This window comes from Morchella sextelata (genome assembly GCF_020137385.1).
Source record: "Morchella sextelata strain SCLS chromosome Unknown scls_19, whole genome shotgun sequence".
NCBI lineage: Eukaryota > Fungi > Ascomycota > Pezizomycetes > Pezizales > Morchellaceae > Morchella > Morchella sextelata.
This window is the reverse complement of record NW_025408634.1, coordinates 953,165-1,229,529: the sequence shown is the minus strand read 5'-3', so window position 1 is coordinate 1,229,529 and position 276,365 is coordinate 953,165. Positions and strand designations below refer to the sequence as shown.

The 276,365-nt window shown below is 48.5% G+C and overlaps 68 protein-coding genes across 68 annotated transcripts; 35 read left to right on the top strand and 33 right to left on the bottom strand.

Moving 5' to 3' along the window:
• Positions 1-2,947: 2,947 nt before the first annotated feature.
• H6S33_005209 (uncharacterized protein) lies at positions 2,948-3,556 on the top strand (the record flags this gene model as incomplete). The annotated part of the gene is made up of 1 exon (XM_044836570.1): positions 2,948-3,556. One exon carries the CDS (start codon positions 2,948-2,950, stop codon positions 3,554-3,556), a length of 609 nt encoding a protein of 202 aa, XP_044690422.1.
• A 4,604-nt stretch (positions 3,557-8,160) lies between these two features.
• H6S33_005208 (uncharacterized protein) lies at positions 8,161-9,811 on the bottom strand (the record flags this gene model as incomplete). Its single annotated transcript, XM_044836569.1, has 4 exons — positions 8,161-8,680; positions 8,750-9,271; positions 9,337-9,507; positions 9,561-9,811. The coding sequence occupies 4 exons, from the start codon at positions 9,809-9,811 to the stop codon at positions 8,161-8,163; spliced, it is 1,464 nt and encodes a 487-aa protein (XP_044690421.1).
• Positions 9,812-10,618: 807 nt separating this feature from the next.
• On the bottom strand, positions 10,619-15,370 carry H6S33_005207 (uncharacterized protein; the record flags this gene model as incomplete). The annotated part of the gene is made up of 13 exons (XM_044836568.1): positions 10,619-10,645; positions 10,712-10,825; positions 10,893-10,961; positions 11,021-11,280; positions 11,340-11,458; positions 11,514-12,418; positions 12,469-12,656; positions 12,711-13,954; positions 14,016-14,698; positions 14,755-14,809; positions 14,881-14,982; positions 15,045-15,127; positions 15,176-15,370. 13 exons carry the CDS (start codon positions 15,368-15,370, stop codon positions 10,619-10,621), a joined length of 4,044 nt encoding a protein of 1,347 aa, XP_044690420.1.
• Positions 15,371-18,811: 3,441 nt separating this feature from the next.
• Positions 18,812-19,225, top strand: H6S33_005206 (uncharacterized protein; the record flags this gene model as incomplete). The annotated part of the gene is made up of 4 exons (XM_044836567.1): positions 18,812-18,833; positions 18,894-18,929; positions 18,986-19,101; positions 19,172-19,225. 4 exons carry the CDS (start codon positions 18,812-18,814, stop codon positions 19,223-19,225), a joined length of 228 nt encoding a protein of 75 aa, XP_044690419.1.
• Positions 19,226-19,449: 224 nt separating this feature from the next.
• On the bottom strand, positions 19,450-21,575 carry H6S33_005205 (uncharacterized protein; the record flags this gene model as incomplete). The annotated part of the gene is made up of 2 exons (XM_044836566.1): positions 19,450-21,482; positions 21,545-21,575. 2 exons carry the CDS (start codon positions 21,573-21,575, stop codon positions 19,450-19,452), a joined length of 2,064 nt encoding a protein of 687 aa, XP_044690418.1.
• An 817-nt stretch (positions 21,576-22,392) lies between these two features.
• Positions 22,393-23,262, bottom strand: H6S33_005204 (uncharacterized protein; the record flags this gene model as incomplete). The annotated part of the gene is made up of 4 exons (XM_044836564.1): positions 22,393-22,638; positions 22,703-22,902; positions 22,965-23,082; positions 23,137-23,262. 4 exons carry the CDS (start codon positions 23,260-23,262, stop codon positions 22,393-22,395), a joined length of 690 nt encoding a protein of 229 aa, XP_044690417.1.
• Positions 23,263-24,223: 961 nt separating this feature from the next.
• On the bottom strand, positions 24,224-28,899 carry H6S33_005203 (uncharacterized protein; the record flags this gene model as incomplete). The annotated part of the gene is made up of 13 exons (XM_044836563.1): positions 24,224-24,299; positions 24,862-24,903; positions 24,961-24,965; positions 25,052-25,411; positions 25,616-26,597; positions 27,161-27,170; positions 27,283-27,298; positions 27,840-27,846; positions 27,911-27,935; positions 27,996-28,169; positions 28,230-28,297; positions 28,359-28,421; positions 28,481-28,899. 13 exons carry the CDS (start codon positions 28,897-28,899, stop codon positions 24,224-24,226), a joined length of 2,247 nt encoding a protein of 748 aa, XP_044690416.1.
• Positions 28,900-29,851: 952 nt separating this feature from the next.
• Positions 29,852-31,318, bottom strand: H6S33_005202 (uncharacterized protein; the record flags this gene model as incomplete). Its single annotated transcript, XM_044836562.1, has 3 exons — positions 29,852-30,620; positions 30,687-30,880; positions 30,968-31,318. 3 exons carry the CDS (start codon positions 31,316-31,318, stop codon positions 29,852-29,854), a joined length of 1,314 nt encoding a protein of 437 aa, XP_044690415.1.
• Positions 31,319-31,669: 351 nt separating this feature from the next.
• Positions 31,670-33,211, top strand: H6S33_005201 (uncharacterized protein; the record flags this gene model as incomplete). The annotated part of the gene is made up of 2 exons (XM_044836561.1): positions 31,670-32,144; positions 32,238-33,211. 2 exons carry the CDS (start codon positions 31,670-31,672, stop codon positions 33,209-33,211), a joined length of 1,449 nt encoding a protein of 482 aa, XP_044690414.1.
• A 3,285-nt stretch (positions 33,212-36,496) lies between these two features.
• Positions 36,497-38,045, bottom strand: H6S33_005200 (uncharacterized protein; the record flags this gene model as incomplete). The annotated part of the gene is made up of 7 exons (XM_044836560.1): positions 36,497-36,524; positions 36,713-36,760; positions 36,835-36,998; positions 37,071-37,155; positions 37,312-37,326; positions 37,554-37,758; positions 37,901-38,045. 7 exons carry the CDS (start codon positions 38,043-38,045, stop codon positions 36,497-36,499), a joined length of 690 nt encoding a protein of 229 aa, XP_044690413.1.
• Positions 38,046-39,406: 1,361 nt separating this feature from the next.
• H6S33_005199 (uncharacterized protein) lies at positions 39,407-39,900 on the top strand (the record flags this gene model as incomplete). The annotated part of the gene is made up of 3 exons (XM_044836559.1): positions 39,407-39,461; positions 39,527-39,674; positions 39,738-39,900. The coding sequence occupies 3 exons, from the start codon at positions 39,407-39,409 to the stop codon at positions 39,898-39,900; spliced, it is 366 nt and encodes a 121-aa protein (XP_044690412.1).
• Positions 39,901-42,273: 2,373 nt separating this feature from the next.
• Positions 42,274-45,841, top strand: H6S33_005198 (uncharacterized protein; the record flags this gene model as incomplete). Its single annotated transcript, XM_044836558.1, has 5 exons — positions 42,274-42,337; positions 42,419-42,592; positions 42,668-42,692; positions 42,745-43,299; positions 43,369-45,841. The coding sequence occupies 5 exons, from the start codon at positions 42,274-42,276 to the stop codon at positions 45,839-45,841; spliced, it is 3,291 nt and encodes a 1,096-aa protein (XP_044690411.1).
• Positions 45,842-46,650: 809 nt separating this feature from the next.
• Positions 46,651-49,415, bottom strand: H6S33_005197 (uncharacterized protein; the record flags this gene model as incomplete). Its single annotated transcript, XM_044836557.1, has 4 exons — positions 46,651-47,034; positions 47,366-48,968; positions 49,082-49,277; positions 49,364-49,415. The coding sequence occupies 4 exons, from the start codon at positions 49,413-49,415 to the stop codon at positions 46,651-46,653; spliced, it is 2,235 nt and encodes a 744-aa protein (XP_044690410.1).
• Positions 49,416-50,409: 994 nt separating this feature from the next.
• Positions 50,410-53,103, top strand: H6S33_005196 (uncharacterized protein; the record flags this gene model as incomplete). Its single annotated transcript, XM_044836556.1, has 1 exon — positions 50,410-53,103. The coding sequence occupies one exon, from the start codon at positions 50,410-50,412 to the stop codon at positions 53,101-53,103; it is 2,694 nt and encodes an 897-aa protein (XP_044690409.1).
• A 1,538-nt stretch (positions 53,104-54,641) lies between these two features.
• On the top strand, positions 54,642-57,472 carry H6S33_005195 (uncharacterized protein; the record flags this gene model as incomplete). Its single annotated transcript, XM_044836555.1, has 4 exons — positions 54,642-54,726; positions 54,797-55,282; positions 55,365-55,759; positions 55,856-57,472. 4 exons carry the CDS (start codon positions 54,642-54,644, stop codon positions 57,470-57,472), a joined length of 2,583 nt encoding a protein of 860 aa, XP_044690408.1.
• Positions 57,473-62,233: 4,761 nt separating this feature from the next.
• On the top strand, positions 62,234-64,156 carry H6S33_005194 (uncharacterized protein; the record flags this gene model as incomplete). The annotated part of the gene is made up of 1 exon (XM_044836553.1): positions 62,234-64,156. One exon carries the CDS (start codon positions 62,234-62,236, stop codon positions 64,154-64,156), a length of 1,923 nt encoding a protein of 640 aa, XP_044690407.1.
• A 3,399-nt stretch (positions 64,157-67,555) lies between these two features.
• H6S33_005193 (uncharacterized protein) lies at positions 67,556-68,373 on the bottom strand (the record flags this gene model as incomplete). Its single annotated transcript, XM_044836552.1, has 4 exons — positions 67,556-67,603; positions 67,674-67,683; positions 68,023-68,308; positions 68,364-68,373. 4 exons carry the CDS (start codon positions 68,371-68,373, stop codon positions 67,556-67,558), a joined length of 354 nt encoding a protein of 117 aa, XP_044690406.1.
• A 1,482-nt stretch (positions 68,374-69,855) lies between these two features.
• H6S33_005192 (uncharacterized protein) lies at positions 69,856-71,175 on the top strand (the record flags this gene model as incomplete). The annotated part of the gene is made up of 1 exon (XM_044836551.1): positions 69,856-71,175. One exon carries the CDS (start codon positions 69,856-69,858, stop codon positions 71,173-71,175), a length of 1,320 nt encoding a protein of 439 aa, XP_044690405.1.
• Positions 71,176-71,511: 336 nt separating this feature from the next.
• H6S33_005191 (uncharacterized protein) lies at positions 71,512-71,937 on the bottom strand (the record flags this gene model as incomplete). Its single annotated transcript, XM_044836550.1, has 2 exons — positions 71,512-71,634; positions 71,752-71,937. The coding sequence occupies 2 exons, from the start codon at positions 71,935-71,937 to the stop codon at positions 71,512-71,514; spliced, it is 309 nt and encodes a 102-aa protein (XP_044690404.1).
• Positions 71,938-73,186: 1,249 nt separating this feature from the next.
• Positions 73,187-73,402, top strand: H6S33_005190 (uncharacterized protein; the record flags this gene model as incomplete). The annotated part of the gene is made up of 1 exon (XM_044836549.1): positions 73,187-73,402. One exon carries the CDS (start codon positions 73,187-73,189, stop codon positions 73,400-73,402), a length of 216 nt encoding a protein of 71 aa, XP_044690403.1.
• A 6,840-nt stretch (positions 73,403-80,242) lies between these two features.
• H6S33_005189 (uncharacterized protein) lies at positions 80,243-80,518 on the top strand (the record flags this gene model as incomplete). Its single annotated transcript, XM_044836548.1, has 2 exons — positions 80,243-80,345; positions 80,400-80,518. 2 exons carry the CDS (start codon positions 80,243-80,245, stop codon positions 80,516-80,518), a joined length of 222 nt encoding a protein of 73 aa, XP_044690402.1.
• A 6,334-nt stretch (positions 80,519-86,852) lies between these two features.
• Positions 86,853-87,082, top strand: H6S33_005188 (uncharacterized protein; the record flags this gene model as incomplete). Its single annotated transcript, XM_044836547.1, has 2 exons — positions 86,853-86,910; positions 86,967-87,082. 2 exons carry the CDS (start codon positions 86,853-86,855, stop codon positions 87,080-87,082), a joined length of 174 nt encoding a protein of 57 aa, XP_044690401.1.
• A 1,639-nt stretch (positions 87,083-88,721) lies between these two features.
• On the bottom strand, positions 88,722-88,979 carry H6S33_005187 (uncharacterized protein; the record flags this gene model as incomplete). The annotated part of the gene is made up of 1 exon (XM_044836546.1): positions 88,722-88,979. The coding sequence occupies one exon, from the start codon at positions 88,977-88,979 to the stop codon at positions 88,722-88,724; it is 258 nt and encodes an 85-aa protein (XP_044690400.1).
• Positions 88,980-91,700: 2,721 nt separating this feature from the next.
• Positions 91,701-93,271, bottom strand: H6S33_005186 (uncharacterized protein; the record flags this gene model as incomplete). The annotated part of the gene is made up of 5 exons (XM_044836545.1): positions 91,701-92,124; positions 92,198-92,622; positions 92,682-92,753; positions 92,811-92,941; positions 93,016-93,271. 5 exons carry the CDS (start codon positions 93,269-93,271, stop codon positions 91,701-91,703), a joined length of 1,308 nt encoding a protein of 435 aa, XP_044690399.1.
• A 730-nt stretch (positions 93,272-94,001) lies between these two features.
• On the top strand, positions 94,002-95,221 carry H6S33_005185 (uncharacterized protein; the record flags this gene model as incomplete). Its single annotated transcript, XM_044836544.1, has 3 exons — positions 94,002-94,457; positions 94,529-94,993; positions 95,108-95,221. 3 exons carry the CDS (start codon positions 94,002-94,004, stop codon positions 95,219-95,221), a joined length of 1,035 nt encoding a protein of 344 aa, XP_044690398.1.
• A 748-nt stretch (positions 95,222-95,969) lies between these two features.
• On the bottom strand, positions 95,970-99,841 carry H6S33_005184 (uncharacterized protein; the record flags this gene model as incomplete). The annotated part of the gene is made up of 6 exons (XM_044836542.1): positions 95,970-96,311; positions 96,368-97,642; positions 97,692-98,445; positions 98,500-98,985; positions 99,038-99,424; positions 99,489-99,841. The coding sequence occupies 6 exons, from the start codon at positions 99,839-99,841 to the stop codon at positions 95,970-95,972; spliced, it is 3,597 nt and encodes a 1,198-aa protein (XP_044690397.1).
• A 3,701-nt stretch (positions 99,842-103,542) lies between these two features.
• On the top strand, positions 103,543-110,892 carry H6S33_005183 (uncharacterized protein; the record flags this gene model as incomplete). The annotated part of the gene is made up of 9 exons (XM_044836541.1): positions 103,543-103,735; positions 103,833-103,919; positions 103,975-104,367; positions 104,424-105,223; positions 105,373-105,969; positions 106,026-106,890; positions 106,941-110,237; positions 110,292-110,776; positions 110,839-110,892. 9 exons carry the CDS (start codon positions 103,543-103,545, stop codon positions 110,890-110,892), a joined length of 6,771 nt encoding a protein of 2,256 aa, XP_044690396.1.
• Positions 110,893-111,735: 843 nt separating this feature from the next.
• H6S33_005182 (uncharacterized protein) lies at positions 111,736-113,639 on the top strand (the record flags this gene model as incomplete). The annotated part of the gene is made up of 7 exons (XM_044836540.1): positions 111,736-111,746; positions 111,820-112,102; positions 112,165-112,369; positions 112,423-112,611; positions 112,697-112,870; positions 112,966-112,990; positions 113,054-113,639. 7 exons carry the CDS (start codon positions 111,736-111,738, stop codon positions 113,637-113,639), a joined length of 1,473 nt encoding a protein of 490 aa, XP_044690395.1.
• A 1,060-nt stretch (positions 113,640-114,699) lies between these two features.
• On the top strand, positions 114,700-115,563 carry H6S33_005181 (uncharacterized protein; the record flags this gene model as incomplete). The annotated part of the gene is made up of 1 exon (XM_044836539.1): positions 114,700-115,563. One exon carries the CDS (start codon positions 114,700-114,702, stop codon positions 115,561-115,563), a length of 864 nt encoding a protein of 287 aa, XP_044690394.1.
• A 2,092-nt stretch (positions 115,564-117,655) lies between these two features.
• On the bottom strand, positions 117,656-124,476 carry H6S33_005180 (uncharacterized protein; the record flags this gene model as incomplete). The annotated part of the gene is made up of 3 exons (XM_044836538.1): positions 117,656-118,175; positions 118,236-124,085; positions 124,208-124,476. 3 exons carry the CDS (start codon positions 124,474-124,476, stop codon positions 117,656-117,658), a joined length of 6,639 nt encoding a protein of 2,212 aa, XP_044690393.1.
• Positions 124,477-125,673: 1,197 nt separating this feature from the next.
• Positions 125,674-127,755, bottom strand: H6S33_005179 (uncharacterized protein; the record flags this gene model as incomplete). Its single annotated transcript, XM_044836537.1, has 6 exons — positions 125,674-125,760; positions 125,815-126,663; positions 126,720-127,231; positions 127,293-127,423; positions 127,495-127,559; positions 127,648-127,755. The coding sequence occupies 6 exons, from the start codon at positions 127,753-127,755 to the stop codon at positions 125,674-125,676; spliced, it is 1,752 nt and encodes a 583-aa protein (XP_044690392.1).
• Positions 127,756-129,172: 1,417 nt separating this feature from the next.
• H6S33_005178 (uncharacterized protein) lies at positions 129,173-129,613 on the bottom strand (the record flags this gene model as incomplete). Its single annotated transcript, XM_044836536.1, has 1 exon — positions 129,173-129,613. One exon carries the CDS (start codon positions 129,611-129,613, stop codon positions 129,173-129,175), a length of 441 nt encoding a protein of 146 aa, XP_044690391.1.
• Positions 129,614-129,753: 140 nt separating this feature from the next.
• On the top strand, positions 129,754-131,689 carry H6S33_005177 (uncharacterized protein; the record flags this gene model as incomplete). The annotated part of the gene is made up of 7 exons (XM_044836535.1): positions 129,754-129,991; positions 130,082-130,279; positions 130,333-130,859; positions 130,924-130,967; positions 131,018-131,392; positions 131,465-131,591; positions 131,645-131,689. 7 exons carry the CDS (start codon positions 129,754-129,756, stop codon positions 131,687-131,689), a joined length of 1,554 nt encoding a protein of 517 aa, XP_044690390.1.
• Positions 131,690-133,341: 1,652 nt separating this feature from the next.
• Positions 133,342-134,334, bottom strand: H6S33_005176 (uncharacterized protein; the record flags this gene model as incomplete). Its single annotated transcript, XM_044836534.1, has 2 exons — positions 133,342-134,159; positions 134,217-134,334. The coding sequence occupies 2 exons, from the start codon at positions 134,332-134,334 to the stop codon at positions 133,342-133,344; spliced, it is 936 nt and encodes a 311-aa protein (XP_044690389.1).
• Positions 134,335-135,895: 1,561 nt separating this feature from the next.
• H6S33_005175 (uncharacterized protein) lies at positions 135,896-136,515 on the bottom strand (the record flags this gene model as incomplete). Its single annotated transcript, XM_044836533.1, has 2 exons — positions 135,896-136,036; positions 136,099-136,515. 2 exons carry the CDS (start codon positions 136,513-136,515, stop codon positions 135,896-135,898), a joined length of 558 nt encoding a protein of 185 aa, XP_044690388.1.
• A 559-nt stretch (positions 136,516-137,074) lies between these two features.
• Positions 137,075-139,528, bottom strand: H6S33_005174 (uncharacterized protein; the record flags this gene model as incomplete). The annotated part of the gene is made up of 4 exons (XM_044836531.1): positions 137,075-137,485; positions 137,540-139,088; positions 139,203-139,398; positions 139,480-139,528. The coding sequence occupies 4 exons, from the start codon at positions 139,526-139,528 to the stop codon at positions 137,075-137,077; spliced, it is 2,205 nt and encodes a 734-aa protein (XP_044690387.1).
• A 200-nt stretch (positions 139,529-139,728) lies between these two features.
• Positions 139,729-141,778, top strand: H6S33_005173 (uncharacterized protein; the record flags this gene model as incomplete). The annotated part of the gene is made up of 6 exons (XM_044836530.1): positions 139,729-139,967; positions 140,042-140,285; positions 140,340-141,068; positions 141,125-141,206; positions 141,269-141,542; positions 141,604-141,778. The coding sequence occupies 6 exons, from the start codon at positions 139,729-139,731 to the stop codon at positions 141,776-141,778; spliced, it is 1,743 nt and encodes a 580-aa protein (XP_044690386.1).
• Positions 141,779-142,196: 418 nt separating this feature from the next.
• H6S33_005172 (uncharacterized protein) lies at positions 142,197-145,543 on the top strand (the record flags this gene model as incomplete). The annotated part of the gene is made up of 7 exons (XM_044836529.1): positions 142,197-142,384; positions 142,455-142,572; positions 142,649-143,496; positions 143,564-144,233; positions 144,294-144,411; positions 144,470-145,167; positions 145,220-145,543. The coding sequence occupies 7 exons, from the start codon at positions 142,197-142,199 to the stop codon at positions 145,541-145,543; spliced, it is 2,964 nt and encodes a 987-aa protein (XP_044690385.1).
• Positions 145,544-146,200: 657 nt separating this feature from the next.
• Positions 146,201-149,662, top strand: H6S33_005171 (uncharacterized protein; the record flags this gene model as incomplete). Its single annotated transcript, XM_044836528.1, has 10 exons — positions 146,201-146,220; positions 146,285-146,427; positions 146,487-146,522; positions 146,580-146,678; positions 146,733-146,799; positions 146,854-147,004; positions 147,059-147,721; positions 147,797-148,994; positions 149,051-149,302; positions 149,352-149,662. The coding sequence occupies 10 exons, from the start codon at positions 146,201-146,203 to the stop codon at positions 149,660-149,662; spliced, it is 2,940 nt and encodes a 979-aa protein (XP_044690384.1).
• Positions 149,663-150,810: 1,148 nt separating this feature from the next.
• On the bottom strand, positions 150,811-153,121 carry H6S33_005170 (uncharacterized protein; the record flags this gene model as incomplete). The annotated part of the gene is made up of 4 exons (XM_044836527.1): positions 150,811-151,025; positions 151,071-151,659; positions 151,730-151,921; positions 152,000-153,121. The coding sequence occupies 4 exons, from the start codon at positions 153,119-153,121 to the stop codon at positions 150,811-150,813; spliced, it is 2,118 nt and encodes a 705-aa protein (XP_044690383.1).
• Positions 153,122-154,766: 1,645 nt separating this feature from the next.
• H6S33_005169 (uncharacterized protein) lies at positions 154,767-158,244 on the bottom strand (the record flags this gene model as incomplete). Its single annotated transcript, XM_044836526.1, has 5 exons — positions 154,767-155,010; positions 155,073-156,229; positions 156,280-157,016; positions 157,065-157,671; positions 157,723-158,244. The coding sequence occupies 5 exons, from the start codon at positions 158,242-158,244 to the stop codon at positions 154,767-154,769; spliced, it is 3,267 nt and encodes a 1,088-aa protein (XP_044690382.1).
• A 1,638-nt stretch (positions 158,245-159,882) lies between these two features.
• On the top strand, positions 159,883-163,827 carry H6S33_005168 (uncharacterized protein; the record flags this gene model as incomplete). The annotated part of the gene is made up of 3 exons (XM_044836525.1): positions 159,883-160,077; positions 160,135-162,028; positions 162,140-163,827. 3 exons carry the CDS (start codon positions 159,883-159,885, stop codon positions 163,825-163,827), a joined length of 3,777 nt encoding a protein of 1,258 aa, XP_044690381.1.
• Positions 163,828-167,153: 3,326 nt separating this feature from the next.
• Positions 167,154-168,460, top strand: H6S33_005167 (uncharacterized protein; the record flags this gene model as incomplete). The annotated part of the gene is made up of 3 exons (XM_044836524.1): positions 167,154-167,262; positions 167,403-167,550; positions 167,647-168,460. The coding sequence occupies 3 exons, from the start codon at positions 167,154-167,156 to the stop codon at positions 168,458-168,460; spliced, it is 1,071 nt and encodes a 356-aa protein (XP_044690380.1).
• Positions 168,461-169,696: 1,236 nt separating this feature from the next.
• On the top strand, positions 169,697-170,432 carry H6S33_005166 (uncharacterized protein; the record flags this gene model as incomplete). The annotated part of the gene is made up of 4 exons (XM_044836523.1): positions 169,697-169,844; positions 169,974-169,991; positions 170,078-170,170; positions 170,233-170,432. The coding sequence occupies 4 exons, from the start codon at positions 169,697-169,699 to the stop codon at positions 170,430-170,432; spliced, it is 459 nt and encodes a 152-aa protein (XP_044690379.1).
• A 7,366-nt stretch (positions 170,433-177,798) lies between these two features.
• Positions 177,799-179,552, top strand: H6S33_005165 (uncharacterized protein; the record flags this gene model as incomplete). The annotated part of the gene is made up of 2 exons (XM_044836522.1): positions 177,799-178,273; positions 178,336-179,552. 2 exons carry the CDS (start codon positions 177,799-177,801, stop codon positions 179,550-179,552), a joined length of 1,692 nt encoding a protein of 563 aa, XP_044690378.1.
• A 1,481-nt stretch (positions 179,553-181,033) lies between these two features.
• Positions 181,034-185,329, bottom strand: H6S33_005164 (uncharacterized protein; the record flags this gene model as incomplete). The annotated part of the gene is made up of 21 exons (XM_044836520.1): positions 181,034-181,045; positions 181,125-181,176; positions 181,250-181,399; positions 181,541-181,668; positions 182,251-182,264; positions 182,335-182,396; positions 182,443-182,533; positions 182,607-182,626; positions 182,689-182,747; positions 182,907-182,993; positions 183,180-183,243; positions 183,322-183,338; positions 183,547-183,696; positions 183,779-183,891; positions 183,984-184,067; positions 184,351-184,372; positions 184,442-184,472; positions 184,741-184,782; positions 184,856-184,994; positions 185,054-185,129; positions 185,327-185,329. The coding sequence occupies 21 exons, from the start codon at positions 185,327-185,329 to the stop codon at positions 181,034-181,036; spliced, it is 1,416 nt and encodes a 471-aa protein (XP_044690377.1).
• A 3,391-nt stretch (positions 185,330-188,720) lies between these two features.
• On the bottom strand, positions 188,721-189,209 carry H6S33_005163 (uncharacterized protein; the record flags this gene model as incomplete). The annotated part of the gene is made up of 1 exon (XM_044836519.1): positions 188,721-189,209. One exon carries the CDS (start codon positions 189,207-189,209, stop codon positions 188,721-188,723), a length of 489 nt encoding a protein of 162 aa, XP_044690376.1.
• A 3,903-nt stretch (positions 189,210-193,112) lies between these two features.
• Positions 193,113-193,769, bottom strand: H6S33_005162 (uncharacterized protein; the record flags this gene model as incomplete). The annotated part of the gene is made up of 3 exons (XM_044836518.1): positions 193,113-193,153; positions 193,241-193,433; positions 193,500-193,769. 3 exons carry the CDS (start codon positions 193,767-193,769, stop codon positions 193,113-193,115), a joined length of 504 nt encoding a protein of 167 aa, XP_044690375.1.
• A 2,541-nt stretch (positions 193,770-196,310) lies between these two features.
• H6S33_005161 (uncharacterized protein) lies at positions 196,311-198,041 on the top strand (the record flags this gene model as incomplete). The annotated part of the gene is made up of 1 exon (XM_044836517.1): positions 196,311-198,041. One exon carries the CDS (start codon positions 196,311-196,313, stop codon positions 198,039-198,041), a length of 1,731 nt encoding a protein of 576 aa, XP_044690374.1.
• A 1,950-nt stretch (positions 198,042-199,991) lies between these two features.
• Positions 199,992-200,507, top strand: H6S33_005160 (uncharacterized protein; the record flags this gene model as incomplete). The annotated part of the gene is made up of 2 exons (XM_044836516.1): positions 199,992-200,320; positions 200,408-200,507. The coding sequence occupies 2 exons, from the start codon at positions 199,992-199,994 to the stop codon at positions 200,505-200,507; spliced, it is 429 nt and encodes a 142-aa protein (XP_044690373.1).
• Positions 200,508-201,081: 574 nt separating this feature from the next.
• Positions 201,082-203,721, top strand: H6S33_005159 (uncharacterized protein; the record flags this gene model as incomplete). The annotated part of the gene is made up of 4 exons (XM_044836515.1): positions 201,082-201,318; positions 201,387-202,188; positions 202,267-203,506; positions 203,577-203,721. 4 exons carry the CDS (start codon positions 201,082-201,084, stop codon positions 203,719-203,721), a joined length of 2,424 nt encoding a protein of 807 aa, XP_044690372.1.
• Positions 203,722-211,381: 7,660 nt separating this feature from the next.
• Positions 211,382-213,070, bottom strand: H6S33_005158 (uncharacterized protein; the record flags this gene model as incomplete). The annotated part of the gene is made up of 6 exons (XM_044836514.1): positions 211,382-211,396; positions 211,451-211,491; positions 211,544-211,570; positions 212,410-212,528; positions 212,734-212,971; positions 213,025-213,070. 6 exons carry the CDS (start codon positions 213,068-213,070, stop codon positions 211,382-211,384), a joined length of 486 nt encoding a protein of 161 aa, XP_044690371.1.
• Positions 213,071-214,230: 1,160 nt separating this feature from the next.
• On the top strand, positions 214,231-217,134 carry H6S33_005157 (uncharacterized protein; the record flags this gene model as incomplete). The annotated part of the gene is made up of 2 exons (XM_044836513.1): positions 214,231-216,907; positions 216,968-217,134. 2 exons carry the CDS (start codon positions 214,231-214,233, stop codon positions 217,132-217,134), a joined length of 2,844 nt encoding a protein of 947 aa, XP_044690370.1.
• Positions 217,135-222,811: 5,677 nt separating this feature from the next.
• Positions 222,812-224,092, bottom strand: H6S33_005156 (uncharacterized protein; the record flags this gene model as incomplete). The annotated part of the gene is made up of 3 exons (XM_044836512.1): positions 222,812-223,119; positions 223,183-223,615; positions 223,691-224,092. The coding sequence occupies 3 exons, from the start codon at positions 224,090-224,092 to the stop codon at positions 222,812-222,814; spliced, it is 1,143 nt and encodes a 380-aa protein (XP_044690369.1).
• A 1,990-nt stretch (positions 224,093-226,082) lies between these two features.
• On the bottom strand, positions 226,083-228,365 carry H6S33_005155 (uncharacterized protein; the record flags this gene model as incomplete). Its single annotated transcript, XM_044836511.1, has 1 exon — positions 226,083-228,365. One exon carries the CDS (start codon positions 228,363-228,365, stop codon positions 226,083-226,085), a length of 2,283 nt encoding a protein of 760 aa, XP_044690368.1.
• A 1,711-nt stretch (positions 228,366-230,076) lies between these two features.
• H6S33_005154 (uncharacterized protein) lies at positions 230,077-232,067 on the bottom strand (the record flags this gene model as incomplete). The annotated part of the gene is made up of 5 exons (XM_044836509.1): positions 230,077-231,020; positions 231,171-231,336; positions 231,402-231,887; positions 231,965-231,992; positions 232,063-232,067. 5 exons carry the CDS (start codon positions 232,065-232,067, stop codon positions 230,077-230,079), a joined length of 1,629 nt encoding a protein of 542 aa, XP_044690367.1.
• A 1,187-nt stretch (positions 232,068-233,254) lies between these two features.
• H6S33_005153 (uncharacterized protein) lies at positions 233,255-236,355 on the top strand (the record flags this gene model as incomplete). Its single annotated transcript, XM_044836508.1, has 4 exons — positions 233,255-233,273; positions 233,329-234,881; positions 234,928-235,434; positions 235,486-236,355. The coding sequence occupies 4 exons, from the start codon at positions 233,255-233,257 to the stop codon at positions 236,353-236,355; spliced, it is 2,949 nt and encodes a 982-aa protein (XP_044690366.1).
• Positions 236,356-239,575: 3,220 nt separating this feature from the next.
• Positions 239,576-241,327, bottom strand: H6S33_005152 (uncharacterized protein; the record flags this gene model as incomplete). The annotated part of the gene is made up of 5 exons (XM_044836507.1): positions 239,576-239,739; positions 239,806-240,380; positions 240,444-240,604; positions 240,668-240,936; positions 241,000-241,327. The coding sequence occupies 5 exons, from the start codon at positions 241,325-241,327 to the stop codon at positions 239,576-239,578; spliced, it is 1,497 nt and encodes a 498-aa protein (XP_044690365.1).
• Positions 241,328-242,314: 987 nt separating this feature from the next.
• Positions 242,315-243,486, bottom strand: H6S33_005151 (uncharacterized protein; the record flags this gene model as incomplete). Its single annotated transcript, XM_044836506.1, has 9 exons — positions 242,315-242,338; positions 242,484-242,566; positions 242,623-242,714; positions 242,840-242,932; positions 243,066-243,086; positions 243,167-243,179; positions 243,234-243,341; positions 243,410-243,433; positions 243,480-243,486. 9 exons carry the CDS (start codon positions 243,484-243,486, stop codon positions 242,315-242,317), a joined length of 465 nt encoding a protein of 154 aa, XP_044690364.1.
• A 1,135-nt stretch (positions 243,487-244,621) lies between these two features.
• On the top strand, positions 244,622-244,969 carry H6S33_005150 (uncharacterized protein; the record flags this gene model as incomplete). Its single annotated transcript, XM_044836505.1, has 1 exon — positions 244,622-244,969. The coding sequence occupies one exon, from the start codon at positions 244,622-244,624 to the stop codon at positions 244,967-244,969; it is 348 nt and encodes a 115-aa protein (XP_044690363.1).
• Positions 244,970-245,246: 277 nt separating this feature from the next.
• On the bottom strand, positions 245,247-245,663 carry H6S33_005149 (uncharacterized protein; the record flags this gene model as incomplete). Its single annotated transcript, XM_044836504.1, has 1 exon — positions 245,247-245,663. The coding sequence occupies one exon, from the start codon at positions 245,661-245,663 to the stop codon at positions 245,247-245,249; it is 417 nt and encodes a 138-aa protein (XP_044690362.1).
• Positions 245,664-247,258: 1,595 nt separating this feature from the next.
• H6S33_005148 (uncharacterized protein) lies at positions 247,259-250,726 on the top strand (the record flags this gene model as incomplete). Its single annotated transcript, XM_044836503.1, has 6 exons — positions 247,259-247,518; positions 247,578-248,066; positions 248,116-248,979; positions 249,030-249,477; positions 249,534-250,433; positions 250,511-250,726. The coding sequence occupies 6 exons, from the start codon at positions 247,259-247,261 to the stop codon at positions 250,724-250,726; spliced, it is 3,177 nt and encodes a 1,058-aa protein (XP_044690361.1).
• A 1,180-nt stretch (positions 250,727-251,906) lies between these two features.
• H6S33_005147 (uncharacterized protein) lies at positions 251,907-252,963 on the top strand (the record flags this gene model as incomplete). The annotated part of the gene is made up of 2 exons (XM_044836502.1): positions 251,907-252,508; positions 252,567-252,963. The coding sequence occupies 2 exons, from the start codon at positions 251,907-251,909 to the stop codon at positions 252,961-252,963; spliced, it is 999 nt and encodes a 332-aa protein (XP_044690360.1).
• A 1,617-nt stretch (positions 252,964-254,580) lies between these two features.
• Positions 254,581-256,077, top strand: H6S33_005146 (uncharacterized protein; the record flags this gene model as incomplete). Its single annotated transcript, XM_044836501.1, has 2 exons — positions 254,581-254,935; positions 255,026-256,077. 2 exons carry the CDS (start codon positions 254,581-254,583, stop codon positions 256,075-256,077), a joined length of 1,407 nt encoding a protein of 468 aa, XP_044690359.1.
• Positions 256,078-258,901: 2,824 nt separating this feature from the next.
• On the top strand, positions 258,902-262,261 carry H6S33_005145 (uncharacterized protein; the record flags this gene model as incomplete). The annotated part of the gene is made up of 9 exons (XM_044836500.1): positions 258,902-259,332; positions 259,389-259,499; positions 259,562-259,674; positions 259,725-259,810; positions 259,872-260,039; positions 260,095-260,781; positions 260,831-261,670; positions 261,725-261,871; positions 261,923-262,261. 9 exons carry the CDS (start codon positions 258,902-258,904, stop codon positions 262,259-262,261), a joined length of 2,922 nt encoding a protein of 973 aa, XP_044690358.1.
• Positions 262,262-264,501: 2,240 nt separating this feature from the next.
• H6S33_005144 (uncharacterized protein) lies at positions 264,502-265,260 on the top strand (the record flags this gene model as incomplete). Its single annotated transcript, XM_044836498.1, has 1 exon — positions 264,502-265,260. The coding sequence occupies one exon, from the start codon at positions 264,502-264,504 to the stop codon at positions 265,258-265,260; it is 759 nt and encodes a 252-aa protein (XP_044690357.1).
• A 510-nt stretch (positions 265,261-265,770) lies between these two features.
• H6S33_005143 (uncharacterized protein) lies at positions 265,771-272,411 on the bottom strand (the record flags this gene model as incomplete). Its single annotated transcript, XM_044836497.1, has 6 exons — positions 265,771-269,258; positions 269,312-269,776; positions 269,872-270,070; positions 270,447-270,934; positions 270,999-271,221; positions 271,272-272,411. The coding sequence occupies 6 exons, from the start codon at positions 272,409-272,411 to the stop codon at positions 265,771-265,773; spliced, it is 6,003 nt and encodes a 2,000-aa protein (XP_044690356.1).
• Positions 272,412-273,516: 1,105 nt separating this feature from the next.
• H6S33_005142 (uncharacterized protein) lies at positions 273,517-275,987 on the bottom strand (the record flags this gene model as incomplete). The annotated part of the gene is made up of 3 exons (XM_044836496.1): positions 273,517-273,961; positions 274,032-275,800; positions 275,850-275,987. The coding sequence occupies 3 exons, from the start codon at positions 275,985-275,987 to the stop codon at positions 273,517-273,519; spliced, it is 2,352 nt and encodes a 783-aa protein (XP_044690355.1).
• Positions 275,988-276,365: the final 378 nt, after the last annotated feature.

The window sequence follows — 276,365 nt, the reverse complement described above, 5'->3', positions numbered from 1 at the left end:
GCCACACACCGGAAGTCTACATGCAGATGGTGGAGGAGGCACTGCGGCGGCGGCGCTGCTGGCCAAAGTACCTAGAGTACATGGAGTTCGAAGCCACCACCATCTTCCGCTGTGAACACCGACAATCGTGCCCTAATCGTCAGGAAACCGGACGAAAGCTTATTCCTACTCAGCTGGTGCGCGTGCGTGTGTACTAGTATTTCGCTGACGTTTTTGAACTGGGCCATTATTGCATACACCCAAAATCATGAGCTTGGCGTATTTTTGTATGGCATGCAATATCAGTCGCGTCCACAAACGTCAGAGAAATACGAGTACTGTGGTCATCGGTGAGGTAGGTATTGGGTTTTACATGCCTACCTACCCTATGTGCTCGCGAGAATGCGGGGTCTGTCCCTAGTACCTAGGGTAACTACTCTAGAGTACAGGGATGGGCGAGGAGAGTATTTGGAAGATCTCTAGGTAGATACATGTAAGTAAGATGGGGGTCTGGATTGCGCTACCGCCGTGGGGGCGGGGAAGATAGATAGTGCGAATGAGGGTGTTGTATTATAAGCGCGCGGGTTTTCATACTGCGCTTAATTGTGTGATAAGCGCGCAAAGAGTGGAAACCACCCTGGAATTAAATTTAAATACATACTCCAAGTATGATGCGATGCATGCTATCGCGCAAATTGTAGAGTATGTGGCCCCTGGGATAGAAACATTTTCTTCCCGGTTTTTTTTCCAGAATTGAAGGTTTGGCAACAAGGTTTTTTTTCCCTTCCGTTCATTTCCGCGATGCTACTCTGCACATGCTAGAGTAGGTAGATGAGAGCTGCTACTGACCAGCCTACCACTGTACCTAAAATAAAAAGCGCTCGCGTCTGCAGTAGCATAAACAATCGGATGGTGTGGTGGTGGTCGTGATGCAGCACACCTTATCTGGCGCGGGAAGGGGAAGGCAGATCTTGATCCTTTTTTTCCTTCGCGTCGTTCGTCGAGGCGGGGTTTTTTTTCTCGCGGGGTGTAGGTGGCTAGCGCTAGCCTACTCAGTTAAGGTCAAGTTGCTGTTTGTTTCAGCGCTATCGTGGCGTTGTCCGAGGGATGTTCCGTTCGATTGGGCTGGTTGGGCTGGGCTGGGCGTGCGTTGGGCTGCATGGCAGAGGATGTATCGGGGGGGCGCGCGATGGGAGAGGTTTTGGAGGGTTATTCTAGGTGTCTGTCTACCTAGTATCTATCTACAAGGGGGTGTACTGCTCTAGATAGAGCACTCTAGAGTTCCGAGAGGGTAGAGATAGAGATAGATGCGACATTCAGCGAGATAACGAACAGAGCGTGGTTATGCTCTACTTCTACATACATGTAGGTACTCTGCTAGTAGGTAGAAAAGACGAACCATCCAGAGATGAGGATCGAATCTACAGACACTCACCACCACCTCACCCCGGAGGCCCGACCCGTCGCTGTGGGCACGGATTTCCGCAAGCGGCAGTCGACGCGCCCGAAACGGGCTAGGGGAACGCGTAAATAACCTTAACCGTGGGGCCAAGCAAGGGAAATTTGGAGCAGGGGTGGACGACCGTGACGGGGGTTTAGTAGAGTAGAGTGGACGTCCGAAGGGGATAAGGGCGTGTCTTTCGACGACGCCCACCCCTTTTGAGAGCGATTGGGTGGTGGTCAAAAGGGAACCGTGTGCAGCAGCAGCAGCAGGTCTGGCTGAAGAGGTGGATGGATGGGAGGATGGGACGAGGAAGAAGGTGAGGATGATGGTGCAGTGGACGAATGGGTGTGAGGTCGGGCTTCTTTCCCCTGGGCGGCGGCGGAGGTGTGCATGATATCTGCTGCTGCCGTTTATTTTTACTTTTTGATTTTTTTTTTTTTTTTTTTTTCTCCTTCCTCCTTTGCAGCATCATCGGCCCTTGGGAAAGGTGGAATTGGGGCCGGTGGGCGTGGTGGGTGAGTGCATGTTCGAGGTATGTAGGGACTATTTGTGCCCTTCTTATTTCTGGATGTCTGTTCCCTTTTTTTCCCTTGGATGATGTTGACGACGTCGCTCCTCCTACGTACCTACAGCACACGCGCCATAGGGTTTCTGGTAGCGCCAGCTTCTCCAGTTCATTTTAGTTTTAGACGAACCCAGGCTTTTGTTAACGTAGTCAGTTGTAGTGAAATTGTCTAGAGATTATCATACGCAGCATCCGCGGTGTGCGTAACTGCAGGCAGTCCGTGCAGTGCATCAGGTGGAATAAGGAGTCTAGCTACTCGCAGCCTCTCCCACCCCCTCCAATCCCAGTCACTCTCTCTGTCCCAGCAGTTTTAGACTCCCAGCAATACCCTTGGTTACATACCTTCTGCAGCACTAGTAGTAGTAGTAGTAGTAGTAGGTCGACAGTCAGTCTCCCCTTCTGCTGCTCCTCCTCCTCCTCGACCCTTCAGTTCCAACCCTCCCTCATAATCTTCGAGTGTCCCTTCAACCTTCATAATCACCATCATCCCATCTGCGTGGACCCGTCTTTTTGTTCGGCTTCGCGCGTGTTTGTTGTGTCCCAATTGGGTGTGCACGGAGAGAAAAGAAGGTCATTCTTTTACTGTACTGGTACTGGATTGGATCTGTATGTATATCATTCCCCTTGGAATTTAAAATGGCTACTCTACATATGTACGCTGTGTCCCCTTCCCTACAAACCTCTCCCTCCCCTCCCCCCATCCCATTGTATCTGCCGAATCCCCCACACACCTCACATACTCCCACATACATACTCTGGTTCCCCCTGCTGACGGCTTTGCTCATGAACAAAAAGCCCACCACGGTTTAACGACTGTCACCCTCCTACCACCCCCCCGGTCCGATACTACATACGTAAAGCTTCTCGAAATAAGACCACATTCCACCCACCATCCACCACAACCACCACCACCACCGCAAGAAAGGGTTCCCTATTGGCCGTGAAACAATAAACACACAATGGTAGAGGTGCAATCCAACAATCCCTACAGACGCAGCATGTCCCCGCAGCTCCCCCCTCCCGCAGCTGGCCAGCAGCAGCAGCAGCAGCACCACCACCAACAATACCAGCTCTCCTCCTACAGCTCCACCGACAGCGGTAGCAGCTCACCATCGCCTCCTCCGCACTCACACTCACACTCGCCCTCGCCGCCCCCGCTCGTCAAGTTCCCCTCGTCGACCACGACCATCGCCGAGGAGCCCGAGAACGAGCTCGACGCCCAGAGCCATGTGCGCTCGCCCACGCCAACCATTGTGGTCAAGGCCTGCGAGGACAAGGAGCGGGACGGGGCGGACAAGGTCTTCATCACGATCCACCCAACGGGCTCGACGAATAGCGTGCCGCAGCATAAGGAGTATCCGATGCCGGTAAGGACAAACACGCACCCGCATCCACGGCAGTCGATGAATGAGGCGTGCTCGGTGTGGCCCGCGAGGAGGTTTATGCAGAAGCAGGTGATGCAGAAGAAGACGAAGTGGATCATCATCAAGGTGCTTTGCGCGCTCATTTTTGTGGTGGGCGCCGTGGCGATTGGGTTTGGCATCTCGAAGGCCGCGGGGAGCAAGTAATGTGATACCTATGGAGTTTTTCTTTTTTTCTTTCTTTGCTTTCTTGTTGTTTTATAGGTGATGGCATGGCGGTGGTGTATGTCTGTCTATAAGTATACTTTTACGCGTTGTGTATGGGTGACACCTTCTTTTTTCTACTTTTTCTTTCTTTCGTTAGTTTTCTTTCTTCTTTTAGAGGCAGGGGAAAAAATTATGGGGGGAGCATGGATTCCTGACTGTCCTTTTTATCTGCTTTCTTTGAGTAATGGCATTTTGTACATTTTTTTCTTCTTTCCCTTCTAACCACACCACACACAGGGCTATTTCTTAAGGTATGTTTGTGCGTGGTTTCTAACATTACAGTTTTATATCCCTTCTTCTTGGTCATGTTCTGGGTTTTCCTTCTTTTTTTCTTTTTTGTCGATGGTTTTTTTGTACGGGGTGGGTGAAAGGCCTAAGGAAGAGGGGGTAGTGGAAAAGCTGTTTACTTCATTTTTCTTTTTCTCTTCTTCTCTTGCTTTAGTACTCATATCTCTTACTGTTGGAGGACGGCGTTTATTTCTTCTTTTTTTTTCTCATTCCGAAGGTGTCTTGACTTGTTACAACTAACTAACTACATCGATGGGCGGTTTCTCTCTCTATCTCTCTCCTTTTTTTCTTTTTATTATCATCTCACCTTCTCTCCACCTCAGGAAGTGGTTGGGTGGGTGGGTGGTGGGTGTATTATGTTTGATAACCAAAGTACATTACCGTACTATACGAGTTGCGTTGCGACACGACACGCGTACGTCGGGGGAGCTAGCTGTGATTCGCTGTGATGTGTGCCAGACCGGGTCCCTGGGTTTGATGTGGATGTGTAGGAGATCATGTATGTATGTGTCCTGTCTGTCTGCCTGCCAGACGCAATGCAGGGCGATTTATGAAAAAAATTATTTCCGGGACCAGATCAGCCAGGGGGTGGCCAGGGCGCGGTTGGGGGGGGGGGGGGGGGGGTTGGTATCGACGATCAAGATGTACTGTGCATATACAGCAGAAGTGCCTACGTCCCCTCGGAACATGTCAGGAACCAATTTTTTTTATTTTTATTTTGTTCTTGGCCGATCTGATTGATTACATGTATCGCCTCGTCTCGATCCCAAGTAGCTAGCTAGCTAGCTAAGCCATTGAAGAATGAAAAAAAAAAAAAAAGAGATTCAAAGCACAGAGTTCCCCCCAGTGGTCTCAGCCCTCTGGTCTTTTTTACGTTCGCCATTTCCCCCACACTCTCGCCCAGCTGTCCACCTAGGTAGTTAGCTTTACAGATCGTCTGTTCACGGGCGATGTAATTTAGATAACCCTATATCTGCCACCGCACGCGCCTACTCTGTGACGTATGTACGTGCACATCATCATCATCATCATCATCATCCGAGCCCTCCACCCACTCACCACTCACGCAGTAGTAATTTCACGGCCGAGTGACACGGCGTGATTCTTGCCGCACGGTTTTTACGCGCCCGTAGTTGGCTGGGTTTGGGCTGCACGCCAATCTCCCGGTTTCCTTCTACACTTCTTTTGGAAAGAATTGCTTTATGGGAGCGGCGGCTGGATGGAAAATTATTTATCCGCAGCTATATATATGTGCAGTTCCGATTGTTCCTAGCAAGGGTAGTAGAGATAGAGCCTCCACCAGCTCGGATTGGACGGTTTGGTCGGGGTAAAAGCTTAGAGCGTAGATTTGGTGTTGATCTTCATCTTGATCTTCCTGGGCCGTCCGGTCCGAGTTGGGGGTTGATCTATTGTCGATTTCCGCCTGATTGCGCCGTTTACTATTCTGGATTATAACGGCGAAATACACCTCCCCCCCCCCCCCCCCCAAAGGTGGATAATCTTATCCGTTCACTAACGAATCAGGTTTTGGTATCCTCTTTTTCCTGTGTTTTCCTTCTCTTGATTTCCCCTCTTATTGGCGCACATTCCCGTCAATTTATTCTCAACCCCCTCTGCCCAGACATTCAAAGTGCTGCCGTCCCCTCCACCCCCAAAAAACTTCTGCCTTCTTTTCCTTTCCCTTAGGTCTTATTTATCTCCATCCTTTTTTCCTTCTCCCTTCTGTCATATCCGCTCTGGCAATCCTCCTCCACCTCCTCGTCCATATTGTATCTGTCCACTGTTCGTCATTGTTGCGTCTTCCTCTCCCTGTACCCTTCGCGGCATGCATGTCAGTCTCTCTCGTGGATGAATGTATAGTCCTAAACCTTTTCCTCATTATCCGTGTGTTTTCTTTAGTTCTCGCACGGCCGGCTTCCAGAGGGTTATTATAGCTAGGTTGCTAGGTTGGTATCAGTTCCCGTCTCGGAGAAGATATAGAGCCGGTGTGGTTTCATGGATCGACTTCATGATGCTAAAGGGAAACAAGAGAATACCATAAGGAAGGAGGGGGGTATCAAAGGAGTTCTTAGAGAGAAGTGACGGTGGGGATAACTGGAGCGAAACAAATATTATATATCGTCCCGCTGTATGTCGATATTCGATCCTAGAATGTATATTGGGGGGAGTAAAGGTTCTTTTGATGGTTGATAATGCATCAAAGGAGCGAAAAAGCCAGATTGTCGAATATCCCACAGGGAAGAATTTGTACGACATGAAGTACATCATGCTTGTAGTAACCTGTAATCCGAGCACTGGTGCTCTTGGTCCTTGGGTAGCATAGCTTTAAACATCAAGTAGCTAAAACTGGGGGATGAGGAGGGAGGAGGAGATCGGGGTAGTAGCAGAATGTCTCAATAAATGGAGGAGGAGGAGGAGGAGGAGGAGGAGGGAAAAAGACGTTGAGTCACCGTTAAGTATGATTTGAAATCCGGGCATCCAGCGGGGAACCCTATTGTCCATAAGTAGCCCATTTTTTCTCGGATCACTCGGAACAGTGGCATCCGTCCAACCCCAACCAACCCCTGCAGATTAACCAATTCTCACTCGCCGACCCCGCCCCACCAATGCCGTATTCAACGCAACATTCCTTTCCCTTTCTTTTTATGGGGGCCAAGTGGCACGTTTTGATCTCCATGGAATTTATGCTTACACATGGTAGAGTACCTGTAGGTATCTTTAACTTCACTTCACAGGCGGGAGGAGTGAAAAGTGGGTTTTTTTTTATTTCGGAGTGGGTAGGGCCGGAACTAGTGTGATCCGGGCCGCGGGTTGGTGGGGGTGCCAAGCCATAGCCCTACAGATTCATAGACTGTCACTCGGGGTTGGTGATCAGCCGAAAGCTTCAAGCACAGCTTCCGAGCCGGGCTTATATCAGCACGACTTTGAAGAACCTGGGGAATCTAAATATCCTCCGGTATCGATCTTGACATATGTAGGGGGATTCCTTTAGTTGGTTCCTTAATCACCATGTCTCTCAATATATCTCAGGCGAAGGTTGATCAATTCTGCTTTGAGAAACCGATGTATGATCGAGCTGGGTTATTCTCGTGTCTGAGCGTAAGTCTAGATATCGACTACGACGCATGTAGTTTCTAAACCGCCTGAAGAGCTTATCTTCTTATCAACTGCCCTTCTTCTATCAGTTCCATTTCGGGCTGAAAATATTTTGTTCTAGCTAAGATACACAGCTACAGGTTTAAGGCTGTTGTCAATACGTATACACCAAAAATCAGTCTCGCTTTCGCCACCTTTTAAACTTCACAGATTATCATTTTTCGCTGATATTATTTATGCGGATGCGCCTAACGAACCCCGTAACTTGGTCAACACAATTTTAGTAAGCACCCACAGTAGTTAAACGATCGCTGGCGTCGATTCATAGGATTCATGATTCAACTGGATGCAAGTATATATAATAAATCTTGTATAGACGACTAGTACCACTCGTCCGGCGTCAATAAATGAAGCTATCCGCTGACAGGCCTAGCACGCACTTTAGCCTTTCCGTCCGACCGGCATACTTGCCGAGAACTGGCACTAGTACTTAACTTCACCTTGCAAAATCTTGAGGTAGATGAAGGTATTGTCAAACATCATGATCCGCCTTCTCACATCATGGGTTTCTATCCAGCATGATCTCTCCCTACATCTAGTTAGGCCTAGAGAAGCATACATCGATGAAGTGGTAAAGTGAGAAGGGGTTGTGGTTGGTCGGTGAGAAATGAAGGCTCCCTAGTTAGAGCCCACCTGCGGATCAAACTATCAAGTCAACGCTCTTCAACCGCACGAAAACCTAACACATCGTCTTCATGTCAACACATCACAGTTCATCCAATCAATTACACACCTCACCACCCTCCAGACCATACCCCCCGAACAATAGTTGGAATCTTCGTCTCTACACAATCCAGCTGCGAGTAGCACGCACGTACTCGTGATATATGCCTCATGGATAATCCTATCTTGATCCCGCCGCAGACTCCAGTTATTGAGTTTCTGGCACATATGACCGATTCTCGAACAAACTGCCCGACCAGCGGGCAAGTTGATCCAGGGTTCGTAAAGGGCTGGGCGTGCTCGAAACGGCGTCACGGATAACAGCTTGGATAATAATTCTTGGACAAAGTTCTACTCGCTGCAAGGATCTTTTTTTTATTGACATGTCTAGAATCAATCATAAATCATGGAATACAATAGCTATATCCGTCATTCAATCATACCGTCCTCGAGTTCTCGCCGGCATTCTCTAACTGCTCCTCCCTATCTTCTCTAGCCTCTACGATTCCTCTCTCTGTTTCTGTCATCTTATACCTCCACTTCGCTAGCAAGATCGGCATCAGAGCCGCCAGAACCGTACCGGCTCCCAGGAAACTTGCTGTGCATCCAAAGCCTACTGAATAGCTCGGTGCATTCCATGACGGCCAGATGCGGGATCCATATACCGATGAGAAGTTACCGCAGGCGTTGACGATTGCGAGGACGACTGCTCGTTTTTCGGCCGGGAGCTCAACGGTATTGGAAGTCCAGGCAAGAAGCAGAGGGAGAGCAGACCAGATGCCAGAGGCTGTGAAACAGATCATGACGTAGCGGACAGTATTGGAAGGGATTGTTGCTGTCAATACACAGGAGATGAATCCCACAAAAAGAGCCACGGTCACGTGCCATCTACGCTCAGCAAAGCGGTCGGCGGAATAGGCTAGAACGTTGCAGGATACTGTGGCAACTGCATAGATACTGTGTCATGGAGCAAAGGCATCAGTCATTATCCAAGGGGTGGGGATTGTGTGCTTGAAGGGCACTTACGGAACAGTCATGTATTGCGCCGTTACAGTATCATATCCCAAGCTCTTGGTCAGCGTCGGAATAAAATACGAAATTGTTCCACTTCCGGCAACCATCATAAACAAGAATGTAAACACCCATGTCCGCCAATCCACAACGGCAGACATTAAAGCCTCTTTATGGGACATCCTCTTCACCGTTCGGCCAGAATCCATTCCATCATGAAGCAGCCGGATTACCGCAAGGTTTCGCTCGGCTTCGGTGAATTTCTTGGTAGTAGCTGGGAAGTCTAGGAGAACGAAGAAGGCAATGCAGGAAATTCCGACGGTGGCGGCTCCCTCAATTATGAAAAGCCAGCGCCAGCCATGGATACCATGAACGTTATCCAGATGGCCAGTGATTGCACCTGCAAATATTCCTCCGAATGCACCACTCAGAATGGCAGCGGAATAGAAGATCGCGAAGCGTTTCCCAAGCTCTCCTTTCTTGTACCAACAACTGAGCAGATACAACACTCCTGGGAAGAAACCAGACTCAATGCATCTATTCGCCATCAACATCAATATCAATAAAAAGGGAGCAAAAGAAATTCCAATAAGCGGGCATACCCAAGAATAAATCTAAAGCCCAATAGAGCACCATAAGTATGACTGACGGCCATAACGGCACTGAGTGCACCCCAGACCAGCATAATTCCCGGTAAAAATATAGATGGCTGCGATCGCGACAAAATCATATTTGACGGCACCTCGCAGAGAAGATAACCAAAGAAGAATATACTATCATCAAATTAGCCTCTCCCTATCTCTCTGGATCCATATGGAAGGCATACCTTAGCACCCACGCATATTCTTGGTCGTCAAGCGATAAATCATCGCCCATTCCCGCGATTCGTGCATTCCCGATGTTGGTACGATCAATGTAGTTCATGATATACATGATCCACAACATCGGCATTAGATAGAAGTCAATCTTGCGAACTAGCCTCTTCTCTTCATCTGTATCAGGGACATAGCTCGCAAGCGCTGCCATGCGCGCCGCATCCTCTTCCGATATACCTGTGTCTTTGCCTTTGACATCCATTTTGCGCTGAGAGTGGTGGTTGTGGGAAAGGATGATGGGAAAGAGAGAGCAGGCGAGCGCGTTGATATACGTATACGGTTATTTGCCTGTTCCACCTGCCCAGCTTTATCTAACCCGTAATGGTCGCAGACTCGCCTTGTTTTGTCTTACTAGTTGCGGGTATCTAGCAGAGTGCGGAGAACTCTGCGGGTGCGGGGAAATCTCCAAATGAATTAAATCAGGGGCGCAGGATGGATGATTAGTTGAATCCGGAGGTCGGTGCGCCGTAGGTGCTTCTGCCGGTGGTTGTTGAGTATTCGTATGTGCCTGGTAGGAGGAACGTAATTATTGAATGGCGCTTTAGTCGATGGAGTCATGCTGCATTAAGTAGGTAAGTATTCACAGAAGAAACCTTAACTACAAAGTACCAACTCTAGACATCTAATAATTTACCCCGGTCATGTCTACCTACCAAATACAAAAAAGCAATCACGGCCACTTTCTTGGCACGGTAATGATCGAGTGCCACGATTACCGAGCTAGTTAACCGTGGCTGCGGCGCGGATTAACTTCGGCGAAATGATTACATACTTCCGGGAGAATCAACGATGCTGAACGCGCGATAACATAACTATCGGTCTTTTTATTTTTCCGGATTACAGCATTGGAGCATCTTGTTCCAGACAAAGCATCGAGGTTTGATCGGCCAGCGCCACAAATAAATTATATGTACATACTACAAGGTATTTAACAAAAACAGGCAACAAGTCATTTATGTATGAGGGAATACAGGAAAATATATAAAGAACCCTCCGACAATATAATAGGCTAACGATCCAGGGCCTGTGCCTGGCACTATTTCACGTTCAAATATCTGTTAGTAATGCCAGGATTTGAGGTGGGGGTTACGAATACTCTTACCATTTCAAAATACATTCCCCTCTTACGGACTAATGTATCGTGGGTTCCTTTCTCCACCACCCTCCCCTCATTGAGAACGAATATCACGTCCGCGTTCTTGATAGAAGAAATTCTCTATACGTTTTCCGCGGATTAGTCAACTATCTAAAATGGACGATTACTTCGAAGAGGTGAGACAAACATGAGCTACAGCGATCATTGTCATTTGACGACTTTCTCTATCAACTCCTTCTAACGCGCTCTGCACAATCTATTGTTTCACGCTAAGTTAGTTTTTCAGCAAGCTGAGAATGCGGGGTTCGGTCCTACCCTTTCAGAATCCGAGTCTAAGCTAGCGGTTGCTTCATCAAGAAGCAAAATCCGGGGTTTTCGGATGAGTGCACGTGCAATGGACAGTCTTTGTTTCTGCCCTCCAGAGAGGCCAATTCCCCTGTTTCCGCAGAGAGTATTGTAACCATCTGGGAGTGATGATACAAAATCGTGGAGATAGGCATCTCGCGCTGCTTGAATTATCTCTTCCTCAGTAACATTTGGCGCAGCGCCAATGCAAATGTTTTCGCGAATTGTTCCTGAGTGATAAGTTTATATTAGCACCCATTGATCGAAAAGCGTCTAGATTATGGGGTACCTTGGTATATAGTCGGCTCTTGTGCAACAAGCGAGACTACATTGCGATATACCCCCACGTCCATTGGCGCCAAGCTCTGCCCATCAATGAGAATATGACCCCTACTGACATCGTAGAATCTGTATTTCATTAGACTCGCCAAAGCGGAAATACCTTCGGGTCCTAAGAATATACCTTTCTAGTAGACTGATGACTGTGCTTTTCCCACACCCAGAAGGACCAACAAGCGCGACAAACTGCCCTTTCTCTATCTTTAAATTGAGGCCGTTAAAGACGTTAAGGTTTCTATCGCTATATCCGAAATCAACATCCTTAAACTCAATCGTACAACCCCCTCTTTCATGCTGATTCAACCGCTTACCCAACGGTTTAAAACCTTGAACTGGTCGAACTTCAAACATTTTGTTCGCCGAAAGAATGGCTAGGGCCATTTTATTCGCGATGGTGAACATGCTGCTTATCGCATCACCTCCTTGGAGCACTGTTAAATATACCACATAGAACTGAAAAACGCTGATCTCTTTTCGCATGATCAAGTTTCCACCCCACCAGAACGTAAAGGCCGAAGCCAGAATTGTCGATGATTCCGTGGCCGAATAGAAGACGGAGGACCACAAGACCCTCAAGGATTGCTTCTTGACATGGCCGCTCAGAAGTTTTTTAAACCGTTGTACAATTGGCCTTTCTAAGCAGAGGGATGATACGGTCCTGTAGGCCCCGACAGCCTCCGTTGCAAATTGTGAGCTCTCCGCAAACACGTCCATAGAGTCGCTGACGAATCGCCGCTCGATCCAAATTTTTGCCCAGCCCGCGAGGAGGTTCAATGGAACACAGGCCAAGAGGACGGCACCTGCAAGCTTCGGGCAGATATAGATAGAAATTACACAAGAGGAGACAAAGGTCGCAAATGAGGAGACCACGAGACCGGCGGGAGTGCCGATGAGCTCCTGGATGGCGCCGGGGTAGATATTGAGCTTAGAGGTGAGTTCACCGGAAGAGTTGGAAGACCTGTCAAAGAAGGGGATCTTCTGAGATATGACATTTCGGAAGTACTCTGAACGGTAATGGCTGCCCGAGATCTGATGGGTGTTAGAAATGGTTAAGTGAAAGTGAAAATGAGTCTACATACAAAAGAGGATTTTGTGAGCATGTAGCCCATGAGGAAACACATTAGACCGGTACCGACAGCTAGAACCATGAACATATGTGCCCAGAAAGTGCTAGCCTTGTCGAATAGGGTCATCTCTCCAGCATGTGCAAGATCAAAGGTTATTAAGAAACTCGCCAACAGAAGTCCTGACATTGGGAGAGCGATTCCTAGATAAATCAGTACTTTATTTTCGCGAGTACAAGCACGACTTCGAAACTTACCAGACCCAAGAGATCCAGCTAAGCCGGCCGTATAAATCGGCCACAGTTTCGACTGCTCCGTCAAAATCAGCCAGAGGAGCGAAAAAATACCCATCTTCTTCCATTTAGTGGTGACAGGTTCTTCTGTGGCCAGAAGGCGCGCCCCCTCCGCTGGAATCACGATTATGTCTTCTTCTTCATCTTGCAACTCTGGATCCCTGAAAGGATCTTCCTCATCTGGAGTATCAATCACCAAAGACTGCAAACCAACTGATGCCCGGTACACTCCGGCTGCGTTCTCCATAAGCTCTGTATGGGTGCCGCTCTCAACTATATTGCCCTTTTCGAGGACAATGATCTTGTCTGCGTTCTTGAGGGTTGACAAACGATGTGCAATCATGATAGTTGTCCGACCCTTCGAGATTGTCTCAAGAGCCCTATGGATCAATTGTTCGTTAATTGGGTCAAGGGCACTGGTCGCCTCGTCCAACACCAAGATTGGTGGCTTAGAGATGATGCTCCTCGCAATTGCAATCCGCTGCTTCTGTCCTCCGGAGAGCTTGATACCACCCTCTCCGACCAGTGAATCATACCTGTCCGGAAGCTCATTGATAAACTCGGCCGCGTTCGCTTCGACACAGGCCTCGTGCACCATTTGCCTTTTCCCGCTCTCGGACACGCCTTCATACATTGTTCCCTGTAGTCCGTACGCCACATTCTGATAGATCGTGTCGTTGAACAGAAATGGCTCCTGCGTCACAAACCCAATTTTGCCTCTCCAGTACCGTAGGTTGAGATCCGCGATATCTGTATTCCCTATTGAGATGCTGCCCATCTGCGGCTCATACCATCTCTCTAGCAGCGCCACAATCGTGGATTTACCCGCACCCGAGGGACCTACTATTGCAGTTGTCTTGTTGCGCGGGAAGCTCAAGGTTAACCCCTCAGCATCCCATCCTGAGCTTCCATCCTCATTTTCTAAATACGGGCTATCTAAGGACGGTGAACCGATTTTGCCCCCAAGAACCACAGATTTATCGCGGTTCCCGCCACCGGGGTATGCGAACTGGACGCCCTGAAATTCAATGTCACCTGCCGGGAGTTCGAGGGGAGACTCCCCTTCATCAGAGAGAGAGTCGACCAGCGGGGGGCGATCAATCACTTGGAATATGATTGAGGCTGCAGCGGAGGCTTTGGCCATGGCCTGAATCGGGCTTGCGAGAGCCGCAAAAGACCCTATTCCGAACAGCGCCGCATAGAAAACACTGTAGGTGTCAATGATCAATCTACCAATAAATTTATACAGAAAAAGCCAGGGATACTTACACTATTATTTCACCAGGACTATCAATTTTACCGCTCATGAACATGCTGGCCCCGTAACGGAAACATATTGTGTATGCCGAAAACATCATGAATGAACCTAGAAAGCACTGTAGTCCGGATAATGGCGCCTTTCTTACACCTTGTGTTTTGGCACGAGTCAGAAGTTCGTCGTATTTTTTAGCATGCGCCCATTCTGCGTTGAAGCTTTGAATCGTGCGGATACTAGATAGCACTTCTTCCGCTAGGTCTGCAGCCTTGGCATATGCCATGATGATCCTCTTATCGTGTTTGACCTGAATCGGGATCGTGATTCCGTAAATAATAATAGCCACAGGAACGACAGCCGACGATGCAAGAGTCAGGCGCCAGTTAATCGTAAGTGCGATGGAGAAACCTGCGAGGAGTATGGCGAAGGATTGGATCACTGAGCTGATGCGCTCGCCAATGCCCATTTGGACAGTGCTTGTGACCGAAGTGATTGAGACCGCGACGGAGCCAGGAGTGCCGGGCTTGTGGACGGCCGGATTGGTGTGGTCTGTACTGAGATGAGTGCCGGCGCCAGTGTCGATGACGGGGTTGAGGGCGAGCGTGTCAAAGTAGGTGAGGTCCTGGCGGAAGATTGAGGTAATATAGGCCAGCCGAAGAGTAGATGAGATGCGCATTGAGGAGATGCGGAAACAGCTCTGAGGAGCAGCTTGTTAGTGAGGTTTGGGGCGAAGGTGGAGGGGGGGAACTTTACCATTGAGATGAATCCTGTAATCCACCTTGCCAGGAAGATGTATACGAATTTGAGGCTATGGGACTCGTAGGTCAGAGTTTCTTGATTGGGTAAAGTGTATTGGAGGTAAGTAAGAGGCATACGTACCATAAACTAGATGTCTCTTTTAGAAAACTCTCGGAGTTCCCCTCAGCTGCATAGTAGAAGAATTGGTCGATAAAACCGCCCAAAACTAAGATCATGATAGGACTAAAATACCGGGTCAGCATCTTTCATGATTTGACCACACAGGGCTGATCCGTCAGACTTACAATGCAATCCCGGTAACTAGCGCAGCAGCAGCTCCAACACTCATTAGAGCATAGTCAAAAGCCGTCCCATACCTCAAAACCCTCTTATTTTAGTTAGCATCTTGAACGCACTATTGATAGGTTTAACATACAAAATAGTTCCCAGACCCACCACCTACACCGTCTCCAGCTCTTCGTTCAATTTTGGCGCGATTTAGCTTGGCGCGTTTATCTTGTATCACAGCGCGGATGCCTTGGGGTGGAGCTCTGCTGGGGCAGCGTGAGAGGTCAGTGAGCTCTATGGAGACTTCCTCACGCTGAGCAGGCCTATTAAGAGGCTGCATCATTTTAGTTTTTTATGTGAGTATATATCGAATGAGGAGTTCTTTTGGAATTGGATGGGAAACTGATGGGAAGTGGATATATGAGAAGTGGGTCTGGGGCGTTTTATACTTACGGGGAAGCTATCTGAACCCTAGAAGTGCGGGCAAGAATTTCTCGATGTGACTACTATCCCTTCGTGTGTTTCAGGACATGTGGTGATTGGTGGCTCATCATACAAATTGTAGAAGCTAACTGCAAATGTGTTTTTCGTTAAAATTGTGTCCATCATGACGCCGTCGTGGGCCTAACATGTTGTGATTACCGGGAACAGACGAAGGGATCGGATGTATCGATGAGGGAATGATAGTCTCAGAGTGAAAGAGACGGAAACTAATCTATTTAAGTGTTTATCTATGCTACGTTTCCTCTTCCATCTCCGTTGACCACCTATCCTTAATTTCGTCGTTTAGCTTATCTGTCACTACGGTATCAAAAATGGGGGGTAAAACTGATACCGTATCAGTACGGTATTGTGAGAATATGCTGCTTTATCTCCGTATTTTAACGAACTATACGGTAGTGTTACCGCAGTGGTACGGCATTAGAGCGCATTTACTAAGTGTCATTTTTGACGGTTGCAAGAGGCAACATTGACACTTCCCCTCCACAGGATACATATATAAACAGGATACATATATAAACAGGATACATATATAAACAGGATACATATATAAACAGGATACATATATAAACAGGATACATATATAAACAAGATACATATATAAACAGGATGATAGCTAATATGATGTCCTGTAAGTGTATTTGATATTCTTTTGACGTATTTCACAGCCTGGCAAGCAACCCCACCCAAAAATCGACACTTGGGGGTGCCGCTTTGGAGAGTGGTGAAGTGTCAATTACCAGAATTGACGGTTACATACATGTAGTAAATACGCTCTATTGCCAAATCGTAAATTCATGACGTTTCCGAACACGACTGTTATTGCGTACCATCCTGTAATGAAGGAGATTACGTGTCGTGATCTCTCACTGTATTAATAGCTCGTTACACTTTGTATCCGTTAAGGAATCATCATTCTTGCAATACAATACTATTCTACTAGTTAGTCATCCAACCCAGTGCCGTTGGGGGCCAAGTTCAGGCAAGGGTATCACACATCCCTTCGAAGCTTCGTCTGTTACCGGTAATCACAACATGTACATACATATGGTGAGCTACCAATCACCATATGTCCTGAAAACGCACGAAGGGATAACCAATAAGGGACTACGTTATGCCTTAGGAAATAGGATTCGTAGAGATGGTGTAATCGAAGAGTTTTCACAGATGTCAGCATGAGATTCTCTGGCATAATATAAGGCCGACTAATTACATTATAAATCGAAGATACACCTACGTTTTTACCAATTTTTACACAGTTGAGATTATGACTTGGATCCCATTTGATAAATGCTTACTAGTCTAGCTCTCTACCATACATACAGTACCGGAAAGAGGTAGAAATTCACTACCGTATTCTAGTCAATACGCTAGTGATGCTGTAAGAATACGATATTGATACCGCATCGATATGGTATTCTGTTTACGATGCTGGTTTAAACCAGTATTCTTGACATAATACCTTAGCCCCACGGTAGCAATTTTACCCTCATTTCCGAGACTGTAGTTACGCATCAAACAAAGTTTGACAATCTTAAGTCTAGAGGCAGAAATGACCAAAATATGAGTGGGGCACGTCAACCGGCTAGAGGCTAACTATAATTACATGCCAAAAATAGCACTTTAGTCTACTCCTGTACTGGTAGTTTCGATCCTATTCCGGGAGTTTTTGAATCTCCCCATCGATTTATCTCATAAGCGACATGCAAGTAGTAGAGATTAAATTAGAGTGGCTGTGATAACTACGGGTTGGAGTGGTCATGAAGCAAATTTTTCGTGCGGTGTCATGACGTTGGCAATTTCTCTCGAAACCCAATTTAGCACACTTTTAGCGTTGCGAGTGCTTTACAATGCTCACCTTGTGACCGCGGATCCTGTGTTTACAGTAATTTGGCCTTGGCGTCACAGAGTCAGCTCTATTATTGGCCTGAAATCTCTAACCACCATCAGACAGGATCCGTCTTCACATCTCGAGTGAGTGTACTTTCACAGTACTTGCAAGGCCCAAATAGAGCCTATCGTGGGGACAGACAGAAAAGATGTCTCAAGATCATTTTCCACCGCTTACCTAATTAAGCTAATGAATTTTCCCATCTTTATCCCCCGCTAAGATGCCAAAAGGTACTACAAAATATAAATGAAAACTAAACCTTGTAATGTCTTCATTAAAGCGTCGGTCTCATAGGAAATATGACCAATTCGTCAGAGTTGGATATCCGAAGGTCGCGAGTTCGACTCTCGCTAAGGACATAGTTCCATTCTCTTGTGGTTCGCGCCATCACGCTCTTTTTTTTTTTTTTTTTTTATATTTTAAATTTAAAAGGAGAGGGTGGACAACGAGGATGTCTCGATTAATGAATTAAACAAAAAAAAAAAAAAAAAAAACGAGGATGTCTGGTAGTGTCATATATTATCACTCGATAATATATCCGATGTTTTTTTTTTTTTTCTTTCTTTTTTTTCTTTAATTCATTAATTGTATGTAGTATTTTTTGTGGTTGAATCTATTTTAGTCTGATTTTGTTCGTTTAAATCACTCAATTATCATTTAACGCCATATATAAAGTACAAATGCTGATGCCCAATGGGGATAGGGGTGCCTTTGTACTGACGGCGGGACTGGGGTTGTTGCCTCGCTCGTAGTAAACCGAGTACAATTGTCGCAAGTGATGGACTGGAACGTTAACACAAAGCTTCTCCCTTACTGACTCTGCTGCTGATCACGATATGTTGTGATGTCTTTGTGATGTAGTAGTTACGCACATTTTATCCGAAACAATACACAGAGCCCTAGAGGTTTCAGCGTTGCTTCTGGGGTCGTCTTTTGTAATTGGTCATATTATTAGAAGTGATCCCTTAGGTGGTCAGTCCAAATCCCAATGTGTTGCTGGACCTGATATGGTTGATATTCTCTGATGAACGCTGTGAGTGTTCACTCTCTCATTGAGTTTATTACCATACGCTAGAGAGCTCTATCGCCTCATTGATAGAACGAACGGTAAGAGAGTTCACCAGAGCACATTAACTATATCAGGTTCGGTAACATATTGGGATTTGGACTGACCGCCTAAGGGATACCGTTTGGCCTAAATAACTGGAGCGTATTTTGTCGTCACTAACCGAATCACATACCATCACTCGTTCCCAGACCACGAAAGCTCCTCACGTGATATGCGCCAAGCCCCCACCATAGTGCCAAGATCACAACGTCAACCGCACGCCGCACCTCAACAACCCCCCCAAACACTAACCCCCACCCCACCCCACCCCACAAACTACCACCATGGCCGGCCACCACCACGACGGTAAACCCTTGCCTCTTCTCTCCCAGCTTGCGCAGCACTCTTGCTAACACATTAGTACAGTTCTCCACAAGGACCCGGCGCTGACAAAGTACGCCGGTAAGCATTCACCATCGACGACAGGAGGAGAGGGCGAGACATACTGACGGGGGCAGCACTCAATACCAACCGCTACAAATACTTTCGCTGGAATAACCGCACGGCAAAGCTGTCATTTATCTACGTGATTGCAATTCCGGTCGCGTTGGGTGTGTTGGCGTTTAAAACCGATGTAGGTGGCAGGCTTGTGAAGTGAGTGGTGTGGCGTGGAATTGTGAGTGCTGACTAGGGCGTGTGTATAGGGTAAATATGAGTTTAGAGGAAAGAGGAGAGGAGATGTGATCTCTGAGTACTAGACTAGGGATTGGGTCTTCTTTGCGCCTAGACTGCTAGGACTGTTCATAGCATATAAATTTGAGATCATCCTTGCAAGGATCTGAATATTAATGGTTTGATTGTAGATTTTCAGAGCGCTTTTTTCAATGGGTATGGCAAGAAGTTATTATTGAGCTATTTTTGAAAGCTAAACTAAAAGCCCTGGAATTTAAACCACGGTATCAAAACAATAAAAGAAACCCCCTTAAAGTTCCCTATCAGCAAAGCTCTTCACCACACCCTCCGGTGTTGCTTCATACTCTCTCAACTCCACCGTTCCATCCTCGCCCATAACCGTGTTCGCCTGGACAAACATTTTTCTTGGCTGCTTCATCCTCATGACTACATCTCTGTAACTCTTCATTTCCTCTGAGACGGTTGTCATCTCAGCATAGAGCTTTGTTCCTGCCTCAACATCTGCTGTACTCTTATATACATGCAGCTTTGTGAGATACTCGCTTACGGCCGGAACACCATGGCTCAGGATTTTGGTCCTGTCAATCTTGACTACAAGGTCGCTCTTGTCTGGGAGCGAGTGCTCGAAGGATACAAAACCATCACCAGCAGACCGGAAGCATTGCAAAATAGAGTAGCGCGCTTGCATGTGCGGCTGGCCCCACTTTAATGTCTTCGGATCCCACATTTCGAGGGCGAGAAGGCCCGCGCGTGCCATCTGTAGGTATTCAATGTAGAGGACATCCTCTGCATCCTGGTCCGCGTGCCCAAAGATTGAGAGAATCTCTTTATCAACACCCAGTACCATAGCCACACACTCGGCTCTGCACTCTTCGTATGATCCAGCAACACCACCGAACACGCCACCCCACGTTTCGCCGGGCTTGTACCATGTTGATATAGGCTTTCCGGTAACCGGAGAAGCTGGTGGGGAGTCATGGGGGAAGTTGAAGACGCCTTTGGAGGTCTCTTGGAGGAGCTTGCCTGTGCCATGGCCGAGCAATTCGTGCACACCAACTTGCACCTCAAATGCCTTGCCGCGGAGCTTCTCGTAGAGCGGAAGGTCGGCATCAGAGAGGAAGGTGATTCTTTCGGTAGGAGCTTTAGCATTAAGAACATTGGCAAGAGAGACGTTCTTGAAGCCAATGTTTTGACGAATATCGTCGTAGTTGGGGATGTTGATGCCTGCTGGGATGCTGCCTCCGGCAAAGGAAAGAACTTCCAGACTTGTAAAATCAGGCTTGATGAAGGTATCCTTCTCGAAATCGATGCCCCAGGGAAGGCGTTTGATGAACTCCTCAGCCCGCCGTACTAGCTCTCCAAATTTCTTCGTCTGCTCTTGATTGACGACTGCTACGAAGCCCTCCCATTCTCCACGGACACCATGTGGGTCTCGGTAAGTCTCGATGAATCCAATGTTAGACTCGACAACTGGTCCTTGATCCTGCACCCAGAGCTTCTGACTCTCTTTATGGGCTTCGATGGAACCGTCTGCGAAGGAGCGGGCGTACTCGAGCCACATGTTCTTCTGTACTTCATTCTCAGCAGATTCGGAGGCATCCTTACAGGCTGCAGCAATCTTCTTCATCTCAGCTGCATGGTCGCCATATTCCAGTTTCAGCTTCTTCCCATCCGGAAGTGTAAACTCTTTGTTATCGCTAGCGTGTGCAGACGCAATGAGCAGATGAAACTCGGTATCACTGACTTTCCGTAACCGAGTGTTCTCAGAAAGAAGCGAGTTGTCATTCATAAAATCCTGCACAGCTTCAATCTCGGCCTTCGTGATATCTGGCGAGTCAGGGTAGTATGTAGAAACATGACCAGCATCTGGGTATCCCAAGAGGTTCCTTGCCTCTGGCTGCGTAGCGTAGATAGCCTCCTTCACCTTCTCAAAGCTCGCTTTAGCACCCGCATCATACTCCGCTAGCTTCGCGAGCTCCTCTTTCGGGATGCGAGGGATAAACTTCGCGTCTCCGAAGCTCTTGTAGTTCCCACACGACGTCAGAACCATGGCTGCGTACTCGAGGAAGTACTTGACATTCTCGTCGCTGACACCGGTTGCAGAGGAGAGCTTCTTGTAGTCCCCAGAGACAGCCTTGTGGAGGTTTAAGATGAGATCACAGATGTGCTCTGACTCGGGGGAACATTGGCGTGCACAAACACGAGTGCCGAGGTATGCAGCACGGGAGATGTGGTGAGCGTAGAGTTTCTGCTTGGGTGTGAGGGAAGCAAAGTGGGGAGCAATCTCGAGGACACAGATTGTCGGAGGGGAATCGACGTAGACTGCGTGTGTTAATTTAGCTTCGATGAACCCTGGGATTTGGTGAGGGGGTAAGAGTGCTTACGGTGCGATTGAACGGTGATTGGGGAGGACATTTTTGCGTTTGTATGTCTAGGAGTGATTGATGAGTTCCCTTTGGTTGTAGTTACTGTGGAAAGACCTCTGGAATTGCGGGGAAGCAATGGGGTGGTGGTTGGTGCGCCAAGACGGGTACCTAAAGCTTGACATCTCTTCGGGTAACATAACCGAAGCGAGTGAGGGTTTATGACGCCCAAACTTACTTTCCTGGTGCTTGACAGCCGTCGAATGGAGGTGAGCGCCAAGAATGCCATTTTTCTTGATATTTTTGCGGGATGTTGAATTTTAGTCGGTACACATGCTTGTGCAGAGAGTAGCAGGGATGTTCATTCTGCCAAGTAAATATATTTTTCGCTATTTCGCGTGGGGCATAATTTTAAGAGCTCAATTAGTAGTGCAAATATTTCAGAATATTAATGTTACTGGTTACCTTTAAGATGCCTTCTTCAAATGCATTTATGTTTAGCTAACCTCGATTTTACATGTAACTATTTTCAAGTTGCCAACCGAGTAAGCCCAAAAAGGTGGATAAGTACGGGTTGTTTCGAAATCGTAAGGTGTTTTCGAGGTCTTGAGCTGAGGTGCAGCATAAACATGAAGGGCGTATACCAAAATTATAAAGTCGCAAATCTGGGGAGAAGTTCGCATATGGCCATTCATGGAAGCATATTTCATTACATTTCACAATCAAATACGGGTAAATACATGTACAGGAGCTTCCCAAGGTTTGATCGATTCTACAACTACATGTACTACATGTACATGTATTTATACATCTAGTACCATGTTCAACCAAAATTCCCCATCAATAGATGCACTCAACAAAATCCGCTCTTAAACCAGACTACTAAGAGTAGGATACCACTTATCCGCCACCTTTATAATCCCCGCATCATTCGGGTGCACCCCATCACTCGTATCCGTGCTTGTGACGAACCCAGTCCACTGATCGACCACATATATGGGGCTCGCGCTCGTGCTTAACCCCGACGCCCAGCTCGGGATCGCGTTGTTAAGTGCCACAACTCCCGCCGCACACGTTGAGCATCCCGACGGGTTCATTGGCAAGATTTTCGCAACCTATAGATATACGCCATCGATCAACCCGCGATGCCATACATACAAACGAGAAGAGGAAGCTTACGAGGATCTTCATGTTCGGGTTCTGGGCCCTCATTTGCCCTACGAGTGTCGTGTAGGCAGCGAGGATGGTGTTGGTGGCAATGTTGTTCCATACGTCGTTGGTGCCGAAATGCATCATGACAATGTCGGGGCTGGTGGCGGAGAGCCATCCGGGAAGGAGGTTTTGGTTGGCAACATTGGTTACGAGGTAGCCTCCGTGGCCTAGGGGAGTTATCGAGTTAGTGATCGAGTAGAGAATGTTAAACGAGGAGAGGGAGACATACCTTCATTCTCACCGTCATAGGTGAAGCCGCAACCTTGTGCGGGAAGGGTCCCGACAAAGTCGATGTTAGTCTTACCGGCAGCGATAAGGTCTTGCCATAGGAGAGCACGCCAACAACCCTAGCATTCCGTTTGTAAGTACTTATTGAAGCGAGAAGGAACTAGGGTGCTTACAGGTGATCCTGTGATGCTGTCACCCAATGGCATAATCTTTGTCGCTGCCATCGCAGGCTCAACAAAGGTACTCAAGGCTCCGAAGAGGCCAAGGAGAACGGCGGATGTACGACTGGGGAAAAGCATTGCGGAGGCGTTCTTGCTTGTGTACTGGTTAGTCGGACTGGAATATGATGGATTTGGCCCAGCTTCTTATAACAATTAATCCCCCATGTAAGTCGGCACGCAATTGAGGGGATTATTCCTTTCTGTTTGCTGCGCCGGCACTTTTTCAGGAGCAGATAACATATATCTAACCAAGTAATGCAGGGTACTATGACATGACATATGTAGGATATAGTTTACTACTTATTTTTCCTGGGGAAACCCTGCTGAAGAGAAAGGGTCAGTTCGTTCCTGACCCCTAAGAAACACTTCCAAACGAGTCCTACAACTAGAGTAGGTACAAGATCGACATGCATCCACGTCGTCGCACCCACGGCTACATGTATCTACCATGTACTTACAAGCCCCCAAGCATTAATTCACCCGGCAGCTACCAATTAGCCAACCCGCAAAGATCGCCCATGTGCCACCTGAGTTCGAGGCCGAGGTGAATTATCGGAAATTATCAGCGATTCGGCGGAAGGGATGGGAGCGATCCGATCTCCAGGTGCCGGAAAATAAAGATTTAAGAAAAAAAGGGTTGCCTAAATGGCTATGCTCCCAGGATCCGGGGAGCAGAGCTGCATTCCTTGAGCTCCGGGATGACTTCAGGGCTTTCGTTTGGTTGCTGGAGGGAGGTGTTACAGTTTGATTGGCCGGGTACTCCGCAGTTTGGCGTTTCGGCCCGGGTGGGCCGGTGTCGGCTGGGGATCGCGGGAGTGCGGGTGGCCGGATAAGAACTCGCTGCACGTGGTTTGAGATACAGAAATATCTGATGACTTTTGGGCTATTTCACTAGTTGATAATCGTCGATAGTGTGATCGGTAGTCCAGATGGTCGAGTCATAGTCTCTCACTCGGGACCGTGGTCTTGGCGAGTCAGAACATGTGTTGATATTGATAGGTGTCGTTCAAGGCAGTAAGGTTATGGTGTCGAGCAGGTGTCAGACAGACAGTGTCGACCAGGTGTCGAACAGTAAAGGTCCCGCTGTCAAGAGGAATAGTGTCCTGTCCGGGTTCCTATAAGATAGCATGTATTAGCCTTAGACCTCGATATTAATTGAATAACACTCATACCCGTCCTACTTTTTAACAACATGCATATCACAATCAGTACATACAGGCAAGTATTGGTTACAGAATAAATCTACACATTGAATCACAACATTCAACGCAAAATTCATCAGAGGGGATATATTGTGATACGCGTACGTAGGTCACACTTGTTTCTCGCGAGAGGAAATTAAATTCTTCAGTGTGTGGTACCCTGTGGTCATAACCTCCAAGACCGAAAAGAAGGTTTGCATATATTCAATTGATCAATGAGAAAAATTTTCAACGGTAAAAGCTCCCAACGGCAAAAGTTTTCGATGATAAATATCCCCAATGACCCCTCCGGCTTATACCTCATGATCCAAACCTCTATGATTCATAAAATCACTGATCCCAAACCCGAAAAAGAAATCAAACCAGAAGAAACGAGACCGAGAGGCTTAGATACCAAATTGCAAAACAAAAGAAATAAAACGACCTTCACAAATTTTTCGTAAAATAAAGAGAAAACCATATCGACTATACCCACCGGTGATATGAGAATGTCAAGCCGGATCTGTTATTCGCAGAACTGTAAATATGAGTGCTCCGTTTCAGCGTCAAAGTGCTTGGTTGGGTTTCAACTTACAGTATCTGTGTGCATAGCGGCATTAATAACCCGAGAGACGGTATTTTGCCCACCGGAACAGACGCGTGATTGAGGAGGAGTCGGTGGGTACGTCATCAGCTCCGTTCTCAAGCAGCAGCTTGACTATTTCCTCCCCTCCATAGATAGCTGCCTTGTACAATGCAGTCTCGTTCGATTTGTCAACAGCGTTTACATCAGCTCCCCTGTCGAGAAGTAACATAACCACTACCTCGTTGCGGTAATCGGAAACTGCCATGTGTAATGCAGTCTCATTCGATTCGTTCACGGCGTTTACATCAGCTCCTCTGTCCAGAAGCAGCCTGATCACTGCCTTCTCCCCCCACCTAGCTGCCTTGTGTAATGCAGTCTCGTTCGATTCGCCTAGGGCGTTTACATCAGCTCCTTTGTCGAGTAGTAGTTTGACCATTGACCCTTTTCCGTGTCTAACTGCCTTGAGTAATACGGTCTCGTTCGATTTGTTAATAGTGTTTGGGTCAGCTCCTTTGTCGAGAAGTAGCTTGACCATCTCCTCGGATTCCCACTCTGCTGCTGCCTTGTGCAATGCGGTTTCGTTCGATTTGTCAATAGCGTTTACATCAGCTCCGTTGTCGAGAAGCAGCTTGATCACTGCCTCGGATCCCCGCCTTGCTGCTGCCTTGTGCAATGCGGTCTCGTTTGATTTGTCAATAGCGTTTACATCAGCTCCGTTGTCGAGAAGCAGCTCGATCACTGCTTCCGTCCCATTTTCTGCTGCCTTGTGCAATGCGGTCTGGTTCGATTTGTCAACAGCGTTTACATCAGCTCCGTTGTCGAGAAGCAGCTTGACTACTGCCCCATTTCTGCTATACCAATTACCAGCTGCCTTGTGCCATGCAGTCTCGTTCGATCCGTCCACGGCGTTTATATTAGCTCCTCTGTCGAGAAGCAGCTTGGCCACTGCCACCTTTCCATACTTAGCTGCCTTGTGCAATGCAGTCTCGTTCGATTTGTCATAAGCGTTTACATCAGCTCCGTTGTCGAGAAGCAGCTTGACCACTCCCTCGTCTCCTTTTCTAGCTGTCTTGTGCAATGGAGTCTCGTTTAATTCGTTAATAGCGTTTACATTAGCTCCCTTGTCGAGAAGTAGCTTAACCACTGCCTCATGTCCATTTTCAACAGCTAAATCCAGCGCGGTATCTTGATATATGTTTACGAGCCTATGTATATTTCGAATCCATGGGGGATACAGGCGTTTGTTGAGAAGTAGCATAACTACCCGCTCATGACCTGCCAAACATGCCTCATGCAATGCATTATTTCCGTTATATCCTTTAATATTGGCTACCCAGTGTTGTCGTCCATGTCTGGTTCGAAGAAGATAGTTCACCACTGCCTTCTGACCCTCCGAAGCAGCAACATGTAATGGAAGTCTTGAGTTCCAATCCCTAACTAAAACATCCTCACCCTTTTCGACCAATCGTTTTACGACTTCTAGGTGACCTGCAGAAGATGCGATGTGTAATGGCGACGAGACGCGTACGGGCGACCGGACATGTAGATGTGATAGATTAGAGTATATAGCAAAAAAAAGAGTAACATTATCCGATTTTCCAAGAAAATGCAGAAAAGGCTCAAATGTCAATTTCTGATCAGAGGATCTTAAATGAAAGAGCATCATTTCGCTTGAATATTTAATGAATGGGCGTCGTTTAAGTAACTCTCTAAAGCTCTCATTATAATGCTCCAGAGTATTGATAGTGAAGGCATCGAAAGAAAGATAAGTAACACATGCGATAGCAAGTTCGGCGTCGGGCTTCAATAATGAGGACGATCTCTCAAGCAGATACTCCTGGACCGTGTAATGAGCAAGCCGGATTGAGCCGGTTTGATTGTCAGTTACTACTAGTCCACCGCATACCTCAATCAACGTCCTTCCCTCTGGCAAATCCATTTCGTCCATTTCATATCGGTTTGGGACAATTGATACTGCTTCTCTAATCTCGTCCATTGTAAGAACTCTCTTGGCTTTAACTAACCAGGTGAAAATTTTGATCGCGAGCTCTCTTTCAGGTGGGTGCTGGCCAGCGATACGCTCAATCGCACTATCGTACGTAGGATACAATGATGTCTCTCCCATGGATGTGCTTTCAAGTTTCTCAAGTGCATTTAGGATTTGTTTTGTTGTCGTCTGTTGACACAAATAGTTGATATGCAGGTGTACAAGCAAAAACCTAATCGTCATGTCATTTAATACAGCTACTTAGGAAAAATTGTAAAATGGGTAAATATGGAGAGAAAGGAGAGAGTGAGGGGGGGGGGGCTGAAAAAATCCAATTAACTTACATCCCATTCGCACAAGCTTCAAGTTTAGAAATGATTTTCCCAGTGTAGTTTCCCTGGCAGATAAGGTCCCTCGCTCGGGGATTTTCTGCAATTCTTGCCTGGATATAGACAGTAATATCTTCTTTCTGTGCTGATAGCTCGATTTTTACAGCCTTTTGAAGACTATCTTCTATATCACGAGGGTGCGGACGACTGGTCGCGAAAATGTTGATACCACCCTCTCCCATACGCACTAATAAAGGAAGGAGTTCTCTCCGTTGTTTTTGAGGGTCACATTCATCTAAAGCATCAAAGACAAAAAAAACTTGGTCGAATAGCATCGAGATTGCGATAAGGGTATTGTATAGCTCGTTCAGAGTCGGTTTCGCTTTTTCGGATTTTGATTTTTTATATACTTCATCCAATGCAGAAGGGACATCCTGGATTTGGTTAGAGAGTTGTCTGATCAAACTGGATATAACCTCAATCGGTGTTTGCCTTCCTTGATCTTTATAATCAAAATAAACATGCGCTAACCCGCGTTTTGCCGAAGATGTATTTCCTAGGTGATTAATAACAGTGGAGCTGGAGAAAACCCGTTAAGACTACTCATTAAATAAAAACTCGAGTAACCAAAAAGATGATGCACCTCAAAAATGTCTTGCCAGCTCCAGCTGTGTCGACGAGTTATATCAGTATATAAAACCAGTATAGGCACTTTTGTTATTACATACGAATGCCGTGACCCCAAAGTAAGCGGGATTTTAACTTCCCTTCAACCCAGCCGACAAATTCTGGCGATTTCAGAAGCCAATCACCTGTACCTTTTTGTCTCCTATTGCTGATTTCGTAGTGTTTAGCGTTGAAATCCCCCGGGTATATCCAATCTAGTACAGTTTTGCGTGCTGCTGTTCATTATCCGATAATCAGCACTAAAAATTCTAGAAGCGATGTATTTTTAAACTTACACGAGACATCCGCTCTAGATGGCCCAACATTTTGGATCGCAAGGTTTATCATAGATTTTGTCTCAGCCCTGATGCAAAAATCAGCGACCAGCCGAACCGGCAGGTCATGGGTAAGTGAATCCTGCATACCTGAAATCCTGAATCAAAAGGGTTGTAGATTTGACGTTCTCTTCGAGCCTTCTCACGCTTGCGCTGATATAGATCCAAGGTCAATGATGCTCAGTTCAATATTTGGGGTCCAGAATGCTCACCGATTGTCCAAACCCAAAGCTATATCAACCGTTGATTTAAATCTCTCAAGCTTTTCTATGTATTCCTTGGTTTCACCCGCCTGTAATGGCCATTTCAGGCGGCTTAGGAATCGATTCTTCTGCTTAAACCGGGCCTCCAACTTTTCTAACTCTACAGCACACTTCAGAGCACACCCCTGAAGTGCCCCTTCCTTGGAGCATAATTCTTGCAGTGCTGGTGACCCTTCCCAGTTCTCTCTAACTTCGTCTTGCAAGTGAATAAGGAGAAGGCTGAGTGTCTTGAGCTCCCCCAGTAATTCCTGGCGGTCTTTATCTGCTCGATTGACGCCCCCAACGTAAGTATGAATTAGACCATATACTGTAGCAGTGATTTGGACCAGGCCGGCAATGCTGGCAATAACACCCACTACCTCCGCCATATTTCCCGAGTGACTGATGTGTTCGTAAGTTCGAAAGAATGAGGTCTATGGGCGTCTGAATGTACCCTAACTAACAGGTAAGATCTTGACGCCGCTAAAGACGATCAACTATGTAGAAATAGAATAGGTGCTCCCTGATGGTGTTTGTTTGTGTGTATGTGTGTGTGTGTGTGTGTGTTGTTCAGAGAGACATCTGCCCAACGCCTTATGATAGCAGGTTATATATATAATCGAATCATGAGGCGTGACTAATATGTACATAACACGCTTCCTATTGGCCGCCTTCCCAGTTATCAGCTTTGCGCATATTAAGGTATTCGATCCGAATCTATTCCTGGCCAATCGATTACCCAAGCATGCTGTACCGGCTACTCAGCAGTGTGCATGAAGGCCGTTGTTTAAGCTGTTGATTCGATATATGTACCAAATTTGAGGGCTGGCTATACGATTATCAATCTTTGATTGACACATGATCATGGATGTTAATATACGTCCGGATCCGTATTGTCGATTTTGATGATCTTCCTCCTTCCTCAAGCTGACAAACTGTTAAAAAGGATCCAGGAGAACCTTATATGTCAAGATACTAACAAAATGAACGTTGGATGTATTTACTTAATTAGGGTGGCTTACCTTGCTTGTATAAATCCGGCCGAGTTTACAGAGTAGAACGTGATCACCACTACATGTAGTTCTTGGAAATAGACACCAGTCCGCTGTAAACAGAAAAATATGAAAAGGATAGTGTGAGCACTCACCACACATCATAGCCAATTAATCCAAACTTTCTCGAGACCTCTCACATACAGCACTACGAGATATGCAAATAATAAAGTAACAAAATACATAGCCAGCTTTTATTTATATACACGTATACAAGATGCGCAAACCACCACAACCACTAAAGAAAGGAAAAATAGAGAACGAAGAGAAAAAAAAGGCGAAACAAAGTTTAATCCAACATAACATCATCATCGGCAACCCTGGCGCCCTCCTCCTCGCCTCTCCCCCGTCCCTCCAACAACTCTCTCCTGATCTCCGGCGCAATACCCGGATGCCCCTTGACTAGCAACACATCCAGCAGCACATCTCTCTGATCCTCTGTCACATCGTTGCGATACCTCTGTGCGAAGCTTAAGAAGCTCTGGTGCCACAGCAGCGGCAGAGCCCCTTCAACACTCTTGAACCTCATGAAGTGGAACACTAGCGCATCAACAACCTTGTATGGAAGCGCGTACTTCTTATCGATAAGCACCTTGATAAAGACGCTCGTAGGACCTGTGTATTCCATTTCGCACAGCCTCAGCAGCGCAGCAGCTGAGTGGAGTACGGGGACGGAAATCCGGGTAAGCACAGATCCAATGATCTGGGCCTCCTTGAGTGTGCAGGTCCCACTTTGTGCAAGGGGAAATAGAAACCCTTTGAAGAAAGCGGCGGGCTTGTAGAGGGACTTCTTGATCGCGTTGTAGAGGTGGACATTAAGCTTTTTGTTTTCGGCAATGTCGTCCCGAACACGGTCAAGGAGAATTGTGTTGAGGAACTTTTGGCATTGGGAGGACTTTGTGGCGGCGAATAGACGGGTGGCCTCAAGACAGGCGTTGGCAGACCAGGTGTCGGGGCGGGTGAGGTAAAGGATTTCCTCCCAGTTCTTGAGAGACGGTATGATTTTGAAAGCTTTAGGGAGCTTTCCGGATTTGTAGCGGGAGAGAAGGAGGCCAACTCTGTAGGTTGTTAGTTTAGATCTCGAGCTCAAATGATATAACCGGGCTTTAGTAGGAGATCATTACTTCGTGTAGACCTCAATGACCTTTTCTGGTAATGAAGGGACGGGTTCCTGTTCGACCAGGGTGCCTGCAAGGCGTGCCTCGTGCTCCGCAATCTTCTCCAAGATTTTATCGGCGAGGGATATTCGCTGGGTGGGTTCTTCGCCGTTTGATGGCATAAAGCGATTGAACATCTCTATATCCGCTTCGTCGATTTCCTACGCAACCTTAACATCAACCCCCAAAACCCACTTTGAACCTCCCATTTCATTGAATTGTCAGTAAGAGAATCGCATTCCACATACCACTTCCTCAACAATCTCCTCTTCACCAAAATCAGCGTCCTCATATTCTCCCTCACTATCCTCCTCCGCATCTTGCTCAAACCTCATCTGTGCCGCAGCACCCATAAAGTTCCCCTTCATAGCAGCGCTGACAGCTGCCTCATCCTGAAGCTCATCCTGCTGTTCCCTCGCAATCTGGAGAATTTTCTTTGACATGCTGGAATCGACATATTCCTCTGGCTTTGACTGACGCTCCTTTCGCTTCGCGCGGGAAACCTTCCGGAGGTTTCCAGGGGCATCTTCAAGGAGTTCCTCGTGGAGAGGATTATGGCGGCGGTGTGGGCGCGGCCCGGAGGTGCTTTCTTTTGGCATAGTGTTGGATCAGTTCACGGTGTCCGATCTCTTGTGTATTTATTTTTGTAGCCGAAAGCCAATTGGACGTGGTGGTGATTGCGGGGTGTTGGCGGTATTCTGGTGTGTGAAGGTGCTTGAGAGTGAATGCGAAAAATCGAAAATTCACTTGTGCGCACAAATAAAAAAAGTGAAACCATGAGGGGTTAGGCCTGCAGATCCAGATTAGATAAGATGTTACATACAGCGATAAGTGGGGCTAGCAAAAAAAAAAAAAAAAAAGACAAATGCCCCAACAGAGCCTCATGAAATCCCCCACAACTTCTCACCAACCCACGAATCCATAATCATAGGCTCCTAGAGATCAATAAAATGTCGAAGCGCCCCGCAGAGCCCACCTCGCCTAGCAGCGGCGGTCTCAAGAACCGCTCGCGCGAAACCCCCGAGACTCAGCCCCCGGAGATGGGTGACTTCGAGGACAACTTTGAAGACGAATTCGAGTCCGATGACGAGGTCATTGAAGCCGGCGCCGACGGAGAAGACCCTGGTGAAGATGAGGGAAAGGCTGTGGAAGAAATGCAATTGGATCAGCAGGTCTATATGCCTTCCCGACGACAGCTTGCAAAGGATGAGATTCTGGAGCCGGATCCAAGCGCATACCACATGCTGCATAGCATGAATGTCAATTGGCCCTGTTTGAGCTTTGATATTCTGCAGGATGGGCTTGGAGATGAACGGAGAGGGTACCCGGCGACTGTGTATCTGGTAACTGGGACCCAGGCGGCGAGACCGAAGGATAATGAGGTCACAGTCATGAAGTTGAGTGGATTACAAAAGATGCATCAAAGTAAGATTCTCCACTGATATCTTGTTTTCTCTAAGCCTTGGGGTATCCCTTCCTTTCTCCGGGATTTGAGAACCTATGCTGATGCCCACACAGCAAAGACAGAAGAAGACGAAGATTCGGACTCCGATGATGAAGCTGAAGACGACCCTATTCTCGAATCCCGCTCACTCCCCCTCCCCACAACTACAAACCGTATCCGCGTATCACCCCACTCTTCACAGGCTGCTTCTCTCGCAGAAACCGGCGATGTCCATATCTGGGATCTATCCACACACCTCGCCTCCTTCGACACCCCCGGGACTACAATTACCCCAGCCGCCAACAAGCCCACAACCCTGCGCATGCACAAGCACGTCGAGGGCTACGCTATCGACTGGTCTCCCCACCCACGCGAGTCGATGGGCAAGATTGTCACTGGTGACAACGACGGCAAGATCTTCGTCAGTACCCGGAAAGAAGACGGAACCTGGGCCACCGGCAAGGATCCCCTCAGAGGCCACACCGGCAGTATCGAGGAGCTGCAATGGAGCCCTACTGAGCGTCATGTATTTGCGAGTGCATCAAGCGACGGAACTGTCAAGATCTACGACGCCCGCGCCAACACCAAGAAGCACCAGCTATCAGTTTCCGTTTCCTCGTCCGATGTAAACGTCGCATCTTGGTGCAGCGCGGTACCACATCTTCTCTCGACTGGAGCGGACGACGGTGTTTGGGGTGTTTGGGATCTTCGGACTTTCCCGAACACTCTCAAGGGCGAGCATGTCTCTGCTACCGCTTCTTTCACGTTCCATCAGCAGCCCATCACGTCGATCGAGTTCCACCCGACAGAGGATAGCATTGTTGCTGTTGGGTCGGCGGATTCAACGGTCACATTGTGGGATTTGTCGGTAGAGTTGGATGACGAGGAGAGCAGAGATACCGGCGGTGTTGAGGATGTGCCCCCGCAGCTCTTGTTTGTCCACTACTGCAAGGACGTGAAGGAGGTTCATTGGCAGAAGCAGGCGCCGGGAACAGTTGTGGCTACGGGAGCAGATGGTTTCAGTGTCTTCAAGACAATCAGTGTGTAATCTTGCTGGGTGGGGTGTGTTCTTTTCTTTTCCCTTTTTGAAGGAGTGAGTATTTATTGTGGCTACAATAAATTAGCGGTTCGATACAAAAGTTTCTGTAAATTTGTGAGGATTTGAATTTTATACGAGTCTGCTTTCTTAAACACGGAGGCATAATACAAACGGTTTTCTTTGTTATTTCTTCTTCTTTGGCTAATTGTCAGTTCGTTGCCACTCTATACAAGAAAGAACCGCAAATAATGTCAAGGGTGGATTTGCAAACGACTTCATGATATATCACTCGCATAAATTGACACCGCTGCACTCATTGCTAAGTCTGGGCACTAGTGCAACCAAGCAGACCAAGCCATATCTGTTTAGTCATACCGTATACATGTAAACAGCCTGCCGGGTGGGGGGGCGCCCTTGTTGAACCGCGCCACCACCCCCTACTTCGTACGCGATGGGATCGGAGTGTAGCGTCGAATGAAGCTGTCTACTACTACCCGGTTAGCTATCATACACGCGAGATGACCTAACGGTACTACATGTAGCTAGGGTGTCCCGGTGGTTGTATGTATGTTCTCCCGGGCTCCCGCAGCTTTTCCCTTCACTCTTGATGCGATTTCCCTCTCTATCGTAGCCCGGCTCCAGCTCCGCTCAAATATGGTGAGGGCCTGGGGTTAGGGTTGCTCAAGTTCTTTACCCGACACAAGCTTTATACTAGGGGCGCACCGGGTGCTACCATCGGGCCCGCAGGGATTCTTTCCAAAGCTTATATCTACCTTCTAGAGCCTATTTCCTCCTGAGGCCATCGGTCTGGTACCGGTCCTCTACCGCGGACTCCGTTCAATGGTGAGGGCACCGGGCATAGGGCTAGGGTTCTCGATCGATTGTTCTTATATACGAATTATTATAGATGACCGGTGCATATGAGACTCCTGGCTCAAATGTATCCATATTACGATTATCTTGAGATTAACAAGCACGTACGCATTAGCCTAAAACCTGAGGAAATAATTATATAATTGAGCACTTTATAGCAATAGTATCAGGTTTTTGGAATTATATAAAGTGTCGAGTGATATGTTGTGATTAACTATACCCGTATTAAAGTACTACTCGCACGTCAAGTATTCGAGATCATCTGCTTAACAGATCTCGCGAACATACTAGTCAACCTACGTATTATCATTGAGATCCTTGAGTGATACTGTGATATATGATTTCTCACCGATCAGTTAACTCATTAATTGATTGTGGCCATAAAGCTACGTTAAATTATAAACAGTACCTTCAATCGTTAACGTTGATACGATATCCGGGATCAATTAAGATGAGACATACAGCTTTTGCTTGTCAACGATCAGCTGCAGACGTGGCTGACAAAGTGAAAGCGGGAAATATGCCATTACCAGGTAAACTGAACTAGCTAGAATAACGGCGTCATGAAATTAAAAGGCCGGTATATAAAAATTGTAACTTAATTAATAATAACGGCACAAAAAGAAATTTCAAGTTATCTCAAAGTTACACCAAATGCAAATATGGTAAATATCATGAAGCCTTAGAAGGCGGTGCAATAGATAAAGGATCGGGGCCATAGATTTGCCAGCTACAAATAGCAACTGGTACCAAGCATGTACACGTACATTACAAGGTAGAGAAGATCGTGGGGCGAACCCACATCTCTATGTGTATGTACACGACGTGAGTTATTAATTACAGATATGAAATCCATGTCTATAGCTGATTTCAAAAGAATGAGTACAGCCGGCGTGATTTTTAGACTAATGAAACTCGAGGGACTAGCTTTGCCAGGTTTATCACATGGCTTCTACTCTATCTGTAAATTTTAATGCTCCACATGGCCAACGGCCGGGTAGAGATGGAGTGTTTCTCCGTTGTGTAACAAGTAGGCCTAGGGCGTTTATGGGGCCGTGGTTATGGTGATGTTTGCTTTTTCTTGTCGGAGCCAAGTATTGCCTCACTCAGAAAGTAATTTGGGGGTAAGTACTGTGATGGATCATGAGGATTATTCTGACTATGTAGCGTGAAGATTTTCTGTGGTTTTCCCTTTACCCGGAAAGCTGTATCAAAGAGAAAGAAGGAAAAGAAAATTAAAAGAAACATGCAAGGTTAATCGATGAGCAAAATAAAACATGCTTATGCTTTGTCAACTTCGAGAAAAATGACAGGTATCAAGTACCAGGAATAAGCTTTCTATACGGGTACCTATGTAGCTTTCCGTTGGGAAGCTAATTGCCCTAGAGGAGTTTGTGGGCTTGGGCGGCAAGTCAAGATTGGGCTCAGGAGGCCTTGGCATGCATTTTGGGCGCTTTAGCGAGGACACTTATGAGTGCGCCATACTCTCGCTTCGGTGGTTTCTTCTGTTCGCGTGCCCGTCTGCCACTTTATGCCTACAGTGGCAGTGCTAGTGTGTATGGATAGTCCTTTGAGGACATGTAGAGATCTCGAGATCCGGCCTTCTAGGCCTCCTCCACGTACGTGTACTCCACACACATTAAATATTCGGAAACCTGGCCTAGGTATTTCATTCTTGACGCATCAGCTGTGCCAAAACCCTTTTTTGCACCCAAGAGGGCGGGGATCGATAGTTTCATGCAAACCCAACACGGGGTTCATTCTGTTTCCTCATGTCACGAACGCCCCGCTGAGGCTCAAGCATCGGCCTTTAGTCAATCCAAAGCTGACAGCAGCGAAAGAAAAATACAATTGCGCAAGGGCTTAGCTTACGCACACCGCCGGCTCCACGGAATCACTTGGAACAGCGGAGTTTCCCGGACCGCAGTTTCGAGGCTTTTAACATGTCATTCTCACTCAATTGCCAGCGCACCGAGACTTTCTTTACAGTGCACTGCAAGGCTTCTTTTACCTGTGACTTTGGGAATCCGCGGATGGGCTCTAACCCAGGTTTTGAGGGCCGATCATCCAAGAAGAAATGTTTGTACCAGCTGCAGCAGAACACACCACAGGAGTACGAGCACCTACATGTATGTACAGTTCAGTTCCAATTATACTAAATGAGTCGATGCTTAACTGATTGGTCTTCAAGGGTTAGGGCTTATGTCTAGTGTAGTCCGATCATCAAGCGAAATCGACTGTCATCCACTAAGTAGTGGACCCTATTTGTGATACCTAGTACTACTAATATCAAGACTCAAGACTTCTAAATTCTTTAATCCTTCTCTTAATTTCGGACATGTTACTTTGAAAAGAGTATCAAACAAAACAAAGGAGAGATTGGAAAAACTCACTGTGCAAATAGAACAAGGCTCATTGCTCTTATGAGTTGCGGCGGTTATAAGTAAGGCTACTCAAGCAGAGTACTTCAGATTAAACCTTGGCTTAAATCTTTACCGATATCCGATACCTATTGCCTGAAAATTCCAGTATTGGTTGAATGCCAACCAGCTACGAAACTACCAAAAGTTGGTGAGAGGAGACAATCGAGTGACAACTCATGATCGTTCCATGCTACATACCAACGCCGGTTTTTACCTCAATCCGCTGTTTACGCCTGATCCGCCTGCTAAAGTAAGGTACGTCCTACTAAGATCACGAGTTAATAAGAGAAGATCTGAAATTCAGTATTTAGAATAGCAAAGATTACCCTCGCGCACCTGGAAAATATGTGAGCGATCGTAAAAACGATCAACAGACTAAGAAATGGCTCCAAAACTTGATGACGTGAGGCAGCAGTACTACATGTAGTTTTTGTTGAGCTGAGGCCGCTGAGACTCCTGTATATCAGGAAGAAAAATCTCTTGACAAAGTAAAGAATGATCTAGCAAGTAGTCACTACATAGTTCTTTGACGCTCACCAGCTAACAGACTGCATAATATGCCCTAGACGTACCGAAGAGGTAGGAATGACCAGATCTGGATATGTTTGTGGAACCCGAGGAAAGTGTTTTGGGTATAGTGGTTTACGATACGGAAATCTTAGCCAGGCAAAAATAATTAGCTTAATTTGTAGAAAGTAAAAAATGATCTTGACACAGCCCATATCTGCCAACATCAAGGCCCAAGAAAGCAAGAAAGCGCTGCCAAGCAGCTTCTTTCAGACACCTATTTCCAAACACGATCGCCGGTGTCACTTACAAGGGACGCCACTGTTTCACACAAGTCACATATCAATTCCTAGGCTGATAGTGCTGGAACCCAGAAGTGTGTTTGGTCCCCCCAGAAACCCTAGATCATAGGAGAGGTCGCATTCATAGTCTTCAATGCGAATAAACTTAGCACCGAGATGTCGATGTTCAAATGAGGATAACGCTCTCAAGCATGGAAATATGATAAATTAGAAAAAGAATGCGTAGTTTAGGACAACTTCATGAACCTAGGAGAGTCATGATCATCGAAGGGCGAGGGATTTGTGATATCCTTAGCATTAACAGCCTGCTTTCCATTTCTGAGCTCCCGACAGAAAGGGCCGTCTATATTGGTGCACACTAGTATGCCGCCGTCGCCGCCGTCGCTAAAAGTCAACACAGTAAGAGGTTCAAAACCCACGGCAGATTCCCTGAAGATCTTTTCTTCATACACTACTAAGCCGTAAGGGTCATCAGTCATTTTCCATGTCAAGATACTAAAGATGGTTGCCTCGATCAAGGGTTTTGCATTAATTCCGATACAGAAGAAAAGCTTTTGCCATCTAATTTGCGGGGATTTGACAGGGCCAAGTACCACTCTCGCAGCTTTTCTCATTTTTTTTAGTGGAGCCAATGCAGCCCGTATTTTCTTCATTGAATAATGATAAATCGACTAGCAGATGTAGTACTACTTTCTGCCGACTATGGTCAGTTAATACGATGTGAGACATAGTAAGCATGATTGCTTGTTGAAAGCATCCTACTAGGTAGAAGTAACTCAAGTTAGCCAATCACGAAGATTTATAGGTTTGGCAGCTGGTAACTACTCGGTCGAAGGATAGAATGGTTGACAATTTATGAAAGTAGTGTTACCTGAACGGCATAAATGTAGGTTGGCTTGTTATCGCAGGCATTGATTAACACATCATTGGGTAGAAATTTCTTTTCGAGGGTGTCCCATAATCCTTTCTCTCTGGCCCTAAAGAAATTCATCGGGTTGACGCTGATGGTGGTTTCAAAACGAAATCCCGGGTCTTATTGGCGGAAAACCTACCCCCAGCCCTTGAAACAACATCAACAACCAAAGAAATCGAATTCTTATAGACATATGCACCGGAAGTTCGAACTCAACTCCTGTATACGTATGTGCGTGGTGGATTAGTTTTCAAAAAGCAATTTATTCTTATCTTCCCCAGATAAGGTGTGCACTGGCCATTTAACAATTGTTCCACTTTGAGCAGACTAAGCCCGAGAGTGTTGGGGAAAGAGTATACGTTGATGGTGATATGGTGTACTGGCCACGGTAGCTGTAATAAATTTAGATATACGTCGCAATTTCTTCAAAACTATGACTAGATCGACTGCCAGGATGAGTAGCTAGAATTCTGCTTCCTGCTCGATGAAATGTTATACCTTTAAGTTAAGAATTGTGTTAGTGTCAGTAGAAACCTAACGATTTGAGGTTTTCATATCGATCATTATACGAGTGCCCTGAGTTGTTTCCATATACAAATCCCTGATAATTTGGGACAATATTCAAAAGATTTATATGATTACTTATCGACTTTCACTAGCTGAAGGATTACTTTTTGAAGGCCCCAACCCAGCGCTCTGCCCGTAATAGGATCCAGTTTACAGCCTATCAACAGTCATCAGTACAAGGCTGATATACTCACAAGGACCTTAGATCTGTTGAATCGTGATTCTAAACCGTTGGGAAGGCGATGCCTTAATTATTTGAAATGCAAGCTTAAGTGTGTGACTATGATTGGTTATTATAAAGTAAGTCTCTGGTAGGTGCCTCTAGCTCTTCGGAGGCAGGGATCATCTGAATTCACGATTAATCGTGTCAGCCAGAAGCACAAGAGCATGTATGTAGGTGTATATATAATATATTCCTCGCGTACCTCTATCGCGATTCTAGGAAAACTAACCCCTGGGACTCTGTGCTCAATCCGATACCATTGATTCCGCCATTCACACGGAATATCCTAGCCGGCCAGATTACTCTTCGAGTCCACCTTTAAATTTATACGTCCCATAATTTCTCGTTCAAAACTCGAACCCTTCTGGAAGAGTGATGAAGAGAGAGAACGCAAAGATGACGCAAACCCAGAATCCCTCCACTATCTCTGCGCCAACTGGAAGACATATCCGTAGGTTATATTCAAGTCTAGGTGTTTTTATCTGATGTATACACTTATACTGAAGGGATTAATAGCCATTACCAAGATATCCGCTAGGAATCTGAGGTCATTACAGATCGGCGAAAGGGGGATGATGGGTGCGTTCCTCAGACAAAAGCCAGAAGAGGAAGGAGTTGTAGTGTTTTCGAGAACGCAATCACTGGGGCCACAAATGGGGCATAAGTAAGTCCCAAACAGCCTTTTTGACTCGCAGATCGAGGAGCATAGCTTATATATTTTGAAAAGCTCAGCCTATAGAAGCAGTACGAAAACAGGAGATGGTTTTGTCGAAATTTTCTATAAGCATATGCGCGTATACGTGTTTATGGGGCGCTACATACATTATACACATGACGTAACTACATGTATGGTAGTCCGGGCTAAATCGCTCCCGTACACGTGCAAATAGAACGTCCTTTTTCATTGGGCTCGGGCTCAACCACATGTAGTCCAACTTCCATGTAGTTTTATCAAACCGGCACTCCAGCAAATGTTATCCCCTGGATGTTCGAGACATTTTGCGAAATCTCTCTCATGCATAAATATCATGTGATCTCGAGTTTAGGTGGGAAAACATCAGGGTAAGCAGTGTGCCGCATTTACAGGTCTTTGGAGTACGCTGATGTACCATAAACTTCTCACGATGCTGCTCTATATAGTGTTAATCATTTCCTGGATAGACCACGCTAATGCATGAGAGAGATTTCGCAAAATGTCTCGAACATCCAGGGGGTATCATACCTGTAGTACTGAGTATTGATTATTTGCTTTATTTCTGTTTGTTTCTCTTCTTCCCTATTATTCATAAAATATACGCAAGAATGAACATAGGTCTGATTTAGTTTTTTCCGTAAATGCCGAAACTACTATATGATTGGAATCATACAAGTATCTACATGTATGTACTACATGTAATTACCGCTGCTACTTTCAGGCGCAGGATTGACCAAATTTCTATATAATTACTTTATAATTATTAGGGGTATTAACTTCCTCAAATACAAGCTCTTATATATAGGCATGTGCTTATAATTTTGGACCGCACAAAATAACCGGCAGTCGCGTATTCTGAAATATGTATGAGGAGAAATTAGTAAGATGTATCATCAATCTACATGTAGTCTCGCGCCAGAGTATATAGAGAAGGTTAGGGTTAGGGTCGGCGGGTGGGAGTTAAGGGCTACGTACGTACCCCACGTACCCTAATTGAGCAATTAACTCTTTTCACTCTTGTAGTCTGGAATAAGAAGTCGGCGAGTTGTTAGGCTCGTAAATGGCCCCGTAGAGCTCAATTGCGCACCTCAGTACCCGTGTGCAGATGCAATTGCGCAGAATTGACGTTTACCCCCAAAACTCCCCACGATCGATGATGGCCCACAATCCCTACTAATGAATATATTGTAATGGTCAACTAATTAAAGATATTTGAATCAAGGACTACTAATTGCCTTGAAGGGGTGCTTGGGTTCTTGCCCGGGACTCAATTGCGCAATTTGCGGAGTTAGATTAATGCAATCGTGTTTGATCAACAAATTGCGCAGGTGGTTCAATATCGACCGCCACCCAATTACCATCATATAAGACACCTATATAAGTGTCATACAGCTCTCTAGATTTAATTATACTATATTTGAACTAAATAAGTCGTTTGTACAATTGGGTAAATTTGCACGATTGTCTTATTCCAGTCGCCGATAGGATTCAGCCTAGTCTCGTACCATCCACTACTTAGCAGCAAGCTGCTCTCGCCTCCCTGGAAGGATGGAAGCAGGGGGGTTGGGGACGAGCCTAGATTCAGCCCGAAATCACCGTATTACGTGACGTAGGGCTAAGAATCCGGGAAAGCGTGAGACTACATGTATCATCAACCTACCTTATTGTCAAAAATATATTTCGGTTAGGGACGTTGGCACATACAGCTATCCCCTGGATGTATGAGACATTGGTAAAATCTCTCTCATGTATGAACGTCATGTGACCTTGAATTTGGGTGAGAAAACGTCTAGGTAAGCAGCTTGCTGCCTTTGTCGGTCTTTGGAATACTTAACGGTGCCATAAAGTTCGCAGTTCGCTGCCTTACCTCAGTCAATCATTTCCTGGATAGGCCACGCTAATGCATGAGAGAGATTTTACCAATGAAGAAACAGTCAAGCACAGTTTTGTCTTCTCTTATTGGTCAATCGCAAAGGCCCCTGTCCGTTGCGTCACACATGCGCACCCCACCTTCCTAGCCTTCATCAAACTAGGAGCTCGGCCAACACGATACCATCCAGAAACGCGTACGATAAACCATGGCCGACGGTTTAGGGCTCGCAGCTAGTATCATCGCGGTACTTCAAATCACAACATCGGTGGCATCTTTGAGTTACCAATACTTGAATAGCGCAATACGAGCGCCCGACAGTCTTCGCGAACTTACGCTCGAGTTTCAAACACTCATAGTAATCCTCTCGCGTTTGAAAATATGCGCACAAGACCCACAAGCAGAAACTTTACGGACAGTAGAATACTCTTTGCATGTGTGTCATAAGGAAATGTTGGGACTACAAGAAAAGTTGAAACCTAGAAAAAATCTCCTCGGCTGGCTACGATGGCCCTTGGACGAGAAAGGTATTCAGGGATATCTAGGGCGAATAGAAAGATTTAAGAGTTCCTTTTCACTTGCTTTGGAGGCAGAACAGTTGTGAGTAAAGCCTTACGTGCAATAAATTTGTAATGACTTATATAACCCGGCTGTGGATGTAGGTCTCGCACAAACCTAGTTGCGGAAAGTGTTCAAAAGATGGAGATCGAGATCGGAGATATATCAAGTACTAAGAATTGCCAGGAAGAAAGAGAAAAAGACCGTAAGATCAACTCTAATCGAAAGTGGATTCAAGATATCCCAGTGCTAACATGGGACATGGGAATCCCTCGTGATCTGTCAGAAACCCGACGGGACGCTCTGAATTGGCTATTTCCAGCGCCCTACGACAAAAGGCATATAGAAATTAGTAGCCAAAGAAAAAAGAATACGGGTCAGTGGATATTTAAGACACAAGAAGTTCAAGATTGGATTAAAGGAAATCCGAGTGGCCGGCTACTGTGGGGATACGGTATCCGTACGTACCCATATAGTATATTGATTCAAATGATAATATCACACCAGTTATCAAACTGATTTGCATTATCTCTAGCGGGTGCCGGTAAGACATTTCTGAGGTATATTCATTTGAAATCGTTGTATATAAAAACATGATCTAATTTTTGGCAGCTCGTTGATGATTGATCATATTGAAGCGATCAATGCAAACTACGGCGTTGGGTATATTTATTTCAATTTTCAGGAGCAAGGACAACAAACACCAATCGATACGTTTTCAAGCCTGGTGAAGCAACTGGCATTCAAAGCCAAAGTCTTACCTAAAGCGATTCAAGAAGCGTACAATGATAACAAAAAGCCTAGGCTTGATCAGTTGCGCGAAATTCTCCTTGAAATTGGGAAATCATTTGCACAAACCTTTATCATTTTCGACGCCTTGGATGAATGCGATAAAGTACTTCAGCGAGAAACATTATTACCGATATTTCACCGTATAGGAAAGGCTGGTATAAATCTGTTCTTGACAAGTCGTGAGCATCCAGACGATATCCAAGCGTCATTTGCAAACATCACAAAGTTGAGGCTTTGGGCCAAGAACGACGATATCTCAAGCTATATTGAACAGAGAATAGCCGATAGTTCCCGAGCCAAAAGTCTCATAAACCAAGGAAATCCCGAATTGAAGGAAAAGATAATTTCAGCTCTCCAAGAGTGTGCTAATGGAATGTAAGTCAACCTCAAATACTTGCCTTAGTAGTATAAGTCAGGAGCTTAAGCTAATTTTACTGTGCGTAGGTTTCTCCTGGTTCACTTCCACATTGAGTGCCTCTGCCAGCAGACAAACTTGAAACAGGTCCTCACGGAGCTTGAGAGGATCAAAAACTCGTCGAACGAAGATTACCCCATGGATCCCACCTATCGCAGAGCAATGCAGAATATCCACTTACAGCAAAAGAGCGGCATTAAACTCGCATTTAAAATCATTTCATGGCTTATAAAAGCTCGAAGAGTTCTTACGGTTCGCGAACTACAACTTGCGGTATCAGTAGAGGAGCAGAATACCATTTTTGACAAAGATAGTCTACCGGACCGCAAGACCCTACTAGACGTCTGTGCTAGCTTAGTTAGCATTGATGAAACAAGTGATTGTGTTAGATTTGTGCATTACACAGCTCAGGAGTTTCTCACCAGAAACCAACTAGTCCCCGATGACGCGGATTTGCAAGTGGCTATAGCTTGCACGACATTCCTTTCCTACGATATCTTTTCACACCGTTTTTACACCCTGAATGCTTTATCTTTATCTCGCACTTATCCATTGCTGGAATATGCGGCCAGCGAACTACAACATCACCTTAAACAATGTGACGAGCTTCTGACAGAAGAAGTTATCAGTCGATTGATTCAGGGCAAGAGAAACACCCGCAATTATATGTACCTCGCCACTCTTAAACTAGAACCTTGGCTGTACGAGGAAGACGCCGCGGATAAATGTGGTGGTGAACTTGGGCTTGCAGCGTTTCTTGGGAATAGCTCTGTTATCAGGCGTTTGTTGGAACAAAAAGATGAACGTCCCTCCAAATTAAATTTACAATGGTCACTTCTGTGGGCTGCTGATCGCGGAAACTTCTCGAGTGTTCAACTACTTCTTGAGATTGGTGCCGACGTCAACTTCAAAGTCGGCGACTTGGGATGTACAGCCCTGCATCAAGCAGCATGCCGAGGCTATGAAGCGATAGTCAAGCTACTTCTTGAAAACGGCGCCGACCCCAACATTTGCGATGGGGTCGGACGAACACCCCTGCTTGAACAAGCAATAGGTCGCTGCAAAGGCTATAAAGCGATATCCAAGTTACTTTTTGAAAACGGCGCCGATGCCAACACTCAGGATAAGTTTGGAGACACGGCCCTGTATCGGGCGGTATACGGAAGCGATAAAGCCATGGTCAAGCTACTTCTTGAAAACGGCGCCGACCCCGATGCTCAGAGTAGATCGGGAAACCTGGCCCTGCACCTGGCAGTGAATAAATGCGGTGAAGCCATGGTCAAGCTACTTCTTGAAAACGGCGCCGACCCCAACGCTCAGAATGAATCGGGGGACCTGGCCCTGCACCTGGCAACAGAAATAGGCGATGAACCCATGGTCAAGCTACTTCTTGAAAACGGCGCCGATGCCCACTCTCACGATCGGTCTGGACGCACAGCACTATATCGGGCGGTACACGGAGGCAAAGAAACGATAATCAAGCTACTTCTTGAAAACGGTGCCGATGCCGGCGTCAACACTCAAGACCCGAATGGAGACACGCTCCTGTACATGGCAATAGATAAAGGCAATGAAGCCATAGTCACGCTCCTTCTTGGCCATGGTGCCAATGCCAACGCTGACGATAACTTCGGAAGAACGGCCCTGCACCTGGCAGCAAGTAGAGGCGATGGAGCGATGGTCATGCTACTTCTTGTGCATGGTGCGGATGCCAAAGCTCAGAACAAATCGGGAAACACAGTCCTCCACCTGGCAACAGGTGGAGGCGAAGCCATGGTCAAGCTACTTCTTGAAAACGGCGCCGACGCCAACACTCAGAATGAATCGGGAAGCACGGCCCTGCACCTGGCAACAGGTATAGGCGATGAAGCCATGGTCAAGCTACTTCTTGAAAATGGCGCTGACGCCAACACTCAGAATAAATTGGGAAACACGGCCCTACACCTGGCAACAGGTATAGGCGATGAAGCCATGGTCAAGCTACTTCTTGAAAACGGTGCCGAAGTCAACACTCACGATAAATATGGAGACACGGCCCTGTACATGGCAATAGATAGAGGTAATGAAGCCATAGTCAAGCTACTTTTTGAGAGTGGTGCCGACATCAAGTTTAAAAGTTTACGCGGACACACAGCCCTGTACCTAGCAGTATGTGGAGGCCATGAAGCAATAGTCAAGCTACTTCTTGAAAACGGTGCCGATGCCAACACTCATGACCCGGACGGAGACACAGTTCTATACGTGGCAATGGATAAAGGCAATGGAGCCGTGGTCAAGCTCCTTCTTGAGTATGGTGCCGATCCCAACGCTCAGAATAAATCGGGAAGCACGGCCTTGCACCTGGCAACAGGTGAAAGCAATGAGGTCATGGTCAAGCTACTTCTTGAGTATGGTGCCGACGCCAGAGCTCAGGGTAGATTCAGGATCTCGCCCCTCAACTGGGCAGAAATTAACGGCAATAAAGTGATTATCGAGCTGCTCAAGAATTCAATCAATACTTAGGTTCAGCATCCAAAGGCCGAAGGAAAGCCCAATGCGGCATAACTACTATACTAGTAATCCTCGCCGTATTTCTTGAAACCTTTCCTTTCCCCGCAGAGCGGCATCTCTCCGCATCACACAAATACACACGGACGAAGAGGCGATACCGACGGTAATTCCAGGGGGTTTTGGTGGATAGAATTTAGGTGGTGGTGGTGATGGGTTACTTGTGGGTTCCGGTGGGGATAGGATCGATTTTGAATCTAGCTGGAGTTGTGTTCCGGAAGATGGTTGAGTGCGATTTCATGATCATTCTTTTTTTTCTTTTCATTTCATTTCTTGTTCTTTTTCTTTTTTCTTCTTTTTTCTTTTTTTTTCTTCCTCTTCGAGTGTTGGACTCGTACTGTAAAGGAGTGGTGGTTTGGATACGGTTCATGGATGACATTCTGGTTGTCCTGCAGGGGGAGAGGGCGGTTCTTGGGTACGCTATGTTGGACTGCTGCATACCTGTTTTGAATTTCTCAATTATTTTCGAGCTTGGGTCATGTTGAGGGAGGAAGGGAGTTATGGTTCGATGTTCTTATGTTTTTGGTTTTTGTTTTTTTTGGGGATAAGGCGATATCAAAGAGATGTTTACAGTTTACACAACTTTCCAGATGCAATCTTTTATTCATTGTACTTTTTTTTCCAGCGACCATCGCCTGATATTTTCCGCCCTACCTAAGAAAAGACAGAAAAAGCAGAAAGCGCAGCGCAACCATCTACCCCGCCACAACCCCCCTTCCCCATCTCCATCCCACCTATACCCCCCCCCCCCTTTTCTTTCCCCACTACCCCACAACAAGCTCCTCCCTCTCCTCCACCACCTCCTCCACAATCTCCTCAACCACGCGATCCTCCTCAACCACGACCGCCTCCTCCACGCCACGTTGCATGCGCACCTCAGCCACGACGCGCTCGCGCCACGCGCGCCACTCGTCGAGCATGCGCATGCGCGCCTCGACAACCTCCTTGTTGGCCGCCTCGGACTCGAACAGGTCCTCCTCGTCGAAGGCTTTGGAGTACTCGCGCAGGTTCTTGCGGATCGCCTTTTGCGCGCTGGGCGTGAGGAGCGTGGGCGGGCGGGGGCGCCACAGGAGTTGCTTGAACTTGTCGATGTGTTCTTCGCGCAGGAGGGCGCCGCGGAAGTCCCAGAGGTGGTAGCCGTTTTCCATCTGGGGGTGGGGGTGGGGGTGGTGAGTAAGTTGGGGAAAGAAAGAGGAGTAACGAGGGGTTATGGGTTGTAATTAGAGGGTGAGTGGAAGGGGAATGGGCGATGGGTCATGAAGGAGTATGAATGATGGTTTATAAAACCAGATGGAACGGTGTTTATGAAATGAATGGGTAATAGTGTATAAAAGGGAATGAGTGATAGTCTATGATATTGCGAGTAGCAGCCCACGACAGGGGTGTATACGTGCAGAGTGACATCCCATGAAGCACAAGTCCAAAGAACCCAAAGAGCGACCAAAAACCAAGAAACAAAAGGAAAAGAGCGCAACATACCGGAGTCTTCCACATACTCGTACTAGTCGCCACATACCTCCCCGTCGGATCCCACTCCACATCCGTCACGCCATAATGCTCTCCCGTCCCCATGAGCATCAAATTCGCCGCCACCTCCTTCCCCGCCTTGCCCCCCTCCAGCTTCATCTTCTCCCCCTCAAAATCACAATCCCAGAACTCGAGCTCAAACGACATCTGGCTGTGCACGGTGGCCACCAACACAAACCTCCCCTTCGGGCACCAATAGATCGCATTCGAGTTCTTCCTCTCGACCGTCTTCACCAGCGTAAACTCGCCCACCGCCCCCGCCCCACCACCCTTGATCTTCTCCGGCGCATAAAAGTGCACCGCCATCTTCGGCGCGACCGCCGCCGCCCCGGGCACCGCGTCGTCGGCCGTGATGAACACGAAGCGGTCGCCGTTGGCGGGCTCCCATGCGAAGTTGACGATGCTGGCTTTCAGCTCGATGATCTCCACGGGGATGTTCTTCTCGCGCAGGCGGAAGAACTCGAGCGAGGTGAAGGTGCTCTTCTTGGTCTTTGTGTGGCGGTCGACCTTGACGCAGAGGTATTTCCCGGACGACTGCCAGTGCAGCTTGCAGTCGGAGACGTTGACGAGGTTGCGAGTGCGGATGATCTCTTTGGAGGGCAGCGACATGAGCGTGACGCGCGCGGTCTGGTTGTTCATTTCGGGCGTCCAGAAGGCGAGGGTTTGGGTGGAGGGGGTGGTGGTGGTGGTGGGGTCTTTGTCTTTGGGGTCCTTGGGGGTGGGGACGGCCGCGGCCTGCGGGGACCATTCGAAGTCGACCACGCCGTCGATCTTGATTGCCTTCTTCCCCAGCAGCACCATGGACGGGGTCTCAAACACCTGAATCGACTGCCCCGGCACCACCCTCGCCACATAGCGGTCGTCGGCACTCCACTTAAACACCGGCCACGACACCTTCTTCCTCACCACCTCAATCAGGTCATCCTCCGGATTATCCAGGATCGCCGCAAAAGACCTGAGCAGCCCCCCCGTCTTGATATCCCACACAATAAAGCTCTTCCCCTCCTCGTCGGGGCCCAGCGGGAACCCCGCCGGCAGCATCTCAGGCAGACTAATCGGCTTGTTACTCCACGTCACCAAATACCGCTCGCACGGCGAGAAATCCACCAGATTGACCGCCGGGTGCGCGAAGCGCATCACACGCTTCCACGTCGGGCCGCCCCACAGCTGCACGCCCTGCTCATGCACGCTCGTCAGGAAGGTCCCCTGCGGGGACCACTGCACGAAGGACTCTGTCCAGCCGAGGCGGTCGACGTCGGCGTCGGGCGTGTCCTTCTTGCGGTTCCAGAACACGCCGACGCTGTCGCCGCGGTACATGGCGAACTGGTCGCGCGCGTTGGCGTCCGACAGCCAGGAGCGCAGGTGCTCGGTCTCGGCGAAGGACTCGATGTGCGGGGGTGTGTAGGTGTCGGAGATGCGCCCGGCGCGGCCAAAGTGGTCGATGTCGGTGAGTTTGTTGATGGACATGGTGTGCTTCTTGTCGAGGGCGACGCCGTGGAGGGTTTTGATGGCGAGGAGCGCTTGTTCGGGGGTCTCGTACTCGACGAAGGCGTAGCTGTGCGGTGTGGTGCGTTAGCATCGTGCCGTCGTGCGGGTGCGGTGGCATCGTGCCATCGTGCAGATGCGGTAGCATCGAAACTGCATAGATACTAGGAGAGCTGCACTTACCCTTCAGTCATACCGCTCTCCTCATTGACCGGCATAAACACGGCATCCGGCTTGGTTCTGCCGGCCTCGCCGAGCTTCTTGCACAGGAACTTGATGAGGCGCGGCTTGTTCTCCTCCGAGACGACGGGGCAGCCGTCGACGACGACGAACGTGTCGAGGCCCTCGTCCAGGCGGACTTCATGTTGTTCTCTGAGGTCTGTTTGTGTGTTTTGTTAGCGGAGGGGTGATGTGGAGGAGCGGAGGGGAGATGGGGGAGATGGAGGGGGGGGGAGGGAGCAGAACCGGAGAAGTCAATGTCCTCATCGTCATCGTTTGCGTTGCTGTGGGGAGGCATTGTAGATTGCAGTAATTTGTTTGTGTTTTCCTGTATCTGGTATAGTGAGGGGGTGGATGGGTTTGGGCTTTTTTGTCGATGTGAGGATTTTTCTGGTTGGTGGGTTTGGTGGGGATGTGTGGGGAAAGCAGTCCGGTGGTGGTGGTTGGTGGGTGGGCGGTTACCCTGCCGGGTCTGTGTGGTTGGAGCGTCGGTGGTTGTGGGCGATGGGCTGGGTGGGTGATGTGCGGTGTGGGAGAGAGGTCGGATGCGGTCGTGTGCAGGTGGTGCAAAAGGTGGTGGTTCGATCATTGACAGGAGGTGCGACTGGGGTGGGTTAGGGTTAGTTTACCGGTGTGTGGGCTTACGTATTAGGCAGCACCTAGGGCAACTACACGCGCACAGGACAGTTTTACTGGGAGAGAACTGAGAGAGAATAATAATTCAATCGAAGACCTCGTGACGAAATCCACTTCGGGGGTGTTTATTAGTTGTTTCAAACGCTAGGCGTGCGACGTACAGTGACGTGAGCCGCAATTGGCCTTGGCATAGATTAGTTAGTATGACCCAGGCACATAGGCTCAGAATTTAAACTTTGACCCAGTCGCGATATAATCTCCAAGTTCTTTCTTAGAATCCGAAACAGTGTTTTTCCCATCTTGCATGGGGATCGGCGGAGACCTGCAGTACTAATTCTAATTAGTAGCAGTGCTGTAATCGGTTAGTTGGTGCAACTCTGGCTCAGTTAAGATTAATATCGAGATCTGGTACTACATGCAATAGTACCAAATCCGTCGCCGGTAATATATTAGAATACAGGGGAAAACGACCTATCGGTTAATTTCTTACTGCTGATAATATATTAATGACATGGCTTCCGTCACCAGCTATCACTAACCGTTACCCTGCCCACCTCCCCTGTCAGCCATTTTGTCAGCTCACAACCCCACCGTGGGGTTAATTAAACCTTCCCTGCCATCCAAACCAACCAACCACACAACACTCCTCCCCCAAGATGACCGAACCCGACCTCACCGCCCAAGAGTGGGCACTAATATCCGGCGACGCCCTTCCCGCCACCGACTCCCCCACGCCGCTCTCTCTCGTCTCCGCCGGCGACTTCAACGCAGTCTTCACCCTCCCGGAAACGCAGTCCCTCTTCAGCGCCGGCGACGCCGAATACCTCAAACGCACACTCGACTACACAGGCTACCTGCAGCAATGCCTCGCCGCGCGCCCTGACACACCCCCACATACACTCCTTGCGATCGGTACCGCGGCCCTCTGGTCGTTCATCCAGGCCAACGTCACTGGACCGCCTCTTCCGTTCACCCCCGCAGCCCTCCTCCTTCCCGACACCGATGCTGAGTTTGCAACGCGGCTGGAGAAGGCCGTGGTGACAGCGCTGACCGTCGACGGCGAAACAGCGTACCATCTCATGCCTTGCGCGCTGCTCCTGGCGCTGTCCAAGACACTGCTAAACGCAGAGGCGACGAGCAAAGGTGTAGTGACCGCGGGCTGGTGGCGCATGCGCGTCAACTTCTGGCACCAGCGGGTACTCTCTGAGGCGACAGCAGGACTACACGATGTCATCTACGAGGACGCAAAGGCTGTTTCTGCGCTGGCCGAGACGCAGAGCGGCGGGGTGCAGGCGAGGTTTCTGGTCGAGAGGGCGCTGGTCGATACGTATTTTGGGCACGACACGAAGGCGCTGCGGGGGCTTGAGGAGGCTGCGGAGCGGACAGGGCTGGTGTATGCGCTCACTGGTGTGATGGGGAAGAGGACGAAGTTCCAGCAGACGGATACCAGTCAGTTGGTGGTGCTGGCGAGGAGTAAGGAGGAGGGCAGCGGCGAGGAGAAGAAGACGGAGGAGAGTGCGCCGAAGGCGTTGAAGTTGGATGATGATACGTTGTTGGAGTCTATTGCGTTCACGCCTAAGAGTACCGCAGTGGTGGAGGATGCGCAAGGACTGCCGAAGGAGCTGCAGGAGCTGGATCCGAACGATCAGCCAAAGCTACAGCCTCTTGATGCGGCGATCCTGCTACTTGTAGCGGAGACCATCAAGAACACCAACCCCGCCGAGGGACTGACGAGAGAAGAGATGATGCCCTACGCCGAGCGCGTCCTCAAGCATTCCACCAACTGGGAGGTCTACACGCTCGGCCTCCTCGTGCGTTCCAAAATGGAAGGCTACCGCTCCCGCACCGTCGAGCGCGGTCTCCTCCAACTGCAGGCCGTCGTCGACCAGGTCATCGCAGACACCACGCAATCCACCGACTCAAGCACCTCCACAAACACCACCACCACCTTCCTCCCGCGCGCAAAAGAAGATGAGGCCGCCCCTATCCACGACCGCCTCCTCTACATCCACCAGCTCACAGTCCCCACCCGCTGGGACCTCGAGGCCGAGCTCGCCTCCCGCTGGATCTCAATGGGCGGTCTCCGCACCGCCCTCGAGATCTATGAGCGCCTGCAAATGTGGCCCGAAGTAGCCCTCTGCTGGGCCGCCACTGAGAAGGAGGAGAAGGCCCGAAAGGTCATCCACGCACAACTCTTCCACCCAGACACCACCGACGAGATCTCCCCGCCCCCTGCAAACGCTCCACGGCTATGGTGCATTCTCGGCGACATCGACAGCGACCCAGCCCACTACGAGCGCGCATGGGACATATCTGGCGGCCGCTACGCCCGCGCGAAGCGCTCCCTCGCACGTCACTACTTCTCGGCAAAGGAGTACAAAAAGTCCGCCGACGCCTATGCAGCATCACTGCACGTAAACCCGCTCAACCACGCGTCGTGGTTCGCGTTGGGCTGCTGCCACCTCGAGCTCGAAGACTGGGATGCCGCCGTCGAGGCCTTCACACGAACTGTCTCCATCGACGAGACCGACGCCGAGGCATGGTCAAACCTCGCCAGCGCGCTCCTCCACCGCACCACGCAGCTCCCCGCACAGCCGGAATGGCACGCTGGTGACGGCGACGACGAAAACGAAACACAAAAGCAGGACCAGACCGACTTTGAGCTCGTCCAGAAGGAGAATAATAAGCGCAATGCGCTCGCGGCACTGAAGCGCGCGAGTACCAGTAAGTACGACAGCTGGCGCATCTGGGAGAACCTCCTCATCATCGCTGCATCTGTTGTTCCGCCGTCGTGGACGGACGTGGTGGTGGCGATGCGCAGGATCATTGATCTGCGAAAAGACACCGCCGGCGAGAGCTGCGTGGATGTGGATGTGCTTGAGATGCTGGTGCGGCATGTTGTGACGTCGGAGCTGGACGCTAGCAAGCCGGGGCTCGCGAAGATGGTGGTGGAGCTTGTCGAAAAGGAGGTCACGCCGCTGATTACGCACCAGGAGCGGCTATGGCGCATCGTGGGGAAGGTGGCACTGTGGAGGGGGCGGCCGAGGGATGCGTTGGAGGCCGAGGAGAAGGCATGGAGGGCGGTTCAGGCACGGCCGGGGGTGACGGATTCGACGGAGAAGGCCTGGGATGGCTTGGTAGATGCCACGGTGGAGTTAGTGGGCGCGTATGAGAGTTTGGGAGGGATGGAGAGGACGGAGGGGCTAGGCGCGGGGGAGCCGGTGGCGAAGGATTGGAGGTTTAAGGCGAGGAGTGCGGTGAGGGGGGTGATGGGGAGGGGCAAGGAGTCATGGGAGGACAGTGCGGGGTGGGAGAGACTCAAGGAGGCGTTGGAGGGGCTGAAAAGCTAGGGTCTTACTGTAGATAGATATTTTCTTTGTCATTCCTTTTGTTGTGTGCTTTGGTCTTGTCGGTTCCAGGTGGGGTAAATAGGGTAGAATAAAAGTCTTTTGCTGGGTCGTATATTCTTCCTCTAGGCTGTAGACCCCCGTCCAGAATTGTAAACTGCAACGCACCGCAGTCCAAGTCTTTAGCCTATTAGTATTTGGCAGCGAAGACGGGAGTGGTGGGGTGAGATAGGAAGGGGGCCCATAGGATCGGTCCTGTACCTTGGTGCTAGCCCTCTCCTTCACCTCTTCTCTCTCTTGTCTCCTTGGTCTTGTCATCAACTTTAGTTCGATCACTTTTCATCAGCATTCCATAAATAAAACTACCTATTTTCGACACGGCGTAGAAACGAATGTGTTGAAAAAGGTAGGACGAGAGAGCTGAGCAAGTTGATTCCTTTATCGACAAACAGTCTAGCCGTCTATATAGTGATGGATTGGACAAGTCTTAACGTGATAATGATAGGGGTTGTGAGTGGAGGTGTCGACAGTGACAGGGACAGCTCACCTGTACGACGAGTGAGAAGCCAAGTATCCAACACAATGTGACGCCAAGCCCCGAGTGATGGACTATGATCCTTACCCGTCCGGAAGTGTGCAACCCATGATTCATGAACCCTAACACCAATAACCAATAGATCCATGATATGGAATCCCACATAGAAATACACAAATCTTAGACTCAACAACGTAACTTTCGGATCCTCTCTATGGAAGCCCCCATCTCCTGTCGGGCACTCCTATAGCTAGGAATATAGCAACCCCCGACACATAGGGGGAATTCAGCTTCAAGGTTATATCTACCTGCCTCTGGATATCCTAGCTCTATCTACATTGGCCTCTACCCCTATTCTTGCTGCAGAGGATAAGGGCGCATGAATACATGACCAACCACACGTTGTGGGGCAGATTAGCCGACTATGTGTTGAAACACGTTTCAACAGTTACGTCGTTCTAAGCGGCTAAGCATACGTGTTAGCTTCGAGATCTATAAGTTGCATGTGGGCTGCGTACAGCCCTCTTGATCTCAATCATCATTCCAGTGCTCATCCATCGTTATCCGAGCAACAGCGGGAAAGGGAACCAGAGCACTCTTCTCATGATCGGTTCAGACCCCAGATGGGGAGGACTCGACCATCATCAGCCTGGAAACGTCTCCGCCATATATTTTTCTGATGCTAGTAGATCACATCACAAGGTATCACTCGCCGGCTACAGCTAGGGTGCCATGTTGTGATATCGCAACCACTGCAGGTCCGATGCACCCAAATCACCACCAACCAATCACAACGTACAACACCAACAAGCAAAGACTGGAACCCTGAAGGTCGTCGTGCATAAGGCGTCAAACCAACCTATCACCTCTCGTCTGTTGTTTTACAGATTCTTGGCGCTGAACCCTAGCCAGGGTTAGGGATCTACGTCACTTCACATCAAAAACCTCCATACCCAGCACTCAAGCAAACGCCACTCCGCGACACAGACACACACCTGCAAACTCAATGCTCACCATCGACACAAACCGGCCGCCAATCTACTCCCCTACGCTGCGTAAATGGCTCCACCAATACCGCGAACCTACAGCTGGTACACCCCCGCTCCTCTCTCTCTCCCCCGGGAATCTACAGCTAACTATTAACCACCCAACACCCCCCAGACCAAGACCACACCCTCCATGCCATCACCCCACCCGCTACCATCCTCCCGCGCTCATACCACCCTACCGACACCTCCCGCCCGGGGATCAAATACCTAGACCGTGACTGGTGGTACCGGTGCCTCGCGCAAGACGCGCCCGAGACCGGCGCCGCCGTGGGCCACATCGATGCCCTCCTCGCCGAGAGCCAAGTCGTCACGACACATGCCGAGATCCTGGACCCCACCATCGGGACCCTTCTCGCCTTCGGGGGCGCGCTCGACGAGCAGCGCACTGGGCGCTTTACCGAGACGGCGGTGGTGGCGATGGGGGCCGTGGGGAGTGAGGTCGGGATTGGCAGTGTCGTTGAGGGGTGGCGGGGTGTGGAGGACGCGAAGGGGGTGGGCGTGGGCGTGCTGGGTATGTCGGGCATGGAGAAAGTGGTGGAGTGCGGCGCGAGGGTGAGGCAGGTTTGTACAGCGGGGATGAGGGATGGGGAGTTGAAATGTGAGTGCCGGGTTTTGCTGTTGTTATTGTATAGTATCAATAAAACCTGTTTCTGTGCTCATTGGTGTGTGTGTGGTGATAGCGAACATGGCGGTGCGCACGGCGAGCAGCACGATGCTTTTCCGGCAGCGGCGGTTGGAAGTGCCATTGCCGGGGCAGACAACGCGGCTTGCGGCAATCCCGCTGGCGAGTGTGGCTAGCGGGACGGGGAAGAGGGCGCACGCCCATGTCGCGTTTAATCCGTGGTACGAGAAGCAGTTCGGCATCATTGACGAGGGCGGCCGGTGGCGAGTCTACGATCTTGAGGGCGCGCAGGCAAGGGATTGGCGCATCAGGTCGAATGTGAAGGTGGTGGAGATGGGGAAGGGATATGTGGGCGCGGAGGGCGGTACTGGGTGGGGTAGACTGCTGTGGGGCGCTGATGTGAACAGTGTGATTGCGTGTGACCGCAAGAGGGCGGGACTGTTTGATATCAGGGTGAGTTATCTCCTATGCTAATACCTCAAAACTATTTCGAGATTAGGGGAATATATTTATACATATGGCACTAATTACATATATCTACAACTCCAGAACATCCCCTCCACACGAGCAGATATCACCATCCCCGTCTACCAAGGCATCGACCAGGGCTATGTCCTCGACCTCCAGCGCGGCCCCGAAAGCGCCAGCCAAACCAACGATGTCTTCCTCCTCACCTCCGCCACCCTGACATGGCTCGACCTCCGTCACTCCGCAAAGCCCATCATGAGTCTCCCGCACTACCGCAACCAGAACGACATCTCCCTCGCCATGAGTCTCCTGCAGATCGACCGCACAACCATGAACGCACTACTCTACTCGCGCCTCAACCACCTCATCACCTCCTTCCGCTTCGATCACAACACCGTAGAGAACTTCCCCATCACGCTCGGCCGCCCCACCACCGTGTCCGGCCTCGTCCCCCGTGACGCCTCAGCGCCCGTCCAGCTCGGCCTCACAGTAAACCGGTGCCTGCTCAAGCAGCGCGGACAGACGGACGAGAAAGGAGAGGAATACCTCTCCGATGAGAACCTCCGCTTCTTCACGGCCTTCAGCACAGGTCCAGAACTAGAGATCACACAGCGCGTATACAGCAACAAGGACCTCTCCATCACGCTACACCCCGACCGTGGCCGAGAGGTAAAGAGCGCATACGCTATCCCTCCCACCGCCGAACCCGACTCCGACAACGAAGACGCCCCCCCCGAGCCCCATCCCGCAGAGGTCAGAGTCGGCTTCCGCGCCCTCTACAAACACGCCTTTCCACGCTCTGATCCGACGCTGCGCACCGCGTCTGAGGACGACCCGGAAAACTCCATCGCGGCGACAACAGCCCGCCTCAAAACAGCACTGACGGACCGTCTCGCGCGCGGCGACCTTGGTATTATCACGCTGCTCAACCTGCACCGTCCCGGCATGCTCTACGACAGTTTAGACGTCTTCCAAACCTCCATCCACACCCTCCTCACCACCGACCCCGATCTCACCCCCTACCAGCTCCGCACCCTCCTCCCCTCCCCCCGCGCCACCACCGCCGACGACTTCCTCGCCACCACAGATACAACAGACCCACCTAGCATCAGCATAGAACAAACATACAACTGCATCCTCAACGCGTGGGTCACCCCGCTCCCGGAACACACGCCCCCGCGGGTGCGCCTGCGCAGGGAACGCCTCTCCCGCGCGCTCGCAACAGACCTCTTCCTCTCCACGCTCGGCGTCAACCTGCAACCGCAGACAGTGCCGCCAGACCCCGAGCACCTCCTCGGCATCCGCACCTACGCCAACGTCTCCGCGCGCATCACGCTGCCCGACAACCTTGCGGGCGTGCTGGGGAAGTGGGTGGTGGGCGAGGACCCAGACGAGGTCGAGTATGCGCCGGACGAGGAGGACGAAGCGGCGAGGGCGCGGAGAAGAAGGAAGAAGAAGCAGCAGAGGAAGGCCAGGGAGGGGGATGACGTGGGGAGGCTGAGGGGGGAGGTGGAGAGTTGGAGTCTGGGGACGGGGTCGCAGCCGCCGGCGGTGGTGGTGGCGGCGACGCAGGGGAGTAGTCAGGTGGTGGGGCTGGCGAGTAGTCAGGCGGGGCCTGGGGTGATGAGTCAGGTTGAGAGGGGGCGGCATGGGGGAAGGCAGCCGGTGGGGAGGAAGAAGAGGAGGACGGGGTTTTAGGGCGTGGGGGTAGCATACTAATTATTTTCTCTATTTTGGGGGTTTTATCATTTCTTTGTATACTTTATAGTTATCTAGCCAATACCAATTCTTAGATTATCAATAACTCACCTCATTGAATAAACGTGATTTTACCGTGGTGGTGGGACGTTATGAGTACTTCTTGCAATCATGACTCCTGGGTTTCTTCTTTTTGTTGTTGGTTGCCCCGTGCACGTGACGGGCCGAGTGATGGGTTGTGCCTCGATATGCGTACTGCATCCCGATGGTACAAAATTTGCTAGGCAACGTTTAATTGAAACCGCCATCTCGCGCGAGTTAATCAAAAGGGGGTCGTTTTAAACCTGAGAAAAGTTTTAAACCTATTCCTGTTTACCGGATATGACAGCTATTTAACATAAACCCTTTTCGGTCCGGGTTCAATCTAAACTAAACCCCGTAGTGTTTGCTATAAACAGCTGAGTTGGGCCGAAAACTCTTGGAAAAAGGGTTTTCTATGTTAAATTAAACTAGAACTAGACTTAGTGCGGTTCAACTTAAACATTGTACAGTTCTACCTGAACTGTTCGGTGTTTTCTTTAAACAATTTTTAAACGTATATACCACGAAGTTAAACCTATTAGGGTTTTACTAGAACTGTTAGAGGTTTACCTAGTACGAACACACACAGTTTATCATAAATAAACAGACCTGAAGTTTACTCTAAACCGGAGATGGCCGTTTAAGCTAAATCACATTGTTTTGTATTTACCATAGGGTCTCCCCCATGGTCACCGCCATGAGGTTGGTGCTCTCCTACGTCTGAAGCGGGACCTCCTTAGCTCATGTTTCGTACATGTAGCCCCCAAAGCTACATCCTTCTCGTTCCCACTCCCAAAGGCCTACGTGGTCGTCAAAGTTACGACTGTCACCTTTAAGACCGTGCGCACCATACCCCCTGCACCCGAGTGCGCACAATATATGGCCTCCGTAGCTTCCACAGCCCCGAGAATCATCTCAACCCCCAACTCTCCTGCCACTCTTCTAGAAACGAGAGCTTTTGCCGTGTATTAAATGGGTGTCTCATATCGTGGTCGCAGCCGATATATAAATTACAGTCATGAGCTATCATTCGCCTATCAATGATGCCAATGATCAATGTGCAGGTTTTCCTATCAGCGCCCTAACGTAACCTCGTGGGTTGAAAGAGGGAGGAAGTGCTGGAGGTGGGAAGTACTGTAGACCGTGCGAGAATGCACCTGTGCCGAGAATCGTATCCGATCTATACATAATAAAGGCAGTATTTTGGCTATCATTTCGAGAGATCAGATAAGATGCTCGGCACAGGTACATTCCCGCCACAGGTGCACTCGGTATAACTATGGCTTGAATTAACTGAGAGAATCAATCACTCCTGTTAGGTGGGAACCGTAATTAACTGAGATTCAGATTACTGTATCTCCAAGCCCAAATGGGCCACCGCCGCCGGAGGAGGTGGACAGCTGCGGGAGCTGGCACGTATGGTCCAATGTGGGAGCTGGCCATGGGCAACTACTGGAGATAGCTAAAGGGAACATTTATTAAGTACTGGAATGACCAACTACTATAGTTGAGTAACTACGTGCACTGGAGGTGGGAAGTGGATATAAGATATAGGTGGGAGACTCTATGGTACAAAATTTGTTAGGCAACGTTTAATTGAAACTGTCATAATGCGGAAGTTAATTAAAAGGGGGTCGTTTTAAACCTGAGAAAATTTTTAAACCCATTCCTGTTTACCGGATATGACAGTTATTTAACATAAACGCTTTTGTGTTCAACCTAAACTAAACCCCGCAGGGTTTGCTATAAACAGCCGAGTTGCCAAAAACTGTTGGGAGAGGGATTTTCTATGTTAAATTAAACTAGAACTAGACTTGGCGCGGTTCAACCTAAACATTGTACAGTTTTACTTAAACTGTGTCAGATTTTCTTTAAACAATTTTTAAACGTATATACTACGAAGTTAAACCTATCAGAGCTTTACTATAACTGTTAGAGATTTACCTAGTACGAACACATAGTTTATCATAACTAGACCTGAGGTTTACTCTAAACTGGAGGTGGCCGTTTAAGTTAAATCACATGGTTTTGTACCATAGGGCTCTATAGAGTACAAAAAACAAAAACCTAGTGACCCAAGATAAGTCTATAAGCCTTTACATCTTGCATGACCCTCCTGCCCAGGAAGTGAGCCAAACCGGGGGTCACCCGGTTAAACTACCTCAGGAACCGTACCCCAATACCGCTAGGCCATTGGGAGGTTCAGCATTTTCAACTGCAGCAGTTTAATGCGCCAAACCCTTTAACACGGGCAGGCTTGGCACTCCCACACACCCACACCTTGAGCAAAGGGCATGCACGGTACTAGTGTACATGTACCTAACTCTTCTCTAGATGCTATCACACCGACCATATTCTCGTGCAAATTGCAAACCACTTCCCCGTCCCTATGTACCTCCCGAGACAAGACAGGTCGACCACGCATCCAGGATAAAACGTGACGCCTAAAGAGATACGCACATGGGGATCGTCAACGGCGCATATACGCACTACTTGTACCCTCCAGTTAAATTTATAGGGGCGAGAAAGCAGATTGGGGTTTGCAATGAAATACGGATAGGCTTGGCAACCGTATTCGATCACTTTGATCAGGGTATATAACGAGAACGTGTTGCTGGACTGCTACATCTACATCTACGCCACCATAAGAGAGCATCGTCTTCTCCACCATGAGCGTAGGTAGCGATATACATGGGAACCCTCACAATATGGACAAGAAGAGCGAGGCCAACACTCATAAAGACGGAAGCGCTGGAAGGCATACATAACTAACCCTACATGGTCGCTGCAGGCAGCTACTCCGAAAACCCCGCAGCTGAGACACAGGCATTCACGAAATGGCCACTACTAGAGACCACTACCACCGACAAGTTACAGCTAATACAGCCCTGACTAGGCGCAGCTGCTTATACCCATAGCATGTTCACTAATGGTGAAAGTCTCGCCGGACATGAATCGAGCTCTCGTCACGAGATGGACAACTGACAATCTATTTACATTCGATACTTGTATCGGGCGTGCCTGTTTGAAATAAGTCTCGGGCATGGAGCACGCACACAATCATAGTCCCAAAGGACTGGAATTATATAACGGAGCTCCATCACCTCTCGCTTTCAATTTCTCAGGTAGGATTCATTTTAGAGTCGTATCCTACTACCGTCTCGAGACGGGGTTAGTGAAGCCGGGCCACTGCAAATAATAAGGCCCATCCTACTAGCCACCAAAGGACCGGCCAACAGGGCTAGCCGGCTTTGTCCTCAGCGATCTCCCCGCCAGAGACAAGTCAGTCTCTGTAGATATGCACTGCAAGAGAAATCTACTGAAAGGCGGCCACACATGCATTGGGGTGGGTGCGGAGTCTAAGCTAACTAAAGCTTCCCTCGACATTTCCTAGGAAATAAGCAATAGTATCAAACTGGAAGCAAAGTATTGGCATTGCATGCACCATAAAACAAGAAATTACAGACTATATACTATAGAAACAACGTCTCACACCAAGAGTTGCGGTTGCGGGGTCTATTCGCCATTGATAGCGTTTGCTGAACAAGGACAATATCAATATCATGTATTAACCGCACTATTCCAGGAATCTAAGGCCTCTGTCTAGGCTCAGGAATTGTTGTGGGTCTGACTCGGCCCGCGTAACAGGGCGGGGTAGTAGTTTACGACCCGATACTCAGGAATAAGAGCTCCCAAAACACAATGAAGCTATATAACAGCCTAGAAAAACGAACGTTGTTAATCATTCCAGCTGGAGATATCAAGCCTGATAAAAGGAAGACAGGCCAGAAAAACGAACTAGAGCCCAGTCTCATGGAGCGCGGTCAGGAACGTAGGATCTTTGCCTATGCTCATAGCTATGGACTATCAACTGTTGGTTTTGCTCAACGGAGCTCTTATTATCTTTGCCATATCGCATAATTGAGCGGGTTCAGCTTCACTATGTTGTGGATAGATTCTAGAACATCTAACTCCTAGACGAAACGAAACATATCTCTCTAGCTGCCCAATCTCTTCAGCTTTTGATGACTTCGAAATGTACTTTGATCATAGGTATTCATGCAAGCTAGACCTGAGCCTTGCTTCAACAATCTGGGGGAAATCTCGCAGGAAAACGCAGGCGGAGAATTGGCGGGAGATCAACTCGGATTTAAAAAGATAACAAAAGTAAGGAATATGTTAGAAATACCACACATTTTTGCCTCATGCCTTCTGACAAATTTACTGGATCAGCGCGCGGTTAACAATGTTTGGCTTTACACAAAGCTTGTCGAACTGTCAAACTGGCCAGCACAAGCTTCCATAAACAAATGTGCGTTCCACAAGCTCGAAGAGGTCATACATCATCTGAGTTTACCAAGAATTCTTTTCTTACTATATAAGTGGTAACCGATCCGAATCTGTGTCTTGTGCCGAATAGCAGACACATCAGCCCCTTCGAGCCGAGTGATTTTCTATGATCGGATTCCTTCCGCCGAGATTTACAACGAGTACTACATATCCTAGCAATCTAGAGACAAAAACACTGGGAAGTCAATTCAAGATAGATTTTGGCTTACTTGAAGTATTTTTTCTGGTCGCCCTCTTTCTGGCCAGCATGATGAGGGTTTCACGGCTGGGCACGAAAGCGTTTGGATGGGATTTGATTGAAACAATTATATTAGCTGGTACTGCAAGATCATGAGTAATCTCCTCAACCCGCTCGTCCAACACGGATATCACCCGCTCTCCCTGAAAACTGCCAATGGAGTAATCCTTGCTAAACCCAACAAACCGGACTACTCCTCCCCTGCCGCATACCGCATAATCGTCCTCCTCCAGACCTTCTCCAAGATCCTGGAGAAAATAATAACACTCCGCCTGGCCGTGATAGCGAAGGCCACAGGACTCCTCCATAACCACCAATGCGGGTCAGTCAGCGGCTTGTCCACTGGAGACGCAGTCACCACACTCATACACGAGACCAGGGCCATGCAGTTGGCCAAACTTAAAGTCTCCACCCTCTTCCTAGACATTAAAGGGGGCTTTGACCACGTCCTCAAACAACACCTAGCCTCCACCCTCGCAGAAAAACACACCCCCCCCTACATCACGAACTGGGTCCTCTCCTTCCTATCCGACCGCTATATCACGCTGTTGTTTAAAGGATCCCCCAAAATCCCCACAGCCGTCCAAGTAGGAGTCCCACAAGGATCCCCAATATCACCGCTTCTCTTCCTTATTTATATTAACTTCCTCCACCAACACGACCCCACCCCTGGCATTTCACTCTCCTATGTAGACGACCTGGCCATTACAGTGGCCTCCCCATCATACAGGGAAAACATCGACATACTCCAGACCCACTACAATAAGCTCACAGCTCTGGCCTCCCCCAAGAACGTCACATTCTCGGTGGGGAAGACGGAGCTAATGCACTGGAGAACCCCACGCGATAAGTCCCCCACCTCACACCTCCCAATAATCCTAGATGGCCAAACCTTCCAGCCCAGCTCTATAGTACGATGGGTCGGATACTGGCTCACCCCTAACTTCAACCCCAACGCCCACTTCATCAGAAGAACGGCCTCCGCAAGAGCAGCCTTCGGCATTCTCAACCGCTTCTCCTCAGCGGGAAAAGGCCTATCACCTGCAAACTGCAGGAAAGTAGCCCTCCTCGCCATCCGTCCCATGCTCACATATGGAGCCAATGTATTCACCCCAACATCAGCGCTCCGAGAAATGAACACCTTCTGGAATGCAGTCCTCAGATGGACAACAGGCTGTTTCAGAGCCACCAATAACCGCGTCCTATGGGCAGAAGCAAAAGCCCCCCCCCTAATACTATACCTCCACTTCCTAAAGTGCAAATTCGCCATTAGGATCCTCCGAGCCTCCCCACTAGCAAACCCAGTAACGGGAAGGACAGACCCCCACTTCCCCACCACCCTACGAGACCGAACCTTTTCGCACACCGCCCTCCTTAAAGGCCGACCCAACCCACCAAAGAAATGGAATTCCAGAGCGAAGAAAGGGGTAGCACATACACCCATTGAACACCTCTGCTCCCTGCTCCTCCCCCTGATCGAAGAAGGCGTAGACCAGGGCAAGATGGCCCATAGAGCCAAGCAACAACTGCTGGATAACTGGCGCACCCATTTCCCAACTCCGAACTACTACACGCACAGATTAGACACATCCCCTCTACCCTTTACACACCTTCACAAGTTTATTGCCACAAGAATCCACCAAATAAGATCAGGAAAGAGCTACCTACGTGCGCAACAATCCTGGATCAACCTACACACCTCGCCCAAATGCCGGAAATGTGGCCTCGAAGACGAGACCCCCGACCATGCCATACTACAATGCAACGCCTCTGCACTCACCCGCTCCCAAACCTTAGATGGAGTTACATCCCTTGAGGAAATCTGGGACAACCACACCCTTACCCTCCTACTAGGGGCCTACATTACCAAAACCAGAACAGGCTACCCGGTCAGCCGGGGACCCTCACCACTCGAGTCAGGCTCAGGAACCTCATCCCCCCTCAGCTCAGTCTCCTCCTCCTCTACGCCATCAACAGCATTCATGGGCCCAATACCCACAGTCTACGCGTCCTAGTAAAGTCTCACTGAGAGCATAAGGCCAATGGCCAGAAGGATTTCACAGGGAAAGGCAACTAGCCCTCCCTCTAAATTGTTCATTGTTATTTATATGCGTTTGTCTTTCTCTTGTTATATTTTATTTTGTTTGGAATTTTGTTTTTGTTTTATATTAGGGGGCGAGTTATAAGTTTGGAAAGGGGATAGGTTTCTTTACGCCATAGTTTATACTTTACGCGATCATTGTGTACCTAGAAACAGAAATTGAAATGATATAAAAAAAAAAAAAAAAAAAAGATCATGAGTAATCCGAAAAGTGATCCTGATGATTCATATAAATTTCCCAATACTACCCAACGAATCTTTTTATTACCCGCGATATGCCCGTATCTTGAAGGACTGGCATGATACGTGTCAGTTATATGGTTACTTATTCGAGAGAGCGCTGTTCCTATATGCCTACAAGAGCCGATACATCACTTCATTACCTATTGAATGCATCACGAAGATTTTCCATCAACAAGAAAGCTCTACACATTCACTTAGCGCAATACATTGCACCTTACAACAAGCCCTTCGATTTTTGAAATAAATTTAAATTGACTCCAAAGCGAAACACAGCAGGGCAACGAATTACCTATGCTACGATTCTAGACCTACTACACACTATTCTAAACGCTATTTCTTTCTTTTCTTTCCGTAGACCACATATCTGACCTCACTCACAAGTCTAGACCCACTAGCACTATAGATCTCATTCCATAGCTATAGGATCTATTAGCGTTGAAAGACAAGCCCCAACGTCCTATACATACACCACAGCTTCCATAAAGAGATAGGTCCAAAGAAAAGGTTCGCATCTGGCTTTACAAGACGCCAACACCATTCAGAGGGACCTATCTCATCATCGAACTGGCCACATGCATCCCATAACAGGATAGGTTCACCCACATTCACATGCCACCGCTTCAGCACAGTGAGCACGATGATGTTGATGAACCTATCTTGCCATCGAAGCGTGAAACCCACAGAGACCCTATGCAATAGCTTCCATAGTGAAATAGGTCAAGGCACGAGATTCATCCGAAGATTTCGAATAAAAGCCCTCAGTCACGACCTATCTCACCATCGAACTAGTGCCCCACAAGCCACGCATCCCATGACAGGATAGGTTCATCAAATCTCACAAATGCCTCATATTGACATTTATAGCGCCGATGAACCTATCCTGCCATCGGAGCAGAAAAACCCAAGGAGACCCTGACTAACTTCCATGGTGAAATAGGTCGAAACAAGGAAATTCATCCGAAGATTTCGAATAAAAGCCCTCAATCACGACCTATCTCACCATCGAACCAGTGCCCAACCAGCCACGCATCCCATAGCAGGATAGGTTTCACCATATCTCACCACTGCAGTGCAGAGAACAAAGCACAGTGAAACCTATCGTGCCATCGGAGCCTGCAATCAAAAACCCACATAGAGATCCTAACCAGCTTCCATAGTGCAACAGGTTCGGACCACGCGATCCACCCGACAATGCCGGACAACACTGCTGAACAGACCGAACCTGTCGCACCATCGAACTAGTGTCCAACAGAAACATAACTATTTGGTCAATATGCGTCCCATAATAGGATAGGTTTCCGCAATCACCATAGTCCACCAAAGGACCCAATGGTTGACTGACTAAAAACCTATCCCACCATCGGAGCATAGAACCCCCCCAGATGTCCCAACTAGCGATGTTCCATGAAGAAACAGGTCTCTCACAAATCCAAGCTGGCCATAAAGGCCGAACCACGGAGAACTGAAGGACCTGTCTCACCATAGAACTAGCTATGTACCAACCAACCAACCAGGTACGCATCCCATAACAGGATAGGTCCCTCGATCTCTTATTCAGACTGAACCAGACGGTCAGCTACTGAAGATGAAATTGACGACCTATCCCGCCATCGGAGCGTAAAACCCACAAAGAAGCCCAAATATATGCCATATAGAGAGATAGGTCGCATTACAACAAAAACAGGTTCCGACCATATAGGCCATTGCCATTTGTGTTGGAACGGGACCTATCTCGCCATCGCACTAGCCCCACGCATCCCATAACAGGATAGGTCAGTCGATCACATCTTCAGATTGAACCAGACGGTAAGACCTTGAAGACGTAATCGACTGACCTATCCTGCCATCGGAGCACAAGATCCCCCCCAAAAAAACCCACACTGAACTGAATCCCATAACGAGATAGGTCGCATTACATCAAACGAGGCTCTGACCTAAAGGTCACTGCCATGAGTGTTGGAATGGAACCTATCTCGCCATCGAACCAGCCAGGAAGTCAGCCACTGTGAATCCCATAGCGAAATAGGTAGACAACCAGATATCCAGCGAGCTATATAGCTATATATTCGCTCGCTGGATCGCTGGTTGTTTACCCATCTCGCCATCGAACCACGGCCCATTCCCACGGGTGGATAGGTTCATGAGCGTTCTCGGCTGTTGGTGAACAACCATGCTAAGAACGACGCTCAACCTATTCTGCCGTCAGATGGAGCTGGGGAGGGGGAGGGGGAGAGGGGGGGAATTGGAATGGGACGTAGGGAAACAAAGATAAGAAGGAAAGGTAGGAAAAGAAAGATAGGAAAGAAAAGATGAGGAAAAGAAGGAAGGGAAAAGGAAAGGGAATTGCATCCCATAGTGGGATAGGTTTGACCATCTGCCCAGTTGAGCTGAGTCGACTTCAGCTGGAGATGTATCAAACCTATCCCACTATTGGAGCAGTACGTACAGCAGCTCAATGGTGTCAAGGGAAAAAAAATAAAAAATAAAAAAAATGAAAAAATAAAAAAAAATAAAAAAAAATAAAAAAAATAAAAAAAATAAAAAAAATAAAAAATAAAAAATAAAAAAAATAAAAAAATAAAAAATGGAAGAAAAGAAAAAGAATTGGGTAAGAGAAAAACTGGGCAAGAGGAAACTGGGGGAAGATGAAAGTTGGGAACGAACTAGGAGAGAATAATTTCCGGAGAGAGGGATGGCAAGGGAAATTTTTTTGGCGGGGTTTATACCAGAAGACTGCCAAGGCCGAGTTGGAATGTTACTGCAACTTAGGGCGGGACCGGGGCCGGGGGTGGGGGCGGGTTAGTTACATAATGTAGATTTCTCGGGGCTGCGGGTCATGTGCTGCGGGATGAATCTTGCACGGGTAGTTTTGGGTTGTCGTGTCCGCTGTAGATTTAGAATATTTGATTTTGAATTTGAATCAGGGGCTTATGAAAGTGAAAGTAAAGATTATTATTATTAAACCTTGATCCAATAGTTAGAATATTGATATACACCTCTTTTAGGAGTGACGAGTCAGTCTACTCCCTCTCGATTGACATTCCCTTCCCTCCCAGCCCGCAATCCACCACTAGCCCTGTCCCAAGTTTTTTTCACTCCAACTCAATCCCGCTAGTACCTATTTGCCAACTATTAGCCACCAAGGTTCACCCACTCACTCACCACCACGCCTTGCACGAGCTACCTACAACCCTAAACCTAACACCATAAGGTCAGCACCACAATCTCAATAATCACCAATTCTCACCCGCATTGAGCCCAACCACCCCGCCATCTCCCGCCGCACAGCGAACTGTCGTTCCGTCCTCTATCTACCACCCCCCGCGGAGGTGCTGTTAACCCGATAAGATCTATTCATAGCTGGTATTCTCTGTACCATCTATGCGTCGAGCCTTGCCTTGTGGGGGATCGCTGCCTGGTCCGTTGGAAGCTTAAGGGTGTAGATACAGCCGGAAGAGGTTTGCGGGGGTGGTTTGGTAAATTGGTGAGATTAGTGATAGATACTCGGAGGGATAATTGGATAGTAGGGCAGCGGACGGTAGATTGATCGTAAGACCAGATGGTGGTTTCTGTCGGCATTGCTGTATTTGGAAGCGGGTTGCGAGTAATATGTGCTTCCTCCTTTTTGTGCTTTGTCGGTTTCTGTTGGCCTTCCGGTAGTAAGATGTATCTCTATAGGCGGCCGCGGGGGTCTCTCTGGCGGATAGCTCGATCCAAGGTCGGATGAAAGGGCGCGGCGTGTATTCTCTCATCCCTCGAGCTCGAGTGGTAGACGCCAAAGTTGGAATCTGGCCGGCCATGGTCGATCGTAGCCATACCGGTCCTATCGGAATATCAGCGACCTTCAACTCGTCATGTACGGGGGTGAAATACCTTACCGCGTAACATATTATATTGATTTTGTGCCGTTACCGGGAGAAGAGCATAAGAGTGGTAGAACGTACGCAGGGTACAAGGTATATATATGTATATGCGCCAAGATGTAACGTCTCTATGGTATTGATTTGGAGTCGGCCTAGTGGGTAACGTATAACGCCTAAACCCGAAACCCGGGAGTGCGGGTCGACGTCTGGTCCGCGGCCTTGTGTACCTAGAGTACAGGTAAGCTTCTAATAAGGGCCAGGGTCGGTTAAGGACATGTATAGTTGACCAACAAGACAACGGGACGTTAAGATCGAGGAGGACGCTGGTCGCTGGTCGCTGGTCGCTTGCTATTTATACCGCCCTCTTGACGTCCATCAATCAAGTCATCATCGTTCTTGGCCATCGAGAAACATCCACTGCGTCACACATGTCTTAAGCTTGCGCATATGCACACTGATGATAGGCGGTCTATATCCCTTCGTCTGTTCCCGGATCCCGGTAATCACAACATACATGTTAATAGCACACTCCACTACCTTTTGGACCGCCAGCCGACATTTACCCTTAGCGTCTACAATTTGTATGGTGGGCTGCCACCGATCCCACACATGTCTTGAAAACGCACGGAGGGATGGCGTGCATGTGGGTGGTAAGTGTCCCGAACCATAGTTATGCTTGTGGTTCCTGCGTTTCTGCACATGGCAGTTGTGTGTGTGGTTGATCTTGGGTTGGCTGACCGCCATGATGCGTGCTCAGATCTCCAGAGGTTACATCCAGCTACCGTGATCGCGGATCAACATTGGATCGACAGTGCAGTGCAGTGCGTCGGGACGCAGTGCACCTTGGATTGTAATGACATGTAATCCCGAATTTAGATAGGGCTTACATTGTGAATATTTGATTATATAATATCATAATATGCATAACGTATATATAACTCGAGGTTTAAGGCTTAATAAGTCTGCGTCCCGGGACTTTCGCGTCCCTCGGAGGATTGAGACAACTCCCGGATCCGAAACAGAGGGATAAAAAATGTGTGAGATACACATGTAGCTACGTTGGCTCGCTGTCCGGTGAGTGATCTACATGAGTCGACGGGTGGCTACTAATGTACGCACGTTGATCTGTATTACACACTCTGACGACGTCCCAGGAGCTATGCTGTCCAAACGATCAGCACCTACCAACGAACGGATGACGCAACAGCTGCTCCGGTATAAATCACGCGCAGATCTACAGAGACCCACACACATATCCCGGTGTATGTCTTAGAATCACCGGCTGCTCCTAGTGGACATAAGCGATTCGGGCGCCGTTCAATCATTGACCACCGATCGAGTGACAGTCTGTGACGCCCTGTTACCCGGTCTCCCAGAATTTTCACCGACCTCCCCCGGCCACCTCGCACCCACCCGATTCGGCCAATCTCTCCAGCCAGCGGCACCCAGCACCGGCAGCACCGACCTAGCACACAGACACCGCTCAATTGGGCCGCAGCACACCACCATGTCGGCCGCCAAACGCTTCTCCCCCGGCGCCTCCCTCCTCCGCCGCTCCCGCCTCCTCTCCATGCCCGCGCCCGTCCCCCCGCCCCCCTCCTACTTCCTCACCAACCCAGACGTCGCCCCACACCCCACCGTCCAAGCCATCACCACTCCCGGCTCCTCCCACTCCCGCGGTAACTGGGGCCTCAAGCGCGACCTCCCCACCAAAACCCGCTACCCCTTCCTCCGCTACACGGCCCTCGACACACTCGCGCACTTCACGACCTACGAGTCCGCCTCCGACGACGTGCTCACGCTCAAGAAGTGGCAAGAAATGGACATCCCGCTGCTCCGCGGGCCCACAATCGACTCCTCGGCCCTGGCGAGCATGTACACCGTGCGCCACAGCGTCTTCGACTTCTCCCCCGACGCCCCCCACCGCGAGAGCTACACATGGCGATTCAAGGGCCCGTACATCCCCGACATGCCAGCAGGCGACTTTGCGCGCTATATCGATACGCAGGTGAAACCGCGCCGCGCAGAGTTCCGCGAGTTCGTCGCCCGCAACCAACGCCGCTTTGCGAGCCAGCCGGAGGCCGACCTGCGCCCCTCCCACACCCCCGCTGCCCCCGCTGCCCCCGCTGCCCCCGCTGCCCCCGCTGCCCCCGCTGCCCCCGCCGCCCCCGAGGCACCGGCGGAGGTGGAGGTAGACATGTTGGCGCTCCGCGCAGACACGTTTCTGCTGGGCCGCCTGGTCGTGGCGTTCCTGGACCTGCCGACGCTGACGCGGCCGCACCGCACGCACCCGTCTGGCGGGCTGCACTACACGCGGTCCACAGCGCCGGTACGGAACGACGCTGAGGGCGGGCCGCAGGGCGAGCCAAAGGCCGTGACGGGACGGTACATGAACTACAATGGGGCGTACGGGACCATGATTGGTGTTGGAGGTTTCGTGGCCAAGAGCGTGGACGCCATGCGGCTGGATGATCCGTTGAAGCTGTACAACAACCGGCAGCACACGCGGAAGTATGTTCCTGGCAAGGCGCGGCTGGATGCGCTGGGGCGCGTGCTGCTGGATGTGGATACGGTGAATGAGGAGGGGGGACGGGGAATGTATGGGCAGAGGGGGGGCGGCGATGCGGCGGCGCTGTTGAGGGGCTTTGGCACGACGAGGAGGTGGGATTCGTTGTATAATGCGGATAGGGAGATTAATGGGCCTGCGCAGGGGCAGAGGGCGGGCGTCGGGATGGGAGGAGGGATCGGAGGAGGGGTGGGCGGGAGGAGGGATGGAGGCCATACGGAGGCCATTATGGATCTGTTGGATCCGAGTAAGAGGCGTTAGGGAGGTAGATAGAGACTTTAGGGTCGTTGTAAATATTATTACTACTACTTCTTGTGCTGCACATCATCTTCTCTGGGAAACTTGCAATCGTGAATTGGCTGTCTATAATAAACCTCTTCTTCTTCTTGTGCTGTATTTCTTGTCTTCTCTAAAACCTTCAATCGTAAATTCACTCTACAATAATATACACTCCACCACCGCCCTCAATTCCACAGCCAAAAGCTAAAAAATCCAAAACCAAAAACGAGAAAAGAAAAAGCTGTCCATTCCCATTCCTATCTGCCAACAATATCTACAACCTCCCCCCCTCCTCCTTCTATCCCCCAAGTCCCCCGTCTAATTAACACCATTCTCCCTCTTCCACCTCTCCAAATACAACCCACCACTCATCGGGCTGGCCCCGCTATACCTCTCCGCCCCCACCGTCGGCGCCATCTTACGCGTCACAAACGGCGTCAACTATTCCACCCCCGCAATCCCATCCATTAGCCCCCGTTCCCCACTACCCCCAATTCCCCACTCCCCCGTCGCCCCATCTCCCCCCGGCACCCCAATTCACCTCGGAGCAAAACATACCTTAAACCCCTCCAGACCCGGCACGACATACGTGCGCACCTTGCTATAATCGACCACGAAGCCTCCGCGGCGGGTATGCGTCCCCATGGACCCGGTGCGCGTGCCCTTGTAGTATCCGCCGTTGACCATTTTCGTGGTGAGCGCGAGGCGGCGGATGGCGCGGTGCAGGGGTGCGGTTGGCTGCATTTTTTTTTTTTTTTTCCTGTTCGGTATGTAGTCTAGTATGGTGGGCGTGAAATGCAGCGGCGGCGTGCGTGCGTGGGGCAGTTTGCAAAGCGGCGGCGGGAGAGGCGGTGGTGAAGTGAGGTTGGTGGGTTAGGGCTGTTGTGCTGTGATGCAGAATTGTGGTGGGGGGGTTACCCGGACGGTGGTGGGGCATGACGTGAAAGTGGGGGTGAGGCTCTGTGAGGCTCAAAGTGGGGGGGCATCATGACTCATGGATTCTCACTCGGGTTGATTAGTTATTGCGCCATCTCAACACATCTCAACAAATAATTGAAAAGGGCCAAGGTTTCGGCATAATTAAATTCATGATTCGTTATCGTTATTTGATTTGGAGGAAATAGAGCACTCATGCACAACATGCACCCTGGTCGAGCCTGATTGTCCCGAAACCGGAAAAAGGCATGCTGTATGGAGGCACGGGCCATGTCAGTCACGTACATGTACATACGTGGACCCTAGCTCGAGCCTGACGGTAAACAGGAAACGACAACACAATAGCATCTCAGGAAGCTGCCATCTCTCCTGAGGTTGGAGGAACAGAGAAGATAGACCTCCGGAGTGATTCAATTCCTTCAAGCTCCTCCTGACGTCGAGCCTGATCCGCTTGAACCTGAGCTGCATGAGCCTGAGCTACATGAACGCGTACGGGCCGAACCCCACAACCAGGCTCGAGCCTGATGTACGGCAGACAGCACACGTCAACACATCACATCAACGGCAGAGCCCAGGAAGGATCCTCGCATCATGATCAAGGGGGGTTCCTTTGCAGGAAGCCTCGTGAAGTCGCTTCTCTCCACGTTTATGCAGCGGGTCGGGCTTGAGTGAGTCGTTGACTTAAGCTCGAGCCTGGGGGATCGAGCCTGCATATGTATGTCTAAGCCTGAGCGATGAGAGTCTCAGGGAGAACCTGGTAAATAACATGCAGGCTCGAGCCTGGCAGCACATGCATCAGGAATTATGGAAGCGCTGGTGCCAGGGACTCCCGGCTTAGGGGGAAGAGACTGCTGCAGAGCACAGCCAGAAGCCCCAGAATCAACAGGCAACTGGGATCGAGCCTGGTAGCATGCATCAGAAATTATCGAAACCATGGTGTCAGGTACTCCCGACTTAGGGAAGAGAGACTGTTGTAGAACACCACCCGAGACCTCAGATCAGATTGGTAACTGGGCTCGAGCCTGGCAGCATGCATCCGGACAACATCGAAATCGTCATGTCAGATGCCCTTGGTGTACGGAGGAGAGACTGTTGCCGAGGACTATCACAAGTCTCAGAAGGCGGTGAAATCGATGTGCCAAACCTGATCGGCCAGGGTCTCAACGTGAACCCGGGAACTGGGCTCGAGCCTGGCACCACGCATCCGACGTGGAGGCTGTCGCGGAAGATCACCACGAGTCGCAGAAAGTGGAGAAAACTTTTCGGGTTATGACACTGGCCACTTTTCGGTTTATGACACTGGCCAGCCACGCAAGCCGTCGTTTTAAGCTTCTAGTCTGCTGATCCAGGCTGCAGATACCAGGCTCGTGAGATTTTGGTCTCGATCTGGTATGGTAGAGCTTCAGGCTCGGCCTGGGCTGGATTTCCAACTGGGAATGCGTTGGAAACAGGTTCGTGGCTGGGATTGTTACACCACTCCAGCTTCACCGATTTTGGGTGTCGTATGTTCGATAGAGACAGGAGGGGTACCGAGCCTGATGCTGTGCTTCTCTCTGATGTAGGAATGCATGGACGGGATACGAGGCAAAAATAAGTTTGATTAGCCTCGTATCGAAGGAGGAAAGGTGGTAGAGATACATGTGTATACTTGTCTCGAACTCTATTCTAGAAACGTCGTATCACGCTAGGCAACAATGTTTCCCTTGAGGTATAAGCTATTAGAAAGAATGTTTGTAGAGGTTACGTGTAATGTTGACGAAACAAATCTGAGGATCTACTCTGATAACCAAATGTATAACGGATGCCATTCTATATCAAGGGTTGGGAATCTCTCTTCTGTCTTCATTCTCAGCTGAATACATCGTACTTACAGCCTTGGAGATTCGGTAATTTCATTGGCCGATCAACGGGAACTCCGATGAAACGCCTTTGTCTTTTCTGCCTACTTGCTACCCATGCATTACCTATTCGCTTCCGTGCTTCTTGCTTGATGGGTGGATGTATTCTGGCCTATGGCTTACACAGGGATACAGTGGGCGTGCGTGTCCATTGTTTGGGGTTGCTTATGGAATGTAGTAGCATGGCCTTATACCGGTAATACCGAAAACTATCAGCTTATGTAGTTAATTGGACAACATCAACAGCGAATCATGCATCAGAAAATAACTTATTATGCGGTACCAAGACGTTTCATAAGGTTCAAATGTTCCATCGCGTCGGAATATTAGGTATTTTCTGGCGCTATAATGCCGAATTGATTCTCTACATATATACAGCATATCACTAACTATATCTCCCAGTTAAACCACTACCGCCAAGTACTGTTTATGGAACCCAAATCTTGAGTCTATAAATGATTGAAGCTATTACAAATATTCATGCTGCGCGGCCTGCATTAGCAATGCTACCAGGGTCGATTGGATGCGCAATCTTCGCATGACTGCCTCGTACCAGAGTCATTATCATGAAGGAATGTGATAGACTTTCGTACCAATTCAGATATGAATCTCAGGGGCCGATAGAGCTAGAGTCCATAAACAAATTTCGAATAAATAGCATAGCGCCAAAGAGTTAACTGCACATATTGATGACAGCTATGATATCACGTTGGGTATGTAATTTTGCCACAAAGTCTTGGTTGTCTGTATGCGGGACGCTTGCTCCTTTTGTTTTTTGTTTTTTTTCGCTCGAAGAAGGTTGCCATGGGCTTATCCGCAAGTGCTGTAATCCTTCATTGACACTTCCCCTCCATAGGGATATGAAATGCGCAAGCTGCAGGAATAGGATGACATGAACTACTATGGTGTCTTCTAAGTGTATTGGTATATTTTTAACGTATTTCACAGCCCGGTAAGCGACCTACATAAAAAATGACACTTGTGGATGCCACTTTGGAGAGTGGCGAAGTGTCAATTGTCAGAATTGACGGTTAGTAAATAGGCTCTATTACACAGTCTAGAGATTCCCGCCATTACGAGTGCTTATAATCAGCTACAAGTATCTTTCTCGGTCGTAACCACAATAAACGACATAAAGTGACTTGCCTCACTTAACACTCCGCTTTTTTTCCCGATCATTCTATTCTATTATCCCACTCTCACGCCTTAAACTGCCAGTAGTACCACCTCAATACGTAACACCAATGTGTTCGGCAATCTGCCGCCAACCCGCGTCGACCTCGGCGTCGACTAGCAATGGAGGAAGTCCGAGTGCCTGTGATTGATTTGCTGATAATTATGAAACATTTAGCAACGTCAACCAGTCGCTAAGAATTGAGGAAAGCCTACAAGTAAATCAAATAAGGTCACGACGCGTTTGCGGCAGTTACTGGACGTCGTGTACTCCGATTGGGTAGCGGAGCGATGCAGAATCGCTAGCACCAGAGCTGTACAGCTTCATCGGCAAGATATGAGTTGTTTCCTAGTTGAACTGTGAGTAATGCTAAAGACGTACTCGTTCTGGACCTGACCAATCTGTTCTTGAATTTGACCAATCTGTTCTTGAACTTGACCAATCTGTTCTTGAACTTGGGCGAAAAGAGCAATGATCTGTACTAGTATGCCATGTACAGCGATGGGGAAAATTATTGTAGAAACAAGGGTCTAAAAACAGGGTTTAGGTAGCTGCCCCGGCCAATAGGACTCTTACCATACTTCTACAATAATTTTCCCTATCGCTGTACTGTACCGCCATCACTACACATCGAGTGATGATCTGTGCATGTGGAACCAGTTCCAGGATGCTCAGATGTACGCAGATAAATCTGCATTATACGCCTTGCTTGGCACTAGTTCTGCGGTTCCACCCCGCTAAGGGGAATCTTAGGGCCCGTTTGGTTGTTTTGGCGTTTCAAAACTCCGTCTGGCAACTGCTCCGTTAGGCGAGCATAAACGGAGATTTTTTAAAATGAAGTTTAGGTTTACCAAACACCAGTAACGATGTTGCTTGTCAGTTTCGTGAAACTGGAGTTATGCAAAAAGAAACTCGGTTTGCCCACCAAAACTCCGTTCCAATGTGTAACCAAACGGGTCCTTAATATTCAGCAGGAACCTGAATGCTTTAGGGGCGTGTACATGTTCTCGGCTGTGCCTCGAAGGGGTTAATTTCGCCCCTCTCTTTGCGGGTCCATAATAATATCTACTCTACTAGCTATAGATCATCAAGGAGGCCGGCGCCGGCAGGGGTTCCATCTTATCAAGATGGAGGGTTACCCGGCCACTACTTGACAGGCCAGAGGATTAAATACTAAGGCCGCGTCCTGTTGCAACGAATATCACGATATTCGGCCGTCTTGGCACAATATTTGAGATTATTTCTGAAGGTAGTGTTCGAGCAACCACTTTTTACGATATTTGTCATCCTGTTAGAGCCCCAATATCATGATCTAAAATATTCTGCTCAGACCAGAATATTCAAGCTCATATCACAATCCTCGCCGCGCTAGCACCAGACTTAGCACCAAGTTCACCAACCCAAATGTTGTATATTACTAGGGCTCTGAAATTTATTCACCTCCGTTGTGGCTTACGAAGCTTAAGGCTTGATCAAAAACTTGAAATATTTTGGTAGCAGAACATGCTCTAATTTTTTATTCCTGTCAGGTTGCGGTCCTGGCATATTCCGTTGCTACATGGGCAGGTCGTAACATCACAATATCTGAGATCGTGGTTGCCAGGACGCGGCCTAAATTATAAAGTTACATAGTGCTTTTAGTGGCCGCGTGTCATACCTCCTAAACAACATTAACCGCGATGATCTACATTCTTCCTGCAGACATATCATCTCTTGACAACCGTTTTGAAAGCTTCTAGGTTCGATTCCGATTCAAAAGCACAAATCCCAGGACGAAACGGGTTTGCCACCATATTGTCTTACACCAGCGCAGTTCGAACGATATCTTCAGGTCGAAATTTCTCCTATATCTAGCCAGCAATGCATTACGAATAAAGCCTTTTTATTGGGCTTACCTCACAATCACATGATGTGCCAAGCCTGCGGGCTTAAATAAGAGCACGCTGTAGTTCACATCTAATTGCAACTGGTTGTCACATCGCCAATCGGTGGATACAGAAAGATATATATATTTTTTTTTTTCGTGTATGACAGATCAACCTCAAACATTTCGACCATTAAAAGCTGATTTATAGGGTTACGATTCTCCGCGATATGTATCATGTGCTGATACTGCATAGATCAACCCTGACCAATTGTAACAAAAAAGAGGCAAGTACATATAATGTATATATGCACCCAATTGCAAGCGAAAATTCCAATGATCACAATGGACCCTTTCATATTATAGGTATTTCCACTCGTGTGAATACCCCCATCCCCGCATCACTTACCCAAGGCCCAAGCAAGCATACCCAATAACGATGCATATGCCAAGCCGAAATATAGAAAATGCATCTATATCTAGCTAATAAGCCGTTCTTTTCGCCAATAGCACAATAGTGGAACCTCCGGAGCGTGCTGCATCACACCAAAGCGTAAACTATGCTACTTCCAGGCTCATTCTATTTCCCCTCATTTGGGAATTAACACTGCCTTCAATGGCCGTGACAATTGCTGCAATGTATGTTATGGGCCTTTATCCTATCCTATCCACTCAGTGCTCTTGCTCTTGCTCATGTACGTCGGTATATATGTATCTTACTCTGGATCAATGCCTCTCAAGAAGCGAAAAGTAGCTGCAATAGAGATGAACGCAATTAACAGGGCAGTGAAGATAATTATATCCCCCCGCTTATTTACCGCCATTATCTCAGCATACAGTCTCCGGAATTGAAACCGATATCTTGGAGCGAGTAAAGCAAAGCATTGGACATACCCGCGGTCAAGTTTCTACACGCTGTTTTACAAAAGCTTCTTCGGTCAAATCAACATGGTAAACTGGTTAAAGACTTGTTCATCAACATCCAGCCACAGAAAACAGGCATATATTAAAAGATCCATCATGTGTGATCACTCGAGATCGAGATATATTTGGGCTAAACTGTTTCACGTCCCTTCTAAACAAAGTGTGTAGAGTCTGAGCAAGGATTCTTCTACAGCCCACTCGGCACATGCACGTCTGGACGTTATCAGTGGCCAGCCACTCATGCACCACGGAGTCTCACCTACCCCATTCCGTTCTAAAGTCTCTCTACCCTAGCTTCTACGTTTCTCTTGATCATATGTGAAAACGTGTATACACAGCTAGCCATCACAAGGCAGCTTTGATGCATTCGATGGGACTCCGGGGAGATATCTAAGCCAAGGCGCCAGAAGGCTCAAGGTATTATAAACAAGGGTCCATCGTCTCATTTGCCTTACATATATTAAGTTTATAAGGGCATTGTGTTGTGCACGGTCCGGGGGGTCTAGACTTGAATACAGGCTACCTTACGATGAAAGATCGCATTTCAGTGTGGCTTTGACGGGATGCCGTTTAGCACAGTACGGGCCCCGGAAGTTGACGACGCGATATGGTGCGCACAATACGTACACACAGAAAATACTTATGTACTTAGCAAGCGAAGTACACAAACCCACAAGTGACATCCTTGCAATGAGTCTTTATCCTTGCATATTTATCATTGATATAGCAATTGGTGGTCAGCCTTAGATCTTTAGGCCACGCCGGGGATGGAACACAAGTCAGCCCCCTTTGCTTTAAGAACTGAAGCTAGTTAGTCTATGGAGATTTTGTTTGCTGAGTCTTTAACGATTTAACTTTTGTTCGCGTCCGGCTTTTCGTTAGCAAGCTTTACCGGTTACTCGGCTCATACACAAGTTATCCATATATACGTGTAGTTGCACTACATGTATGTAGGTACATACATACTAGGGGTGTGCCAACTCGCGACCGCGAGTTGTACTTTGGATTATGGGTATTAAATAAAATTTAATTCTCCCACTACAATCATGAGGGGCCTTCGGCCCCATCGTCCTCTCGTGAGTGCTCAGTACTTTGATGTGTCGTGCTGACTAATCAACATCCCTGCACTCAGCAGCCAATCAAACCGTTCCAATGTTAGAAAACTTAGCGATAGTACATTATAGATCAGCGGCTATGTAGCTAGATACATGATAGGCTATTCAGCCTAAATTGTAAAAATCATCACCCCGGCCTTCTGCAGGTCCCAGAAGATCTCAAAGCACTGCTTCAGTACCTATTAGATTTAGTCGAGATTAAGGTGCAGTTCATGGCGAAGCAAACATCTTTCCGTTCTTACTCCTTAAATATCGACAGAAAAGCACTTTGGAGACGTTGGTTGGCGTGGACAGCTCAACCAACTAGAATAGCCCCGCCTGCCCTTTATCCATAACTCAACCAACTGCATAAGGTATTATACGTTTTTAGACAACATATATATTTACCTAGGGTCTAGGTACGTACATATAAGTACATGTACTTAAGTGGATGTGTGGTTTGTGCTTTATGCATATAGGTTCTGGAAGTTAATGTCAGTTACATGTAGTTCAGCTTAGATTAAAGCCCTATCGTACCTGCAGGAAAATCATGTGGCGCTTGGAACATACGTTCTCCCACGTGCTATAAACGATGTTTGGTGAGTACTATGAATGAAGGAGATTTTCATTCCTGACAACACTGAGACACAATAAACATGGTTTTTCCGGATCCGAAGTGATTACTGTTCCAATAAGTTTCCCCATGAAGCCAAGTGTTCGGGTCTGGCCTTGCAGATTTGCTCGCCCCATTATTTCAAAGAACTGCTCGGTGAATCGTCAATCTTGCACGAGCAAGTAATATTCATTGGCACACTGCATGGCGAAGCAGTACAACTAGCTGGTGCGAGCCTTAGCCAGGCTCGAGACTGAATGAAGAGTTGACGAAAAAGAAAAAAAGCCTTGGTCTTCATTTCTATATATAAAGCACTCCCCACTCCCCAATCTGTTCCAAAGTTCTGTACTTTCACCAGAAAGCAAAAGCTCTATTAACACCGTAGTACCTTTGCCTACACCTAGACTCTTATATCATATCATACCTACAACGACAATAGCAAAAGTCCCTCACAGCTATTAAATTGTTCCTTGTTTGCTACATACGGCCTCTAGCTCCAGATTACATTTACCATATTCTTTTTCACTTCACCTTTTTATTTCAACAATGACCGATACCAACATTACCCACGGAACTCAGCAGACACTGAACAATATTCAAGGGCAAGCAGGAGCTCAAACAACCAACCCAACCGCTGGAGCTGCTGGTGGTATGTCATCTCTCCCTATTTCCCCGAAATCAAGTCCTGACAGAAATAAAGCAGCCGCTGCTGGCGCACAGGGTGTTCGTAGAAACCCAATGATGGAACGATTCCTGGATCAGACACCAAACGAGGAATCCGTGGCTGCCATTGCAAGGAACTTAAGCTTGTTGAACCAATGATTCGAAGGGTTCTGATTATTTCTTAACCACAAGGACACTGCTCTGTCTAGATTCAAGGTATTTTTTTTACCAATTATCCTCCAATTGTTTTCCACATCTAATTTTATTATAGGCCGTGAGTACGGCAGTTCTGAATCCCCTTCCAGCGCAAGGGGCACCATAAACGTACCGGCCGCGACTACGATGGTTCCGAAAGCTACTGCGACCTTGGTACTCACGACACTACCGAGTGTGAGAGACACTGGACGTTGTGTGATGTTCACGGTCTCGAAAAAACGCCCCGTGAACGGGGAAGGCTCTGGCTCAAGGCTTTTTCTTTGTTTCCTTTTTTTTGTAGCAAGTTAGTTTAAACGGGTTTGACGCATATGGGGTCGCCGAAAAATGATGATGAATAATATTTCCAGAGGTTGCTAGACTGCCAAGATCCTATCGTTGCTAAACCTGCGCGCCTACATGTAGTAAAGATTGCTCCCCCTGGTTCGATAGTGAATTTAGTTTTGATTCCTTATTTTCAAGTACCTATATATATTTCCATCGACGTTACGTCTAGACAGGCCTAGCTAGGACTTATCATAATTCGATGTCAACAGGGGGTTTCAAAGCTAGTGTCGTCTTTCTAAACGTGTAAGGTACTGCATCGGAATATGTTGGATCTATTTATGACCTTAGGAAGGCGTTTTTTATTGCCTATTTGCGGAGCGATATCATGGCCCTCAAGTTGTGGTGAGAAATTCAACACTTTTTTAATGTTGACGTTAACGTGTAGCGTTGTTGCCTACTATTTCGTCTTAATTGGGATTCGCGTCATAGCTGTTACTAGTGCCGTTGTAACTGAGACGGTTGCGCATACATAATGTAGACATTCGGCGAGTACATTGGACTGTTCGCACCTCAGAACTCAACAAATCCGTTTTCTTCTCCCCCTATATTTCTTCTTATTCTAGCGCGGATAACTGCACAAAGATCGTAGATGCAGTGCGCCTACAAAGATAGCATGCCATGAGGGTAAGAAATGCGCTATTTTCTGGTAGTAAGATAGAACATACCCCCCAAAAAATCGAATAATTGTGAGCTGCACCGCACCGCATCACATAAAGCCACGCGATCTGTTGGTTTGATGCTGTGTTCCAGGGTTGCGATGGTGGGGGCCGGCAGGCAGAAGGATCTTCCTAGAAGTGCCGAAAACCATAGGTAGCTTGATCGATGATGTGACCTATTGATCTTCTTATGCTCGTTAAAAGAACATCGGGATATCGCCAATTAGAAATATGCCCAAGCTCCCCACATTCTCTAAAATCCGGGACAGCTCTTGTGTTTTATTCCTCAGACGGAGGGTCTTCCGTCGTGACCGCGGCCCCGTTGCCTTCTGTTTGGTGGGCGCGACGGAGCAACGTCCGGTGGCCATGGAGCTCAAAATAACGGGCCTGGAGCCCGTGATTAATGTAGCTATGCAGCGCCAATGATAGCTATATATGTGGTTTGCACTTGTCTGTATATCCTTCAGGCTCATCTAGAGATGCCTGTAGGTAAATATACGGGACATAATAGTTGTAGTACTAGTACTTATTAGACGCACTGTGATTCGACGGGGGTTGAGAGAGTTTGGCATCGTTATCTAGAGTAGTACTCTAGTGTCCTTTACTCTATCACCCTAGGGTAGCCTGTTAACGACATTGTATGTATATGTATGCCTTACCTAATGAAGGCTGATTTGCACGGCACGAGCCGGCGCACAAGCCGTTGTAATCCGATATCCGAGAGTCGAATCGAGATCTGGCAAGGAGTGGATCTTGGAACCTGTCCATGCACACAAGATGAGCTAGGTACAACCCCCATGTAACACTGATTCTATTGTCTATGTACTTGACGTGATTGAGTCAATTTTCGCACACGGAATAAGCACTGTTAAACGCATGGGCCTCCCTGATCGATGTAAGAATGTCAGCCATACCCCGGTTCAAGGCAACTTTCGGAGAATTCAACTAATGAAAGAATGCAAAAAATAACGTCTGATTTTTCTCTTTCCACAGATTACACATTTTTTTTTGCGAGGTTTTTTTTCTTCAGATGGATAAGGCGTAAGGAACCATCGATTGCAAACCAGGGCCAGATTGGCGAGAGCTTAATTAGCAGCTTTCTTTCTGTTACACCATGCTGCGTACTGAGAGATTGGGTTGCAGTCTTTAGTATGACGCCTGACAGCCTTTCTACTTACACCGGCATTAGTCTGGATATCGCCTACTGATATTAGGAAGCATATATCATTTAGTTACCATCAATATAGTTCATCCTCGTGTGGTGCATGTGTTAAACTTCTTCATTTGCGTTAGAAAAACATCGCCAAGCGCCAAGCGACCTGGTATTTTCAAAAGTTATTCGCACACAGACTTTCTGTTGTGGGAGGGCGGGGCCGATGGGGGCCCGGGGCGCGTTACATATCAGCCGGAATAAAGAGTCCAGGCTTCAACGAACAATTGCAACACAGCCGGACAGCCCTATGTTTCATGCTTCCCACTCCACACTTGGAATCAAGGGCCATAATATAGATATGTTTTAAGATCTTTTCTGGGGAAAATACTGCTGTGGGTGGTATGTATTTACCCAACCAAGTTGTAGTTAGCATCCCCCATTCACGTTAGACTCTAGATTCTAGAACTAGAACATAGGATGAGTGCTGACACTCCTTGGATCAAAATGAGGAAAATTTTATGTGCGCAACTGACAATCTTGTACTTCGAGTACCATGTGATCCGACGGTTTCCTTTCAGCTGAAGCAGGGAATAACATTCATTAATATCAAACAAAAAATAAGTAATCATGCATTCTTCGATCAATTTTTAACATTTCTTTTTTCCCAAAGGTAAGGGAAAGTACTTCTTATCTCCGAAATTCAATCGGACTACGTCATTATAATCATACATCAACCTGCAAGAGAAGAAACGTTTGTTTTTGCCTTTGTTAGCTACTAAGTAATACCTGGAAATGTGCTAGGTATTGTATAGGAAAGCTTAAGTGGGTAAATTTACAACGGTATATAGGCCGCTAATCAGATCGGTCGTAGAGCGATCATTTAGTTCTGCAAATAAAATCCTGTGTGAAACAATTAAAGGTGATGTTTGTAAAATATTATTGTGAGACAGAATTCGGAGGGAAGATGACTTGTTAGGAGTTCAGCTCTGCAGCATTCTTGGCACCATATACATGTATCAGCCAATACTAAAAAAGCAATCACACATTTACATGTAGTACCTTGGGTACCTACGCCGAATAACTCAATACCTTTGGCTCATACGTTGTCTTGCTGTAGTATGACAGGTATCGTGCTGCTTCGGCGAGCAAACCCCAGGGTTTTGGGGCCTGACTTTGTTTCTCTTAACTAAATTATGATCCATCGGCACCGTTTCCTAGCCTCTACACGCAAGATTCCACTCTCGGTTCTACAGAATGCTGTACTTTCTATCCGTTTGCAATCGTCTGATGTGGGCCTGGGGCCCCCCTGCATGTAAGGCATTCAGTATGCTCAACTATAACCACCAGAAACAAGACAAGCATTATGTACTATAGCCTACTTTTGCGTTATCGGTTTAGCAGAGTTAAAATGCTTGAGTTTTCGATCTGCAACTTTAGCCTGGGGAGTCTTCGAGTGAGGCAGTGCAGCATCTCAAAACTCGCACCCTTAAGCCAACGGAAAGTACGTACCGTTCCTGGGCTCGATCGGGTCGGCCCGCCTGTCATGTCACCCTGTGCCCCTCGATGATCTACCCACTGTCTTTTCTCCCCCAATCATCTCACAGGTGCGGTGTGCGGCTAAGATGAATCAGGTCTGGTGCGGCGATAACGACGGCTGTCTACAGTAATAATTTATGATCTGTACATGATGTAAGTACATGTACCTGTACATCATAAGTAGGCACATGCATTACGTACGTTCATCATTATGAAGTACTGACTTAACTACATGTATATTACAGAGTGACATGTTGGTAGACTGGCTAGGCCCACAATGCAAGTATCACTTGCTATAAGAGAAATTAGCTCGTATTTATTTTCTGCCAGTACATTTTAGATCAGGTGCTTGCCTCTAGTCCCGTACCCATCCCCTACGAGTAACTTGCTGTTCGCCCATACTTGCGGTTCTTGAGGCGGAAACTCCCCTCCGCAACATTAACCCTAACCCTAAACCTAACCCACCAAATTTAACTAGGGAGTGGATCACACTGATAAGGCGGCCAGGTCTATTAGTCCGAAATTCGGGGTACTTACTACCGTGGTGGTACCGAAACCAGGTCACTACATGGCACTGCCTGTTCTTGCACCTTCCGTATACATACATGTAATTACACTCGCTATAAACATATAGATATCATAATTATATTATATACCATCAACTCCATTAGAGTATGATGCATATTATGAGATACGCCGGTGATACAATACCAATGATGGGTTATTACCACTTTTAGCACCGATGTATATATGTATATTATACGTCTTTCGAGTATAAAGGATGGTTCATGATCAGATAGAGATCCTAAAATATAAATACAGATATATAAAAAAACCCGCACGGAGTTGGGGTGACTCTACAATAGTCCAAAAATACCCCCCTCTCCCATAACTTAAGTGGAGCCGGAGAAGAAAAGGCCCGATATAATTATAATTACCATAATCCCGAATTGCCCTTATATAGAATTCGAAACTACATTTATATATCGACACCGTAACCCTTGAGTGACTCCTTGAACTACATGTATCCATCTAAACTTTCTGTTGAAGTCCTACGGGTTGCAAACAATGCAAGATGAATCATAAAAGCTATAATAGTAAGAATGATCCGTATATCACCAAAATAGGAGTTGTGTCGGGTTCGCTACCTGGCCAATTATAGAAACATGGGCGTTGCCATGGCAACTTGTACCTGGGACAGCCATAACCCTCACCCCCTTCACCCCATCGACTTTCAACACAACACTTGCCTAGAAACAATGTTCTTTTGTAAAATGGCTCTAACCATGGCCCTAAATATTCCCACTAAAGGAGATTTAAAACAAATAAGAACTTCTTGCACTACGACCTCTCGAAAACTTGGTGCAATCTGCCCGAAAAAAACATAATAACTTTAGGCCTAATTAGGCAAAGATCATTACCCGATTAGGACTAGCGGATGGGCTTGAAAAGAACATCATGTACCTCTAACCGCCGAGCTGATTTCTCTTACATACACGTCCCTTCTCTTCCTCATGCTCACCTCTTATTCTTTTTATTTCACCCGACTCGGCTGCGTGCTAGCACCTACTCATCAAGTTGACCTAACTTGAGCCTGAGATTACACAAGTTCTTTTCATGCAACAAATTAATTTACAATCCCGGTAATCATGGCTGACCAGCTAGACGTCACCGTTATCACCGCGTTCATGGGCATCGACCAGCTGCAGCTAGCTGTATTTCACAATAATGGCCTCCCATAACCGCGTGCGCACTTTGAGAGCTCTCTCGCAGATTCAAACTACAAAACACTCTAGAGCTTCCCCGCCTGTTCGCGGGAAGCTCAACGAACACACCCAACGCTCAGTGTCAACGACCCCTGCCAGCCCTGCTCCCCGCATCAACTATGTCACACCTCCGACGCTCTCTTATTTGCCTAGATTCATTCAGGGCGGAGTTCTGTCAATAATGCTCCCAGTCTCGAACGTGGTGGTGGCGCGGACGAGGTTAGGCAGACCTTTGTGGGTGCGGTCGGCTTGCTCGCGAACAGGATGAGAGAAGGAGGGTGAAGTCTTCTCAATGTTGCAAGGCATATAGGGTGAAAAGTATCTAAGAGCATTTCTCCAGAACCTGATAAATGCCCCTGAGGCTTTTCTCCCCACCTTTTTCTCCTCGCTCCCACCACCACCACCCACCACCCACCTCCTACCAGGATCCACTTGCATTTGCATTTACAGAAGTACATAGCACCACCTGCTCTAGCTCCCAGAACTACATAAGGACTGTACAAGTCCATGTTTACGACCAAGTTTCCCTTTACTTCATCATCACCAACAATCCTCAAATAACAACTTAGATATCACATCTAGCCACTTGGAACCCAATCATATCTTCTCTCTCGATTATCTTTCTTCGCCGTGCCAATCCACACTCCTGTGTCGAGCCTATCCGCACGCCTGTTTCGAGCCTATCCGCACAGTGACACAAGGGAAGACCAGCCAGACAATATAAGAGCGCCGTTTCCCGCCTCACTGTTCCTTCATCGAACCGTACTCTGTCTCTACCCATAGACACAATCACCTCCTCCAACTTCCATTTCTCAATTTACCTCTCTCCTCTTTCTCTCGCCATGCCTTCCCAGAACTCTACCAACAAGGGCCAGGCCACTCCTGCTGGCACCAGCACAAGTAAGGATTTCATGTCGTCCTTTACTGTACAACCCCCATACTAACGCTCCCACCAGACTCCACCCCACAATCGTCTGGCCAACAACCTGCTACCACTCAAAGCGTGATGTTGCAGAACTATATCAACCAGTCGGCAAAGGACTCCTCCAAGACCTGGTTCAACTCTACTTAAACGCATTGAGACCTATATTGTGTTCATAGAAGAGATGTGATGTATATCAGGTATGTCTGCTGCTCCTGTTGGGATGCTATGATTGTTTGCTGATATTTTGAAGGTGGCATGAAGACTGTTTTTATTTATTCTCGATGGGACCGGGGAGAGCAAGGCATCAAAGCGTAAAAGGACAGAACGACAAAAACACACGAGGACCTTTCTTTTGTTTTTAAATTTCCTTATCTATTTGTTTCATCAAGAGTTTGATAATATTGGGGATTCGGTTGGGTCATGCATGATGGACGATATTTTCTAGCGTCGATGTTTTCATACAGGATAAATGGTTCTGGGGGTCGTGGGTGGGGGAACATGAGGCGTTAGACTTGTACTTTTATTTCCTTTTTAGATTGTTGGGCCTGGGTTTTTTTTCTTTCTTTCTTGGTTTCGGTTTTGTTTGGATTACTTGGGATGATACTATAGCTACGATACCAATTACCTTTGACTATAATCATGCACCAACATAAATACTATGTATACTCGTATTTCTCTGACGTTTGTGGACGCGACTGATATTGCATGCCATACAAAAATACGCCAAGCTCATGATTTTGGGTGTATGCAATAATGGCCCAGTTCAAAAACGTCAGCGAAATACTAGTACTTAAGTTCTGCATAGTGGAGTGATATTAAGGTTGCATCTTTATTATACATACATGTGCGTGCATGTACTCAGTGATTACCTATTATCCGGCCTGGGGAAGACATTGTACCTAGTACAGCTGAACTCGAGTTTTTGGGATCAAAATGAGGCTCCAATGCAATGCAACGTGATTCTTGCTGCAGGAACACGTTTCCCGAACTCAACATAGAATACATACATCAGCAACTGTATATCTACATATCTTCTCATGTCTTAAAATATTTAAATTGTTGGTCATGATATCTACTCATGTTTAGTGTCAAGCTCTTGTATTGTTATTTTACGGTCCACCCAACCCTCTCGCTGACCTCCGGAAGGGGCACCAGAAGTTATTGATTGTGTAGATCACTCATTTATGGTTACATACGACACTGAGAACGTTTGATGAGAAAAAGGATTTGGATTCGCTACGGTGTTCCCGTTCATGCAGCAAAGATGCGGTGCCTGTACGAAAAAAACGGGGGTAAAATCACTACCATAGGATGGAACTAAACCGGCATTACAAGAGGACCGTATACCTTTGAGGGTTGTCGTATCATACCGGTGATCTCATCAGTCAGCTTACAACGTGCTACGGAAGCGTAAATAAGCTCGCTTACACTACCATGCGATTGCTCGTGTTGTTTAAATAGTCGAGCTCCATACACAGGCGCATTATTTGTTTTGGGTTTCGTGTGATGACACATGCACGTGCACACGCGAGCTTCTTACGTATTCCGGGACCGTTAACCGTTCGATGTTTATCTACTAACATCCTCAGAAGTTTTCAGCTCATCGGGGTTCAACTTCGGACTAGGGGGTGGGGGGAAATGACTTTTTTTCACGTTCACTTTATTCCCCGCGGAGACGGGGAAGGAGGGACGACCGTGTTTACTGCCGCCAAGGCACGCTACAGCCTTATCGGGAGCGGTTCTCAGGAACACAAAACGCACTACTTTCAACCGTACCGCGACGAGGCTACAACACTTTGAGGACGACGATCAAAGACCTCTCTCTAGCACTGCCATCCGTGATACAATATTCGAGGATCTGCAGTCGCCTGACATCTATACAGAACAGATTCACCTCGTCCGCAGCGGCGATGAGGAAGGCTACAATGAAGAGATTGGTCGTTCTGTTCTCTACACCTAGGTTTACCATCGGGAGCAGGGCGGCGGTGTTGATAGAACTCAACAGAACGAGGTGGACTACCAGCGGGGTTCCATGGTGAGCCATTTTACGATAGCATATCGCAGGGTAAGCAAGAGAGGATATCAGAAGCAAACAGCCCACACCATCCTTTACGCCTACGGCCACATGTTATGGCTAACCAAGCAGCGACCAAGCCCCGAAAACTTCTGGCTCTACCGCGGCGGTAGGCTGCGGTCCAACAGTATCTCGAGCGTTTTGAACATAGCCATAGCCTTGATGTTGCCCAGAGAATGGAATTCTGTAGGAAGGCGCAGATCCGTAGTTAGCAGTATTGATCATAAGTACGCCTGCCCAAAAAGACGTCCTAGGACGTAGAAGCACAATTACACCAGTGAAGATTATCTATCCATCGATAATTAGGTAAAGGTATTCCCGCCCGGACTATTGGTGACCCCGCGTGAGGGGAGCAGATACCTATGTATCTACGGGGCTTTATCTCTTTTCGTGAGGTTCCGTTTTTCTTCCTTCATGTCTCGTAAGGCTCTCTGGGTCGGAAAATTATGACCACAGCACAGCACAGCCCCAGGCGTTGATTTTGAGTCTATCGAGTGATTGGACAACTTAAACGCACAAGACGCTAGCCTCTTTTAGTCAATCAGGCGGTCATAGACTGAGGGCTCGGTCGAAAAGCTGAGGGAGGCGGGTGAGGTTGGTGCCCGCGGCGTTAAACCGGCGTTGGATTTCTCGCAGGCATATGTGCGGCGTAATGCTATCCCCGACTTTGAACCATGATCCTTCGCAAACCTTTTAGCCTTCTGGCCAAAAGAAGTATGACATCCAAAAGAACATTGTTGACGGATAGCCTCGGAATTTTGAAGCTTCAAATGTAGCAGTGTAGTTGATGTTGATGGGAGCCTGGGTAGGACATGATACACCTGCTCATGTTCCTGTCTAATACGAGCCTTGCGATATTCAAATCCCAGACTTGACTCATGGATGGTAATACCTAGGATAAATGAATAGTCAATACGGTGTAACTACATGTTTGAGTTTGATGTTGATGGGGTTTATGAGAAAGACTCATTTTTGCAATCTCTTTATGGCCCTATCCAGAGCCTTTTGAGCCGGATATGAACGGTTGCCATCCTTGAGTCGACTCCTGGAAAGCCATGCTCGCGTAATGAGAAGGGTGTGATTATCTCTCCGAGATGATAGAGTCCAACTGTGTTTCATGCTAGTTAGGCGGATATGTCCATCCCTCCAGAGGGCGAGTCCGTAGGGATAAGGTTTTATAGTAAACGCAATAGTAGTACTAAGCTACCGATAAAGAGGTATCTTGCAAAAGTTTCTGCTTTCTTCAGTGTTGATAAAGAAGAATGGTAGTTTGGTAGAATTTAAAACCCATTGTTAATTCTCAGCCTGGCCAATGGTCGGCAATTCAGCCTGTGACGTCCGGAGGAACGGATGTCAGATGGCTTCGTAAACCTGCATGAAATGTCAGCCGACACGATAAATGAACAGAGTACTTAGAGCATCGGCTTAAACCACTGCCGTGTGGCAGAGCTTTAGTTGAACTAGACAATGCGTGGATCATGAGGTATCACTCGTAAGCACTAACCGCATTCCGACTGGTGCGTCCAATAGAGTCTTTTAGCTGCGCAAATTGAACAGAAATTAGAGCGGGCTATACAGAAATTCTAGTTATTTTAGGTAAAGCCTTGAAACCGTTCGGCCAATAGGATGTGCATACTTAGTTTCTCTGCTCAGCGAGTTTACTATTCAGCGGGTCTCCGTATACAAGTATTCCTTGGCTGTAGCCTGTAGGTTTGGTGGTCAGTTCTTTAAGTGGTAGAGGACCCGAAGTCTCGGTTGCCAAGGAACTCGCTGAGCAGGAAAACTGAGTACATGGACTTCCACACTAAGTTAGCTCAGTCTATCCTATGCACATTACTTATAATTGTTCTTCTAGCTCTTAACCAAAGGGGGTCGTGGAGTAAACATTCGCTCAAGGGTGTCTTGGGTGTAGTTGGCCGTGAGTTAGGTGAAAGGCTGATGGCCGATGAAGATGGGATAGAGATGGGGCAGAGATGGGGTAGAGATGGGAAAGAGACGGGAGAGAGATGGGATGAGGTGCAGTCCAAACGGCCATGTTGCCAAGAACGTATGATCTTGGCCGAATACGGCGTTAGGCTAGAGCTTCGCAAGTGGTTACGTATATGTAACGTAACGTGTGGCCGTGGTCATTCGAACCTTCCATCATATCAGATAAGCCTCCTACGAAGGTAGGCTCGTCCCCAAGCGGAGGAGGTCACGAAGGATATATATATGCTACGTCCATCCTCCCACTAGTGCAAACGTGCATCCTACCCCCTTACTTCACCCACGCCCATGCGCATCCCTCCTTCTTCGATTGGCTTAGAATAGCCCACCGTACGAGACCGGAGCTGTGCAATAAAATCGGCTTGAAATAGAGTTACTGTGTAAGTTTTCTCCTCTCCATTCTGATCGAGTCCTTTTTTCCTTCTGTCTTGGTGTACGAAATCATCGAGTGATCGCTCATGACTCAGGGTGCGATCGCCGTTTTTAGAAGGGTGGACATCATATCATCTCACAACGTAGCAAAAGAAGTCCTGCCTGATTCCGGAAAGAAATCCGTTTTCTTTAGTGTTCCGAGCCATAACTAATATCTGGCAAGTTTATTCTGTTCGTATATGTGTCTTGTTGAAATTGCTATATAAAGTCCCAATACCCCCCTCACGTCAATCTCTACCCTTCTCTCCTCTCTAACTACTATTCATGCTGCATCTACTTCACCGTATCCTCTAACGGCTCCACTCCCTCCTCTAACATCTTGCTCGCTACCTTCTCTACATCCCGCCAAACCCTGAGCACGTTCTCTCCAGCCAACATTCTCCCCTGCTCCACCGTCATTCCCCTAGACATAAGGATTTCAAAAAGTGCCGGGAACTTTGACGTATCCTCCAGGCCCTTTGGAACGATAGGGATTCCATCGAAATCTGAGCCAATACCGACATACTCCCATCCGATAAGTTCCGCAATGTGTAGTATGTGGTCAGCGACGTCATCTATGGTTGCGTCTTTGGGGTCAATGCCGGGCCCGCAGTGCACAAATTCGGGGAAGAAGTTGACCATCACGACACCGCCGTTGTCTTTTACGAGGTGGAGAACATCGTCGGGTACGTTGCGAGGGGAAGGGCAGATTGCGAATCTAGAACCAATCAGTGAGTCAGCAAATTGGAAATACACATTTTCACTCCACACAGCACCCTTGGTTGACCTACGCAGAGGAGTGGCTGAAGATGACAGGCGCCCTCGTAACGCTCAAGGTGTCCACCATTGTGTCTTTACTTGTGTGCGCCAGATCTACCATCATGCCTAGACGATTCATCTCTTTGATGATAGCCTCACCATCTTTCGAGAGTCCGTTCCATAAAGGTGCGTCGGCAGGGAGGGCGCTATCAGAATATTTGTTGTTGCAGTTGTGGTTAAGCGTTACGTAGCGGACGCCGAGGGCGTGGTACAGGCGCAGGGTTGACGCGGAGTTGCCAATGATATGCAGACCCTCGACGCCCATCATTGAGGCAATTTTGTGGTCCGCGTGGGCCTTGACGGCCGCCGAGGGGGTGAGCGCAAGCTCAAGGTCATCCGGGTACGCGGCGACGAGACGATGGACGAGGTCGATCTGCTGGAGCGCGTCATGGACATTCTGGACCGGAATCTGTCAGCGCCAAATGGAGAAAGTTCAGACCAGGATGGAATGGTTACTTCATAATAAACAGCATCCGTAAAATTGTTATCGGTTCCTGGACAGTCGACATAGATGCTCCAAAATGTACCCTGATCCAACAATGATTAATTAAACCTTGCAGAACCTAGCAGAAAAGGAAAACAAACCCCTACGCGCCCTTTTCTTAACCGCGGAAGGTCAACATGGCCCATCAACTCTGTATCAAACGTAAAGTTTTCGTTATAAATCTTGTTCTGGTAAAAGAACCTGATGGCAATAGGGAGATCGTCATGGCCATCTGATTAGCCCCAGTCAGTATTCCACGCAGGTACAATACTCGATATATCCATGTCCATGTCCGGACCCTCATACCTATCAACGGTGTCAAACTTAGGATCTCTTCAACCGAGTCGCTGATTGATGATCCGTCCTCTGCCAATGCGACGTGGTCACCACTAGTACCCGAGAAGACACATGAGGCTGGATTAAACAGTATAAAACCCACTACACAGAGCGTTACAAGAAGACGTGATACTCGTGAGCTTAGTCGTGAAGAGGACGGTTGAGGCATTTCGGATAGCTCTGCGTCGGGCTCTGGCAGCGGATTCTTGCCATTGTGGAGCAACATAGCAGGCTTTTTGTAGCTGTGGAATTCGAAATTCGAAAATCAAGCGTAATGATTGTCGGCCGCGGAGAGCTGTTTTTACTCCAGCCACTGCTGCAGTTATGTAAAGGAACACGAAGAATACGAGAAGATGGACAGGTCTACAGTCTACGGATTGGTCAGGTCTTTTGAGTAACCCGAGATACCAGGGAGATAGACAGGAAAGGTTAGAGATCCGGGGATCCGCATTGCTGCCAAGGCTTGGGTGCTCGGATGGGCGGCGGCCGAGCTGTCGTTGGATCAAGCTTCGTGCTCGGTGGGGGGACCGGGACCCTGCAGGGGTTGCTGTCTTACTAAGTAACGACATCATCGCGGCGAGAGTTCCGCCCGTGCCCTAGGCGGCTCTCATTGGCTGGGAGGATTACTGCATGTACATACGGTACTTTCTGTACCACACTAGAGCCAGTGTCAATCATAAGTAGAGCATCATTTGCGGGCCCGTCCCCGACTGCAGGCACGCAATTGCAGACAGTCGATTCACAAACACCCCAATTTACCCCGACCTGTCACTCGGCCGGTTATGGGCAAAGCCCCGCAATCGGTAATTCAGAGAGTACATGAACGTGTATATTACTACCACAATTGGCTACCAGCAATTAACCCATCTAGATCCTCAATTGCGAATCCCTCCTCCCCCCTCCCCCCCCAATTGACTCACAAAGACTCACATCGATCCTCAAAACCCAACTGCACAATGCCTATAAAGCTCCCCCACTCCCTCTCCCTTCCCTTCCTCCTCCTCCACACCAAACCTAAACTCCCACCACCGCGCCTCCCATTCCCCCCACGCAGCAACACCATGAGCACCAAGCCCTACGACCCCATCGCACTAACCGGCTTCTCCGCCGCCGCCTCCTACGACGCCCACCGGCCCTCCTACATCGCACCGGCACTCACCCACCTCCTCGAGCAGCTCAACGTCGCTTCCACCCCCCGCGCCAAGGTCCTCGACCTCGCCGCCGGCACGGGCAAGTTCACGGAGCTCCTCGCGGCGCGCCCTGAGGAATATGAAATTGTGGCGGTCGAGCCGCATAAAGATATGCTTGCGACACTGAGGACAAAGGACCTGAAGGGCGTCAGTGTGAAGGAGGGCGATGCGTATGATATCCCGGTGGAGGACGGATGGGCGGATGCCGTTGTTGTTGCGCAGGTGGGTCACTCGTGCGGGTGTGTCCGGTTGGGTCAAGTACATTGGCGGGTTAGAATTCTGGTTTACTAAAGCAAAGCCCGCGCGCGGCCGGCGCGGCGGTCTATCACTCTAGGCATTCCACTGGTACCCACCCCCGCTTCTCTTCTTCCTTCTCTCTTCCGGGCTCGCTCGCGCCGTACAAGACTAACCACCGCAGGTTCGCCAACCCCACGTCTCTCGCCTCCATCGCGCGCACCCTCCGCCCCGGCGGCCGTCTCGGCCTAATCTGGAACGTCGAGGACTACAACCAGTCGCGCCACCACGCCACAAAAACGCACTGGGAGGGGCAGCTGCGCGACCTCAACTGGCAGCACACAACGGACGCCTCGCCGCGGTACAAGGACAACAAGTGGGCGGGCGCGTTCACGCCCCCGGCCGCGTTCTCGGCGCTGCAGGAGAGGATCTTTGAGGTGGAGATATGGCTGGGGAAGGAGGCGCTGTGGAGGAGGTTGGGGACGTTGAGTAATATTGCGAATTTGGGGGAGGGGGAGAGGGAGGTGAGTTTTTTTCTCTCCTTTTGGCTTCTGGCTTTGGTTTTGGGGGGTGGGAGTGGCGGGCGGGTGGATGGGAGACGGAGAGGGTGCTGATTTTGTCGGCGCGCGGGGATGTAGGAGCTCAGGAAGGGCTTTGATGAGGTGCTGGAGGGCGAGGATGTCCAGCGGAATGACCAGGGCGAGATTGCGGTGCATTACATCGTGCATACGGCTTGGGCTACGAAGCTTTAGACGCGGATAGATACATAGGTAAGGGCCGGCGACATAGACAAAATATGCATTTAGTACTGTGTTTCAACTGGCTGCGGTGGTGACGGCGGTTCTTTCCGACCGGCCGGCCCAATGTTATAGTGTAGTTATATACCTACGTAGATTTTAGACGTAGGGGGGCTTTGGGGGGGAATTTATTGTGATTTGATCCGTAGACTGTGTTTTTGTGTGATATTTTAATATTGCACCTTCGTGGTGCGCACGTGGATCGAACAAGATGGAATTTGTGGATGGGGAGGCGCTGCATCATAAATCATCACTCGACGACTCGGCATTCAGTCTTGGCGTTACGATCATGGACGTCTTCGCCCCTGTAGAAAGTTCCCGCGAAAGTAGAGACAATTCACAGAGTTCATTGGAGTCTCGCGCCTTAGAGAAGAAAGGGAGGAGGAGATTTCCTAGTTTATTCTCCCCATTTTTGTACTTACCTACACAGTGTGATCATCCCATCGCTTAAAACGCCTCGACACATGTGTCCTTTCCTTATACTACTCGGCCTTTAAACGACACTTGTCGCCTCATTGACCCCGAGTTAGGCGGACGCATTTTCGTAAAGTTGGTATTTGACATCTCACAGCTATCGCAACCGTACCGGGCAGCGCAGTCCAGTATGTATTGCATTGGATATATACACGTAAAATACACCACCCCGCAAAGCCGTCCATCCATCCATCCATCCAATCATCCAGACAACAAACCACAAAAACCACTAAGCCTCCTTCACATCCCCCTCGCCATACGGAAACACGTCCTCCAGCTTTATCCTAGCGAGCACATTCATGCTGAGCAGCTCCTGCACGAGCAGCTTCGCCGCATACGGGATCTTCATCTTGACCACGCCCTTGCTGGACTGGCACGTCGTGCACCAGTTGCTGTAGCCCATGAGCCCGCACGTCTCGCACAGGTCGATCTCGTGCACGTCCGACGAGAGCATGAGGCGCTCTAGCAGCAGCTGCGAGGCGCCGTAGGCGATCAGGCAGTCGCGCTCCATCTCGCCGAGACGGAGGCCGCCGTCGCGGGATCGACCTTCCGTGGGTTGGCGTGTCAAGACCTGGGCTTGTTAGTATCTGAACACAGGGGGGCGGGGGGGAGTGGGGAGGAACTTACGGCTCTGGGTCCGCGTGAGCGCGAGTGCATCTTGTCTTGCACCATGTGCTTCAGTTTCTGGTAGTAGATGGGGCCGAAGAAGATATATGCCTGCAAGGACTCGCCCGTGATGCCGCTGGTGACAAAGTCCTTCCCCGAGTAACTGAAGCCGCTGTCGACGAGGATCTTTGCCATGTCGTCGACCTTGCTGCCGCCGAACGCGGTTCCGTATTGCAGCTTTCCGCACATGAGGCCGGCCTTGCCGGCCAGGAGCTCAATCATCTTTCCAACTGTCATGCGGGAGGGGAAACCGTGCGGGTTCATGATGATGTCGGGGATGATGCCGATGTCGTTGAAGGGCATGTCTTCTTGGCGGGCGATGATGCCGCAGACACCCTTTTGGCCGTGGCGGGAGGAGAATTTGTCGCCTAGCTCGGGACGACGGGTTTGGCGGGTGAGGACCTTGATGAGGGTTTGCTCGGACTCGGCTGTTGAGATGAGGATCTTGTCGACGTATGCATGGTCCGCAAGTTTATAAGTCATAGGCGCGTCTTTGTACTCGTCCAGCGGAGGACCATCATTAAGAAGTGTGGGAGCGTTTGAAGTATTTGTAGGGACTTGTTTGTTGACGTAGACTTCGCCTGCGGATATCTTTTCACCCACAGCGGCAAGACCATCGGCTTGGAGTGCAGCGTGCTTTTTTATCGGCACCATTTCGTCAGGGGTGTCCGGGTCTCGACTTGGCTCCCGCTTTATATCGCCGATACGGTCGACAGTTCCGTTCTGGTATTTCTTTAATGTTGTTGAATACTTTCTAAATACCTGGCATCTTCCAAATCCTCTATCCAACGACGCTCTGTTAAGTACCAGTGCATCCTCAATATCATATCCGGAATAACTCATGACAGCCACAATCGCACTCTGCCCAGCAGGAAGCTTGTCGTACTGAATCAATTCTATGGTCCTTGTTTTCACCATAGGCTGTTGTGGATAGACCATAAGGTATAGTAGGGTATCTATTCTCAAAAACTGATTGTACGCGATGGCTCCAATGGCTTGCTTTCCCATGGCACATTGGTAAGTGTTACGTGGAGACTGGTTGTGGTGAGGATATGGAATGAGACCGGCAACGGCCCCTAGTATAGTGAAAGGTTCAATCTCAAGATGTGTGGTAGACTCGGTAATCTCGTGTTCATAAATGGCAATGTGCGCATCGTTTTCCTCGTTACAATCAACGTACTCAACAAGACCGCGTTTAAGGAAGTCTTCAAAGTTCATGCGACCAGCTGCGAGTGACTATTGATAAAATCAGCGACAGTAGACAGAAATTGACGTTTTAACAGACCTTGAGGTATCGCGGTGTAACTTTGCACCGCTTGTTCTCAACAATGATCAATGGCCGACAAATCCTCCCACCATCTGTCGCAATGTGTACACCATTATGATGTTGGTTGATGAAAATGCTAACAAACTCCGAAATTTTGCCCGTCCGCCTTAGCCGTCTAAAGTTCTGCAGGAACTTTGCCGGATACCTCGTGAGACCAACAACTGTACCGTTGATAAATATTATATACGCCCCCGGCGCGTAAAGTTCGTACCCGCTTACTAATGTTGCATCTTCCGCGCCAAGCGCAAACACTAGTTTCCTGATCGGTTCTTCTTCATCGTCTGTCGTAATGTGTGTCATGAGAGCCAAATTTTTAACTAAACCACAGGCTTCACCTTCTGGCGTATCCGATGGACACAGCAGACCAAATTGGGAAGGCTGGAGTGCACGAGGACCAGAGACCTTACGAGTCTTTTCGAACTGGGATGATATTCTCGTCATCATGCCAAGAGCGCTGATATAACTTAATCGACTGAGAACATGTGTGACTCCAGCACGTTCCATCTTGAAACGTTTTACAGACCAGTTGCCAGTCGAGATGGCGCGATTCATTCCATGTGTGATAAGGTTAGCGCCGGTGGCTAGTAAAGTGCTTGCATCAAACTCTTCTGTTCGGCTAGGCTTTTTGAGGATTTTATCAATGTTCATCTTCATGTCATTATTAAGCTTTTTGAACAAATCTTCAAACAATAGAGATAGGAGCTGGCCAGCACTAGAAGTTTAGTCAGTGTCTGATCTTAATGTAACTGGAGTAGAAATAACATACAGCTCAAGACGTTTGTTCCCGACATAATCTCTATCGTCCACTAATGCTGGGTTGGTCATGCACATTAATACCCTTCTCGTCATGAAAGCCAAGTACAAGGCTTTTGGCCTGAAGTTGAGGTTCTCCACAGGAACATGAGCCAAAACTATATTCGCTAAAGTTTCAAGAGCCTCCATAGCTGGTGGTCGTCTGTTTATCGCATTTTGAGGCATTCTTGCTTTTTTGGCTCTGGTCCCGAGATAATCAAGAGCTTGCTGTTGTGTGAATACCTTGAGTTTCGAGCACTCCTCGAAGTTAATAGAGAAACTATCCTGGTACACCATGTCTGTTCCAGCAACGAGGAGAAGAATCTCATGGTCAGATTGTATACCCATAGCCTTCATGACAAGAACGATGGGCATATCTTCCATGATAGAATTGTGCCGAAGATAAATGCATCCCTTTTTAGTGATAACGTGGGTTTTAGATTTTCTCTCATGAGTAGAACTTTGAAAACTTAGCTATGCTGGGGTCGCAAATACACCGGGGCATTGCTTACCTAGTAACGGTTGCCTGAACAAATCCTTTCTTTGGATCATTTTCAACAATGATACGGTTCTTGCTCAGTTGTTCCTGGACAAGAATAACCTTCTCCGTACCGTTGACAACAAAATAGCCACCAGGGTCTAATGGGCACTCATTGAGCTTTGCCATCTCCCATTCATTCTTATTCGACAAGACACACTTGCTACTCCTCAGCATAATCGGCAGTCGCCCGATGTTCATTCCCCTCCTCCGTACAATCTGCTTTCCACGACTGTACTCAACGTCAACGAAGATCGGGGCAGCATAGGTGAGATCGCGCAATCGACATTCGTTGGGGGTGATTTCGGCATTGCTCTGAATATCTAGGCGCTCGGGTGTACCCACCCGGATATCCGTGTACCTATGTCGCCAATATGAGTCCAGGCTTCACAAAACCTCAAAACTCAAGTTTAGTATATATTTACCTAAAAAAGAACTGCGGATCCACATCACTAACCACACGCTCATTCGCCTTCACGATTTGCTTCAATTCCACATCCACAAAGAAGTTGAACGAGTCAATGTGCTGCTTCACAAGCCCTTTTACTTTCAAAAACGCCGGTAGCAGCGTCCATTTATCCTCCGCAGTGCTGATAGAGTCCGTCAAGTGTTTTCCCTTGTAATATGTTTGCAACAAGTCATCGAATGCGTCTCCTTGAGGCTTAGACGGTTCGCCTTCAACTTCTTCGGCTTTGGCCTTCGCGCGGAATTTGGGGGGATTCGGCTTGGGCGGCGCCGTAGAAGAGGCAGCAGCGGCAGGATTTCTGCGTGGAGGCATCTTGCGCGGGCTGTTCAGGCGTTGTTGGGAGTAGTAGAGGCGGTCCTGGACAGTAGTGTTGAAGAGTCATGAAGAGAAACCCATTAGTTAGTCGCCGCAGTTGAGGCTCAACACAAAGTTTGATGCTGATGTAATCAGATCGGCACTCTTGGTTCCTCTTTAACGACCTGCCAAGACCTTCAATCTAGCTAGGGCGTTGCCTACATGCATGATGCAGCACTCTCTATCAATATTGGCTTCAAGGAAATACATGTACTCGACAATAAGGAACGGGGTCGGCTAGAATATATACATGTAATATACTATCATTTTCATTAACGTTAGGGCAGACCCTGCTAAAAATGGTATACTTTACTTGCGGGCTGACATGTGATGTGAAAGTGGTTTCGCATTTTTAAACTCTTATTTTGCGCCAACTGACAGAAGGGTTATGGGACAACTAGGTAGCGGACCTGACGATACCCCTTAAATTGTGGTACAAATCGAACCTTACTGAAAGCTGACATCCCAACCTCGAGAGAAATGACAGTACTCTCACAGCTCAACGCTCATTCAACATATCAGAAACAATCCACCCTACAGTCTCGCGGTCCAGTCCCGTTCGTTAATGTCGAATTTTCGCGATATTTCTCTGTAAAATTAATTAAATGTAGTAACTGCACGTGTATGTATGTAGACGCCTCCACTGGGGTATAATTTATCATTCCGGCGTATACCGGGATTGACTATACTGAAGACCAGTCAGAAGAACCAGTCCCAAGAAAAATGGCCAAAGCACCAGTGATGAAACAACCAGATACTCACAAGTATAAGTACATGCAGATATTAATATTTGTTGAGAGAACTCACCCTTCATGATCAATTTACATCCCCGGGATTAGAAAAATCCGGATAGCTGGACTTTGTTATGATCCTTCTCCAGCTATGGCCACGGTTTTGATGAGTCCTCCATGAGCGAATCAAACAATCACCAGACAGAGGACAACCCGGATTGGTAAACAAACGAACAGGCCCGGCCGGGTCAGAAGCTCTCGAGCCGGGCTGGGCCGCACCGAGCCAGTACATGTAGTTTTGGCCCGGTCATTTTTAAAGTACACGTATGTTTCCTCAAGGTGCGGACCGGGGCCGGGTGAGCTGGAGGGTGCCGGAGGGCCCCGGGTTTGAGCCGGTACATGTACCTTTCGACCGGATCCGACTTGTCCAAGCTCTTTACAACTGCAAAAGGATCACCGAAACCTTCCCGGCCTTCATGGTTCGAAATATCAGCTGCAGCTGAGAAGTAGTTAAATGTGTGGCTTCAAAGTGGTACAAACGAAATACAAGCATGGTTACGTACGTGATGTCAAAGCGAAGCACATACCTCCACCTATATTTTCTAACATGAGATACCACAAAGAAGGATTTGGAAGAAACGCCACTTGGTCGATTTAGTCTCCTGCTTGGCGCCCAGCTCCAAAAACAGAAGAGGCGAATATAAGTACAAGTATAGACGTATCCATAATCAACTGATCAACTGAGACATGTCAGAAGCTCCGTCACATCGGCCGAGTGATGAACTGTGAACCTGGATCTAGCACTAGCATGCGGAATCTTGGCACGAATACACTGCCACCTCCGCCGGCCTGCATGTTCTAGAGCTCGAATTTTAACGTTAGAAATGTTTCTATCCCACAATTTTTCAGATAAACCTCAGTAAATGAATTAACTAGATTTATACTAGATCTCTAGAAGAGTGTCATTTAAGCAAAAGCGGGATACACGCCAGGAACGTTGTGTGGTGGCAGTGTTGCTAGCCTGGTTCTTAACAACGAGTTCACGGGTTTAAAGTTACAACTAGTCCCAGGTTTAGTAAATCGCTTATTATTGGTGTTTGGAGTTACATGTACTTCGAAACCGGGGAACAGGTACCATCCAGAAGACGTCTTGGTATATACTATTACGAACACTTCCAAGATCCAAGAGCTTGCGGGTGGAGATTTTTGTGGCTATGTAGTATGTCCAGGATCGCATGAGTCACGGCAGGCGTAGGGGTTAACGTTCGAGTGCTTCTTAGCCTCTTATCTATGAAATAGAGAAAACGATAGGAAGTAGTATTCCAACTCAATCCAATGCAGTAACTTAGAACTCCCCTGTGTGGTGATATTGGGGTATCTGTTCATGATATGGAAGAATAATCATCCTCGCAAACCGGAGATAAATCTTCGTTGAGGTTTGAGTATTACAGCCTTCTCGAACTCTGTTGATATATCGATCATAGATCGGGGGAAGGGCCATATCGATATTAATACCACGGTAAACGGAGGGAATTAAAGGTCCATAGTCCCTATACCAGTTGAGACCAAATACAAACCGTACAACAGGATAAAATCAACAGTAATAGCTTATACTTAATCCTGGTCTTGACCTTAAAAAGCCTGTATTTCTACCCAGCGGATCGAAGTATGCTGATAGCCCATAGCACTATATATAGTAGTTCTAGGGATAATTGTAACATTCCGGGTGATAACCTGTGACTATGAACACACGAAACGCAACTGATCCTGCCACGGCATTTAAACTCGGCAGAAAATTCTGAAAGATTCACATATCGGTGTTCCAATCACCTTTCGGTACCTACAGCTGTCGCATACCAAGTTTATCAGTAAACATGTAGAGTAGAGAAGTATGTACCACCTTATACTGCATGCATGTAAGCATGTTAGCGGACATATTGGAAATCTCGCAATTCTGACTGTACGACGCCACATCGAAATGAATCTCATGTCATCTGGCTCAACTGCTTTGAGCCCAATTAGAGAGTGCTGCTGACATCATTCCAATATTTCGGTTATGCCGCATAGATACTTCTGAGCGCTCTACATGTCCAATTGCAGTAGTCGGTGGTTGTATATTCTTGTGATAGGTATGCTGCTAATCCAAATGTGTTTTCAGCTCACAACTCAAGGATTTCAAAATTCTATAAATCACATGTTAGAAAGCCTTTTAAAACATTCGTAGTAGATCCGCGCCACCAAATCTAATCATCCTTGTAGCTATAGCATTAATTAGTATTGATAGTGATAGAGAACTACTTACAGGAGTATTGTATCTACTGTAAGTAGATAGGCGGTACGAATTCATTAAGTTTTGTCTGTAGGGATGTAGGGACGACTGCAAAAATTATCAGCCTCCAGCTCAATTTTTCGATTTGGATTCTGGCCACCCCACCATGCCTGGACTAAGTGCTTGATAAAGTTTAGAACAGCGAGTCAGCGACGGGTGACGGTGCGATCTCAGACGCGGCATGTAAATCTTGGCGAGTGGACCCTTGCCTCATCTGAATGGAGGGGCAATTCAGCCATGTAGCGCTAAGCGGGGTGGTGCCTACCAATAGCCCAAGCTGGATGAGTTTTTTTTTTTTTTTCCTCTCTCTTTTTTTTTTTTTCCCTCTCTCTCTTTCTCTCTCTTTTTTTATATGGAAGGCTCTCATTTTCCAATAAGGTGTGCACTCATCATCCTCACGCTTCCACCGTGATTTTCATCCACCTTTCTCAAAGAATCATTTTTTTCCACTCTCACACACCTGAGAATTGAGCACTGTCCTGTTGCGGAATACCATTACTTGCTCGACCGCCGCCAGGTACATTGCGTTACCCCGCCATTCGCAGCAAAACTTTCCCCAGAACCACCTTATCGAGAACAAATAACAGTAAAAAGTTACAATGTCCAAAGATGGCCAGAAAAAGTCTTTGATTGTGCCCCACCGGCCGGTTGCGGCCAAATTCGTGGGAAAGGATGGTAAAGTATCTTCTCAAGAATGCCTCATGACACTTGAGTTGCAAGATGGAAGTGCCTACCAAGGGTTCTCTTTTGGAGCCGAAAAGAGCGTGTCTGGAGAATTGGTTTTCCAAACAGGTAATTGATCATGTGATAGCATTGGTTTTCTTGCTTTTGTATTCCATTTACGAGGAATGATCTTTGGGGACGTTTTCTGACAGTTTGCCACTTCTAGGAATGGTGGGATATACGGAAACGATCACTGATCCTTCCTACCGGGGTCAGATTCTGGTTATGACCTTTCCCCTCGTTGGAAACTATGGTAGACCTTATCCTACCTAAATGTTGCAATTAAATAATACTGATTTCAAATTTAGGTGTACCTTCTAGAGATACCATGGACGAGCTCCTTGGATCTTTGTCTCCGTACTTTGAATCCAAGGAAATCCACGTCGCGGGAATGATCTGTGCTTCTTATGCAGGAGAAGACTACAGCCACTACCTTGCGGAAAGCTCATTGGGAACATGGTTGAAGGAGCAGGGTGTTCCTGCCATCTATGGCGTTGACACCAGGGCTCTTACCAAGAAGATCCGGACCCAAGGAAGTATGCTCGGAAAGATGATGCTTCAAAAGAGCACTAGTGTTGGAGAGAAAATTGCTAGTGGTTTGAGTTCTATCGTTGGCACGAAGGGTGTAAGCCAAGATTGGCGAAATGACTTCGAGGAGGTGGATTGGGTTGACCCCAACGTTAAGAATCTTGTCGCCGAAGGTAATTTACGTGCCAGTATCCATCTCCCTATTAGTTGCTAATAGCTGGTGCAATAGTTTCCATCAAGGAGCCAAAAATCTTCTCGCCACCTGCGGATAAAGCTTTGAAGCGACCCGATGGCAAGATTGTCCGTATCCTCTTCGTCGATGTTGGCGGAAAGAACAACCAGCTCCGTTGCTTTCTTTCTCGAGGTGTAGAAGTCAAGGCTGTTCCTTGGGACTATGATATCTCCCAGGAAGATGGGGAATACGACGGTCTTTTTATCAGTAACGGACCCGGTGACCCAGCGACTCTCTCCAAGACGGTAAAGAACCTTGAAAAGGCTCTCGCCGATGCTAAGACTCCCATTTTTGGTATTTGTCTTGGTCATCAGCTTCTTGCCCGAGCGGCTGGCGCAGAGACGAAGAAAATGAAGTTCGGTAACAGAGGGCATAATATCCCTTGCACCAACCTCATCTCCGGGCGATGCTACATTACCTCTCAAAACCATGGTTTTGCGGTTGACACCGAAACATTGAAAAACGGCTGGGAAGAGCTGTTTGTCAACGCCAACGATGGTTCGAACGAGGGTATCTGGCACACACAAAAGCCGTTCTTCAGTGTCCAGTTCCATCCGGAGAGCACCCCCGGCCCCAAAGACACCGAATTCCTCTTCGATGTTTTCCTCAACGCCGTGAAGAAGACTTTGGGCCCCAAAAAGAGCACTGCCATGAACACTCCCGTGGAAATGCCTGGTGGCCTCCTCGCTGATAATGAGAAGGTGTACCCTAAGGTTTCAGTAAAGAAAGTTCTTGTCCTGGGCAGTGGAGGTTTGAGTATTGGACAGGCCGGAGAGTTTGACTATTCCGGAAGTCAGGTACGTAAATCTAGATATCTGGAACTCATGATCCACTAGTTTTTCTCTGGTAGAGATCTTGGAGCGCATAGTACAACTTCTTTCGGTCCGGAGAAGCTATGCACAGCGTACTAGTATTTCGGGATTTGATAAACTAACAAATTCAACAGGCAATCAAAGCTCTCAAGGAAGAGGGAATTTACACTATTCTAATTAACCCCAACATTGCTACTATTCAAACCTCCAAGGGTCTTGCAGACAAGGTCTACTTCCTTCCCGTAACGGCTGAGTTTGTACGAAAGGTCATCATCCACGAACGACCAGATTCAATTTACGTTACCTTTGGTGGCCAAACCGCTCTACAAGTCGGTATTGAGCTTAAGGACGAATTCGAAAAACTTGGAGTCCGGGTTCTTGGTACGCCCATCGAGACAATCATCCAGACCGAGGACAGAGAGCTTTTTGCCAGGGCCATGGAGGAGATTGGCGAGAAGTGTGCCAAGTCCGCATCCGCCTCATCAGTCGAGGAAGCTTTGAAGGTGGTCAAGGACATCAAATTTCCAGTGATCGTTCGTGCTGCCTACGCTCTTGGTGGTCTTGGAAGTGGTTTTGCAAACAATGAGGAAGAGTTGGTTGATCTATGCAACAAGGCATTTGCCGCAAGCCCACAGGTGCTCATCGAGAAGTCTATGAAGGGTTGGAAAGAGATTGAGTACGAGGTTGTTCGAGATTGCCGCGATAACTGCATCACCGTGTGCAATATGGAGGTAAGGTTTACTTTTCTGAGCACTAGCGCAGGAAACTAATTGCTACTTCTTTTAAGAATTTTGATCCTCTCGGAATCCATACAGGTGATTCAATTGTCGTTGCACCATCTCAAACCTTGTCAGATGAAGACTACAATATGCTACGAACAACAGCAGTTAATGTCATCAGGCACTTGGGTGTTATTGGTGAATGTAACATTCAATATGCGCTTAACCCCTTCTCCAAGGAATACTGCATTATTGAGGTCAACGCCCGTCTTTCCAGGTCCTCGGCTTTGGCTTCAAAGGCTACTGGATACCCGCTTGCGTTCATTGCTGCCAAATTGGGTCTTGGAATCCCTCTCAATGAAATCAAGAACTCTGTCACTAAGGTCACATGTGCCTGTTTCGAGCCTTCTCTTGATTACGTTGTAGTCAAGATCCCGCGTTGGGATTTGAAAAAATTCACTCGCGTCTCTACCCTTCTTTCTTCTTCGATGAAGAGTGTCGGGGAGGTCATGAGTATTGGTCGTACTTTCGAGGAGGCAATCCAAAAGGCCATTCGGGCAATCGATTTCCACAATATTGGTTTCAACCAAACCCAGGCCTTGATGAGTATCGACCAGGAGTTGCAGACCCCCTCTGATCAAAGATTGTTTGCTATTGCGAACGCTATGCACCAAGGCTATACCGTGGACAGAATTTGGCAACTCACCCAAATTGACAAATGGTTCTTGAATAAGCTCATGGGACTGATTGACTTCGGTAAAATCATGAGCACTTTCAACGCCTCGACTATCACTGCTCCACTTTTCAGACAGGCAAAACAGTTGGGATTTTCAGACAGGCAATTGGCTGAGTTTTGGGGCTCCAACGAAGTTGCGGTTAGGAGGTTGCGTGTTGAACAGGGTATCATGCCCATTGTAAAACAGATCGATACTGGTAAGCTCCAACCTTTCGATATAGCTATAAACATTCTAATCGTAATTTAGTCGCTGCGGAATTCCCTGCTTTCACCAATTACCTTTACATGACTTATAATGGCATTGAACACGACGTGGATTTCAATGATAAGGGTGTCATGGTTCTTGGTTCCGGTGTTTACAGAATTGGATCTTCCGTCGAATTCGATTGGTGTGCTGTTCGTGCTGTCAGGACTCTTCGTTCGAAGGGTGTCAAGACAATCATGGTCAATTACAATCCTGAGACTGTCAGTACTGATTATGATGAGGCCGATAAACTTTACTTCGAGAACATCAACCTCGAAACTATCCTCGATATTTACCAGCTTGAATCATCAAGTGGTGTGATCATTGCAATGGGTGGTCAAACTCCCAACAACATTGCTCTTCCACTGCACCGCCTGAACGTCAAGATCTTGGGCACTTCACCTGAGATGATTGACAGTGCCGAGAACCGGTACAAGTTTTCTCGCATGTTGGATAGAATTGAGGTGGACCAGCCAGCTTGGAAGGAACTCACCAGTATTGAAGAAGCTGCCGAATTTTGCGAGAAGGTTACTTATCCTGTATTGGTTCGCCCGTCCTACGTGCTCTCTGGCGCGGCTATGAACACCGTATACTCAAAAGACGATCTCGCAAATTATCTCAACCAGGCAGCCGATGTCTCAAAAGAACACCCTGTGGTCATCACCAAGTACATTGAAAATGCCAAGGAGATTGAGATGGATGCTGTGGCCAAAGATGGAAAGATGATTATGCATTTCATTTCGGAGCATGTTGAGAATGCTGGTGTTCATTCAGGTGATGCTACGTTAATTCTGCCCCCACAGGATTTGGACCCGGAGACTGTGCGGAGAATCGAAGAGGCCACCAGAAAGATTGGAAACGCTCTTAATGTCACTGGTCCATTCAACATTCAGTTCATTGCAAAGGACAACGAGATCAAGGTGATTGAGTGCAATGTCAGAGCCTCACGATCATTCCCATTTGTTTCCAAGGTCATGGGCGTAGATCTTATCGAGATGGCAACTAAGGCAATCATGGGACTTCCAGTGGATGCTTATCCCACTATTGATATTCCAAAAGACTATGTTGGAATCAAGGTACCACATTTCAGTTTCTCCCGTTTGTCGGGTGCGGATCCAGTTCTTGGTGTGGAAATGGCCTCTACCGGTGAGGTTGCATGTTTTGGTCGCGATAAATTCGAGGCGTACCTCAAGGCCCTGCTCTCTACTGGGTTCCGTTTGCCTAAGAAGAACATTCTCTTGTCCATTGGTTCCTTCAAGGAAAAGATGGAGATGCTTCCATCTGTCAAGAAGCTACACCAGCTCGGATACAAGCTCTTCGCGACCGCCGGTACTGCGGATTTCATCCAAGAGCACGGAATCCCCGTCCAGTATCTCGAGGTTCTTGGTGAAGGTGCACCTGGAGAGTCAAATGACCAAAAGTCTGAATACTCTTTGATGCAGCATTTGGCCAACAACTTGATCGATTTGTATATCAACTTGCCTTCTGCCAATAGGTTCCGTAGACCTGCTTCATACATGTCTAGAGGTTACCAAACCAGACGTATGGCCGTCGATTACCACACTCCTCTGGTCACCAATGTCAAGAACGCGAAGCTACTGATTGAGGCTATTGCTCGTGGCTTTAAACTGGATGTCGATACTGTTGACTATCAAACAAGTCACCGCACTATCACACTCCCTGGCCTTGTGAACATCGCCGCTTTTGTTCCTGGCCTAGCCAAAGAAGGCAGCAAAGATTTCGAGCGTGTCACTAAAGAGTCTATTGCTTCTGGATTCTCAATGATTAGAGTGTTGCCCCTCGGTGTCGAGAATAGTCTGACAGATGCCAAAGCCTTGCAGACGGCCCAGGCGAACAGCAAGAAGGCTCATTGTGATTTTAACTTTTCTGTTGCAGCTACATCGACCAACGCTCAGCAGCTAGGCCAGCTTACCACCCAAGTCGGTTCTCTTTTCATTCCTTTCAACCATCTTTCTGGCAACATAAACAAAGTAGCAGCGGTCACTTCTCATTTCGAGGTTTGGCCTGCACAAAAGCCTATAATGACTGATGCGAAAACCACGGACTTGGCCTCGATACTGCTTCTTGCCAGTCTTCACAACCGCAATGTCCACGTTACCAGTGTGACAACAAAGGACGACATCCGATTGATTGCCTTGAGTAAGGAAAAGGGTCTTAAGGTTACATGTGATGTTGCTGTCTATGCTCTCTTTTTGACGCAAGAGGATTATCCTGAGTGTACCTCACTCCCGACAGTCAAGGACCAAAAGGCACTTTGGGAGAACTTGGCCAGCATTGACTGCTTCTCCGTGGGAAGCTTGCCCTATCAATTGGCTCACGAAACCAAAAATGGACCTTGCCCTTCTGTTGGGATTGTCGACTCGCTTCCTCTATTGATCACTGCCGTATGTGATGGTCTCTTGACTATTGAGGATGTTAAGCTTCGCCTGCACGATAATCCAAAGGCAATTTTCGAGCTCCATGATCAGCCTCTGTGCTCTGTAGAGGTTGAAATGGACAGATCATATATCCTGCAACCATCCGAAGTCTGGTCTCCTCTTGTCGGACGCAAGCTCAAGGCGACTGTAAAGAGGGTTACTTTTGAAAACACAACTGTCACTCTTGACGGCCGTGTGAACAGCGATGGAACACTTGGATCGCAGGCTTCTGTCACATTCCACAACCCGGTTTCTAACGCTCCAGCTGCGGCTCCTGAGCCTTCCCGTGCTCCGGAGGCTTCTCATGCCCGCCAGATCTTAAGCCCGAATTTGATGGCACGTATGCATTCCGTAAGTAACGAGATGCCATCGCTTCATGTAGGAAGTCCTATGGTAGAGGCAGTACCAAGCCTTCCCTCTCAAATATTGCCGCCAGTACCTATGGTATCTCCATCACTACAGGAGCTTCTGTCTCGGGAGAACATGTTCAAGCGCCGCCATATTCTTTCTGTCAGCCAATTCAACCGTGCGGACCTGCACCATCTCTTCACTGTTGCACAGGAGATGAGACTCGCTGTTGAGCGTTGGGGAATCATTGATCTTCTTAAAGGCCGCCTGCTCTGCACCATGTTCTTTGAGCCATCTACCCGCACTTCTGCATCTTTTGACGCCGCTATGCAACGCCTTGGAGGACGAACTGTAGCTATCTCAGCTGCACACTCGAGCCAGGTTAAGGGTGAAACCCTGCAGGATACTATCCGTACTCTTGCGTGTTACGGTGATGCTGTTGTGTTGAGACACCCAGATGAATCCAGTGCTGCCACAGCTGCTAGATTCTCGCCAGTTCCTATCATCAATGGAGGTAAGAGACTAATATATATTCTCCCATGAATTAGATTGTTGACATATTTTATAGGAAACGGTAGTCTTGAACACCCTACTCAGGCGTTCCTTGACCTCTTTACGATCCGTGAGGAATTGGGAACCGTCAATGGTCTTACAATCACCTTTGTGGGAGATCTTAAATTCGGCCGCCCAGTGCACTCCCTAGCGAAGCTTCTCCAGCATTATCACGTCCGTATCAAATTTGTCTCTCCCCCGCAGCTCGCTATGCCGCCAACGATCATCGAAGCTCTCCGAGCTTCTGGCATGACTATCGAAACATACACTGAGCTTACATCTGATGTTGTTGCCAACTCCGATGTGCTTTACTGCACGCGTGTTCAGAAGGAACGCTTTGATGATCTATCTGAATTCGAGAAATTGAAGAACAGCTTCGTGATTGACAATGCGGTTATGAAGAATGCGAAGAGCCATATGGTTGTTATGCACCCATTGCCAAGGAATGCGGAAATTGGGGAAGAATTGGACTTTGATCAAAGGGCAGCTTATTTCAGACAGGTAATATTTTATTCCTTAACATCTCTCAAAAACTTTGATCAGTTGCTAACAGGTCGCAATAGATGAGGTACGGGCTTTACTGCAGGATGGCTCTGCTTGCGTTGGTCATGGTGTAGACGGACGATGTGATGTTTCATTGGTTGAACAGGAATTGTGGCTGGTTTCTTTTTGTTCCTTTATTTATTTTTCGTTGAGTTTTTATTATCACTTGGGTTTTACAAATAGATAAGTCTGTTTCAAACGTTTATTTTCCCGTGGGCACAATTCTAGCTATTTTCCCTACCTTCCGTTCTAGCGTATCCACGAAAAACCATGAGTTGACTTTTCTTTTGACGAGCAAATATACTTAGAGTAAACCCCCCAAGCTACAAAGTAGGGATAAAGGAAGTGTTTAATAGAAAATGATACCATTGATATTACGGTTCAATGCTTCCCTATATCAGCTATCCCTTGGACGGATGAAAGTTGTCAAACGTGCGACCACACTCTTTCAGCTATCACTAGCTTAATATGGCAATTGTTCGAAATTCTTGATTGGCTCTGTTGTTATTGCCAACCGTAAAAAGCAAGATAATTCCCTTACTAAGTGGTGCACGGTCCAGGTCGCGAATTTGACAACTTTCATCCGTCCAAGGGATAAGCGCATTTTCTACTGATAATACACCTAGTGCAAGTACAGCGGTGGGTAATAAGTGATGGAACGCCCTGAGACACAGTGATACCTGTTTTAGGTAAAACGCCACCAACATACGGTGTTTGCAGGTATAACTGTACCTCAGGGCGTTCCATCACTTATTACCAACCGCTGTACATACAATAAGCCAATCATGCATGATCAGGCTGGTGCGCGAGACAACTCAGCTAAACCCAGCCTCATCGTACAGAAAGGTTTTCTTCACTCTAAACCTTATAATTGTTATCTCTACATGATACACCTAACCCTTTCAGCATAGACGAACATGAGTACTCGGTCGGTATTACTTTTGTGCGTTTCTCTTCTACTATATGCGCTAGCTAACATACTGTTACTCGCATAAAACTAGTCAACCGATTGAGCCTTGGGTTCTTGCCCGAGAGAGGTATCTCAGCACGCTCACAGATGAGCAAAAACAACTCTTTGTTTGCGCTTCGCTGGAGAATTTTTTCTACACTACAGCTGCTGAGCAGAGAAGCTACCAAGAAAACAGCAAAGCCATCGCTTGGATAACAAAGTTGAAGCCATTGATTGATGCAATCAGCAATTACGGAACAGCTCTGGATGTTTTCTCAAATACGTATTCACTTATCATGTGTCCCCTCTGGGGAGGCATAAGAGTCTTGCTACAAGTGACTCCACTCCACATTTTGGGTTTTTATTTTGATGGATAGACTTTACTGAACGATAACAGATTGCAAAGGAATTCCAAAGCTACTTCGGAGGATTAGTCGACATGCTCGCCAAAATCGGCGACGTTCTTCCAAATTTTCGTGTTTATGAAAGGATATTTGCAGGTCACCCTGCATTAATTAATGCTCTATCGGAGGTTTACCTTGATGTGATCAAGTTCTGCTCAAAAGTGAAGGATATATTTTTAAAGGCGAAGTCAAAAAAAGGTAATTACTATGACCTCCAATACAAAGTGACAATTGTTCTAAATAGGTAATAGGAATTTTGGCAATCAACATCAAAATCTTGTGGCGGTCTTTTAATAAGCAGTTCGGAGATGTAGTAGAGTGCTTTCAAAGACACAAAAAAAATGTGGAAGATCAAGCTCTAGTGGCGCATATGATCGAAGCAGACAATGCGAAGCAGGAAAGACAACTCGAAAAAGCGCAGCAACTTGTACTTCAGAAAGGTATGGCTCAACATATTCATGGGGCACATCATTTCTTTTAGTTGCATGATACATTATTTGATATATTTAATATTGATATATATAGAGATGAAGCGACAGCGACTTTTGAAAAGACTGTCGAATGTAGACCACCAATCTAGGCATCGAAAGCTATGTAAAACACGGCACGAGAACACGGGAACCTGGATATTGAAGGCAAAGCAATACCTAGAGTGGACTTCAAAAACCGGTTCTTGTTGTCTCTGGTGCTACGGTATACGTGAGTTATTCGCGCTTACCCCATCATCAAAATCCCGTGACCTTGCAGATCTTATAGTATAGGTCCAGAGTACTGATGCCTTTCGTTTGAAACAGCTGGTTCCGGAAAGACAACACTTATGTATGTATTAAAATTGTACTACTGTGATAAGCACTTTTCAGCTGAACAATCGTTTCTTATTAGGACATCCGTGGTTGACAAACTCATAGCTGACGCCTCATCCCCTGGGGCGCCAGTTGTGGTTTATTTTTATTGCGATTATTCTAATGTGGATTCGCTAGATGTTAATAGGATCGTGGAGAATTTCATCTTGCAACTAGTGTCAACTAAAAGCGAAATACCCGAGGAATTGGAATCCATCCTCCTTGACGCCTATACAGGAATAAGGAAACCGGATTTTGATGAGTTATTGGATATCTTATTATCGACAATCAAGTTTTTCGGTAATATCTATATTATTCTCGACGGGATTGACGAATGCACTGGCAGCAATCGTACTAGTGTTTTGAAGGTTGTTCATTCGATTATGGCGCCGGGCCCAACCGTTGTTAAACTTTTGCTTGCAAGTCGCGCAGACGTTGATCTTGAGAAAGCCTTCAATACTTGTTTGTGTTTGCAAATTTCAGGAAACGACATTTCGGCAGATATAGAAACTTTCGTTGATAGTATCATTTCGGAAAAACTTGCATCTGGTGCTCTTACTGTGCGGAATCCGGCATTGGTTGGGGATATTTCAAGGGCTCTGACTAATGGCGCTCAGGGGATGTAAGATTCCCAGCCTATTTCTGTTTCAGCTACTCATATATTAGATACACTAACTTACTTCATTCAGGTTTATATGGGTTACCTTTCAAATCGAAGACCTTTGCGAGGCAACATGCGATAGCGGTATCCGAACAGTACTTCAAAACCTTCCAACAGGACTCGTGGAAACTTATAATCGAGCTTTACGGAAAATACACATAAAGAATCCGGCCACGACCTTATTCGTTCAAAAAATCTTCAAGTGGATTACTTGTGCGAGGCGCCCTCTGGCCATAGACGAAATTAAGGAAGCCATATCCATTTCCCCAGGAGACAAAAATCTGAATTCAGATAATATTACAACGGACGACTCGAGAATTATTCAGGCCTGTGCGAATCTTGTGGTGTTCGACAGTGACGATAGAACAATTCGATTTGCACATTACAGTGTCAAAGAATTTCTGCTTTGTGCCCCAAATCATGACGAAAGCATCTCAAACGTACATTTTCAGCTTGTCGATGCTGAGCGTGAGGCCGGGGAAATATGTGTTACGTACCTTTCCTTTCAAAGTTTCGGGATGCAAGTCGCGAGAACTACCACGCACGATCCCAACACTTCTAACTGGGATTTGAATCTTTTGAATTCGTCGTTCTTGTTTGGGAACTCTTACCTTGGATGGTTTGGTAGCGCTATTATTAGTGGATGGGCACGTTTTAGAGGCTACAAAAAAACCCAAAGCGGTTCAAAGATAGATTGGAACGAATACTTAAGAAAAGCACCATCTCAACCACCCAAATCAGAGCTCTTTCAGAAATATCGGCTTCTCAACTACGTCATTGAAAACTGGGCTGATCATACAATCGGGTTTTCGGATACCGACAAATTGTGGCTTAATTTCGAAAGTTTGGCTCTAGAAAGGGAACTATCCTTCAGCTTTCGGCCCTGGGGAGATATAATAACTATCAAGAGTCTCCCTTACATGCCGATGGTTCTATGGGCAACAGAAAAGGGACACGGGCCGTTACTAAAGCTCCTTTTGAGCCCACCTAGAGGCCCTAGCCTAAGTGTATATCTCGATCAGAAGATGGAAGAAGATTTAAAGCTATCTGTTGCGGCATTGCATCGATCAGTCATAACTGGACAGGATACATGCACCAAGCTGCTACTAGACAACACGAGATTCGAACCTATCTATTTAAACTCGGCGCTTGATTTAGCGGTCAAAAGCAGACACGGCCCCATTATCCATTTGTTACTAGATCATGGAGGCAAGCCCTACTCTCTAATAACCAATGATACTACACGTGCACTGCATATAGCAGCCAGACAAGGGGATGATATAATAGTTGCATATCTTCTAGAAAGGGGTGATGGTATAGATATTATAGAAGAAGACGGATCGACAGCGCTCCACTGGGAAGCTAATAAAGGGCACGATAAGGTGGTTCAATGTCTTCTGGATGGCGGTGCTGGTATCGATATTGCAACAAAGGCCGCCGGATGGACAGCGCTCCACTTGGCAGCCCAAGAAGGGCATGATAAGGTGGTTCAATGTCTTCTGGATGGCGGTGCCGGTATAGATATTGCAACAAAGGCCGACGGATGGACAGCGCTCCACTTGGCAGCTGATAAAGGGCACGATAAGGTGGTTCAATGTCTTCTGGATGGCGGTGCTGGTATCGATATTGCAACAAAGGCCGCCGGGTGGACAGCGCTCCACTGGGCAGCCAATAAAGGGCACGATAAGGTGGTTCAATGTCTTCTGGACGGTGGCGCTCGCGAAGATATTACGAACCGCTATGGATATACAGCACCCAAGTTGGCGAACCAGATGATCAATCCGAAAATTATTAGGTCATTACAAAAAGGGAGGATCGATACAGGACAAGAAGAAGATTCTGATTCTGATTCTTATTATGATTTCGACCCTAATCCAGAAACCTCTTGATAATGGAGCTACAACTGCCTAAGGTAAATTTCCAAACCATGCTATAAGCTCCAAGATGGAGTAATCATTGATGCTAATCATACGAAGGTGGTAAATATATAGCCTCAATTGATTTCCCTCTCAAATACTTAGCGTCAGCCAATCAATGTTTGAAAATGTGACGTCTGGACCGGCAGGACATGAATGGAGAGATAATGTTATTTACGTATTTTATTTCCGTTGATCCCTTTGATATTCTTACGTCTTTTATTACTTGGTATATCCATTTCATATATATTTCTGTTAGGAAGGAGCATTATATTGGATCGTAACTATCCTGGTTTGTTTTTCTCTCTCTCCCATTTTTATTAACCTTTTATTGATGGAATTACTTATTTATTTCTTAAGTATACTCGGCCCTCTTGTCTTCATTATGTAAGTTTATCTACTTAATTGCAATGGTTATTTAGAGAATGACCTCTTCACGACTAGACGTCGTGCAACTAGCATTAAATCTCCTTCCGGTACTAAAGACCAACCATATAGCTTGAGTACATATAGATACATACATCTAGCACTCAAAGTGAGTACCCGAAATAAATTTAGTTTTTTCTTTTTTCTCTTTTTTTCTTTTTTTTCTCTTTTTTTTTGGGGGGGGGGGGGACGCCTCAAAAGTAAATCTGTCGATTTTCTAAGCACCTACCGTACGTTTAGTTCTAGGCTGGTCAATGGGTACGTAAGCATGAGGGTCGAGAATCTATACCGTGGCCGGGTATGTGTGATGAATGCATCGGGAGATGACATTGACCCGGCTTCCCAAAGAATTTCTATCCGTTTTAGCTACATTTATGTATCGAATTAACACTCCGGCGGTACCGGGTTAGACCCGAGACGTATGAACGCCGGTACCGGGCGAGTTGTCGGGCGAGTCGGGCTGGCCAGCTAGCTCAATCCCCTAGCTCATATCAACCGGGCCAGCTCGGGCCTATTTGAAAAACCGAGCCTATCGTTTTACTCAAGCTCACAAAGACAGTCACCACCACCTTCGCGTAGTGCTGTCTATAATCTATACATGTGCTAGCTCGGACTCTTTTCCTTAATACATGAGCTTAGCCAGGCTCGAGCCGAGTTAATCTATACTGTCGAGTGGAGTATGAAAGGCCATGAATACTAGACTAGAGGCATGAGATCAGGGCTATCAAAGACCTTTCTTACTTTTTTACTGCTAGACTCTTTTCCAACGGCCCGTGAGCGTGTCATTTCTTGGCGAAAGAAATCTTGTTTCCTCGATCATTGACCACCGGCTCAAAACTCGAACCGATTCGGCTTAGTGCGGCTCGTGAGCGAACATCTCTTCTGACTTGCCAAACTGCTCATATCTCCCTATATATGCTGGCCACAGACCTCCGATACAGTCATTCACCGTCGCTTGACGAATACTGCCACTGGACGAACAGGGGACTTTGGGCCAATAGAAATTAAAAGGACTGGAGATCTCGCAGCTTGGCTGTTGCTTGCCATACTTGGAATCCCTGTTCGTCAAGTGGCAGTATTCGTCAAGAGACGGTGAACAACTGTAGCTTCTAGCTTCGTCTTATGATCTTGTCTTTGGTCTCGATTTCATAAGTGGAGCTCCGGAAGCGAGCATAAATCTTAGGGTAGGGCTACTTTTGGGTCAGCTAATCAGGTTCAAGGGAAGCATGATTTCTGACAAGTATCGTCCGTAAGGAATATCAACTACCGAGGATTTGTTGGAGCACCTCAATACTCAAAGGAGCGAAAAACTTTGGAAATATCTCGATGCAGCGCCGGATATTGGTTGATCATGAAATCTATAGCATAGCACCGCGCACGTTTCTTCTGCTCGGATATCCAGTACAAGAAATTTTGTGAAAGGTAAATAAATAAACCGTTACATTAAGACATCTATCCGTGCCCACACCTTCCCCCGTCACCTAATATATCATACAAAGCAAAAGCATGTCATCCTTCATTTTTTTCTGCTAGATCCTATCCAATTTGCAACGCTACCAGCCCCATACCGAAAAGAAATACAAAAAAGGGGGCAAATGGTAAAAAAAGAAACCCACACAAACTAAGCTTTTAGGTATAGCTATTCATCATCCTCTTCCTCCTCCTCATCTTCATCCATACCCTCTGCCGCATCAATCTCGAATTCTTGCTCTTGATCCACGCCAATGTAACTATCGCTCATCAAGTACAGCTTCAACTCATGCTTGCCAGGGGTTGGAACGACGTATTCCAGCCTGACATCCAGTTTCTTTCCAATGGTGATTCTCTTGATGGCCAGTAAGTTCTTTGTCGCTTGCTCTCCGACAACAAGCCACCAATTCTCCATCTTCGTTTGCGGGTAGAATGGTGCATGGACAGTGGTGTCAACTTCCTTGGACTCATGCTCACGCACAATCTTAACCTTGATGTAAGCTGGCGATCCTGCGACGACCGAGTCTTCATCTTCAAGCTCATATTCCATCTCAAGGTCAGGGTACTTCGTGCCCACGAAGGTTGAGATCTGGTTGAGTTGGGATTTATCGAGATTAAGATGGTTGACGAGAGTAGCGCGTTTATCATCTTCGCTCATAAACGCCATAAATTCAAAGATATCATTGATCCTGCAGACACAATTCATTAGTCATCAATTGGAGATGCAGAAAAGACGGAGGGAAACATACTCATGCTCTGTTGCAAATTTGTCCATTTCCGGACTAAAGAACGGAATTTGCTTAAGCGGACTATCCCTATCCCACATAGCCTGCACACACATTTGAGACAGCTCCATCGCGTTCATCGCGTTGATATGGCCCTCAGAACTCAACACATCCACACACGCGCTCAGTAAATTCAACACCTTTGACAACACCACTCCTTGGTCTGTTGCCAGATCCGCCGGAAGCTGCATTCTCGAAAAGTGCGCCTGGATCAATACGAATGCCTTGAAGTGTGGACTTTCGTAGTTGGGCTGTGACATCTTGACAGAGACATTATCGTAAATCCGCTTGAGCACTCGATCCTCATGGCGTCGGATCTGAATGCTTTCGAATTCTGTCGCTGAAGTAACAATTTCGAGGATACCCTTGAGCTTTGTCTTCCCTGTAAGCGAAAGAAGGAATGTCTGCATGGTGATGAAAGAGATATTATAGTAAGCCGCAATCATAGCGGCGTTGAGAGGAGTGACAGTATCATCTTCCTCATCAACATCGATGATCTTTGCCTCAGCAAGGTCTTTCAAAGTGTTCTCCACCATCTCCGACAAATGTGTGCTAAGCCCTTCATGGGATGTGTCTGTCAAGCTGTAGAAGCTCGGGTTTGCAAGCAACCTCCTGTAAAAGTAGGTGTAAGTAGACCAATCCACGGCATCTTGGGTGGATCCAATAGTTTTGGTGCTGATTTCCGTAACGAATGCGTCGTGAAGATATGCTGGCAAGTGGGATTCAATCGGCAATGCCTCGTTCAAAAACTTCCTGTAGTAGTCCTTCTTCACCGCGGGCGTCATAAGAATCGCTTTACCGCTCTTGTCTATTCCCGCTCTTGATGCCTTCCCAAACATCTGCAAAACCTCCGAGAGAGGATAATCAATATATCTGTGTTCCCTCCCTTCGAAAAATTGTGTCCCCATCACGACAACCAAAAAGGCGCTATTCTTCAACTCCCAGGCCACATCTCTACTTGCCAGAAGCACCTTGATCGCGCCGTGCTTGAACAATCCCTCGACGATGAGCTTATCGTTCTTGCATAATGCCTCGTGGTAGTATCCGATACCATGGCTCAAGCTCTCCTTCAACGCCTTCTCCTCGACGTCGTTTAAGTACTCGGTAATGTCATCCAAATCGACGTTTAGGAACTTATCCTCGTCTCCATCAGCAACGCAGTATGAAAGGATATCTAGCGCGGTAGCCCTGCACTGCTTGCGAGAAGGAACAAACACGATGACGGGTTTGTCTGCTGGAGTGCTGCAAATTGCCAGATAAGTCGGTTTTGCCATGGCGATCATCAAAGATGGCTGATGCGGTATCGTAAAAGATTGAATATGGATCTCCAATTGTGTTGGTCGATCCCGGGGGCTGAAGTTGAAAATGGTATGCTTGTCTGCCCCAATCCATTCTCCCAGATCCCTGGCGTTACTCAAGCTAACACTAAGCGCAACAATCCTCATCGGGTTCTCGGTTTGAACAGCAATATAATGCATCCTCGACACTATGATCTCGTAGTTATAGCCGTTTTGACCACCAAGCATATGCAATTCATCCGCAATGAACAGCTCCACGGTCTGCACATTCTTCCTCCTCTGCCACTGCCTGGACAACACGTCCCACTGCGCAGGCGTTGCCATGATCAAATCTCCCCTCTCGAGCAATTTCAAATCCGCACTCGTCTCTCCCGTCAACTTGACAATTTCTTTCCCACCGGCCAAGCCACTCAACCTCTCTTTCCAGTCACTGTATCTCATATCTACCAGCTCCTGGAAAGGCGCAATATACACTGCCCTTCCAGGCTCATCGTCATCCTTGCTCCAATGCCTCAGCAGGGCAAACTCGGCACACACGGTCTTTCCACTTCCGGTTGGCGCACCAATGAACACATTATCATCAGTATCGAAGAGACTCTTGAAAACCTGCGTTTGAATCTTGTTGAAGTGTCTCCAGTCTGGATAGAGCTCCATGTATTCTTTCTTTTTCAACGCCTCCACCGGCAATGGCACAAGATCTAGAAGAGGTGTGTGCGGCGGGAATTTCTCTGGCAAAATCAATTTCCGGAAAGACACTGCAAGCTTCGTTTCGGAGTGCATCCAGCGGTCAGACACAACAGTGATGAAGTAATTCGGTGGCATTGGCTCCGTCATTGGAACCGTGAACTCGACTAAATGCTCATTATTTTCGCTCTCCGCATATTGACGGCGGAGTATGAATTGGTCGTGGAACAAAATATCCTCGCCGTCGCAATCCTCCACAAGAATCCAGAAGCTCTCCGCTTGCCCATGGTATTCAACATCCCATACAAAATCCGGCGTTATTGTCAACTCCACCCTTAGCATACTCCTAGTGACGGGCTGAACCTGTGCTTGAACATCCAGCCTTGGGAACCTCTCAAGCAAGCTATGCACCAACTTTCCAGTCCTTGAGCTCGCACCACCCTTACTCGAAAAAAGCTCAGAGAGGTGGGGCACGTCCATAGTGAAATACTTGCTCCATGTAAACTCCGCCGCTCGTTCTGCCTTGTTCACAATCGGCGCTAACTGGTTAGGCGGGATAGGGAACTGCCGGAACGGCGTCATAGTGGGCCACATTCGTTTCTCGGCCATTTTACATAGGTCGAGCGCTGTTTTCGCAACACTGGCCCACCCACGCTTGAGACATATTTCGAAGATGGCACGGAGAATACGCCCCGCAGATTGTGTAACGTAAACCATATCGGCCATCAATGCGAGACCCTCGAGTTTGAGACGTGAAATATAAGCTTGGAGGAGAACGTTGATCTTTGCTTGTGGCTCCTCGATGCTCTCTTTGACAGGAATAGGCACTCGGGCCAACAGCTTTTGCAACTCGAGCCTCTCCTCAGAACGCACGGGGATGTACTTAAACTCCTCACTGAGCGAGAACACACGGAAAAGCTCGATCGGCGTGAGTGCAGGCTGAAGGTGGATGTTGTATGTCAGCATTGAGTTGTGCGAGATGTAGTAATGAGACGAGATTCTTCCAAGCTCTGTTGACTGTAGCTTTCCAGTCTTCTTGTCGTATTTAACGAGGTTACATTTTTCCAGCACCACCGCGGCAGAATGGATCAGATCCACACGCTTCTGCTCGAGCGCTTCGTCCTCGGCGTAATCTGCACCAACCGAGTAGAGGCCGGGCGACCGAATCATACGAACGTAGAGATAAGTGTACCCTAGCCACTCCACGGCTTCATCTCTACTGCGGACTGTACCCAAAACAATCTCGGCGTTCAAGTTATCCGCAAGCTTCTTCATAAACTGCGATTCGATCGGGAGCTGCTGGTTCAAGAGTGAAAGATAATACTGCATTTCTGACTGTGTGGTGATGATGATACCTTCTCCGTAAGTATCATACTGGGGTCTACCTGCACGCCCAAGCATCTGTAGCACATCCTGGGGACTCAATTCAACCCAGCTTCCCTTCTCCGGGGAGTATATTTGCGTCCCCTTGATAATGACCGTATGAGCGGGCAAATTAACACCCCAAGCCAACGTCGCAGTGCACACCAGCACCTGGATCGCCTTATCACCAAACAGATCCTCCACCGTGGTCCTGTCCGCACGGCTCATACCAGCATGATGTATCGCGAATCCGTACGGCAACAGATCCTTCAAATTTGCGTCTGTTACCTGGTCCGCCTCGTGCTGGAGCAACTCTCGAGTGCCGGCGTCCGATTTCAGGATTTGCTGGATGGTTTCTAGCTCGAGTGCTTTGTCGCGGATGTATTTGGCGGTCTTGGCGGTTTCCTTGCGGGAGTGGACGAAGATGAGCATTTGGTTGCTTGAGGCTTGCTCAATGACTTTTGTGTAGCAAACGTCGTTCATGGTCTGCAGCTGTTTGATGGCTTTTTTGTCGGTGATACCGATAAACTCTTGACGCAGTGGGCAGGGACGGAAGGTCGCATCGAAATGGAAGAGGCCGGTATTCGTGTCCACCCTCAAGAAGCTGGCGACGTCACGGTAGTTGGGTAGGGTCGCAGACAGGCCGACAAGTCTCACGGGCTCTAACGTTGTCTCCATTTTACGGATGGTACGGGAGACAATTGACTCCAGGACCGGACCACGGTCGTCATGCAGCAAATGAATCTCGTCGATAATGATGAGCCGTACCAAATTCGTGTAGGACATATCCGTCGCCTTACGAGTGATAACGTCCCATTTCTCGGGAGTAGTGACAATGATCTGAGTCTCCATTATCTGCTGCTTTGTGAGCTGCCTGTCTCCGGTTAACTCGGACACTTTGATCCCATACGGCGCGAGTCTCTTCCCAAAGTTTCCGACCTGCTCTTGCACCAACGCTTTCAGGGGAGCGATATAGACAATCTTGAAGTCGTCCAGCTTGATCTGGCCGGTGACCGGGTCTCTGTGCTTCCCAATCTCACGAGTGATTGTAAGCATTGCCACGTTTGTCTTTCCGGAACCCGTGGGCGCGCAAATGAGGAGATTTCCATCATCCTCAAACGCAGCAGGATAGCACTTTGTCTGGATTCTGTTGAGCTCTTTGCTTGTGCTAAACGGCACTCTTGCCCATTCTGGCATACTGGAGATGGGGATTGCTTTGGGCTCATTTGGGTCGATTTTTTTCTTGGGCGCCGGGACATGGATTTCCTCGTATCCCTTGAAAGTGCGCTTGGTAGAACCTTGAGGGAGCTTAACTGATGCATTCGTCATAAGATGGTTTCCCTGCTCGAAAACAAAGCTCTCTAGATCGATGGTCTTCCGCGGCTGTAGGCCGCCGGTTAGACCGGACGATTTGGCAGTAGTTTCTGGGCCTGTTGGGATCGCGGATGCAGGCACATCAATATCCATTACATCTGCTTTCCCCTTCTTACCCGCCGTCTTCCCGTCTAGATCCTCGACCTCACGGCCTCGAAGCTCGTCAAGAATCTTACGGTATCCGGTGCTTGCCATCGTCTGTTCTATTGCTGTGCGCTCTTCGGACGACTCGCCAGCGCGGGCTAGACGCGTGCACCATACTATCTTGGCATTGTTCTTCATGAGCACTTTAACAAGTTCGAAATGCTCATAGTCGAAGACCTCGATAAGCTCGTTCTCAACCTGGCGAAGAGACTTCTCAGCCTCGGGGGCCAGAATTTCGAGAACCTTTGTGGCTTTCGACGACGCAAGATGTGGATCAGGGTATTTAGCGCTGACTTGTCGTTGAAGCCAGTATGCATCGATATCGTGAGCGGGGACAATGTCCTTGTCGACTGCCTGCTTCCGGGCGTCCTTGCCCCGGTCTTTGGTTCCGCCAATGATCAATTCGTCTTCCGATTCTGCGCCCTCGGCAGCTTCCTCGGCCGGTTTCTCGGTGTCTGATGCATCGTCCATTTCTTCGTCATCCGTTGAGTCCCCGTCCCGAACCTCAAACTCGGCCGCTTCGTCCTCGTCTTCATCCTCTTTATCGAAAACAACAGCGACACCCTCCCTCTCATCTAGCTCCTCGCCGCCCGCACCATCTCCACGCCCATCCATGGCCTCGTCCTCGTCGCCAGCATTCCAATCATTAATTTTTTTCGAAAGATTTACGAGATCGGTGAATTTTTTCGAGTCCGTTTTCTCGCCGATGATGTCGTCGATGTCCCGCTTCTTGTCGAAATCCTTCTTGGAGCCGTCCTCGTCCTTTAATATCTCCAGGATCGCATCTGCCGCTGAGCGGACTACAGACTGCGGCACATCACCGCCGAGTAAGGTCGCAACAAGCGTGAGGATCAAAGAATACGCCTCCCGCGTTTCTGCGGTGCGGGGATGATACACAAGACCCAGGACGTCGTCTGTCGCCGACAGAATACTCCCGCCATAACTCGAAGCACTATAACCACCCAATTAGCAAACCACACGCCTAAGATCTCTTTCCATCCATGTTTTAACACGCGTTGCTCCAAAGCTGGAAGAGGGAGGGGGAGTTGGGATAAGGAACAATAGGCAACCTACTCTCTCTTGCGTTTCCGCTTCTCCCGGTCCAGGATATCCTTCCCTTCCTCCATGGCGTCGATGTTCAGCTTCTCCCTCTTGCTCTTCAGCTTCGCCTTCGGGGCCGTGTCGCGCAGGACGCGATCGCCCATCATCTTGATGTCCACCTTGCCCGCCATCGACTCGGGGTCTCCCGTGGCCTCATCTGTGCGCCGGTGGATGAAGCGCTTGTCCGCCTGGAGCACCAGGTTGGACATGTTCGCATACTTGTATTGGGACTGGTCCGCCATGATTGCGTCAATGCCTCAATCGAGGACTTTTGGGGGAAGCTTTCGTCGTGGTTGTGTGTGGGGATTGGAGTAGAGCAATGGATTGGAGACGTGAATTAGGTTGTGGGGAGTGGATGTAGGAGGGGGGGGAATTTGGCAGGTTTGTGGCCAGAGAGGTCGTCAAGTGAATCTAGGGTTCGTGAGGTGGACGTGCTCTGGCTTGCTCTGGCATGCACGGCTCGGGGGCAAACGTGAGGCAAGTTGAATTTGCCAAGCCAAGCCTTGCCAAGGACCATGACTAACACCCCAAGGACATGTCTGCTGATCTACCACGCTGATATGAGCCATCATTTACTGATTTGTAGGCGATTTGGGACTATCCATTCCGGAATCTATGCTTGGCTTTGACTCATGTTGAGAAAGATGACACTTGGGGTTACATTCACGGAATATCACTCGACGGCACATTACATAAGGATTTATTAGACATTCCTCGGCGATAGAAACAGACCACTACCGGATTGAAACCGCCCAGACAAAAGAGGTAATTGATCTAAGGATCGCAAAAAGGTGTGCGTTTATTAGCTACCGAATCACTACATGTAGTCACAGTTCTTTTGGCAGCTTCAAACCGGCCGCGCGAGTATCTAATCACTCGGTCTAAAATATGAAAACTCACCCCAAACTCTCCTAATTCTACACACTCCCCGGCCATAATCCAGTGGAATCCAACCTAGCCCTCCTCCTCCCTCTCTTACACATAGTTAGGTAAACTGTGTGGTCCAAAGTAGCATAACACACAGGTTCATATATACAGCGTACAGTCGAATCTCCCTATAGGGGTACGCTCGGAACCGGAAATTCGTGCTGTAGCCCCCGTCAGAGAATATATGGATGTAGAATACCTAGCCCTGGCAGCTAACAAGCCCAACCTCCCAACCCCCAACTCTCAAACCCTCAAATACACATACTCCTGTTCACCAGTGCACAAGCTCCCCAAGGCCCTTTTACCGTATTCTACACCTCTCCAGTAGCCCGTAGCTAGTATTAAAAATTTGTAAATTCCCCGCCACCGTTAACGCCAACACCCCACCTTATTTAGCAAGAAGAACAAGAAACCCACAAGCTCAAACACAAGCTCAAGTCTCAGCACGAAGTATAAAAACTAAAAAAACATAAAACTAAGAATAAGCATGAAAATAACCCCCCCAGTGCCCACTATCTGCCCCCCACCTCCCTCCTCAACCTCCCCGCCGCAGTAGCCGGCTCCGGCGCCGGCCACGTCGGCACGATATCATCAATCTCCTGTACACTCCATTAGCCCCACGCACACCCACCCACATCAAAATGGCAACCTACATCCAAAAACGTCCTACTATTCAACACGCTCGTCCCGCCCAACACAACCCTCACCCCCGGCGTCGCCGCATTCACCTGCGCGATCAGCTTCGCCTCCTCATACGTCGTGCCGCCAACCATAAACACAATGACATCCTGCGGCTTCTCCCTAGTGCCCGTGCCCTCGACGAAGGGATGCGTCTGCTGGCTCAACCGGCCCTTAATCAGGTCGTTCAGCACCTGCTCCATCCGCGGCACATGCTGCGTGTACACGTTCTCCACGCCCTTGAGTCCCTTAAAGCCTGTTCGGGCGAGGGAGAATATGGACTCTGCTTTGGAAACGACGTCCTGTCGTTTCACGGAGGCCTGGTAGGTCAGGAGGTTCGGTATGACATTGACGCGGCCCTGCGGGACGCCATTGACCGCGAGGAGGTCGAGCAGGACCGATATCGCGCTATTATTGGTGCTTCCGTAGCGCAAGCTGTAGAGCGCCACCAGGCGGACCTTGTTCTCGTGCGGGATGTTTGACTGGAGGAGTCGCTGGATAGTCTTTAGGTCTGTAGCGTGGGAGTCGTTGCATGCGAGGCTCTGCTCGAGCTCGCTGACCTCGAGGAGGTTGTGTTTTTCGACGCGGCGGCTGAGCTCGCCGACGAGGGTGACGTGCTTGCTGACGTTGCCCGAGAGGCGGCGGAATTCGGGGTATTCTTCGACGAAGCGCTTCATGTCGGCGATGCTCTCGATGTTCATGTTGGACTTGGTCTTGTGCTGGTATTGGTCGACGTACTCGCGGATGTTGCCGCCGAGGTCGCCGAAGTTGAGGTACATGTTCTTCTTGAAGAACGGGTCTTGGTCTTGCGATAATACGATTTCCTACCAGAGTCAGCCAACGCACGAGAAACCCACCCACCCACCAAACGGGCACATACCTTCAACTCCGGCCTCACATCCGGAACCTCCGACAGGTCCACACGCCCATTCTGTATGCCCAGCAACTCATGCACCATCGCCTGATACGTCCACTGCGACAGCAGCGGCGTAATCGGATCATTCCTCCTATCCAATATCAGCAATATCGGGGGCGTATCCGCGCGCCTCCCAAAATCAAACAGCTGGTCCTCCTGCCCAATCTGGTACCTGACCTCTGCGGCCAGCTTCTTCGCCAGCGCGCTATTCTTCTCATACCGGATCAGCGGCTTCTTCTTGAGACTCAGCAGCACCGCGAGCACGCCGTCGGCGGCCCGCGAGAGCGAGTCCGTGTTCCACATGTCGGGGCTCGACGACCAGATCCGGCGCTGCGGCCCGCCGAGGCTCAGCGCGAAGAGGTCAGGGTTGATGACGAGGTAGTCGGCGAAGTACTCCTGGACCACGCGGACTACCTCGTGGTCGTCGGCTTCGGCGAGACGCTCGAGCGCGGACTTCTTGACGATGTTGCTAAAGTCTACAGACAGCTTTCCGTCAGCTTCAATACCAAGAGGGGGGGCGGTGGGGGTTTCCGGTACAGATGTGGTACTCCCCGTACTTCGGATCCCGGAACTCGTCAATGAGGAGCTGTATCGCATCCGACGACGGCCGCACGAAGCACAGGCACCGGAGATGCCGCATCTTCTCGCGGTCGGCATTGTCTAGTCGGCTTCACCGATCGGCACCGTCAGCAGCAGACCCGCATAGCACCGGGAGCTGGGGAAAAAAAGGTTCACAAACTCTATGAGGTACACCTCATGTCCCAGCAGCGCAGACTGCGTGATAGCTGTGGACACAATCGAGACCTACTCACTGGACGGTCAGCTCGGCGCTCTGTGGGGGGTGGAGGTTGCGGAGCCGGAGATGGGATGAGGTCGTGGTGGGGCAACTGACGGTTTCGCTATCCAGCAGGAGGATCTTCATCTTTCCCGACGAGCCCGCGGCCCCGTCGGCCGACACCATCTTCCCGACGTAATTGGAGACGGCGAGTACGATATCCATTTAGCTGGCGTTGTTGCGGGTGTTCCGTGCTCGGTGGGAGCTGTGCTGTCTGTGGGCGTGGGTTGGTGGTGGGTGGTGGGTGGTGGGGGAGCTATCGACCTAGGTTGCAGTTGCAGGTACCGCAGCAGCAGTGGTGGTGGTGGCGGCGGTGGTGGTGGTGATGCCAAGACATGCAGATGCTGGTCCCTGGCGCGTCGAGCTCCTGCGTCACGGGATAGCACTCGCTGGCCGAGCACTAGCTTTGGGCCGGTCAACCACCAGCTTTCCCCCCCGACCACCACTTACAAAAAAGAGAGTAGTAAGAAGTCTAGGAAACGACCATACTGCCACAGCGCCTAAACTCTACTCCTATATCTCAGCACAAGCACTCCACGGCAAGGCAGAACGAAGCCGCGTTGAACTAGGCATTGGTGGTGGCACTAGTGGTCGTGGTGAGGTGGTGTAAAGAAGATGGACATTGTAGCACTCGCTAACATGCACAGCTCCTAGATGCTACTGCGTGGTTGGATCAATATTGCAGCCACCAAAAAAAATCCCAGCGCGCGCAGGTCTGGAGGAAAGAGTAATACATATCTAGGTTTCCTAGGTGCAGAACAATGAATCCTGCGGCCGCGGGTGATCAAAGTTGGTAGAGTAATATCCGACATGCATGCAGTGAGATGCGGGCGTGGCCTATCTATCGTTATGCACTTGCCGCATGTCACAGAAGGAAAATAATGGTAGGAAGACAAAAGGTTCCCAACCCGGGGATCCAGGCAGATGTTCTTTCCCTAGATCGCTAGAGGCACTCATTAGTGTGGATGAGATTGAATGTACGTGTGCAGTGAAGATTACGGTCAGCGCAGAGACATTGGCTCTACCTACACAAGCGGCTGAGCCGGGCCATTCAGCCCGATGCTGCGGCTTTGTTCATCTCACTGGCTATGAGTTGGAAGTGAGTTTTAGAGTAAAGGTTGGATACGGGTTCTAGAATAACGACTTTACGATGCGGTTGTGTGGTCATGGGATATCACTCGTTAATTGAAGCGGGCCGGCGGGCTGAGATCTATCGTCATCTACTCTATTGTCATATGTATATGTGGTGGTGAACAGTTACTTTCAACATGAACTCTTTCGTAGTAACTGTTCTGTTCGGGTTGTTTGGCCCTTCTTTAAAATTCATATATCACCGCTCCCAACTGCGACTATCTAGAAAATATCGGCCAGGGAACGTCCAGGTCCTGCTCTTTCAAACCTTGGTATACCATGATATGCAATACATCTGATTCCCGCAATATCTATAACACTCCGTAAAAAAAAGAAAAGAGAAAAAAAAAAGTCTGTATTAATACCTGGTATCTCTCGACCAACATTTTACCCCCCCCCCCCCCCTAAACACCCGGCACCCTCCCACCGCCGCCACCCTTTCCTCCCCCACTCAGTTCTGTCTCGGCTTCACGATGCCATCATGCACGACATAATGCACGACCGTACTATCATCCGAGACCACCGCCAGCAATATCCTCTTCCCCCTCATCTTCCCTCCGCTCTCACCCCAGTACCCCTCCGGCAAGCTATCAAACACCTGCGCCCACTTGCGCAGTGTCCACTTCTCGCGCAGGTCGACGGGAAGCACCCACTCGTGCTGGCTGCGCTCGGGCGAGTTCTTGTCCTCGGCGTTGTAGGCGGAGGCGCTGTCGGGGTCGATGTAGACGGGGTCGGGCGGGAGGCCGGTGATGAGGGGGCGGGGGAAGGAGGGGGAGCTGTGGATCACGAGGGAGGACCAGTCGGCGAGGTGTTGGAGGTTTTTGTGTACGGTTTGGACGAGGTCTTGGAGGTGCGGGGTGGTGGTGTCTGTGGTGGGGGCGGGGGTGGTCATGGCTGTTGGTGGTGAGTGTGGTTGCGGTGTGCGGGTGTGGTTGTGGTTGTGGCTGCGGGTGTGGTGGGGTGGTGGGGTGGTCGATGATGATGAGTGCAACCGGCTCAGATCAAAGATCAGGGACGAGAATTTAAGCAACCATGCAACGTCGGTCCGTTTTGCAGCGTCTCTCGTCCGTGCGACCAGCCGCTCTCCTCGCAAACACAGCAAACACAGCCAGAGCGCAATGCCTCGCCAGTCTCCCCCGGCAGCCGCAGTCGCAGTCGCAGCGGTCACTCTCCTCCGACGCGGGCGCGGGCTCTCCTCCTCCACCGCAGAAGTTAGCCTTCGGCCAGCCGCTCTTTGAGACACACCCGCACCTGCTCAAGCGCGGCGAAGGTTCCCCACCACTCCCCACAACTCTCTCCAACTCCCGCTACTCCAATTGCACAGTCAAAGGCAAAAACTGATGCTCAGAAATGTGAATAGTAACCCCCGGAATCTCGGCCCTCGAATATGCCATGCGCCGAGCCAAGCTGGCCGCAGAGCTCCCCGATAACTGCATCGCCATCATCCCCTCCTCGCACGTAAAGTACCGCTCCGGCCCTGTCTTCTACGACTTCCACCAGAACCCCGACTTCTACTACCTCACCGGCTTCCTCGAGCCCGAGGCCGTCTGCGTCATCAGTACATCCCCCACTCCCCCTCCCACTCACCCGCAGTAAGCTCACCGCCCGCAGTCAAGGAATCCGGCCAGCCCGAAGGCGAACACATCTTCCAGCTCTACGTGCGCGACAAGGATCCCAAAGCCGAGCTCTGGGACGGCGCGCGCAGCGGCGTCGAGGCCGCCACAGAGGTGTTCAACGCCGACGAGGGCTTCAACATCGACAACCTCGAGCTACACCTCGAGCCGTACCTGCGCGGCGCGCGCAGCGTCTACACAGACCTATCGGTGTTCCCGTCGCGCGCGGTCAGCGTGTTCCATGCGTCGTTTGTGCACTCGGCGCCAGACACGTTTTCGTTTGTGCATAGGATTAAGAAAAAGACGGTGCCACTGGCGCCAGTGATGCATGGGCTGCGCAATGTGAAGAGCGCGGCGGAGGTGGCGAATATGAGGAAGGCGGGGAAGATCAGTGGGAGGGCATTTAATATGGCGATGCAGGAGAGGTTTGTGACGGAGAGAGGGTTGCATGCGTTTTTGGAGTACCAGTTTAAGGTGGGCGGGTGTGAGAAGGAGGCGTATGTGCCTGTTGTTGCGGGCGGCGAGGTGAGTATCCAGCCCTCCGAGAAGGAAGTCGGTGAATCGTTATATTGACAAGTGCAATGGGCAGAACGCATGCACAATCCACTACACCAGGAACGACGAAACCCTCAAGTAAGCCCCCCGCTCCACCCTCCTCCTCCCACACCTACTAACCCCCCTAGAAACGGCGACCTCGTCCTCGTCGACGCCGGCGGCCAATACGGCGGCTACGTCACGGACATCACCCGCACCTGGCCCACCTCGGGCGTGTTCACCGCCGCCCAACGCGACCTCTACTCCGTCGTGCTCTCCGCACAAAAACAGTGCGTCTCGCTCTGCCGCGAAAACGCCAACCTGTCACTCGACGCCATCCACTCGGTCGCTGAGACGGAGCTCAAGAGCGGCCTGAAGCAGATCGGCTTCGACGTGGGTGGCAGGAACATGGACACCCTGTTCCCGCACCATGTGGGACACTTTGTCGGGCTGGATGTACATGACTGCCATAGCTGCTCGAGGAGTAGGGGGCTGATGGAGGGGCAGTGTGTTACTGTTGAGCCGTGAGTTTTCTTTGCGCCTTTTTCTTGGGGGGGGGGGGGGGGGGGGGGTGGGCTAATGGGGGTGTGGTGCAGGGGCGTGTATGTACCCAACGACGACCGCTGGCCAGTGCACTTCAGGGGCATGGGCATCAGGATCGAGGACAGTATCTGCGTGGGCGATGAGCATCCCATCGTGTTGTCGGCTGAGGCCGCGAAAGAGGTGAGTCGATAATATGGTGTATAGACGGAAAGAGGTTGCTGACGGATGTTTAGATTGTCGATATCGAGGCGCTTGGCGAGAGTATTCGCCCGATGTAGTAATAGGTGTAGATAGATATCATTGAAAAGTTTGTAGGACGAGTGATGTTTGGTGATGCGTTCTGTGGTGGTGGTGTGTGTGCCTCCATTGGCGCGCGGGATCTGCTACATACATTGTGCAGCCTTCAATACGAAAATTATCGCACTGCCGCTGTCGTTCTTCTTGTCCGAGTGAGTGAGTGAGTGGGCATAAAACTAACCTGTGTACCAATTTATAGCAAGGGTGAATTTCTACTTCAAGCACAATCATTCTTATAGCAAGCATATAGGGAGACTCGACTGTAGCCCGTGATAAGATAACCGTCGCGTCCAAGGCTTTCTAATTATTTATGGGAGTGGCTAGCTGCTCTATTTTCTAACCGCCTCTGGACTTGTAGCATCACGGGCGATCACTCGATCCCATGGGTCGTCATGTTTAGTGCCTGTACACAGGTGGGAAACGTTTTCAGGCTGTTGGTGATCGAGTCTCTCTATCTGAGGTCTAGAGGGGGCTGTGACTCCGAATGTTCAGATGCAGAAAGATGAGAGTGATGGTGGTTGGATTACATGTGTTGCCGCAGCTTAACTTATAGGTCTTGAAACACATATGCTTAACCGAGTCCGATCACGTAGCAGTTGAAACGTGTCTGAACAGATGGTCTAACCTACAGCTGCCCCACAACGTTCCTGGGTGTAACAAAGGACTAGCTGTTTCAAGGTATATATTCAAGAACACCGTGGGACAATGGATACATAAGAGCTGTGCCATAATCTATGAATCACACTCCTACACTGCAGTGTCTTTGGATTGAGTACCTTTCCCACAGACTGGGGCTTAGGTTGGACAATCTGCCGCGAGGTGGAGGCATCATCATGAACTATCACTCGATTATATGTAATTTATGGATGGTGTGGTTTGGGGTGTGGATATAGTAGCGCCCCAAGACTCGTTGCTCTACATATCGCTTGAGAAGGAGACTTGGTTGGGAGACTGATTGGTTTGGGTTTTTATATCGGAATTGGTATCGTAAAAACGAGTTAGGACTGTTCTTAACAGCCAGATATAACTCAACTGCCCCCCCCCCCCCCCCCCGGCAAACCTGACTACGTCAAAACAACGCAAATTGCACAATCCATACAAGCAAAAAAAAAAAACACAAGCACGCCCAATTTTCCTCAGCCCCTCGCAACCGCCAAAGGCCAATGAAAAAAAGAAGAAGGCATAGAACCCCAGGCACAGTACTGACCCGCAACTCGGCTCCAGCTACGAAGCTGGTAGCGTCCCTCGCGGAAGGTTCGTACACCTAGGGGAAGACGAAAAGGGAGCAAACGGGGCTTGCACTGGACCAAAAAGTGAGACGTTGGAAGATATATACGTAGCTACGGTGTTAGGTACTGAATAAGTTGTTGGCGGATATCTATTAGTTAGTAGTGATTCGCCTGTCTTTTGTTTTTTTGGGTACTGTTGCCCGGTTCTCTCCCAGTTGCCTGTGGGTTGTAGAGGTGGTGCGGTGTGGGGGGTTTATATAGGAGGAGGTGGTGGTGGTATGTATAGGCGGTTTCATGGTGGTCTATTATCAAGATGAATGGTTTTTCTTTCTTTCAAGATGGTTTGATTGATTATTTGACTACCTACCTAATAATACACATTGTCTTCTTGATTACTGCCCATCTCAACCCATGAGCACATCTCCACCACCCTCCTTCTTCAGCCTACTCCTCGCAATCCCCAGCAGCAGCCTCTCCTTCACCGCCTCGTTCAACACCAGCCTAACAGCCGTCGCAGTTGTGATCGCTCCATCCATCAACAGGTCCAGCTCATCCCCACCCTGATCCGCCGTATCCACGGCCCCCTTGGTCCAGAGCAGCGTGACCTCGTCTCTGCCCGCCATATAGCCCACAACCGCGGCTGACACAACCTGCCCGCCATCCGCCGGACTCGGATCCAGCACCACCACCGGCGCCGGCAAATCCACATCTATTGCATCGGCCCCAACAGGCGCCCTCCTCACCAGCGCTGCAACCCCACCAGACACCAGATCCACACACTCGATGCCCGCGTCCGCCACCGCAGCACTTGCACACGTGATTGCGCCCGCAAGCACATTCATGAGTCCGACCTCCACGCCGTCGTCATCGTCGCCGTCCAAGCCGCCCTCACAGTCCAGCACCGTGATGAAGATGTCGATGCCGCTCTTCGGGTACGCGGCCGTCTTGATGCTTTTTACGAGTGCGTTCTGGAGCTGGACGGAGAGGTCGCGCTCGACGGCGTCGCGCACGTAGCTGCGGCGCTTGTGGGGCGTGGAGAAGGGCGCGAACTTGAGCTCTGCGGTGAGGCGGGCGTGCGGTGAGAATGGGGCGCTGGACGGGAGAGGGCGCGGGCCGTAGACGGAGGCGGTGAGTTTGAGGGTGGGGGTGCCGGCGGGGGCGGGGGAGGGGAGCTCGAGGAAGGAGGAGCCCGTGGCAGGTGGGGTGAGGGAGGTCTTGAGGACTGCTGGGGGTTAGCTAGAGTTAGGGGAGGGGGAATTGGGTAGGTAGGTGGACTTGCATATTTTTCGCAGAGCATCGGGAGCTCTGGGTGGGAGCTGTTTGGCCTTGGGTACGCCGGCGTAGACTAGAGGGGTTGTTCCCTCCGAGGGCCCGTTTATGCGGCGGCGGTCGGTCATTGCGGTGTTTCAACGAGTGGCTGCTGCAATTGCTTCAGTTTCTCGTTCTGAAATCGTCGTTTGATACCGTTCAAACTCGACTAGCGGCAGATTTGGGTTAGTTTGCTGGAATGAGGCTCAAGTGAAGCCCGACTTCAAGCCAAGGCACGACGTCGGTGAAACCTTTAGCGGGGTAGGGTCTTGCCCTGGCAGCACTGGCCTGGCTCGCAGCTCAGGCAGCGCAAGGTTAGATTTTCTTCGTGCAAGGTTAAATTTTCTTCACGCAACGACACTTCCTTTCCCTCTACATCATAAATCGCCAACCACAACATCATCATCAACAACGACGACGACAAAGAACGGCAACCAATGGGATCCCCATAGGGATCATGGCTGGCAAAGGTAAATTCAAACCCTCTCTATGTATTCTTCCCTATTCCCCTTCGAAATGATGAAGTCTTATCACTTTTGTTTCGGATATTCATATGTGATCCATTAAACAAACATGCACTACCATCTGATCTTCGCCCTTCTCTTCTCAAATTTGCATCTCACCCTCTCACACTCTCCGATTTCCTCAATTGCTAACAGTTTCGCTGTTAAGACAGGCAACGATCACCATCAGCACAATTGGAAATACCGCATTCGCGGTACCAGGATACAAACTGTAAGCTTAAGAAAATTTCTTCTGTCTTTGCCCTGACCCCCCGACGTTTTCGTGATGAAAAAAAAAATTCAGTTCTGCTTCGGATATTCCGATGACGATAACCCTTTACCAAACATTCATTTCTGATCCTACGTCTAATTCCCAACCTTTAACAATTCGTCTCTCGCTCAATCTTGCATTGATGCTAACGATTCTCAAAGAACTTTATAGGCACCCATCATACTTACACACCCTGCCCACAGGCAAAAACACCAATGGTAATTACTCCCCTAATCCACCCCCCCCCCCCCCCCCCGCCCCTTTCTATGATGACAATAGTCGATCCATTCAACGAGTCCCCCCACCCGCTCTACCTCCCTAGCCCCCGGCTTCCCCTTCCCTGCCCGTTCTTCCCTCGTCCCCCCATGCTTGACTCACCTACGACCCAATGCCGCTGTAGCGTTCTGTTGCGGTGTGCGGCGGGCGGCGGGGTGTAGGAGGACGGCTTGGTTCTAGGGCGAGGACAAGAGTTAAGGCTTGGGAAGGGGGGTGTGGTTGGCGTGGTTTTTACGGGTAATTGGGCCTTTGCGTCGCTCTCCAAGCTGAAGGGTTCACCGTTTTGGGGGACCTGGATGTGAGGGTTGAGGCGGGGTGGGGGGGGGAGTACACACGGCTTTCTGAGGCGCAGTGTTGAATACCATTTTTTGGATGTTGGTATTGGTTGGCGCAAGTGCTAACGTATCGAAGATTATTTAGGTTCTTTAGAATATCATGGCTAAACGCCAATAATACTAATAATAGTTCTAAAAATAGAAATAGTAATAAAAAATAATTAGAATTAAATTCTTTATGATCATTGACCCGTATAATTATTACTACTGTGACCTGTGCCATTTGTCTAACTACTATTTGTGCTTGACCGTGAATAATTAATAATTACCCACCACCAACTGCCCTCCTCAAGCCCTCTTTAAATGCCTTTAATGCCTCCTCCTCTTCCTTTTTCATCTCCTTCTCGAAAGCGTCCATACGCTCCTTGAGCCTCTCCTTCCTCGTCCGATCTGTACCAGCAGCTTGCTGCCCTCTAGTTAGTATCTACCCAAAATACTCAAACATATAAATAAGAAAATCAAACTCACATTCGCCAACCTACACCTCAACCTCCCCTCCCTCACCTCCTTCAAACTCACTCCCGCACCCGCACCCGCACCCGCACCCGCACCCGCACCGCCATCCACCAGCTCGTTGACACCCAACCTCCTCCACTCCCTCTCCACCCTCTCGACCTCAACACCGACCTCGCGCATCCTGCTACCCGCGGTAAACAGCGTCGTGTCTTCCAGCAGCGGGTCGTGGTTCGCCACGAAGCTGTCGAGCAGCGGCTGGGTGAAGGCCGCGGGCGGGGGGAGCAGCGTGGGCCGGAGGAGGGCGCTGTAGATGTGCGTTAGGGCTGGGCCGGTTGCGGGGAGGGTTGTGCTGCTCAGTGTGGGTGTGGGCGTGGGGGTGGGAGTGGTGGGGCGGGAGGTTGGCCGGGGGGTGGGGTAGAGGGGGAACATTGGTGGGTGGGTGGTAGGTGGGTGGTAGGTTTGTAGATGGGTTTGTAGATATTTGGGTTTGCAGATATTTGGGTTTGCGGGCTTTGTTGTTCTGTTGGACAGGTGATGAGCGTGCTGATCTTGAGGGTTTGGAGTTGATAATCAGGTATCTATCGATAAACAGAACACTACTAATTCTGACAACTTTATTGCCAAGCAAGAGATGCATGGTGAAGTCACTAGTTGACATTTTTAGGTTGTAGATTGCATGGATCATGCAGGAACCAAAAGGTTAAAGAGAGTGTTTGCAATTGCAGTCAAAAAAAGGAGTATAAACTAAAAAATAAAAAAGACTACACCCCCTCGCCTCCTAGCTTTTGTACGTCCCTTCGTATTGCCCTAATATATACCACTAGATTCGAACGTGAGAAGAAAGACCATACACACCCTTCACCCAGCAGACCCAATACAAAAATGCCAACAAAATTTTAGTCCATGAAAAGAAACGGAAACAAAAAGCATCCACCCCCCCGCCCGCCCAAGTACAGAAAGAAAGAACAGAAGGATTCAAGCTTTCTCCTTACACAACCTCCTCATCGTGCTCACTTATGACCTCCTCCACAATCTCCTCGATAACGGTGTCTTCCGCCTCATCCTTCTTCTTCTGGGCCGCGTTGGGGTCCTCTGGCAGTCCGAGCTCGACACGCTGGGACTTGAGGTCCTTCTCGACCCGCTCTCTCCATGCGCGCCATTCATCGAGCTGCCTCTTCCGTGCCTCGACAACCTCACGGTTGGCGGTCTCGGCCTCGAAAGTGTCCTCCTCGTCGAACTGGCGTGAGTATTCACGGAGGTTCTTGCGGATGGTCTTTTGCTCCTCCTTGGAGAGCATTGTTGGTGGGCGGGGACGCCAGAGGAGCTGCTTGAAGCGGTCAATGTGCTCTTCGCGGAGAAGAGTTCCCTTGAAGTCCCAGAGATGGTAGCCGTTTTCCATCTATAGACTGTGATTAGTACTTGCAGAGAATCAGAGCGCTGTAGGGAAACATACGGTGTGCCTCCACATGCTCACGCTAGTAGCGACGTATCGTCCAGTGGGGTCCCATTCGACGTCGGTCACGCCGTAGTGCTCAGAGGCGCCCATGAGCATGAGGTTTGCAGCCACTTCCTTGTTCTTGGTCTCTGGTTTCTGCTTTTCACCTTCAAAGTCGCAGTCCCAGAATTCAAGGTCGAAGCTCTGCTGCGAGTGGACGGTGGCAATCAGCACAAAACGACCCTTGGGAGACCAGTAAATGGCGTTGGAATTCTTCTTTTCAACGGTTTTTACAAGGCAGAACTCGCCGACGCCGTTCTTGATTTTCTCAGGGGCATAGAAAGAAATATTCGTCTTGGGGGCGACAGCGGCGCCTTGGACGGCCTCATCGGTGGTAATGAAAACGAAACGATCGCCCTTGGGTTCCCATGCAAAGTTGACCACTGTCTGCTTGAGTTCGACGATTTCGACGGGAATGTTCTTTTCCTTCACACGGAAGAATTCGAGGGAAGTGTAGGTCGACTTCTTGGTCTTGGTATGCCTATCAACCTTAACACAGAGATATTTACCCTCTGATTGCCAATGAAGCTTGCAATCCGACACATTAACCAAATTTCGTGTACGAACAATGGTTTGGGAAGGAATGTTCATAAGAGTGACACGGGCAGTTTGGTTATTCATTTCCGGAGTCCAATAGGTGAGCATCTGTTCAGGCTTGGATTTACCCTTTCCTTCCGGAATTGAAGGAGACCACTCGAAATCGACGACACCCTCAACCTTGACCGCCTTCTTTCCGAGAAGCATCATGCTAGGTGTTTCATAGATCTGAATAGCTTGTCCGGGGAGGACACGGGCGACGTACTTGTCGTCCGATGACCATTTGAAAACAGGCCAGTTAATCTTCTTGCGTCCCAAAGCCTTGACACCCTCGTCCGCGTCGTTCGCAGCCTCAAGAGATGTGAATGATCGCAAGAGGTTACCAGTCTTGATATCCCAGACGATAAAATTCTTGCCATCCTCATCTACACTGAGAGGAAAGCCTGGAGGGGGGTTTTCTGGGATTGAAATAGGTCTGTTCGACCAGGTGACAATATAATTTTCGTTTGGTGAGAAATCGACCAAATTGGCAGCAGGATGGGCGAATCGCATGACACGTTTCCAGCTTGGACCACCCCAAAGTTGAACACCTTGTGCGTGGACGGAGGTAAGATAAGTTCCTTGTGGAGACCACTGTACAAATGACTCGGTCCAGTGTTGTCTATCAACGACTGGTTCTGGCTGGTCCTTCTTCTTGTTCCAAAACACGCCCACGCTCTCGCCACGGTACATCACAAACTGATCACGGCCATTAGGCTCGCTCAACCAAGAACGGAAATGTTCCCGTTCAACATAGGGTTCTATCTCAGGCTCCACATATTCTTCCTTGATCCGTCCCTCCCGACCAAAGTGTTCGATGTCCGTAAGCTTATTGATAGCAATGGTGTGTTTTCTATCGAGCGCTATACCGCTCAACTGCTTGCAAGCAGCAAGGGCCTGTTCGGGAGTCTCGTACTCAACAAAGGCGTACCTGAACCGTCGTCCTCAATATGGCATCCTCTGGCATGAAGCAAAAAAAAAAGAGCAAAAAAACCAAAAACTGGCAAACAAAAAATCCACTGGCAAGGTCGCATGGCGCACTTACCCCTCAGTTTTGTTGGTTTCGGCGTTCAGAGGCATGGTAACTGAGTCGGCCTTTATCTTTCCAACTTCACTCAACTTCTTGCTCAAGAACTTGATCAATTTGCCCCTGTTCTCTTCCGGAACGATGGGGCATCCATCGACAACGACGAAAGCATCGAGTCCCTCGTCAAGTCGTACCTCAAATTGTTCTCGGAGATCTACACATTCAAGAGTCAACAATTGATGAAAAAAATGCAGAACATTGTGTAAGGACGAAAAAAAAAAAGCTCATTACTCACCCGAGAAGTCGATATCTTCATCATCGTCAAATGAGCTATGGGGCGCCATGATTGCAGGTATCTAGTAGTGACTAAATGATTAAAGGAGGGGTTGAATCACTGAGGGGTGTGAAGTGATGTTCTAATTTTTTTGGTGATTTGTGCATCACGTGATCGTATAATCTTGGCATGGTAACAAGTCCAACGGTCACTAAAATGTATTCAACCTTTGGCATCCTCAAAAATTAAGAACTTCCTCCGTTTTTCTCGATGTCGGACAACAATGAGACTTCGAATTCAGCTGTGGCAGCTTGCCCGCCAAACCCTTCCCAGATATCCTCCAGCGAGGGCGGCCATGACAAGAAAACTAACGACAACCACGACAGAAACCGACGTGGTAGCGGCAGAAGCCGGGGAAGAGGTGGTGGCAGAGGTCGGAATGGCAGCTGGACTGATAAACCGAATAGAGAGAAACGGGCTCGCGATGACCAAGGAAGAGCCGCTTACAAGTATGTTTGAGGTGTTCGTTTCCCTTCAAATCTACAAAATCATCAAAAGCCTAACGGCAATAAATTTGAAATAGTCATAGCACCAAAAAACAGCGCTCCTATGGGCAAGGCACTGAGGAAAACAAAGTAGAAGGGTTAGATGAAGAAAAGGAAGAGAGAAAGCCCAAACGTAAGGTTGCAGTCCTTATCGGATATTGCGGAACCGGGTACAGAGGAATGCAGTTGAATCCACCGCATAAAACTATTGAAAGCGATATATTTGAAGCCTTTGTCAAAGCTGGCGCAATATCAAGAGCCAATTCCAATGATCCAAAGAAGGTATATCCATACTCCGATGCAGATTCGATACAGAAGGAGAACTGACCGTTGTAGTCATCCCTTGTTCGTTGCGCACGTACAGACAAAGGCGTCCATGCTGCTGGAAATGTAATCTCTTTGAAGCTCATAATTGAGGACCCTGATATAGTGCAGAAGATTAACGCCGAACTTCCCGAACAAATCCGTGTATGGGGAATCCTACGCACCCTTGGCTCTTTCAGCTGCTACCAAAAGTGTGATAGCAGGAAATACGAATACCTTCTTCCGACCCATTGTTTTCTACCACCGCACCCAAAAACATTCCTTGCACAAAAACTCAGAAGCATTGCCGAGAAAGAAGGAGATCTTGAAGGCTTACTTGAGAGGCAAAAGGAAGTTGATGGATGGTGGGATGAAGTCGATGACAAGGTCAGGAAGCAACTCAAAGATGAAGACCCGGAATTATTCAAGAAGGCCATGTATGAAGAAAGCGAGTCGGACAAAGAAGTCGTGCTGGGTAATGATGGGCGGCTCAGAAGCAGGTCTCCAGACGTAGACATAAACATGGGACCCATGGAGATTGAGGGAAAAATCAAGAGCGAGGCGGAAAAGGTTGAGGAATTGCGCTATAAGATTAGGGCTGTCCATCGAGTAGAAAAGAGGGCATACCGGATATCCCAGGAGCGCCTGGCGAGAGTCAGGGAGGCGTTTAAGGCCTACGAAGGCACTAAAAACTTCCACAATTATACTATTAATAAAACCTTCTATGAGGCAAGCTCTAAGAGGCATATCAAGTCCTTTGAGGTAAGTTCGTTATATGTTCTTATCTTTTACAGATTTGTACTAACCAAGCCGTTAAGGTCTTGGATCCGATCATCATTAATGACACAGAATGGGTATCTCTGCGAGTCCATGGTCAATCTTTTATGATGCACCAGATCAGTAAGTGCAGTTCGCTTCGTGACCTACCATTGCCCATCCTAATAATAGAACCATGAAAACAGGGAAAATGGTCGGTATGGCAATGATGGTTGTCCGCACAGGCTGCCCTATTGAACGTATCGAGCAAACTTTCAGATCTAGAAAAATCACCATTCCTAAAGCACCAAGTTTAGGGCTTCTTCTTGAGTATCCCGTCTTCGAAAGCTACAACAAGAGTGCTGTAGAAGCACATTCTCGAGAGCCGATTAACTTCACTTTATATTCGAAGGAGATTGATGCGTTCCGCGAGAAAATGATCTACTCTAAACTTTTCGAGGATGAAAGAAATGGCAATATGTAAGGATCCAACACTCCATGTTTATAAACGAGTTGCGTGTATTGATGCCTTTCTCTTTAGATACACTGGATTCGTCCACTTTTTAGACTCATTTAAGAGCCCACATTTCACCTACTTATCTTCTACAGGGTTCAAAGCTCTTGATGAAGAGCTTGAAGCACAAAGAAATATTAATGATGAGATGGTGGCTGATTCCGAGGATGAAGATGCTGGGTCTGATGCTGAAGCTGGTTAAACTTGGAGGATCAAAAAAATACCAAGGGCCATAGAGCAATGTAATTTATAGAAACCTCTCAAAATTCATCGTGCTCTATCTTGGGGTGAGAATCGTCAGATTCGTGAGCCATAAAAAAAGGAAAGAAAAGAGAGATAAGAGAGGAGCTTATACTACTGAGTTCTTTCCCACAAATAAATTTCCCTTGTTATATCTCTGCTTTTTCCGTGTCTCTTGGCTGCGGTTATCCATAGGTGACGGTAATGATCATGGCGCGTTATCAGATCCTAATCTTGAGGGTTGTGCCAAGGCAACGGATCACGTGCCTTCACCGAAGGCTCTCGCGTCGACCCTTGGCTTGAAATCAACCAGCGTTTGTTTGCACAGAATACCCAACACTCCGCGACTTCCCTCGCATCCTTGAACCGCGATAACCATCATGGCTGCTACGGAACCTACAAACCACGTCTCCTCACTTTTCAGCTCGCTGTTAGAGCAATCGCGAAAACTTCGGCAGGAAACGGATAATGATGGACTAGAAACCGTCCAGCTTGGATTGAACGAGCTCGAGAGGAGGGCCAAGGACCTGAAGAAGACCCGCGAAGGGGCGCAAACCGATGCAAGAGCGTATGTGCTCTTCTGAACGAAGCTCTGTGGAACTGAAAGTGAAGCTGACACTGACATGATTTGGTCTTAGGCATTATTTGTTGGCTGCTGGTGGGATTAACACGGATGAGGCTTTGCGCGACCTGGACTCTATAGATTTCCAGAACGCTTATGAGCCATCTACAATACGAGTTGACACCGATATCGATGTGCGTATTCTTTTGGGCGTCCCGTGATAACCGCTACAAGAATATACATTGCTAAACCACAGGAACTTTTAAACAGACCTATCTCCGCAACCGGAGAGAACAAAATGTGATGTCTTCGATCGAAGACGGAATGCGTCGGACATCTCGAGATTTTGATGCTTTTGTCGCCAAGAATGTTACAATAGAATGGGAGGCTCAAAAGCAGCGTATCTTCGAACACTTCGGTCTTACGCCGCGAAATGCTACAGCTCCAAGTGCTACAGCAGATCTCGGCCACAATACATTTAATGGGGGTCTCAGCGCATTTGGTGCCTCTTCATTCGGCGTCTCTTCTTTTGGCCGTTCCAAATTGGGGCAGTCGTTTGGGCCTGGCGTTGCTGGTAGAGGGAGCGTTTGGGCAAAGTCTACAATGGGCACTAGTGTTTTGGGCAGACCAACAGCTGCTAATACTACCGGGGCTTCTGCTGCGAAATTGTTCACGGATGTTGATCCTGCTCGACAGAATGATATGAGTAGGCAAGTGCAGCTTAGACAAAAGCAGTTTTCGGCTGCTGTCAAACGTTTGAATGAAGTCAGATTAGAGAATGGTGCTGATGGCGGAATCTATCCTGTCATGAAAGTCTTTGGCGATATCACCGGGGCTTCTGGAAATGATATGGTAGGCTCTATAGACTCATCCGGAGGTGGTGGTGCGTCAAAAGCTTACAAAGAACTGGAACAGTTGACCTTACAACTTTACGATTCCTGGAAACTACTAGGATCCATAACCAACGAATCTGACATCCGCGATGGGAATCCCTTTGGCGGCCCCCATGAAAGGCAGTTTATGAAAGACTATATTCTCAATACTTCTCCTGATAGTGCCGAGGCTTCCAGAATGCGGAAGACTGTTCAAAAGGGAGCTAGACGGTTCCTAGAAAAACAGTATGTTTCTCTCTGTTTACACCTCCTATCTATCCCTTTTTCTCACGAGTTTCTCACACGGCTGTAGATTCTTAGAAATGGTTGAGCGTTCAATTGCCGAGAACCCCCAGATCGCCAAAGTCGGCGGTATTCCTTCAGTGTTCCACAAGTTCAGAGGTTACATCAACGTTAAACTAGCTAACAATAAAGACCTACCTGAATGGGACCTTAAAAACTTTGATTACGTATCTGATGTCCCCTGCTGGGCAATTATATTTTACCTTCTCCGCGCCGGCTTTCTAGAGGAAGCAGACGAATTTGTTAGGCAGAACCAACAGTCATTCCAGAAACTTGATCGAAGCTTCCCTACATATCTTCATGCTTACTGTTCGGCGGGCGATGAACGGCGCTTGCCTAGGAACTTGCTTGACAGGATCCAGGGTGAGTACAATAACCGTGTTCGGCATTCGGAAGACACCAAAGACATCTTTAAGCCGGCAGTTTACAAAATAATTGGAAGATGCGATCTTTCTAAAAGATCTGTACCAAATGTTATGCCAACCGCGGAGGACTGGATGTGGCTACAACTTGTGTTGGCTAGGGAGATTGACAAAACGACCGAGCCGGCGCACGAGGTCTTTACTTTGATAGATCTTCAAAAGGGAGTTCTTCAGTTTGGCGCAAAGCATTTCTCACAGAAAGGAAGCAATGTTGGGCTGTACTTCCAAATGTTAATGATGTCTGGCTTATTTGAAGATGTCAGTGATTTCATTCCTACAACTCTTTTCCTCAGAAAAATATGACTAACCAAAATTTAGGCTGTCCACTATTTATATTCATTCCAATACGTGGATGGTGTTCATTTTGCAATTGCGCTCACATATTATGGTCTCCTAAGACCAACTTCGAACCCCGCAAGTGTGGGTGGAGAATTGCGTAAGAGCTTATCCATTTTTCTTATAATCTTACCTAGAAATAACTAATTTGACCCCAGTCACCCTTGGTCAAAACGGAGAGAGGCAAATCAACTTCCCCCGCCTAATTGGCTATTACACGAACGATTTCCGTACACCTAATGCCGAGGAAGCTGTCGACTATATCAGCCTTCTCTGTCTCAATGCCGATCTTCCTGCACCCACTGGACCAAACCATATCACAATTTGTCACGAATCTCTCCGTGAGCTCGTTCTTGATACCAAAGAATTTACCAAGCTTCTTGGTGATGTTCGTGCAGATGGGACTCGCGAGAAAGGAGCAATAGAGAAGCGAATGAGACTCATCAAGCTTACCGATCAGCGTGAATATCTTCGAACGATTACCGAACAAGCTGCTGTTCAGGCAGATGATGATGGTAGGGCCAACGACGCTGTCTTATTATACCACCTTGCGGAGGACTACGATACAGTTCTCCAAATTGTCAACAAGAATCTCTCGGACTATATCGCGAGCGAGGAGGCTCCAATACGTTACCAAGATCCTACAGCGGCCAGTGGACTGTTGAACTCTAGCCTGAGTCTGACAAGCGTAGAGGATCCAGTGCAACTGGCTCAAAACATGCTTCAGATGTATGCGGCTAATGTATCTGTGTACACTAAGATTGAATTGAGAAATAGGGAGGCTTGCGGTTTCCTACTTCGTATCGCAGAAGCCAAAAAACTATTTGCAAATGGCGACTGGGAGTCCTGTTTAGTCGTAAGTAATCCTTTTCCGGCATATGAAATCACTTTACTTATTGCATAAACAGACAATCGAAGGTTTCGATATAATCCCTCTCGATCCCCGCGTAGACGTCGGATCCATCCGTCGGGCCGCTCAAAACTTCAGCACCCTTCACGAAACCGTCTCTCGAAATATCGGCCTCCTACTTAAGATGGTAGTCGAGTGCTGCCATCGTCTGAGCATAGATATCAGGAATAGCTTATTTGCCGATGCGAGCAGAGACCAGAAGTTGGTGGAGCTAAAGGCTAGGACGAAATGTGCAATGATTTATGCCGGAATGATTCAATACAAGCTACCGGCAGATGTGTATGAGTTTATCAATAGTCGGGATGTTACAGACGGGTTTTAGACAAGGCGAATTAGTTGATGGGGAACGGATTCTTTTAATATATCTCATTTGGTTTGCTTTGCTGGGAAAATTGCAGTGTTTGAGTATTTGTGGTTGCAGTTACGTCGGTTCAATTGCAGAAAATAAAAAGTATGATTTCTTTATTGAGAATGACCGTGGCTCAATGTCCCTGGGAGGGCGGAGGTCTAGACCCAATTCCCAACTGTGAAGACCGTCCCCAGAATTTAATCCTTTGGAGGATGGTGTTGATCGCACTTCCAAGAATTTGTTATTTTTCCAAGACTACACGTAGGTATCCGATAGATACATGTATCGACAGCGACCGCGCTGTCCACTAAAGTCTCTATTAGCACTGGACCAGATTGGAATGCCAAGGCTCGAGTGACATGCCATGATGCGATGGACCAACCTCATATGTCGGATTAGTTTCTCACTAAAGACCTAGCAATGCAATTCCTTCAAAAAAGGTTTTTATTATATTTAGGAAAGACCAGTGGATCGTTTCGACCACGCATGGGGGATGTTTAGACTGAGGTGGGTGCCACGTTACCCTGCCTCGCATTCTCTCACGTGATGTGGAATCCTTTAGTGAGATTTCGTTGATGGCAACACGGGGAGTTCAGACACGAGATTATCAACGACCAACAAAACGACGCGATGGATGATCTTTATGACGAGTACATGCTTCTCTTTCTACTGTGCTAAAAGTTTGAGTAGTGCTTATATTGCCTTTCAATGCAGATTCGGTAACTTTATCGGCGAGGCTGTCGAGTCGGACGAGGAAGACCAGGGATCAGAGACAGGCGCGGATGCCTACGTTGACTACGATGATGCTTCGGTCGCAGGCCATGAGGGTGGTGATCAACAATTGATGGAGCTTGATGGTATGTTGAGCTTTATAGGAAGGCTGGGTAAAGGAGGAACCATGCTGACGGTAGAACAGACGAAGGTCCATCAAACGCGGTTGTGCTCCACGAAGGTCAGATTCAATTTTAGTCCAAGAAGAAAGCGCTCGCAAGTACTGATGTTTATAAAGACAAGCAATACTATCCGACCGCCGCGCAAACATATGGCGCAGATGTAGAAGCTATGGTTGAAGAGGAGGATGCACAACCTTTGTCCGAACCCATTATAGGTAGGTTCTCTGCTCGCTGTTCCATGACGCGATACCGACTGATCCGCTGAAAAGCTCCTATCAAGGTAAAGAAGTTTACTGTTGAGGAAACGGATCTTCCAAAGACCTATTTCTCTAGGGAGTGAGTAGTTTTCCAGGTTCATAAGTTCAAAGCTGGCAGAATTGACGGTTACAGGTTTATGATGGATCTTATGAGCTTCCCAGATCAAGTACGAAATATTGCACTAGTTGGACATCTACACCATGGAAAGACTGCATTCATGGATATGTTGGTGCTTGAAACTCACGATCTGGGTGCAAACACAGAAGGGAAGAAGGGCGAGCAAGTACTGAGTCCCACGATCTAGCTTTGCAGAACAAGGTATTGATACGATATTTAGCTCCGATACACAGATACCCATATTGTTGAGCGCGAGCGAGGTGTCTCAATCAAGTCTGCCCCTATGTCTCTCGTACTTCAATCCTCCAGGGGAAAATCTAGCCTTGTCAACATCATAGACACTCCCGGTCACGTTAATTTCGTCGATGAGGTTGCCTCTGCTATCCGCCTTGCAGATGGTATTGTTCTTGTAGTAGACGTTGTGGAAGGCGTCATGATCAACACGGAACAAATCATCAAATACGCTGTCTCCGAAAACATACCAATGACATTAGTATTGAACAAAGTCGACCGACTTATCCTAGAGCTTAAACTTCCGCCTACCGATGCATACTTCAAGCTGAAGCACACGATTGAGGAAGTAAACACAGTTATCGATAGTGCTGCTCCGGGCAGGAGTGAGAGTTTAAGATTATCGCCGGAGAAAGGAAATGTTTGCTTTGCAAGTGCTAGTATGGGGTGGTGCTTTTCATTATCCAGCTTTGCAAAGATGTATGCGGATACCTATGCGGGGGTCAATGTTTCGGATTTTGCAAAGCGGATGTGGGGGGATATTTTTTATAATCCAACAAGCAGGAAATTTACACGAAAATCTTTGGAGTCAAAAGCACGAAGAACCTTCGTTCATTTTATCCTCGAGCCATTATACAAATTATATGCTCATGTAAGTTGACATCTTGATCATCCTTGGATATATTTGCCCCTAATAATCCGAACTACAAAGCTAATTGAGCTCTAGACAATCGGAGAAAGTGCTTCTAGCCTAAAGGCAACCCTTGCAAATCTTGGTATATCTCTAAAACCTGCTCAGTACAAGCTAGACGCAAAAGTACTGCTAAAGCTGGTCTGTGAGCAATTTTTTGGCACCTCTACTGGTTTCGTGGATATGATCGTAGAGCACATCCCATCTGCTCTGGAGGGTGCAAAGGCCAAGGTTGAAAATACCTACACTGGACCACTCGATACAGACATCGTTGAATCTATGAATACCTGTAACGCTGATGGCCCATTGGTTATTCAAATCTCCAAACTATATCACACTAGCGAAGCCAACGACTTTCTCTCTTTTGGTCGTGTCATGAGCGGAACTGTAAATCCCAATATGCAAGTCCGTGTTCTTGGAGAAGGCTACACACTTGACGATGAGGAGGATATGGTTGTTGCTACAATCACTGATTGCTGGATCAATGAGACTCGATACAAGATTCCCATTAACGGTGTTCCTGCCGGGTGCTGGGTGCTATTGGGAGGCATCGATAATTCGATTGTTAAATCTGCCACAGTGGTCGCGCATAAGATGAACGATGATGCATATATCTTCCGCCCCATCAAACATTTTACAGAATCGGTGTTCAAGGTTGCTGTTGAGCCAGTGAACCCCTCCGAGCTGCCAAAAATGTTGGATGGCCTGCGAAAGATCAACAAGAGCTATCCCTTGATTGTCACCAAGGTTGAGGAATCAGGTGAGCATGTGATATTGGGGACTGGAGAACTGTACATGGACTGCGTCCTGCATGACCTACGGCGGATCTTCTCTGAGATGGAGCTTAAGGTATCCGATCCTGTCACACGCTTCTGTGAAACAGTTGTAGAGACCTCTGCGATCAAATGTTATGCGCAAACACCCAACAAAAAAAACAAGATCACTATGGTTGCAGAACCACTTGACCCGGGGATTGCAGAAGATATTGAAAGCGGGAAAGTATCCATTAAATGGCCTATCCGCAAAGTTGGAAAATACTTTGAGGAGAATTATGGCTGGGATCTGCTGGCCAGTCGAAGTATTTGGGCATTTGGTCCAGACGAGACGGGTCCCAATATCTTACAAGATGATACATTACCAAGTGAAGTTGATAAGAAGCTTTTGAACCAAGTGAGGGATAGCATTAGACAAGGATTTGCTTGGGGAACTAGAGAGGGGCCATTGTGCGAAGAGCGTAAGTAAAAGCCTTTTCCATTTTTCGGCTTCAACTCGTTCTAATTCTAGGAATAGCAATCCGAAATACAAGGTTCAAAATTATGGATGCCACTCTCGCATCAGAAGCTATCTACCGTGGTGGTGGGCAGATCATTCCTACGGCGCGTAGGGCTTGTTACTCCTCGTTTCTCATGGCTTCCCCAAGACTTATGGAGCCAGTATACTCGTGCTCCATGACAGCACCTGCGGATTCCGTGTCTGCTCTTTATACAGTGTTGGCGAAGCGAAGAGGTCACGTTTTAACTGATGGGCCCATCGCTGGTACACGTAAGCATCATCATTTCTCTTCTTTATCTGCGCCACTAACAACGCCTAGCACTCTATCTCGTCAAGGGTCTCATTCCCGTCATTGATTCATTCGGTTTCGAGACTGATCTCCGAATTCATACACAAGGGCAAGCGTTCTGCTCCCTCGTGTTTGACCGTTGGAACATTGTCCCCGGAGACCCCCTTGATAAGGAGGTGAAGCTACGGCCATTGGAGCCCGCATCTGCACAGGCCATGGCTAGAGATCTCACCCTCAAGACGCGTAGAAGAAAAGGTTTGAGTGAGGATGTGACAATTGCAAAATTTTTAGAGCCAGAATTGCACGCAATGATCGAGAGCTCGGGGCTTTTGGATGGTTAATCTACTTTCTTTTTCTTCAGTCGCTGGATTGGTAATCGGTAGGAAGGTAAAGAAGTGGGTGTAAAATAGTGTGAGGGGTTGATCGAGTAATATCTGTTGCATTGCTACCAATTTGTTAGAAAAGCTCGAGGGATCATGGACTTAACAATATGAATGTATCGTGCACAAAATTGAGTTATTGTGCCCTAGATAGGCTGCTGCTTCTTGGGTGATATTTTACTGCGGTTTCTGTGGATGTATAAATTGGTGGCCCGCGGGTAACGTTTTACCGTAACTCGCACTCGCTGGTTAAATTCAATGGTTCTTAACTAATTGACGCTGAAGCCAGGGGTGGGAGCAGTGATGAGAAACTCAACATGGTAGGGACGCTATTGATGGTTAGTAATAATCATGAAAGTCATGCTTCACGCTCTATTTCGTTGTGATTACTCATTCTGGTTTGTTTTCTCTCGCCTTATGAGAGTGGGTGGTACATCTCACATCATACAATAATAAGTAAAAAAGTCCAGTGTCGCAACGTAACAAAGCCCTACCAACCCACTACCGCACTCTATAGCTTCCAATGATGGAATAAATGGTCGATAAATTAATTTTAGACCTTACCCAAGATTTCAGATTTCTGAGTTAATCGATTGCACGGTTTGGAGTAAGAACATTAATTACAATGCGGCTTTGCCTTTAGATAGAAGAGGCTTGGCATCCGAGTCATATTTCATGATTCAACTAAAGATCCCTTGGTATGTATACCGGGCGTGTCTAAGCCTTTGTTTATAAATTTACCTCCCTGAGTCGGGCCAGGGTTTCTTGGCATCAGGTTTTCTCTAACCACATCCATATATTCAAGCAAAAATGCTCACATAATCTAACGAGTTTGGTCTCTATAGTACCACAATTCGGGGTTTATATGGGCAGAAAAAACGTTTAAGCCAAATTATAAAGATTCCAAAGATCTTCTTGAATTAAAGTTTAGTAGTAAATAGTTAGTTAACTATAGTTAGTACCCCAAGTTGGCGCAGTATATCTGACAGCAGTGAGAGATACCACAACTCCAAATACTCCTAAAAGGAAATTCATACCTAACTCAAACACTATTAATCACCCTATTGTAGGAGCCCTCAAAAATTTGAGTAACTATAAGTAAGTATGCCTTAGGCAAACTCCTTCTTTAACTTCCACTTCTTAATATCACCCTCTCTACTTCCGAACTGTTTCAACCTCTGCGCCAGTGCTGACACATCCTTGGTTCCAGCTTTTATTCTGGACCTGAATGCCTCCGTTATATCCTTGCTGCTAACACCCTCTGGGTCCGCGCGAAGGACTGCGATAATTTCTTCATCTGTGATGGGAAGGTCCGGGGCGGTATCTTTTGATATTAGCTTTGCTAATTAAACAGATACACAACACTTACTAGTAGATGGAGACGGCGATTTTAATACAGTAGGGCTAGCACTATTTGTATTCTTTTGTTCTGGCACTGATATGGTGTTGTCTGGCACAACCTTATTCTGGCGCCTACGCTTAAGCAATCCGCTAGGTTTTTGAGGTTTTGCGGGTTCCGGGGAGCGAGGTCGCTTCTTCACATTCGCCCTTGGCTGGGGGGCGGGAGAAATAAGCGGCGAGTTAATGCTGGGATTTGGCGCTAGATCATTGCATCTGCGCTTTGTGGATTTCTGAGACTCCGGAGAGCGGGATCTTTTTCGGGATTTGACTTCGTTTCGAACGGACTTTGAGACGGCGTGCGGGATAAGAGCTGGCGTGGCCGGTGCAGAGGTAGGAATATCGTCAGCAGGAGACTCTCTCTTTTCAGCCTGCTTCTTTGCTTTCCGCTTTTCAGTTGCTCTTTTCGCTGTTTCTTTTTTTGCCTCTACTTTGCGTGCTTCCTCAGCTTCTTTTTCGGCGGCGGCCTTCTTCAGCTCTAGCTTCCATTTTTTAAATTCTTCGGCTTCGGCTTCGGAGTCAGAGTCGGAGTCGTTGTCGGAAGCAGAGAGGAGTTTGTTCTATGAAATGGTTTAGCGGGCTGGGGAAGTTTGGGGGTCGGGGTTAGCTAAGAGTTAGCTTGTTACTTACTAAATACGGATCTTCCTCGTCCGAGTCGTAAATGTAGTTTCCCTCGCGCCGTTTGAGAGCTTTGGAGACCTTCTTGCCGTGTGCTTTCAACAGCTTTTGACGCGTCTTCAGTTTTCTTCTTTCCTCGATAATGTCCTTTTCCGTGCGAGAGCCGAATACATTTGCAGAGAGTTGATCTTTGATGATACGTTTCTACAGAGACCAACTGTTAGTAAAGAAATAAAAGAAAGGGAAACTAATAGATATCGTTGATAAGAGAGGGGGGCCTACGGCAGCATCCTTAGCAGCTTCTTCGCCCTCATTCCCTTCCCCAAAGTCCCCGAGCAGTCCTCCTGCGTCATCATTATCAAATTGATCTTCGACGTTGAAGTCCAGTTCTTCGTTTCCTTGGTTACTCTCCTCCCTGCCCTTTACTGTCTTTATCTGCCTTTTTGGGACCAATGCCGCATTCTTAGCATATAATCTTTGCTCCTGCTTCGTGAGCTCCTCTGTATCCACAAATTCCTTCGGAACTTTCTTCGCCCACGATGGAAGTGCCGGCTCCTCGCCGCTCAACACCTTCTCTCCTGCCTTTATTTCCTTCTCTGTCATCTTATTGACTCTTTTCACTTTCGTAAAGCGATACCATTTTTCGACGGGTATCATACTAAAAGACCCTTGAACATGATCCATTTGTAGTACAACAAACTCGCCGTTGCTCATGGCGTGCTCTCTCTGCCCCTGCCACGTTTGCCCATTATCGGCATCCTCCAAAAACCATGGATACTCTTCCTCGTACCTCATCTTGCGGTTTGCCACTTGATCTGCGTTTGACTGCCTAACCTGTTGCGTCTTCTTCTCACCCTTTATCTTGAAATTATTCCTTCCTCCTCCGTCAGGCGCTACCTTGGACATCAACTCTTCACGCCGCCTTGCCTTCTCAGCCTTAAACTCAAGCATTTTTCGCTCCTCCTCGTCGACGGGTTTGGGAGTCTCTAATTTTGAGGCTTCCGCCTGATTTTTCCCTGCGAGAGGCGCTGTGGCATCACGCCTGTGGAGTCTAATTGGCTGCTTAAACGTTTCTGGGTCGGTGATATTGACGGTTTCTGGTACCATGATGACGTTCTTGCCTGTCTTGTCGGCTGGATCAGGGACCTCGACGAATTTGGGGTGTAAACGCATAACATGGTGACGATTCCCCGCTAGTATAGAGCTTTTGGTTGTGGTGAGGGTATAGCAGGTCCATTCTGTGCTGTCTTCGTAGTCGGGTTCCGGCTCTTCTTCAACTGGCTGCTGTTTAACTTTCGGTGGTGGAGCTCGACTCTGTGAGGGTACTGGAGGACGCCGTTGGGGAGGACGACTGCTTCGAAGAGGGTTGTAGGGCTCCTTGGCCTTGCGGTGGAGAGGATCCATGGTTTAGGCTTTTTGAAGATGGGGATTTTACACTATTTTATTTGGGGTCTTAGATAGAAAGGATGGAGATGGTGGTTCAGTGTGGTATGAGGGTGGGATGTGGAGACTTATAGCATAGAGAATTGTCAAAGAAAGTGTAGGTATGGTTTGAAAGCAACAAGATGTGGGGGTGTGGGTGGGTGGTGGGGAGAGAGCAAAGCAACAAAGTGGTGGGGGGAAACAAAGGCAGTGCGGGTCAAATCTCGCTCATCCATAAAATAGAGATTCCCAACGAATCTCCCATAGAATTTGTCGAGTTGTTATACCAGTAGCGTATGGCACATGATTTTCTTTTCCCTCTGATCGATCATTTCCATGTAGATAAATAAGCGCATTCTATTTAATTCCACCCCTACTAGCTTCTTTTAGAAAATCTGCATCAACGATTGGTTAGGCGGGTAGTGACTAACCTGAAAGTTTAATTCAATTAAATCAGGTCATCAAATATCACTCGACGCCTCCATCTAGAATATGCATAGCGTTAATGCCGTATCATGACTCGCTCTCTCGGATCTCTAAAAAAAGATAGTCCATTAGCACTCAATCACAGAAGACATTGGGGAGACGAATGCACGTATTCACAGTTCATCAATAAACACATGCCCCTCCATCTCGCCTTCGGAAAAAGTTCTTGCTGTAGGCCCTGGTCGGAGTATCACTCGCCAACACAACACCCACGGGGTTTTATCCGTACAGTCGAGTCTCAATATAAGGATACGGTCAGGACCGCACTATAAGAATTAAGTAAGGATGGATAGGTATATAGAATAGTATTTCGCGACCGTCGATTGCAATCGTTATAACGAGAGCATCACTATATGGGTGTCGTTCTAGTAAAACCGTCCGCACAGCCAAATCCTTATTCCGAAGAACCACACAACCGATAAGCTCCAAATTTTCCTAAAGCTCAGAGAACCTTGGCGAGAGCACAGAATTAATTTTTCGGTCATTGGTTCCATCAATTGGAGCCTGTAGAGTGCGGTAGTGAACTGATGAGGCCTTGTTGCGTTGCCACACAGGTACCTTTTGCTAGATCGACACCCATATGCAGTATCACTATAAAGAGAGTCGACTGTGCCTTGTATCCGAGAGATATTCCGAATAGGCGGGTGGGCAGTTGGCACAGGTTTAGTATATGGCGAGGTGATGGCAAAGCTTTTTATGAAAGGGAGTGTCTACAATTATACTTCTTACATGTAATCGTGTTATCGAGTTTGCCTCTTGAGACGCGTAAGCAAGTCTTCTAGCGTAATTGTGCAGACCATACACATACATTCGTACGTATGCGTAGAATATGAACACGGGAAGATGCATCCTTTTTACTTGGTATTCAAAGTATACCTTTTCATTTTACAATGTAAGAATGGTGAGCCGAAGAGATAAAAGAGAAATCCCTATCATGAATTGATCGGGGAAAAGAAAAAAAAAAGTCAAGGAAAAAAACACCCAAAGAAAAGCGCACCGCCCTTCCTCCTCAGATCTGGAAACATCCTACCAGCATTTTATTTTGATGACAAAATATGAAAGACAACCTAAGAAGAAGAAAAGGACCATCTCAAGCACTATTGACAAAGAAATAAAACCATCTTTCTCAACAAAAAATCGACTAAGTGATATTGAACACCTTCTTCAAGTTAATAATCAGCTGCCAGTCCTCTTTGCTCACGTCATCTCTGAAATGCGTCTTCAGTGTATCGATCGTCTTTCTCGAGATAAGCGAGTAAAGTGTGTCCTTCTCCTCCAAGTGACGCCCATACGTCGGCTGGTTGGGGCCTTCGATCTTAACGGCCACAGAAGGCTGACCCTTCTTGACGACAGGGATTGCTTTGTGGTTAAGCTCAATAGATGTTCTATCCACCATCGTTAGCATCCCAGTCTTCAGAGACATAATATTAGGATTAAGGTAACATACACTCTCCCCAAATTAATGGTTTCCACCTCTCCGGTAATAGGGTTCTTTTTAACCGCACAAATCGGTGTACCAATCTTCAAACTTCCTTCCACGACATCGACACCCACAACAATCGGATCCTTCTTGTTGAACACAGCCACAGGGTTCAGAATGCAAGGGAATACCGCATCCGCAGCACTCTCTCTCTTCTTCTGGGCGAGCGCCTCGGCCTGGTGGGCAGTGAACGCATCAAACAAATGGTAAATGATATCTGCCGTGAAGATCTTAACACCCACGTCGTCCGCATACGCCTGTGCGTCCTTGTCGATCTTGACATCGAAACAAAGCATTACTGCGAATTCCTTATGTTTTTCCAACATAGTTCCTGCACGCATTACGTCACGTTTATAGACAGGACCGATCGAGATCGTAGCCACAGGAATCTTTGAGACACGAAGGAACTCCAACAAGGCCTCAAGGGCGCCCAGGGTTGAGGCCTGGACTGCCACACCAGCACCGGTTGTAGAAACCTTGCTGAACAGCTGCTCAAGATCACTCATGACTTCCTCTTCGAGATCTTCTTCGTCATCGTCGGGGCCAACAACAAGTAGTCTTGACCCTGCGATAGCGTGCTCAAGGTCGTTTGCAGCAATCTTAACACCCAACGCGGCCTTGACCTCCTTATGGTGAACGTATGAACCCTTGACACGCATTTCCTTCAACGGTTGTGGTGTCAGTAAGGCACGGACTGTTGTTGAAATGGCGCCATTTAGACCACACAAGACAATACGGTCGCCCTCACGAAGGTATCCGTTACTCAGGACAACGTCAATAGTAGTTCCCAGTCCTTCAATGACCTTAACTTCAAGAACAGTGCACTCAAGCTCACTGATGTACATGAGTTTCTCGGCCATACGCTGTTGGGTGAGTGATACCAAAAGTTTAAGCATATCAGGAATACCTTCTCCGGTGTGAGCAGAGGTTGGAACCAAAGATACGTATTTCCCAACATTCTTATTCTCGTAGAAGAGTGCTGAGTTAAGACCCTGTTCCTGAAGCGCGACAATCGTCTTTTCCAAACGATCTTTGAACTCATTCTGGACAGACTTCTTTTGGCGTGAGAGAGAATCCCTGAAACCGTTATTGGGAACTGCTTTCCAGTCGTAGAGACGGTCAATCTACACACGTTAGCCATGACCCAACATTTATGATTTCTATTGCTACGGACCTTGTTCAACGCGACAATAAAAGGTGTCTTCTTGTCCCTGAGCAGTTGGATAGACTCAATAGTTTGTGGTTCCAGCCCGTGCATAATATCAATGACCAAGATCGCAATGTTACACAACGAACTACCTCTGCTCCTTAAATTTGTGAAAGACTCGTGACCCGGTGTATCGATAACCAGCAAACCAGGAACCTTAAACTCCATCTTTCCGTCTTGGTTCACAACTTGCGTCTTCTGTTTGATTGCCTCCATAGGGAAGTATGTTGCACCGATTTGCTGCGTGATACCACCAGCTTCACCCTCCTGCACGTTTGTTTGTCTAATTTTGTCCAGGAGCTTCGTCTTACCGGTATCGACGTGTCCCAGAATACAACAAATAGGGGAACGGAGGTCATTGATACTGGCAGCAGCTTTTGCGTCCTCGAGTTGCTTCTGACGACGGGCTGCAGCTTCCTCTTTCCGCTTCTGTATAAGTTGTTGAGCCATGCTTTGGTCTTCATCTTCAGAGTCGTCCCCTGAGTCTTCCTCTTCGTCATCAAACTTTTTGGGTACTGGTCTAGAGCCGTTAGGCTTAGTAGAAGGAGTTGGCTTGGCTGGTTTCTCTTCCTTCTTCTCCTCCTCCTCCCCATCTTCTTCTTCGTCGGTTTCTTGATCCCAAGAGTCTTTGATGTTGCCATCTTCATCGATGGCTTCTTCCCAGGAATCGAGAACGTCGGCATCTTCTTTGGCTTTCACAGCGGCTTGAGGGTATTAGTAATGTCTAATGTCAATTGGAAAGATTAGTATACCTGCTGCCTCTTCTTCTTTTTTCTTCTTTTCCGCCTCTTCCTTAGCCTTAGTCTCAGCAGCTAGTCGCTCTTCCTCCTTTTTCTTCAACTCAGCCGCTTTTACCTCGTCTTCGGCTGCCTTATCCGCTTTTCCGCCTTTCTTCTTCTTCTTATCTATTACCGGTCTTTTTTTGGTCTCTCCCGATGGTTCGTCTAATCCTGCAACGATCATTCCCGCTGCCCTCATTTGCTCCAGCCGTAGCTGTGCAAGTCTCTTTGCCTCTTTTTCTTTGGGAGTAAGATATTTACCCTCTTTTTTGAGCTGCTCCTTTTTTGCAGCCTCCTTCTCCTTTTTTCGTGCTTTTGCCTCTGCAATTCTTGCCTGCTCTTCTCTCTCAAGCCTTTCCTCATCCTCGATGCGTTTCTTCTCCTCCTCTTCGATACGCTTCTTCTCCTCCTCCATCTGTTTCATGAGTTCCTGCTGCCTCTGGAGTGCAGCAAGGGCGGGGGAAATCTTTTTCCCCTTCTTGGCAGGCTCAGGTGCGGCGACGGCAGCAGCTTTCTCTGCAGCCTTAGGAGTTTCCTTTACCGCTGGAGCAGCAGAAGCATCACCCTTCTTTCGAGCGGCCTAGACATGATATTAGCAAGATGATACGATAAAGCCCAAGATTCATCCCACCTGTTCCTTCTTCCTCTGTTTTTCCCTTTCCTTCTTTTCTTTCTCCTTCTCTTTCTTTGACTTGACCCTTCCTCCAGTCTCTTCGTCGTCGCCAGCCTCCGATCCATGTATACTAGGCTCCTCTACAGCCTTCTCCACGACCTTCTCTACAGCCTTCGGCTGCACGGCCTTTCCTTTCTTCCCTTTCTTCACCGGGCCGAATTCGTCATCGTCAATCTCAGCAACCTCAACAGGCGCTTTAGGTGCTGGAGGGGGAGTGTCGACTCCTGTCGGAGTGGCCGCGTCCTCAACCGGAGACTCGACTTTGGCCGCAGCTCCCTTACCCTTCTTCTTTTTCTTTTCGGCATTCTTACGAATAGCATTCATCAGGCCACCACCAAAGTCATCGTCTGCGGGGGCTGCACTGAGGGCTGCCGGTGACTCTTGATCAGCAGGCTTATCCTTTTGTGTAAGGTCTTCGCCAATCTCGTTCTCCCAGTCATCGTCGACGGCCTTCTTATTCTTCTTGTCCTTTTTCGCCATATTGGGCTATTTTTTGATTTATTATCTTGTCGAAAAGGTTGAAAGTGCAGAGGTGGTTTGGTATCTTCGTTGAATTGAGGTTCAAGGTGGCGAAAACGTTGTGGAGTGCGTGTGGTGGGGTTGACTGTCCAGTACACCAGTACCGTGCGCCAAGCCACACCCCGCAGGATAGCGCTTATGCATTGAACTTTATTGTGTCTCTCTCGAATATGCCCAGTCACCCACAATCATAGGGCATAGTATAGTGTATATATATGAAAACATTCAAGTATGAACATTTGAGAAGAAATTAAAATTTAAAAGACTCAAAAAATATCTTTTGCCAAGCCAATACAATTATATCGAGTGATTATTTATGATGCATCCCACACTAGAGTACTATAGCTCAAAAATACATGTAAGTAGCTACATGTACCTAATATCAAAGTAGACTGAAATCATGTGCAATTAGGTTGGCTGGCTTATCTATATTGTACCCAGGACCAGGGTTGTTTTTGCAATTCATAGTTCGAGAGCCACGTACGTGCCAACAAAAATTGCTATAATTTTTTCGATTTCTTCGACTACAGCCAGGGTTGAAAGTCAGCTAGGAGGGCCGTTCTAGTATAGGCTCCCTGCCGGATAGTCCCAGCCAGCCTGATCAAGACCTTCTCCAAGGCTCACCATAAAAGCGAGAGCTGCAATAAACTCAAGATAGTATAGTAACGCTTCTAATTAAAGAATTTGCGTCGCTCTCTCAAGAATCGTTGTTTCGGGAGCCAGTTGCCCTATTCAGAAATATTCGGGTAAGCTGACATACCTATATCCCCCCCACAAGAAAGGTTTCGTCGATATATATATACATAAACACATAGTACAGAACACACCCTCTGCCACTATGGCCCATGTATAAAAGAAACCACACCCCGCTAATACTCTCATCCAATGAAAGCATAGACCGCTAATATCGCTACGTAGATGACAAAGGTCATAGAGTGGTAATAAATCATAGCTTCTGCAGATTCGGAGTAGAAAACACGTATATCTCCTTGGGAGACTATAATGCTTGGTCGTAGTCTTTCCCTTCTTAATTTATCTTCTAGCTATAGAGTCGTATCTTCCATTCAAATATTCGAGTGATATCTTATGATGCAATCAAACAAGTCTATCCTACTCCAGCTACTTCTTTCTTGGTGCTCTTGCCCGAGCGAACTTAGGAGAAAACTTACAGTCCAGAAATAAGAGTACATGTAGTGTTCATCCCAGCACAAATATACTCTAGCTAGCATAATCAATCCTAAGTAAAGCGGCCATAATATGTATCTACGAAGGATAAAAAGAGAGAACTTGTTTTGCAAAGCTAGGTTACGGATTTATTACCCTGTTTTCTGTTGAGAAAAAATTGTGCTTACTTGTAGCCACAGCCCTAAAGCGAACCTTCAATGTCACGGACCCTTTCCACACACACACACACACACATTGATCCCCCAACCTACACACTCGAATAACACAGCACAGTATCAATGCAAACAAATCTTAGCAGTTATTTTGTGAAACAAAGTTCTACCTTCCTCTCTCTCTTCTACCCATCCCAGATAATAATTTCATCACTGGTCCATCTCACCATAGCAGAAATCCCCAACTCTGTCGGACTGCGCCATGTACTCTTCGCAGCCAAATCATCGCAATACTGGCTGTATATATCCGCCCTCTGGCGGCATTTCTCTACCTCAGGCCAGACCACGTCGCAGAATTTCTAGAGCCATTCCAATAGTCAATCCGAACCCGCCTCCACCACCAGCTCCACCTCTCCCTCCTAGCACCAGTACGATAACAAAACCAAGGATTAATCCTGTAAGTCTTTACTCTTTCCATCAAATTAATGGAATCTAATACTTTTTCTGGTCTTAGGGATATCTCCACCTCAAAGAGATCATCGAGCAATTTGACAAGTCAGCTCTCCCTGCTTCAGCTGGCAACTCGCGTTTCTATACTTTGCCCGAGACCAACTTCACGGCGAAAGACACCGACAGTAATAGCATACAACAGAAAAACCATGGATATGCGGGGCAACACCAGCGCAGGGCCACTCGAATGGATCCCCACCACCACGTTCTGAATTATATCTTTCTTCCGTACCGCTGCGATACCTCAACTTGCCGTGAACGCTTCCAGGCGTTTTTCAATGTTATCACACCGAACGAATGGGAAAGGCTGGCTAGGTGGAAGGAAAAAATTGAGACCAACTTTAACCAGATGAGAGATACCACAAATAATTTAGGGTCTGATGCAGCCGTCTCTCGAGCAATGAAGAAGTGGGTAGAGATGATGACCGGGGTCTCATTGGATGCTGCCTATGCCATGAAATACATGGAAAGGATGGGAGCTCATGGATCAACACCAATATATTCGCTGGACCCATCAACTCAATATAGAGAGAATCATCCGCGCATGCCGGTTTGCTATCCCCCGTCACATTACTACTCGGGACATTCACCCAGTCATATAGGTTATGATGCAGGCTTTATCCACCCAGGAAATATAGGAAATATCTATAACCCTCCAAGGGTCCCGCGAAGTACTCATATACCAAGATCTATACCCAATATACGTCCACAAACGCGTTCTCGTTCCAGATCAGCCGGTGTATTTGCTACAGGGCCAATCTCAGTTCCTCCTAATGTTACGTCTAACACTGATTTCGAATGGGAAAGCTCAACAAATCCGGCCCATGGCAGAACGTTTGATCCTAGACACCCGTGGGGAGGGCCTGCTACCAATAGGTTAGAGGTTTCTGAAAGAAATTATCGAAACCGGATCCCGCAGTACACTCCAATCCCTAACCCTAGCGGACGTAAGACACCACCGCATCAGAGATCCCCTAAATTGAGGAACAGCATCGCAAGTGTCTCAAACTTGAGCAACACCAAGGAAAGCCCAGCCGTTACGTCCAAGTTGACTGAGGGAAACAAGGACGAGGTCGCTAAAACTATCGTAAAAGAGTGGGCAGACGAAAACGATTCTGCATCTGAAAAACAGAAATTGAATCCAAGCCAATATCAGAATAGCTCTGAACTTGAGAAGGTGAGTTTACTGATTGTGGGCTTGAAAGAGACAACAGCCCAGTCAGTGCCACCCTCGGCTCCCTCAACCGGGCTCCTCGCTATCGGGGAGGAAAACATAAGCAATTCTACTAGGCCGACTGATGAGAAAGCAGACCAAAGGGAATCACGGGTACTTTTGAAAGAACAGGACACAGTTGCGATCAGTGAAGAGAGTTCTATTAGTAGACAGGCCCCGGACGCGAAAAAGAGAAGAAACAGTCGGAACTCATCGCCTAGAAACCCAAAGGAATTTAGAGAACGGCGAAATTATGCCAGAGCTGTTTCGGGTTTAAACCAAAATAATGAGGACCAGCAGCATTCAGTTACCTTACCTACCTTCATCAACTCAAACACTAATCCAGCTATGTTAGCAAGTCAACAACGACTATCTTCCGAGTGTAATACCCGAGCAATTAAAAGGCTTCACGTCAGTTTAAACTATGCTAAAGCTGTTTCCGGCGCGGATGGAAGAAATGAAGAGCCGATGGAAGTTTCCCGTGCTCTAGTTCCTCCAATACCTTCAGATCCAGTACCACTGGTCAAAAATACATGGGCAAATATAGCAAATTGGCGGAATAATGATTCAAGGGCCGATCTTGAGCGCACTTCTCAGTCCGTTTCACCTAAGACCCCCGCCGCACTTCCGAATGAAAGAACTGAGACCTCTGGGTTGTCTGCTCCTGTTGAAGGTCCACTCCCTGGTAACCCGACTTCCCTTTCTTCTAGAAAATCTTGGAGCTCGATTGTCACAGGCCGCATAAGTGATACAAGCCCTAGGTATCAAAAGGGTCCAATTAACATTGAAACTTTAGAATACCCAGAACTGGGTAGCCAGTTGGGAACTCCCTCATCGAACCGCCTTTCTGGAACACGAAATCCACAAAGTAGACCATATCTCTCAGCTCAGGCAAAATCGTTTGAACCAACTGGCTCTCACCATAACTTTCCAGTCGGCCGGTATCGAAACACCACCAACAACCCAAGGCCATTACCATTTCCTGCGCATAATCCACTCACGCGAATGAATTCATCACCGATTCTGCCTGACAGCACCAATGTCTACTACCCCGACCCACTTCTAGAGACTTTTTTCAACACACCCCAGCTCATTGAATACTGGAGTAAGTCATACGATAGCCTTTTGTTTCATCAAAACCGCCTCAGAGTTCAGTTCCTGAGGATCGAAACTGTCTTTCAGGATGAATGGGATATGATTACCCCTGACCAGCGAAGGGCCATAGTCTCAAGGGCAATCTCTAATCTCGACGAAAAGCCTGATAGGATTCAATTCTGGGATACTCCCAACGTAGAAAAAATGCTAATTGATTTGGGATTGGCTAGTCCTACTTTCAAAGCAAATAGGTATGGCAGTTGGGGTGGACGTGCTGGAGTATCCCATCTTAGAAACAGAGCTGATTATTGCTTCGATCTCGACCCGGATGCATTTGCAAATTCATCATATTGGCTTTTTAATATGATTGGTTTACTTCTCGGCACACAGATTCCTCTAAAATACTATTCAACTGCTGCACAATATCAGACCGATGGCTCTATTCCTTCTGCCGACAGTTCATGTGCAGATGGCTGTTCACAATGCATGGATCCGGGGGAAACTGTTATTGATAGGCAAAATCTCTTGGATGAGAGCGGACCATCTAATTCGAGGGCTGAGCCCCCAATGTTAGAACGTTTTCTGGATGAGGTTGATTGTACCGTGAAGTCAGAGAATTGCGAGCCAGAAATCGATAAGGGAACTAAAAAATCGATACCGGAACAATGGCGTTCCAATTGCCCTGAAAAGGGTTATACAAGCCATTCAGAAAACCGTACTGAGGACCGAATTCCTCCTCACACCAACTTTATGTCGGCGCCACGGTTAATGTCAAATCGCTTCCAAGACTCAGTCTTCAAGTCTCGATCCCAAGAATGGACAGCCCATAACCCGGGCCGCGCGCGGTTCATGAAAATTATAGAGATCGATATTTCACTATTCTACTGTGAATTTATTGAGGAAATTCTACATATCTTCGGAGAAACCCGGAGGGAACGTGTGTGGTATACGCTGCCAACCATATGGGACTTCTTTAATGGCCCAGCCTCTCCCCCACCACAATCGAAAAATCAGATCCGTGAGGGACGACTTCGGGCCAAAAGCTCCCGTCGCAGCGCTTATCCACGGGAACGCTCAATGAGTTGCCCAACATGGGGCTGCAAGGAGCTCAGCCAACTAAACCGATATAATAGATGGGTTCAAAGCCCAGGAAAGTTGTCGGATGCGAAAAGAGCTGTCGATAGAGAAAGAATTAGGGTGCATAATTTTGTCAGAGAGACACAACGAACTGCGGACTGGGCTATCGCTGGTTTGAAATTGGTGGAGCGTGAAACCGATCGTGAGGTTGAAAGAGCGTGGGATGGAGGTCTATGGTCGATGCCTATACCAAATAAGGAAACGCAGGCGTTGCAAGCAGGATTTGCACAATGGCATATTTGGAGGGGCTGAAGGGTGACTAACGGGCGTCTTGAGATTCTTTTTGGAAGGCGGTGTGGTAATATGATTTTGAGTATGATTGATTGATTGAAGGTATGCACGGCGTTATATGAATGAGTCCGTATCATGGTCTCGATATCCCCCACAAGATCTTGGATGTTTTTCCAATAATCGCCTTAACCTTTTCTCAACGCTTCAATACCCTTGCTCGGCTCCTTTTTATCTAATTTTCCTTTCCTTTCCTTTTTCCCCTTGCCTTTTCCTTGTATTTTCCTTTACTTTCCTTGAAGCATGTAGGGGATGTCTGAATAGCCTGTGCCAGGTGATTGTCATCTTTCCTAGAGGATGAGTTTTTACGCAGTCTACAACAATATAAGGTGATAAAATTTCTTCAAACGGTTAGAAAAAGGATTGAAACACCCTAATATCCTCCGATGCCCTCTTCCTGAAGAAGAGCCGAGGGGGTTTATGTTCAACTCATAAATTCCTGTGACTTCTCTTTCCGTGTTTATGTGCACCTATACTTCTAACTCTTTCGCCTAACCGGTAAAGTTAAAACAAAAACTATCGGTTTGGGGTACTGAAAAAAAAATTCTGTTAGACGATACGCAACAACCAACAAAAGTGCCACTACCGTTTTGGAGTCTTTATCAATTTTCACCAATCCCCTGGCCACATATCACCCATTAAACATGAATATTATGTATTCTTCGAGTGGTAACTTGTGAAGTGATAATTGCAACTCTTAAGAAAACGCCCATCATCCGTCCTCTTTCAGATAATGGTAATGTCAATGATTAGGTGTAATTGTTCATGTATACAATTTCTTGTGGACGCAGTTAAGCCTAGACATATGCCCTTTATGGATCACTCTTGCCATGTACAGGTCCCGCCGAATATTTCAGATTGAATTTGTGACGAGTGATATTTTATGATTAAATATATCTCCATCTTAAAGTATTCCTAGATATTATGCCTCAGTCGCTGCCCACAAGCCCACATATGTGTTTTTGATCCTTATTACCATTACTGTTCTGTTGATATTTTCTATTTTTTAGCGATGGGTCCTAAGATATCCCCCACCCGTTCTGTTTTTCTCGCTGTTCATATATCTGTTGCTGATCTTCAACCTGATATGGATCCCTTAACGGATCGAAAGCTTTAATAACGCAGAGATATCGAAGGCCACTTTGCATAGATAGTTCCCAATTATAAGAAAACTCAACATTTCCATCGCATGCACACCTCTGTGTACCCTGTACGTCTAACGTTGCGCCGTGTGTAAAGCTGAAAACCGACCAGCATTCCAATCCATCTTTCAACTCTTCTCAACACATTAGGACCCAGGTAAATATCCTATGTAGTAAGACAAGATATGAACTGTCCTCCTGTTTAGCCCCGTTCTCCATCGCTGTGCGTAAAAAGTGTCAGGACAACATAACAATCGATATATCCGCATTATACATCCGTGGAAGGCTCCGGTATGTGTCGCCCACTATTTGAGCCCATGAATTCCCTCACTTTGTTCATCTTCCCGTCAGTTGATTGTAGCAGTGTCACGCCATCCTATGGCACCATGAAATTCCCCAACACCAGCCTAGGCCTAAGACAACCATATCGTGATATCAAGGTTCTTTGGAATCTAATTTTAATTCCAGATGAGGAAATTATCCACGATCCCATTGTAACCTAAGAGTTCATGATCTTTGCTCTGCTCCGCCCCTTCGAATATAGTTCCAAGTATGCGTTTCCTAAAATATTCGTCGAGTTGTAACACTTCTTCATAGTGCCAAAGGTTATAGTAAGCGTGTGTGTATTCTGGTGGAGCTACCGACTGCGTCCGTAACCGGATGTAAAGCCAAGGGAATGAGTGTAAAGTTCTGGAATCGGGAGTTCCGTTTCTTATCAGATGTAATCCAAGCCTGTTATTGTTCGCCCGTGGCATCGCAGCTCTATTGTCGAGTGACCCCTTTTATTTGCATGACTGTTTCAACCAAACCAAACCATCTCAAGATTTCCTTAGATCTGAGGGTGGGAGCCTTCAAAGAACTGATGACCGTGTGATATCCCAAACCCACAATGCCGGATATTGGTAGCTATATATAGCCCACTAAAGATCGCATGCCATATAGATATAGTCTATCGATAGATAAAACCCCCTTCAAGATGCAATGTGCTGAGTCGATATTTAGGATTACTGCAGTTCCTAGCTAGCCAAGTGACTTTAAATTGACGACTTGAATTGGGGCCTCTTGATGTGATGGAAATTAATGAGCATTGATCCGTCGATCAATAATATCCGGCGCCGTGTGCTATCAGGAAACGTTGGTTGCCGAAATATAAATGGTACGGAGATTGACTAAAGTTTGGCTAGAGCAATCAGGATTCATGGGATCTTATGCGATTAAATGTGTTCGTGGTGGATGTGGCCACGTATGTAGGGTCAATTATAGGGGTCAAAATAGGGGCTCCTAGTTACGGAGCTAAACATGGAAGAGCGGGGTGACGAGGGGTAGAACATATAGTCATTGTATTTAGCGATAAGTCCAGCAGTAGCGGAGGAGAGTTTTTGAGAATCAGGGGAGAAAGAAAAGCTTTGAAATAATTCTTCCCAACGGCTGGTCACACAAGACGTTGAAGTTGCCTTTTTAAGTTGGTATTGGGAGGCCAGGGGGCGTTCAAAACAGATGACCAAATATGGCCAGCGGCTAGGGAAACCACATATACATCATCATTCTCTAGTGTACCGGCCATAGTATAGTACATCATGTATGGCAAGACAGATGGTCGGCTGGATTGATAATTGTACGGACAAATCTAGATGCACCTTTGGAAGGGCATTTTATGACCTTGACAGGCAAAAGTCCAATAAAAATGCACAGTATTTATTTTATTTTATTTTCAGTTTTTCTTTTTATTATTAATATTTCGACGAGACCCATATAAATAGGAGAAAGGTTTCTACAGGAACATGAGCAAGACAAAGACAGAGCTCAAGAAGATAGCTCAGTGATTACCAAAGTAGGTAGGTAATTCAATAATGTATTGTTGTACTCTATCTTTCGTTTGTAATCTGCCATCATACATGTTGTGGTGCACATAATAGGTACATAAAAGGTACATAACCGCATTAAGGGCAGATACCGAGTGATATCTTATGTGAAAGGCTTATCTGAGGATCACGTGTGTCGCTTTACTCAGCGTGTCGCTTTACTCAGCGTCACGACCCCGCAACGTCACCTCAACCCCACAGCACTCCAACTCCATCGCGACGCGTCTGCTAACCTCACCTATCATCTATCTCCGATACCCCCTCACCACTCCTAAAGATCTTCACAATGGCTTCCGGTGGGAGTGGGTCACCTACGACGGGGACAACGATCAAAATAACTTCTGGGCCGCAGCTCACACAATTAATCAAGGACAACACAGTTGTCATTATTGACTGTTAGTTAACTGCCCGTTTACTCAATCCCTTCACCTGTTTTATTGAAAGCGTTTCCAATTTTCATCACCCAAAGCATTGTCTCTCAAGCTGCTGTTCGGCATGCATAGTGGCTAATAATAAATCCCTTTGTCTCATATAGTCACTGCTGTCTGGTGTGGACCATGCAAAGCAATTTCTCCAATCTACGAGAAGCTGTCTGAGAAGCTCTCGTCACCCGGAAAAATTGCCTTTGCAAAATGCGATGTGGATGAGAACCAGGAACTCTCGAGGACATATGGTATTACTGCGTTAGTACCTCCCTCTTTTGTTGATCTACCCGAACGTTGTCCTCGTGCTTGATTTCCATTAATCACCTACGTACGATGTGCTAACACCTCTGACAGAATGCCAACCTTCCTCATCTTCAAATCAGGCGAAGAAGTAGAACGTGTACAAGGCGCCAACATCCCAGCCCTAACCAGTGTTGTCAGGAAGCTCGCACAGGAAGCCGAAGCTATCAACTCTACCGGCTCTGCATCCGCAACTAAGGGTTTCGCTGCTCCACCAGCCTCCTCCTCTGGTGGCTCCTCTTCATGGTCTGGCTGTGCGCTCCCGAAGGGCTACAGCGATGTCACAGACCAGGTCGATGGCAAAGGACTAGACCTCATGAACTCAAACATCGAGTTCGGAGGTGCGAGGACTCTATTTGAGGCCAAAGAGCCTAGCGGGCGATTTACAGGCAACAAGGGCAAAGGGAAGGACGGTACCGTGGAAGCGGATTGGGTTGAATCTGATACCGATGAACAGCTTATGCTGTTTATCCCGTTCAAATCAACTGTCAAGATCCATACCATTCAGTTTACCTCATGCCCACCCAAACTTGAAGATGATGAGGATGATGATGAGATCCCATCTCGCCCCAGGAGGATAAATATCTACTCCAACACACCCAACATCTTGTCTTTTGACGATGAAAGGATCCCAACCCAAGTCGTTGAACTCAAGCCCGAAGACTGGGATGAAAAGACTGGAACTGCAAACGTTACCATGAGATTCGTCAAGTTTCAGAATGTGAGCTCACTCACAATCTTTTTTGTCGATGTTGAAAGGGAAGGTGCGGAAACGGTTAGAGTCGATAGAATCAGAATCATTGGCGAAAGCGGTGAGAAGAAGGATATGGGCAAGCTCGAGAAGGTCGGAGATTTGCAGGGCGAGTAGGAAAGCGGGGAAAATATCCCTCAATACTAGTAGTAATTAGACTGCGCTACTGTTTACTACTACTGTCCAGGACTACATATCCCACGATTTTACGGAAATGATGAATTCACGCGAAAATGGCGGGGAGTTCAAGGTGCTTACATTGTTTCGGCGATTTCATACACAAAAGAAATTGTCTCTCTAGTTCTTCTTTTTCGTGCTATTAGAATTTGGCCAAATGGATACCTGATAGAGAAAACATGAATATCGACGTTTAATTTTTTAGATTAATCTTTCGCTAAAAAAAAGGAAAAAATTGAATTCCATGACTTGCATACATTCTCACTCGAGAAGAAGAATAAACCCGCTTTGTGGTTGTCCATCCGGGTACACCACAGGCGGCTGGTGTTGATCAGTTGTTTTCCCGTTACGGGTATATTTACTGTATTCTTCGTTACTTCCCGGGTACAACTCACCTAGTTCAGGGTCAAGTCATCTGAAACCCTACATACAGTAATTACCAAGTACCGTTAGGTACTCTAGAGTAGAGTACCCTATATGTAGGCATGTACTTCTACCAACACCAACAGCAACGACGGGGGAAGGTGTCGGTCTGTGTCCGTGTGTCTAGTGCCGTTGACAGTTGTACACTCCCGAGCAGCAGCAGAGTAGTTCAGATATCCGAGCCTGCACAGTTCAAGTTCACAGCAACCGAACTGTAAGATACCGATGCCATTCCATGCCACCATACCATGCCACACGACACCACATCATCCACACTCCACAGCCGAGGTAGGGTACTCTACATACGCTAAGTGGATTATTGCTACCTAGCTTACTCGACATACCTTGCAAGCCTCGTCTTTGAGAGAGAAAGATAGAGAGAGCGAGGTATGTATGTAGTAGAAGTGTAACTTGCCCTTACGTTATCCCTCCATGTCATGTGGGCCCCATCCACTTCACATATCCGTGGCGGCGCGCGGCGCAGATTGGATTCCATCGAATTTATGCAGAATGTGGAAATATCCCCCGTAGGGTAGGCGTTAAATCGCAAGCAGCACCACCCCACCTTTCGATTGAGCTTCTGTCGGACGGAGATCGGCCGGCGTGTCCATGGCTCTCTCTATCTCGTTTACGGGTGGGGTGGATGGGGCATGGGATGGATTGGATGGGAACTTGTTTATCGAGTCCACCTACTGCCTTTAGTAGGTGACGGTCTGTGCTTTGCGTTTTTTCCCTCCAAACAGCAAAACGGCGATGGATGGGATGATGATGAAGGTGATGCAGTGGGTGTCTTGTCTTGTTCTGGATTTTCCCACTCTCTTTCTTTTGTTGTTTCCAGGGACCAGGGAGAGTGTTGTTTTGCTGTTGTTGCAACATTTGATTGATGTGCAGGAGGGAACATGTAGGTACAACGAAAAAATAAACTACTGCTTGGAATTGCTTCTATTGAAACTGCTTCTTTACTAACTCTAGAGCTGGAGAGTCTAGAGTAGGTAGGTAAGTGGTTGTTTGTGATATGATAGAGTGATAGGTCATCACCATCACCGTGGTAATCATCACCAGCATCTATCTATTCGCTGGCAATTGCCCATGCTATTCTGCAACTTACTGATGGTAATTTACCACTAACTGCAGGCCATCGAAAGGTCTACTTCTACATACCCAGAGTAGAGATGATGCAGAGCACGTGTGTGGAGTACCATGTAGCTAGGAGTTACTCTAGAGCAGGTACCGGTACCATCTCCTACTACCAGTACTCTAGTGTTACCTAGACTAACCAACCCGGCTAGGACGTTTCTCCATCAAACTGGGGGGCGGGCTTGTCAACGGAGAATATCATTTTTCCCGGGTGAAAAGCAGCAAGAAGGAAGGATGGAAAGAAGGGAGTGTAACCGCGGGTCTGGTGTGCGGGGGCGCATTTAGTGGGATGTGGAGACGAGACCCTCTGCTTTTTCCCTCTTCTCTCTCTCAGAGTAGGTACCTACATTAAACTACAGCATACCCTAGAGCCGTCCGGGTCGTACTCTACGTTTTCACCAGGTTTTGTTCGGTGGAGAGAGACAGGCACCACACATGATGCAGGACACAAGCACGCCGTAGGGTGATTGATGTATGCAGTCGCAGGAACAAAAAAAAAAAAAAATGACAGTCAAGGCAAGACGGCGGTTTTATGTATGCGTGTATGTTTCGTTCTTCGGCAAACGTCGTGCAGCAAAACACCACCGCCCCGATATAGGAAGCTGTTTGAGGGCCCTGAGGTCGTTTCAGAATGGGAGATATTTTTTTTTGAGGCGAGATCTCGTGGGGCCGCGAAGTGGGAGTACAAAAAAGCAAGTGAGAGATGATGACGCTGCCGTCGCCGCGGCCGGCTTCTAGAGTGTCATCGAAAACCATTCCCGCCATCTATCTTAAAGTATCCATCCCACGCGGCATCTGATATTCCCATGTCCTGGCATTCCAGTGGTTTATTTGCTTTGTCGATCAGTTTACTTTTTTGCGGTTGCGGCAGGAACATGGATTGATAGGTGGAGAAGCTGGAGGTATGTACCTACATACCTACATGTAGGTACGGTAGGTAGCTGTAGAGTAGGTAAGAGAGTTATGGGAGTTGGTGATAACTACATGCCGGAAGAGGAGGCATATTAGGACCTCAATATCAAGAAGTTTGGGGGCTGGCTGTTTTGGGAGGGCCCGTGGATAAAACCTTCAAATCTTCCGATGCTGTGTAGCCATACTGTAGGTAGAGTACACAGTGTTTTCTCTCTCGCGATAAATTGTTCCTAGTACACCGCTCTCTTTTTCGAGAAAACAATTGGAAGGCACGGTCCCCCCATCCCCCCATCAGGACCCGGCAAGTGGCATCATCACGTCAGGCTTGTGGTCCGTCGCAAGATAAGGCAAAACGTCTGACGTTTAGAGATTGAGATTGATTGATGCTCTGGGGGGACCCTTCTGCTTCTTACTTGATTGATCAATGGCAATTGAACCAGCATAGCGGGTGGGAGAATCGAATGGATGGTGATCTGATTTCGCACGGTTGATTGAATTGATTTCACTTCTAATCATGAATTATTTTTTTGCAATTTTAAATTTATTTATCTCTAGCCAATTGGCTAGGGACACTGCCATACTCTATATATACATGATTGTATAAAAAACTATCTAAAAAAAGAGAGAGCCGACTGGAACGTTTTGGTATGTATGAATACCCTCACCACTTCCTATCGTCACCACCCCCCCGCTCCGATAAAAGAGCGAGGGGAATGGCTGTGGGCCGAAGGAAAGGATGGAGGGAGACCTTCATCTGCAATTAAATTTTCTCTGTGATCTACCGGACGCGCCGTCGGAGTTTTGAAACTCTTGCACCACTGATGAAAAAGCGGACGGGCAACACGGGTAAGGCAAATCGCCGCACAAAGAAAAAAAACGAGAAGAAGAAGGGAGCAAAGCTCCAGGGGGAACGAGCGCGGCTTTTGTTTGAGGCGAGCGGCGAATTATTCTTTGGGACTGCTGCCATCTGTTAGGGCTCGGGGCAGCGATTGATTATGTATAACTATGCCTTGGCGAACAGGGTCTGCTTTCGATTAATAGCATCACCACCCCCACTACTCTAGGGCTTAATATAGTTAGTAGTAGACCCTTACCCTTCCTTCCTTGGCAAGATCACCCGTCAGTACCGTAGAGCTGCTAGTAGTAAGAGTGACATTCAGACCCTGAAGCTTCAACCAAGCAGCCGCCGCCATCGTTGGGCTCGGGGCTTAATCGTCTGTCACCTGACGCAAAAACGTCCCTGCTGTGGATGCTTGTTGTCCCTGTTTCTTCTTCCTCTGTGTGCCTCTTGCACCCTGTTGGCGTCTGTCTTGCCCTCCTCTGCTCTCGTTCGCTCGTTCCTGTCCCGTGGATCGGAAACGGTGGTCTATGTAGTAGGGGTGACAACAAGAGAATGAGGTCAAGCGCGAGGTTTCCCGCTCCTCGTCGGCGGGTTCCCGTGTTTTCATGTCGTCTATGTCATGAGCCTGGCAGCAGGAAACACAATGCGCGCGTGTGTGGTGTTTCCAAAAGCAAATGGGGGGGTGTTACCCGTTTTTTGCGATTTGCATATCATTGATAGCGGACGGAGAAGGGAAGGGGAAAAAAATGCTCCTTGCCGTTTCATCTGGAAAACGAGGGAGAAAGATATTTGTAAGTAGGTAATGTGTATGAGAAGTTGAAGAATGTAATATGGTTAAAATACAGTAGGTACATGAGTACCTCAAGATGTCTTGCAGCTCCATCCAATACTGAAGGCTGCCACTGGACGCCGCGTGCCTACGATATATGTACGGCGAAACATTGACACTGGAAGGAAGCGGAGCAAATGGATAGGCCACAGAAATGGAAACCCATTTCCTAAGCTTCGGAGACGAGATGACGACAACAAGATGGATTAGGCATTCCCATTCCACAAGATCTACAGCAGAACGCGCCCCCGTAACCTCTGTAAGCCCCGTAAGCATACGCGCCCACCGTAGGATATCTTGTTTCCCTATCGGTTTGTTGTTGTGTGTTGCATCTTGTTTTGTGAGGGAAACATATCATTGGTTTTCTCTCTTCTCGATAAGGTGATCATTGGCCCGGAGGGGAGGGAACAGGGCAGCAGGCCATACCAAAATACCCTCTCGTTTTCTGTCTCGCGCGACTCGTCTTGTTCGTTCTCGCCTACCTAGGGCTGCATCAATCCATCGCCGCGGCCGTTTGTTGGGAAAAAGAAATTTCCAACATTGCGGTTATCCCCAGTTGCAGCGCAGGGCCCGGGGGGGTGGAGGGCTTTCTATCATTGTGCTGAAAATAGGCCAAAGATAAAGTTGCAACATGACCCACGAATTCAGACTGAGAGATCTCTATGGCTGTGGCTTCGAAGGGTTTGTGGGATTTAATCTTACTGCTGCAGTGTCCCCCGCAAACCAGCGATAGTGAAGTCTCTGATCTCCCTCACTTCGTAGGGTAAAAAACCTCGTGCGATGTGATGCGATGATGATGGCACTTTCCTTACTGTACTCTACATACCTACACACCAGGTGCAACCACTGGTCGGTCGGTGAAGAGTGAATGTCGCAAGCGCCCGCATATCATCAAAGAAGCTGATCTGATGCTGTGGTTGGTTACATAACTCACAATCTTTTTTGCTTCCCTCTTGTCTCGTGTGACTGTCCATCTCGAGATACGGAGGGCCGTCCCCGATCGCATCTTGTTTCTGAGGGAAAAATAGGCACAAGTGCAACGACAGGCCAGCGCGGTCCCTCAGCTATTGCGTTTTTTTCTTGTTTATCGAAATTTCTCTTATGATAAGGGCCACGGCTATCACAACGTCAATGACCACTGCGATGGTAAAGCTGCTTTCTGTCCTGTCGGAAACATGTGGGGGCTAGCTACTTAGCTAGCTAGTGATAGCTTTAGAGTAGCACCACCACCATGGATAGGCCAGTTGTGCAATTAACAGTTAATTAATTTTGACATGACCGTTCTAACCCCCGATTGCAGCTGTTTAGATTATGCCCAATCTTCCTTCTGAGCTTCCTTTCCTTTTCATGCTTCTTCTTCGCACGATTCTCTTCCGATCCTTGTCGTTCCGGCAGAGTGACGGACGGTAAAATAGGTAACGAAAGCGGAGACACCTTATTTCTCACCCGCGACATGAACTTTCGGGATCGCATGGGAGAGGAAAGAGGTGTAGAGTAACGGCAGAGATACCGAACTCTCCTCCCGTGGTTTCGAACGAAGTCAATCTATTGGGGGTGGAGGGGGGGCTGCAGGGTCAACATACGGAAAGAGATCGTCAGGAACGTCGGCTAGGCTTCTTCGTTGGGTGTGTGGAGCCCGTCAGTTTACTTGTGAGAAGCATTCATGTAGGTAGAGTAAGAGTTATGGTAGGTTCGTTTGGGTGGGTGTGGGTTTTTGATTCTTGTTTTCTGGTAAATTGCGGGCGCACTGCAGCGCAGCAAGCAGCAGGCAGCAAGTTATGATACTAATGCGGGCTTCTATTTTAGGCTTGGGTTGATTTATTACGATGTGGGCTGCTGCCCCAAAATTCCCTCGACCTCTCATATGCTTCTACAAATGATTATTATTGGGTTTTTCTTCCGTTTTTCGCAATACCGCGCGTTTTTCATTTGTTGTCTGACTAAAGAGATATCTGGTAGAAGGGAACATCCTTATGCGAAATGATCAAGTGGAGGGTTATTTTTGTGTTTCTTCACGTCCGTGTTATTTATGTATACATACCAACCGTACTCGCGGATTACTACGGAACCCGAGGATTCAAGATTACCTATGCACCGTCCTCACCTACCAGGCGGTTTTACATAAGAGTCCAGGATCCATTGACGACAGTGATCCGAGGCTAGATAGAGCCGAAGAGGCCAGATTGCGGGATCATGATGCCGTTCGATAGGTTCGGCCCCAAGGCCGGCTGTAAAGCAGGTAAAGTAGAGCAGATAGATGAAAGATGGATGGCAGAAAGCTGGAACGGCCCCCATCATCATCAACCCCTCCCCTCCTCCCTCCTGTGGCTATCCCCACCACCACCCCCTCCCATATCCAAACTCCACTTCACCTCCGCCCCCAAGGTTCTAACGCTATCAACGATTATGATTATCTGGGCCTAATCGTTTATCGCTCCCTCTGGGGTAAAAGGGAAATATTTGGAGGCGGCGTCGCGTGCCAGAAGGGTTGGAGAGGAGGGGGAGAACGGGGTTTCTCGCCTATTCCTGAACCGTTGTTAGAGGCATACTCTGGTTCCTGCGTAAGTGTGCCTGTGGATGGGGATGTCTTAGCGCCCTGACCGTCCTGGGCTGCATCACATTTTCCGCCGAGCGGACCGGCAATTGGTTGCTCGATAGAAACATGCTCTACCCCATTGGAAGAAAGCCCTGGTCAATAAACCATCTATCCCCACAACCCATGCTGCTAAGAGGGAACCTTCGTCCTTCCTATCCACACACGCGCGCAGAGCTCGTGTGCATGGACAAAAGCTGACCCCACGGAGCTTCGCGGTTGGTGTCCCAGTCAAGACACGGCTGCGACGAGATTGGCAGGGAAGTCCCTGTTCAGCTTGATGGATGTTCTTTCCCTGCCCGTTTAGTACTTTAGGGTACTCTCAGAGTCGTTTTGCTTTTTGGCTCATAACGAACTAAATGCCTTTTTTTGGATCAGTGCGGGTGTGTATGTGTATGTGTGTGTGTGTGTGTGTGTGTGTGGGTGGTGATGATGATGATGGTTGATCAAACGGAGCGACTCTTTTTTTTTTCCCTCGGTTGCTTTATTTACTAGAACGTTTTCTTTCTCACTAGCTCTACATGTTCAGCTGTTTTGCTCTCTCGAAGTCGCGCAATGATGCAACATTAATCAGAAAATGCAAGGGCGGCAAACCATAGAACCAAAGAAAGTGGTTTATCAGGGTGGCGAAGTCAAATAAATGACGAAATGATGTTTATTACCTGGGGCGCAAAACCAGGTGTGCATTTTTTTGAGCTCAGTTGCGTGTTGTTGTTCGAGTGTGGTGGCCGAGGCAGTGGCGCATCGCCGCGCTCATCTTGATATCTCCATTCATACTGGCCGAAGGAACGCGGCATGGGTGTTGCAGGAGGGCGGAGATGCGACAAAGAATCGCCGCCTAATGGGTTTCTTTGGACTGACAATTATTGATTGCAGGGCCCGAGATCTGACCGCTTAGCTGATGAGGCCATAGCGATAGCTTGCTATCAGTGTAATCGGGGTACCTACCTAGCTACTTGGACTGGCCTATCGTGAAGGGATTCGGGTTCAACAACCCTTGCTTGACTTCCCACGAACATGACTGCGGCGGAACCCGAGCTTCGAATTGGATTGGCAGGATCGTGGGGATAGAGCACTGTCACTCTCACTCACGCCTGTGCTCAGCGGCGACGGGCAACAAGAGAAAATAATTCCAAACTGTTGCTGAGGCAGTGACTGAATGACCAGCGTCTATGGGACCTCGTTTGATGGAACGGCGGTGATTTGTCTCTCCACCACCAAGGTTTATGGCGCATATACCCAGATGTTATGGATATGGGTTTATGGTATGGTAATAATGTATGGATGCCGTTGGAGAAACTTTCAACAACACCACAGCTGCTAACTGCTTCACTCATGCCGCTGAGATTCAGGTCTGTCACTCATCGTACTTTTTTTGGTTGTTGCTTTATTAGACAATCTAACTACTCTCGTAAATACTACATGCTACTTTTGTCAAGTGCAGGAAATAAATCAGTTTTTGTCCACTTCCTACCTGCAGATTCAAGGCCTTGTTCCCTTCCGACCGCACTTATGGAGCGTTAATTGGCTGAATAGGGACGATCCAAGCACGTGCAGCGTGGCTATTCTGTTCTAAGCCTGGATGCTGAGGTGGGAGGGGTGCGAGCGAGTTGTATGTGTGTGAGTGTGTGTGAGTGTGTGTGAGTGTATGTAGGTGTTGCAGGTGTGGTGGTAGGCAGTGATAGCTGGTGGATGTATGAACCTGTATGGAGTGTAAGGTGTGTGGATCGTTCGGTTCTAACCATCTAACCACATCGCCATGTCGACCCATGCCACCCACACCCTCCCATCATCATCAATTAATTGATTGGAATACATATCTTTTTTTGCCCATGTATTGCTTTTTTTGATTTCCTTACGGTCATTACTGGTACGTGTGGTAGCCTTCCCTAAACAAGCAGCCAGCTGCGGCCCTCTACCTTCCCTACTTCATTTTACTCTTCTTCCCCACTGTCCCGCCATCTCTTCGTGGTTTTCAGTTCACCATCCTTCCTACTTTACCCTCTTTTCTTTCCTTTAGGATCCTCTTTTCGTACTGTGTGTGCTGTCGGCCTTTCCATTCCTTCATTTGAGTTTGTTTGATTTTTCTTCTTGGTCTTCCTTTGCTTGGACTTTCCCAATATCTCCTACAAAGGCATAGCACTAGTCGACGAAAGTAAAAAAGGTCATTTCCCCGGTCTACTACTATTATATACCCACTGGAACTCTTCAACTGTTCCTTGAATTCCTTCTTTATACACCAACCAACAATTACAACCACGGGTACCTTTTAATACTTTATAATTTTGTCGCCTTGCTTCTACAGTATAGCTTCAATTCGACCATATACGAAATATCTCACCATCTTTTGGAGCCACTTCACACTCACTACAACCACATTCATTAATCGGTCTTAAGGAATAATATCTTGTCACGTTCACAAGAAGGATATATCATACAGTTTTTACGAGCACAACACGCCTTAGTTTAGCCAACAGTTCGTAGTAGTCAGTACTTAATCGCAATAGTTCCGTAAAATACCAATTAATACCACCAATTTCACAATGGAGTCAACATCTTCCTTCCTCTACTACACTCCCGACACTACCTCCCAGACCAAGCAGCACGGTCATTTCCTCCCGCATCCTAATGGTCGTTCTTCAACACACCCAGTTCAAAGTGACCAGAGCTCAAATATGCCTTATCCCTCAGCATTAGTGTACTCACGACCATCATCCTCACACTTGAAGCCACCTACTATGATCACTCATATGCCTGGAACTCTCTCACCCGAATCGCTGCAAAAGAACACCGGTCTTCTTACACCTTCTTCACCGACCATGATGGGTATGGATGGCCCAGCTGGGGGTGATTTGTACTTCTTCCCTTCGACACCCACTCTTTCAAGCAGCTCCATCAGCACCTCACCGATGAGCACCACAATGACAACACCTATCATCACCTCGTGGTCGCTGGATGACTGCTCCGGCACTGTAACTCCGTCAGAGATTTGGGAAAACAGCCCACCAATGACACCAGGTACTTGACAAGTTTGTAGGAAGCTTAATTAGGAAAGCATTGCTAAGATATTTGTGATATAGCATACATCTACACACCAAACCTTCTTCCAGCCTGCAGCCCTTCAGTACTCGTCTCAGCTTGCCCTTCGCTTTCACCAGCTTCAGACTGCTCTTCTCAGTCAGAGCTTGACTTCTGTGATCCCCGTAAGCTCACTTACCCATCACCTAACCCATCTGCCTCCGATAAAGACCTTGACCTTGCCACACTGCCAACAATCTGTGGTGATGACGATGAGCACAACTTCATGCTCAGTGGCACTGAGAGCCACATGGGTGTTAAGAATGAGGACAAGGATTTCAGCCGTAGCTTCTTCGGTCTCGACGATCTGTCTGACTTCGACTCTGATGATGGTCTTGTCTCTGGTATCATGAGCCTTTCTGAGGGAACCATCAACCCAGCTGCTTTGCTTGGAAACGGTAGCAACAAGCGTGACCGTGATTGCTTTGACGAGGAGGAGGATTCCACATGGGGTGTAGAGGATGTCGACCTTAGCGATGACGAGGAGAGCTTCGACAGTGATGTTGCTACTCTCTTTGCACCATTGAGCCCGCCCCCATCAGACTCATCCAGAGACAGCTCTGTCGCTCCTTCCAAGAAGCGAAAGATGCAGAGGAAGATGATCAAGGTCGAGTCATATGACTCAGAGGCTGAGCTTGATGATATCGTCCTCAGTGCCCGCAACATGCAGTACAACGATGATTGCGATCTTCTTGCACCTCTCTGTGGTGGACGCATCGAGACTTCAATCACACCCGCGCCCACTGAGCTCTCATTCTGTGACTCTTCAGACTCCCAGTGCGATGCTGCCCCAGCCCCAGTCGTCCGCCGCGGACGCAAGCAGTCGTTGACTGAGGATCCCTCAAAGACCTTTGTCTGCCATCTTTGCTCCCGCCGCTTCCGCCGCCAGGAGCACCTCAAGCGCCACTTCCGCTCGCTCCACACCAAGGACAAGCCATTCTCTTGTGGTGAGTGTGGTAAAAAGTTCTCCAGGTCTGACAACCTCAGCCAGCACGCGCGAACTCACGGTAGCACAACCATCCACATGGCTCTCATTGACGGTGAGATGATGGGTGAAGATGATTCCGATAGCATGCTTGGGGAGCAGGGTGGCCCTTTAGGCATCGTGCTTGTTGATGCTGCTCAGGCTTCATCAGGGATCAAAGACAAGATGTCCTCCTCTTCATCGACTTCTTCAGAGTCAAAGAAGAGCCGAAGAAAGAGGAGACGAGACGAGTAAATGATACGATTCAGATAGGTCCTTTGGAGCGGCATTGTCTTTTTAAAAGAGTTCGGCGCTGTTGTTTTTTGTCTTTTTAATTTTCTTTAAATGTTTTTTTATATCATTCGTTACTTGGGATTTTAGATGCGAGGGGGTTTTTACATTTGCGGGTGGAGGTTGGGGATTTTTGTGGGCACAAAAGAAACTTAATGAGGCGCTTATATTTTGGGGCGGGGAGGGCTTGCGATTGTGTTTTTTTGTTTCCTTTATTTTCTCTATTCTTTCACTTCTGAAGTGCTACTTGTAGTAGCACCTCCGATTGCAAAGGAGGGAAAAAAAGATACCTCACGACGTTGGACGGCACGACACGAGGCGACACGAAAAAAATCATTTACTTTTTTTTTTTAAAACCAGCATATATACTCTTAATACTTCTGGGAGAGTGGTATGGTATCCTACCATCACCTACTACTACATTCGAATTCGGAGCAGGAGGGGAAACACGGGCAAGATAGGATTTTGGGGGGAGGGGTTTTGGGTTTCTTGGGTTATCATGGATCTAGCTTACTGTCTATCAATCAAGAGACGGAGAAGGGATTTTTAATCAATATGTCGGGATTTTTTCTCTTCCATTCTTCCTTCGACCTTTCGGGAACGGGATCGATTTTGTAAAACACGGCGGCCGGGGAATCCGAAAAGGGCGTCTCTTGGAAAAAAACATTGATAGCTGGTTATATCGATCTATGGTTACTATCAGTACGGACTGGTTTGGTTGGTTTTGTTATCTGCGCTTTTTCGGGGCACCTTGGGGTTAATTGTTTTTATTTCATCATTCGTTTTTTATTTTGGGTGGCATTTAAGCTTCATGTTTGTATTTTTTTCTCTTTTCATTGTCTCTCGTTTTTTGGTTTAGCCTTTATGGATGCATGAGTTGGATGCTGAGAGGAGGGGGGGGGGGAGCTGGTATATTTTTCATTTTCTACTTCTCTATTTTTTTTTCCTCTTCTTTTTCACCAAAGACGTGTTGACCACGCGTTTCCTTTAGTCTTTTTTACTTGTATTTCTTTCTATTCTTCTTGCGAGCTGTAATCTCGGTTGCGGTTCTCAATTCACTTGTTTCAAATTGTTTCGTGTTTCTTCACTTCTTTAAAAACTTGAATTGCTACTCTTTTTTCAATCAAATTACTTGAAATCAAAACCAGAAAAGACTAAGACTTTCATATATCTGAAACACGTGTGAGGTGAGGTTTTCCCATATCACGTTTCAACTATGGTGGGGGGAAGTGTGCCGGTGGGTGACATGATAATGATACTCTGAGGAGAGGGGAGGAAAGGGAGCACGTGGGGGGGGCGGGGGGGGACGCACAATAACGGTTTCTTCCCGCAATTGCAAGTCCTCCCATTTTCTTTTTTACCGTGAGTTGCAAAAAAAGAATCAAGCTTTACGTACAACAATCCGCAGCCTCTTGTTAGAGCATTGTTGCAGAGTATGTAAAATTTCAAGTGAGTATCTGCATGAGAGATTTTAGGGCCTAATCAACTCTCTCTGGCACTTACACGCGGGTGCCAGGCACAGCAATTGAGACCTACATCGACATCGTTGTTACCCCAGCCCAGCACTTTTTTTTCCCTCAGGAACAGCCTGAAAGTAAGGTTCGGCTTTGTGCAAGATCACTGTTGTACCTAGGCCCGACATTCCTGCTGCCCTGCCCTACGTGCACATCGGTGGGAAAGCGCCATGGTGGTGGCTCTCGTCTTTCTGTCTGTCGACGTCGTCGCTAGCGCTTATGGGCCCAAAACCCACACCACCATCACCACATATCACCGATAACCCGCGGGTACCATATCCTGGACCTGCTCCTTCCCTTCTTTTCAATTAGGAATATACCACATGGGGTATTTGAATGGTGTAATCTATTCGGCGAAAGAGGAAATAAAAACAAGAAAAACAGTTCAATAGAAAGAGGGACCAGGCGCGTGGGACCGGGCGGGCGGGTTGTTATCACCTATGAAATCTGATATCAATCAGACGCACGCTCCCAAGCTCGTGTGTATTTTGTTCCAGAAGCCACTTTCGATTAATTCTGGAAGCAGACAGATCGGCTCCCTTCCAAAGGTCGGAGTTTCTCCCATTCTACTCTAGCTTTGTGTTTCGGAGAACAGCCGGGACCGGCAGTTGCAGGGGTTTGCGGGTTTCGTAGAGTGGTTAGAGTGGGTAGAAGTAGGCAGGAGGATGTTAGGAAGTTGATAATGATGCAGAACGGCAGCCCACCAGGGATTAGAATTTTGCCTAGCGTGGTTTGTTGTGGTGTTCTCCAGTGCGGCAGCTACCGGTAGTTAGGAAAGGCCGAATTGGATCGGCTAGTTTAAGCTATTTTGCTAAGAGAGGGCTCGCCCGCCCAGCCCAGCCACCTCTCTATCCCACTCTTCCTTTCTTCCTCGGACAAGTTACGCGTATGTCGGCGTGTCCGCGTGCTGTCGTGGTCTGTGGGTGTATGTGTGGTGTGTGTCCAATTCCATATTCAATGCCATAATTATAATGGCTGTGTAGGGAACAGAATCTTGTATGTCATGCTATCTATCTTGGGTAGAGTAGTTGAGTAGGTAATGGATCATTGCATATCTCATCGTATCTCAACTGCCCGGTAATCTCAAAGGCCGTAGGCCTGTGTCCGAGGACCTGTCTTACCAAAGACAATTATATTTCAATACGTACTCCTAGAGACTCAACTGATGTAATCACCAATATCAACATCATCAGTCAATTGTTGTGCAAGAGACATACAAGAGTATCACTCACATACTTCTCTTCCCTTCCTTCCCCCACTACTTCGAGCTCCCACCGCGCCTCCCAAGTTCACACTGGCCAATTAGTAGGTATCACATTTATCGATTGCCGATTCATCACCTGCTCGACTGAAACATCTTGCCCTGAAGATCAATGGTTTCGAAAAGCTGGTAGCAACGTACCAGTGGGTACATACGCTTACCCACTACGCCTAATGGTATACCCGAGGACTCGTATGGCGTCCCTTAGCGTTGAGCCCGGAAATCCCTCTCACGTGTCTTTACACTTTTCCGAGCATAGCACCCTGTAGATCAATCAATTTAGTGCGAATTTACCACCACCAAGGCCCTATCCAATATATCTTACTCTATGAGCGCTCTACACCCATACCCCAGACGCAGACATACGAAGTCACGGTCTCTTGTCTTGTCGACCAGGGTTACTCAGTTAGTTAGATGACGGCTAGCTACCGGTAATCGTGGGCGATTCGTGGCAAAGTGTATCAAGAAGATATTGCTCCTGCTGCAAGACAAATAGACAGACATACAGACCGACACTGACACCCGGGGTAAAAAAGTACATACGTGGTCCTGGCACTCGGGGAATGTAAAGGAAGCACCGGTGGCCAACTGTTCGTTCATTTTTCCTGTCTTTGAACTAGGTAGAGATATCTTTAGGATATCCTTGTCAGCACTGTATCGATCTCCACGTCGCAATTCCACTGTCAATGCAAGGCAAGATTTATGTTTTCATTAATGTTAATGTTATTATTATCATTATTGCGGCAGCGGGCCTTTTCCTTAGGTTACTGTAATTTTGGGCATTAAATTAACTCGCGTGTGAAAAGTAATTCGTACCACACGCCATTGCGGGAGGGACGGAGCCCGCTGTACGTATTTCCTGGGGTACCTCCCGACTAAACTAAGGACAACGAAGTGCCCGAGCAGAACATGTTAACGGCTATCATGGAGTTATGAGCGAATCGATAAAAAAACATACCTATCGCTTGCATCCACCTTATCCTTGAACACGCAATTTGCCCCACCGAATCAACGAGCTATTCAGTAAGGTTTCTTTGGGTTCGATAGCAGCCGATTGGCTTGAATCTGCGCCATCAAAGCGATCAATCTGCGCCTTTTTTTTCGCTTTCTTTTTCTTGTTACGCAGTGGGTCGGTAAGCGGACCTATGATTCCCTGGGTTTTTTTTTCTTGGTTTCTGGAGACTGATTTGATTGACTCGGACTGCTGGGCGGGAGATCCACAGAATGTTTCACCGAGAAAGGGTTTCAATGTGATGATGGGGCGCGAGATCTTCGTGGTGATGATGAATCGATGCGAGTGAGCGGCTGTGAAGTGGTCCTCGTGCCGTTGAAACTAGGATATCCCATGCGATCGTTAATAACAAAGTTGTTTATAACACGATCTGAAGGCCTCTTGCTTTTTGGGCGTGGCATACAGAGTGAGTGAGCTCTAGAACCAAACTTGTGCAACTCATAAACAACCTCAAGGATTTCTTAAGCTGGGCATCGGCATCCCCACTAATTACATTCAGATTCCGGGTTACTGTACCTAGTGAAAGCCACGCCAGTGCTATCGTCAATAATTTTGCTCTATGACGGTCTGTGCAACACAACAAATTCCGATACCTCGGAAATATCGACTTTTTGAACCTGGTTTATCCCAGGAGGTTTCTTGGCAAATCTCAACTAGCCCTGGTGGCGGCAGTAAGAGGGACCATAAGCCCTCTTCTCCGCCATATCAGCTCTCTATAATGGGTAGGGGAGTGGAATTATTTATCTGCATGGAAATCATCAGTATCCTTGTTTTTAGGTTTCTGCCATTCCACCTTCTTGCTTACTGCTTACTGGTAAAGTAAGACACAAATAAAGATAAAGACAAGGATATGTATACTAATATACGCGTAGTTACACTACCTAGGCCTGGCCATTACATGATAGGCCACCTCTAGCTCAAATTTTGGGTGCCGGTGTAGTTTGATATGATACCTGCATATCATGTGCTGATTACCCGGAGAATCCCCAGCTGGACCCTTAATAGTGTAACCGTCAGCTTAGATATGTGGACGAAACTAATATCAACTTCTTGTACTCCCTAATACCGTTTGTGTCAGATGGATGGATTCATAGTCTCTCACTCGTTATCTGTAACTTAAAGTTAGCTAGTCTAGGTAAAGTCAGAAGCAATCAAGATTGTAATTTTTTTCCCTTTACCCCCTCTGTCATAGTTTCAGGTAGAAAATTCAATGCGGGGGAACTGAATCCAACCTTGGTGAAACCTACAAGAGTATCGTAAGTATTGGTATGGCTAGGTACTGACTCTAGCAACGATTATCTCGCTAGATTGTGGCCGTTCGTTTATAGTATGGCCCGTAGTTCGTGGCAAACACAAGGGGTATACAAGGATAAATTTTGACAGGTGTATGCGGGGTCGGTAGTAATCCTAACAAGCTCGAGTGACTTTAGATGGAGGAATAACTTTGTTGCCTTTTTCAAGAAAGAGATATTCCTCTTACAGGACCCTCGGATACTCGGGGTTGATTATTTGCAGGTTCATACGATGCAAGGAATCAGTAATTTGAGCCTTGGGACGGCGCTCTGGTAGCTGCTGCCTTGTAGTTTCAAGGGTTTGTCGCGAGGTACTTATGGCGGCATCTGTGATCATGCAGGTTAGTTATCTGTTCATTAATCAACATTGTGGGCTGTGAGGTGACAAGGTAGTCTTTTAACAGGCCTGCAGGTGCAGTTAAGGAGATTTGAGTTTCCTAAGTTGTTATTGGTGAGCGTGAGCTACGCACATGGGCTCTTGAGTTCTCGGGGTAGATTGATTTTGAGAGCCTCATTGATAGTTCGAAGCGAGTTGATTGAAAGATGGAACCTCGGCGAGTGTTGTATGTGTAGCACCACTATGCCCTCTCGTCTCGAGGTATCGTCACTAGTACCGTTTCTGACGCGTCATTCTGACATATTCGACACAAAGGTCAAACCATTCTGAAATATACTCTGCATGTATAGCTCTAGAACTATAATTCTACCAAGAACATCGGCACTATTATGCGTGCACGACAGGAAAGGAATGCAGAATCACCTCTCTTCTAGACCTACGATACTATTGTGGAAGGTGTAATATAGTCATGATATATCACTCGACATAGAGAAAATCTGCTTGTTGGATATTTGGCTTTTCAAATGATGTTGAACCCGTACAGGTGAGTTGTCTGAACCTGTCACTGTAGACACCTGTCACTTCCATGTTGGCACTTGCCCGATCCGTGTCTACACAGCCATACGCAGCTTGACTCTTTGTCGAGGTATGAACCAAGTCACTATAAACTATCTCAACCTACTTTTCCAACACTGCTCGAATTCAACCAAAGCCATCAAAAGAGGCTTAGAAAGCAGACCCAGGTGACATATATATGGCCATGTAAGAAGAATCGATATGTGGATTTACCTCTTTAATCGGGCTGGGAGTCCTATTTAATTCTACCAGTGTTGTGGACTGCAAAACTCTGAAACAATAATGGAAGATACAAAATAAAAAGAATGCGCGAGCACCGGCTACTCAAGGAATACACGCAACAACGCTTATAATTTCTTGCTCTACTGCTGACTGCCTTGGATAGTATACCATATCTTCCATGCCGTTTATATCCTTCGTCTGTATGGGATGGGTATATCCTTCTTAACAGAGAAACGATAGGCTCTATTCAATATTTCTTTTCTGGCTAGGTTGTCACCTCAAATAGACATTCTACAACATCTACTAGATCGAACCCCTAGGTTTGAGGGGTATTCAACATCTTCTCGTAGTATTTTTTCGTTCGTTTCCCTAACCATCAGATATATTAGGACCCAATAAATCGGAAGGGCTACCTAAAGCAAATAACCTTTATCCCCCTTCGACCGGCAGAGCATAAACTATTTCCAAAGAAAACCATAAAGAGCCCCCCAACTCCCACGCCTCATATGATTATCCAAAACCACCATCAAAACAAACCCCAAACGCCAATACGTCCCATAATCCGTTAAACATACCCATACGCATAGACACCTCTCTAGGCTCGTCCCCAACCCGTCTACTTCCATACTTCCAGGGACGTGCTGCTAAGTAGGGATGGGTACGAGACTAACACCTCTCACCAATCCTCACCCTTGTCGCGTGGCTCCAGATTCAGAGTCTCCTTCAAATAGGCCCATCCCGCGTCGTAATTAACCAATGCGGTCAAAGCACCGGTCTATAAGCATGCGCAGTGAGTGGAAAGTCAGCAAACAAACTCGCATCAGGGAACAAAACGTACTAATACTAATAAAGTGATCATGGGGGTCGGAATCATCGTCATATTCGTTTGCTTGCTTGTTTGGTTTCGAAAGAGTTGGATGTATTTGCCTTCTGGAGGCGCGGTGTGGCCTCTTTATGCTTAGGAATAAGCGTCATGTGTTAGAGGATGCCGTGACGTTACATCCATTCTTCACTAACTATGTAGCAGCCCCATGGATGGCTGGTATATAATATAGCGCTCACTCGAGCTTGGGATAGAGCTCGTTGGCCGCGGTCTAACGAATGCGTCAGGATGACCCGACCGAGTCCGTATACTTTATGCCGCTGCCTATTCAGGAGCGCGGTGGTGGTAGTAGTGACTGGTCTAGCATGTTTACTAGCAAAGTCGCTTATTATATTGGTCACGTACATGGAGAGTGGTGAGAGTGCAAAGGATAGCGGATCTTTGGTCTTGCCACCCTTTCTTTACCTTGACCACCTCCAGCTCCAAAAGCACGCGAACAATATAATATGCGACATTGCTAGTATTTACAAATCGGCTTAATTAAGTTTACTGTTTCCAGCTAGAGCGGTAGAGCTGAGCGAATCAGAGCAGGTTTTCAAGCCTTGGCAGACCAAAGCTGAAGCCAAGCCGCGAGTGATTTCCGGTGATGACTCGACACTCTCTCGCACGCCTGGGCCCGTACGTCTCCCCGCTTTAATTCTCGGGTCAATGCGGGGTAGCAAGTGGCTCGTGACTTTCAAAAACTAGAAGGCACGTAGATTCTCTCTGCGATGATGGATCCCGCGGCGGACACATGTGCCATTCAACGCCTGTGGCGACTGCCTTTAAATTTCTTGATGGCGGGGAAATGTTGCTACGTTTCGACCAGCGACAGCGGGGTTTTGGGTCCGAGTCATGACTGGCGGGTCCAATATAAATACGATAAAGCGATGCATCCCAATGCAGCCATTCTAACAGCCTCCTCGCCACCGCCCCGCTTCTACTCCCCATGTATGGTTAATCGAGTGATAACACATGACAGGGTACATGTAGTAATTATAGTTAATTGGTTTCGTGGTTGTTGCCAACCTATTGATTGTATGCAGCCTGATCGGAGACTATGAAAATATCTAATAACATACATATATCCGATCCCTAAAACCCTCGATCCTAGTAATCAACTGCTTGATCAATCCACTAAGTGAAGGAGCAGCAAAGATCTTATACGGACATCGCGGACAAATCACATAATATTCATATCGCATCCCATATATAATTTTTCAAAGTTTTATTTTTATTTGTCAGACCCGAGACCTACTAAAGGCCGGGCGCCCGATCTGCGCCCTCCCCCCGTTCGTGTCTCGCGTGCAGAAGAGGTCGTTTATATACATGTTTGGATTGACAGTGCCCCCGCTGCGAGATAAGAAAAGAAATTTAAGGAAAGTGTAGAAGGAAAAGGAAATGAAGGAGAGTGTAGAAGGAAAAAGAAATGAAGGAGAGTGTATATATAAGGAAAAGGTGAAGAGAGTGTATATATAAGGAAAAGGTGAAGAGAGTGAAGAAGAAGAAGAAGAAGAAAAAGGTGAAGAGAGAGAGAGAATGAAGGAAAAGGAGATGAAGGAGAGTGTAAAGGAAAAGGTGAAGAGAGAGTATGAATGAAAAGGTAATTATAAAGAGAGAGAAGATAGTTGTGTGTGTTTGTGGTGAGTAAGAAATAAGGAAGGAATGTGGTGAGGTGGTGGGTGCGTGGCCGGATGAGAGTGTATATGAGAGTATCAATGGGTGTGTAAATATGAGAAGAATGTATAAATGAGTGTGAATAAGAAAGAGTATGCGAGTTTACGAGTGAACGAATACATGTAATATCTGAACATGATATGAGGTATAATCGAACAAACGAAGGTGTGATCAAGTAAAAGATCAAATGAATGTATAGATTCCCGGAAGCCACACCACCATATATATAAGTAACCAGCAGAGAGCGTCGTATGTACGGGGAACAACAAATTTAAGACCAAACAACGCCCAAGAACGACATCTCCAGCACTTCTGCCCCCCCTCTAAAAACGTATCGAAGAAGCGGTGCAAGCCCTTCCTGACGCCGTACATCTACAACCTACTGGGCGCCAGCAGCCGCCGTTCCCCCACCGAGCTCGGTTTGAATGAGTCCAGCACCATCGGCGGCATGCTCCTCCAGTGTCGTCAGCGGGTCTTTTTCTCCATCAGCAACCTTGGCCAGATCCTCGACATGGTCCTCCAATAGCTCTAAAGGACCGCGTGATCCGGTCGCACCACCGACGATTTGGCCTGGGGATCCGGCTCCGGCGAGGGATCCAGCGGCGTCGATAGGTCCTCCCGCTCCACCGACGACTGGGATCGAGGAGGTGTCACCAATAGACCCGCCGGTCATGCCGGAAGCCATGCCAGAGGCCGTGCCAGCAAGTGACCCGGCCCCAGGGAGTGGGACTGGCGGAGAGAACGGGAGAGCGCCTGTGAGGCCGTCAAGCTGGGGCCTGGGGCCGTTGTTGCATGGCTTACAGGGCACTGCGTTGGCAGCGGTGAGGAAGACTGCTGCCCAGAGAGCGAGGGACTTTGCGTTGAGCATCTTGGATGTGTGTGGTGGTAATGATTGTTTTTTTGTTTCTTTGGAGGGAGTGTGTATTTGACAGGTGGAAAGTGGGGGGAGGTGGGGTGTACTATTTATGCACAGTTGACCTGAGGGGTATTGATTATAGAAGAATATCGGTGCTTTCTCGTGGTCGATAAAGACCCGTATATAATGGATGTCGAAAGATGGCGTTATCCCACGGATAGTAATTGTGGTTGGCTGATTGATTGACTCGTCCAGTGCATGCAGCGGGGAACTGTGGTGAGCTCATGATCGTGATTGACGTCCTATATGAAATGAGAGCCGATGTCTCGCAAATATAGAAACTTTCAGGTAACTAAAGCGTGGTATATATACGCAAAGAAGCCTAGTGTTTTCAGAGAAGACTCACGCCCTGACCAGGCTTTCCCTATATAAGGGTTGTTAGTTCAAGGCTCGGAGTTTGAAGTTGTAGCTGGTTCCTTGATCTTCGAATGAAGACTTGGACCGGTGCTAAAAATTATCCATAGCTGAAGTACGCAATTCCAAGCTCATGGCCGCAGATGCGGAGCATTATATATAGTGGTACTATGTTGCTTGTGAGGATGTAAGCCCATAGCTCTTTATTTAGTGCTGTGGTTGAGTGTCTTTAATTCTAGATCTCAGGGCTATTCCATTGTACAAGTCAACATGGCTGCAAAAAGTAAGCCTTACTTTTCTGTTGAGAAGTTTCACCGTGCACGCGCAATTGCCGATACATATTCGCAGATGGGCTAGAGTAGGTTGGGAGTGCGAGGAGAGAGAGAAAGAACTCGCTAGCAGGAACGATGGATGGCGGTTGATATAGGCCAATCAGAACGCATGTCTTCCTTTTTAGCGGCCAGCTAGATAACACGGGGGAGTGCGGGAGCGCGGGGGCGGTTTGGCTTAATATAGAGCTCTAGCTATATGGGGCGGTAAATGTGTCAAAAGTAATTTTACCAACGGTAGTAAATTATTTTACCACCGGTGGTGAAAATAATACCAGTATTTATACCCTATAATGCTAATTTTTATGATAAAAGCACAGCTGTACAGACTTTTTGGCCAAAAGGGGCCATATAATGCCAATATATATGAAAATTGTCCACCGGTACCACCGGTGGGAAATTTTCATAAGTTTTGGCATTAATGATTGAACATTTACTTATTTAGTATAGTGCAGCATAAAGACCGAAACTCAGTGTTTATACCGGTGGAAATGTACTAATGTAGGATAGCGTGCAGATACAATGACTGAAATTCAGTGCTTATACCACCGGTGGTAAATAATTTACCACCGTTGGTAAAATTACTTTTGACACATTTACCGCTCCATACTAGCTATCCCCGCTGCAACATACGACATACGTCAACCACAGGCCTTTGAGTCTCGTCCCGGACTTTGCTCGCGGTTTGAGGTTCTTCTATATCGGTATATATGTATCTATGCCATTTGAGATGACGCTGCTAAACTATTATAATGGAAGGATGCTGTGTTCGTTCCCCTTAGGCTGCATCTCGAACATTTTATTCCTGTTAAAAAGGATGTATTTCGATGCGGCGGCGGCGCCACATGGTGGGTGGGTGCTGTTAGGTCGGTTCCCAGCGAAGCTAAATCCAGGCACTACAACTGCGCCCGGGGACGAAAAGAATACTGCCCGCTTTAGGAACCCTCGTCACACCTATCAGATTGAGCTCTCTAGGTTGTGGGTGTTCGTAGTCTATGTGTTTATGGACTCTTCTGGACCGTGGTTGGCAAAAGAAAAAACAGATTCGTTTAGGGATACAGGGACTTGGTCGGGGTTGGGGGCGCCTACCACATATAGTGCTCTACTCCGTTGTGCTGTGCCTGGGCACCAATGATGTTGCGGACCGCAGAATCGAAGGAGGTGGAGGTGTAGAGAATGCGGCGAGGAGAAAAGCGTGGCGTTTGTAGTTTTCTTATCTTTTGAGTTACTAGTAGCGTGTGGCTTAGTGTTGATAGTGCGTGGAGCAGTGATTTTGCCACTGGATGGGATCGAGATAGAAAGCAGTTTCTACCAAGCCAAGGGATAGCTCACTTGCATGAGTGAGAAGTAAAGAGGGGATCGAGGGGTCGTTTTAGAAGCGCGGTGTTGTCTCAATGTGCGGAGTTTCTGTGTTGACGGGGAATGAGTGCTAGTGGTATTAGCGGGTGTTGATGACAGGCTGAGGGAGTGAATGGACCGAGTGATCTTTCATGATGGAAAGATATTGATTGATTACTTCATATGATGGAAAGATAAGTACAGCTGAGAATGAGTTTTTAGTCACTAACCTTGCATCCACACGCCCAGATCTCGAGAAAATTTACCCCATTCCCTTTTATCCAGAACAATAAAGACTGTCCGGTACATCAACGTGGGACTGATACCTATTCTAGCTCTGAAGTTGGTGCCAACCGAGTGAGTGAGTGGCCTTTGCGCGCGGGTCTCATCCAAGACCTTTCTTATCAATCTAGTCGATAGTGTCTGGCGGGAAGGGTATATACGTACCTTACCACCCACCCCAGCGCCTAGTCTGGCAACAGTAGTTCCGGTAGCATAGTAGTTATAATAATGCGCCAGCCTAGGTATCAGTAGGACGTTTGCCATGGAGATGGGGTTAGAGTCCTTATATAACAACTACAACAAAGGGTAATATAATAGGAGGATGGTAATATTAACGAGGATGGAGACAAATTATCCGCCAACCTCCGGGTATCCCAGGGAACTAGCAAACCCTTCCAAGTAATAAACTATTTTGCAGCGAACGATGCTATCGATACGGGCAGTAACTACTTCTTCATCGGCCGGTGCTCTACCGCCGACTAGCATTGAGACGGGCCGCCTTTGTCTCCCGACGCATGTCGTGGCGCTCTGCGCTGGGTGTTGGGTCAGGCCACGATCATGCTTCTAGCCTATCCGTGAGTGGGCTCTACCTGCAAGGCACTAGATAACGTGCCCTCTACCTATCAGCATGGCAGAGAGAGACAGAGAGGGAAAAGTGGCTATTACTAGGCCTAGTATGGTGTTTGGAGCTTGTCACAGGGCCTGCTCTGGGTAGCAGTGCAAAAAAGGGCGCCGGCGTTGGTTTGTTGGGGTGGGTGTATCTTTGGTCATATGGGCTCACTCGAGATGTGTGGTTTGGCTTTTCGACTGCGTGGATTGGCTTGGCATGGGCTTTGTCACTTGTTGTAGGTATAAATACTAGAAGTGGGAGTCCACTTCCTCTGTGACTAGTATTTTTGGTCTAAAGGTGTTAAGTTATTATGACCGGCCCTATATCGTAACTAAAAGTTTAATACCACGATTACAGGCATAACGGGAAATATTGGATGTAGATATAGCTCTGCCGACTCGGGGAATTCCCGCAGCCTTCTGAACCTCTTACTATCGCATGGGGATTTTGAAAATAGCAGCCATCCCATTGGAGATTAAATTGGTCGTTTCGTGATATTATATGGATCATACAATATCACTCGGTGCCGTTCTGTCACTCGAGAAGTATTTTCTTGTCTGGCGTGTCCTACGAGCGTTTGGCAAAAACGAGTATCACGGGCTGGAAAAAAAAACCAAGAAAGCTCACCTGTAGGAAAGACATCACACTGCACTCACTAGATCTGATAGATAGCTACAACTTACCACCAATGCCAGTATATGATACGATCTACCAGTCAAATCCCTCACTCCAGACAGCGAATCAGCGTCTTTTCGACTATGTTCAAAAAAGAGTGATAAAAGAAAGAAAGAAAGGACTTTTATTTCATTTTCTTTGCTGTAAAAAGAAAAAGGAAACAAAAAAACAACGCGGCGGTTTCAGCATACCATGATTATCATCACATGGCCCTCTTTCTAAAAGCCCACAGCCCAATTACCCATATGATCCTGCCTGACTGCCTGCCTACTCATCGTCGTCCTCCACGTCCATGGCCTCTTCCTCATCTACACACAACCACACTATATTAGTCCCACTCCGCTCCACGCCACGCCACACAAAGGTCCCCCCAAGCAAAAAGAAAAAAAACTCACCACTCTCCTCATCCCTCTGCCTCTTCACCCCTGCCGTCGCCGTCGCCGTCGCCTCCACCGGCGCACTCGGCACCGCCACAAACGGCACCGCCGCAACCGCCTCTGCCGCCGCGCTCCCCGCCGTCGTCGGCAGCTTAAACGTCCCGTCCAGCTTCGAGATTGCGTGCGACTTTGACTTTGCGTACGCGATTCTCTGCCCTCCCCACCTCCATTAGCTCCATCACAGCAACATGTAGAAAAGGGAGAAAAAGGGCGGCACCATCTCCTTGCCAAAGACGTTCATGCCATTGCAAGCCCTGAGGGCCTGGGCGGCGCTGGCAACGTCGCGGAAGGCGATGTGCGCTTGGCCGCGGCCCTTCATAGTCTTGAGGGCGTTGACGTCCAGGACGCAGCCGTAGGTGCTGAAGAGGGTGTAGAGGGAGAGGCGGAGGTCGTCTTTGCGGATGCGGTCGTTGAGGTTTGTGATGTAGAGGGTTTGGTTGGCGGGGTAGGAGGCGAGGGGCTTGGGGGGGGCGGCGGCGGTCGTCATTTTGGTGCTGGGTGCTGGAGGTAGGTAGTTGGAGATAGTTGATAGTTGGGATAGAGGTGGGTTTGGTTTGGGCGTGAGGTGTGGTGGGTTGGAACTTGGTGGTTGGGTTACACAGGGGTGGGAATAGGCGAGGCTTGGCGAGGCTTGGCGAGACTTGGGGTTGGGGTTTGGGGTTTGGGGAGTGGGATGGAAACACTTGTTTGGTCAGGTAGAATAGAGTACGGGTTTGAGTTGGATACAGGCAGGCATGGGCACAGGAGCAGTGGGGATTGGTCTACGGGTTTAAATTATTATGCTTGTCAAGACGACTTCATAATGGACAATGGGCAAAGATTGCATGTACGGCGTTTAAATGGTTATTATTTATTTCTATTTCTATAAACCTATGATAATTCCTACAAAGCATTTCCTTACTCGCAAGGAATGTATGCCAATCATTAGTCCCGCTTCCTCCATTTTGGAGGAGCAGGGTGGAGTCGGCTCGTTTCAGTCTTCCAGCATCCAAGTATACATCCGACCCATTGGGAGTTCCCCCGAAGGATAATCCCGAAGGATTCAGCAACGGGGGGGCGTCGGAAGTAGGCAAATGGTTGTGGTGCCAAAAAAAAGGGTAGCAGGAGGAGGGAAAACTTGCGAAACAGAGAGTGTTGGAAAGGAGTTTTGATTGAGGATGGAGGATATGTACATGATGGCGGTAAGGATACAGGCATGTGTGGTCTGGCGATGTAGAGATGCTCTGTGGGTTAGTATGGTCTGTTGGTGGTCGATGTTGTTGAAGATGATAGAGATGGGATGGAGAGGAAGAAGAGGAAGACGGACTGATATCGTGAAAAGAAAAAAAGCCCACCAGCGGTAAAGAAGGTCATGGTATAGCCCCCGGGGTTAGGGTTGAACCCTGGCTCGCCGCCGAGCCATTTTCTCTCACCACTTGTTTGTCTCACGCGCCCCCTCCTTCCCTTCTTTTTCTTTCTTCAAGAACGTTTATTCGTACTACTCGCGTACTATTCCTGGCGAGCATCGGTCATATTGGCGTTCGAGAGAAAACAAACGGGGAAAGGGGGTTCTCTTTAGGGCTCCTGGACTTTGTGGAAGGCATGTTGCACTGGTTGTCCGTGTTTCGGCTCTTTGGCGGGGGGGGTGGGCTCGTTGAGCTCGCTCTCTCTTCCGGGAGTCGAATTTGGATAATCGGTCTCCGATGTAATCCGATATATCATACCTTGCATACGGAATGGGCTGTTATCGGTGGGATGGATTCTGTCAGCGGCTACAGGGGACGAAGGGGAAAGAATGCTTCCATACATGTACATATCTAGACGCCCGGAGATATAATATTACCAACGTCAATGCAATAGAAGAATTCTGGAACCAGAGTTATTTTTTTCTTCTTTTGCTTCCCTTCAGTTGTGCAGATGTGCCTGTTTTGTAAATATTCACCTGCGGTGGTTTTGTGCCTGACTACGACTGGATGGAGTATGGCGAGATAGCTCGAGAGAGAAAGAAAGAGAGACCCAACCGCTTGGAGACGATCATTATTTCCCTTTTTAACCCTCTTGATCTTCTTTTAGAAACCTGTCTCTCTTTTCCTCAGTCTGTCTCTGTCTGTGCACCGTTTTTTCTTTCTCTCACTTCTCATCCTGCACACTGACTGCACTTAGACGCCCCCCTTCCAAGACAAAACACCCTAGATCCTGACCAGAATCAACATCTTCAACAAACAACGCCCCCCCCCCCCCCCCAGTACAGTCTAAACATCACCTTCCCCCCCCACCACCACCGCAACCACCACCGCAAACCAACAAACAACTTGTTCATCCGAGATACTCGACCTCACTCGTTTGACTCGAACCTAGCACTAATCCGCCCTTTACCTCCGGCGCAGCCAGAACAAAAGAAAACCCCTAACTTCGGGGCTTCCAGCTTCCCAGCACCCCCGAGCTGCTGCCACATCAGGTACAAACAACCACCACAAGGAGGGGGAGGACAGAAGTATGTCTTCAATCATCAACAAGCGGCAGCAAGCCCGGAACGAGCGTATCCTCCAGGACCTGCTCAAGTCGGCACCGGGCAATGACCGCTGTGCGGATTGTGGGACACAGAACCCAGGTTGGTGCTACTGCTACTTGCTGCTTAATGCTTATTGCTACCTCTGCCTCTGACGCAAATTGAGATTAAAGTGCTGACCGGGTATTTTGTGCCAATGTAGCATGGGCGAGTTGGAGTGTAAATAACCCTTCCCCCCACCATCTCCTCCGTTGAACCTGGATCCTCGCAACTATATGGGAGCTACATATAACTAGAGCACAGGTCACTGCCGTCACCATCACCGCATAGCTGCTAACGTTCCGTCATGATTGCTACAGCTAGGTATCTTCCTGTGCATACGATGCGCGTCACTACACCGGAAACTCGGGACACACATCTCGAAAGTAAAGTCCATCTCAATGGACTCATGGACCAGCGACCAGATCGATGTACCGCACTCCCTCTCTCCCTCCCCCTCTTCAGCCCCCTCCCACAGCTCCAGACTGACCTCTACAGAACATGCGCACGAACGGAAACATCAAATCCAACCTCTACTACAATCCCGACCCCTCCAAGCACCCAATCCCCATCAACAACGAAGACTCCGTCGGCGTCCTCGAGCGCTACATCCGCAACAAATACGAGTACCAGCTCTTCCGCGGCGGCCCCTCGGAACAAGCGTCATCCACCACCTCCAGCTCCTCCGGCGCATCCTCCTCCGTTGGCGGCGGGCTCTCTCTCCCCTCCTCATCATCCAGCAACGCCTCCTTCCAGTCGCAGCGCACCGCACCCCCGCAGAAGCAACGCTCCGTCTCCGGCGGCCTCACCTCCCGCCTCGGCGTCTTCCGCTCAACCTCCCCCTCCCAGAAGAAGGTCACGCAGGTCCTGGGCGCCACACTATACGCCGACTCCGCCGCCCCGCCCGTCCAATTCCCGCATGGAATGGTGCAAGCCCCGCCAGCCATCAAGTACGAGGACCAGCTCAAGACGCTACAGGAAATGGGCTTCAAGGACGACAAGCAGACACTACAGGTGCTCGTGCTCACCGACGGCAACGTCGCCGAGAGCGTCGAGCACCTCACCCGCCTGAACAACGCAAAGACACCCGGCCTTGCACCCGCGGCAACCGCAGCAACCGCAAAGAAGCCCGGGAGTCCGAACCCCTTCGAGGCGCTGGACCGCGAGCTCCCGCCGCTGCCCCCCGGCGCGACTGAGGTCGGCGGCATATCGAGAGGGCTCACGCCAACGATATACTCCTCGCAGCCGAGCACGCCGGCGATACAGCAGCCGCAGCCGCAGTCGGCGCCGCCGACATCGTATGGTGCGGGTGCGGACTCGTGGTTTCAGGCCCCGGTGCCGGTGCCCGCGCCGATACAGATGCAGGCGACGGGGTGGCAGCAGCAGCAGCAGGTACCGCAGGGGCAGCATCAGGTTAGCACGCACTCGACGGGGCCGCAGCAGAGTCCGACGAACCCGTACTATAGCCAGAACGGGAACGGGACGATGTATGCGGCGCCGCAGGCAGTCGCCGGGTATAACCCGTTTATGACAAACTCGGCGCCGCCGACAATGAACAACCCATACCAGCAGCAAGCCCCACAACAGCAGCAGCAGCAGCAGCAGCAGCAGCAGCAGCAAATGCTAATACAGCAGCAGCAACAGCAACAGCAACAATTCCTCCAGCAACAGCAATTCACCCAGCAGCAAGCCGCACTCCAGCAGCAGCAGCAACAACAAGCCGCACTCCAAGCGCAACAACAGCAGCAACTCGCAGCCCAACAGCAGCAACAACAAGCCGCCCACCAACTCCAACTCCAACAGCAACAGTACCTGCAGTCCCAACTCGCCCCGCAAGCCCCCCTCTGGGCCTCCCAGCCGCAGCCCCTCTCCCCACAACCAAACCCCTACCAGTCCCAGCTCCTCCAGCAGCGCACCGGCGGCGTCGACAAGTCCGCCATCCTCGCGCTCTTCAACTACCCACATCTCGCGCCACAGCCAAGCGCAAACCCCGTTGCCCTGCCGGAGAATAAGCCGCCGCCGACGGCGATGGAGAGGAGTATGTCGGCGCCGAGTGCGGGGAGTAATAACCCGTTCCTGCCGCAACAGCAGCAGCAGGTGCAGCAGAATGGGAAGGTGGGCGGGCAGGGGATGCAGGGGGGCCATAGGAGTCAGGAGAGTGTGGATTTTGGCGCGTGGCAGAGCGGGCGGCATAGTCCGGATGCGTTTGCGAGTTTGAGTTTTGGGCAGTAGTGGGAGGGTGGGGTTTTCTGTTTTTTTTTTTTTGTCTTTTTTCTTTTGTGGGGTTTGGGAGACGTGTGGGGGTGGGGATTAAGGGAGATGAGCGGGATGGGCGGGATGGGAGGCCAGGGCCAATGGGGGACTTTATTGGGTATATTTTTTTACTTTCTGTTTTTTTTTTTAAAAAACTGATATTCTATTTATTTTTTACTATTTTTTATATTTTTTATAGCCGGCGATGATGGGGACGATTGTGGATCTTTCTCTTTCTCTTTCTCTTTCTCTTTCTTTTCTCTTTTTTCAAAGTATCATTTACAGCCTTTTTATATTGGATTCGATGGACTGTTTTTTTTTATTTTCTTGTGTTGTTTTTATCGTGTGTGTATGTGGCTAAATTGCAGTGGGTCGTGTGGTGTGAATGTTTGTTTGTGAGTGTTTAATTCCAGGAGGCGGAGGAGAGGGTTGTATTTAAAGAATAGTAGTAGTAGTAGTACTGGTGCTATGTAGTAAAAAAGATACTTGTGGAAATAAAGAAAGGGATCTGGGGGCGGGAGATGGGGAGTAGTAGCATAGCATAGTAGTTATAGTATAGCATAGTTCTAGTGCATATCAACCGGACCAACTATAGGAGTATCTGTGTTTCTTTTTTTTTAAAAAAAAAAAAGTGGCGAGAAAGCGGGCTGGGGTGGGGTGAAATGATACCCGTGCAGGTTTTTCAGTTTTACCCGGCCCCCATTTCTGATTATATACTGTAGGTACAACGATATATACCGCATTAGTACGGCATTGTAAGAATATAACCGCTTTATCTCAGTATTTATAACAAAGTATACGGCGGCAGTGTTACCGCGTTTCTGTCGTTGTGAGGCAGGTTATATAATAGCGGAATACCTAGGTGTCAAGACACATTACGACGGCTACGTGGTTGTAACCGCTCAAGCAATATGTGTTAGATTTAAGATGCTATAAAGCTAAGCTACGGCACCGACTTGATCTAGTCATCATGCATCCCTCTCATCTTGCTTCATTCGAGCATCACTCAGGCTCCAAAAATACTAAGCCTAGCTAGGGAATTTTCTCACTCGCCGTATGATTCCCGAACAAGGCCAAGGAAGCTCGAAACCACCAACCTGATAGGCCTCGAGGTCGCCAAGCTCGAGTATACCCCCGGATATAATACAGACTCGGGTTGGTATCGCACTGAGTTTAGGTGTCGACTCACTATTATCGCCCAAAGTTCCTGTATTGGCGGTCTGGAGATGCCTCGAGACTAGCAAAACTGAGCGGCCTCGGTATGACGCTCCGTTCTCGCCTCGAGAGGCCCCACGGACCACACTATTCTCGAAAGATGCCCCTATATATCTGGGAAATTAACACTACCTTTGAATTCAGGCAATCACTTGAAGACCTTGAGCCCCGGTGTCCTATAGCTAAGCAGGCTACCGTTTTACATAAGGTTTGAAGAATGCGTGTGAAAATTGGTCGGGGTTAGTTTTATAGAGCCTGCTGTAAGAGAAATTAGTAGATACAACCTCTAGACCTCAGATAGCGAGGCCCCGATCGCCAATGAGGGCGAATGATACCCGTGCATCTTTTCGGTATATTGGTTAGCCTAACACAGCTGTTCGTTCCTGGCGTACCTATTTTCGCGGTGGGATTGCGGGTTAGACTGTCAGTAAAATGCCGACCCTCCAGGAAAGAAAAAAAAAAAGCAAATTTAGTGTAGCTTTGCTATCAGATAATAATAGATCTCCTGTAGGTACAAATTTAACTCCTCTAGGCGGGGTCAGCATTGACGGCTTAAGGGACAACCATCACTCGGAGATCACACCTCACCCCTGCTATCATTGACCCCGTCACCGCCAAGCCCCAATTTTCTCCCCCCATCACCACCACCACCTCCCCACCACACCTCCCCCACCACACCCCCCCCCCCCATTGCACCACAGCACACAGCACACCATGTCGACCCCCTCGACATACATCTCACTCGCGCAGCGGCTACCGCCGCTACTGCACCGCTTCTTCGCCCAGCACCCGCCGGGCTCCAACCACGCGGCGGTCTTCCGCCACACCAAGTCGCCGCTGACGGGCAAATGGCACAACCCGAAGTACTCGCTGCGCAGGCAGAAGGAGCTCGTCAAGGCCGCGCAGGAGCATGGTGTCGAGGAGCTGCTGCCCGAGACGGTGAAGGGTGCGGCGGCGAGGGCGGCCAGGGCGGAGATGGGGCCGAGGTTGAAGAGGATGTTGACGCCGAAGGGGAAGGGCTGGGAGAGGGCGCTCAGGGCGAAGTATGTTGTAGTCTTTTCTGCTTTTTTTTTTTTTTTTTTTGTTTTGGGGGGGGTGGATGGGTGCTAACGGTGGGTGTGTGTGGGCAGGCTCGAGGTCAGGAAGAAGGCGATGGAGGGCATGCCGAAGCTTATCGACAAGTGGAGGAAGTTGGGGCACGGGAGGGGGTGGAAGGAGTGGCCGAGGTAGAGGCAGAGAAGGAGGGAGAGGTCTTTGTCTTTTTTCTTTTCTTTTTGTTTGCTGTATATGCAGTGGCTGTATATATATTATATCTCTATCTCTACAGTTGCAATTGCAGTTCGCAGTTCGCAGTTCTCAGTTCTCAGCCAGTGCTTTCTCTGTAAGATCTCGATTGCAGACAGTGCCCGCATCCAGATAGACCGTGTGAGTGAGAGGTTGCGATGACATCGCTGCCCGGACAGGCACGGGACGTGAAAATGGCATGTGCGGCTCTGTCTCGGGTGGCACAGAGACAGCAGAGACAGCAACAACACAGCGTTTGACATCTCGAGAACTCTCCATCTCCCTCACCACATCTGCCCTGAGCAGCACCACCACCACCACCACCACAGCACCCCCAGAGACACAGAGATAATACAGACACACCCCCAGAGACACAGAGATAGTACAGACACACCCCCAGAGACACAGAGATAGTACAGACACACCCCCAGAGACAGAGATAGTACAGACACACCCCCATACAGACACAGCTACAGACATCTCCACAGCTCCAGCACGCACACACACACCCCCAGCCAGCATGGACGCCCTCACCTCGCCCCCCCCACCCCCGCCGCCCCCCCCAGCGGACCCCGACGCCATCCCCCCCCCACCGTCCACCATCCCGCCTCCCCCGCCGCCCCCCGACGTGCCCCCCCCACCACCAATCGACCTCGCGCCGCCGCCCCCACCGCCGAAAGCAGCCCCCTCCCGCGGGCCCCTCAGCATCGAAGAGATCCTCAAAAAGAAGAAAGAGGCCGACGAGGCCGCGAAGCGAGTACCTCTCCCTCCCTCCCCTCTTTCCTCCTCAACCCCGCAGCCAGCTAACTACCAACAACCGGGCAGCCAAAATTCCTGACAAAGGCCCAGCGCGAGGCCCTCGCCCTCGAGAAGCGCCAAAAGGAGGTCGACGAGCAGCGGAAACGCGCCGCCGCCGCCGCACGCCCCCCCTCGCCCTCGCCACACGGCGCCCGCGACCGCGACCGCGACCGCGACCGTGACCGTGACCGTGACCGCCGTCAGCAACAGCAACAGCAACAGAACGGTTACCGCGGCGGACCGCCCACGGGGCCAAGAGCGCTACGAGACCGCGAGCCGCCAACAGGGCCCGCCGCGATGCGCGGGAACCGCAGCGGTGGTGGTGGTGGTGGGGGAGGCAGCATGGCGCCGCCGCCGGTGCCGGGGGCAGGGGCAGGAGAGAAGGACAAGAAGCGGAGCGTTGCGGAGCACGCCGAGGCGGCCGAGATCCGGCGGCGGTACATGGGTGCCGACCCGGACAGCACGTCGTCGACCAAGAAGAAGCGGCGCAAGACGAGCGAGCGCAAGTTTACGTTTGAGTGGGGGGCCGAGGAGGACACGAGCCCGGACTACAACCCGCTGTATGCGAACCGGGCGGAGGCGCATTTCTTCGGGAGGGGCAGGCTGGGGGGGTTTGCGGAGACGGAGGCGCCGACGCAGGGGTATGCGAAGGCTTTGGAGGCGCGGGGCGAGGATGAGAAGCGGAGGGCGAGGGAGATTATGGAGATGGAGAGGAGGAAGAGGGAGGGGGCCAACTGGGTGGATAAGCATTGGAGTGAGAAGCCGCTGGAGATGATGAAGGAGAGGGATTGGAGGATCTTTAAGGAGGATTTCAATATTGCGACGAGAGGTATCATTGGCTTTTCACATATATATATATATATATATATATATATTGCTTTTCATAACTAACGACAATATCCTACAGGCGGCGCAATCCCAAACCCCATGCGCTCATGGTCCGAATCCAACCTGCCCAAGCGCCTCCTCGAGATCGTGTCGGACGTGGGCTACAAAGACCCCTCCGCCATCCAACGGGCCGCCATCCCCATCGCCCTCCAAAACCGCGACCTCATCGGCGTAGCCGTCACCGGTTCCGGCAAAACCGCCTCCTTCATCCTGCCACTCCTCGTGTACATCTCCGAGCTCCCCTCGCTCGACGACTTCACCAAGAACGACGGCCCCTACTCCATCGTGCTCGCGCCCACCCGCGAACTGGCGCAACAAATCGAGTCCGAAGCCAAAAAATTCGCCACCCCCCTCGGCTTCACCTGCGTGTCCATCGTCGGCGGCCACACCATCGAAGAACAAGCCTACAACCTGCGCGACGGCGCCGAAATCATCATCGCGACGCCCGGGCGCCTCGTAGACTGCCTAGAGCGGCGCCTACTGGTGCTCTCACAGTGCTGCTACGTCATCATGGACGAGGCCGACCGCATGATCGACATGGGCTTCGAGGAGTCCGTCAACAAGATCCTCGACGCCCTGCCCGTCCACAACATCAAGCCCGACACCGAGGACGCCGAGAACCCGATCCTCATGTCTAAGCACCTGGGCGGCAAGGATCGCTTCCGGCAGACGATGATGTATACGGCCACGATGCCGCCGGCTATCGAGCGCATCGCGAGGAAGTATCTGCGCCGCCCTGCCATCGTCACCATCGGCAACGCTGGCGAGGCGGTGGACACCGTCGAGCAGCGCGTGGAGTTCATCCCCGGCGAGGACCGCCGCAAGAAGCGGCTGGCGGAGATCCTGTCTTCGCGTGAGTTCGCGGCGCCGATTATCGTGTTTGTGAATATCAAGCGCAACTGCGACGCCGTGGCCAAGGACCTGAAGCACATTGGGTGGCGCGCCGTCACGCTCCACGGCAGCAAGTCCCAGGACCAGAGAGAGCAAGCATTGATGCAGCTGCGCAGCAACCAGGCCGACGTGCTGGTGGCCACGGATCTGGCCGGGCGCGGTATCGACGTTCCCGACGTGTCGCTGGTGATCAACTTCAACATGGCGACGAGCATCGAGCAGTATACGCACCGCATTGGGCGCACGGGGCGCGCGGGGAAGAGCGGTGTTGCGATTACGTTTCTGGGAGGGGAGGATGCGGAGGTGCTGTATGAGCTGAAGCAGATGCTGATGAAGAGTGCGATTAGTAGGGTGCCGGAGGAGCTGAGGTATGTTTTTTGATTCTTTCTTTCCTTGGGTGTGTGTGGGTGGGGGCTAATGTGGGGGGTGGGGTGACAGGAAGCATGAAGCGGCGCAGAACAAGCCGACGCGGAACGCGGGGAGGGCGAAGGCGTCGGGGCGTGGGGAGGATGGCGATGGCGGGGGTGGATCGGGCGGTGGTGGGGGCGGGGTGCTGCAGGTGCCGGTGGGGAGGTGGAATTAGCTAGGGACTTCAATTGGGGTTGCTTAGGTAGTTGTGGCTAGGGTCTTTTAGCTTAGAGTGCGTAAGCCTTTTATTTGCTAGCTGCTTGATACTAGGGTGCTGTTGTTTGTGAGGGGGCGTGAGTTGTGATTGTGGGAGCTCTGTGGTGGATGGAGTGGATGGAGTGGATGTGAACTGTGGTAACTGTAGTGGAAAGCGGGTGGTAGTAGATGCTGGCGGATAAGGGTAAGTGGTACAAAGTGAGTTGGTTTAGAGTGTAGAGTCGTGGTTGTGGTTGTGGTAATCTCGGTAATTAAAGACATAAAAAAAACATGCATCTCCAATCATGCACGCCCATCATGGGAAATCACTCGGTCGATTTTTAACTGCCCCTGCGCGTATTCATCCCGCCAACACCACCATCAACAACAACATCAATACCCCATGGTACAAAACAATGTGAATTAACTTAAGCGGCCGTCTCCAGTTTAGAGTAAACTTCAGGTCTATTTATGATAAACTATATGTTCACACTAGCTAGGTAAACCTCCAACAGTTATAACAAAACCCTGACAGGTTCAACTTCGTAGCATATACGGTTAATAATCGCTTAAACACCGATCGCGAACAGTTCAAGTAGAACTGTACAATGTTCAAGTGGAACTGTGTTCAAGTTTATTGTAAACAATTTTTAAACACCTCCAAGTTTAGGTTAAGTTCTCTCTGTTTAACTTAGTCGCTGAAAACATAACCTAAGCTCCGGTAGGCCAGGTGTAGGTTAGGTAATCCCTTTCTGCTCACATATGAGGGGTGTCACTTTCTAGCCCACCAGGTATGATCTGGGCATGAAGCTTGATTACCCCCCGCCCTTCCCCAACATCAACCCTATATATCTACCCTCCTCACCACAAGCTGCAGTTCCATAGAGTCTTAATATCCTGCCCCCCCGCCCCCTAACTGGCATCCTCGCCGCCAAAAACAGTGAAAAAGAAGGTGCCGGTTTTTAGACCCAAGGTTTCCCGTGCGGGGATCGAGGCGTCCGTTCCTCTAGCTGTCAATCATCGATACAGAGCCCCCAAAGAACAAAGTCCCAACCAGCATTTTTCTACAGCCCCTTGGGTTCTATGGCTGACTGATCATTCCTAGCCACTGACAATAGCATGCATAGATCGTCGATCTAGTGGTATGTGCTCTCAAAAAAAGATGGTCTTTGTTTAGGGCTAGGGTTCCCACGCGGAGTAGTTCGCAAAGCAGATTTGCTTTAGCATACCGCCCCATCTTCTGGCGCGGAGCAGAGTGTCAGTCTACATCAATTGACCCCATGGCACCTAGGTCAGCACCGACCCAAACATTCGGGGCATCCTTTCCGTCCGGCGCAGCTATCCAGAGGACACAAACAGCGGCCTCCAGATCCAAATCCACCATCAACTATGACAAACTTTCCAATCTTCACAATAACTGTTTTCCCGTCCCATCAACAAGTAAAACCTGGGCCATCATATTTCCTCAGCCGGGACCATGTGGCCCAGCAGAAGCCCAACCACAACCCAGGTATGTAGTTAGGTGCACATTACGGTCAGAGCCCCGCCCACCCGTCTCAAACCACAGCGTAGAAGCGTGCACCTAGTACCCCCCCAATTTACCTCCTCCCCTTAGTCCCACTACCAGCTACCTCGGATTCTTGCTATCAAGCAATACGCAGGAACAGTATTAATGGCACCATGCAAAGGCCCTAGCTTTCAGGGCTAGGGTCTCCTACGCATCTTTACTGTCTACCACATCTCGGCCCTAACCCCCAGAATAAAAACTGATTTGCGGAGGGTAATCTCTGGTAGCGGTCTCGGGGATCGAGCGAGATGTCCGTTGCGAATATTAACTGGCAATGATCAATCCAGCAGCAGCAGCATCTCCACCGGCACCCCTCCCCCCAATCCCCACGAATTCAACGAGCTAACGACAAGAGAAGAGGCGTGCACAAGACATGTAGCTCACGCCCAGCAGCCTGTTTCTTCCAGAAAGGGTACCAGCTGCATCTGGGTTAGGGTTTCTTCCGTTTGCTTTACACAACGAGGTAGGTATTCCAAAACCCATTAATTGGGAGCCAACTCGCATCTTCGCCTTTGTATCCAGCATAAAGTAGGATTCTGGGCCTATATCTAGAGTCCGGTCCAAATCGAGTATGTATGTAGCTGCTAATGGCCGCCAAACCGCAGGCCCCAAACCAACAAGCTGGCCTGACGTTTACCATCACCCGGTCGAAAGTATCCCCTTGGTTCGTATCCGTCGAGATATTGTAAAACCCGACAACTCTTTCCGGCCTAGCGGCAACCATACATGTATTTCCCCGGGTCCTGTGCACGGGCTGAGGAGATGCCGCAAGTATACGCACATCAAATCTCTTCACCTTACCGCAGGGCCGCCTGCTCGCAAATAGGAGTCGATATTGCCGGGCCTAACGGCTCTCAAAATACAGTTCCAGCCGTGGCCCCCCGCTCGCTTATTATTCCAGATAGTAGCCCGTCCATGATCCTAATTTCACTTTCCTATGCATCAGCCGGCTGCTGATAATTGAGCAGTACAAACAGACACTTACTCGCTGCAGCTGCTAGCTAGCCAGCAACAGGAAATAATTGGTAAACTCCAGCCCAGGCCAGCTCCGTAACATGTTCTTCCAGATGAAAGCTCAGTTCTTATGCGGGGCCAGAGTTTTTCTTTCCTACATGTATTTAGTAGTTTAGGAGCTGGGGTTGAGTTTGCGAAGAATGTGCCCCCGGTACCGGTGCCGAAATTCGGGTTGTCCATTCGCCGCAACTGTCAATGATCGACCGGGAGGGTGCCAACAGAGCATGAATCTGGGCGCCGCGCATTGGGACATCGCAATTGACATACCTATGGCCAATGATTCGATCCCGTGGCCGTTATTTGTGCTCCCCGGGTCCGGTGTCTCTCTTTGTTTTCCTTCTTTTTAGTGGCTATGACCAAAGGCCGGACAATCTGGAGTAGCTGTCACCCGGGGCCGGCCCGGCTGCAAGAACGTATCTTTGAGCCAATGCAGGACGACAAATCTGTACATAGTTGAAATAGCCATCGGTTCGTCGCTCTGGATGTCTCAAGGGTTAAATGTGGCTTGCTGGGACCTTCGAAGGAGGTGATGTGGTAGGTCTGTCTATCTGGACCGGCACCAAACTCAGACCTTGGTGCAGACTTCCTCCCAATTAGTGTCTCACTAAAACGTAGTTCTGCGTTCTGTCCGTTCTCTCAATAACCAACAGCGAAACCCCGCTTGACTTTCCAGAAACCACAAAATGTTGGCATTTAGTTATCCTGAAATTCGAGGTGATGGTTGCAACTGTCAATGATCGAGCTGGAGGATAAATTACAGGTTTTTATGCTTGGCTTCCATTGATTGGATTCCAACCCATTGCGATAGCGGCCCAGTAAGATGCGCCCTTCGGTTTCATTATTTCTAGAGGCTGCATAAACCTGCCAAACTGGCAAGTCCCGTATAGTAGGCGAAATATAATTCATGCTCGCTCATCAAATAAGCCCAAACCACTATATATTAGGGGTGCCTGACCAGATCCCTTCATAACCACGTTTCATTAGAACCTTAAAAAAGAACTAAATCTTTTTGCCTACCCGCGTCATCCGCCGAACACGGACCGGCCGAAGCACCCGGGAAGAGGACCGCCTATTTAGGCCAGCCCAAACACTAGCTGCTGCCGCACCGCCGCATTCATACTCCGGCGGGCCATGCGATGAAGGCCGCGGTAAACGCATCAGAAATAGCTGCTCCAGAGCAAGGAGACTTGCGTCTCACGAGCGGTGCGGAGGGTCGGGAGGAGCTGTGGTACAGCTATTGAAACTACGTGAAAATCCAGACTGCAGCTAGCTAGCTAGCGCACAGGAGACTTTTGCGATAATTCTGATGCACGCATTAAGCTCATCCCTATTTCCAGGTTACCACAATGCCCGGAATTTTGATCTAGTCTAGACAATCATATGTCGGTATACTCCCTCCGGCCGGGCCAGGCTGTTGTTGATGGGTGCGGCGTGCGCGACGGGCCCGCCCAGAGCAATTAATCTTTCAGGATCGCCTATCGAATTCCGGGCGCTGTCTAGCAAACCTTAAAAAGTTTGATTCACTGAAACAGTGCACGTGTCTCACAAAGTCCAGTCAAGTTGAAGTGTATATGTTTGTATGTACCTCTATCCGACTCAGTCCAAATCATAGTAAAATACCGAGCTTCGCTGGCCTACACGTACTGGTATAAATATAGCTCGAGTAAGCTCATTGGACGCCCGATTTATGGAGAGATGGCTTTCTACCCTATCCTAGGGTTTCTAACCAACTCTAGATATGTATCAGGTTTCTGCTTTGAACCTTTTTCCTTTAGAGCCAGCTCCAACTTTACATGGCGCCAATTCCCCCAGAGCCCAGTAACGGATCAATTCGCAGCCAGCGATATCCCACATGATGTACTCCAAATTCCCGTTGACCGCTTCACCCGCTGCTTATAGGCAAAGGACCTCCACTGACTTCTTAGAAACCAAATACCCACCAGGAAGACCCGTTACCGAGTGACAGCTCATGACTACAAACCGTCAGACCACACACAACTCTGTCATCTCCGCCCGCCTCATTTATTCTTAGGCGGAATACTCACATATAAACCAGTCCGCTTAGCACAAGTAGTTACCCCGTCCCTTGAAAGAAACTGCCCTATGCAGGCCCGCTCTGCGATCCGCGCGAAAAGTGCAAGAAACGTATATGATTATTCAGGCTATGATTCCTTCGCCCCCCCTCCTCTCTTCCGGAAGGAGAGGGGGGGAGAGAGGACTGTGCTTTCCAGTGACGTCGTCGGGTGCGGGTTTCATGACACTCGCAGGTGTTCGGAAGAATCACCACCCTAGCAAGAAAACGTAAAACCCCCGGCTATAATATCGTTTCACCTCTATGTGTTTCGCCAGCCAGATCTTCATGAATTCAGTGGAATGTTATTTTTGCGGAGAAGTTATGCAGTGGATGGTCCCACCCGCATGGCATGGGATTACATGGTGCGCAACACAAAGACCATACCATACCCGGTCGAATCTTTTGTCGCTTGAGGTACTCTGGTTGATCAATGGCGTAATGAGCTTCTGCATATCTCTCGGCGCATGAGTAGTTAATGGGTTGAGTAGAGCAGCAGACTTCGCAATTGAACCAAAGAGAGACAGTAGAGTTACCTTTACTAGTATTCCGGATTAACTAATCATCCGGTAGTACAGTGGTTGTACCCAATCCCATGATGATGGTGGTGGGGATGACTGAACTAGGCTGACGACTGACTATTACTGCCACTTCACCATTCTGCAGTGAGCAAACAATAGGACTCCAGTGGGGTACCAGTACTAGGTCGTCGAGTAGCTAGATAGAGAGGGTTCATCTCATGCGTTCCCAGGCATGGCTGAGTCTCACGGCCGAGTCTAGTGGGGTCGGTAGAATATCCTATCAGTGATTGACTGCGCTTGTTTCATAAACAATCACTCGACGTCGTGTCCGCAAAAGAGCCTGAATAACCTACATACGTGACATCTCCCCCTCATCGCAGTACACTTCACCCCGGATTGTAGGAATGTTTCGTTTCCCCTAGCCTTACCCCACTCTTCATACATGCAATTAATGGGGTTCCTTATCTACGACCGGACCGTCTATGTGGCTCGCAATGGATCCAGCCACACCCTCCACATGCGTGGCCGCAGATATGGCCACGTATATGTAGAGTACTCAGAATAGAGTAGATGCTATGCGCTCGCATAGAGTACATCTGCAGTCCCAGGATAAGGACCTTCTAGATTTCTGCGCTGGATTTTCGATTTACATACAAAAGTGTCCGCGTGCCTCATACTCAGGTTAGGCTTTGCCCTAATGTTTGAGAATATGCAGGGAAAACTAATTTACGAGGAATGATAACCCTTGCCCTTGTTTATGCAAAGGTTATCATTGCGTCGCAGTCTGGAATGGAATTCCAATGTTTTGGTAGAGTAGATAGGGAAATCAAAACGGATAACAAAGGACCGTTGGCCTCGGTGTCCTTTGTGATTTGATATATGTGCGCGCGCCGAACAAAGGGAAGTCAAAAAAGGTCACCACATGTAATATTATGACTCTAATATTGAAAACAAAATAGGCATCTTGCAGGCAGGGGAATCTCCTATCAAGTGGCCAACCGAACAGTTCTCGGGAGGCAACTAGCGTGTGTAGGTATAGGTAATTTGAAATTGATACCGAGTGGAAGGTTATTTATCAAGATGAGATTCACGATCACCGAAGCGACTGCTTTCCCCAGGAGATGACCAGTAGATAGACGATATGAACCACCCTTCAGGAGATACGATTTCTTTCAGATGATAGGTATCATACGTCCACAAATGTACGCACCCGATATCATGATTTAAAGTAGGCTGTTAACAGCGCCACACGCCTTTACTCAATGCGAGTATCCGAGGAACGGACGATGGGGCATATGGGCGAGCACAGATTGGTTATCTGGTCCGCCCTCTTTCGGAAACGGGTGCTTTCGGAGTTCTCTCAGTAAGAAATGAACTTTCAAAAAAAGAAAGGGGTGGGCGAAGGGGCGCGCCTCAAGGCATATATATTAGGAATTGCTAGAGTAGATATCAGGATCCGAGGTCGTGGTACGGAGTAAAGGCATGTCTCTGCCAGAAGAGAAGCAGGAGAAGCAGTATCCGAGATATTTTTGGCGCTGACGTTGAACAGTTGAACCCTCATTTGGCTGCCAGAGATAAGGGACGAGGATACAGGGTAGATAAAGGAACAAAGCTTGGACTTCTCATGCAGGCAACAATCGCCAGCTGATATCAGGATCGTGATTCGGCCCGCGGTTACATTCAAGACGCAATTTAATATTTATTATTCTTCCAACCGACTGCTTCTGGAACGCCTCCTCGTCCGTTTGATTCCACCAAGGATTGTGCCTTATTCATCCGAAATACAGCTTAAGGGCCGACCGGCCGAACCGATTTACCGAGTTCTCGGGAATTCCAGTCTATAACTATCTTGGACAACAGCGCCGACGTTTTAATCGTTTTAATCGTTTTAATCGCTAGAAATGCCATACCAAACCGATAGAAACTTAGCTGCACATGATTATTGCTTAGTTCCTTGGTTTCTGCAAACACCCGTTCCCCGCGTGAATAACGCCTCATCGGAATCCGTTATTAGTTTTAGTTGCTTGGAGTTTAGGACATCCTGAAACACAGTGGGGATATGATGGGACTACTAGCTCCATGCGGAGCATACACGGCCTAAAGATGCAGCTCAAAATGGAGGATGTGATTCGATGTTGATTTTATCGACACTTTCGTCGCTTGTTGTCGATGGTGACATGTAAAACCAAGCTCCATACGGCAGTCCGTTTGGTTCGCTTTGAGCTTTATGAGAAAGAAGCACGGGACGGCTGTGTTGATGTAGTCTCAATCGCAATTGACTGATGGATTTATTCACTGGGCATCCGCGGCGCGGTCCAAGTCAAGCTCAGTCACAGTCAGTACCGGTAAGTCGAAGACAGCTGTTTCTGCTCCTGCTCACAGGACCGCATATCATAAGAAGTGGTTGGCCGTCTGATCTCCCCTAGCTAGAAACCATGTATCGGTGGTTGCTTCAGGTATGTAGTAATCACCTCCAACGGGGCTAATCGTCTATCCTCGTTAATTGAGGAGACAAAAAAATGACTAGCTAACCTACCTGACTGTGGGCCTCTGCCGTGGTCAATAATTGTGGCATTGCTGTTGTTGTTAGGTAGCAGCGGGCAGTGGATCGATCACATTTACGACGTACCTACAGGTAAGTATTTATTCCACTGGCCTGTGGGTGCCTCGATATCTCCAAGGGGTGCTCATAGATCGCTGGTAACATGCTGTGAATCATAATACAAAAGCACACAGTACTGCAAGTGTGTTGGAAGTATGAGTAATCCTGTGCAATTTGCGGGGGAGAGAGGGATGGATCATGGATGCCTATGAATTTTTTTATTATTCTTTGAGGAAGCCTTCTCCGAATGTCTAATTTGACGAAGCGGCCAAGTGTTGTTTACGATATGGGGGGTCAATATGTCATCATCAGTCAAACCAATGTTAAAGCCATGATTTATCGCCGCGGAAGCAAGAAGTCCGGGGAAGCTCAGACAGGCAAAAAAGCACATCATAAGTTTCCGAAGAGGAGAGTGCAGTGGTCAAGGGGGTGGAAGTAACATTGAAGATTAGATGATCTGATAACGTGTGAGACTGAGCGAAATTTGGACGTTTTAAAGTCTCCAGGATAGTTAGGCTTAAACTTTCGGATAACGGGGCTATGGGTTCTTTTTTCGTTTGTTCTCCCCACAGAAAGAGCACAAGACCACAGTTGATCCCACGTTTTTTGAGGTATGTACCTCAAGTCACACTGGCCAATCATAGAGGCCCTGATGCGTTCACTACCCTAGGGGTGATGAATTGCCCTTTCTGCCTCCTCCGCCTTCGAGCAAAACGTAAACCTCACTCCTAGGACCTGGGCTACATGACATTGTAACTATGATTTTTGTGTCTGAAACAGGCCCGCATGTCGCGAGGAACCTGCAGGAATAAGCCGAACGTGGAAGGATCCTCAGGACTCGGATTTCAGTCTCGCTTGAGGGACTTGCAGAATGTAGGACTCTTAGGGCATACGGTTCTTGGAATTTTTACGAGGAATGGATTGGATGGCACTCTTTTGCTGGTCAGTGATGTGATGGGGGCGGCGGCTCTTATCGAGGTTATCTTTAGACCCCAGGAAGTACCGACGCACCCTGGATGCACACCGACAGCAGCATGATGCTACTGCAGTGTACAAACCATGTACCACCGCTCAATCGAGTCGAAACAGATAGCTTGTACATGTCCATATTTCTGGTAGTTACAGCCCTTCACAGAACGGATATCTCTTCATCACACACGGGGTATGGATATGGATATGGATGGCGTCCAACTATGTGATTGAAGCAGGTGAATTACCCTGCTTTCCCTAAGACACTGGCTTTTCCGGAGAGGGGAATACTCGTTTGGACCATACCTGACGCGGCTAGTTTGTTAAGCTGCGACGCAATATGCCAGTTGACGCTCACCATCTGGGAATCTCCGACTAGGTAGGTCTGGTCTGGTAGCAAGTGGTGGCAGGATTTGGGAGAGAGAAGGGCACAGTCTCTCTCGTACTCTACTTGTTTATGTGTGGCCGGGTGTCTTTGGGGAGGGTCTTGGGACCGTTAGTCGTGGTCTTGGGGTTTCTTTTATTTCTGAGTGGGTTACCTATGACTCTATGACTGCCAGATACAAAACCGTCCTGTGCAGCCATCCAATACAGCTGTAGCTATCTGTATGTTTATGTAGTGGCAGTGTAAGGTGCTCTAGATACATTTCAGCCAGGTCCTCTCCCACAAGAAGCACACACACGTAACAGTTGGATAGAGCTACTTGTAGATACATAGACAGCAGAGAGGCCTGATCCAAGGGCGGACATTTTGTGGGGAGGCCTATCTAGAGTGTGTTGCCGTCGCGGGTGGACCTTGGCGGCTTCCCTATCTATCTACTCGTTCACTATCGTCCTTTAGTGATTCACCTCTCTCAACTCCTCCTCTCCTCTCCTCACACCTTTTGTCCGCTGCCTCCCCCTCCCTTCGAAAGTATTGTCTCCTCTTCCACCACCTCCCTCACTTCAACTTACATATTCTTTTTCCATCTACATCTCCTCACATCTATTATCTCATTCACTCTCACAATATCGCCTTCGAACCATCTCGGTTACCAATACATATCGTCCTGAGCTAGCTAGCTCTTGTTCTCTTGTTCCCATCGCTCACAGGATCTCTCGTTCAACACACCCTTCTTCTCAATACACACTCTACTCGTTAGACCATATTGTGTCTATCCATTCACTTATCGCATTTCTGTTTAGAACAACGCCTTTTGTCCCGCGCGTCTTCTACTGTTAGCTAGCATAGTCTCCCCATACACTTGATAGGACTGTCGCTCGACCGTCGTATGTATGACACATAAAGGCAACACCACCATTTCAACATTTGCCACAGCATCGCCAGCCCGGTAGCAGCTTTGGAAAATATTTACTTCCTCCCTTCAAACATCGTCTCGAATCTAGGCTCGATACCCCAGCTCCGAGCTTTTTGTAGCCATGGCTTCTCGATCATCTGCTGGAGGAGGACCAGTGGAGAACACGCAAGTTGGAAATTACAGAATAGGTACAGAAATTGGTAGAGGATCATTCGCAGTTGTGTTTAAGGCACACAATACGGTATGTTTTGTTGGTGTTTTCTGTTTTACTTTTTGGTGCTCTTCTCGATACCCTGCAATGCACCCTGACGATGGTGAAGAGCTGTCGCTACCCTCGATTGTGCTGCTTCGCTGGCCATCCTCATCCTATTCGTGAAACTCTCATTCGAAAATAAACTTTGCGGCTCCGCTCGCTTTGGACCCGTTTAAAACCCGTGCTTTTTCACGATGCATTTATATGATTGGTCCACACGGCTAATGTTTGTTTCTGATACACAGAAAAATAAGTCTATCGCCGCTATCAAAGTCGTTCAGAGAGCCAAGCTCAATCGAAAGCTCCTCGAGAATCTTGAATCAGAAATTCAAATTCTCAAGAAGCTAAACCACCCCCACATTGTAGCTCTCACAGACTGCAAGAAAACTGACAAGTACATCCATCTCATCATGGAATATTGCTCTGTTGGTGATCTTTCGCATATCATCAAGAAGAGAGAGCGTTTAGATCAAATACACCCCTGCTTAGAAGGCCTAATGCAGGATTATCCGCCCGTTCCGGGAAGTGGACTCCACGAGGTTGTTGTAAGACATTTCTTGAAGCAACTGGCGAGCGCGCTCGAGTACTTGAGGAAGGACGGACTGGTTCATCGGGACGTGAAACCCCAGAATCTCTTATTAGATCCACCACCAGGCTGGGACGGACATATCCCCGAAAACCCTTTTCCCTTGGAAGGATCGCGTGCTCTTGTTGGTCTCCCATCATTGCCCATCTTGAAGCTCGCAGATTTTGGGTTTGCGAGAGTTCTGCCTGCCACTTCCATGGCAGAAACTCTTTGCGGATCTCCACTCTATATGGCACCAGAAATCCTCCGATACGAGAAGTACGACGCCACTGCGGATCTTTGGTCTGTCGGAACAGTTCTTTATGAAATGATCGCGGGAAGGCCGCCTTTCCGTGCCCCCAACCATGTCGATTTGCTCAGGAAGATCGAGGCTCGAAATGATAAAATCGATTTCCCTAGAGAATGTATAGCAAGTGATGATATTCGAGGGTTGGTACGCAGTTTATTGAAGAGGAACCCACTTGAGAGGATGTCATTTCAAGAGTTTTTTGATCACCCTGTGGTTCGAAATGAAATCCCTGGTGCCGCTGTAAGTGCACCGGCACCCTTAGTATCAGAGGTGGCGATAAGACCCAGAAGTAGCTTGGCTGCTATCAGAACCGAAGCAATGCCAATGAGGAGAAGCCCATCACTGCGAACACCGCGTGACGAGAGGGCACTTGAAGCCGACCGAGAAGGGACAGGAAGAAGTGCACCGGATCATCACTACATTCCACCGTCTCCAAGGACTAGGACAGCTGTAGAGTCATCCGCCTTGCCTTTTGCAACCCTTAGCCCATCCGGGGCCTCACCACGATTGGTTGAGCGAAGGCTCACTACACAAATTCCTTCCGCTGGACCATCATCACCAGCTTTTGAACGGCCACAGTCTCGCCCTTCACTTACAAATCATTCAACTGCACCAGCTAGGCAAGGGTGGAATTCAGGTAGAGATACTGGTGCTGTGCCTATGGAGAGGGTTCAGAGCAGAGGCACAGATCCATCACCTGGTAGCTCACTATTGGTGCAAAGAGGTGAACGAGTTGAACGAATTGAGCGAGGAGAACCAGTCAGAGACAGGTACTCCCAGCGCTCCCCAAGTGGTAGGGATATGCGACCAGTTGAAGAAGAGCAGGGAGAGAAGGAGGACTACGTTTTCATCGACAAACAATATGTACAGGTTAACTCTTTTGCCGATGAGATTGCAACTAGGGGAACTGGTCGAACTACACCATCACCCTCATCAAGCGCTCTGTCACGTAGAATCCCTGGTGGATACCAGGCCACGCCTTCGAGGGCTATTGCGGTGACCAGCCGACGCCCTGAAGTTCAATCTCACTCTAAGGGGTCCTATGACCGACGTTATGGATCTTCGCCAGGGAGGTCAACACTAGCAAAGGCATTAGAAATCGCCAATGCCCGTCTTTTTGGCGTCAGTGTCTCACCACCAAATCAGAGCCCACCAAACATGCAATCAGGATATCCCCCGCAACACAATCCCGGGAGTATGGTTATGCTCAGCAATGCTGGCGGTCTCGCGGAAGATGATATGATGGCTATTCAAACTATTGAAGATGCTGCGAGTAGGAGTGACGTTGTGTACAACTTCGCAGAAGTCAAATGGGCACAGTTGGTGCCGTCGGCTCCTTCAGCACCTCGTGGGCTTGGATTGCTACCTTCATCGGGCAGTGCTGGAGAGTTAGGGTTTGGAGGCGAATCGTCTCCGGGAAGCAGCGACATGCACCTAACTCCAGATGCAGTTGTCCAGCTCGCCGAAGAGGCATTGGTCTTGTACGTGAAGGCACTTGGATTGCTGTCAAAGGCTATGGAATTTGCAAGCACTTGGTGGTCTACATCAAACTCACGACCTGGATCGATGAGCCCAGCTGCTCAAATGGCTAGCGCCCGAGTCAGCAGTGTCGTTCTATGGGTCCGAGAGCGATTCAACGAAGTTTTGGAAAAGGCTGAGTTTGTTCGTATCAAATTGATGAACGCACAAAAGGAGTTGCCGAGAAGTCATCCAAGTCACCCAAGAAACAACCCAGATAACGATGACATGGGTGCGGGTACGGAGAATGTAGCAGTTACTCCTGGAGTGACTGCCGAGAAATTGATGTATGACCGCGCTCTCGAGATGAGTAATGCGGCAGCCGTCAATGAATTGATCGGAGAGGATCTCAATGGGTGTGAGGTGGCTTATGTCACTTCAATCCGGATGCTGGAAGCTGTTTTGGAAAGAGATTCCAGTGAGAATGAGGCGGATTGCGGACAGATGGAGGAGGAAGATAGGCGAATCGTAGAGAAGTGTGAGTGTTTTCTCCTTAGTTTCGATGCCTTTACTATAAGCCAGTTCTAATCCTTTGTAGACATGGAAAGCATTCGTGTCAGACTTGGTTGTTTGAAGAAGAAGTCTGCAATGATTATGTCGAAACGATCTTCTGGAATTCAGTCCATCCACTCCAACCACGGCTCTCCGCATCTACCCTCCATGTCTCCGGTCATGGGTTTGGGGATGGGGATGTCTCCGAAATAATCCCCAGTCGAGATTATTATTTTTATCCTTACGTTTGCCTCTCATGAATATTCAGAGATTGTGAGCGAGTAGTTGGCTATAAGCTGTCGACCACAAGTTTATTTTTGTTTTTCTCCTTTCGTCCTCCTTTCATTCTTTCTATTGTGTTTGTTTTCAAGGGTCTGGGTTTCATTTCAAGCAGCACTCTTTCGAGCTGGTACCTTTTCACTTTCCGGAGGCTCTCGGAAAGGTGTGGTTTGTGCTTCTATGGCGTTTTGTCTTTTACAATTCTTTTCTTCAAGGGTACCGCATACTAGGAGCAGGCAGCGGGCGATTCTCAACTGAGAAATTTTTAGTGTGGCAGACTTATTTTTGATTCAAACTTATTCTGTTAAATTTCTTTTGAGATGTTTTGTTCTTATATTCTTCTAGTCAGGTCTCTGCGGGAAGGGGTACGGGGCGGTTTTGAATTACTTTTCTCTTCTCTACTTTTTTTTTTTTTTTTTTTTTTTTTTTTTTTTTTTTTTTTTTTTTTTGAATTGGTGTACGAATATTATGGCGGCGTCTTGATTTTTCACCTTTACAGAGGAATTTGTGTTTTTATTTCCGTTTTCATTATTTCCGTCTTTTCTTGCTTTCTTCGAATAAGGGTCATGCATGGGTATGGAGTAGTTAGCTGTTCTCTCTACATATCTCTTCTTGGTTCTTGTTTCTATAACGGGGGCGCATATTCAGTGTATATGGCTATTAAAGATATATGATAACAAAAACAAGGGTTGCTTAAATATGTGTTCCCCGTCGTCCCGGCCAGCCCAGTCTCAGGCAGCAGTAACAACAAGCGGGGGACTTGTAGACTCGTAGGGTACCTAAAGTGGGGGCGGAAATTATTCCAGGCAGGTACTCTACTTCCTTTTTTGTTACGTACTGAGACAAGCCCTTCCCTGCTGTCTCGAGGCAACGTGACCTGGTTTTTTTCTGCGCAGGTATTTTAATAAAGTACATAACCCTTCTCAACCGCGACGGTGGCCACGAACCCCGTTGACATGTCAACTGACCAGTGACCACCGTTACAAAAACAAAGAGCAGGAGGATGTATCTGGGCAGGTTGTGTACTTGGTCTAGATAGGTAGAGTGCGCAAAGCTGAAAGTACCGTGCTCTATGTATGTACTCTACCTTGAGTACCTGACCCCCTGCACCTTCTAGCATCTCTTGGAGCGCTCTAGCACTGCCCAGCAACCTTGTCAGATGTGGGCGCTGTGCAGGACGGGAAGGAACTAGCATGACAGCTTGGTGTGTGTGTGGGGGAAGCTGTCTCTGTCTTGGTCAGATGAATAAGCTCCTCTCTTGCCAAGGCTTGAGGCTTGAAAGGTCCTGAGCAATATTAAGGAGCAACCAACATGCAACTACCGGCGCGGCACGATGACTTCATAAGGAACAAACAGAGCAAACAGCCAAGAACTGGGATCCTGGCTTTTGGGCGTTTGCAGTCGCTGCGTGTGTGAGAGGTGTTTGGTAGCTGGGGGAACCGGGGAGCCTGGAAGTAAGTAGATCTAGAGTACCAACTCTACAGAGAGTGTCATGTCACGGGAAAACGGTGGGCGAGATGATGGGGAAAGTTTGGAGATCATCGATAGAGTAGTTGGGATGGCGTATATGGTGTGATCTGGAATGTAAGCAAAAGCGGGCGGGCGTAGATCATGAGCACCCTTTTACACTTCTACACAGGCTTATTGGGGGGTTTCTGAGCATGAGCAGCTCTATGTATATTATTGTATGTTCCTGAATCCGTCGACCAGGAAACAACACCACCACTCACTCCCATTCGACACAATAACCTGGTTTCTTGCTGCGAGTCGCATAGCTATGATGTAGTTTGTCCAACCATACCATACATACAAAACACCCTCCATAGGCCCTTCCGAAGCCACTCAGTCCGTCTGGTTCGTGACGTGAATTAAACAAACGCTGGAGACGCTGGGGTCCAGCGATGACGTTCTTGTTGTGCCTGGCCCACGAGGCGAGGCGAGGCGAGGCTGGTCAGCACCCATGGGCCCACAAGACCTATGATATCTACTCTAGGTGTGTACTAGTGCTTTGGAGGAGGATGATCGCCACATGGTTAGTAATCGAGAGGGGGGGGGGGGGGGGGGGGTAATGATAGTGTCAGCGGGATGTTGATAATCGGGTGTACCTATCTCGTTATCGGGGGTGGTTGGTAGTGGTGGAATGTTCTGGTTGCTTTAGGTACCAGCTTGTGACTAAAAGTGAGATGGGATATTTCTGATTCAAACTCTGACTGTGTAGAGAGCGGCCAGATAAGAAAAGAAATGTTTGGTGATTTGGCCGGACGGTGGTGTTTGGGGGTTTGTTCTTGGCGTGGGTGGTGATGGTCACGGAGCATAGGATATCACTCGGCTGCGGTGTTACGGGCGGTGTTCGGCTCTGTTGACCGGATGTTATCCACCGGTGACGAAGGGAGAGTCCCGCTGACAAACGGAGTGAATGTGGTAAACTGTGCCGAGAGCCCCGTAACAGCGGGTCGGGGAGGTGTCTGCCAGATCATATTATCAATGAAGCCTCCGTAAAGAAATAGGGCAATGAATCCCTCGGTACATAATCCAACCCGTTCGTTAGACTTTAGGTAACAGAAAACAAGACATCGGAACTATGTAATTAAAAAATGATAATCGAGATCGGGAGGATTCAAGGCGTGGAAAAGCGCGAGCTTAAAAGAGTGGGTATATTATTGTTATAGAGAAATTCCGGTACTAATAATATAACTACATGTAGATACATGAAGATACACAAGAAATTTATGAAAAATGGGTGCTTGCAGCAACATCAAAGTAGACGGAGGAGAGCATTTCAAAAAATTACCCGGGACGCCCAAAATAACGAAGCTACATGGACTTAAGAGGAGAATATATGGGTAATCTGTTTATTTTCTTGTCTTCTGGAGCGATAGTAGTGGGTCTTGGGGATAAAATGAGATTTTGTATTGACACAACCCTAAATTATGTAAATATAAGAGAACAAAAACGATGATAAACGTCATTAACATGGATCTGCAAGTGGTACAATGTAGAGGTGCGTTAGTGTAGAGCACGTTCCAGCTCCGGGTTCTCCCATAAAGTATTGCAAAGCTAGCGTAAACTGAGAGCGGATGAATATGAAGTCAACACTACCAAAAGAACACCTGTCAGTGTGGGTTGGATGGTCCAGCGGTATCCCATCGACTGTAAGCGCATTCGGGCGAGTTTGATATAGTTATATCTCATAATGATATTTTTTTTTTTTTTCATGTGTGGTTGCCAGTTGCGGAAACATGATAAATAATTCGGTACACGGTTGAACCACAAAACGGTTTTTACAGTCGATGGGATAGTGGTAAGACTCAGTACCATAGCTGCGAGCCATTAGCAACTTTGGCCCCCAGGTGGGGGCTCTTGACGTACTTCTTCTTTTTTAATTGACGAGCAGAATTATACATATAGGGGGAGTTTGATACTGCGGTTGTTCTAGGCACTTCGTATTCATCTTCTTAGGGCACCATATAGGTAACACTCCTTTTTGTCCTTTTCAATCAATTAGCAACGGCGGAGACGGCGTCAAACCCATAAACAGATCAATCCTTTAGCCCTGTACGTCATTGGCCAACTTAGTTGATATCAGAGTACCAAATTGACCAGCGTGGAAGCTCTCCCCGGTTCGGAACTTATCATGGACAGAGTATTTTTTGGTTAGGCATGCCGTCCATCCATTGTCATATTTTTCACCGATTCTCTGTATCATTGATGCTCGGCCTTCGCAAAAGTCTCAAAGCATGAGCCAGGGCCCAGACCTGGGCGGACAAGACCCAGACCTGGGCGGACAAGACCTGGGGGAGTAAGTAGCTGGCTGCCTTCCATGGATGATGACATAGCCATGAATCATCTCTATGAATGCAAATGCTAAATCTCATGCAGGATCTCGCCATACATGCATCCGCTAAATATTTTCCCACACGTCCATTACCACCCGGAGGGAATCGGTCCTGACTACCTCGGTAAACAAACAGCAGAAGCAGAACCTGGGCTAGTATGCCCCACGAGGTGGACCGCTATGAGAGAGGTAGCCGGCTCGGTGATAGTGTGGTGGCTTGAATATCATCAATCACGAAATATCACTCGGTGAATATTTCTGACAGGGGTACACACTACCACGAAACATGATAAAATATTTCTGATGCTTTCCCCTGCTTCCGCCTCCCTCAACACCTCCGAACGTAGCCGGGGCAATGCGTGTAGTTGATCCACCAGTGTTACGGATCCTTCCGGTCTTTCCAGTTTGGTGGAGGCGTTGATGTGGGTTGGTGGGGGTGTTTGGCGGGGTAGATAACCTTCCGAGCGGACCCGGAGGAACTAAATTGTCTATAGACGTCAACAAGTAATCGGTAACCCGAGGATGATCTCCGAAGGCGGGGTCCGGGGTGGAGGTTTGGATTAGGTAAATCATCGAGAACCCCGAGTAAGCGTCGATGAGCTGCGTTTCGACCAGACTAGACGTCAGCAAGCAGCCAGTTTGGGGGACAAAGGTGATGGCTCATGGACGGAGTGACGACGGGGCGCTGGTGATATAGCTGGAGGGGTTGATGTATGATGCTGGACCGCGGTACAGCTGGTGGCGGGGTGGTGGGGTGATAGAAGAGATGCTCTAGATCTTAGGCCTCCCGCACGTGTCGAACGGGAAGCCGAAACCGACTCGCGTCATCTAGGGGAATTATACATATATAAATCTATACGTATACTGCCAAGGCCATCTCCTCGCCCACGGCCACACGCACCAAAGCGAGAGGTGTATATTAAAACCAGAGCTATAATATATCTCTGAGCGCCCCCACCTCCATCTAGACCCCTCATCTCATGCTCATGCTCACTTCACCTCCCCCCCCACTATCTCACAGGTTCTCCAGGATGCACGCTACCACCCAATTGCAAGCTCTCTCCTTGCATGCCACTAACCCTCGCTCCACGTGAGTGATAGCCTATGATTCCGCCATCCGACCCTGCAGCAGCATCACAAAGCTTGATTGCAAAAGCCACAGATAACATTGGCTTGTGTGCCCTCGGGGGGGCGCTGCATAACTGTACCCCGCACTCCAACTGCCCTTTAATATCTTCGTGATATTATAGACAATCGGGCGGTCCCCATGGCCCCCGCGGAGATGGAGCCCAGGCACAACGGCGGCATGCACCATACGCGGGAGGCATCACAAAATATAGGGTGCAGGGGTTTGATGGGCTTCATTTAGAACACAGTGTCTGCTTTATTTTTAATTTTGCAGATGCAACACATCGAACAGAACTTAAGCAACTTGACCGAGAATAACCGAGAATCCCGATAGGCAGAGTAGATTCCGAGTAGATGATTCCAATAGTTACAATTGGGGAACAATATGATCATAGTAACCAGTCTTAATTCTCAACTAATTATATGCAGGAAAAAAAAAAAAGGAAAAAAAAAAACTAGGATCCCTTCGCTAAACACTCTAGGTTCCAGCGAAAAATAAGAACAAAAAACATGACGCCATGGATATTACGCAAAATACAAAAAACCATACGCTGGCAGTGGTATCGCAACAATCACCCTAGTCGCAGAATGCCCCAAAATGGTACCATCGCACTCGATCTTCCCATCCCCTCGATCAATACTCATACTTTAATCGGTGGTGGCCTTAAAGACGAATTTCTCCTCCTGCTTGAAGGGCACTCCCAACTCCAACAACCTTGCAAAAACATCTGCAAAGTCCTTGAAGAAGAGTTCGTTGTCCTTGGCGTATGCCTCAACGTGCTTACGGAAGACCTTGTCCTTGATAAGGGCCATGTCTGTGGGCAACATCATGAGGGACTTGCTGGAAACGTCCTCGAACTGCTTGGGACCGTTCCACTTCTTCCATGACCACTTCTCCTCAATAAGGAGCTTGTAGAAGTCGTTGGTGAAGACAGTAGGAGAGAATGTCCATGGTCCTGATAGATATTAGTAACCCGATTAAGAATTCTGTTTACAACAGATAAGAAAAAATAACTCACCATCGAATCCTGATCGGTCAGTGTGGCATCGACCAAGAGCGTGGGCACCGGAAAGTGCCACAATCTCTTGGTCATTGAAGCCCATGCGGTAGAAGATATCCCTCAAATGCCTCTGCTCCTTGGAAGCATCGGGAAGACGACCATCAGGAGTGCAAGCGGCAACGTCCCTGTCGTTACGTCCGGGCCTCCATGGGATCTTAGGTCCACCCATCTCCTGAATGGCAGCAACAGCTGCAAGGGTCCACAGATCAGAGTAGCTGATCCATGGGTGCTTGTCCTTGACTTTCTCTAGAACATCACGAGCAGTCCTCAACCCCGCATTGGCCCCATGATCAGACTCGGGGGCAAATCGCATGGTGGCACCGTTGGAGCCACCTGTCTTGGTCTCTTTGTCGTAGGTTCCAGAGGCGTGCCATCCGAGACGAACAAGGACCTGATTGGTGAAACAGTCAGCCACAAAAGCCCTTAAAACCATCTCATTTGCCAATTGAGTTCAAAGAAAACTTACTGGGCCGTAAGAGCCATCGTCGTATTCATCATTGCTGTCCAAGAGCTCTGCAACATCGTTGTAAACCTTCTGGTAGTCCTCCTTGGTGGGCTGGAAGGGGCCTGGAGGCTTTGTGCTTGACTTGCCACCGGCCAATCCGGTGATAGCTGATAGCTGGTCGGTAGAGTAGAGGTAGTACCCCGCACCACCGAGGGCGGCAAGAGTCAATCCAACAAAGACACCCCTTCCGCTACCACCGCCAGGAGCTTCCGAGGCATAGCCTCGGCGGGGTGCCTGCCTGATAGGAGAGGCTATCTTTGTTGATGGTCGGGCATGTGAGGCGGTTGTAAGATTCCTTCGGAGGGGTGTGAAGGAGATGTTCTTCGGGGCGAGCCGAGTGATAGTGCGAGCTGCTGATGCCATCTTTGATGTTCTAGGCTGATGAGGGGGGGTATAATTATCTCTAGAAAGCTAGAGGATGGAAGATAGCAAGATAGGGAGGGAAGATTGATTAACGGGGTGTGGGACGAGGGGAATAGTGGGGTTAATATAGATAGATGAAAGGGGATGAAGAGGAGGTGAAGGAGGATAGAAGTGGGGATAGAACGGACAGAAGGGAGGAGAAAAGACGGGAAGCACTAGGGTTAGGGGATATCAGTCCTATAGGACCCTCACTGGCAACGAGGCCATTCAGAGCTTCGACTCTGGGGACCGAATATAGAGACCCGTGGCTGATTAATGCGAGCTTATCGACAGGGTTTAAAGATCTCGGCTCGAAGCCCGCTAAGCTGAGTTGAGAGGTTTCCCCAGCTTTTTAAAGCTGGACCCTGGCACAACGAGGCCACTAGGGGTTTTTCCGGCTCGTTTTCGGGTAGCGGTGGTTTCCAGCGTGAGGTCTGGACGTCGTTCTCTGTCAGCAGTATTACTGCGAATAGTAATACACAACGAAGCCTTTAACCCAAAATTGCGAAAAACCTATAGAAATTTTCCTGAGCTGGCAAAAAAACAATTGAAGTGAAATTTGTCATATGCAGGGAAAAAGACCCAAAAAGGTGCTGATTTTCGGACCCTCCCTTCGATTACAGAGCCGCAATTTCAGGGTCGATAAAAAAAAAAAAAACGTGCTTGCAGGGCCAACCCGCCGACGTTACACGTTAAAAGTCAAGAAAGAAACCGTTTTGTTTCAGAACGATTACTACGACTATGACGACGCACTTCACACTTGGGAATGTTTATCGTAGAGGCACTTTTGATAACGATAAAGTTGGTACATACTGCCGAGAGACCCCGGCTGGCCAGGACGCAGGAAGGATCAGAAATACAAATACTCGCAGTAGCTGGGGGCATTGAAAAATTATACTGCGCCTTTCAGGTAGAGCCACAGAGAAGTGACACGTATTGGTAGCCGCCAGTAAAAGGGAGTGGAGCTACTACTTGCTACTAAGTACTCTAGGTGTTTATCCCGCGCGACCTCGGTATTCGCTGGACATCCCGGTAAACAGCGTCCAATCACGAGTGGGAACCGTCCCATCAACCTCGAACCACAAATGTTAACCCGGAGGATCAGCATATCTACATGCTCTAGAGTACCGCTGCTCTCGATCCAAAGAGGAGTACTCTATCCGTACATATGAGGACACTGTACATCAATCCAGAGTAACAACTCACGGATGCAAGCATCTCAAAAACGAGCAAAGTGACAACGTCAGAAATAGCACGAAATCATTATCAATCAGGCCCTGCGTATGCGGGCTTTAAACTTGACACTGCAATTGCGGAAGTGGCTTCCTACCAGAAAAGTTCTTCGCAATAAACGCCACCAATTGGCGCCTAGGCCTCAGAATGAATAATTCTACATAAGCATTTCCCATGGAATGGGTCGAGAGGCTACGTCTTGGATTTTGCGCCTACTGTGCTAAAAAAAAAAAAAAAAATGGCAAGGGTTGAATAGGCTCTATGATCTTATCAGATGTCAATATTACTAGTGCGAAATAGCCTCCATCTCATTGGTCTAGGACCCTGGTTGGAAGATTTTAGTGCGAGTGATAGCCTGTGATGAGCTACCGAATGACCAGCTTCGCGCCTAAGATGTTAGTACCTTTGACATTGCTCTAATTGCGCAAAGATGCCGTTAGCTTTGATTAAATCTGATTGCTTCCATTGCGGATAATCTCCTTTAGAAATCATCTTCTTGGTGCACTGGTTATCCCTCTAAATTGAGATTTGGCGATGGTGGAGTATTCAATCTGGATGAGAGAGGAGCAATTCATGAGATAAGTGATGTTCTACGGCTATGTAAGATCATGTTAAATGGAGAGAAAGGCCGAGACGGCGATTATGTGGGGTCTATTTATGTAGTGCATACAGTCGTTTCTCAAAACGACACAGTAAAAGTCTCCCTTGTCAAAGCAGCTCACGCAGCCATCCGCCCAACCCTCCTCACCACAGCACCCAGCCCCGCCAACTGGCCGTCGCAGTCCCACACCTGCTCAACAGGCACAAACATGACCGCCACCTTCGTCTCACACATCGCTTTCCCCCAGGCCGCCGAGAACTCGCTCACCGTTCCCGTCACAGCCGGAATATACACCCTTGCCTCCGCAGCCCCAAAGCCCATCACCTCGGCACCCACCTTCTCTGCCACCTCCTGCGCCAGAGCCGTGCACCTATCCACCTCCGAAGAAACAGGCAGACAGAGTATCCCCACCCCGCCACCACAGATGCTCCGGCCATTCGCCCACCCGCCGTAATAGACGCCAGACGAGGTCACGATCCCGCTGCTGCATGTCTCGGCGCACGCCTTGACGCCCCAGTCGTCGCTGGCCTTCGAGTCGTCGTTGTCATCATCGGTGTAGTACTCACCCCGCGCCCTCTGGATCCACTCCGGATCAAAGCCCACGCCCGCCCACTCGACCGCACAGCCACGCGGCAGCTCTTCCACCGAGACTATAAGCAGCGGCGGCCGTACACCCGTCTCAACCTCCGCCGGCTCCTCATCATCATCCTCCTCCTCCTCGTCCTCATCGGCCCCAAACAGCCCCTTCCACCCCGCCTCGCCCTTCCATCCCCTCCACAGCTCTTTCCACGCCGCCGTGGCCGCCGCCGCGCCCACAGGCCCCACCACATACGCCACACACCCCAACAGCACCGTCACCTCGGTCGCTGTCGCAACCCGCCACATATGCTGGAGCGCCATGACCGCCTGCGCACTCACGTCAGCGCGGCTGGCGCCAGGGTTGAGCACCTCCATGGAGCTTGGGACGAGCGGGACCATCCCCGCGAGCGCTGTCCACCCGTCGACACTGATGGCCTGGGAGTAGGGGCCGATGTTGGCGGGTGCCCAGTAGGAGCGGGACTGGACGTGCAGCCCTTTGCGCGGGGACTTGGCGGGGAGGTCGATGGTTGCGGAGAGGAGGATGTTGGTGTTGGCTGGGAGGCGGGAGCCGACGGAGACGCAGACGCGGGAGGGCGGGTTGGGGGCGGTGAAGAAGGAGGAGTAGACGCTGTTTATGGCGGCAAAGTCGGACATGGAGCGGAGGAGGAGGGTGGTGGAGGTGATGGAGGAGAAGGAGGTGTTGAGGGTGGAGAGGTTCTGGGAGAGGAGGGTCATTACGGACTGGGCTTCTTCGGTGATGGTGGAGGTGGGGGAGGGGCTGGAGAGGTTGGTTATGAATACGAGATTTCCGGACTGGGAGGTTTGGGCGGTGGGGATGCTGGGGCCGCCGGAGAGTGGTATGGTGCTTTTCGGCGATTCTGCGGGAGTGATATCGTCCCCGGTGTCAATGATCCTCAGAATGTCCGCAAATACCTTATCCCACAGACCCGGCTTCCTCAGGTCCTTCACCCACTCCTCTTGCCCCACCGCCTCTCCTTCCCTCTCCACAAACCTCGCGCCGAGCACCTTCAGATGCCCGACCCCTCCCGCACCCTCCACAATCTCCCTCTGCCCCTCCTCCACCTCAATCCTCCCCCTCCACCCGGGCCCATCCACCACAATCGTCTCATACTCCCCGCCCTCGCCCGCCACATGCACCCCCCACCTCCTCCTCAGCCCCTCCAGCTCCATCCTGACCGCCGGGTCAACCACACACCTCCACACCCACCGCTCCGCATCCAGCCCCACCGCCGCAACCTTCACGATCCGCGGCTCCAGCCCCACGCCCGCCATCTCCTCCAGCAGCGCCCCCTGCCCGCGCTGCCACAGATACGACAGCGACGTCAGCCCCAGCCGCGCACACACGCTCTCGATGCGCGTGCGCTGGTACGTGCTCAGGATGGCGCCCGTGCAGACTGCCTTGACGCCCGGGTGGCGCGCCATGATGTGGCGCAGCAGCGGCAGCAGGTCTTCGGTCTCGTCGTTGGCGGTCAGGGAGTAGGCGAGGTTCTGGTCGGCGCTGCGGCCCGTGATGGGGTGGCGGTAGAGCGGGAGGGAGAGCGCGTGGGGGTAGAAGGGGAGCAGCGCGTGGCCGACCGTCTGGTACATGAAGGAGTCGAGCTCGTCGGGGGTGGCGGCGGCGGGGGCCGTGAAGGTGGGCGGGGCGGCGGCGGTGGGGTGGATGGTGGTTGTGGTGGCGGGGGTGTTGGGCGTGGGCGGGTGCAGGTTGGCGAGGGCGACTATGCGGTGGTTGTTGGAGATGGCGTGGAGGAGGGAGAAGAAGGAGTCTTTGCCGCCGGAGATGAGCGCGATGGTGTCCATGGTGGTTTGGTGGCTTGGGGAGACTGGTGGGGGAGGTGGGGCCCCGCGGTCAGCGTCACTGTGCAGGATTTTGGGTCGTTGGTGGGACAATGCAATGCGGTAATGACCGTTTATTTGGAAATGGTTGGAGATACATGATTCTACTAACACCGCGCAGGAGCGCAAACAAACAAACAAAAAAATGTAGATATCAGATATTGGAGGGGTATGTATTGTAATTTCCCGCTTTTCTATGGCCACAATTCCACTGTACAGGCAACAGCAGCCTCAAACATACGGTTTTGACTCTTGCAAGACTGGAGCATTTGTAACCCCGCGTTCATAATAAGAACCGCTCCTCAGCTGATCCCTGGGGGTGTATAAAATCGCTGAAGAACTCTCTGCTTGCTGCATATATATCCGCCACAACAAAAAAAAAAAGAGAAACGAAACAGAGAGTAGTAAGGTAAGGTAGGCTTACATCCTGAGTCTATTGAATTATGTGACAGGAAGTATGAAACCTAGAATATCCCTTCAACCTGTGAGACGTCGTTGTTGATGTTGATGTTGGTTGTTGGTTGTGGTTGGTTGACGTCGGAGAAGAGATGGGATGAAAAAAAAAATTCTTTAAACGGGTCGTGGGTTAGGGTTGAGGTGCTCCATTCGTGTCACGTGGTTGTGGGAGCTAGCGAGTACAGGGTTTGGTATGGAAGCTTCGAAAGGTAGATTTCTGGTGCTCAGAGCTACTTGTATGGGCTGGTTTGGTTTCTTGAGTTTATTTTGTAGGGCGCTGTTCTGCGCGGATGTTTGGGTTTTGGGACCTTGAGAGTTGAAACTAACCGGCGTTGTCCATAAAGAACGATGGTGGGTGCCTTCAATCTGGGCTCGTCTCGATATACGATATGCCTCCCATGAAATCACACACTAGTACGGCGTGATATGAGGCTAGCTGGGTTACATAGTAGGCGGTACCCTTTCTTGATACGAGAACAACTTCGAATCGAAATGAGGTTTTATCACCTCCAAGATGTGCCCCAAATCCGCTATAAGGCTCAAATAGGTTTTTTCCGCCCCAAATACACTAGCAGCTTCGGTGGTGTAGTGGTGACATTACCTTCCTTGTGTTGATTCCGCTTTCGGGCCGCGTTAATCGGGGTATTGGAGGGTCGTAGGTCCGACCCCTTCAAGAAGTGGAAGTGGTGTAGGAGAGAGTGCCTACATGTTGGTGGGTATACTTTTGGGGCCAAGTTTGTGGTGAGGATGAAGGACGTTTGATGTTGGAAGCATCAAGATGTAGGGACCATGCTATAGCTACACTAGTGCGGTGTGGTGCTGTGGAATCGGGGGGGCTTCTTGTATCCACAGGCATCCCAAGATCAGGATGGGGGGTGGTCCCCACCTCCGGCCCTCCCTCAGGTCATGGATGTCGAGCGTAAACCGTCATCATGGGCTATCACTCGGTTGTTGAAGGACTTAAGAGATGGGCTCCTCATTAAATCTCCACAACCATCTCTATGGCTTAAGTTCTTCTTTTCCTCTCTCCGCTTTCTAGGAAGGTATCAAGTGCTTTAGCTTTAGCTACTGAAAGAAATGTGGTATTTTATTGAATATTGATAGGTACCTATGGCTCAAGAGAGAAAAAGGTCCTTGAAAACTCCTAAATAAAGATTGTAACATGCATGTCATCTTGTGAGACTTCGGGAAAACGAAAACCGGAATATATATGGGAGTATCAACGACTAGCAATCTCCTGCACGCCAACCACCTGCAAGCCAGTAGGCAAGCTAGCACACCCAGTGCACCTCAACACGCCCCATACTTTGATCGTCTTTAGTACCTTGCAGCTCCTCCCCAAGTCCTCTAGAACGCTATCGTTGACGGCCCCAATAAAGCCCAAGTCAATTTCCTCTAGCCTTCCAAACCCCCTCCCGAGAGCTCCAAGCCCAACGTCGGTCAGTTTCCCACAGGAGTTGAGGTTAAGGACCTCTAGATTGGTCCCTGAGTGATCGAGGACGGCGTGAAGAGCTTCATCAGACAAGTTGACGATGCGTGAGAGATTTAGATGCGAGAGACCCGAATTGCTCCAATCTGTGAATAGTGCAGCCACACCCTCGTTGGTAAGCTGTTCACAGTCTTCCAGCGTCAGGATCTGTAGATCTGTACACCGAGCGCGGATCAACGGCAGGATTTCATCAGTGAGCTCCTGGCAGCGGGTGAGATCAAGCTCCTTTAATCCATCCCCAATGGAGGATAGGAGATCAATAATAGCTTTATCACTGACTTCGCGGCCGGGGCTTGAGATCTCGAGGACCTCGAGCTTGGTCAGGCCTGTAAGGAGGCGCGTGCACTCGTCATCAAATTTGTTGAGGTCGGAGAGACGGAGCTCGGTGAGGTTGGGGCAGTTGTCAACGATGGACTCGATGACAGAGGCAGTGATGCGCGCAGTGTCGGTGAGCTTGAGGCTTGTAAGGCGGGAACCGACTAGCTTGAAGAAGCTGTGATAGCATTCCACTGTGACGAGGAAGGGGCCACCAAGATGGAGGGAGTTTAGAGAATGTAGCTGGTGCGCGTAGTAGGTGAGAACTGTGTCTGTCATGTTACCACAAAAGGAGAGGGAGAGGTGGCGGAGAGTAGGAACGACGGAAGCAATGGATTGGAGCTCGTTGGCTTCGATTTCTAAGGTGGGTTAGAATGAATGTTTTAGAGGTGGAATACTCGCGCGTTAATTAAGTCCTGAGAAATTTTGTGAGGTCGTTGCTACCAAGAATTCTTAGGACTTAATTAATGGGTGAGTATTTGGCACTTTAAAACAAGATGAAAACTTACTGGAGCAATCATAAATATTGAGTCTGGTGCTTCCCGGGTCTAGAAATAGCTTCATGGTGTTGTTATTAAGCCTACGGTTTCGGGAAATGATCTGGCATATAAGATCCATGTTCATTGCACCGATATCACCCAGAGCTTCAACATCATCAATGTATTTCGCAACGAGCTATATTAAGTCAGCAGTCCATAGCAATAGATATTTGAACCCCAGACATCCTTCAAGGCGCTCACATTGATACAAAGTTCCCTCAAAGTTTTTGGTCCCCACACTTTTCCATCTAGGATATTCTTTGCACCCTCCTTCTTTCCCCTTTTGGCCACAACCCTCTTTTTCTTCTCCTTTTTCTTAGCACCAGCATCACGTGCCCCGCATGTGTTGCATAGTAATCCGTCGCCGTCTGGGCTGTTGCGGGAATATGCTGTCACGGTGAAACGGCAATCACATTCCGCACAGAATGCGATTTGCCCAGGGACTGAGACAGATTTCATTCTCCAACCATCCTTCTTTCGTTTTTTAGTTTCTGCAGCTGTTGAGGAGGAAGGCTGCTCCGTGGAAGGACCGGCTTCGCTCTCAGGTTGCCCACGACGGCGACGAGTGGTTGGGGCCGAGGCTGGTGCTGGAGACGAAACTTCACCTTCAGCAGCTTCAGCAGCTTCAGCGGCTTCAGCACGTTCAAGTGCACGGCGGCGGATATCAGCGGCATTGATTCCTTTGTCCTATGGTGAGGTCAGCGAATTTTGTTTTTGGTGCTTTGAAGCTTCCCGAATTTCGACTTCTGGGTAGTGTGACGTACGCGCAGGAATTCTGTCATAGCCGAGTTTCTAAAGATCAATTATCAGTATCAGATTTTCCCATATTAGGCGGAATTATGGAAACTTACGGCCCACGCACGCCATTGCCTCCTCTGTCTCGTCTCGACCTGGTTGATTGTTAGCTTGAGGATCTATGTGTAGAGAGAGCATATTCACATTTCTAAGGTTTGGTTTGTGTGATGGAGATTCTAAGAGGCCCGAGAAAACAGAGGATGTGTGATATGAGGTGAAGTGAAGGTGTTAGAGTTGTGTACCACTAACTCAACCACCAACTATCAGGACGGCATTCTGAGGAACGCGCAGACCTACGGATAACGGGGGGGGCGTGTAAAGTGGCTGCAGCACCCTGCAGTGGCAACAATCTTAATCCTTGCCCGCCCCAGAGGAATCCGATCCTTCTAACCCAAACAATCGTTCTCGATACCCGGAAAGAATCGACTAGCCAACTGCCAAGGCGGGCGAACACGAAGGTTGATGCATGTCGGAGTCACAACGCGTAAAGTGTCCCGCAAACAACTGGGGAGACGCGTTTTTTCCTCTCGCTCTGCTTATCGCCACTCGCGAAGACCCGCAGTGCGATGAGGGTCCATAGCTAGCTGTATATACTAGTAGCAAGTTCGAAGGAGGCAGAGCAAGGTGAGATGGTGCACCCGGCTCTGTCCCCTATCTTATCTACATGTAGAGCACATGTATCTATCTACCGAGGACTGTGTGGGTACCAGTAATTGCTAGTAAATACATTAATCGTTAAAGAAAGTTTTGAAGTTTGGTTGGTCCCTTGCCCGAGGACCTTGTAATCATTGCTTGCGATTCCACTGAGACAACATCCCTTGGCTGTCTTCTTCCTCCCTCCCCAAATTTTCTTCCCCTCCCTTCCACCTGTGCACCGTCACTCCGCTTCTTTACCATCTCTGCATCTTGAAAATTTGTTGTCCATCTCTCTCTCTTGCCTACTTTCGCTCTTTGTCATATAACACTTTCATGTCGACATAGCTACATATTTTTTTGTTCACAGACAATCCTTATATAAGCTCCCCCGACACAGGTTCCTTGTTCTCAGTGAAGATCCGGAAAGATTCACTTGAGCCTCCTTCATTGGTATGTTTCAATGAAATAAGACTCTTTCCATCTAACAACACACGAGCTTGTATTTTTCTGACCTTGACGATTTCCAGACCCTTCAGATTGAGAATTGTGGCAAACAGCAACCACAACAATTGAAGAATTCACATCTACAATCCATTTGAGGGAAATAGACCACCACATTAAAGATGGTTGCTCGTCGTTCTTGTAAGTTATTATTTTATTCAATTGCAGAATATTCCGCTAAATCTTTTCTTTCTAGCAACTCGGCTGGAAACTGCTGCTTCTACAAGTCAAGCTGCTGCCACATCCAAAGCTACTACTACTATCACTGCAGTAACACCCAAAGCCACTACTAGCACCATCACTACAGGAACACATAAGCGTAACCATGTATCTGATTCAGATGGGGATTTAACCGATGAGGCTATAACTGTCTCCAAGCCCCCTGCAAAGCGCACAAGAAAAAGCGTTAGGATTGAAATTGAGGTTAACGACGAAGCTAAAGCCGCGAGCTCATCAACATCCACGGCCGCCAATTCATACGCCAATTCTCTTGACGAGGAAGACGTAGATACACCTCCTACTGCTCCAAGCTCTAGGAGCAGCACCATTTCCTCTAGACCCCCGAAGGGAAAGGGGAAAGAGGTAGTAGTTTCTGTTGCCACTAGAAGAACCAGATATTCTGCTACTAGTCTTGAGGTTGCAGATTCTCAAGACGAAAATGAAGACACAGCGGATGATGAAGCAGCCAAGGATAGCCTGGAAGAGAGTGAGCTCTCTGAGCCCGAAGACGATGAAGATGATAGCCTAGATGAGGATTTCGACGAACCCGCTCCAGTTAGAGGTAAAGGCAAAAGTAAAGCCAAAGGAAAAGCAAAAGTTAAAGGTAAAGCTAAGGCCAAACCTTCAGCCAAACCAATCCGCTCCTCTGGAAACAGAGCGGGGGGCGGGGGGAGGGCCCCAATTGATATATCTTCGGACATCGAACCGCCAGCAGTTCTGACGGAGGTTCCAGACATCACAGAAGATGAAGCAAGTGACATGACAGACTCTAGCTTCTCTGGTAGCGACCTTTCAGAAATCGAGACAGCTGGTGAAGATTCCGATGAAGAAGGGACAAGCTTGTGGGTTGACCGCAGGATTGCTTATGACGGTGATATGCCTCGTTTGGAAGTTTCAACAACACACCGCCGAATAAATCGAGCCCCTAGAGCTCCTAGAAGAAGACCAGGATTCCCTGGTAGATCTAGGGATGAAACTATCCGCCAGCAGCTTCTACATCGGCATCCAGAGCTTGCGACTGTTTGGGATGAGCTTGACCAGCGTCCCAAGATTCCTGTTGAGAAAGCCACACAGCCTGACGGTTTATCATTGACTATGTTGCCCTTCCAGTTGGAGGGTCTTAATTGGCTTCGCGCCCAAGAACAAACTATCTTCAGGGGCGGCATTCTTGCTGATGAAATGGGCATGGGTAAGACAATTCAGACAATTGGTTTACTCATGTCCGAGCCTCGTGCAAAGCCGAACTTGGTTATAGCCCCAACAGTTGCACTAGTTCAGTGGGAAAACGAGATCAAGAAACACACTAATAACGCGTTGAGCGTGATCTCCTACCATGGTGCGAACAGGGAGGAGGACCCCGAGGTATTGGCCCAGGCCGATGTGATCATGACTACCTATAGTGTTCTGGAAAGCATATATAGGAAGCAGACGACCGGTTTCAAGAGGAAGGATGGAATCTACAAACAGGATAGCCCCATACACATGTTAAAATTTAACAGGGTGATTCTCGACGAAGCGCACAATATCAAGGTTTGGCAAACTTTTCCTACTGCGAGTGCATAACTAACCATAATAGGATCGATCGAGCAAATCTGCGAAGGCGGCGTTTGCGCTGCAGACAAAATACAAGCTTTGTCTTTCTGGAACACCGCTCCAGAACCGCATTGGGGAGCTTTTCTCTCTTCTCCGCTTTCTTGAAGCAGATCCATTCAGTTTCTACTATTGCCGCAACTGCCCTTGCAAGTCGCTGAACTGGAAATTTAAGGCTAATCGTGGTTGCGATGACTGTGGGCATAGTCCAATGCACCATCTTTGTCTTTTCAACCACGAGTTGCTCAAGCCTATCCAGAATCACGGGAATGAGGGACCTGGCAAGGCTGCTTTCGGGAAGTTGCAGATTTTGCTGAAGCACATCATGCTCCGACGTACTAAGGAGGAGCGCGCTGATGATCTTGGGCTACCACCAAAAATCGTGAAGGTCAGAAGGGATTACTTCAATGAGGAGGAACTTGATGTTTATGATTCGATATACGGTGATTCAAAGAGGAAGTTCAACACATACGTTGCGCATGGTGTCGTCTTGGTAAGCTCTATATAAATTGAGTTTCCCACAGTATTCTAATTTCTATCGCAGAACAATTATGCGAATATCTTTACTCTCATCACTCGTATGCGCCAACTTGCGGACCATCCGGATCTTGTCCTTAAGAAGGAAGCTCTTGACGGCCAGAACACTCTGGTTTGTTCTCTCTGCGACGATGAAGCCGAGGACGCCATCAAGAGTAAATGTCATCACACATTCTGCCGAATGTGTGTACAGGAGTATATTTCTGGTTTTGATGGCGAGTCCAATCCGGACTGCCCTAAGTGTCATATCACGCTGAATATCGACCTTACTGCACCTGCCATTGAGGTTGACGAGGGCACAATTGTCAAAAAGAACTCTATCATCAATCGTATCGACATGAGCCAGTGGCATAGTTCGACCAAGATCGAGGCTCTCGTTGAAGAGCTTTATAAGCTTAGAAGCCAAAATCATACGATAAAATCGATCGTATTCTCCCAGTTTACATCCATGCTACAATTGGTAGAATGGAGGCTGCGTAAGGCCGGTTTCCAGACTGCGATGCTGGAAGGTAGCATGACACCCAGTCAGCGCAATGCAACCATTCAGCACTTCATGGAGAATGTGGAAACCACAGTCTTCCTCGTTTCTCTCAAAGCTGGAGGTGTTGCGCTAAATCTCATTGAGGCGTCCCAGGTGTTCATCATGGACCCGTGGTGGAATCCGTCGGTGGAGTGGCAGGCTGCTGACAGAATTCATCGTATTGGCCAAACAAGAGCCTGCAAGGTCACTAGGCTGATCATCGAGGACAGTATTGAGTCCCGTATCCTAGACTTACAGGAGAAGAAGGCGAGGATGATCCATGCCACTGTGGGCGGTGATCAGGGCGCGATGGATAAGTTGACGCCTGCTGATATGCAGTTTTTGTTCCAAAACTAGGTGGAGAATGCAACATGGGTATCTCGCTGCATAAAAAACCTCATAAAAGCACGCCTATGTAAATTTTACCCCACTGATCTTACACTTACTGCATCTATAATTTCCTTTCGTATCTTTCTCTATATCTCTTTCACATAAGTGCTCTCTTTTCATGTGTATCTACTACCCTTCTGGCCTGTTATATCTCTTGTCTTCGTGTCGGGTGGGGTGTTCTGGTTTCATGAAAAATCTTTCATTGCTCTGTCTCAACGGTTCATGGTGCGGTTTTTTTTTCGTGGGGCTCGATATAGTACTGCAGTGCTGAGGTAGAGCTGGATACGAGATTACGTCTCCTCCTGGTGCACTGTTGCGGTGCGGTCCATGAGATTGAGGTGGTTCGAGGAGATATATATGTAATTAATCCTACCTACCTCTTTGATCGTGTTTTTTTACATACCTGGAAAATTAAAACGGAGTTGGTGTCGCACATATGGATAGTTATGCTTGAGAACTTGACTTCTGTTGTTTTATGGGCAAAGGACCTTCGTACCATGAAGATAAAATATAAGTGGGTTTAAGTTATACTCTGCAGTTTTCAATAAACCCAAAATAAACTGGGTGATGGTTACTACTTTAAGCTAAGTGAGGTATGGCAATAACCGTATCCTTGGCATTCAAATAGCACCTGGGACGAAAAACACACATGGCGAGTGTGGCCTAACGGTTAACACTCGCCCCCGGACGGACACCGTGAGATTGGACCCCCTTCGATTACAGAAGGCTAAGGGTTCAATCCAGGGGTGGGGGTTGTAGCTATGGCTCTGACTATCAATGCAACCTTTTGTTCTTTTTGTGTACAGGCCATGCAGATGATCTTTTTATCGTGTTAAAATATTTTTGTTATCTTAATATGTAAATAAAATATGTATATCAGGAATAGGAGGTTCTCGTTAGGCAATGGGCGCAGTAGGGGAACGGAGATGTTATGTCTGCGGCGACGACCAGCAACGGAGAACAACGGTGGGGGAGGAAGAAGAAAGTAAACGTGCGTCAACGTGCTCGGCTCTACTACATGCTTAGTGTGGTCCACGAGCTTATCCCTTAAACCGTCAGGCAAAATCAAAATCGGCACTCAAACCCTTTATGGTAACCGTGATATAAGAAACGCGGGAAACAAACTTCTATGTATCACGACCCATAACGAATGCAGCCACATGCCGAAGACTACAACTCCCACACTGGATGAGTAGATTTTATCACGATTACCGTAAAGGGTTTGAGTGCCGCTGATTTCAATTTCGCCTGACGGTTTAAGGGATAATGTTTATGGTAAATAATTCTGCAGTTTACCGCAAAAACTGTTAATGTTTATCACAAAGCTAATTTTTGTGTTTATATTAACCCTCTCCCCCCCCCCTCGGGCCCCGATCTTGTACCATAGGGTTACTATACTATTGAAGACTCGGATACCATCGAAAGGCCTACACTCACTCCCGCATCTGATTTAGTGAACACGTGAGTATAGTGATAGAAAAATTGGGCTGCTATGGAGAAGAAATGCAATCGATTTATTAGTCCCATAGTACTCGATCAAGTTGAAAGTTAAGAATAACTGACCATCAGAAGTGCGGAGACGGAGTTGTTGGTATTTGTGGAGTATTTTATCGAAGAAACCTACTATCAAACCCTCAACGAGACTAATAAAGACCCTGAGAAACAACTCGCTCGATACATTCCCCCGAAAATTACAACTACAATATACAACTGTGGGAATTTCACTACTACGATACTCTCATTAGTACTATATTAGTAACTTTTACCTACATTTCTAAACTACATTTATTTGAGTCATCAAATATCACTCGGTTTTCCGGCCATCCCTTGGCCCCTCCCCGACAAATCGGGTTTGGGAGGGGTCTGGGGAGCTTGGAGGACTGGGTGCTGAGGGATTGGGGAACTAGGGAGAGATAAAAAACCCTCTTAGACCCTTAGCGGCGCCCAAGGTCTAATAGGGGTGGGGAGGAGGAGGGAGGAGGGCTGGGAGGACGGGGCCGGAGAAAGTAACTCTAACCCACCTTGTCGGTGAGTAGTAAGGGGGGGGGGGGAGGGGAGGGAGGAGCGGCAGGTAAATCTCTTTGGATTCTGAGCGCCGCCCAGAATCCATAAGGGTTGGGGAGGGGGGAAGACAAAACCCCTCTCGGACCCTCGGCGGCGCCCAGAGCCTGATAGGGGGATGGGAGCGGGGGATGGGAGCGGGGGATGGGAGCGGGAGGAGAAACCCCTCTCGAACCCTCGGCTGCGCCCAAGGTCCGATAGGGGAGGGGGGCAAAGGAGCGAGGCACTGGGAGGGGGAAGGGGAGGGGGGCGAGCCCGCTCCAATATCTCCCATCTGAGGAGGGGAGGGGAGGGGAGGGGGAGGCAGGAGAGCGAGGAGGAACAAACCCGCTCTAGCCCAGTACCCCCACTCCGCTCGGAGGGCCAAAATGGACGTTCTCCCCCGCCCACTCAAGTCGTCCCGCAGGCGAGTGTTGGTCTGGCCACCTTCTTGCGTCACAAGCTTTACGCGAGTCGCAAGAAGGTGAACAGATCATCAACCGCCTCCGTACGCGAGTGGGGGAGGAAGAATGGAGGATCAGTAGCGGATAGTATTTCTGTGGAGAAGGAAGGGTGTGGGGTTTGTATAGCTGGTGGCGGATAGCGTCAAGACTGGGCGGTGGCTTTTTCGTCGACCTTGGGGTTGTGAGATTTGTAGCCCTAGATGTGAATAATTTGGGCGAGGTACGTGGCATTTTGAGCTTACGTGCAGTGGATCATATTTTATCACTCGCTTCTACTGCCCTGTTTTTGGTATGTACCATCTCGTCAACAACACTCCATTAATGATTACAAGGTCACTTTCAATAGTGAGATGCAATCCTCAAGGAGATGACCCAGCTTTCACATGGGGTAAGGAATCTAGCGTGCGCATCAATAAGCGCCTCAACTGACCAATACATAAGTCCGCGTTATAAATCACTTCGTAATTTTCATGACAGAGACTAGACAGACAAACCCGATCCACATTTATTGATTTTGTACATCCTATCTTATCAGAATTATATCTGGGACATGAGCAAATAACAAACCATCCCCCTGACCGTCACATCTCAGAGTCGAGTGATCACCCATGATCAAGTCTATCATACCCGGTCACTCGGTGAATGCAAGCCACATCATTAGGCGAAAATACAAACGGACACTCTCAAAACTCCGCCCGGAACCCGCCCACAACTTCCTTACTCCTCTTTACGACAAACACGCCCCGGTCATACGTATTAATAATAATATGGCCCGACTCGAAGAATCCGTACGAGCCCCACGTACCCATAAATGTCGCTGCCGGCGCCGCGTCGTCGTCCGGGAAAACTGTGTTCATCATCAGTCAACTACCACCCCGACGTATTTTCGTTTAAAGAGGGATAGAGTACTTACTGTCGATAAATGCCACTTCTTTTATGTTTCCCCCCGTCGGATCACTCGGAATCCCCTGCACATCCAGAATACGCATACCCGCCCCATAATTACTCTGATACGAGAACCCCTTATGCACATACTGATTATGATCGATCGACACCACATCCGACTTATACGTGCCCGTTAAAATCGGCTTCTCTAGATTCGCAATATTCCAAATATACGTCGTCGCCCTCTGGTCCGCCGCCGCCCCGGCCTTCTTCTGCTCATCCAGCTCGTCGTCCATCAGCAAGAACTCCTGGTTCTCCGGGTCCAGCACCCACCCCTGATGCGTGTATGATGCGCCCTCGTACGAGATGCGCGAGATGATCTGCGCGTCGGCTTTGTCGGTGATGTTGTAGATGGTGAGCGAGTCTTCGTTATAGCCGTAGCAGATCTCAACACCATTGTAGCGCGTGTCGGGGCCGCGGTAGATCAGGCATTGGGCGTCGTGGACGTAGCCGTCGGATGCGGCGCAGCCGGTTTGCGTAGGATTGCTGGGGTCGGAGACGTCGATGAAGATGAGGCCGGATCGGCAGGTATCGTCGCGGGGTCTGTGGGGGTGTTAGGATGTGGATGTAAGGAAAGGATTATATTAAAGAGCTCGAGGGACTTACTGGGCGCCGACGGCGATGATGTGTTGACTGGCTTCGGCAATGACAACGTTGTGGGAGCGGCCGACGGGGAGTTTATCAAAGTGGCCAACAACATCTTTCACGATATCGAATGTCTTTGTTGCCGTCGACAGCCGGTTCCACCAAGTCCTAACCTCGAGGAGCTATACCAACTATATGAGAATTTATATGTCAAAGCAGACATCAAACACTGACCGGATACCCACATTTCTCAAATCAAAAATCTGAATACCATGTCCAACAGCCTCAGAGCCAATGATGGCATAGTGCTTATAAGTCTTAATCTCGCGCCAGATGATGGGAACACTATGTTGCGGCAGCCTCCCAATATAATCCAACGTCCCCTCCTTCTTCCCAATATATGGGACATAGTTCCACCACCCCTTCCCCACAACCTCCGCAAACGCCGTTCCGTCCGCCTGTCCAATAATCGCAAACTCACGCCCCTCGAGCGTGATCCCCCAGATCGAACTACCTATCAGCCAAACCAGACATTCTTAGCAAGGCAAGCTACCAACCAGCGTACAAAACTACATACCAATCCGCTCTGTAGCATTCGTTGACCCAAGATCCTCATGCGTCAGGTATCCCGTCACATCGAGGTTCAGACACTGGAAAGTGCTGTTCGCACCGTCACCGACGGTGACGGAGCCGTCAACGCAGGGGTAAAAACCATTGCTGGACCTGTAACGGCCAGGCTTAAAGTAGCCCTCGTCGCGGTAGTGCTGCCAGGTCGCCTCCTTCTGGGCCATTATTTCAGCCATTACATCGCCGGAGGCATAGCGGGCATGGGCGGCCTCATCGACAGACTTCTCGCGCGCAAGGCAGGCGGGGGCAAGGAGGAGGAGAGAGGGGAGGAGCTTCATCGTGGACTTGAAGCGCTGGCTGGAGATGAGCGTTCTGCTGCATGTTTGGCTTGAGGGGGGGTATTTAAATGTTTTTGCTATCACTCTGTGGGGATCAGATGGCCGTTGCGACTCTGTGCTGCTTGTTTATCAGAGAGTGCGGCATCGCGCGGAACGAAGCATCGAAAAACTGCAGGCAGGTGAAAGCCTATCATGAATCCGCTCTTCGCTCATCACTTACTATTGCGGGTACCAGCATCGCGACCTTCCTCACGCTGGAGATGTGCCTTCTTAATAAGGGTATCATCCCGTGCTGCGGCGGTATCTCCGAACCTAGTGTACCCATAGTGCTGGGTTTTAGAGTTTAACTTTAAATCGATCTCCAGCGTGTTGTTCGGGCAGGATTATAATTGTACTCTACACACGATAAGCAGTCGCGGGCGCCGTTGGCATTAACAATACGGACTCTGCGGACCTGGCCGCCTGGTATGCCAAGTGGTTACACAACTAATACTGCCAAGTAACTAGTAGTAGAAAGGGAAGCTGACAATGATTGCCCAGAGGTTGATGAACAGTTGGATCCAAGTTTGGAAGTTGTGTTTTGATAAGTAAGGAGGGTGGGTGCCGACGGTAGCCGGACGGATTCACCATGCTGTCAACTGCTATACCTTGGTCGAGTGAGATTTCATGATTCTTATCAACTCACCATTTATTCAGAACCGGGGTACTTACATGTTCCTTCAAGTGGTATAAATCTGACCTAGAAGCTTTGTATACATATATGTGGGGGTCTGGAATTATCTGGTGCCAGATAGTTCTGTGTAGCCTATGTAGAGATCGATATACCAAGAAGTGCCAAGAAGTTCACAAACGAAGCAGAGGTGCCTCCTGTTTCCCCTTGAAGTACACATACCTCGAGACCTCTAGACAAAGCCAAGGAAAGTCCACACACTGTACCAAATTCCCTTCCGCTACCGCAGAAATATTTCTGAGGGAAGTATCCCCATCCTAAGTAGGAATTGAGTCTTTATGCTAGACGGTAAAGTAAGTTACCAGAACTTTTATCTTTGGAACGTCTTCTAGGGAGTTGAGAGGATTGGAGTTATCGATGTGGTGAGCTTGGAGCCATGCATTCACAATGCCGTATATTGTCCACGCAGGATTGTACTGCACGCACCCTTGATACTCTCTTGTAATAGATCTGAATTGTGTTTTTCTGCACTATTTTACGCCATAGAACCGGCCCGAAAAGTGGATCATCTTGAAATTCTCAGTATCTTTTGTTTGCGCAGAAAGTAGAGAGGGGTTATATCTACTGATAATAGTATCTGGGTAGATATCGCTTCGGGGATCTCGATTCTTCGTCTCGAAACATTTTACCGAGCCCTCGTTGGGTAATTTCGGTGTCCTATATAACCCTGCATTATGAGTGGTCGCGAAAATAACTTTTTTAGATGGACTATCGAAAACCTTATCCGCAAAAGTATCTTGCAAAACTGAAACTGGTGGTTGTAGCAGGGATGTGCAGCTTACCAGTGAAACCTTCGAGTGATAGCGAGTGATTCCGACTTTGCCTGATCGATAAGATCGCGCTTGGCTCCAAATATTTCATTCCACCTCTCCACCCTTGGGGAGATCAAATATCCCTGTCACCATCTCTTATAGCGAGAATTTCTAAGCAATCCATTTTAGCTTTCGAGCTTTGGAGGAGTATGGGTCAATCTCATGCACAACATTGTGTATGTTGAATCTTGAAGACCTGTTATACTGGCTGGTGTTTCTGTCGGCATTTATCTCAGTATTCGTTTCGTGTATCATATCGATCGATTCTAAGAACACGCGCAGGTCTGTAGAACCCACATGCTTCCTCCCTCTAGCCAGAATCAGCTTCTGCGAGGTCTAGGATTCTAGAAGATTCGATCATGACCTCGAGCAACCTCTCGAGATCGTGGGAGGCTATCTGGCAAGCAAAGAAAATATGGATCCGCAATTAGTCCTTGTGTTGGGAGATGGGTGAAAGATCCAAGCATGTGGCCTATGGGAAGCTCATAACGTAAGCATGTCCTCACTATGCACATACTCATGTAGTCGGATAGAGCTCACAGTTAGTTCTGAAATAGGCTTGAACTGTTAAATGTCGATTTAGATGTTCGCATCTTTCGGGCCTCCAAACGTCTCATTGGTAGCTAAGACGTAGCGGAAGCTACGGAAGTCCATCAAGAGTACATGTATGTACCCTCTTAAGGACACATAAAAAGAAACAAAAACTTTTCAGCTCAAATGGTCGTCTGAATATGCAGGGATCGCGGCATTTTCCATTAGTGCGTCAAAGTTCGAATCTGTCAATAAAATTTCAGCTTAGTTAAGCGCTCGGTTTGCATTAGTTAATCCAGCTAAACCTCCGTCCGCTAACATGAACCAATAAAAATATTGTGGTATGCATGTAAATCATCACGAAGATAAGTGGCACGAGGACTACATGAGTTTCGGACGGACTAACAATTCGAAGTCCCTCCTCATAAGATGCACTGCCCCGCGCTGTAACATGTTGTGGAAACTACCTTGACTGTGTAGGTAGAGATTCTCTACGAGAGGAAGGTACGTAAATATTTTCATAACAGTGTTCTGATGTATAATCCTGTACTGATTAGCTAAGATAGGGTACGGCATTTGCTTCAATCAGCATCGATTCAACTGTATTTGTAAAGCTTCAGCTGCTCCTTCACCTTCAAGCAGTGAGTACTATCCCTATATTATATCCATCTATCACTGCACGGAAACTTTTGTGCAGTTTCACAAACTCTAGCGAACTGGCCATGTGAAGCTTATCATAGATTTTAAATATTTATTATATTATTAAGAGTTAAAAGCTGATATTTTTTCTAGTCACAGAGTTATATATGACATTTATTATCAATCTCTTCAACTTTTATATATAGCCGTCCTTAGCAAAACTACATGTGAGCCACGAGAGATTGCACAAGACTAAATCTTAGTGGTGCTGACATAATTAGTGAAGCCCTTATCATCTTACACTAATTTAAAATCACAAAGATGGTACTTTTGTGTATATCACATATATCCTTCGTATTTATGGTGCTTCTTGCATCCATGATTCTCCCTGCATCGGCAATAAACGTTTCGAATAGCACAAATATTGATCCCGGATGGGTATCAGAAACTTCTCAGCGCAGCACGATCAGATTTTTCTGGAGTTGTCTTACCACCTTCATTCTCTGTGTTTGGACTGCAGTACATCCAGATATTGCCACAAACAAAGTGGGTTGGAGGAAGTACACATACAAGATAACAATTATGCTTATTTGCGCATTCTTTCCTGAGGCCATCGCATTCTATGCATATGTACAGATGCGTCAGGAAAAATCGGTTTATGACATGTGGTGCGAGCACTTTGGGATCATACCAGGGAGCGATCGGGATCGTATGGGAATGGAGGGAGGATTCTTCGTGGTTATGGGAGGGATCGTCATACGCGAAAACAAGGACACCGGCCGTATGACTACCTTGACACCTTTGGGATTCAAGGAATATACACTATCAGACAAAATACCTGAGGACGCTTTTGATAAGAAATTCATCATTGACAAGGAAATGCCTCTACCATTACCAAAATGTTGGTCTTCACTCAGGCGGCTTGGATGATTTTCCAGTGCATTGGGCGGAAGATAGCTGGCTTACCACTTACTTTGATTGAGATTCATGTTGTCATCCAAGTTTTCTTTGCCCTGACAACTTATGCATTTTGGTGGTACAAACCCTTGGATATCGATGAACCCTTACGAATTGATATACGCCGCGACCGAGGAAGCTCATGGGAGGACAAGAGCCTTGAAATATCTTCATCTCAATATACGGCAGCCTCAACTCTAATGGGATTCTCTCATTCTTCGGATTTTCCTGATGAAGACAGTACAAAATATCAAGCCGACGCCCGCTTCCTTACTGAATCTCCACGGTCACACCATATATGCCTGGCTATAAAGGCCTGGTATGATATTGCAGAATGTATTCTCCGGACTGAGATGGGTTCTCTCGCGGGATCAATATCGGCAGCTGCCAACGGTGGCCTCCACATGCTTGCGTGGAATTCCCAGTTTCCAACCGTTTCCGAATGTTGGCTCTGGCGAATCTCATCTATTGTATCAGTGTTTGCTATGCCCGCGTGCTTGGCATTGGTCAAATTTCTTGGGTTCGACGAGGAAGTCTTGCGTGAGCTTTGGGAATGAGCTTTGAAGATAAGGATACAACAATCTTCAGACACCTTGCTAAGTTCTTTCGTCGGTATTCCACGGCTGTCGAGGAAGTTGCCGAGAGGTCCAGTAAGCGGATGGCTCATGGGTATTCATTGGGAATATTTATCATTGCTCTTGCGGGAGTTATGGTCGCGCTTAACCTCCTTGGTTTCACGTTCATTTTGGTGGAGTCTATCATCAGTATGCGCAGTCTTCCTAAAGGATCCTATTCAACCCCCACTTGGAACAACTATTGGCCGCATATTTGAACACAGTGAATGTGATTTCTTTGGACAGTATTATGATCAAGTCTTACGATAAATACCTGTAGTGATGTTGTTATTTTATTGTTTCCTTCACTATTTCAATTTTAGAAAACATTTCATTTGTATATAACTATCCCTCGACAGAGATTCCTTCGCTTATATGTAATAAACGAATTTTCTTTGTGGTATTATTGTATGTAATATAATTCAGCGAGGCCATTGCCGATTATCGCACCCACACTCGATGCATATATAGACCATCTGAATAACAAAGCTGCCGCAATAAACTCAAGTCCCTCCTTTGATTATGCCCTATACTATGTATGTCTTGATCCTGAATTAACTTTGCTTCTCTGAGGCTTCATCACCAATGAGGTTTGCGTTATAACTATATGGATACTTTATGCTCCCAGCAGAGTCATGGAAAATCACTCGAGCTTTACTTGGCCATATTCTGATTGATGGATTCATTTATTAAGCGCATGCAGCCCTTCTACTTAGGCCGCCTCCTATGTTAAAGAATATCTTTGAAATTCTTTGAAAGGGAAATGCTCTGCAAGCTTACGGCTGGCAACTTGGCCCGTTATAAAATGGGATTTATGCCCACTTTAGGCCATTGCTGTAGAGACACACATATACTAGGTATCTCGCCAGGCCCCAAATATCTCTATTGTTAATTAAGATAATACTTCTACTTTCTAACCGAACCACGCTCCATTCTATGAAGTGGTAAATCAGAATCGATGAATTACTGGTAATTTCGACAATATTCCTATGGCCATTTCACCTGTAATTCTGAAAGCTACGTGCTGGATACTCATGCTAATATGGGATCACATGATTCATATAATCCTCAGCCAGTACTGAATAAACTGTCACCGACATTTCAGGGCATTCACGAAGAGTGGACATACGCCAAGAGTGCCAAGATAAAAGGTAACAGCAAGCTCAAGCTCCAAGCCCTCAATACGTACCTCTACAATGGCTTTCAAGTTGAATTCTAACATATTGATAGTCCAGGCACCTCGTGAGGACACATCGATAGCTACAAGGCTAAGCTTAATAAGAAAGATAAGTACAATCAGTTGACCTATGAAGAACTCTTATGCAGGGATCCCTGCGGCTCTTTTTCATGCGTCAGCACCAGGAGCCTGTAGATCCTTAGGTCTTCCGCTGGTACATAAAACCTCGCCGCAAGCCTTGTCTTGCCTGCATTGTGACCCCGCAATATCCACATACCCCCGTCATTTTTCTCCATCTACCTATTGATACTTTTCCCCCCACCGAAGAATATCATTCTGGCTCAGGTGCGCCTACTTCGCACCGCTCCGCTCCACAATATACTCTTTTCGTCGTCGATTCGGAGGAGTGTGGTTATTACGCTTCTCGCTCTAACAAATCCCAGAATCCCCCAGTATCGCACCATCCTCACGATGACGGGGACAAGCTATTTCAAGAAGGAGATACAGTTCAAAACTGACTATTCACCGAGCACCATCACGAAATATGAATCTAAACGCACGGGAATGTCGGCGGTGGTGGTAGACCGCGAGGGACCTAAGGTCTTGGGATTCTTTGCCCTTGCCACGGAGATTCTGGATGATTCGGGCAGCCCCCACACTCTAGAGCATTTATGCTTCATGGGCAGTAAGAACTACCAGTACAAGGGCGTGTTAGATCGGATGGCAAACAGGTAGAATTCCATTTGATTAAGCTGTAAAAATGATCTCAGAGATAACTGACTAAATGCAGAGCCTACTCTGGTACGAACGCATGGACAGCTACCGATCATACCGCATACACCCTCGATACCGCCGGTTGGGAGGGATTCGCTCAGATTCTTCCTGTATACCTCGAACACATCCTACTTCCTACCCTTACCGACAGTGGTTGCTACACTGAGGTCCACCACATTGATGGAGAGGGGCAAGATGCAGGTGTTGTATACTCCGAGATGCAAGGTGTTCAGAACACCCCAAGCACAATCATGAACATGAAAGCAGTCCAGAAACTCTACCCCGAGGGTGTCGGCTTCAGATACGAGACTGGCGGTATGATGGAAGCTTTGAGAGTTCTCACGGCGGAGAGGATTAGGCAGTTTCACAGGGACATGTACCAGCCAAAAAATCTGTGCTTGGTGATCATTGGCGAAGTGGACCATGACAACCTCTTGAAAATCTTGGACGATTTTGAAGGGAGCATCTTGAAAGACATTCCTGATCCGAGCTTGCCCACGAAAAGGTAAGTCCTAATGTTATTTTGGTAATACCGATTTTGACTAATTTTATAGGCCTTGGATCGATTCTAAACCCGTCCCGCTATTGAAGGAGTCTACAATTGATACCGTCGAGTTCCCCGAAAAGGATGAATCCATGGGCGAGATCTCAATCGGCTTCCTTGGTCCCAATTGCAATGACGCAAAGGCAATGGCAGCTCTCGAAACTCTCGGTACCTTCCTTGCCGGTTCCTCAGTGTCGATCCTGGAGAACCAGCTCGTGGAAATCAAAGAGCCACTCGCATCTTCTGTCCAGTTTTACGTCGAGGAGCGCCCCAATTCACTCATCTGGCTTCAATTAACCAGTGTGCCCACCAAGAAGCTTGCCGAAGTCGAGAAGCGTCTCTTCGAGGTGCTGAAAAAGACCGTCAGTGAGCCAATTGACCTCGCGTACGTCCAGGAATGTCTCCGACGCACAAAGAGGCAGCGTAAATTCTCGGTGGAGAGCTCTGGATACTACTTCTCTAACCCTCTCATTACTGATTTTATCTTTGGGGAGAGGGATGGCAGCACTCTCAAGTCGTTTGAGACCCTGAGCGCATTTGATGAGCTCGAGAAGTGGACCGAGACTGACTGGCGAGACTTCCTCCGCAAATGGGTCGCGGACAACGAGCACGTCTCTATCCTCGGAAAGCCTTCTGCAAAGCTTGCTAAGAAGATTGAAGAGGACGAGAAGAAACGTGTGGCTGCCCAGAAAGCTAAATTCGGGGAAGAAGGCCTTAAGAAACTCCAGGAAAAGCTCGAGAAGGCTAAAGCGGACAACGACAGAGAGATCCCGAAAGAGGAGCTCGGAAAGTTTCCAGTTCCAGGGGTTGAGAGCATTCATTTCATCAAGACTGAGACCGCAAGGGCCGGATTGGCAGTGAAAGATGGAAAGGGGTGAGTGAATTTTCATGATCGCACCCTTGCAAGCTGCTGACTTTCCATAGTGATAAGGAAATACAGGATATCATTGATAAAGACCATGTCGACCTACCGCTTTATCTCCATTATGAGCACATCCCATCAAACTTTGTGCGAATAACGATTCTTGTCTCAACTGCGTCTATTCCAGTTGAAAGACGGCCCCTGATCCCAATATACCTTGAAAATTTCTTCAACACACCTATCATGCAAGATGGAGTACGTCTAGAGTACGAACAGGTTGTAGCAAAGTTGGAGAAGGATACCGTCAACTACAATATCGGATCCGGAACATATATGGACACACCTGAGAGTCTCAGGATCAGGTTCCAAGTTGAACCCGAGAAGTATGAGGTCTCAATCAAATGGATCAAAGAGTTCATGTGGAGCAGCATCTTTGATGCCTCGCGCCTTGCTACCACGATCACCAAGATGAGGAGTGATATTCCCGATGAGAAGAGAGGCGGTAAAACGGTAAGTAAACTCCAACCTTGTTTCCAATCCAAGATTTTAACGCCATGCCTGTTTAGATGAGTATGTCGGTCAACAGCATGATTTCATATTCCCGCGAATCAATTGGGCGCGCACAAGATACCCTCGTTAAGGCCCTTTACCTGAAACGAATCAGCAAGCAACTGGAAGAGAAGCCCGACGAAGTCATCGCCCAGTTCGAGGAGCTCCGCAAAACCTTCTGCAAACTCGAGAACTTCCGCATCCTTGTCATCGCGGACATAACGAAGCTCAAAAACCCCGTATCAGCATGGAAGAACTTCGTCACTGGCCACTCCTTCACCGGCCAACTAGCACCCATCGACAAGCGGATCCAACGCCTCACTCCCCAAGGACAGAAGCCCGGAGGCGTGGCCCATTTGGTCCCACTTCCAACAATCGACTCCTCTTTCTCCGTCCATGTTGCCCTCGGTCCGGACAGCCCTACTCACCCTAAACTACCCGCCATGCTCCTAGCAATCTCCTACCTCGACGCCGTCGAGGGCCCCCTCTGGCGTGCCGTCCGCGGCACAGGTCTCGCCTACGGCACCGGCTTCTCCAAGAACATCGACTCGGGCCACGTCCAGTTCACCGTCTACCGCTCCCCCGACGCCTACAAAGCCTGGGAAGCCTCCCGCAAGGTCCTGCGTGACCACATGGATAGCATCGTCGAGTTCGACCACCTCTCGCTCGAGGGCGCGCTCTCGTCCATCGTTGTCCAGTTCGCGGACGAGGAGTCATCCATGGCGTCCGCCGCGTCAGTGTCCTTCATCAACCAGGTCATCCACGGGCAGAGCAAGGACTACAATATGCAGCTGCTGAAGAAGATCCGTGCTGTGACGGTGCAGGACTTGAAGGACGTTCTGAGGGACGTGTTGTTGCCCGTGTTTGATCCCGAGAGGAGTAATACCGTGGTAGTGACGGCGCCGGTGAAGACTGATGTGAGTTTTGCACCCCCCCCCCCCCCCCAAAAAAAAAAAAGCTACTTCCATTGACTAATGAAACCCCCGCCATGTAGTCGATCAAAGCGGCTCTTGAAAAAGAGCATTTCAACGTCACAGTGCACCCGTTGAAGTTCTTCCAGGACGACTATGGGCTCAAGTACGGCCTCGCGGAAGGCGAAGAGGACGACGACGAGAAGGAGGAGGACGACGATGATGATGACGATGATGATGACGATGATGATGACGACGACGATGATGATGATAGTGATGAGGAGATGGAGGATAGGTAGATTTGCAGATTGGTCATGGCATAGATCACTGTAGAGGCTAGAGGCTATACCTACTACACTTGCAGCGCGGATAGAAATATAAAGTTTCGTTTCGCAGACAGAGGGTAGAGACGATATTGGTAGTAATGTTGAGATTCGGATTCCGCGAAGTTTCATGTGATTGAGTTTCTTTACCGGTTGCTGAACTGGGGTCCCATTTCCAGGCTGGACTTGCACACAGCTAAATAATCCCGTACCCATGTCACATTGTCCCACGGTGCCAATCTTCGTCAGTCGTGTCCATCATCTGCGCACTGACAATATCTGTCACAACCGCAATATCGGATAATTGATAGATAATTGTGCATTGAAGACAGAAGTCTTATCCAAGCGAACACCCCCCTCCCCCATCCTCCACCGCTTTAGATTACATGTAGTTATGTAGGTACATGTAGTCCAAGTAAAGCAGCGAGCTTCACTACAAGTCTAGCAGCGCTCCTGCAATCGAGTGCGAATCCATGTACCCGAAAGCCCGACCTGACAAAGCGGTTCTGTCTGTCCCTCGCTCCATCCCTAACGAGCCAAGCGCACCCATACCCCGCACCGCGCTACGGTTTCTCGGGTCTCTTCCGAGGCCGTTTACCGCCAGATGTGTAAACAAACCTATTTTATGCGTGCTGCACGGTGAGGACATCGAACATCAGCAGCGGGGAATGCGCTGCACGCACTGCAGAAGACAAGAGGAGGTAGAGGAGGTACATAGAGTGCTGTCTACGTAGTATGGAGCGGAGGAAGGATCGAGGTAGCTATATACAGCAGTGGCAGAACAAAAGAAAAGGTCCCGAGTAAAACAAATATCGGTCACCCCCCCAAACCCCAACCCCAAAACCTTTTGAACTCTTATATCAAAATCGGGGTTGCCACCCTCTTTTTAATTTTCTCCTCACCTATTCACTCACCCCTCCCTTACTAAAGGCTGGTCGGATCAGCTCTCGTACTCTTTGCTGGCACCGTCCGGAACAACTACACATCCCTTCCGTCCGTGTGTCGCAGATCGACTCTTCACCCCCCTTGTCCTTGTCCCTGTCCCCCCGCAAAATTTACGCAAGGAGCTCAGACACTCTCTACGAGTCTAAAGTAGGGTCAATCTAAATCTACCAAAAAAAAAAAGAGCAAGAAAAAAAAACGTAAGAAATCAAACATGGGGGGTCTCAATCTAAGCTTTGCGCAACAACAACCTCCCCCGGGCCTCCTCTCCCCTTCGCACTCACACTCACACCCAGTCCTGCACCACCCCGTCCCTAAAAAGAACATCCCCCTCCTCCGCAGCAGCAGCAGTAACCTGCCCATCGTGCCTTGTCCTGAATCGCTCTTCCTCGCGCTCAAACACACCGCCGCAACCACCACCACCACAAGGATGAATCAAGACCATAGCCAATTCCCAAAACACCCTGAGCAGCAGTCGCAATCCCCGACACCTCCGCCTCCCCCAGCAGCGTCACGGAAACGGTCCCCGAGCCTCGCCTTCGCCGGCGCCTCCCCGCCGTCCTCCCGTCCGCCGTCGCGGTCGCACACAGCGCGGCGGGTGCGCGCCAAGCGCGCGGTCGAGCGGCCCCCATGGGTCACGGAGAAGGAGGGCAGCATTGGGCTGGCGGAGCGCATGGGGGATGTATTAGTTGACGTGCTATGGCCCGGGACAGACCAGATGGACGTGGGGAGGAGGATAGGGGGGTTGAGAGGGAGAGGGGGGGTTACGGTGTTGGCATTTTTGGGGTGTACGCTGGAGCATTTGGTGGGGCTTGGGTGAGTACTTCCTTTCTTGTTGGTGTTTGGGATGGTGGGCTAATGGGGGCGAGAATAGGCATGTCGCGGCGCTACTGGCGAGTGGTGGGGCGGACGTGTTTGGTGTTTCGCTGAGTGCGCCGCCGCCGGGCACGTCGACGCTGCCGATTATTCATGATGTGACGAGGGCGCTGACGATGGCGCTGGGGCTGCTGCATCCGCTGGGCGGGGGGCGGCAGGCGCTGGACGCGATTGTGGTGCTGGATCGGGACTCGTTGAGGAGGATGGTGCTGCCTGTGGGGTGGGGGCCGAGACTGGCGCCCGGGCAGCGCGATGAGGAGAATGGCGATGGTGTGAGTAGTGTGGTGGGGAGGTGTGTGAAAGGCGTGGAGTGGTTGGGGAATGAAGCGGTGGATCAGGTAGTGGAGGATGTGGAGATGGGGATGGGGGTAGAGGTCGTTGGGGTGGCCGTATGATGGGTTTTTTTTTTTCTGTTTCCTGCTTTTTTGTTTTGAGGGATGGTGTTTTATGTCTTTTTTTTTTATGTGTTTTTTTACTCTCCTAGCTTTTTAGGTGGCTCTCTAGTTAGCTACCTTTTCTGATCGTTTCTTGCCTTGGAGGTTTTCCTGTTGTAATTGATTCTGAATTTCTTGGGGGCTTCTCTTCTGCTTTCTTGCTTGCCAGGATACCCTATCCAGACACCCTGTACTTATGTTTGACAGGTCGAGGTTGGGATCATTCAAGAACCTGAGCTCCTCCAGACCATGATAGCGATCTTGGACACAAGAGGAATGGTGGTGATTTTGTCCGAGTGATAATGTGTGATACGTTAGTTCAAGATTCTGATATGCCGTGTGGGAGCGGAAACTGACCTCATCCATATATTTATCGACCAGGCTTTGAATTATGCTGCGTGCGGCTATTCCGCTTGAAGAATCGTTTGGTGGTGCTAATCGTTGGTAGGCAGTTGTAGAGTGTGATGCCATCTCAAGCCATGCAGTTCAGATTGGCAGATTGATGTCGTTGGTAACCAAGCCCGGCCGCAGCCAGTTGACTATTAGAGTATGTGGATGCAATTGATGAAAACAGCACCCCAAATATCGGGCGTTTCCTTGCAAACACAGTCGTTGTGGGAATGGTTAGAAGGCGGAGGAATGATGGAACGGTGCCCGAGTGGATCAAGGTAATGGATGGATTTTGTATCGAAAGGAAGATGATGATTGTATTCGAGTGATCGCCTACTCCATCACTATATATATACTGAGGTTCTTCTGTCATGTTGTTCTCTATAGCTATCTTATTCGATAGTTACATGTCTTCTTGTGTGTTCTCTGACCACGCCACGGACAGTGCTGGTAGAAAATAACAGCTAGCGTCGAGCACAGGACATGATTGCTCGCCTTGCAAGCAGCCTGATTCACAGACTATCACTCGGCTGCGCATTACCCTCCGAACGGGCTTAAACAAGACAATTGCTACGCACACCATCACCACCGCGGACGTCCCAGTGCTCAACCACCACGTCTTTATATGTCATCCCCCTCTGCGCGTTATACCCAGCACCGCGCGCGCCTGCTCCTCTCCGTATCTAGAGCACTGGATGGATAGAGACAAGTTCATGTTCATCTTACGCTTAGTTAGAGCAGAGTCAGTCATGCGGCTCCCGCGTTACACAAAGAGTCACCACTGCTGCATGACTCCTCCCTCGCTTCTGCTTCCTCCCCCCTGCCTCTGCCTGTGCCCTGTGCAGCCAAATCAACGGGCGTGACTCACCCCACCAACACCGACCACGCCCAACACAGCCAACATCCCCGTCTCGCTACATATCTTATCCTTATCGTGAACGACTATCGGCTTTTATCTCGAACATAGAACACGACTACTTAAGCTGGCCCCGAGTCACCTGTGTTCGCGTCTTCCCAACGCGACACCCCCGCAGCCCCCCACCGCGACCGTGTAAAGTCCCTCTTTTCTCTTCTCAAGAAAATAAATAAATAGAGAGAGAGAGAGAGAGAGAGAGAGAGAGAGAGAGAGAGAGAGAGAGAGAGAAAAGACCCCACCCTAGCTATATATACCAATACCAATCAGTACCAATGTCTCAATCACTGCAGCAGCAACAGCTCCCCCACCCCGACGACGAGCCCCAGCTCCCGCTCCCCTCCAGCAGCAGCTCCCAGCAGCAGCAGCATCAGCCCATAGAGCACCCCGTCGCCTCCTCCTCCTCTTCACGGCCCTCCTCAGCCGGCTCATCCACCAAACGCCCCGCCCCCGAAGACGACATCTCGGAGCTCGTACGCAAGGCAAAGGCCTCCCGGTACGCCCAGCCAGTCCGGAAATCGGATGCTGACGATATTGCGGACACGCTGGAGCGGGATCTGAGTTGTGCCATCTGCTCGGAGGTGCTCAACAATCCTGTGGCGTGTTTTGATTGTTTGCATAACTTTTGTGGTGAGCTTTCTTTTCTTCCTTCCCCCCCTTCTTGCCCTGCCGGGATATGGGGATAGGATAGAAGCTAACAGCGGCCGCTGTGCTGCGCAGGATCCTGCCTAGTCCCCTGGCTCGAGCGCACAAACACCTGCCCGACCTGCCGGCGGGTCGTCAAAAAGATCGGTGACAACCACAGCACCGCAACCCTCATCGAAACCCTCCTGGCCCGCTTCCCCGACAAGCGCCGCGACGCCGCCGAGCTCAAGGAGCTCGAGAAAGTGTACAAGCCCGGGCAGAAAGTCTACATCGAAGACGCCTCCCCCGACGACGACGACGACGACGACCACCGCTCAGACTCCGACGGCGACGACGACGAGGAGGGCCACATCGCCTGGCCGCCCTGCCCCTGCTGCGCCCCCGACAACCCCCACGGCCACACCTGCCCGGACGCCATCCCCGCCACGGACCCCCCGCACCGCGTAGACACATACAGCTACCGCAACCACGTGCACTGCCAGCACTGCCCCAACACCATTCCCACCACCTGGAAGGCCGGGTACAAATGCGAGTCCTGCGGCATCCTCAACTGCGGGGCGCTCTTCGGGTGCGCTATACCAGGCGTGCTCGCCCCGCCGGCCGCCCAAGTGCAGCCCATCACGCCCCCGAACCTGGCTTTCCTCAACAACCTTGCGGAGCTGCACCACTTCGAGAGCTGGCGCGGGGCGACGGGCACGTCGTATCTGCAGATTGCGCAGATGATCTACGAGTGGCTTGTGGCTGGCAACGGCGGGGAGTTCAGGGCGCTGAGGAGGAGCGTGGGCACGGATGCGTATGTGTGTAGGGGGTGTGTGGCGCCCGTGCTGCAGGAGCGGTTTATGGCGTGGTGGTGTGCGGAGAGGGTGCGGTTGTATGTGGATGCGAGGCAGAGGTGCTGGTATGGGTGGCGGTGCAGAACGCAGTTTCATAATCCGGCGCATGCGCAGAAGTTGCAGCATTGTTGTGCGGAGGTGCCGGAGGCGGAGAGGAGGGGGGGGAGGGCGAGGGCGGATGGGGCGGTGATGGTGGGGGGGCCCGTGGTGGATTTGGGTTTGGGAGGTGGGCCGGTGGTGGATTTGGGTGGGGGGGCGGGGGCCGCGGATGGGGGTGTGCCCGGGCCGCAGTAGAGAGCGGTGGTTGGGTGGGTGGGTGGGTGGCGTGTGGAGTTGGCGTTCTTCTTTTTGTTTCTCTCGCTTTTGTTTTTGTCTTTTTTCTTTCCTTTTCTTTGTCGTCTTTAAAAGGGATTTTTCTTTTTTTCTTTTTTTTTTGTAGCGGGCTATAAATACCGTTCTGTAGGTTTATTCGACTTTGCGTGCATTCATGGGGAGAAAATCAAAATATATAGATTTAACGTACTTATTCTTGGGAGTGGAAGAGGCGGCTGATGGGTAGGAGGGGTGAGGGTGCGAGTGCGAGTGATATTCTATGATGCGGCATGGTGTAATAGTCGCTTTGATGATTCGGGGCGGGAAGAGGAGGGGGAATGGGGGTTTGCTTTGTAGTAGAGAAAGCCCGTGGTAGATAATAGCGCCCCGAATATCTTACTCGTAGTGCTAGCAACTAACCAAGTAGGAGATCATTATAGTCGAAGCTTTCATTGAGATGCTGAAGATGGGTTTGCATTGCCTGAGGACCAACCTTTTCATCTGCAAAGGAACCGGGGCTCTTAAACTATATGCGCACTCTACACCGCGTAACACATCAGAGCACAGTAGTAATGTCTCTGCATTATCCCATGGTAGGATGAAACTTGTCAAACTTGCGACCTCCCTTTTCCAGCTATCACTAGCCTAGTGTGGTAATTGTTGGAAATTCTTGATTGGCTCTATTCCGTAAAAAGCAAGACAATTCCCTCATTAAGTGGTGCACGGTCCAGGTCGCAAGTTTGACAACTTTCATCCTACTATGGGATACTCGCTTTTGTATATACCGATCGATATTGACAGGGTTAAGGATTCTGCCTGTGTGTCTTGGCGCTGGCAGAGAAGAGCTTGAAGCAGAACCGGTGGGGGCGGCTTGGCAGGCGTGATCTGATCATTGACACCTTAATTTGGCGCAGCTCAATTGAATGTGGGCTGGGTGGTGTTTTCCGCCGGTCGGTGTATTTGTGGCTTTGGGTCGGGGGACAGATCTAGATCTAGAAATTTATAGACTGACACATAATCACTAAGGAGCCTTTAAGGCGTTAGAAAGGCACCATACCATCTACCGCTGTAGCTTAATTAATAGCTATGGTGTCGCCGAGGTTGATGGTCGATCTAAATCACCTCCCAGGCTTGGTGTGACTGGGCAAAAGGGAGAAGCCTCCTTTTGCTGCTCTGGAGCTTGAAACGGCGGGGTTTCTTTTTACTCTGTTTTTTGGGGGCTTTGTAGTGTGTCTACGCACTTTGTTTGAGTTTAGCACGTGCAGAAGCATTGTGGGCGGGATAAAGCACGCTCTAGATCTTCGTGGCGGCTGTTTTGTGTGCTTAATGGGTGAAAATTGAGTTAGATGGTTTTCTGAGGGAATGATGTTTGGTCGGTCCGTCATTACGAAGGTACCCTTCGTTATTTATTACGGAAAAGGTCTAAAATGACACAGTTTTGAATTCAGTAGACGTGCGCTACAATAACACACGATGCTATACAGATGGCTGAGCAATGACATCGAAGGGTTAGGGGTTCTGCTTCATCTTGGAAGTGTGCCAAGCTTAAGTATCACTTCCAGCGCAGCATCCACTATGGGCGGGTGGTCTAGTGGATCTAGACTGCTCGTCAGGTTCGACACCGAGCGTACCCAGGATACAACCAACACACACATAAGGTCCTGGGTTCAAACCAGGGGTGGGGGTAGCAAGCGCAAATTCATTAATAAGCCGCTTGCAGTACCTTTTGTAGTTTTGTAGATGGAACCTTTTGTTCTTTCTTTTGTTCGTTTCTTGTGGTGGAATAATGATTAGGAACGCTATTTTGATGTTTGATTTCTCTAGAGGCACACTTCCTCGGTGTCTGCATTTAATTACAATATACTAAATTAGCCACATCTGGTTCACCGGTTGGAAAGGGTGCTGTTATTATGAAAAAATGCAGGGTGGCGGTGAGAATACAGACGAGTGATAATCTATGAAGCTACATTCCCCTAACCCTAACCTCTCATACCATCCCTCGGGTTTGATAGACATCATTTGGCATGAGCCATGTCCACGACTTGTACCAAACTCCTCAAACTCTCCATCATATAAAGCTATTGAAGTATGAACTTTCGTTAGAGGAATTTATTCGGGAGCTAGGTGCAAGTGGTTCCGTGAATAACAGCGATTACTTCAAGTGTCCGCCATAGCCAACCGCACAACCCTCTCGATCCCCCGTAATAGAAAAATCACCCTACTCATGCGTTAGAACTTCTGATGAGCTTTGGGTCGGTAGTACGGAATAAGAGACGTTTGGGCTACAATAAACACACACCTTTGTAAAATGATTGCGCTCTAATTTTCACAATTTCGTTCTAATTTTCACAATTTCGTTTTGAACCGGCCTTGTACTACCATCTAAATCAAGATACTCTACATGTACTACATGATATAGGTACATATTGGATATCAATCCGACGATAACCGGTTACCTGCAGAAAGTTGATAATGTTTACTGCAGTTGGATGAAAGTTGGTTGGATATAACCGACGTATTCGGTGCATGGCGCCTTTTGCAGAACCCGAACATCATCCTCTTTCCAATATCCATTACTGACAGAAGCCTCTGAAATCGAAACTTTTATTTCAATGGACGTAAATCAATGCCGGAGATGCCCGTCGCTTACTCTTTCCGTACTCGGACATAGCGTAATCTACATATCGTTCGGATAACCTACGTATATCCCACCTTTTTCGGTGATAAAAAGTTCTTCCCCGCTCTAAGAGATTCGCCGCACGGTAGCTGCCCCTCAGCACAGACAAATCCCAACTCTCCCAGCTCCATGAGGACCTTCGCTCGCAGGCCGCAGATCACGCGATCCAACCGTGTCCTGTTGTCTATATCTCAGCAACCCCGCACTATCCCATCTAAGCTTCGACCTAGACCCTACACCATCTCGGCCTTCTCCCATCCCCCATCATCCTCAACCACTACCACCTCTTCTTCTATCATCCCCAATCTTGATAAGCCATCTTTACTATCATCACGGTTTAGACCAGCTACAGCCCCAGCTTCCCTAAAACTTAGATCCAAGGATTTCGCAAGAAATTGCTCCTGCCAAAGAATGTGTCGTCGCCATGATCTCGACGCGTCTGGGAGCACTATCAACCAGGGTAGAGAGGTGCTCCCTGATAACGTAAAGCCAATCAATTATGCGTTGGAGCTCGAGCCTGACCTCGAGAAGTTTACTTTCAAGGGAACTGTAGCAATTTTGTCAGTGCCACTGCTTCCTTTGAAGGGATTGAAAGCTGATGAATCATGTGGTATAGGCTCGATGTAGTTAAGGATAGCACCACAATTGCTGTTAACGATGTCGAGATCGAGATTCAGTCTGCAAAGCTCGAGTACAATGGACAGGAGTACACTCCTGTCAATGTTGAGTATGGGTTCCCCAATGGCAGCCCTCAATGGGGAGTCTTGATGCTTATAATGATCCTTTTAGACACACTGAAGATATCCAGACTACTACATGGACCTTCAAGGATGTCATTCCAGCTGGGACCAAGGCAACCTTGACCATCAACTACACCGGTATCCTTAACAACAACATGGCTGGTATGTTTCTTGCCCTGGTTTACTCATGCGGCATTGACTGATATCGTTAGGGTTCTACCGTTCGTCCTACAAGGACCAGGATGGATCAACCAAGTACATGGCAACTACACAAATGGAGCCTACTGACGCTCGTAGGGTATGGGATCTTGTCGGTATATGAATGAGGGCATCAATTGACAAACTGCTTTACAATTTAGGCTCTTCCCTGCTTTGACCAGCCGGACCTTAAGGCCACTTGGGAGGTGACTTTGATTGCCGACGAGAAGTTGACTTGTTTGTCCAACATGGACGTCAAGGACACCAAGAGTTTAGGCAATGGAAAGAAGGCAGTATCATTCAACAAGTCGCCAAAGATGTCAACATACGTAAGTCACCATCTATTATATTTGCTACAAGGTGGAGTTAACAAGAAATCTATAGCTCTTGGCATTCATTGTTGGTGATTTCAAATATATTGAGAACAATGATTTCCGTGTGCCTATTCGAGTCTACGCCACCCCCGGAAATGAGCACCAGGGTCAATTCTCCGCGGATCTTGCCGCAAAGACTCTCAAGTTTTATGAGGAAACATTTGGTTCCGAATATCCTTTGCCGAAGATGGACATGGTTGCCATTCCGGATTTTTCGGCCGGTGCTATGGAGAACTGGGGTTTGGTCACATACAGAGTCGTCGATTTGCTTTACGATGAGAAGACTGCTTCCCTTGACCGAAAGCAAAGGATTGCGGAGGTTGTCCAGCATGAGCTTGCTCATCAATGGTTTGGTAACTTGGTTACGATGGATTTCTGGGAAGGTCTGTGGCTCAACGAAGGTTTTGCTACTTGGATGTCCTGGTACTCCTCAAACGTTTTCTACCCACAATGGAAAGTGTGGGAATCATATGTAACCGACAGCTATGCTGGTGCCCTCAGCTTGGATGGATTGAGGAGCAGTCATCCTATTGAGGTGCCAGTTAAGAAGGTTTCTGAGATCAACCAGATTTTCGACAGCATCTCATACCTGAAGGGAAGTTCGATCTTGCGTATGATTTCAGTATATCTTGGCGAGGACGTCTTCCTCGAGGGTATCAGACGGTACTTGAAGAAGCACGCCTATGGCAACACTCATGTAAGCGAGCTTCCTTTGAATCTTGTTGATTGAAGGCTAATGTGTAAAGACCGGTGATCTTTGGGCTGCTCTCAGCGATGCCAGTGGGAAGGATGTCGAGAAGGACATGGCTACATGGACTAAGAAGACTGGTTACCCTGTGATTACTGTCAAGGAAAACGGAAACGAACTACACCTCACACAAAACCGCTATCTCAGGACAGCTGATGTGAAGCCAGAGGAGGATGAGACATTGTGGCCTATTTTCATTGGCCTCCGCACTAAAGATGGCGTTGATTCAAAACTCACATTCAACACACGTGAAACCACAATCAAGATTCCCGACACCGATTTCTTCAAGCTTAATGCTGATCAAACTGGTGTTTACCGAACATTGTACTCTCCTGAGCGTCTTGCAACACTTGGGAAGGAGTCAAAGCTTCTTACTGTACAGGACAGAGCTGGGTTGCTCGGAGATGCTGGTGCTCTTGCTACCAGTGGCTACCAGAAAACCTCCGGTCTGTTGGACCTGCTTGCCGGATTCAAGGATGAGACTGAATATATTGTCTGGTCCGAAATTGCGGCAAGAATTGGAAACATCAAGGCGGCTTGGCTCTTTGAGCCCAAGGACCAGAATGAAGGACTTAAGCAGTTCCAGCGAGAATTGTTCTCACCGCTTGCCCACAAGGTCGGTTGGGAATTCAAGTCAACGGATGATGATATCCTTCAACAGCTCAAGGCACTTGCTTTCTCGCAGGCTGGATACAGCGGCGATGAGAAGGTCGTTGCTGCGGCGAAGGAAATGTTCAAGAAGTTTGTTGAGGGAGACCTTGATGCTATCAACCCCAACATTCGTGGGCCTGTCTACAACATTGTTCTCCAATATGGCGAAAACAATGGCGAAAAGGAGGTATGGCTGACTATCCTTCTAACTTTATGGGAACCGTTGCTTACAAATATTTAGTGGGATCAAGTCTTCGAGGCTTACAAGAATGGGCGTACCAGTGACGAGCGCAACGTTGCACTCCGCTGCTTGGGTCGCTCAGAGAACCCAGCGAACATCAAGAAGTCACTTGAAATCGCTATCAACGGTGAAGTGAAAGAGCAAGACGTAATTTGGACCTACCACCTAAATACAAGACCTCAATTGACATGGCTCTAGATCTACCAACCCATCGGTGGCCTCCGTTCTCATGCCGCAGGTACTGAGGCTCTTTGGGAATGGACCCAACAAAACTGGGACCTTCTCGTCAAGAAGCTTCCTCCGGGCTTGTCAATGCTCGGAAGCATTGTCGTTACCTGCACAGGAGGGTTTACCTCTGATAAGGCTATCGAGGATATCAACGAATTCTTCAAGAACAAAAGTCTAACAGGTTTCGATATGAGCTTGGCTCAGAGCTTGGATGGAATCAGGGCTAAGGCATCATGGGTTAAGAGGGATGCTGAAGATGTGAAGGCATGGTTGAAAAAGAACAACTACTGCTCAGCAGAGAAACTATAGTTCCTTATGTGTAGTTAATATTAGATACAGTATATCACTGAGCATGTATCTTTAGCATAGCAGCAGTATGAATTGAAGATTGTTCACTGTTGTAATCGCTTGTGCCGCGGGTGAGATGTCGAGTTTTTGCGCATGTCACGAATTATCTTTTTTCGGGGTGAGTAAAGCCGGCTCCTTCTATTGAAACTTTCAGTGATTATGGTGTTTGGGCTACGAATTTTACGATGAAGGGATGTTAGACTACATATTGGGCGCGAGGTCACTGTTTTCATTGGCAGAGATAAGTTTGCTGGTCTGTCAAGTAAAGCCGACCGAGCATAAACGGAAGCGGAGGAAGATAGCATTATGGCCGCTACATGTTTTGTTAAAGATTCACTGAAAGATTTCAAAATTACTATAAAAATTTACTTAAAAAAACGGTTCAATTTATACTATTTAAATACAAAAACTATTTACAAAGAAAAAAAAAGGGGAAAGGGGAAAGAAAAGGCATGTCTCCCATCTATCGACATTCACAATCCATCGCCCTAATCGAATAGGACCCAACGGAAAGTAAACTTCCTATCCGGGAGGATAGATCCACTATAATCTGGAGGAGCTTAGAACGCGTGGTTCCTGGCATCTTTTACACTGCGGAGAGCTGCTAGTGCTAGACGTGGCTGTCCTCGTAATACTTTTTGATACCGGGCGAAAGAAGGGTGTGGGAGAAATGGGCCTTTTATACGCGCTGCGGCGGTGAAATTTTTTTTGAGCTTGGCGGATTTAGGGCTTGGGGTGTGGGCGAGCGGAAGAGCTGGGTGGGATTATTAAGGGTCCTGGACTGGGGTCGGCGTCGACGTTGACGTCGGGCGTGGGTTTTTTTTTAGGGACTGGGGCACTGACGTTGGGGTTCCTGAGGAGAATTTTGGAGGGGTTGGGGTACAGTTAACAAAGAACTGCCCCTTCGGATTGGGATGCGGTTTGGGCTGGGGATACTTGCACAGTTTCATTGCTTGAAAAATCAGAGAAACTTTAGCTCTTGAGATGCGGTGTTTGCCAAGCCTTTGTCTCAACACCATGGGTGCGACTTCATCCGGTCTATTGAAATCATAAAGAAAGCTCTATCAGTCAAATACAACCAGTAGCTCCTTGTCTCGAGTAGGACCAATTTTGATATGTTTTGGATTCAAGATCTCGCCCGGCTAGGTATTCAAACTTTCAAGAGGGCGCCGGGCTCGGATTTCAGAGATCTAAGTAGATAAACGCTTAATTACGGCCTTATCTTTGCTCTACTTCTCATCGGTCGCTTTAAATACATATCACAAGCTTGAAAATCTGCCCTAGACATCAAGTATGGACACCGCCGCTACTTGCCGGTGCAGAGGATGTAATAGACCGGTGCTTATATGGGCTTGCTGGGTTGGCATGATGGCGTTATTGGCTTGCGTGGGATGGGTCGTGGTAATGTTTGCTATGCATCCGGGCTGCTGCGTGGGGTTTGGGCCTTTGAGTTAGCTTGAAATAGGTTTTTATGAGTCCAGGACAACAATAGGTTAGGCTCAGTGGGGGTGTTGACTCCTAGTACGCAGGCCCCTTTCAAAATCGAGATAGACTGGATAGGAACTTAGATAGCTAAGCTCACCGGTAACTAGGTAGCTTTTTGTCAAAGGCTTTCTTTACAGATGTGTGCCTACAGGACATGTACAGCCACCCTGCAAAAGTGTTCGTGATTCGCCCGTTCAAGTGAGACATCCAACATGTTTCAATTGACTAATCGCTGTGCCCAGGTTGTGAAAATTTGAGGAGCCCGCAACCCGTGAAAATTTGAGGAGCCCGCAACCCGTGAAGATTTTGAAGCCCTCAACCTGTGAAGCCGCATTCTATTAAGCCGTAACCAGTGAAGCCGCAACCAGTGAAGCCGCAACCAGTGAAGCCGCAACCAGTGAAGCCGCAATATACTTGTGAAGTCTCAACGGATCCGTGAAGCAGCATATATGGTACGGCGTCGACGCAGCCATGGGCAAGCCAATAAAGCTGTCGAAGTGCAGCTTTTGGAAAAGAGTCTAGCTCATTTAAAGTTAGAAAAGGCTCCTAAAGCAAAGACTGCAAGGAGGCAGATGTCGTCTGCTGAAAAGGGAATGATTATCGCTTTCTTCTTCTGCTTTGGCTGCATACAGACAGTGTCAGCAATCATTGGCAGGTGTGTTCACTATCCGACTATCAGTGTCAGTGGCTACATATATCTGAACTAGCTAATAACCATGACTACTACTATTAGACCTTGGTCGACAATCAAGAGCTTTATTCAGCGTACTATCCTACGAGATGGAAATAAGGACAACCTTCCCCGTTCTGGTCGACCATGCTTGCTTAGCAACCGGCAAAAGAAAGCACTTATTAAAGCAGCAAAAAATAATCGGAGGATGACAAAGAATGAATTTAGAGATAAATATGCACCTGGGGTCTCCCTTGCTACGGTCGATCGAGTCTTACGACAGGGAAATGTGAAGAAATGGCTTGCCAAACACCGCCCACTTTTGAAGCCTGAGCATGTCAAAAAGCGGCTAGATTGGGCAATGCAACGGAAAGACTGGGGTATTGAAGAGTTTATGAGTGTTATTTGGAGCGATGAGTGTGCAGTTGAGAGATCTAAAGACCCTCGTCAAATTTGGGTCTTCAGAGAACCTGACGAGAAATGGCTCGCCGACTGCATCTATCCAAAGCCAAAAGATCGTGGTATTTCTCTGATGGTTTGGGGTTGTTTCTATGGGAGAAATAAAGGCCCTTTGATTCCAGTACCCGAGAGTATGACTGGCATCCGCTACCTTATAATTATCAAGCGCTATCTCCCGTCAGTTCTCAGAAATGCTCTGATGATCTATCCCTATGTCACTTTTCAACATGATAATGCACCAGTTCATACAGCTAGAATAATCACTGAATGGTTCGATCATAACAATATTGAGGTGGAAGCCCATCCACCTTACTCTCCAGATCTTAATCCTATCGAGCATGTATAGGTAGTCTAACGGGGACTATGGGCGTAGGAACTATGAAGCCAAGGAATACAACCGAGGCGAAGACGTGGACGTAGGAAGTTCGTGGACTATGGACTATGGGGCCGAAGGGTACACCTAAGGCAAGAACGGGGACTGTGGACTATGGACTATGGATAGTTGTACCTGGTCTAGTATACCGGGTAAACCCTATGACGTAGCGTGAACCAAATAGTATTCGTGACTGTAAAGTACAGAGGTTACATAAAGAGAAAAGAGAAAGAAAGAGAAACAAGAAATCACGAGACAACACCCCCCTTATATATCCATACCTTATCCCAATGCTGACTCATACCCTCGCGTAACAGAAACAGAAAGAACATAATAGAAACTCGCTTCGCTAAACCCAACCACACTACGTAATCCTTCTCCCTTGTACCCAGACAACCCACATAGCCAATCCGCCTAGCTGCCGTTACAGACCACTCCCCCCTCTACGGCCTACCTCCTGGTAGGCTTAGGCTTCCGTGGATATCATTCGTGAAACCGTTTGACAATATCGGGCGAATGTTCGACATCCGACAATGGCTGCCACGAAGCTTCGTCATAACCGGCATACTTAACCAAATATTCAAATCTTCCTCGACGATCCCTGGAATCCAAAATATTCTCGACTTCCCACTCCTCTTGTCCTTCAACTTCGACCGGCGGTGGCAGTAACTGTTGTTGTCCTGGTAAAGGATCATTTGCTGCAGACGATAGTAAGGAGACGTGGAATACGGGATGAACTTTTATAGATCGAGGAAGTGCTAATTCATAGGCATAGGGGCTGACAACTCGTTTGATCGCATAGGGTCCGAGGCGTTTCCAATCGAGTTTCTTGGATGGTCGTTTCGTAAGGACATAACGTGTCGACAAGAAAACTTTGTCTCCTACCCGATAGTGGGGGGCTGGAGTCCGATTTACATTGGCTGATTCCTCTTGTATTCGTTGCGCTCGAAACATCTCATCCTTTAAGAAACCTAATATCTCCTTCATTTCTTGTACAATACCATTAGCTTGATCCTCCGCTGTTGTCCGTCCATGTTCTAGGGGACCAAAAGTCATTCTTGGATTTCTTCCCGAATTGGCATAGAAAGGAGAGATTTTGGTTGTTTCCGAAGCATGATTGTTTGTTGCAAATTCGGCCATCGGTAGCCATCGAGCCCAATCATCCTGTTGATAGGAAACATAACTCCGAAGGTATTGTTCCATGATAGCATTGATCCGTTCCGTCTGTCCATCCGTCTGAGGATGAAATGCGGTAGAGAACTTTGGTGATATTTCTAGACGATCGCAAAGTGACCTCCAGAATTCTGCAACAAACTGAGTCCCTCGATCGGATACAGTGGTATTAGGTAATCCATGTAACTTCCAAACATTGTCGATATACAGCCTCGCTACTTCTCTTGCATCCGCCTCCTTAGTCATTGGTATCAGATGTCGCATTTTGGTCAGCCTATCTACCACAACCAGGATTGCATTGTACCCATTGCTTTCAGGAAGATCGGTAACAAAATCCATTGACACATCCGTCCATGGTCCCTCTGGTATTGGCATGGGGCGGAGTACTCCATAGGGTGCATTACGTGGTGCCTTGCTACGGGCACACACATTGCAATTTCGAACATACTGATCGACATACTTTCGCATTTGTGGCCAGTAATACTCTCGATTCAGGAGTTCCAAAGTCTTTGCTCTGCCTGGATGTCCTGCCGATGGTTTGTCATGGTGCTCTTGTAGAAGTCTTAGTCGAAGGTCATTGTCATCCGGTACATAGAGTGCGCCACGGTAAAGTAGCCGACCGTTGTTATCTTCCGTGCATTCGGCAAGCGAGATCTTATTCGAGTGACGGACGCCATTCCGAAGCATCGCGAGTACTTTGTTCGGGAAACTGTCAACTTGGTAAGCATTTAAAAACAACTCTTCTACAGTGGACATTCCTTCAGCGGATTCATTTGAAAAAGAACCCGCGAACAAACTTAGCTTTAAATCCAAATTTTTTCGCTTCAAAACCACCTGGCTTTGATGCGTCAACCATTCATCCCCCTCCTTAGGTAGGTCAGCCGACCTCCTAGTCAATGCATCCGGCTTTGCCCCTTGTTTCCCTGGTCTAAATTGAATGACGAAATCGAAACTTGAAAGAAATTCCGACCAACGGGCTTGTCGACGGTTTAATAACTTTGTTGACATAAAATATTCAAGGTTCCGATGGTCGCTAAGAACTTCAATTGGGAATTGTGCCCCCTCTAAATGATGTCGCCATTCCTCAAAACATCGTACGATCGCCAGGAGTTCTTTGTCATAGATCTCATAGTTACATTCCGCAGGGGAATGTTTCTTAGAGAAGAAAGCGACTGGATGTAGAATTCCTTCGTCGTCACGTTGGGACAGGATTCCAGCAGAAACATAGTCGGATGCATCGGTTTCTACCACGATTTTCCGATCCGGATCAAAATGCATTAGTATAGGTGCCGTTATGAACATCTTTTTCAATATCTGGAATGCCTCCTCCCTCTCATCCATCCATTCGAATTTAATATTTTTCTTGGTCAAAGCCGTAAGCGGAGCAACAATTCTTGAATATCCTAAAATAAACCGTCGATAGAAATTCGCAAATCCCAAAAATACTTGAACATCATGAAGGTTCCTTGGTATAGACCACTCCAAAACATCGACAACTTTCTTCGGATCCATTCGATTCCCATCCGGGGTGAGAATCAAACCAAGATACTTCGTTTCTTGAACCATAAACTCACACTTCTCAGGTTTAAGGTGGACATGATTCTCATCAAGTACCTTCAAAACCCTTTGAATGTGTTCCTTGTGTTCCGATAGGGTTTCGGAATAAATCAGGATATCGTCCAAATACGCCGTTATAAATTGGTCGAGGTAGGGGCGTAGAATATCATTAATCCAATGTTGAAATGTGGCAGGGGCATTCGCTAATCCAAATGGCATTACGGTATACTCGAAATGTCCATAACGAGTCCTAAACGCTGTTTTCCATTCATCCCCCTCTGCTACCCTGATTTGATTGTATCCCCATCGCAAATCCAACTTGGTATAATACTGTGCCTTTGACAGTTTAGCCAGAGTTTCCTTCAAAAGTGGTAACGGATACCGATTTTTAACCGTAATTGCATTGAGGCCCCGATAATCCACGCAGAGCCGAAGAGTCCCATCACTTTTCTTTACAAATAGTATGGGTGCTCCCGCTGGTGATTCACTGGCTCGAATAAATCCCTTGAGTAGATTTTCATCGAGGTATTCCCGTAGCGCTTTTAGTTCCACCTGGGAAAGGCCATATATTGGTCCATACGGTGGTCGTTTTCCTTCTTCTAAAACAATTTCGATATCGTGGGATGGCCGGTGCGGTGGTAGGACTGAGGCATCATACTCTTCAAACATATGGAGACGGTGATGAAATTCCTTTGGTACTAACTGTTCGACATTGACATTAGGCTTATTCGTTCCTGAAGCGACAACCGTATGGTGTTCCGGTAAGGGAATCGAAATGCCATGGACAGTAACTGCCGTTCCACTGAGTGAACAGTGTTGACGACAGTTCCGAGAATCAAAAACAAGCAGATTTTCTTTTGGTCGGATGGTAACATCATGTTGTCGCATCCAAGGCATCCCCATCACAATCGGATAGTGACCCAATTGGGTAACGAAAAACTGAGCGGTTTCCTGATGACCATGGATGTTTAACAAGAGGTGGACGATATGAGTAATTTTTCCTGATTCAACTAGCCTACCGTCGATTACCTCGAGTAGGCGTGGTTTTTTCAGGAGTACTGGGGAGAGTCCATGTTTTTTCATAAAGTCTTGATCAATGAACGCATAACCTGATGCTCCTGTATCGATAAGAGCATAGGTAGGGACGAAGGAATCGGGGTTCTGGGAGACAGAGCAGGTGACGACAAGAGAGTCTTCAGACATCTTGTCTTCGGGCACGGTGACAGCAGGGAGAACAGAGACTAGTGGCGGGGTTGGCCCCTTTGGTTTGCCATTTTTTACCAAAGGGGCTGACCTTTTAGCGCCGGCTTTGGGGACACATTTTCAATTGGCCTTTCTCGCCAATTACTAACGGTACGGGGATCCTGAGAGCGAGGGGACAGATAGCGAGGCTTGGAGACATGACGAGGTTTAACTGTAGCGGCGGAGACAGAGATACGAGAACGAAGACCGGCAATAGTGGCATTGGCTTGGGCTTCCCAGGCTTTTGCAGCAGAGATGATGTGAAGAATTTCGTCTTCAGCATCGGCGAGGTTCTCGTCGGCAATGGCGAGACTTTCCTGGTGTAGGGCGAGACGATACCGAAGTTCTTCTTCTTCGGCCTTTGATTCCTCCAGCTCAATCTTCAAAGCAACGATAACCTCGTCGCGATCTCGGATAATCTCGGTGGAATCTTCCTGGTTATCGCACAATGTTTGCCAAAAATCGGCAGCCTTTTCGTTGGCTGCTTCTAGTTCTGTAGTGAGGCCGGCAATGACCTCTTCCTGACATCAGCAAAAAATGAAGTCTCGTCTTGTGACGCCTGGGCGCCCCAGACGCCCTAGACGCTCCAGACGACACAAAGCGATTTCTTACCTGCATACCGACACCTGGGTGCCCCGCGACGAGAGCCCTGCGTCTCTTGGGCAACCGACAACGTCGCGAAGGCTAAAGACGAAAACCTTCTCCTATCCCTCAAAGACGTCGTCACGACGTCTAAAGACGAGCTCGTCTTCTGGACATAGGAGGTAGCCCCTCTACCATTATGCTCGCATCTTGGTCTATGGAAGTCATCCTACGCCCTCGTCACCTCGCCTTTAGTCTAATTACCTACGTCATATTGGCCGACTTATGTACTCAACCTGCCTATCTCGACCACTACATATCGTCTTTCCGCTCGCACTCTCTGTCTCTTGACAGTTTATATCGTCCTTTTTCACTAATCTGCGCCTTCCGACAGCTATCCCGTCTTTTGGTTCACACTCTTCGTCCTTTCATTCGCACATCTCGTCTTACGGCAACTATATCTCGTCTTTTGGTCTAAACTCTTCGTCTTTCCGTCCCTTGATTCTACGTTTGAATTTTCTTTAGGTGATACTGTCTATTGATTCATTGTCTTTTGACGCCCCTCGCTCTAGCTAGTTCGTCTATTTAGGTGAGAGCTATCTGACCCTTTGTACTTTGCTCCTGCGCGGTCTCCCTCTCCGTCTTCTGACCACTTCTCCCGAGCGCTCTTCTCCGCCCTGCGTCATACTGACATCTCTCTCTACGTCGTTTTCAATATTTACATTAATCCCGGTAATTGTTCCAATAGTCCCATCTATCTGGCTTTCTGCATCGACTACGTAGTCCCCGACTGTAGGTGGAGTGACATTGCCCTCCTCCCCGTCGTCATCGTCAAACGGCGGGTCGCCTGCCTCGTCGGACCCCATATCGTCGTCGTCAGTCTCCGTACTGAGCTTGGATCGGAGACCCTCCAAAAAGCTGCCTACTCCAGGGTCAATAATTGCCTCCCTGCTCTCCGTAGCGGTAATCCTGCAGCAGTTTGTCCTCTTAATCCGTTTCAATATCTCGTGTCGAATCCCCTTCAGTACTAGATTTGACGTCTCATCGTCGGGGAAGGACCTCTTCCATGTGCGCATGTGCCTCTCGAAAATTACTAGCACCACCGTCAATAATGATGCCCGTCGATAACCTGACCAGATGAAAGACGGGGTGCTCACCGCCGCAATAGTCCTTATTGAAGACACCATTCTTCCAGTTGCTGCCTCCAATTACGTGGACTCTCAGCGCATGGTAAAGTACAGTAGAAACCAGGCAGATAAAAGACGGGTTGATACAACTCTCAAATTCCGGATGGTTGACGGCAATCCCACGATTGGTCTTATAGTAGGCGTAGACGATAAAACGCGGTATTTGAGGTGCGGCGAAATGCCATTGCGCGGGCTAAAGACGTTAGTACCAAATCTGTGCCGCTGGACGAACAGTGGATATACCTCGTAATGAGTGGGATCACAATTGAAACGGTCATCTGTCAGGAGGTAATCGACACGGGCTTTTGCTTGCTCACCGGTCATGCCGGCTAGGCCGTAATATAACGCGATTACCGCCTTTGCCTTCTCCATCATGTGTGAACGAGTCCGTTGATGATAAAACCTCACCTGCCCAGACACGCCGGTCGACAACTCCGCTGGAAAGTCGGTTCCCGCCCTGGCAAAATCCCATGAATTTCTGACCATGGACGCCAATTCCAATACCGAGGGCATCGGGTTTTTGAATAGTGTCTCTTTGGTGAGATGCCACCCAGCTTTTTCGATTAGAGTCCTCAGCTCAATGTCGAATTGCCCTAAGCTACGATGTCGGAGAGCTCTGGTTTTGTTGGGATCGGTAGGGTCTACCGGCGCTAGTAGATTTTGTGACGACGACTCTCCAGAATACCCACCGCCGCTGCCACTAGCATAATCTGTACTCCTGACGACTTCGGAAGGGGCTCTTATCGACGCCGGTCTAGAAAGCTCAGAAAGTTGACGACGGGCTTCGGGGCGGGTCCCCCCCGACGATGTTCTAATAGACTCAGAATCTTGATGACCAGAGTGAGTATGTGTCTGACTAGTTAGGGCGTTTCGACGGGTAGGAGACCTATTACCACGCCCGGGGGAGGCATAAAAAGTGTCATGCGGCTGGTTCGCGTCAGATTCTCTATTTCGTGCGGCCGACGGTAACGTATCCCTCGACGAGGATTGCTGAAATTGAGACTCCTGGGGTGGTAGGCTTGAGAGTGGCGGGCTCGTAGGTTGTCGGGCATTGACTCTCCCGTCTTTTGTCAAATACATCTCGCCATGAAGCTGTAAATCAATCTGTGAAGCTCTTTCTGATGGGTCCCCGTATTCGGAGACATCGTCTTCAGACTCCGTTTCTTGTCCTCGCGCCTGTGACGATCTCGTAGGCAATCGTCTGGCTGAGTCATGTGGAAAGGTGCTTGGAATCTCTTGTGAAGATCGTACATGTCTTTGGGTGGTCGGTCGTCTGTCCCTGCTAAACGACCTGGTGTTCCGACGGGAGGAAGTTTCTCTGTAGGTGTTTTGCGAGGGACGGGAGGAGTTAGACAAATGAAACTGACTCTCTCGCTGAGGCATTGTCAAGGATGTCTGTCGGTAGGATGGGCAGTGCAACGTACCAACTTTATAAGAGAGTTTTGGGAAGGGGGAGTGGGGAGATGACTCGGAGGGCAACTTCTGCCGTGATGTCATTGATCCGTACATGGACCAATAGCTAGAGGCAAACGACGCTAGGAGATATGTCCCGCGATTTGTTCCGAGCTCCTGGAATCCAAGGTTTAGCCTAAATATGTCCACCATAATACAGATTCACGCCGTTCCACTAAATCGTGTGCGGGTAGTCGAGGGCGGTCAAGTCAAAACCCTCTCAAGTCCGAGTTGGCGTCCCCAGCAAGCTCGCGTTCCCGGAGGGTGGGCAATGGCAGGAGACGAAAAAGGCTTCGATTCCGCACCCTTCCTGTCCGGGCTTTACTGCTATTTGTGTTCCGTCGATCCAGTCCGTTTACTAGAGTCGTCATAGGCCAAGCGAGCAACAGAGATTGTGTACTCGCCTTCAGATTGGATAGAGAAGAGGAGATGAGGTCGGACGCGACTTGGATTGTCAGATGACTAAGCACTTGCTTGGCGTCGGCTACGTCTTTTTGCTCAACATACTCATCACTGTATTGTATTCGGTCGAGTGACGCTCCTAATAACAGTATACTACTAATGATCAGACGAATCTATAACGACCCCAACCAGCATCGAAAGACCTAACTCACCTCACATGCTGCGCCAAAAGACCCTAACAGATATCACTAACCCTAAACCAAAAGGACCCCCGTCAAATAACCCGAAAGAGATAAGACTAACCCCCAAAAGACCCAATAAAGATAAGACTAACCCCAAAAGACCCAAAATAGATAAGACTAACCCCCAAAAGACCCAATAAAGATAAGACTAACCCCAAAAGACCAAAATAGATAAGACTAATCCCAAAAGATGACCAGGACAACTGTCAAACCACCCAAAACAGATAGACCAAACATATCGCAACAACCGCCAAAGAGGCTAAAAAATAACGCCATAAAAGATAGGCCGACAAAAAGACGAGAACCACAACCGTCAAAAGCTAAAGGTTGCGACTAGGGTCAGAAAACTCACGAGCAGGTGACTGGAGCGTGCAACCTACTATCAACCAGTGCTACTCGAAACGAAGTTTCTTTCGAGTCGCAGGACGAGAGACGGAAGTCCAGCCCTTCGCAGGGATGTCGGGGAGGTTGATGATAGTGGGGGGAGGGGAGATTTGGGGGTGGGGGGACTGGGGAAGACGGGGAATTGTTTGGAGCTTAGCCACTTCAATCGAACTGGTCGATGCATCGGTAAGGTAACCCACTTCCATATCGATTGACTCGTCCCCGCGCCCGCCGGGAGGAATACCCCCATCAGGGCCACCATCAACGTAACTACCTTCCCCGGCAGGCTCTTCGCCGGGCATCTCATCTTGCGTAGTTCTTTCAGACTCCAGAGCGCTGTCAGCTTGTGAACCAGTGGCCCGGCTTTCGTACTCTGGTATTAAGTCCCCTTGCTCTTCCCCCTGCTCACCCTCATAGGGCGGGCTCTCAGCAGGCTCATCGAACAGATGGTGTCTAACGTATTGACCGCATTAGCCGCATTAGGAGAAACTATACTACTGGTACGGAATTTAGTCCAACTTACGCTCTCGACCTTTTCCCTCCTCGCTCGGCAGCAGTAGTCTGAGCAGGTGTTTTGGCCGGGGTCTTCGGGCCGGGTGTCTTTGATGGCGGCGTCTTGGCCGGCGTCTTGGGCCCGGGTGTCTTTGATGGCGGCGTCTTGGCCGGCGTCTTGAGCCCGGGTGTCTTTGTCTTCTTTCTCCTTGGGGCCTCCTCCTCCTCTTCTTCCTCCTCTTCTTCCTCGTCCTCCTCCTCTTCTTCTTCCTCGTCGTCGACGTCATCGTCGTCTTTCTGGGCCGCCTTGCTCGAGCTACCCCCTGCCTTGCCTTTAGGGCCCGCCTTGCTCGAGCTGCCCTCTCCGGCGTTCTCTCCTCTGGGCTTTTTACGGGAACTCGACCCTCCACCTTCACCCTCGCCTTCGTTGTCGTCGTCGGCGTCGTCGTCGGCGTCGTCGTCGGCGTCGTCGTCAGCGTCGTCGTCGTCGTCGTCGTCGCTCACCTCCACAATCTCACTTCTCTTCCTCTTCGTCGGTTTCCCCCAACGAGTTTCTGTCTCCTCGGCCTTGATGCCCGACGCTCTCCGGTCAATCCGCAACTGATTGTCCATCAGCACCTCCCAGTCAACGTGAAAGTAGGGGAATGACAGCGGCGGTGGAGTCTGCCTGGCGTTTTTATCGCGCTCATTATAAACCACCAATAGTCTCAGTCGCGGTGCAACTTTACAAGCATTGAGCCATACTCTGACATCTTTGTCCGACTGTAGGAAGATGACCTGTTCAGGTAACGGCCGGTAAACACGATATTGACCCGACGCGGTCTTGGAAAACTCCTCGTCGAGGACAAGAGACCCGACCAAATGGCGTATCGCGGGGTGTGGCAAGTCAGAAGCACCGCCGCGGGTTTCAGGGTCTAGTTGTACCCCCCTGACCATCCTCACGACCTCCGATAGATACGGACCGGGAAGTGAACTAAACGTCAGGTAGGGATGCCCACCAAAGGTTCTTGGAGTCCAATTAGGCATTTCCCAAGGCTTCTGACGTAGTCCCAACTTCGCCCCTCCGAGTCGCTCAAAGCGGTATTTGGAGGGGAAACAATGCGAAATGCCGATAGGCCGATCAGTAAGATATGGTGCCCTTTCGACCTTCCGGGTCTTCGCCGAGAAGGGCTCGTCGGCTTCCTCGGGTGTCTCTTCGTCGTCCGTCTCATCTCCGACGTCTGCCTTGTCCCTCGGCTTCTCCGCTTCGTCTTCCGACGAGGCAAATTCGTCAATGTCAGGGTAGACCTCGTCCTCGTCGTCGGGCAGAGGCGCCTGGGCCTGCTTGCTCCACTTTGTCGAACTGCGAGTTGGCGCCGTCTCGCGCTGCTTGCCCTTGCCTTTTGTGTCGGTCGCCTTCCCCTTGGTCTCCTTCTTCTTCGCTGCTTTCGCCTTCGCTGACTTCGCCGCACGCTCCTTCTCTTTGAGTGCCTCAGAGAACTTCTCTCTATCCTCAGCAGACTTACGTTTGGCAAGATCTTGGAGTGTACTGCTCACACAGACTTTGATCAAGGCCCCTTGTAAGGTGCAATCTTCCTCCGGCTGTTGAAGCAGGCGTCTGAATTTATTCCAGGGCGGATAACTGAGTAGGAGTCTCACGGCCTCGTCCCATTGCTCGTCTGTTGCCATAGTTCTACTGGCAATCGCATTCTCGACAAAGTAGTCGTGCACAGCTTCGAACATGTTCCTCCATTGGGCCGGCGTAATGCCGAGCAAGGACTTAACTTCGGCGCCAGTAAATTTGCTCTTTTTCGCATACCCCTGGCGGGCGTCAGAGGGCGAGAGATATAGGACTTGATAGAAATCTTACCTCTGCTATGCACGCTGCTCTGCTAATCGACAAAACCCAGGGGCCCTCCTTATCGGCCCATTCCATTCTTTTCTTCGGAGATGACCTTCCCGCTTGGGCTAATGCCGACTTGTTCTTACCCGACCGAGTTCCCACCATTGTAGTCAGTTGCGTTAGGAAGGTGGTCAAAAGACGGTTGACCGTTGGTGGATGCCTTCAGGAGGATAGACTCCGGGGAAACAACGGGGTATTTAGACCCTTATATAGAACAAAGACTGTGCGAATTACCATCGTGAGGGTGTGCTGGAATCGGCAACTCGTAACGCCTAACCATATACACAAGGCAGGGGACGACAAACAAAGGCTCATCGTCGCCGGATTAGGTTAATGAATGAACCAACACGAGTGCTTTGACGGAGGTTTGCAACTGTTGGTGGTGAGGTCAGACGACGTTGTTATGAATGATGTCAGGTCGCATGTGCTTGGCAAAGCTTGGCTCGCGGCTGACGACCCCGGGGAAACGATCGTCGGTCTGTG